The 288358-nt window shown below is 41.3% G+C and overlaps 2 protein-coding genes across 8 annotated transcripts; one reads left to right on the top strand and one right to left on the bottom strand.

Moving 5' to 3' along the window:
• Nucleotides 1-127877: 127877 nt before the first annotated feature.
• OTOG (otogelin) lies at nt 127878-224728 on the bottom strand. The gene is made up of 56 exons (XM_080998498.1): nt 224628-224728; nt 224333-224396; nt 222808-222862; nt 218097-218184; nt 215682-215774; nt 214809-214963; nt 212765-212883; nt 211345-211550; nt 210555-210688; nt 208760-208866; nt 207992-208101; nt 206904-207029; nt 205750-205858; nt 204925-204971; nt 204488-204633; nt 201343-201475; nt 200312-200489; nt 199625-199749; nt 198534-198746; nt 197181-197346; nt 196240-196314; nt 195439-195482; nt 194518-194668; nt 189639-189746; nt 186282-186420; nt 185851-185985; nt 184652-184798; nt 184099-184218; nt 183192-183308; nt 181852-182008; nt 180943-180969; nt 177891-178058; nt 174098-174376; nt 168282-168399; nt 166401-166480; nt 162404-165597; nt 161077-161245; nt 159516-159661; nt 158854-158943; nt 156905-157088; nt 153490-153710; nt 151321-151459; nt 149145-149339; nt 147655-147867; nt 146604-146708; nt 145041-145151; nt 143821-143922; nt 143351-143449; nt 142487-142527; nt 140503-140578; nt 139526-139704; nt 138184-138288; nt 136932-137051; nt 135629-135674; nt 131684-131763; nt 127878-131552 (listed from the first exon to the last, which is right to left on the bottom strand). Exons 1-56 carry the CDS (start codon nt 224683-224685, stop codon nt 131352-131354), a joined length of 10113 nt encoding a protein of 3370 aa, XP_080854624.1. The 5' UTR covers nt 224686-224728; the 3' UTR covers nt 127878-131351.
• A 4911-nt stretch (nt 224729-229639) lies between these two features.
• Nucleotides 229640-281815, top strand: USH1C (USH1 protein network component harmonin). Of its 7 annotated transcripts, none has more exons than XM_080998977.1 (21): nt 229645-229789; nt 237518-237585; nt 240883-241026; nt 241860-241998; nt 248947-249055; nt 249145-249169; nt 250575-250632; nt 251022-251125; nt 251743-251827; nt 252358-252417; nt 252756-252812; nt 254155-254297; nt 256294-256359; nt 259093-259217; nt 260533-260606; nt 273391-273432; nt 274595-274648; nt 274998-275097; nt 276327-276436; nt 278039-278094; nt 281133-281815. In XM_080998977.1, the coding sequence occupies exons 1-21, from the start codon at nt 229745-229747 to the stop codon at nt 281143-281145; spliced, it is 1677 nt and encodes a 558-aa protein (XP_080855103.1). In that variant the 5' UTR covers nt 229645-229744; the 3' UTR covers nt 281146-281815. The 7 variants fall into 7 exon arrangements, 4 of the variants coding, with proteins under 4 accessions (XP_080855105.1, XP_080855103.1, XP_080855102.1 ...); XM_080998976.1 differs by having other exon boundaries at nt 229657-229789; nt 260530-260606; XM_080998978.1 differs by lacking the exon at nt 229645-229789 and adding an exon at nt 231560-231716 and having other exon boundaries at nt 260530-260606.
• Nucleotides 281816-288358: the final 6543 nt, after the last annotated feature.

Raw genomic sequence — 288358 nt, 5'->3', positions numbered from 1 at the left:
TGACTAAGTAATTGGCTTTGACTCTATTGTATTCATTATTTATCCGGAGTTCTAGGCTGAGTGGTCCCACATGAGGATGTCTCTATTACTTTATATAATACCTTTGAATTTCCCTCACCATTTGGGGAGCAAAGCAGACACTCCAAGGTGCAATATGTCAGTGTAAAGTATCAAATGAAGAAAGACACTTCTTGGCAGGCAGTGTACAACTCAGGTTGAAGCTGTCATTAGAGTGTGTTGCTTTGAATAGAATGACAAATCTCAAAAGTGCTAAAAGCCTTTCGGTCAGTAAAAAAACAGAAACAAGTTCTCTCAGTTCTCTCCAACAATGCCTTGATTAAATCACTACCTCTCTGAAAAAAACAAGGGTTGCTTTCCAGCCTAAACACGGGAGTGACTTCACTCAAGAGGGAGCAAATTTCTCCGTTCTTGTTTGGATGCTTGAAGCTCTGGACATGTGACTTAGGAGTTTTTTGAGGAGAAGCCATACAGTAATACTATAGATACAGAAAGTCACTCCCCCCCCCCCCTTTTGAGTGTAGGCCTTTTAGATGGAAAAGCATCATGGGGCCCTTTAGAGAGTAAGTCTGCACAGATCTTTTTCTTTCCTTTAGGTCATTAACTTACCCTTCTGAGTTAATTCCTTCCTTTAAAACTTGTGTGATGAAAGAAAAGGAAAGGAAGAAACCAAATCCAATTTATACTATTTAATTTGCTTTTTAGAGCATGTCTGGCTACATTTTCAACATTATAGAAACAATGAACTCCCCCAATTACTGCTTGATGGATTCATGAAACATCAGGGTGGTCTCAGTTTTCAAGAGCAATGGGCATTTTCTCCCAAAGCCACATTACCCATTGTTAAATTCTCCGATTTGCCTAGAAAATTCTTTCAGTTGATTAAAATCACCCCAATTTGGATTTATTTAGCATCACATATAACATAGAAGAGGTATGATACCTGGGATCCAGAAGCACCAGTGTACCTGCTCCTTCAGGGGAGTGCAACTCCATCTATGGCAGGCAATTGACCAACGTCTTTGACATAATGAGTTGCCTGATTCAAGCTCAGCTTATTTTCCTTCATCCATCCCACCACTGAATTTTGGCACTGGTCCAGAGCCTGCATGACCTCTCCTGATGTAGATGCTCTACAGAAATAGAGCTGAGGTGTCATAAGAATGGTGATGGCAGCCTGCTGCAAAACTAATGATCATTCCCAATGGCTTCATGTAGATATTAAATAGCATTGGGGATAATGTAACTGTCAGGAGCCTGAAAAGCCCTCTCCCTGTGCTACTGTCTGGACTTGGTCCCACAGATCCCATTTCTTCTAGCTCAGTTTATACCTATTTGCAAATAGTCACCTGACCCAAACTTTGCTGCTAGCACTAATGTAAGCTGCCTGTGGTCTCAAACAGCAGCTTATTAATGATGATTGCTAAATAAATAAATGTATGAAGATCATAGCTGTATTTTCTCTGTTTCTCTGCCATTACATGTAGTGGCTGTCTCCATAAATCAGCCCACTGTTTTGTGTGTCCATAGGTACATCTACACAGAAGCAGGTCTTTCTTGTGTGAATGGGCTTTGGAATCCTTCTTAGATAAACTATATTTGATATGAAAATAACTGATTTACAGACAAGGGAAACTTGGCATTCCTGGCCAGTTTTGAAAGCTGACATAAATATTTGTGCATGTGTGTTTAAAACAACATGCTGCAGGTTATTAGACTGTATTAGATGAATATATTTTTAAAAAAAACAACAACCCACAAGCCAGACAGTACTTGATCCTGGCTTGTAAAAATGTAGAAGGCAATTGCTTGGATAATTTTAGCTCTATTATTTTAAGACCTTCCTATAGGAATGAAGCCCCCGTTAACCACCTTTTGACCATCAGTGTGACTCCAGACTGATCTGTTGAACTTAAAAACACATCTGATCTGTACAATGGAGATTACGACCAGGTCCTGCTGCTCCACCTGAATAACTATAATGTGCTCATAAATCAGAAGTGGGCATTCCACTGTGACAGTATTCTGAATGGCCTACTGTGCTTAAGCCTGCGTTACCCATCAATGCTCTCTTGTACAAACACATATAGGTACTTTAAAGTACACTCTTATGAAAACACAAACAACAGGTTGGTACAGATAGGCCACACAAAGTCAAGATCTACAGAAGGCAGTACCTGGAGAGTTCTAAGAAATGAATGCAGAGGTAAAGCAATTAAAATTATTGAAACTGACTTTTGCTCAATGTGATCTATCTGTCTCTCACATTAGATCTCTCTACATACTTCTGGCTGAGGGGTATAAATTCTTTCTTTCTTTCTTTCTTTCTTTCTTTCTTTCTTTCTTTCTTTCTTTCTTTCTTTCTTTCTTTCTAGTAAACGGCATATTTAAGTCAGTCTTTCCCAACCTGGTGCCCTGCACATGTTGTTGCACTATAACTGCCCTCATTCCTGACCATTTACCATAACGGCTAAGACTTATGGGAGTTGGAAACCAACAACATCATGAGAGCACCAGGTTAGGAAAGGATGTTATAAGTAAATGAAAGAACTGTTACAGAATACATTGAACAAAGCTATTTGTGATGCATGTAACAGAGAGTTAAATTAAACACAATTTCATAATTTCATTGTACAATAACAAAAATGACACATCCTATTTTTTAAATTAAAAATTGAGTCAGGATTTCATCTCATAACTAATCAATTTTAAATGCTTCCAAAAATTCCAGTAATGCCTGGGGGGGGGGGACCAAATAGCACCATCCTTCTAATTACAGGCTCTTTTGCTTGTCTTAATGCGCTGAATATTATAACGATTCTTACTTAGTCAATGTTGAAAATACCAATGTTGTACATGTATCTGATCTCCCAGCTGAGGCACTTGTAAAACTGCCCATAACTCCTTCTCCTTTGATCTGGACAAACATAGAAAACATCCAAAAGAATTTAAATACCCCACACCCACACAGAGAAAAATGACAGCAGGCCATAAACAATAGTGGTTCTCTCCCCCCCCCCCTTTTCAGACATGGTACAAATCATGGAAGACTGACAACATTAACAGGTGCCTGGAGAATATAGTCCACCAGCCAAACATAGGGACACTGTGAAGGTGCCCACAGTTTGAAACAGCAGGTAGGAATAGAAACCAGCAACAACTTATGTACAGTGGGTGGTCTGCTTGTTATCTTTTTACAAATGACAGCAATTTTCCACTTGGGAGACCTAAGGCAGAACTGAATGCAAGGTCATAAGGATTTGGACACACAAAGGTTAGGCCCACCATACGTTCTGCTACTTATAACTTTGCATTGCAATGCACCTGCAGAACAGATCATCTGTCTTATGTGCATCTACATTGTCTGGACCTCCCATCAGAGGCAGCCCATCAGGAAGTCACAGAGCTTGTTGCCTTCAGTGTTCTTGAAAATATAACTTTTGCACACGACAGTTACAGAACCCTGTAACCTAGAAAATCTCAAAATCAGCCAGACACCTTTTTAAAAAGTAAGTTTTATTAAACAATTTCGGAATATAATATCCAGGGTGTGTGGTTGTTCTAGAACAAAAGATATATACAACTAATAACAATAAACAATTGCAAAATGTATAAAATATTACAAGTGTGTTCTGCTTAACTTTACTCTCCCTTTAGTCTCCTTGCTTTATTATTGCTAGCACTACAAATCAGTGCTCAGGAAAAGGGAAACAAAAGTGTTGAAACCTTTCTGATGACACATAACTGTGGCTGCAAACGGAGATACGTAGCCTCTCATGATTAATGGTTTGCTCCCAGAAGAGCGGCAGGTTTAACGAATGTTGTGCGGTGGGAGTGTAAGAAGTCTCTCAGTTCAAATCTCTGCTTGTCACTCATGAAGTTACTTGGCGGTTTTAGGCCTGCCTTTGGGTGACCACATGCAAAGGAGGCCATAGCTCCAGTGCATTTAACACTTAGTTGCCTAGAAGGGTTTTCAGCTGACATAATTTTTTTCTCTCACACAAGCTGCACAGACTGAAATTACAGTGGTACCTCGGGTTAAGAACTTAATTCATTCAGGTGGTCTCTTCTTAACCTGAAACTGTTCTTAACCTGAGGCACCACTTTAGCTAATGGGGCCTCCTGCTGCTGCTGCGCCGCCGGAGCCCGATTTCTGTTCTCATCCTGAAGCAAAGTTCTTAACCTGAAGCACTATTTCTGGGTTAGCGGAGTCTGTAACCTGAAGCGCATGTAACTTGAAGCGTATGTAACCCGAGGTACCACTGTACTCTTCTGCAGGTGCTCAGGTAGCTGCCTTCTGCTGCCAGAGTATTAAGTGGTACAGTCTGGAGGCATCATTTTACACTGATTCAGTGCCTTATCTTTAAAGTCATAAACAGTTTGGGAACTGAATGCCTCTTCCTTTGTCGGCCTGTCCAGGCTTTAAGTTCACATTCCACTGCCAGGGAAGTTCAGAGTGTTAAACATGATGGCACCCAGCGGCGGAGCAAGCCGATTGGGCGCCTGGGGCGGTGTGCATGCCCTGCGCCCAGGGGAGGGGCCAGCTGCCCATGGGGCAGGGCGAGCCAGGGTAGGATGCTCCACAAGGCCTCTAAGGAGTCTGCCTGCCTCCTCCCACTCAGCCGCCCTACAGCTGAGGGGGAGGCAGAGGGTGGACTATTTGGGGCAGCGCGGAGCCTGCGGGCACTCAAGCCACCATGTCTCTCCCAGGAGAGACGTGTGGCTCGGGCACACTGCAGGCCCCGTGGTGAGTGTCGCCCAGCATTTTGTCACCCCTCTCAGTGGTGACACCCGGGGCGAATCACACCCCCCCCGCACCCCCTTCCTCCACCCCTGTTGGCACCACCACATTTGTGAAATGTCCTCACCTTTTAATTGGAAGTTGTATCTTTCTTGTTCTTGTTCTTTTTTAGTGTTTAGCCTTTTTTGCCATGTTTAGCTATCTTCAGTTCGCTAAATACTGTTGGTAATTTTAGGAATTTGTTAATTGTTTTGATGATGGTTCTTATTATAATCTGGTTAGCTTACCCACTTACTACACCAATGCGATAATCGGCGGAGCTTTCTGCCACTCTTGACTTTGGGAATTTAAAAATGAAAATAGTGGGCAGATAGAGGCATAGGGGATCTGATGCATGTAAGGATGGCTAAATTTATCCATTTTGGTTTCTCTCTGCTTCTATTTTTTTTTTTTTTCATTCTTCAGTTCGGTTCATTGCAAGTCCACATCAGCTTGCATGTTTTTGATCATGAAAATTCATCAGCATTTTACTGTGAATTTCTGCTAATGCACATTTTTTTGCCCGATATACATGTTTTTACAAGTAATTTTGCTAGATATTCTGCAGTTTTGCATGTTAGTTTCAGTAATGCATGCATTTTATATACACTTTACCCTACCTGGTATGTGCGTTTTTGTGCACATTACCTGGCTGGAGAACTACATTGCAAAATTCAGAGAAGTGCAAATTTTGAAGAAATGGCTGCAGTTTGGTTCAAATATTATTTGGGAAAGTGCAAATTAGGTAGATATTCTTTTAAATGCACATGGAACTGAATTTCTCTCTCATCCCCAGATACATGACAGCAAACAGCCTTGCTTCGCCCAGGTGTTACCCACCCAGCTAAAAAACAGACCACAGAAATGGGGTAGCACCACCAACAGGCAAAAAACAAACAAACAAACAAACAAACAAATAAACAAACAAACAAACAAACCAGGGGGAAGAAATGACTCCAGGTTCTTTTTTTAAAAAAAATAATTTTTATTAAGTTTTCCATTTTAACAATCCAATCAGATCACATTAAGTATTCCAAATTATATAAATACATATCATATAGTCCAAATATTCTGCCAAATTATAATTTTTTGTTGGGGCTTCCCATGCTTCAAGTTCAGTGGGGCTCTAATCATCTTATGTTTCTACTGCCTTGAGTTTCCAATAGTTCCTTCTTTAAATCTTCCTGTTGTTATCCTTCCTTCTTTCGTAGCCTCTGAGTTGTTTCCACAGGTGAGTTGAAGTAAACAATAATGTGCTTCTGTGTGAAGTTTGTATGACTCCTTTTTTTTTGCAGCTGGTAAGTCTATTGTTTCCAGAATGTCCTCACACGCTGATGTTTATGCCGAATCAATCCAAAAGTCCTTCTCTAGTGGCAGACGCCATCTTCTCTCAGTTCCGATGAAATAAAATCTAGGCGTTTGCTCATTAATTTTCTCAGACAGGTTGCATCAAACATTAGTCTTTCCAGGGGAGATTTGACAAATCAGACTTGAAATACAGATATAATAACAAATTAAGAGCTCACCTCCCCCATGACTATTTATCTCTGCAACACGGTCTTATCCCAATGAAATGACTCCAGGTTCAGTGGAGCCAGCTTAGCCCAACAGTTGCACAGACTAATGCATTGTTTGGATCCTGCAATTGCCTACAGTGGTTTGAGACCCATGGGCACTGTCTGGCTTTTAAAAAATGTTTGTGGGAGGGCAGCTATTGTATTGTTGCTTTTGTTTTTACTCATTTTTTGTCTTTTTACCTTGTCTTTTATCTTGTGAACCAGCCTGAGAACTTTTGGTGTTGGGCGGCATATAAATCTAATGAATAATAATAATAATAATACAAATTAACATTTATTGTGAACCCCAAACAATTTTGGTAAAAAAAATCATTTTTCAAGGGCATGTTTTTCCAGCAACACTTCTAACATACCACGGATACAGCAATAACTTTTTTTAAAAAGTGCCTTTGATCAGGATGGGAAAATCTGGCCATTTCTGTTACAATTTTTCATTTTTCCTCAACTCACATTTCTGCATTGGTTTGCAAATTTTAAAGAAAAAGGTCCTTATAAAAATTCAGCATTTTAGTGTGTGTTTTTTGTAATACAGTGGTACCTCAGGTTATGAACTTAATTCATTCCGGAGGTCCGTTCTTAACCCGAAACCGTTCCTAACCTGTGGCGCGCTTTCACTAATGGGGATGCCGCTGCCCTGCCACCGGCGTGTGATTTCCATTCCCATCCTGGGACAAAGTTCTCAACCTGAGGTACTACTTCTGGGTTAGCGGAGTTTGTAACCTGAAGTGTTTGTAACCCGAAGCGTTTGTAACCTGAGGTACCACTGTATGCACATTTGCCTAATGTACTCTTTTTTTTTTTTTTTTTTTGCAAAGATCATACATAAAAGCAAATTTAATCACATTTCTTTCTCATCTCTACCCCTTGAGAAAGTCACCCCCAGCACTAGATTCTCAATAAATGCTAAGTTGTAGCACCTGGGGTACCCATCTTTTTGCATACCTACCTAGCCAGCTTTGGGGTTAAGAGCAATGCTACCCCTAAAGACACCAACCCCAATTCTACCAAGAAAGGTGGGAAACAAGAATACCAATAGCATCAGCCTATGCGGGTGGCACTGTGGTCAAAACCACTGAGCCTAGGGCTTGCTGATCGGAAGGTTGGCAGTTCAAATCCCCATGATGGGGTCCCAGGTCCTGTCAACCTAGCAGTTCGAAAGCACGTCAAAGTGGATAAAGTAGATAAATAGGTACCACTCCGGCGGGAAGGTAAATGGTGTTTCTGTGTGCTGCTCTGGTTTTGCCAGAAGCAGCTTAGTCATGCTGGCCACATGACCCGGAAAAACTGTCTGCGGACAAATGTCGGCTCCCTTGGCCAATAAAGCGAGATGAGCAACCCCAGAGTCGTTTGTGACTGGACTTAACTGTCAGGTGTCCGTTACCTTTACCTTTATGCACTTCTATTCAAAGTAAGCCCCACTGAGCTCAGCGAGGTTTCCCCTCCGATAAGCATGTATAGGATTGCAACCTTGATATCAATAAATACATTTATTACTACTGCACTACAACTTGGTGGTAAATGTGAGACTCTGTGAGAAAATGATGGTTCTAATCGTAATTATTTTCCAAATGTTCATTGTAAACCAGATCATTTTCTTCTTTTGGAAAATATATTTTGGACTCTGTTTAGCTCAATTTCCCCCATAACTCCATTGTCTAAACTAAACTGACACCTGCTGTGGTTGTGACAGTAGTATGCACCTGTCTCAGTCAAGGAGCCACATGTTTTACTTTCCCCTGGAGATGATGTCTGGACTAATCAGCAAAAAGAATGACACCCTCCCACTATGCTGGCCTGACAGATCTTGAAACTTACTACAGTTTCATGAGCCTAAATATACAGCTGGTTCTTAAATTATAACACCAAAGACCAGAGGTCAGTGCAGTAAAACAGATGCAATTATGCTTTCAGCCGTCAGGCTGGCATCAGAATGGTCACCTCTGTGACCACTTTGTTCATCCTATACATGTATCAGGTTTGATGGTAAGCATGTAAGTATTCATCTGCAATATCTCTTCATTTTTAATGCCAGTGACTGCAGTCATAGAATCATAGAATTGTAGAGTTGGAAGGGACCCTGAGGGTCTTCTAGTCCAATCCCCCGCATTGCAGGAATCTCAACTAAAGCATCCATGACAGATGACCATCCAAGCTGAAAAACTTCCAACAAAGGGAAGTCCACCACCTTCCGAGAGAGTCCATTCCACTGTCAAACAGCTCTTACCATCAGGAAGTTCTTCCTGATGTTTAGTCAGAATTTCCTTTCTTGTAACTTGAAGCCTTTGATTCAGGTCCTACCCTCCAGAGCAGGAGAAAACAAGCTTGCACCATCTTTTGGGTGACAGCCCTTTAGATATTTGAAGGTGGCTATCATATTTCCCTTCAGTTTCATCTTTTTCCACGCTAAGCATACCCAACTCCCTCAACTGTTCCTCATAAGGCTTGGTTTCCAGACCCTTCTTCATCTTGGTTGCCCTCCTCTGCACACATTCCAGCTTGTCTATACCCTTCTTGAATTTCTTCTATAAATATTAAGGATTGCCATCTACTGATTTAACCAGACTGCTCTAGAGTGTGTGCTGATTCATACAACGATATAGATATGTGATGGCCACTCAGAGTTGACCTGCAAATTGACCTGCAAATTTCCTCTGCACACACCTCACCCCCACAAGTTCATGCTCTCAGGTCATGAACCCATATATAGTACAGTGGTACCTCGGGTTAAGTACTTAATTCGATCCAGAAGTCCGTTCTTAACCTGAAACTGTTCTTAAGCTGAAGCACCACTTTAGCTAATGGGGCCACCAGCGGAGCACGATTTCTGCTCTCATCCTGAAGCAAAGTTCTTAAAGCGAGGTACTATTTATGGGTTAGTGGGGTCTGTAACCTGAAGCATATGTAACCTGAAGCGTATGTAACCCGAGGTACTGCTGTAAGGTGATTTTGTCTGGTTTGAAGCAGTTTTTCACACCTACCCTGTGCTCAATGGCCAAGAATATTGATCTAAGTTGTTAAGCTCAGGACACCACTGTTAGGGCTATTAGGGCGAATGGGCACTGCCCCACCAACTTCAGTCTGGCCTCTACCTGCTTGCCTTCTTATTTACAGCCTGTCGGGGGCTGGTGCTGCCTGTCAGCTTTCTCCTCCCAGCTTTCTCCTCCCTAGTCTCAGTGTAAACCTCATAAAACTCAGTGGGGAAGGAAGATGGGGGGGGGGGAGCAGAATTAGTTGGTTTGGCCTGTCATTGGTTCTGGCTCCACCCACTGCTGGTTTCCCTGCCTTCGGCTGTACCAGCCCCAGGGGGTCACCAACCACCCCTGCCTTACCCACCCTAGTTGTGGCCACTTCTGCATCCCCCCCTTCTGTTTAAATCAATTCCCTTAAAATCAGAAACACAGCATTGTCCAAGTGTGTGGAGTGCAGTGGATTTGAAAAGAGCAGAAGGAACAATGGAATTTGCAGGTTGTGTGAGCACAGGAAGCTGCCCACTCTATTTGTCCATGTAGCCCAGTTCTGTCTACACTGACTGGCAGCTGCTTTCCAGGATCTGAGGCAGGAGTCTATCACATCACCTGCTCCCCAATCTTTTTAACCAGAGATGTCAGAGATTAAATGTGGGACATTCTGAATGCAAAGCACGTCCTCTGTCTCCCAGCTATGGTACTTTGTATTTGCAGGCAAGGGAGAAAATGTTAGGATGTGTGGGGAAGGAGACTTGAATGACAGAGAGGTTTCAGCTGGCTGGCTGGGTTGCAGTGAAGGAAAGAAGTTTTCCCCAAATGCTGCTTTCCAGATGTTTTGGACTACAATTTCCCAGTAAGCATGGCCAACAGTCAAGATGATGAGAGTATTTCAAAGCATTTGGAGGGCACCAAGAAGGGAAAATAATATGTGTGCTTCAAGCACAGATGTTCTCACCCTTAAGAATGTGCAAGGCATGATGAACGGGAGCAGAATATGAGACCAAGAGAGAGTGGTGTGCTTAAGCACAGTGAAGTCATGGCAGAAACAAGATTTGAACTCAGGGCTTCCTGATCCATAGCAAAGGCTGTGGCTGGGGTATAAATAATAAATTATTATTATTATTATTATTATTATTATTATTATTATTCCCCAGCATCCTCGGAACTGTCATTTACCTGTCAGAGCTCCATTCCCAGCACCTTTAACAAATTACGGTTCCCATTATTCTTTCTTTTCTTTTCTTTTCTTTTCTTTTTAGGGTGGGGTTATGCACTTTAAGAAGGGACACAGGTGGCGCTGTGGGTTAAACCACAGAGCCTAGGACTTGCCTATTAGAAGGTCGGCAGTTCGAATCCCCGCAACAGGGTTGCTTCCGTTGCTCGGTCCCAGCTCCTGCCAACCTAGCAGTTCGAAAGCACGTCAAAGTGCAAGTAGATAAATAGGTACTGCTCCGTCGGGAAGGTAAACGGCATTTCCGTGCGCTGCTCTGGTTCACTAGAAGTGGCTTAGTCATGCTGGCCACATGACCCGGAAGCTGTATGCCAGCTCCCTCGGCCAATAAAGCGAGATGAGCGTTGCAACCCCAGAGTCATTCGCGACTGGACCTAATGGTCAGGGGTCCCTTTACCTTTACCTTTATGCACTTTAAATATATGGTGTATGCAGCCTCAAGCTCTTAGTTATGATGCCAGACCAGTTCTTTTTTGCCAATTCTCTAATACCTATTAGTATAACAAGCATGGATAAACCTCACATGGTAATTACCTAACGTAGTTGCCAGGCACAATGCTTTGAAATATTACTTCATTCTCTCTCTTATGCTCTCACTTTTAAACCACATCATGGTGAAAAAGGAGAATTATTGTTAGGTCAGGTCTTGAAGTCCTCCTTTTTATTTATTTGCATGTGTATCCTGCCATACTCAGATTTTCATTTCTAGAAAAAGATACAGATACAGAAACTCTGGTCAGAAACAACACTGTCTGATCTGAAAGATTTTCCTGCTAAAGATTAATGGCTAATCCCTGGTGTCAGGTGCTGTCTATGGTTATTCAGTAGTAAAAGGAAATGCAATCCAAACCTGCTTGCGAGCACTTATGTTAACCTATTTTTACTTCATGTGTTCCAGAACTGAGCACAGACATTGAATATAGGTGCCAGGGCTGAGTGCTTTTGAAGTGCATCACAAAGACTAAGCAGGTAGCAATCCAAGAAACACTCAGTTAAGAGCAATTGGATGCAGGAAAATTTCCTTCCGAGTAAACATGCCTTGGATTTCACTCCTACACCATTATCCCTTCAAATATTATTTGGGGCAGTTTGAAACACTTGAACCCCGTCTCAAAAATGATTTCATTTGATTAACTGAATCAACCAGGTGACTTTGCTTGTGCCCTTCTCTCTGCTTTTACTGTAAACAAGATTTTTTTCATTCCCATTTTTAGGTGTGCATGAAAGTCTAAAATTATCAATGCCTTTGCAAGGTGATGAAGCTGCGTGTGAAAACAGATTTAAGCGAAACTGAGTAGTAATGGGGATACACATTATATTCTCCAAGTTTCTGGTTTTGTGGTTTTCTTGTTGTTGGCCATCTTTATTTTTGTCATATGTGAATTTTGCTAGCTATTTTCTTTGTTGAATTCTTTTGTTTAACCATAACTGTGACCAAACTGAGGAATGCACTTGACATGTTCAATAAAGCAACTGCTTAATGTTTATGGCAAGCGCTCTCCATTTACACTGTTAATTCAAATTGCCTGGATTGTTATAAAACTGTGAATGGGATAGAATTACCCACCTTACCAGTGTGCACTTGAAATGGATCGCACTACAAAGTGGCACAGGTTTTCCTATTAAAATGTTAAGGGGCATGTTCTTAAGGGTGGGAGCACCTGTAGCTGAAGCACACGCATTCTGTTTAAGATTGTAATGCTATACTCTGATGAGAAATCGACCTACTCAGACAAGATAGAATTCCCAAATGATACAATTAACTGTAAATTTTGCAGCAAGGAATGAACAACTGCTTATACTAAAATTATTTTTTCCCCAGATATACCGTATTTTTCCATGTATAAGATGATTTTTTATTATTATAAAATAATGTTTTAAATTTGGGGTCGTCTTATACACGGATAGTGCAGAGAGAGGACAGGTGATTGGTGGCAGCCGTGAGCAGGAGATTGTCAGTGGTGATTGGGTGGGTGATTGGTGGCTGCGACAGGGCCTGCTGGCAATTGGCTGCTGCTGCGGCAATTGCCCGGGTGATTGGTGGCTTTGGCGAGGCAATCCCCTCCCCCAGCTCAACAACTCTGGGCAATCCCCCCTCCAAAAAGCTTAACAACTCTGGGCAATCTCCCCTGATATCCTTAATTTGGAGTCCCCAAAAATGGGGGTCATCTTATACACAGGGGCGTGTTATACATGGAAAAATACAGTAATTAGGAGGCATTGTTCCACATTACTTGTCTTGTGTCATCTTACTGAATTCTCGTGTTTCATCGACACAACCTTTTTCTGATGTTCATGTGCATTGTGTTATGTTGCCTGTCTGTTGAAATGTGTGGGCAAATGGTGCAAATGCTTTCTTCCTGTTCAATTTTTTGTTGTTGTTTTGTTGTTTTTTAATTTTCTTGTGCTGTTCAGCATTATTTCTGTGATCCCGAAGGAGATGAATCAACGAAAGTTACGGTAATTCATCAGGAGTCCAGGAACATGAATGGTTTCCTTTTTTACTTTGCACAAACAATGAAAAGTTTCTCTAAAATGATCTATACAGAGACATGTAGTTTAAGCCCTGCACACCATAGAGATCCCCTGATTTTCACTGCAATGCACCCTGAGATCACTAGAAGACAGAATAATTTAAACTGTCTTTAGAATGTTGTTGTTTTTTAAAAAAATAAAACGAGAAAAAGCTGTAACAGTTTTAGAATGTTTTAGCAATTTTTAGAATGCTTTTGAAAAAAATATATGAATGTGTTTGCTGCCATGGTATCCTTTGGGAGGGAGTGATATAAATTGAGTGAATGAATGAATGAATGAATGGTGACGATAAATGAATAATCAACAATGGTAGGTATAGTTCCTTAATTTTTGTTCAGCAATCCCATCCTGGGGCAGGAGCGCTAATGCAGACACAGAGTTTCTTCATGGGCAACAGCCTTCATATTAAACTCATTGAAGGGAGTCAATTGGTGTGTGAGAACTGGGTCCTTCGCTGAAATGAAAGGGGACTCAGTCAAGAGATCCATGTGCTTAACTGGACATTTATGGATTTCTGGCCCAGGATAATCCTCCCATTTAGAAGCCCCTATTTTTAAAGCATTCTACTTGGGCTATTTAGGTCTACAGTGGTACCTCGGGTTAGACGCTTCAGGGTACAGACTCCACCAACCCAGAAATAGTACCTCAGGTTAAGAACTTTGCTTCAGGATGAGAACAGAAATCGCACAGTGGCAGCGAGAGGCCCCATTAGTGGTACCTCAGGTTAAGAACAGTTTCAGCTTAAGAATGGACCTCCAGAACGAATTAAGTTCTTAACCCAAGGTACCACTGTATTTTCCTTTTCTTGCCATGAGATGACAATGTCGAGACAGCAAGGGCTTATTTGTCCCAAAACTCTGGCCATTTTCTCTTCTCACAAGGTTAATTATATATAGCTATAGATAAGGGGTCAGCAAACTTTTTCAGCAGGGGGCCGGTCCACTGTCCTTCAGACCTTGTGGGGGGGCTGGACTATATTTTGGAAAAAATAATAATGAACGAATTCCAATGCCCCACAAATAACCCAGAGAAGTATTTTAAATGAAAGCACACATTCTACTCATGTAAAAACACCAGGCAGGCCCCACAAATAACCCAGAGATGCATTTTAAATAAAAGGGCACATTCTACTCATGTAAAAACACGCTGATTCCCGAACTGTCTGTGGGCTGGATTGAGAAGGCGATTGGGCCAGATCTGGCCCCCTGGCCTTAGTTTGCCTACCCATGATATTGATATCTCGATATCTCGATATAGATATAGATATAGATATAGATATAGATATAGATATAGATATAGATATAGATATAGATTTCACCTTACAGATGAGATTGCTCTTTCCATACAGTCTTTCTGAATCATCCTTGTGAATGTGGGGGGTAGATTTATATACCAAATTTAAAGACTCAGTTATTCTTTCATTCATGTTTTTTGGGGGGAAGAAAATCCTATCCCAAGTGTGGGTTTGTGTGTGTGTGTGTGTGTGTTTATAGCTTTCTTTAAACTGTTCCAAAAGGTCCCTTTGTCTTCTAGAGGGGTCCACATTGTCTCCACGTAAGAGCTGTGTCTAAGGCTCTGCCCAGATTCCCTTACCTCCGAATGTGCTTTTCTCCTCCCTAAGCCCATTGTAAGACCCTCTGCAGTGCACAGGAGAGGGAAGTTTATCGCAGGCTGAAAAATTATTCTGTAGCTAATGCTGGCTATAATTTCTTGCACTCCGCTCACTAATCTCTTCCCCTCATGCATTATTTCCTGATACGGCATTAGCAGGCCACATGCTGATCTGCTGTTACTTCATGGATTTGGAAATTAATCCGCGAGCCCGCAATGATGTAAAACATTAAATATTGTTTTAAGTATCGGAGGCGCCATCCTGCCTGCACGGTACTTAAGGTGGGCAGCACGCCAGCAAGTTTGCTGGCAAATGGCTGAGAAACAGAGCATGCCCACTCATAGCGAACAAAGCAAAAAGCCCGGACAATAAGGCACGGATGATGACAGACAGGGAGGAGCTGGTGCCTTCAGTGGGCCATTTGACCGTTATATCAGCTTTGGAAATTACACCGTCTAGGAGGCTAAGAGTTTCTTTCTACACTCCTCCTGCCTCGCTGCTTGCACCTGCACATCTAAGGGGAGGCTAGAATGAAAAGAGCACTTTGTGGCCTTCCAGAATCTCTCCAGCATTAGTTATTATATACCCTTTTTTTTAATTGCAAAGAAGTTCCCTTTTCAAAGTGCAAAGGGAAGATCGGTGGGGAAAAGGCACATGCACACACAGTCCCAGTGCTATTCGTCAAGATTAGGAAGCGACAACAGGCTAGATGGCATCGTTACTTTTCAAAATTATGCTCCACACCAGGCCAAGAGGTTAGCGTAAAGAAAAAACCGTCGGCTTGGTGGGTGAGAGGATCATCATAACAATAACCATTTCTGTAGCACTCTGCGAGGGTCAATGTTTCGCTCATTTGGACTGTTATAAAGCAACAACACCTGGGAGATGTGGTCTCAGTTCTCAAGGCCACCCAGAAAGCTGTGTGCTTTAATTTGAAACTGGGTATCTAAACCTAATTCTCTTTCCACTGGGCCACACTGGCTTGTGTGCTATGCTTGGATCTCTGGTTAAATTTGTTTTGGTTCTTTCTGGAGCAAACAAATATAACCTGCTGACCTGCACTTGGGTTATTCTCTAGCCCCAATGTTATTCTGATCTGAATATGACGTCTTGACATTGAAGTTCCCTTTCCTGCCTTCTTTTGTGAATTTACTAGCTGGTGACCAGTCAGGCTCCACTGAAGCCAATGTCTAACTCTTCACAATAGGAGCAGAAGCTGACCTGCCATATTTAAAGGATTCAAAGAGCTGGTATATGGTCAAATTCAGACTCCGAGGATGAAAAGACAAGGCAGAGTAGTGTGTTGAACTTTGTGGCTCTGTAATATATTATCCCAGTTCTCCAAATAAAAATGGAAGCAGATGGAACCTCTGAAGGATGCCTCAGAGAAGGTACTGAGAAAGCCACACTTTAGGATCTCCCAGTAAGGAATGAACTGAGGTATTCAACAGTGGTCCTATGAATGCTTGATGTTGCAGGATAAAAAGGGGTTGCATGCATCCAACTAATTCATACTCAGTAGATCCATTGATATCAATAGACATGATTAAGTTGTAAAAATTCAACATTTTAGTGTGAATTTCTCCAAATAAGCACATTTTTGTATGCAGTTTTGACTAATGCACACATTTTTGTAAGCCATTTCTCCCAATACAAAGCATTTTTGATATGTTATTTTCATTAATAGTTTAAATTTTAGGCACATTCTCCCCTTTGCAGCTAATACCGCATGATGATTCTTACACATCAAGATTAGTTTTAGTATATGCTAGGGATAAAGTTATGTTTAAATAATGACTTCCACCAACTCACCTGGAGCAGCTTCCAATTTCCTGGAATATATATATATATATATGCATGCTACATTGGTCACATCACAATTTATGAGTTTTTATCTATTTGAGGTGATTGACCACAGTTGGTTTGTGGGTCTTAGCCATAACATTGTGGGCACTGGAGCTAGTTTATGCTCCGCAAAACTTGCCGTAATCCAAATCTCCTGATTTAGAACTTTGGAACTGTATGAAACCTAAAGAGAAAAACACCAGATTTTAGCAGGTGGAAGGGGATTGTTTGAAATGATGCAGCTTGGAACAAGAAGAATTCAGCCAAAGGTTAATCGCTGCTCATTTAAGCTGTGGTGTCAGCCAGCTGTTTTCTTCCCAAGAGGTGGTTGCGTGTTATCAGTGGGTGGCAACGTGAGGCAGCCTCATCACTTTTCCGAACTGAAATAAACAATTATTCAACACAGTACAAGTTGTTGTTTTTAACTACCTTTTGAAAAAGAGATTACAGGAGAGAAGAAAAAATGAACACCCTGAAGTAATCACTTTATGGATGACATGCAGCCATTTTGCCAAGATAGATCCTTTATTTCTGTTTGGTCACTCGTGCTTACATTGCTAGGAGCATAGGAAGCTCTCTTCTACCAAGTCCAACCATTGGCCCATCTAGCTCAGTATTGTCAACACTGATTGGCAGTGACTCTCCAGGATTTCAGATGGGGGTGTCTTCCAACCCTACCTGGAGATGCCAGCAATTGAATGTAGGAACTTCTGCATGCGAGGCAGTTTCTGAGCTATAATAAGAATAAGATTAATTTATTATTTATACCCCACCCATCTGGCTGGGTTTACCCAGCCACTCTGGGTGGCTCCCAACAGAATATTAAAAACATGGTAAAACATCAAAAATTTAAAACCTCCCTAAACTGGGCTGCCTTCAGGTGTCTTCTAAAAGTAGGATAATTGTTTATTTCCTTGACATCTGATGGGAGGGCGTTCCACAGGGTGGGCGCCACTACTGAGAAGGCCCTCTGTCTGGTTCCCTGTAACCTCACTTCTCACAGGGAGGGAACTGCCAGAAGGCCCTTGGCAATGGACCTCAGTGTCCGGGCTGAACAATCGGGGTGGAGAAGCTCCTTCAGGTATACTGGGCCAAGGCCATTTAGGGATTGAAAGGTCAGCACCAACATTTTGAATTGTGCTTGGAAACGTACTATGAGCCAATGTAGGTCTTTCAGGACTTGCCAATCAGAAGGTCGGCGGTTCAAATCCCCATGACTGGGTGAGCTCCAGTTGCTCAGTCCCTGCTCCTGCCAACCTAGCAGTTCGAAAGCATGACAAAGTGCAAGTAGGTAAATAGGTACCACTCCAGCAGGAAGGTAAATTGCGTTTTTGTTGCTGCTGCGCTGCTCTGGTTCGTCATGCTGGCCACATGACCTGGAAGCTGTACGCCAGCTCCCTCGGCCAATAAAGCGAGATGAGCGCCCCAACCCCAGAGTCAGTCATGACTGGACCTAATGGTCAGGGGTCCCTTTACCTTTATATATGCCTTTGGCATATATATATGCCTTTGGCATATATAAACCAGTTTAAAATTATATGTCTGTAAAACGTAATACAGATATTACATGAGTCTGTATACCCTCTTCGTTATGGCTAGGCAAAATAGAATATGTGGCAAATTGATAGACTTGTCATCCATGATGTCATCTTGCAGCCAAATCTGATTAGCTATGTAGCATAGTGATACCATCACATTCACTTTGTAATCCCAGGTTATCTGGTATCACCAGTATGACTAGGAAGTATTTCCCTCATTCTCAGCTGATTTCATTTTGTCTCCTTGATAGCTTCACAGACAGAGCCAAATCCAGGTATGTATCTGTGAAGCATCATGATGCCACATTCTCTCTCTCTCTCTCTCTCTCTCTCTCTGTGTGTGTGTGTGTGTGTGTGTGTGTGTGAGAGAGAGAGAGAGAGAGAGAGAGAGAGAGAGAGAGATCTGACGGGCTGGAATTGCCTGTGTGACTATCTATACAGTTAAAAGAAGCAGTAAACAGGGAAATGGCTGGAAAGCTGCAGTAGCAAACAAAAATGACAATACCAAACATGATGAAAAGGTGAATATATGCACAATTGAAGTATTTTTGGAAAATATTTCTAATACCTTAAATTGTTGTTTTTGGCACAAACATTTAAACTAGAGAAAACTTAGCAGAAAAATCAGACTGCTGAAACTCTTATTGTGTGCCTGCCCTTCCTTTCCCTGGTCAGTAACACTAGCTTTGTCTGAAAAGAGGCATAGGTTTCCAAAGCTGTCCTCCTCTCAGGAGAGCCATTAAGCTAGTATTTTATATTATAGACATATGTAGTATGAGTAACTCCTTGGACTTCAAGAGCATATTAGAATGACTGTGCTGCATTCAAGAGTTCTTCATGGTTCATAAGAGATGCTTTTTGTCTTTCCATTAGGCATGGTCAATGGACCCAAATCTAGGAAGAGAGTCAAATGGTCAATGTGATTATAATCTTACCTTTGACTCTCAGCCAGTACTCCTTGTGTGAACACTACTTCTATGGCTCAAATCCACTGCTCCCTAAGAGACTATTTTTTCATGCACAATCCCATCTGTCATGCAACTTTCACACTCCTCAATGCTTCCAACAATAAAATCATTTTCCACTGGATTAGGACTGTTGTGACAGCTTGGAAGTCCCCTGCTGGTTGGTGGGAAACCAAGCCACATATTATTATTATTATTTTATTAAAAAAAAACAGGAAGATAGACTTGTAGAGGACCTAGAGAAATATTATGGCTGAAACAGATGTATAGGTAAAGGCTTGTGTGTTTATGTGGTGCAAAGCTCTCTAGCAATTTAAAGCCAAAATTGAACCTCAGAATGTTAAAGTTACATGTAATAATTTGTGCTTTGTGGCTTATGAGGGTCATAGTCATTCATTAGCAACCAAGCCAATACAAGAGCAAATTGGGTTGTTCGGAGCTACTATTATGAAAAATGAGTATAAAACACTTACATAGTTAAAAAAGGAAACTGAAATTACAAGATTATGCATGTATACTCAGAAGAATGTCCCAGTGTGTTCAATGGGGTTTACCCAGGTAAACAGGTATAAGATTGCAGCCTTAAACCTCTTGCACTGAATTCAGTGGGATTTAAAAGTCGTTAAGTTTGACTGGATCGTGCCTATTACTTTCAGAAACATTGTTGGCCTAATATGGATTGTGGAATTGCAAGATGCTACTTAAACCTGCTGTGAAATACATGTTTCACATTTAGCATTTTTGGTATTGAAATATACTCAGAGTCGCAAAGTGATTTCATGCTCTTTATTCAGCTCATAGTGGTGAGGAGGAATGAATAAATGTCCCCTCACAGTATCTGCTTTATATACATTATTTACACAATGGGCTGCACATGATTGGCTAATTCTGGAATTCTACTGTAAGCCAATCAGGTTGTGGATTCACTTCTATCTGGAGCAGGATTGGGTGGTTCCTGCCAACCAATCATACTGCTGCATTGTTCTAGGACCAATCAGACTGCTGCATTCTGAATCCTATTGTTCTAGGACCAATCAGACTGCTGCCTTTTGGATCCTATTGTTCTAGGACCAATCAGACTGCTACAGTTTGGATCCTATTCAACTCAGTACATAACACCCCTCCCCTCTAAGTTCCAGTCCTGCCCGGGAGGTCGCATTCATAGTCCTCAAGGTATGCCGGCGGCCTACGTGTGCGTTGTGGCCTGGGGTGTTCCCTGGTCCGGGCTCCGGGTTCTGGCTCGTGTTCCAAGGATGCTGGCTGTGATGCGGCTGTTTGGTCTGGTGCAACCGGCTCGCTCAGTCGTGGTTCTGGTTCCGGTGTCCTTTCGGCCTCACGGGTCCTCTCTGTATTTACTGATTCTGCCTCTCCTGCTGGCCCCTCCTGCTCTATGGGCCTCACTGCCCCGCTGTTCCCTTGGGACTCCTCTGACCTGTCCTCCTCCTGGTTTTCTCCCGGGAATCGTCGCCGTATCTGGTCGCAGTGGCGGCGCCAGCATTGCCCCCCATCCGTTAGCACCTCGTACGACACGGGGCCAGTGACCCTGGTGATTGTGGCGGGTACCCATGCTGGGCCTGCCCCAAAATTCTTTGCGTACACTGGGTCCTGGGCCTCGAAGGTCCGGGGGTTCCTGCCTTCCCCCACCACTACCTCATCCTGAGCTCTATCGGGGTGAAGGCGGTCCAATCTGATTGCAAGGCGCCGACCCATTAGTAGTTCAGCGGGGCTCCGGCCAGTCGTTGAGCTGGGGGTGCTGTGCTGTGCTAGAAGGAATGTGGCAAGGCGGTACTCCCAGTCCCCTTGCGTCATGCGGCGAAGGGTGTCCTTGGTGGTCCGCACCATGCGTTCTGCTTGGCCATTGGTGGCAGGGTGGAACGGCGCCGAACGGATGTGGCGGATGGCGTTCTGCGCTGTGAAGGTTTGGAATTCTCCTGACGTAAATGCAGTCCCGTTGTCTGAGACGAGAGTGTCAGGGAGCCCGTGGGTTGCAAACAGCCTGCGTAGTACCCGGATGGCTGCGGACGTGGAAGTGGACGGTACCAGTGCGACTTCCAGCCATTTGGTGTAGGAGTCCACCACTATGAAGAATGTTTTCCCCTGAAAGGGGCCAGCGAAATCCACATGCAGGCGTGACCATGGTGCTCGGGCGGACTCCCAGGACTGGACTGGGGCCCTTGGGGGATCTGGGCGGGATTCTTGGCAGGCCTGGCAGTGTTTGACCCAGGCCTCTATCTCTCCATCGATCCCCGGCCACCACACATAACTCCTGGCAAGGGCCTTCATTCTTACTACCCCTGGATGTGTCTCGTGTAGGGCTGTGAGGACCCTTTTGCGGAGGGGCTGGGGAACAACGACTCTGCTTCCCCATAACAGGCACCCCTTGTGGGCCGACAGTTCATGTTTGCGGGTTGTGTAGCCGGCGAATTCTGGCCCGGGGCTGCTGCTGGGCCATCCCCTCCACACCCAGTCCAGGACCCGGGAGATGACCCTATCTTTCTTGGAGTGGTGTGCAACTTCTTGTGCCTGAATGGGGCGGTCGGGAAGCAGCTCCAGGCTCATAACCTCTTGTGCAGGTGCTGGGTCAGGGCCTGTTTCCGGTAGTGGTAGCCTGCTGAGGGCGTCCGCATGGCCCATCGCCTTCCCAGGTCGGTGAATCAGTGCATACTGGTAGCTGGCAAGGAAAATTGACCACCTGAGGACGCGAGGAGACAGCACTTGGGGGGTCTGCTTTTCGGGGGCAAACAAGCCAAGCAACGGCTTGTGGTCAGTCACCACGGTGAAGGGCCGCCCGTACAAGAAATCATGGAATTTTTTTACTCCCTTTACGATTGCCAGACCCTCCTTGTCGATTTGCGAGTAGTTCCGCTCGGTTGTGTTGAGTGTCTGGGAAAAGTACGCCACCGGTACCTCTCTTCCATCCGGGAGTTGGTGCCCCAGGACAGCTCCAATGCCATAGGGTGAGGCGTCGCATGCTAGCACCACCGGCAGCCTCTCGTCGAAGTGTGCCAAGACCGAGTTTGAGACAAGCAAGTCCTTGACTGCCTGGAATGCGGCCTCCTGGCGCTGGCCCCACACCCAAGGGGCCCGCTTGTCCAGGAGTCTGTGTAGGGGCTCCGCTACCGCCGCCTTGTGGGGAAGGAAGGAATGGTAAAAGTTCAATAGTCCCAAGAAGGCCTGAAGTTCAGTCTTGCTCTTGGGCGCTGGGGCATCACAAATGGCCCGTACCTTGTCCCCAGTCGGGTGGACCCCTTCTGCGTCCACCATAAATCCCAGAAAGTCCACCTGAGGCACTCCTAGTAGACATTTTTCCCGCTTCACCTTGAGACCCGCCGTCTGGAAACGGTGCAGAACGGTGCGGAGGCGGTCCTCAAACTCCTCTGGTGTGGGGCCGGCAATCAACACATCATCGAAGAAGGGGGTGACGCCAGGAATCCCTTTAAGGAGAGAGTCCATTATATTCTGGAATATGCCTGGTGCCACGCTGACACCGAATTGCAGCCGCTTTACCCTGAACGCTCCTCTGTGCGTCACAATCGTCTGTGCCTCTGCTGTGGCCTCATCTACTGGCAGCTGTTGATATGCTTGGGCCAAGTCCAGCTTGCCAAAAATTTTCGACCCAGCCAGGGTGGCAAGGACATGGCTGACCACTGGCACTGGGTATGCGTGGGCCGTGAGGGCCTTGTTTATGGTACATTTGTAGTCTGCGCAGATGCGGACCGAACCATTAGGCTTGACGGGTGTGACGATTGGGGTTTCCCAGGGAGCATTAGGCACCGGCTCCAGCACTCCTTGCTCTACGAGTCGGTCCAATTCCTCGTCTATACGGGGTTTCAAGGCGAACGGGACCCGGCGGGCCTTGAGCCTGACCGGTCGTACTGCGGGGTCAAGCTGTAGCGCAATGGGGGGGCCCGTATACTGTCCCAATTTCCCATCGAAAACCCCTGGAAATTCCTTGCATATGGCGTCCACGTCCACTTGTAAGCTAGTGTGGTTCACCCCGGTGACAGCTAGCCCCAGTGGTCCAAACCATGCCAATCCCAGTAAGCTAATGTAGGGGCCCTTGACCACAAGCAAGTCCAGTTGCCGCGTCCGCCCTCGGTATTGCACCCTGAAGGTCCCCACCCCCATTGTGGGGACCTTACGTTTCTGGAAGTCCCGGAGGGTGAATGGGGCCGGCCTGAGTTTGGGACCCCCAGTGGGACACAGTTTCCTTAAGGTCCTTGCCGAGATTATGGATAGAGTTGAACCCGTGTCAAGCTCCATGCGGCATGGGGCCCCCTCTATCTGTACCTCTACATAAATTTTCTCTACGTTGGGGTGGGGCAACTGGTATACCTGAAAGTCCGTGAGCTCCGTCGAGTTGCCTTGGTGCGTTGGGCCCCGGGACCTGGGGCTCTTGGATTGGTCATCTGATGCCTGGTGTCGGGTGGGCCGAGCCCGACACACCCGGGCGATGTGTCCCGATTTTCTGCACTGCCTGCACTCTGCGTTGCGGAAACGGCAGGTCCTCCTCTCGTGACTCTCCCCGCAGCTTGCGCAGTTCCCTCCTTCTCGTCGAGGCAGCTGTGGTCTGTGCGCTGCTTGAGTGCGCTGCTGTACTCGGTGCACCTCCTCCCTGTCGGATCCTGAGTCGTCGGTGAGGTCTTCATGGTGGACCCTCGGTTGGGATGGCAGGCTCGGCCGTGCCTCTTGGGTCGACCTCTCGGCAGCTTCTGTTGCCAGGGCCTCCTCCAGAGCGACCTGGAACGTTAGGTCCTTCTTAGCGTAGAGGCGCCGTTGCAGCTTCTCATCCTTCAGGCCACCGACGAGGCGGTCACGAAGCATGTTCTCCAGCTCTGAGAAGTTGCAGAACCGGGCGGCTTGGCGGAGAGAGGTCACAAACCCAGTTATGGTTTCCCCAGGGGCTTGCCGCTTTGCGTAGAAGGCATTTCGACGAGCCACCACTGAGGGCTGCGGCGAAAAGTGCCCCTTCAGCTGTTCCATTATTGTTTTGTATGGAACAGTAGCGACGTCTTCAGGCGCAAGGAGAGCCCGGGCGATTTCAAACGTCTCCTCTCCGCAGACGCTGAAGAATATCGCCCTCTTCTTGGCGTCTTCTTCGTCGGTGACCCCTTTGGCTTCTAGGAGGAAGGTGAAACGGGAGGCGTACGCTTCCCAGTCTCCAGATGCTGGGTTGAATGGCGAGAAGCTGCTGTTGGCTGCCATTCTGAGTTCCTTGTGCCCCGGAGCTGAAGCCTGGATACACGGTGCGAGGCAGCGGTGCGGCAGTTGGCGGTGCTGCGGTGCTGTGTGTGGCAGTCAGCTCAGCGGGATCCCATCCTCGTCGCCAGTGAAATATACTCAGAGTCGCAAAGTGATTTCATGCTCTTTATTCAGCTCATAGTGGTGAGGAGGAATGAATAAATGTCCCCTCACAGTATCTGCTTTATATACATTATTTACACAATGGGCTGCACATGATTGGCTAATTCTGGAATTCTACTGTAAGCCAATCAGGTTGTGGATTCACTTCTATCTGGAGCAGGATTGGGTGGTTCCTGCCAACCAATCATACTGCTGCATTGTTCTAGGACCAATCAGACTGCTGCATTCTGAATCCTATTGTTCTAGGACCAATCAGACTGCTGCCTTTTGGATCCTATTGTTCTAGGACCAATCAGACTGCTACAGTTTGGATCCTATTCAACTCAGTACATAACAGGTATTGGGGTTGTATACGCACACAAACACTGAGAAGCTACCATTCTAGTACTTTGGGCATCTGTCTGTCTACCTCGGAAGACAATGGAGGAGTGTGCCTTCGGGGGTGAAGACAGCCTGTTGGAAGGCTACAGCGCCTGCTGTAGCTGTAGAAACTAAAACAGGAGAGACATGTTTTGTTGCAGCTGGGGAAAATGATGGTGTCTGGTTGCGCTGCTGCAGATGTACCATGGTATTTCTTCTCTCTGTGCTCCTTCCAGCAATTATCCCTCCTCTGGAGGCTAAGGATACATGACCTGTCTGTCTGTATCCGGGCACTGTCATCGTCTGCAAGGTATTCCCACGCGGCAGGGCTTCATGTTGCCAGCCTTCATGTCACACTTGCAGACATCTTTGTAACACAGAGTTGGTCTGCCAATGGGCATGGTGCCTGAAGCCAGCTCCCCATAGATCATTCTATACTATACTATACTATACTATACTATACTATACTATACTATACTATACTTTCTATATATAGCAGAACCTCAGCTCCCAAACGCCTTGGGAGCTGAACGTTCTGGCTCCTGAGCGCTCGAAAACCAGAAGTGATTGTTCCGGTTTTTGAACGTTCTTTGGAAGCTGAACATCCGGTGTGGCTTCCACGGCTTCCAATTGGCTGCAGGAAGCTTCTGCAGCCAATTGGAAGCCAAGCCTTGGTTCCCAAACTGTTTCGGGAGTTGAACGGACTCCCGGAATGGATTAAGTTCGGGAACCAAGTTTCCACTGTATATACACATAGTGTCATTCAGCAGTCTCATTTGTCATCGGCATCTATCCCTGCAAAGTTTCTTCTGAGAGTCTTATGCCACTTGACAGGTAGGTTTCAGAAAACCCTCAAGGCTAATTCCATTTTTAACCCCCCCCCCAAAAAAAACCTCATTCTGAACCTGTATTTATAATTAGCACTAGTTTAGAGTGATCCTAGCACAGTATGGGAATGGAAAGCTACTAGCAGTTACTCAGATTTTTGAAGTGACCAAATAAGAGAAACTGAAACAATTAGCTTTTACACATTTGAAGGGTTTGAAGTTACTGTCAGTATTATTATAAATAATTAAGTGGATTCACAGTGCAATCCTATGCATGTCTATCTAGCATAGAAGTCAATAGGACTCCATCCTAGGTGAAAGTGCATAGGATTTCAGCCTTAATTAGGCTGTGCTTTGACTTTCCCCCTGTCCATTGTCTACCCAACATCTTTGAGACAGAAACCTGTTGACCTTTACATGTGTGTGTTCTAGGCTCCCATCCAACATACAACTCTTGCTATATAAATTAACCAAAGAAACAAGTATACATAAAGAAGTGTTTGTGAACTTGAGAACAGAACAGGATGATACTCATTCTTATAATTCATTCTGAATTTTAAAAGCAGTGATCTGGAGGACATCCTAATACTAATGAGAATCTGGAAGGATCATAGAAATAAACATTTTGATTTTTGTATCACGTACATAGTTTTTTAAAAAGCTGACTTCTAAAAATTACCCATAATTATTAGCATTGTGTAGAAGTGAAACCTGCATATGTAGTCAACTGACAGCTAAATTTATACTGGAAATAATTGGACATACCTAATAAGGTGCAATGGAATCATAGCATGAATGACAAATGTCTGTGCACATCAGTGTTACATTTTCCATGATCTAATCACATCAACCGTGCATGTGAGTCACGGTGACTCATTTTAAAAATTGCTTTACATTGTATGCCCTACTAAATGGATGTGGAATATGCACATCAGAAACCTAGGGCATACTCTATCATACTCCAGAAAGTGATTGACTAAGTCCCAAGATTTGGCTTTGGGTTATTTTTATTTGATAGGCATTTTTTGCTAATAAATAAACACATAGGTACATACTTCTCTGAGTACTGTGATGACAGTTCCCTTGTCTTCATTGTGATTTAATAGAGCTGGGCAGTCGTTAATGGAAGAGTGAGATTTTGTTGGCATTATTGATATTCATGTTTTGTACCCCACAAATGGTCACAAGCACATGTTCTGGAAACCCAACAAAGGTTTTTTTGGGGGTTTTAAAAGTCCCACAGAACCCAATTACAAATAACAGATAGAGGTTTTGTATGGAGGAAGTCCCAGACTAAGTCTCTGGGATATTATCAGGTATTATTAGTTGGGCTGGAAAACACCTCTACCTGAAACCTTGAAGAGCCGCTAAGTCAGAGTAGACAATACTGGGCTGGATGAACCAGTTGGATAAAAGTTAAGGCAGCTTCAGACATTATTGCTGTACTAATAGGAGCAACATGTACGACTATCCATCTAACCTAGTGAGGCAATGCCTTTTACTCCTGGAAACTAAAACAGCCTAGTCCTGGATTGCTGCTAAGTAGCGCACATGGCGGAGGAGGGGATGGGGGGGGGGGAAATGCTATTTAACTAATGGTTTCCGTGGAACTGTTGAAGAGATGCAGCAAAAAATATCTACAGCATCAGCAACAACACGGAAGGGCAAGGGACATAAAAGTCCCATGAATGTCCTCCACTCAAGAGCCTGCGTAAGTTGCTCCCACCTTTTAAAAGAATTTCATTATTGGGTTAATACATTTTAGTTTTCATTTATTGCCAGCAGCCTTGGAGGTCTATTGTCAGGCAGGAAGGTAGGGTGTATGTATCATAAATTAATCAAAATAAACATGTGTATGTCTGTGCACACGTGCATTTTTTATTTATTATTATTATTATTATTATTACTGGAATAGGGTGAGCCCTGAAAACACACATCTCAGGTGTGTGTTTTCAGCATTTGCTGAAAGCTGTATAGTGGAGAAGTCAGACACATTACTATGGGGAGGGAAGCTCACAACTTAAGGCTTTTACTGTGTGTGTGTGCGCGCGCGCGCGCGCGCGGGCACGCGCCCCATTGCCACCCGCTGGACAGAACTGAAAATGTAGCTGAAGGATTTCTAAGTCACAACCTTCCAAATTAATCTGTTCTGTATATATTAATGTCATTGAATTGTAAATCCTAGAGAGGCCTAGCATTGTAATTGATAGACTTAGTTGAAATCCTGTCTTCCGTTTAAGTTTAGATTTCCCACGCTGTTAACCATTGTGAGAATATTTTTGAATGGTTTCAGACACTCAGAAATGAACAAATATGCAGTACAAGGCGTGCCTTATGTTTCCTATTCCCCATGATTCTCTGGGTAATCAAAATTTTTGCATCTTACTTCTACCTATGCTGGGGAGAAGCTAGCGTTCTGCTCCACACAGATAACTGCTATGCTCCCCCTCCAATTCAGTTTCTCTGACCATCCACAGATACTTTCCATTAACTACTGTTACGCTGTCTGCATTGTTTGCATTTAATCTGCCTGTCAATAGACAATTATTTCCTCTCACCTCCACCATATTTTTCTTGGAAGAAATCCACATTACAAAGTTCAGGAATGCTACTGAAGCAGCTCAGCTAACAAATGATGCATGTTAATAAGTATTTGATTAGGTCCGACCAGCAGTCAGCAACTGCCATATTCCTGCGGTTGAGTAGGTGTTAATTTGAAAAATTCCCCCTGAATTTGGAGTGTCAAACATCCAAATGGCTATTTATGTATTTAAAACATTTCTATACCACCCTGGATTTCAGGCTGGCGTACAACAGATGTAAGTAACAATACAACAAAACAACAACAGTACCAAAGTAAAAGACAGCAGAGAAAACTGCAAAGCACTCTGAGGCATCATACATATCTTAATATCCAAGCCTAGAGCTGGTTGATCTGACTTCCTTCACAGCCCCAAGTTCTCCCTCTGCTGTTTTTTTCACGCCACGAAAGGGATGGGGAACCTGTGACCCTTCAGATCTTGTTGGACTCCATCTCCCATCAGTCCTAGCTAGCATGGCCAATGGCCAGAGACAATGGGATTTGTCATCCAGAAACATCTGGACTGGAGGGCCACAACTTCACCGCCCCTGCTCTAGCAGATCTAGATTTGGGAAGCAGCGGGTAAGAGAAACAGATCTATGACTTCCCTGTGTTCACCTTTGAGCTGTGTGTCTCATCAGTTATGACGAGCTATTTACTAGTTTTTAAAAATAGACATATTGCTTGTTAACTGTTGTAGAATAGCATCTATTTTTCTCGTGTGCTACAATGATCAGAAAACCAGAAAGGCAGCACTAGCAAGAAGAAGAAGAAGAAAGGAGGAGGAAACGCCAAGCTTTAAAGAAAAGCTCAATTCAGGCACAACACATTTTAGAGTAGTTTTCTGTGGCTCATGCAAACATTCCCCCCCAAAAGGATTAGTCCAAAATGTGTCAGGCTTGCATTAAACACCTGGAATTTCCATCTCCTCCCTGCCTCCCAGTTTTGCTATACTTAGAAATAAGTTTTTTTTAAAGTCTTTACATATTGCCCCAAATTGTATTTATTTTATTAGAAGTTATCAGAGTGGTCTCCCTTAGTTCTTTACTACAGGGCAGGGTCTGTTAGTATGTGAGTGTGATAATAATAATAATAATATATTATTTATACCCTACCCATCTGGCTGGGCTTCCCCAGCCACTCTGGGCAGCTTCCAACAAAATATTAAAATACAGTAATCCATCAAACATGAAAAGCTTCCCTGAACAGGGCTGCCTTCAGATGTCTTCTAAAAGTCTGGTAGTTGTTGTTCTCTTTGACATCTGGTGGGAGGGCATTCCACGGGGCGGGTGCCACTACCGAGAAGGCCCTCTGCCTAGTTCCCTGTAACTTGGCTTCTTGCAGTGAGGGAACTGCCAGAAGGCCCTCAGTGCTGGACCTCAGTGTCCGGGTAGAACGATGGGGGTGGAGACGCTCCTTCAGATATGCAAGTCTTATCAAACGGCAAAGCTCTGCAAATATTCTCCTCAGTCCTAATTCATGTACACCTGAAAGGTACATTGGGTGAAATCTCAAAAGCCTGTGGCAGTGAAAGGCAGGAGAACTCTTAGGCATGTTTTGAAGTCCTCAGGCTCATGCACCAGGTGGATGTCTGACATATTTTGTAGACACTTACCTTCCTAATTTTTATTATCCAGATACCAATATTGATTGATTGATTGCATTTATATTCCACTATTTCCTCCAAGGAACTCAAGGTGGCATACATGATTCTCCCCCTCACTTAATCCTCACAGCATCCCTGTGAGATAGGTTAAGTTGAGAAGCAGTGACTGAGCCAAGATTAGAAATTCAGCTTCACGGTCGAATGGGGGTTTGAATCCTGGTCTCCCACTGGCTTTTGTCAGAATAAGAATGTCCATTTCCTGCATTTCTGTGTTTACAAAGGCTTTTTAGCGCCTTCCAAAGCAATACAGACTTTCTGGTGAAAGCTTTTATCGTGAGCGTTGAGATCTGTAGTGCAGAAATCATAGTCAGGCTTGCCAGTCTTTGACTTCACACCAACAGCTGTTTCAATGTTGCAGAAATAAACTTTGCAACATTAGCTGGATCTAATTAGTTCAGCCCACTATTAATATGCTGGCAGCTTTTTGTAGCTTTTTGTAGCTTCCCATGAAACATGGCTTTAAAGAAGTCGATTGATTGGACCATTTGCAACTCATTCTCCTTAACATCTCCTTCCTTAGGGCATGATCCAGCCAAAGTTAAGCAAAGTTCCATTATTTTTTCTTAGGAGGAATAGGAAGCACAAGCTTAATTGTCGCAGTGAAACTAATAGGACGTGGACATTCTTAGCCTGATCTAGATCATTCATTAACGGCACCATTAGGTGTTTTCTTTACTGTCTGATGTTGAAAGCTTTCCCTCCATGGTCTACCCAGTTTTATATCGATCTACAGCTGTGCAAGATCTTTCACTGACACACTTTATTATTTATTATTTGTTGCATTAATATCTTGCCTTTCCTCTAAAGAGCTCAAGGTGGTGTGTATGGTTCTACCTTCTCATATTATCTTCACAGCAACCCTGTGGAATAGCTAAGGTTGCGGGACAGTGACTTATTCAAGGCAGCCAAAGAGCTTCATGGTTAAGTGCAGATTTGAACCCTCATTTCTTTGATCCTAGCCCAACACTCTTAACCATAATACTCAGAGATGTAGAACTATTAAAATCAAGGGACTGAAATTACTCATGACAAACAGGCCCAGCGATTTTAACGGGTCTCCACTTCTGGGTATGACTTAGTTGAATGCCACCCTTTGCTGTTTAGGGTGTGGGGAACTGGTTTAAATTTAATATTCTTAGTCTAATAGTGTTGTGATTCTCCCTCCTTCCTCTGCTTCCTGCTTGTTGTGTACACCAGCTGAAAACTTTTGGGATTTGTTAACCCACAGTTTCCTGTTACTTAATCTGAACCAGGAAACTGTGATCTAGACTAAAAACTAATATATCAAAGCCTCTTCCTCCAAAAAGTGCTTTCTCCTAGCTGTTCTCAATTCTGGGATTAGAATTTATGCACAGGGACAGCAGAGCGTGGTGATAAATTTAGGGAAAGAGGTTTTAGCTGCTTGTTTAGGCACTGGGAATAATCTAATTTAAAAAAATAAGCACAGTGGTACCTCAGGTTACAGACGCTTCAGGTTACAGGCGCTTCAGGTTACAGACTCCGCTAACCCAGAAATAGCACCTCAGGTTAAGAACTTTGCTTCAGGATGAGAACAGAAATCACGCGACGATGGAACAGCAGCAGCGGGAGGCCCCATTAGCTAAAGTGGTACCTCAGGTTAAGAACAGTTTCAAGTTAAGAACGGACCTCCAGAACGAATTAAGTTCTTAACCTGAGGTACCACTGTATAATGTTATAAATTGTGTGTCTTTGTTTCTCAAGTTGATATATTTACATGGTTTTGTATGTATTGTGGTATTTTATGCATTGTAAGTTGCTGCTATTTTTATTGATTATAGATTAGTAATTATTTATTGTAATGGTTAATGTCAGGGAACTGACATCGGAGCCAGAGGTGGAGGCTAGGCTCTCAAGCGATGCTGGAGTAGGGCCCAGCAGGGGGAGAGGCGGCTCACCAGCTGGGGAAAGAAATCAGCATAACACCAGGGATAAAGGGGGGCAGATGGGGGAATCGGCGAGGAGGCTCCAGGACTCCTCGCCGGAGATCAGCGAGGAGAGCACGGGTCCTCTGCTACCCACGCCCTCCCTGCGCAGAAGGCTTCCGCACAGGGAGAGTAGGAGGAGACTTGGAGTCAAACAACTTTTATGCTGGAAAAGGTTTAAGAAACGCCCACTGACGGATTCTGCTAGCGACTGAACAGCCACGAAGTGCAGGGCTGTCCAGACAGAAAAGGTTTAACAAGGCAACCTAGCCAGGAGTGGCACCAACTTGTGCACGAGCAACCCCTACATTTATTACAGTTAAAGAGTGAATTTCTGTTCAATTATTATTTTCTGATAGTTTGAGAGTAATTTTTATTGTGTACTCTTATATTCTAATGGAATGTTGAATATTACTTTATTTGATATGCTGTTTATTCTAAAGCTATGATTTTATTATGACTTTTTGTATTGGATTGGATAAGGTGTGTGATCTTTGTTGCATATGTTGTTGTTGTTGTTGTTGTTGTTGTTGTTGTTGTTGTAAACCACCATGTGTATAGTAATATAGAAAGGCAGTATACAAATTAAAAGTGAAATGAAAATGACTATGTCCTTCAAGAATTTTTTTTGACAGCAAGTGAAGAAGACATGATATATATTTTGTGCTAATTCAAAATAGGGTGTAGACCCATGTTATAAATTGCCTTCTGTTTCATACAAACACACATTGATTATCCAAACCTACATTGATCTTCGATCTTTGATCGCCGAAGAATTGATGCTTTTGAATTATGGTGCTGGAGGAGACTCTTGAGAGTCCCATGGACTGCAAGAAGATCAAACGTATCCATTCTTAAGGAAATCAGCCCTGAGTGCTCACTGGAAGGACAGATCGTGAAGCTGAGGCTCCAATACTTTGGCCACCTCATGAGAAGAGAAGACTCCCTGGAAAAGACCCTGATGTTGGGAAAGATTGAGGGCACAAGAAGAAGGGGACGACAGAGGACAAGATGGTTGGACAGCGTTCTCGAAGCTAAAAACATGAGTCTGACCAAACTGCGGGAGGCAGTGGAAGATAGGAGTGCCTGGCGTGCTCTGGTCCATGGGGTCATGAAGAGTCAGACACGACTAAACGACTAAACAACAACAACACATTGATCTTATGAAGAAATGAGAGCTTGCATGTTGTGTGGGTGTGTGGGGTGTTGTGTGGGTGGGTTAATAACTAAATATTCCTGTGCCCTCTGCTTATGGACAGTAGACCCTTTTAAATTTGTGGACCAAAATTAGCCTTGCCAGTTTCAATGGGTTTACTTTCAGTGTGACAAATGTTGGCTATAGCTCAAACTCTTACTGGTCAGGGACTAGAACCATTTGCAATTTCTACCTTTGAAAGCTAGAAAGCTTTCTCAGTATCATGCTGTTATCTTGCAGTTGTCCTAGAAAAGCATGTGCCTTAAATCACAAACAACATGAGATGAGGTGGACAAATTCCAAGAGATTTTTAAAAAATGTTTTGGTTCCCCTTTTTCTGTTTTGATGTGGGAAGAAAATAAGGAACCAGACACAGGATTAGCTGAATAAAAGACTTACAGCAAATCACACAAACATTAGATTAGTAATGGATTAATGTCTCAGATCGTCATGTACAACATCATTATTACGTGAAGAGACTTATCTCTCCAGACTCATCTATTAAATATCACTTGAGAAACAACCTTAACATTTATTTCCTTGATACACATGAGAAGAATTTTGTTCTTCACCAGCTATAGTTCAAATCAATATAGTCAAGGATTTTTTTTAAAGAAACACCAATCAATTAAAAATCCCCTCTTCTACACTCTATCATTTTTGTAATGAAACAAATCATGTGCTCATGACATACAGCATGATCCTATGTTTGCTTGTTTAGAAGTAAACCCCAGTGATTCAGTGGGGCTTACTCTTGGGCAGGTGTCCATAAGATTGCAGCCTAAACACACGTCAAAAGTTGAACTTCTGATTTTTGCCTTGGGATTTGGTTCCTAGTCATCAAAGATCTGGGGCTACCCAGTCCTGTTGCCAAAGCACACAGTTCTGCAAACGGGTATTTGATTTACACATGCTTCTTTTGGCGGACTGTTGTCTAAAAGAGATACACCTTAAATGGAAGGGGTTGCCAAATACACACACTTTTGCAGAGATGTTTCCCCCAATAGAATGCATTTCTGTATATTGCTTTAACTAATATATGCACTGTTATGGTGACTTTACCTCAGCATATGCATTTTTGTACACATTACTTGGCTGGGGAATTGCACTGCAAGAATTCAGAAAAGTGTGAATCTCAGAGTGTGCCTGTGTTTCGGTATTGTTTCAGAAACTGAGAATTGGGTATGTTAGCTGTTAAATGCAAAGTGAATCAAATTTCTTCCCCATCTCTACATGCCAGTATTAGATTTTGAGTTCACATCCTAAAACAGTTTGCTCACTAAGGAGCCAGTGCTCTGCATTGCTGCATAGGATAGCAGTTACAGCTCCCCTGATTAATAATAATAATAATAATAATAATACCCCGTCCATTTGGCCTGGGTATCCCCAGCCACTCTGGGTGGCTTCCAACATTAAAATACAATAATATGTTAAACACTGAAAGCTTCCCTAAACAGGGCTGCCGTCAGATGTCTTCTAAAAGTTTGGTAGTTGTTTTTCTCTTTGACATCTGGTGGGAGGGCGTTCCACAGGGCGGATGCCACTACCGAGAAGGCCCTCTGCCTGGTTCCCTGTAACTTGGCTTCTTGCAGCAAGGGAACCGCCAGAAGGCCCTCGGCACTGGACCTCAGTTCCTACAAGCCGTATCCTGTTTCTTTGCTTCTGCACTGATAGCTGGTCTTTATGTCTGTTCTACTTTTAAAAAGCTCAGCAACTATTGGGTTGTCCTGGTTTTTACTTTTTGAAATATGGTGAAATATACTCGGAGTCGAGAGTGGATTTCATGCTTTTTATTCAGCTCATAGTGGTGAGGAGGAATGGAAGTTCCCCCACAATATCTGCTTTATATACATTATTTACACAATGGGCTGCATGTGATTGGCTAAATCCGGGATTCTCCTGTAGGCTAATCAGGTTGTGGATTCACTTCCACCTGGAGCTGGATTGGGTGGCTCCTGCGGACCAATCATACTGCTGCATTGTTCTAGGATCAATCAGACTGTTGCATTTTGGATCCTATTGTTCTAGGACCAAACATATGGCAACCCTAAAAATGGAGGCAACCATCTCAAATAGTGAGAGAGATGTGGAGCAAAGTGGCAAAGAGGTGATGGAGGGCTGTTTCCTGCCCTGTGGAAGCAGGTTTCAGCTGCTAGTCTGGAGAGCTTCCACATGCAGAATGGTTTTACCCTTCTGTTTAGGCAGTGAAATGTTTTGTGCCTGTCCCATGCTACTTCATCATGGGGGCAGAGGTGCCCTTGCAAGGTGTAGGAGCATAATGGGCCCTTTAAAGGCAAGTGCTGAGGAGACTGTACATACCTACATTCCCAAGCTTCAGGCCGACAATGTGGAAATCATTGGCTCAAACTGCTATCTAAAAGGTATCTCATGAGACTAGATCTTTTATAAATGCAGAATGCATGATTCATAAAGAACAAATCCCCCTAAAGCTTCATTTTTCAACAGCATTCCGAACTTTACCTGTATGCCTCAAAATCCCAGCCATACCTTGATTTATTACCCTATATTTGTTTTGTCAAACTGAGTTCTCTCAAAGACCAGACATATGTTTAGTTGCCTGAAGTTTGCAGGATTCTACTTTGTGCCCCAAGTTCCTCACAGTCTCTGAATTACCATTTTGCTTCCTGTGCCATGACCTCAAATCTTTGACCCACAACTGCAGCATATTTTCTGTGACTAACAGCTGTAATTCCCTAATTATCATGGTGTGTCCTCCTGCTGTGCTGTACTTTTTGTTACCAAGGATGCAAATCATGTTTCCTCCCCACCATTTTCCCCTGGACACAGTTCCAGCTACTTAAAATGCACCACTTTATTCATCGGAACACTTGCCTCCAAGGTTCCGGACTTTCTAATCTTAAAACTGTTTACTCCTTAGTACATCCACTAGATTCCTTAGGGAGAATGCTCAGATTATCTTTTAAAATGTCTAGAAAGTGTGTGTGTGTGTGTGTGTGTGTGTGTGTGTGTGTATTCTTTTACTTTCCACAAGTATTGTTCAGAATTATCCATGGGCCCTTATATAATCAGAGAGATTTCACACGCCAGATTTCGCACAGATTTTATGTACATGGACACAGTCAATAGTATGTAACACATTTGTATTCTAAAAGATTACATATTTGAGCTGTGGGCATGACATGCTGAAGAGAAATAATGATTAGTTAATGCTTGAAAATGAATAGGCTCAAACTGATCTTGCTAAATGCAGTCAATTTTCTTTAAGTACAAGAAAATAAAGGCAAATTTGAGGGAGGAGGCACACAATAAACTGTGTTCTCTCACATACCCAGCTTCATTAAAATAGCAGATGGTTCACTAGATCTGCGCTTATTTCTTCATTCATTCATGTTATTTGTACGCTGCTTTTCCACACACACAAAAAGCAAGCTCAAAGTGGCTTACAACAAAGAAAAAAGCAATACATTTCAAAGAAACACTACATTTTTTTCGTAATAACTGAAAAATAGCAACAGCAAATGTAATAAAATACAAAAACCCACTGTGGCGATCACACAGGGTCCCCACATGTTTCACCGTCTATTGATCCCTGTGCCACCACTTTATTGCTGCCACCACCCAGGCCCTACCTGATACAATATTGAGTCCAGTCAGGGTTAAATTGGAACATTAACTTCTGTTTAACAAGCATGTGGTTTCATAAACGGTATCGGTCAATTACAATCATGGGGTGCCTGTCCAGACCTATCACTTCCGCTACCTGCTCTCACTCACTAAACCACCTCTCAGATGTTTACTTGTCTTCCTAGCCCCTAACTATTCCTGACTCAGCTTATTTCGCTACACTAACTCAACCTACCCCCAGACTCTATCCCAATTCACTCCCACTCCAACCAACCTCCCAACTCCCAATGAACGCCTCTCTTTGCCCCTCCCAGAGCTGGTTTTATAGTCCCTCTGACTCCACGCCCCTGGGTTCTGATTGGCTATCCTCTTTAACTATTTCACCTCCAGCACTCTCATATATTAACGTCACACCCACATTTCAATAATATTGATAGAATAAGATTACTTAAACAACATGCAGCATCCAATAGCAAAAATAACAAGGGAACTTCAAGTTACACTTTAGTCCTAGAAACATCCCTCCCATGATGCAGCTTACAGTCCCTCTGCTGTATTGAACATATATTGACTATGCTAAAAGATATGCACTAGCTCCTCCTCCTTTCTTGCTCAGCACAGTTTGAAGTGCCATTTTGATTTGTGCAATCTAACCAAAGTACCTGAAGGTCTCTCATCCCCCCCATTTGGCCTTTCAACAACTTTTCATCATCTGGAGGGTGAGTGTTTGTAGATTCTAGTCTAGATCCCCTGTGGATTGAGCTAAAATGGACAGTGAATGGGGACAAGACCTTGGAGGGTTAAAGGTTCTCCAACCCACAGTGAAACAGGCACATATTCAAATGTTTTGCCTGTACTATTTTATATATATATATATATATATATATATATATATATATATGCCATGTTTGAAGATACTCTCTTCCTCATGCCCTGCAAAATTGTCAAGTCTTAATTTAAAATTGTTCACTTAAAAAAAATTTACCACATTTTATTGTTTTATTTACCAAATTTAAATAAAGGGTTTTCTTCTGTTGTTGCTCCTTAATTTTGTCCCATGTTTCTTTGTGCACATTATAAAACCCACCGTCCTTTGGGCATTTTTCTTACCCCTAAAAAACAGTTGAACGTACATGGAATTTGTAAAAAATTCAAACCACAGGGGGTCCCCTATTTTGGTCTCCATAAATTGGACTGGGTAAGAAGCAAAAATGCTTGAAAGGGCTTGTCTGGACGGGATCCAACAAGATGTAAGCCATCAGTTCCATTCACCCCTGTTTGTTGGATCTGTCTGTCTAGATAAATCCAACAGGTGCCCAGGAAAATGTGAATCTCATACAAGAGACATTATTGCTAGGATGATGAATAGGACAATAAAAATCCTTCATCCTTGCTATTGTTATTGAGATGGAAACTTAATCATGTGGTCACACACCCCTCACCCTCCCAGATGAAGCTGAGGTGAGGGGGACCAAAAAGCCCTTTAAAGTGTTATAAAAACAGCTGCATGGAGAGAAGGTAAGTCCATCACCATGTGCCATCTTAACCAGAAATGTAGGACTGAAATGAAAAACCCATATCTACTCAAAACTAACTCCCACTGAGTTCAGTAACATTTACTCCCAGGTAAAGTTAGCCGCCTAAGAGAGCAGAAATGTGCCAGATTTTGTGAGAGCTGCATAGCTTATTCTTGGGGTCATGATACTTTCTTTGGCAGTGAATTCCCTGCAGCTCTCTGGATTCTCTGAATCTCATTGAGGATTCCCCCCTACAATCAAGCAGTATATAAATTTCAATTTTTTTAAAAAAGACTAAAGTTGTCAGATAACAGTGTTGCCATTTTCTAGCTGCAGGTGGGATAAAGACACATTTCAACCCAGTGCTATGCTTCCAAGAACGAATGAAATAGGAATTTATCTCTGGTTACATCCAAAGGTAAAAACTTAGCTACATTTTACAGTGAAAACAGCCCAATTCCAGTATATATATATATATAGAGAGAGAGAGAGAGAGCATGCAACAATAATTATAACAAACAAAGAAACTAAAAATAACTACTATGATAGATGCTGTGATCTCTGCCACACAGAATTTCGGAAAAATACTAAGAATTAAAAATAAATAAATAAATAAATAAATAAATAAATAAATAAATAACCTGCCTAGCCTAGCCTTGGAAATAATGTTTGTCTGGAAGGTCTCCAACAATTCCTATGGAATATTCCTTAATATGAGTTGTTCCAAATGTCTTGAAACAAAGCTTAGAATACATATTCCTATTAAATACAGGGCAAAAAACCCTCTTTGCATCATCTCGACTTTCCACACTGATACTCCTTACAGAAATAGGTTTGTGATATAAGATCTCCACCTAGGTAAGTACTGAGACTACAGAGAAAGAAAATGAATTAATGGCACAACAATAATAATAAATCTGCCCATCTCAGAGCTGCTTAAGAACAGGACAACTTTGGTTCTCCCTTCCTATTTGAAGATGCATAATTTGCATTATTTACTTAATGAATTTCTGTTTTGGTATTATATTATGTATGACTAACATATGAAGCAGCTAAGGGTGCAATCCTAACCCGTGGCCAGCAGCAGCAAGGCTTAATGGAATAGTGTCACTCTGGTGCTCATGCCAGTCAGCTCAGAAGGTGGGGGGGGGGGATGTTTCATTGCTGCCCCAGACTGGCACAACAAATAGGCCCAGATTGGGCACATTGCCATCACATGATGGCAGCAGGGTCCACACAGGATCCAGTGATGGTCCCTCCCCTCTCCTAAGCACCAGGGGTTCCTGCTGGCTGCCACTGGCTGTTTTTGACAGATGCACTGGGGCACTTCGCACTGTTGGGGTTTCCCTCCAGCAGAGGCTGGCAGAGATGGGAAGGGCTGGGTGGAAATAGATCTCCACTCTATCCAAATCCCATCCAGCATGACAGATCAGGGTGGCTGGATTCCCCTACAAATTATACTGCAATTGGATGTTTTTGTTTGCAGATTATAATTTTGAGGAATGCAAGGTCTGAGTCAAGGTAAGTCTGTACAAGCAGTATGTACTCAGTGACACACATTCTTCTGCATTCAGGCCCTCTTTGTAGGCTAACATTAGCAGGAATCTGGAGGATGGAACTCATGACTAGGAAAGCTACTTTGATAGCTGAGATATTAATGCTGTGTTGACTGGAGTCAGGTTTCATGTAGATATTTTTACTCTTCTCAGTGGATGGGCATTTGTTGCTCTCTTAAAAGAGCACATAATTAATCAAAGGCTAGAGATGGATTCCACTTAAAAGATATGTGAAAGGGGTTAGCTTCCTGGAATTATCAATCTCATAGCTGATCCACAAGTTTGTGGGGTAGGAGAACTTTATATAGAATTCTTCAGTCTTCTATCTTGCTGTGATAAGGCATGGTGATCTTGTCCTGAAGTAGACATAGGTACACGTACACACACACACACACACCACGTCCAAGGATTCCACCACACACTATAATAACCAAGAAATGGAACCCAGGGAGAAATGATGTAAATGAAGGGGCTGGACTATGCAAATACTAGGCTCCATTCTCAGTGGCTTCCACTGAGTTCTATGGGTCAAAGTAAACAGGCTGCAATTTAGAGCAAAGTTCAAAGGGGACATGACCTGCTCCCCATCTAAAAAACAGTTAGATGTATCAACAGTGGCTTTGCTTTAGAGGAAAGCAACAAGTCAGGACACATGGCTCTCACTACACTCCCCTACCTACTATAACCCTCTGTGCCATGTTCCATTCTGTTCTAGGGGGTCACCCAACTGTCATAAAAAATGACAAAATGGATGGTTTGACTTCCACCAATAGAATCCCGCGAACAATGTGAATGAAGAGACCACACTGTAACCCCAGAGAGCCTCACCTTTGAGAAAGGTGCTTTGGGCACCAATCACAAAACGGCTGCTGAGAAGGCATGGCATAATGGCTGCCACATCTAAATGAGCAGAAAAAGAGACAAGGCCACAAAATGCTCCCCCTCATCTAGCAGCGAAAAGGCCAAGCAAACCTCCCTGGGAAGGCCATTCTATAACCAGGGGGTCATCACCAAAAAGGCCCTTCCACTAGTTGTTACCTGCCTCACTTTCTCTGGTGGAGGCAGCTGGAGCAGAAGTATGGAAGAATGTAACATAGGGTTAGTTCTGCTGGGTCAGGCCTGTGGCTCATCTGGTCAAAGCATCCTGTTCTCACAGCAGCCAACCAGATGCTCATGGGAAGCAGCACTCTCCTCCTCCTTTTGCTTCCAGCTAACGGAATTTGCTTTTTAAAAAATCTTATATGTGGGAATTACATCAGAGCCCTCATCACAAGTGATCCTGGGGCAGGTCACAGCAACATAATATATAACCTAACAATAAAGCAGAGTTAAAAAGGGTGGGTTCTCCACTAGTCTGCTATAATGGTTGGAACAGGTGGTTCTCTGGATAATGATTTTCAGCTTGCAGCCTGGTCACTTCTTCTTCCCTAGCCGGGTGAGTAATGCCCATCTTTCATGATGGGAGATGAGAATGGCAAGAATCCAGGGAGCGGATCAGTGTTGTTCCAGACCTTTTGCTGGCATCCCTTTGGGGACATTGTTTCTCAATGTCTCATAAGGATAAACAGAGATTAACCCACATGTACTGCCTGGCATACCATAGTGCAGATGAGCAAGCGGCACAATTTAGTGTTAACGCTGATGTGCACACAATCTGAGGAATGTCCACATCAAAGTGAGTCAGGCAACAGTGAACTGTGTTGCGTTCTGTGCAGGACAGAACTCAACCTGGTAAGATTTTCAGGATCAGATGGAACTTCTCTCAGGAAGGGGGGAAATGGCTCCTCTGAACAGCACAAAGGAGTGATAAGGATTATGACACAATTCAAATGCTACTCTAGGGATGTAGTCGCTGCTGGAACACAGGATAACATAGGTGTCAATTGGTGTGGGAAAGCTCTTTGTGTGAAGTGGTTTCCCCACACAGTTGGCTGGTATCAACTGCAACAGTGCAAAACCCTCTTTTTCATTTTAAGCCTGTGTTTTTGTGACTGCGTGGCTGAAGTAGCCAGAAAGGTACAGGAAGTCTCTTCACACTAGACCGTACCATCTCTGAGGTGCCTTAAACCTACAGTGTGAAGGATTAATCAGGGCTCTGTTCCTCCTGTAGTAACTAAGGCCAATCACCATTGTGAGTCCGCATCCCAAGAAGAACATCACGGCAATAGAGAGACTAGCCTGTCCCCTTCACCCAGTAATGGAGTGATATACCTGCAAATGGTGGGGTAGGAGTGTAGGCTGGCTTACTGAGGAAGAGGGCTGGCAGCCTTAGCAGCACTGGAGAGCACCAGCAAAGAGGGCCCAGGGCAGAGGCATCAACGGGGGGGGGGGGGTCTCTCAGCAGTTTCTTGAGGATCCAGCCTTCTGACACCAGGCTTACATAAAATGCTGGTACTGGAAATAGATTTTCTTTCCTTAATCTAGCTGGTGAGTTTAGGCTTAGATGAAGCAAATAAACAAACACAGATACCCTCTTTCATATTGACTTGCAACCTGAGCCTATCCCATTCAGTTAGAAGGAAGCCCTATGGATTTCAGTGGAAACTTATTTCTAAGTAAATGTGTTTGAAATTTTGGACACAGAGAGACACCTGTAAAATGTTATAGGTACTAGGAGCGTGGATAGATAATCCATCTTTGAGTTCACATCTGCAGGAACACTGTCCCCTTTGTCTTGGAGATGTCATGTTCAGTAAAAAGTTACATTTAAAAAATTTAAAGGATAAGGGCAATGTTGTTCCCCATGCATTGCTGTCTTGATTTTTCTATCCACCCCGAGTCAATTCAAACATAATTAAAGACAGACAGACAGACAGACAGATGGACAGATCAAAGGGTGGATGGGTGGAGAGATAAAGAAATCTGGCATCTTGTGAAACCTCCTTCATAAAATCACTATCCCAAATGTTTCATGGAGGTCTAAAAAATATGGCCATCATAGGCTAAAGTACAGCATTCCTGAGTACATCAACCACTTTAGCCTATAACTATTCATTGAAGTGAAAAATAACACTATATGGAGGGACCACACTAAACACAGATGGTCAAATAACTGCTCTGGGCAGGCGTCGCCTTCAGTTTCTCCAACTCCTTGTTCTAGCATAACTTCACTTAGCATGTCCACTTTGGACTTGTAGTGGGAAAGTATGGCAGGGTCATTAAGGATGAAATGATACCAGGGACGAAAATGACATAACCAGATGCAGAAGGCACAGCGTGGTGGTGTGTTTAATGGATTTATTTATAGGCACCAAAGAGCTGTTAAAGGGTAGGAAATGCATTTTGTAACCAGAGTGTATCTTAAGAATGCTTCTTAATAATTCCATTCATTTTTCTCGTAAGTGAAATGGAGTGGAAACACAGCAAACTTGTACAGTATCAGGATTAGGTTGTGACGTATTTCACCATTCATTTAGCCTGCCTTTCAATGCAAGATTCTGAAGGCATTGAACAATAGGTAAAACATTGTACAATATCACAATGAGAGCATAGTGAAAACACAATTCAGTGCCAATAAAATCAGCTGAACCACAAGGGAATGACACTGCACATCAATATCCCCTCACTCAGAATTCTGCATTAAGATCATTGACACAAAATGACAGCAAAGCTCATGTACTAGAATCACTGTTGCAACTTTCTATATATTGTACCAAAGTGCCAGAAAGATAAAGCCATAGAACATGCTGTGCACATATATACTGTTCTTTCCACATGCAGTCCTACATGATACCATTGAGCTATTGGATGGGGCACCTGCATCCCACCAGATGCAGAGAGCATGATCAGCCACTGGCAAGCCTTCAAAACTTGCTAATGATCCAAAGGCTTGCATAACAGAGCTGGCACTGGAGAAAAATCACACAAATTCCTCATAACTCATTACAAGGACGGCATCATGAGCATGGAGTGAGGTCATGCTTCTTATTATTTCAGGCAGAGGGAGCTAAGGCCTCTTAGGTTCATGACCTTTGAAAGCAACTCTTGAATAGTGAAAATGGGAGTTTATGACAAGGAGAATAAGAAGCTGCAGTGACCACAAGCCCTGCCCCCCAAAAGATGACAAGGTAAGTTGTAAGAGGTAAGATAATCTACTGAACTGATTTATAACCAAAGCATTCTGTCTTTTTGTGTTCTTTTGCAACAGTGTTTGCCGCTCTCTAGAATGTTTTGCCATGATCATTTCAGTCACGCTTTTGTAAATTTGATAGTGAGTCATGAAAATGCCTTTCCATCTCATTTTGAAGTATGAAATGTAGTAAAAAAAATCTAATAAATAACGGTTTACATGGTTTTCTGCCACATGAAACTTTTCTCCAAAGGGAAGCAGGAGGAGTTTGAGCATGTGGGGTGGAGAGAGGAGAGGAAAGCTGCTTCATAAAACATGGGACCCTCCAGACAAGCAAAATCCAAAAATCATGTTCAAATCGCTTTCTACTTCTTTTCCAAAGGAGTATACATTTCTTTGTTCTCTGTGTATATGTTGTAGAAAAGAGACCGGGTTGTACCTGTCAAAAATAGCTCAAACAGAAGAACCTGGTGCACATATTTAAGCACAAGATTGTTACCTGGTTAGTTTGGTGGAAGGTTTAAAGTCCATTAACCCAGTTTGGAGATACCCTTATGGAGCTAGTCACAATCCATTTTTGTTCTTACTACCCTGAACAATTGGGTGTCGTCAACAAACATGGCCACCTCAGCCATATCAGTTTGAAAAACACAAGTCCCTATTCCAATACTTGGGACATACCCAGTTCTTACTCCTCTCCATTGTGAAAACTCTTCATCTATTTCCACTCTCTACTTCCTATTATTTAACCAATTACTGATCCACAAGAAAACCTAAATTATTTTCTTATGACTATTGAGCTTACTCAGGGACCTTAGGTAATGAACTTTATTGAAAGTATTTTGAAAGTTGAGGTACATAGTGCTTACTTGATCACCCCTATTCGCATGTTTATTGCCTCTCACAAATAACTGTAAAAGCTTAGTTAGACAGGATTTGCTTGTTTTTCTATATGCCTAATAGTTCTATATTTGATCATACTTTCAACCCAGTTTTCCTGAAACAGACATTAAGATAGCCACCTGTATTTTCCAAGATCCCCTCTGGATCCCTTGGTGTTACATTGACAACTTTCCTGTTCTCAGGTATAGAGGCTGAACCCAAGAACAAATTGCATATTTTTGTTAGAACTTCAATTTCATGTTTCATTTTACTAAGAATGGTTGGGTGGGTGTCATCTGGATCTGGTATTGAACTTCCACTTGCAGATATGTTGAATCTGACAACACTGTGGTCTCTGATCCCAGTCAGTTCAATAACACATTTCATTATTTTTTTTTAAAGATATTTATTAGAGTTTAAGTATTACAAAAAAAGAAAAAAGACAAGAAAGAAATACAAGCAATAAACAATTACAAAACCTCAAAAACAAAAGGAAATACAATGATACAAAACATCAACAGTACATCAAAACATTAAAAAGAAAAAAAAACAGAAACATTTAAAAAACACACACCTTTAAAAAAAATAGAAGGAAAAAAAGAACAAAAAAGAACAAAAAAGAAAGACCCCGTATTTTCATATCCTTATCTTTCATTTGCTTATTTCCTCGACTTCCTCACACCTCCTTTTTTTGTATTCTAGTTCAATTGATTGTTCCAGCAAGTCTTTTCCCTCTTTCTCAAATTTAGTTCCATAATTTATCTTAACGCAATTTAACCTTAAGTTTAACCTTTACCCATTGTCGGTCTATTCATACTTAATTCTTTATAACATTTCAACAAAAGTCATATAACTTCTTTCCAGCATCCTTCTTACATTCATTAATTTTACAATGTTTCTGTAAATATACTTTAAATTTTTTCCAATCTTCTTCCACCGACTCTTCTCCCTGGTCTCGGATTCTGCCAGTCATTTCCGCCAGTTCCATGTAATCCATCAGCTTCATCTGCCATTCTTCCTTGGTAGGTAGATCCTGTGTCTTCCAGTGCTTTGCGATAAGTACTCTTGCTGCTGTTGTGGCGTACATGAAAAAAATTCTGTCCTTCTTTGGCACCAATTGGCCTACCATGCCCAGGAGAAAGGCCTCTGGTTTCTTTAGAAAGGTGTATTTAAATACCTTTTTCATTTCATTATAAATCATCTCCCAGAATGCCTTAATCCTTGGGCATGTCCACCAAAGGTGAAAGAATGTACCTTCAGTTTCATTACATTTCCAACATTTATTATCGGGCAAATGGTAAATTTTTGCAAGCTTGACTGGTGTTATGTACCACCTGTAAATCATTTTCATTAAATTCTCTTTTAAGGCATTACATGCCGTAAACTTCATACCAGTGGTCCATAACTGTTCCCAGTCAGCCATCATAATATTATGTCCAACATCTTGTGCCCATTTAATCATAGCAGATTTCACCATTTCATCTTGAGTATTCCATTTCAACAGCAAGTTATACATTCTTGACAGATTCTTAACTTTAGGGTCTAACAATTCTGTTTCCAGCTTTGATTTTTCCACCTGGAAACCTAGTTTTTTGTCCGAGTTATATGCCTCCATTATTTGGTAATAATGGAGCCAATCTTGTACTCTGTTTTTTAATTTTTCAAAGCTCTGCAGTTTTAATCTGTCACCCTCTTGTTCCAAAATTTCCCAATACTTCAGCCATTTGGCCTTCATATTGAGTTTTTTCTGAGCCTTTGCTTCCATTGGTGACAGCCATCTTGGGGTTTTATTTTCTAACAAATCCTTTTATCTTATCCAGACATTAAACAATGCTTTTCTTACAATATGGTTTTTGAACGCTTTGTGTGCTTTAACCTTATCATACCACAAATATGCATGCCAACCAAATACATTATTGAAACCTTCCAAATCCAAAACATCCATGTTTTCAAGAAGCATCCATTCTCTCAGCCAACAAAAAGCGGCTGATTCATAATAAAGTTTTAAGTCTGGCAGGGCAAATCCACCTCTTTCTTTAGCATCAGTTAATATCTTAAATTTTATACGAGGCTTCTTGCCCTGCCAGACAAATCTGGAAATATCTCTCTGCCACTTCTTGAAACAGTCCATTTTGTCCAAAATTTGCAATGTTTGAAACAAAAACAGCATTCTTGGCAATAGATTCATTTTTATCACAGCAATTCGGCCTAGCAACGATAGCTTCAAATTTGACCATATTTCTAAATCTTTTTTCACTTCAGTCCAACATTTTTCATAATTATCCTTAAATAAATTCACATTCTTAGCAGTCATATTAACCCCTAAATATTTCACTTTCTTAACCAGTGTCAGTCCTGTCTCCTTCTGAAACTTTTCTCTCTCAATCTTATTTAAATTTTTCTCCAAAACTTTAGTTTTCATCTTATTCAACTTAAAACCTGCTACCTGACCAAATTCTTGAATCAATTCTAGTACTCTTTTAGTACTTGATTCTGGCTCCTGTAAAGTCAGTACTAAGTCATCTGCAAACGCTTTCAGTTTGTACTGTTTAGCTCCCACTTGTATACCCTTAACCAGTTGGTCCCTTCTAATCATATTTAGCAGAACCTCCAGGACCGAAATAAAAAGCAATGGAGAGATTGGGCAGCCTTGTCGTGTTCCTTTCTCAATCTTAAATTCTTCCGTCACTACATTATTCACAATTAATTTAGCCTTTTGTTCTGAGTAAATTGCACCTATACCATTTCCAAAACCTTTACCAACTCCCATCCCCAATAAATTCTTCTTCATAAAACTCCAGGAAATATTGTCAAAGGCTTTCTCGGCATCCACAAAAATCAGAACTGCTTTAGTATTAATCTTCACTTGTAGCTTTTCTAAAATATTAATTATATTCCTCGTATTATCAGACAAATGTCTGCCCAGGAGAAAGCCCGCTTGGTCTTTATGTATTTCTTCTGCTAACACCTTTTTTAATCTTTTAGCCAAAATATCTGCAAAAATTTTATAATCCACGTTAAGCAGTGATATGGGACGGTAGTTTTTAAGTTGCGTCTTTTCAGACTCTGATTTTGGTATAAGTGTAATGTATGCTTCTTTCCACGACTCAGGTGCCCTTTTCCCTTCCAATATTTCATTACAGACTTCCTTTAATGGTTGTATTAACCATTCTTTCAAAGTTCTGTAGTATCTAGAAGTCAGTCCGTCCAGTCCTGGAGATTTACCTAATTGCATATTCTGAATGGCCCCTTCTATTTCCTGATCCGTTATTTTGTAATCCAGCATTAATTTATTTTCTTGGGAAATTTTTTGTAGTCCATTTATTTTCAGAAATTTATCAATGTCCATTTCATTCTGCTTTTCTTGTGTATATAATTGTTTGAAGTACCTCTGGAAGCACTTTCTAATATCCACTGGATTCTGTATATTCTTTCCTTCCACTTCCAGATTCGTAATAGTATTTAATTTTTGTCTTTTTTTCAATTGCCAAGCCAGCAATTTCCCACACTTATTTGCCGATTCAAATGTCTTTTGTCTCATCTGTTTAATCTTCCATTCTATTTCCTGATTCATCATTTTCATATATTGTACTTGGTATAGCTTTATGTGATGGGACGATGAGCTGCTTGTGTGTAAAATCCTAGTCCCTCAGAGTTTGGTCAAGTTTGCAAACCTCTGTCTGTAACGGAGCCCCTTAAACATGGCTCCGTCAGTCGCTGGCAGATTCAGACAGTGGTTGCTTTCGGAATCGCTTCCAACATAAAAGCTCCTTAACGGAAACACGTCTTCTGGACTCTCTGCGTGACAGTTTCCGGTGAGGAGTGGGTGTCCCTACAGGAGGTCCTGAAACCTCCCCACTGTTTTCGCTGGAAGTGTCTCTGAGCCATCCCTCCAGCTCCCTTTCCCTCAGCTCAGCTCCTCTCCCCCTACTGGTTCCCTCTTCAGCTGCTGAGTCTCTCCCAACCTGTGTGAGCCCTTTCACTTCCCTTCCTTCCGATGGCAGTTCCCTGACATCCACCTCCCCTCCAGGGCCCCCTTCATCCCCTCTCGCCCCCTCCTCTACGGGCGGTGAGGAGGCAAAACCCCGGAATGAACTTCCTTCATCTTCCGATGTCCCGAACACTTCTCTCCACCTGTTGCGGTTCCTGGTCTCGAAGTACTCCTCCTCCTCCGAGTCCATCTCCCCTTCCCCTTCCGATTCCGAGAATCCTTCCAACTCCTCCTCCTCATCGGTGGTCCCAAAGTATTCCCTCCGGAACCTCTCCACAGGCTGAGGTTTCCTTGGGAACCTTTGATGGAACGTTTCTATCAATACCTCGTCATTGATATCTTCTGCCATTACCCAAGTGTTTTCTGACTCCGGTTCTCCTTCCCACGCTACCAAATACTCCACCTGATCCCCCTTCCATCTGGCGTCGAGGATTTCTGCCACATGGCTGCTGCATTCCCTTTCTTCTATGACCGGTCCCCGAGTGGCCATCCCTTCTCGTCCCCCTTCATACGGTGACAGTAACGACCTGTGAAATACTGGGTGCAGTTTCATGTGGTTGGGTAACCGGAGCCTGAAAGCCACTGGGTTGACCTGTTGAATGACCTCAAAGGGACCCAATCTCCTGGGTCTTAATTTCTTACAACCTCCTTTGAACGGCAACCCTTGGGTTGACAGCCACACCCTATCTCCCACCCTTATGGTTTCACCTTCCCTTCGGTTCTTGTCTGCCTGCCTCTTGTATTCTTCCTTCGCCCTTTCTAAGTTGAGTTGGAGCTGACGATGGATTGCTTCCATTTCTTCTACAAAATGCTCGGCTGCCGGGACGCTCCATCTCTCCCCTTCTCCCCCTGGGAAACCCCTGGGATGACACCCATAATTAGCCAAGAAGGGGCTCATCCCTGTGGACACATTCTCGGCATTGTTGTAGGCAAATTCCGCCAGCGCCAACTTTTCTACCCAGTCATTCTCTCTGTCATTGACATAACACCTCAGGTATTGCTGGAGGACACCGTTTGCTCTTTCCGCCTGCCCGTTGGTTTCAGGGTGCCGGGCAGTCGAAAAGTTGACCTCCACCTGCAGTAAGCTCATGAGCTTCCTCCAGAACCTGGAAGTAAATTGTTTTCCTCGGTCTGAGACCACCCTCAATGGCACCCCGTGCAACCTAAAAATGTGTTCTACAAATAACTTCGCTGTCTCTTCCGCCGTGACTGCATGCGAGCAGGCTACAAAGTGGCACATCTTTGTTAGTAGGTCTACCACCACCATGATGGCTGTTTTCCCCTTGGACTTCGGCAGATCAGTCATAAAATCTATCGACACTGCCTCCCAAGGTCGTTCTGGGGTTGGTAAGGGTTCTAATAGCCCCGCCGGTGCCCGCCTCTCCCCTTTGGCTCGCTGGCATTGCTCACACCCTCTTACATACTCCCGTACATCTTCCCTCACCTTAGGCCACCAAAATTCCCTGGTGACCAACCACATGGTTTTGTGTTGTCCAAAATGCCCCGCCGTGGGGCTGTCGTGCAACTGCTTGAGTACCCTCCCCCTTAAGTCTCCTTCAGGGATATATAGTGCCCCTTTGTAATACAAAGCTCCATTTCTTTCCTCGAAACCCCCTGGTTCCTCTCCCTCACCCCTAAGACCTCTGAGCTTATTCTGGGCGTATTCATCATTCTCTGTTTCCTCTACCAGTTCTCTTTGTCCCACCAATGCCGCCCCACACACCCAGCGGTCCTCTGGAATGACATGTCTCTCTTCGGGTGCTCCCTCCCCCTCCAAATATTCAGGTTTGCGTGAGAGAGCGTCCGCCCTAATGTTCTCTGGGCCTGGCACGTAACAAATCTCAAAGTTAAATTTGGAGAACTCCTGGGCCCATCTCACTTGCCGTTGGTTGAGCACTCGTGCCGTCCTCCAATACTCTAGGTTCTTGTGGTCAGTGCACACTTGCACCTTATGTTGTGCGCCAATTAGCAGGTGCCTCCATCTCCGGAACGCCTCATGAATGGCTAGTAGTTCTCGGTCATACACCGTGTAGTTCCTCTCGGATTTGTTCAGCTTTCGCGAAAAAAAGGCACACGGTCTCCACTCTGACTCCTCCTTCCCTGGCTGCAGAAGCACCGCCCCAATAGCTCTGTCTGATGCGTCAGTTTCCACTCTCATCGGTTTTTGTAAATCCACATGCAGGAGTTGTTGTTCCGAGGCGAAGGCCCTTTTTAGTTCCTCAAATGCTCGCTCCGCCTCCTCAGTCCAAACGAACTTCTTCTTACTGCTGAGACAGTCCGTAATGGGCGCCGTCAGGTGGGCAAAGTTTCGGATGAACTTACGATAGAAGTTCCCAAATCCTAGGAACCTCTGCACATCCTTCCTTGTTTTGGGTGTTTTCCATTCCAGCACCGCCTGGACCTTGCCGGGATCCATGGCCAATCCCTTGTCTGACAGGCGATACCCCAGGAATTCCACCTCCTTGGTATGAAACTGACACTTCTCCAGTTTCACCCACAGCTGGTTGGCTTGCAGCCTGCTCAACACTTCTCTGACGTCTCTCACATGCTGCTCCTCATTCTCAGAATACACCAACACGTCGTCTAAGAAGGCCACACAATTCTTGTAAAGCAAAGGCCCCAGGACATGGTTCATAAACGATTGAAAGCACGCGGAGCCTCCTTGTAGGCCGAAGGGCATAACTAAATATTCAAATGCCCCCAAAGGGGTGAACATGGTGGTTTTCCATTCATCCCCCTTCCTTATTCGTATCAGGTTGTACGCCCCCCTTAGGTCCAGTTTAGTAAAAATCTTTCCCTTCCTGACCCTTGTCAAAATGTCGTCAATCCTGGGCATAGGGAAAGCCACTGGTTCTGACACTGCATTTAAGGCCCTGAAGTCACACACAAGCCTCGGCTTGTTCGTGTTTTTTTTATCCACAAAAAACACTGGGCTGCCCCCCACCGCCCTGGACTCTCTGATGAACCCTCTCTTCAGGTTCTTGTCAATGAACTCTCTTAGCTCCTGCATCTCTCTGTCTGACATGGCGTACAGCTTGCCTACAGGGAGCTGTGCCCCAGGGAGTAAATTGATTTGACAGTCAAAGGGTCTATGCGGGGGTAGTTGGTCAGCTTCCCTTTCGCTGAAGACGTCGCGGAGATCTGCGTATTGTCGTGGTACCTTCACGTTCTCCGTTACTTCAGTCCCTGCTAGGGTGGCTTGGGCCCCTGCCAAACCCTTTCCCTCTTTGCAGTGTTCTAAGCAATGTGCTGAACCAAAAGAAACCACTCTCTGATGCCAGCCCACCAGCGGATCATGTAACGCTAGCCAGCTCATCCCCAATATAATGGGAGCTCCTCCCAAGGTGGCCACATTAAACGCTATCAGTTCGGTGTGCCTTGCCACCTTCATTATCATTGGGACGGTCTGCAAGCTGACTTCTCCTCCCAACAGCTCCCTGCCATCGATCGTGGTCACCTGCAGGGGGTTGCTTAAAGGGATCGTCTGTATCTGGTGTTCAGCTGCAAACTCTTTGCTCATGAAATTGCAGGAGCTGCCTGAGTCCAACAGCGCCTTTATCTTTAGAGGGTGTCCGTTTGGCAGCTCTAGCGCCACTTCTATCACTAGGGCGGGTTTAGGAGGTTCTGGCATGGGCACTTTCACTGCTCTTTGGCCTGGCTGCTGTGCCCCGACGGTGGCAGCCAGGCGTTGGCTTTTACTTGCTTCGGTATTTCTTCCTCTCTTCCCTCCACAGCTCCTACCATCCCTTGCCATTCCTTCCTCTGGGGGCAGACTCTGGCAAAGTGACCTGGCTGTTGGCAGAGATAGCATTTCCGGGCGCCTTTTCCCTCCTTCTTTCCCCCCTCACTGGGCTTTGAAACTGCGCGCGCGCGCGCTGTTCCGATTTCCATCGGCTCTGCCGGCGGGAAAGTTGGCTCTGGAATGTCTGGAATGCGGAACTCCTTCCAACGTTCCCCCTTCCCTTCCCGCCTCTCCAATGCTCTCGCCTCCTGGCGCGCTCCTATGGTCAGCGCTGATTTGGTCAGCTGGTCCATAGACTCCGCCCTGGGCGCCCGGGAAAGTTCGTCTTTCACAGCCGAAGAAAGCCCTTCTTCAAAGAGCATTTGAATGGGTTCCGCCGATAGATCCCACCCCAATTTATGGATCAACATGGTGAACTCAGTCCAGTACTCACGGACAGATCGGCTCCCCTGTTTGCAAGCCATTAACTGTCTGCGGACCACTCCCTGTTCAATATCGCTGGAAAACATCAGATCCATGGCGCGAAAGAACTTCATCGTGTCCTTTAGGACGTCACTATTCGCTGCCATCAGGGGTCTAACTCAGTCTCTCGCCCCCTTTTCAAGATGCCCAATCACGAAAGCCACTCGTGATTCCTCGTCAGGGAATTCATCAAACTGCAGATTGAGGGCATATTGCATCTCTGTCCGAAAGCCATGATAGTCTTTGGGCTCCCCCCCAAACTTCTGCACCAATCCTGGTACCTTTCTGACGCTCTGGGTGTCTTTCCCCTTTTTGTCTGCATCCTGAGCCCTCCTCTCCTCAAGCCTCGCCGTCTGCAGCGCTAGCTGGACCTCCAACACCCGGTACCTTTCTTCCAGGCTTGGACCCGCTCCAGCTCCTGCTTCTCCGGTTCCGGCTGGGTTGCTCATGATGCCTTCTCCTGCACAAGCTGCTCACGAAGACTGTCGGAATGCTGTGATGGGACGATGAGCTGCTTGTGTGTAAAATCCTAGTCCCTCAGAGTTTGGTCAAGTTTGCAAACCTCTGTCTGTAACGGAGCCCCTTAAACATGGCTCCGTCAGTCGCTGGCAGATTCCGACAGTGGTTGCTTTCGGAATCGCTTCCAACATAAAAGCTCCTTAACGGAAACACGTCTTCTGGACTCTCTGCGTGACAGTTTCCGGCGAGGAGTGGGTGTCCCTACAGGAGGTCCTGAAACCTCCCCACTGTTTTCGCTGGAAGTGTCTCTGAGCCATCCCTCCAGCTCCCTTTCCCTCAGCTCAGCTCCTCTCCCCCTACTGGTTCCCTCTTCAGCTGCTGAGTCTCTCCCAACCTGTGTGAGCCCTTTCACTTCCCTTCCTTCCGATGGCAGTTCCCTGACACTTTATTTCTTTTAAAATTTCCTGAGACTTTGGTTTCGCCCTCAGTTTCTTCTCTCCTTCCTTTATTTTTTCCAGAATTTTATCTTTTTTCTCATTTTGCATTCTCTTCTTAATTGCGTTCTGTTGTATCAAGAAACCTCTCATGACGGCTTTACTAGCATCCCAGATTACTCTTTTTTCCACCGTAGTGTTCATGTTTATCTCAAAATAATCTTTCAAAGTTTTTTGGGCCTTTTAAATAAATTCATCATTCCTAAACAAAGAGTCGTTCATCCTCCATCTAAAGGAACCAGTTGGCATTAATTTCATTTCCATCTTCACAGCATTATGATCAGAGCTGGTCTTGGGGCAAATTTCAACCTTGCTAATCTTTGGAGCCAGTCCTCTAGTTACCCAGATTTGGTCAATTCTTGTCCATGTCATTTTAGCCTCGGAGAAGAAAGTTCCCTCTCTTCCCAGAGGATTCTTCATTCTCCAAATGTCAGTTAAGTCCCTGGCAGTTGGGTTACTGCCAGGGAGATAAAGTCCACCAAGGCCCCCAAGCCGTCTGCCGGACGATCCATCGACCTCCCGTAGGGACGCAGCGACATGAGTTTCTAGAAAATATCTTGCCACATTCTAGAGCTCATGCACACTCTATCAGCAGATAATGCACAGCCAAAAGTTGCAGTCAGGAGAGCATTATTTACAAGTTTATTCAGCGTTGATCAGAACACAGAAAAACATGACTGACTGCTTTTAGTGTCTGCGACACAGAGAAAAACGAAAGCAACAGAAACCATAAACATCCTGTGAACAGGAAATACGCAGACTCTGTGACTCACAGCCTGCTCCCTTTTAAGGTGGAACGGAAATATCCTAACTGTCAGGAAAAAGCACCAAGGCAAAAGCCAGCTCCAGGTGGCTGGAATGCAAAACAGGATGTTGTGGTTTACAGATGTACTGTTGGGGAAAAGGTGGAGCCTATTCTCTGTACTGAGCACCGGATGTTAGCTCAGTGTGTTATATGACCTGTACTGGAAGTACAGGGGAGGAGTGTGTGACTCTTCTGATGGAGACTGAAGGGTGCAGACGCATTTCTATGTACTGTTGAGTGACAGGAATAAAACATGTAGAAAGGACTCCTGTCTGTCTCATTTCCCCTCCCTGGGGAGAATGCAGGGAGGGAGAGAAGCAGAGAAAAGCAGAGGGTGTGTTCTTCTCACGACTAATGAGAAGAATCACCGGGTTTGTTTACCTAGCCTGCCGGGGGTCGCAGACGGACGGTAAACAACAGTATCTCGCTCAATTGCCTCGGGGGAGGCCAGGTACCTCTGCCTGTGAGCTGTAGATACTGACAACCAGAAATATCCTAACATCCTCCCCCTTTCCGTGTAACCTGTAGTACCTATGGTTCAACCCAATTGCAACCTTTGAAGAAGTGTGCTTTGCACACGAAAGCTCATACCAAGAACTAACTTAGTTGGTCTTAAAGGTGCTACTGGAAGGATTTTTTTTATTTTGACTATGGCAGACCAACACGGCTACCTATCTGTAACTGGAACCTTTGTACATAAACCTTAAGTTGTTCTCTGTTAACAACCTTAGACAACAGATCAGCAGGAATTTCATTTCCTGCCATGTAGGACACCTGAATGAGTCCTTTCTGAATACACTCTCTTGCACGATGTAGCTTAATCTGCAAGTACTTGGTTCTTTGCTTGCAACTCTCGGAGTTCAGCAAAGCCAAACACGATCTATTGTCTTGATACACTTGTACAGGACATTTCACAGAAACTTTGATGTCCTTAAACAGTTGCATCAACCATTCACAATCCATGAGTGAAAATGACAGAGCATTGAGTTCTGCTTCACAGGAACTTAGGCTCACTGTCGTCTGCTTTTTGCACAACCAGTCAAACAGGCAGTGATTGTACATGTAGCATACTCCAGAAGTGCTTGTACCATCCGTGGTGTCACTTCCAAAACTTGCATCTGCAAAGATTTCAAGACCTCCAGTCTTCTGACTGGTGAACCTCAGCCTGTAGTGCAAAGTCCCTTTCAAATAGCGGGCTATGCGCTTCAGAGCTTTCCAATCCTGCACAGTAGGATTGTTAGCATGTCTGCTAAGCAGGTTACAGCTTACAGCTATGTCAGGTCTTGAGCATCTAGCAATGAAATTCAACTTGCCTAGAATGCATCTGTACAGCGTTGTGTCAGAAAACGCTTCAGCAGTACTATCTACCTGGTAACCTGTCACCATCGGTGTGTCTGCTGGGTTTGCATCAACCAAATTCAACCTGGTTAATACATCAGCAATTTTCTGTGTTTGGTGTACCAGAAAACTACCTGCTTGGTCCCTCTCCACCTGCAGAGAAAGATAGTTGGATACCTCACCAAGATCCTTCATGTCAAAGTGCTCCTTCAGCTGAGCTAGGGTGCTTTGGTACAAAGCCTGATTCTTCCAAAACATCAGAAGATCATCAACAAAACATAAACAATACAGTTTGTTTTGCCCCTCCTCCTTGACAAACACACATGGATCAGCTTTGCCCTGGTGAAAACCTAGAGAAAGCAATGTCTCAGTGAGTTTTGTGTTCCAACACCTGGCACTCTGCTTGAGACCATATAAGGATTTCCGCAGTTTACAGACCATTCCCTTCTGTATCTGCATCCCGTCAGGTGGAAGCATAAACAGCTCCTCCCCCAGAATCCCGTACAAAAAAACTGTATTAATGTCATAATGGGAAACATGCAGTTTCTCCTCCGCAGCGATCTTGAGCATCAGCCGAATGCTCTCATATTTGACGGTGGGTGAGTAGGTCTCGTGGTAATCCTGTCCTGGTACCTGTGAAAAACCTCTGGCAACCAATCTGGCTTTGTGTCTGACAACCTTGCCATTCTGGTCTGTCTTGGCCTTGAAGACCCATTTGCTGCCAACCAGTCTCATTCCTGGGACTACTGGTACCAGTTCCCAAGTTTGGTTCCTGTTCAAGGAATCAACTTCAGCCTTTATGGCATTAAGCCAAGGCTCAGCATCTTTAGAGGTTAACTCCTGAACCTCTTTGAAGCTTGAAGGTTCCCACACCTTCTCTGAGCTACTAAGAACAGCAGTTGCTGTCTTAGCAAACTCATCAGCAAATCTCTTTGGAGGTCTGCCCTTGGTCGCTCTCTCAGATCTGTGTACTAGACGCAAGTCTTCTGGACTCATCTCCTCTTTCTTAGGAGAAAAGTGACCAATGGTGAACAGTGGTTCTTCCAGTTCATTGTCAGACGCATCAGATGGTCTGACTGAGGCCTTTGCGCTCTTGTAGTCTGCTGTGTCATCACTGTCACCGACATCAGCAGCAGCGCCGCCCACTGAGCTGGAATCCGAACTCTGATCATCATCATCATCCTCAGCAGCTTCCTCAGCTTTAGCTGCTTCTTTGACATCACCTTCATCCTCCTCTGGGTAACTCTGGAAAATTCCCACATTTTCCCCCCACTTAGGATTGTACTCAACACTCTTTGTGAACTTAATGGACTTAGAGTTGGTCATCCATACCCTGTATGCACCTTTTTCGTACCCCATGAACAAACCATGTGCCCCACGCTTCCCAAGCTTGTTGCTCTGTGGGGTGTGTACCCACATGTCAGAACCAAAGATTCTCATGTGTTTGATGTTGGGTTTCTTACCAAACATCTTCTCATAGGGAGTACAACCAATAGGTGATGACAATCTGCGATTAAAAGTGTAAACAAAATTCGACAGAGCCTCCCCCCAAAACTTATCAGGGAGATTGGCATCATGCAACAATGTTTTCATTCCTTGCAGCAACGTTTGATTTGCTCGCTCCGCAAGCCCATTCATCCATGGCGATCTAGGCGTTGACAAGTCATGCTGGATTCCCTTCTCAGTCAGGAAAGCTTCAAACTGCTGAGAAGTGAACTCCCCGCCTCGATCAGTAAACAGACAGCCAATACGTTTACCGTGAACATTCTCCAACCAAGCACAGAATGCCTTGAACTTCAGAAACGCTTGCGATTTCTGCTCGAGCATAAACACATGAATGTACCTGGAAAAAGAGTCAATTAGAACCATGAAGTACCTTGCTCCACCCAAAGAGGGCGCAAGTGGACCAACCAGGTCTGCGTGCACTAGCTGGTAGGGTTTGGAAGCCTGCCTGCTAGACTCCTTGCCTTTTGGAGCAACCTTCACCTTGTTCTCTGCACAAGATACACATTTCATGTGAAACTTACAGGGTTTGATGTTCAAACCCTCAACCATCTCTGGCATCTTGGCCAGTGCCTTCCAAGAGAGGTGGCAAAACCTTCGATGTGCATCGTGAATGCATCCTGCATGAAGAACTTTGTTAGTTTGTGCAACACAACAAGAATCAGCATTAGACACAATAGCACCATTGTCATCATAAGTTATACAGAACAAGCCATCCATAAACTTTGCATGCAAAATGTCCTCTTTGCCTTTTCTGATGACACAGACACTCCTCTTGAAGGAAATCTCAAAACCACGCCCAGTAAGCTGTGGGACACTGAGCAAATTGTCTGCAGCACCTGGAACATATAGTACATCTTTGATGGTAGTGTGCAGACTTGCCAGTTTCACAGTCCCTTCTCCTGCAATTCGCAACGTCTTTCCATCAGCCAGGTGGATCTCACCTTCTTGAGGTTTGAAGGAGATAAACAGGTGGCGGTCCTTTGAGACATGGCGGGTACAGCCTGAATCAACAACAAACCTGGCTTTGGCCTTTGGAGCAGTCTTTCTGGCAAGCAAAACCTTGTTTTCCAACGGCGTGGGCTTTTGCAGCTTGCCCCCCTGCTCCTGGCCATCAGACTTGCCTTTAGCCTTTGGTGAAGTTGTGCCAGCAAACAATGCCTTGTTTTTCTCTGGCGTGGGCTCTTCACCCTCCCTCTGCTTCTGGCCATCTGCAGGCGTCTGCCTCTGTTTACCTTTGCCCTTCCGGCCTCTGCAAAGGCGATGGCCTTGGCTCCCACGAGAAACAGAGTTCTCAACTGCCGACTCCTTGGCTCCCCCTGGAGGCTGGAATGCTGCCTGGGATGACGTGACAGTCAGCTCCCCCTGCAGCTTGCAACCGGTGCCCTCGGCATCCCTGCATTCACTCGCATTCTGGGAAACAGCCAGGACCTCCGACGCAGTTAAACTCTGGGCTGGGATGACAGGCAAATGGGCTATCTTCAAAGCATGCCACATCTTACGTGCAGTCACATTGCCAGCAAGCATTTTTATTTCCTCCAGAGAGACGGACAAGACTATTAAGTCTATCGCCTGAATTTTCGGCCTTCCATCTATCTGTCAGAGGAACTGGAGGGGCCTCACACACAGTATGCCACACTCCAAACTGACGCAGCAAACTCTCACACCACTTTGCCCAGGTCCCATAATTGTGCCGATTTAGCTTTGGGCACGCAGCAGCCTCAGAAGCTTGGAAAAACTCCATTCCAGCTTTTTATTTGAGCCGTGAGTCTTATTCACTTCAGAGACGTCTTATCTCAGCAGCTCATTAATCACGAAGCCTTTGGCGCGGCTCCCAGATCCATTAGTCTGCCGGAGTTCAAAGGCCCTTGCCTCGGCAAACAGAAAAGCCTCACTTTGGCTTTTCTTCCACATACCTTTCAGCAGTCTGTCGCAGTCTTACTCTCCTGTAAGTGCTGTGAATCTGGGCCCATAACCTGTTGTTGGGTTACTGCCAGGGAGATAAAGTCCACCAAGGCCCCCAAGCCGTCTGCCGGACGATCCATCGACCTCCCGTAGGCACGCAGCGACATGAGTTTCTAGAAAATATCTTGCCACATTCTAGAGCTCATGCACACTCTATCAGCAGATAATGCACAGCCAAAAGTTGCAGTCAGGAGAGCATTATTTACAAGTTTATTCAGCGTTGATCAGAACACAGAAAAACATGACTGACTGCTTTTAGTGTCTGCGACACAGAGAGAAAACGAAAGCAACAGAAACCATAAACATCCTGTGAACAGGAAATACGCAGACTCTGTGACTCACAGCCTGCTCCCTTTTAAGGTGGAACGGAAATATCCTAACAGTTTTCAGTCATGTCAAAAAATGTTTTTGGTAGTCTTCCATCCTTAGTGATTATTTGTCTTTGCGCCTTATCCATGTTTGTGGATACAACACCATTCATGTCTCCCATCAAAATCATATTGAAATCCAAATAGTCCATCAAGATTTCATGTAGCTTTTTAAAGAATTCCGATTTCCCTTCATTTGATGCATAGATACCTATTACCAAAAACTTATCTCCTTGTGATTGGATTTCAATTGCTACAAGTCTTCCTTGTTCATCTTTAAAGATAAATTTAGGTGATAGCTTCTCCTTTGCATAAAGAACCACTCCTCTTTTTTTAACTTTGTCCGAGGAGGTAAATTCTTGGCCTAATTTTTTATTGCTCAATAATTTCCTGTGTAACCTTGTCACATGCGTTTCTTGTAGACAAATCAAGTCCAATTGCTCTTTTTTCAATAAATGAAACACTCTTCGCCTTTTTTCCGAAATGTTGAGGCCATTCACATTCCAACTCAAGGCCTGCAGCGCCATCCTGTGGCTACTTTGGTGCTCCCCCAACTGCCCCCAGAGCTTGCTCCTCTTCTGTTGGTGGTAACGTTGGCTCCTTATCAGGGGGGTCCAGTCCAAAAGACAATGCTGAAATGTCCAAGGTATCTTTTTTTGTTGGTGCTCTCTCCCGTACTCTTTGCTCCAGTCCTCTGTCTGGTGACCCTCTTTCCGATGTTCTTGGCTCTTTTGCAGTTCCCTTCTGTAGGTCTTCTTCGTGGTTATACAGGAACTTTGTTTTGTCCTCTACTGATCTTATCTTTATTTTTCTTCCTTTAAAACTAAAGGATAAGCCTTGAGGAAATTCCCACCGGAAGTTGATTTTGTTCCTTCTCAACAGTTCAACCAAATCTCTGAAGTTAAATCTCAAATCTAAAAGATATTTAGGGATATCTTTAAATATCTCCACTCTAAATTGGTGTATTGTCAAAGCCTCCTCGTAATGCCAACTCAAGATTTTATCCCTCTCTTCTTTGGATCGGAGTGTAATCAGACAGTCTCTTATTCTGTTCTTCTCCTTCTTCCCTCCTCTTCCAAGTCTGAAGGCTCTCACAATTTTAAACTCCTCTTTTTGTAAATCCCGGTTCCAATAGGCTGCAAATTCCTCCTTAAGATAGTCTATCAAAGAGTCCTTTTCTAGTTCAGGTACTCCCCGAATTCTCAAATTTGTCTGTTTCTCCTTGAGCTCAAACATAGAAAGCATCTGCTTCTGGTCTTGTACTTGTTTCCACACATCTGGGACCTCTGTTTCCAGTTGTGCTACTTTCGCTTCAACAGTAACAATCTTTTCCTTAGCTTCCTCTGCAGTCTGTCTAGTTGAATTAGACTCCTTAACTAATGTCTCTATAGCTTCTGTATTAGAGTTGACCTTTTGTTCCAAGCTTTTTATGCTTTGTGTATTTTGGTCCAATTTTTTGGTCCAATTTTGGTCCAATTTTTTATTCATTTGTTCCAAGGAATTGTTGATTTTACTCAAAACAAGAGCCCAATCTTCTTCCGAAGGCATTCCTCCTTTTGGTTTAGTATACATTGACACAGCTGCAGAGGAAGCAGGAGGGCCAGATGTAGAAGCTCTCCGAAAACTCCTCCCAGACCTTGTTGTCTTTTCTTGTAAAGAATCTATTTTTTCTTTCCCATCTGCCATAACACTCAAGGCCCTCAAGGTCAGGTACAGTCCCAGAGTTTTACTGGAACTGGAAAATTCCACTCCTTGTAGCAGTTTCAAAATCCTCCTCTAGAGGGAAATAGTTATTGTTTATCTTGTATTAGTCCAAAGTATCCTTTTTCTTTTTCTTTTTTCCTTTTAAATTACAATAGCAAGTTGCGCCAATATAATTAGTATCAAGCCTTAACTTTAGTTCAGAAAGAAATAGTTGAAACTTTTAAACCAAGAGAAGTAGTTGAAACAATGTTTCACTCACTGACAGTCAAGTAGTCTATTCACAGTCAATGCTGAGCTCCACAATGCAGCGATTTTAATGGTTGCCGTTCCCAGGTTCCGAGTGGTGAAAAGTTAACTTTACCCTCTTTTTCTGCAGGCAGATAATGTCCAAGAGTCCTCCCCCTTTTCCCCTGCATCCAAGGGGGGGGGGGGTTTCGCTATTTTTATACTGGAAATTTAGACGTCAAATGCAGTCTTTCAGGCTTTAGTTTAAACCTCTTTGCTTCCAACTATTTACAAAAAGAGGAAGGCGGGCTTCCTGTTTTGCGCCTCCCCCGTTCGTAGCCTAATTCAACTTTTTTAAAGATCCAATTTCTTCACTTTACTCACAGGTAATTACTTTAGATCCGAATGTCCACAGGAAAAAGTCAGCGCTCCCTGGCAATGGCTGTGCGGCTTCACTCCGTGAAAGTAGCAGTCAGTTCGCAGCACCGCACCGCTCACCCCACTTCACTCCGGAGCCCCTGAATGGGGTTCCCCGCGAGTAGGGGGGCGCTCCTGGTGCCCTGCCGAACCCCCACGTTCCCAGGCTTCCTCCACCTGAGATTTCTAGCGGGTCCCCACCTTCGCCATGGCGGGCGACCCAGTTTTCACGGAGCCGGTTCCTCCGCTTAGAGGAGCTCCACTATTCGTCGTTGGCGCTGACCCTGGAAGTCCCAGTTCAATAACACATTTCACACCAGGTCCTCAGCACCACTTAAAATTAAGTCCAGTGTCACCTCCTCTTAGGTTTGTTCCATGATCAACAGTTCTAATGTGCAGTCATTTAGGTCATCTCAATGGAACTGATTCTCAGCAGACATGTATAGGACTGTACTGTGTAAATAGGATATAGGATAAAGACTCTCCTCCTGCAAAAGAGGGGAGTGGTTGTGGGCGGGAGCCGGTTCCCGCCTTAAGCAGGGGGCGTTAGCCCCCTTGCCTCCTCTCACCTGGCTGGTGCACCACGCCCACGGGCAGGCACCCAACTAGGTGCCTCCGAAGGGTCGTGGACGGCAGCGTAAATCGCTGCTGCGCCAGCCACGTGGCCCTCACTCTTCGTCGTCCCGCGAACCACAAGAGAGCTGTGCTAGGACTGGGGGAATCTAACAAACCATTAAACAGTTTCATATTTTGGAAGCAGGGCCAAGTGGAGGGAGGCAAATTTTTATCCAATCCAGGAGGAAATGTTTTCTGTGGGAGAATAATGGTACTTTGACTGAGCACCAGAAAGGGAATCAGACCTTGGACATTAAGGACTATTGTAGCTATTCCAAGATGATTTAGAATCTCTTCTCAAATTCTGTATGCAGTGTGGCAACACTGGAATCTGTTTTTATCAGGTTACAAATGACAGAGCTGCCTTCTTTCATAGAACTGATCACATGAATATGTATTGCTTCACATTTGTCCCATTAAGATGTTCATGCATAGTTAACATTGTGTATCACATTCATATTTTTCTTTCACTTGTCCCCGGCAATCCAAAGGACAAAGTGCCTTGGTGAACATATTTGCAGGCCTTATGTATTTTATTTCCAGATAGCGAATGGAAAGCCAAAAGCAAATCACTCTCATCTGGGTCCAGATCCCTATGCATTGCTGGTGCACCAGGGGGCCCTGTTATAATGCAATGCAGCCTAGGGCAAAATACCTGCTGCATCAGCCAATTGTTAAGACCTTGGCATTTATGTCTCACACTTGCTTTCTCTAATATGATGGTTATTAACTTGAACTAAAACATAACAGTTATTTTCTAGCTGTATGAGATCTGCATTATAGGGAATTAAAGACAAGTGTGTACATTGCTTACCCCTCTGGTCCAACAAAACAACCATTTTAGCTGGGAAGGTGTTGAGATAAGGCAGTCTCCATGCTAGAATTCACTATAGCTGTGGCCTTTCTCTTGGTTTCACAATGTATGATATTGCTTTTATCCATTCTGTCTCCTAGACATGGCCCAACATATTTTAGTGTCTGAAGCAGAAAATCCCAATGGACTGTTTTCTGTTCCTTAATAGCACCCCAAATCTGCTGTCTGAGGGGAATTGATACACTCTGCCTAGTAGTAGGATCGGCCCTGCCAATCCCTCGAAGCAGTTGCTGAGGCTGAAGGTCCCTGCCTTCCCACAGCGGCCTAAGTCCTCTCCTCTCCAGGGTTTTTTTCCCCAAGCAATCATAGACTGTGTCTGCATGTGAGCAATCTCTCCTCCCCTTTCATGTCTCTTCTGGTTCTGGGAGACAAGTGGGATGGGGAGTTTGTCGCAGCAGGAGGGGGAGACACCTGTGACTCTTCACCAGCCTCCACTTCTGCCTCTGATTCTGGACTGCTCTCTGCCACAGACTCTCCCAGCTCACAAAGCCCCATTACAGCTTCAGCTTCCAACACCTCCTCTTCCCAGACTTCAACCTCGGACCACTCTTCATTGTCTCCCCACCACTACTCCTTGGAATTTAAGTCTTTTTCCCTTAGCGGTTCCCCAGCTGGTTCATCCCACCATTCCTCTATGTCCAACCAGTCCATGACAGCCCTGTGTCTTCCCAGCTGAATTAGCAGCCAGTGGGGTGATGTAGGCAGGGCTGCATTGCTGACCTAACTTCTCAACACTGTGTATTGTTGATGGTTACCAAGAGGAGGAGGGGCAAGTCAGCAAGGAGCTTGATGCATTTGCAGTGGCAGAGCCAGTCCCACCACTGCCCTGATAGCAATGATTTTGGGAACTATAGTAGAAAATACATTGAAGGGCCTGTGGGTCTGGAGGTCAGAGCCACAGAAAAAATGAGAAGATATATGAGCCCTAGCACGTGTACATATCTGAACAAATTTAACTTGCATCGCCAACATTATTTCAATTAGACATATAGTAATTGACTATGAAATAATGGATGGTGGGCTTTTGGATGAGTATTTTGTAACTTTATTTATTTTCCCCTATTAAAATTAGTATATTCTGTCATTCAATCACTTAACTGCATACCAATGAATAAACTGTTCCTGGAGTGAATACAGTATCATGTGAGTTATGGATTACCACAGTGATATCAGCAAGTAATGCTGAAATGAAGTAATATGTTTGGAAGTTCAGCATAAAGAGTTAATGAGCTTTCGGAAGACAGTGAGTGAAAGTTGCTAGACCGAAATAGATACACGGTCATGCGAATTCATGTATTTACTCATCTGCTAGAGTTAAACTTAATGCTGATAGATAGGCCCCCTGAATGAACCATGTAAATGTGGATTAATGGTGTTCAAACAAGGAATCTGGGGACTCGAGAGGGCAAGCAGAAGTATGTAACCTAGCCATGAAAAATATTTATTTTTCAATTGGGATCTGAGGGAAAAGAGGAGAGAGGGCAGTGTCTGCTTTTAAACTTCATGTTCAAGTGCTCTCTCCTCTCTCTCTCTCTCTCTCTCTCTCTCACACACACACACACACACACAGAGAGAGAGAGGGAGGGAGAGAGAGATTCTCTTGGTTGTGCAGTGAAGGTACCATGTTTTTAATTATCAGTGCTAGCATTCAAAGGAGCACCACTGCTCTCTTTTGTTCCCCTCCCCACACCAATTGCTCACAACCTCCTACTTGCATTTATATAACTATGAAGCCCTTTATATCCCCATCATCCTTTTGGGTTGGGAAGATGACAGAGAAAGGAACTGTTCTGCTTACACTTGAAAAGGGCAGTAGGTGGCCAGAGCTGCAGCCAAACCTTGCACCAATAGCAGTCTTGTGTGAATGTGCGTTCATACATATGTTGTTCCAAAGGGCCCTTTGATCCTCTGGTGCTGATTTTGGATGTGGGGGGACAGGGGGCAGGGAAAATGGGCAACAAAAGGTGTCACTCATTCTGCAGGTGAAAGCCTTTGCTAAATCAAATAATGATGTCCAGTGAGGGACATCATTGGATAATATCTATTATATTGAAGTGCTTTGAATAGCCCTTCTGAGCACTCCTAAGGTGATGGTGGGAGGAGATCCCAAGGTGAAGAAAATGCCACTTCCTAATCTCTCCAATAGGAGAGACTCTCCAGGGTTGAACAGTACTAGGTTTCAGGGGAATGAGGAGGCTTAGGGTCCTCCTAATTCACTGCCCCCCCCAACACATCCCAAAGATTCCTTGTTCTCAAGACCACTGCAAACAGACTGCTGCCAGCAGCACAGCAGCAGTGGCAGATATTTCCTCCATCATGCTGTGGTGGCTTCTGACAGACAGCAAACTCCACCTCCAGTTGCAGACCTCCTTCTCTGCTGGAAAAGAGGGAGATCCACAGCATCTGATGGTCCCTCAGCTGCCCCCTCCCCAGAAAGCATAGGCTTGCTCACTAACGTGCTAAATTCAAAAAGGCTTACATAAAACGCCTCTGTAGGCCCACTACAGGAGAATATTGATCATTTCAAAACTCTCTTTGCAGAAGTTGACTTTGCAGGCTAAGATTACTAGCATGGAAATCTGCCTTCTGAAGGGCAAAATGTCACTAGAATGAGACTACAAATATATAAAATAACACCCCCCCCTCATTTTCAAGGGGTTCAGCTATATTAAAAATAAAAAATAAAAATGCAACCCTGCCAAATGGCATCTCCTACTGTGGAAAGAACAGCAGATAAGACCGGATAGATAAGGAGTTTATTCTACAGTGCAAAGCTTAAGCAGCTGCGTGGGGCAATTTGTACTCAGAGCCCAGTGTTTCAAGGCATTTTGTCTAGCTATCCTTTGTAGAGTTGTGAGTCATGGATTTCTAACCAGAGTCCTCTGGGAGATTAAGCAGCTTTGCAGCCAGCTGCTATTGGCTGCTATTTGGCATAAAGGAATAAGATACAATTACAGTCTTAGAAGTTTATAGAAAGCCAATAAATGCCCTCCAATAACCATGACGCAATGCTAGCAACTGAGATGATTCGGACATGCCTTTAAGAAAAGCATCCAGGGGCAGGGGGAGGGGGGGGTTATAAAAATATGCCTTGTATAATACTATTCATTCAAATGATAGAGGAGGACACCCTGCTTTTTTTACTGGCATTACACTGGCATCTGTCGTCAATCTGGAATGCCCACCATTTGCACTGCAGATCAAAGGATTTGCTTCCAACAAAGAACTTTGGGGGGGGGGGGAATTGTCTCCCCTGAATAATCTACAGTTTAACGGCATTTAAAAGATGAAGATAACAATATGACCAATAGCAATTGGGGCATAGATAGGCAGTCAAACACCAGAAAGATGAAAGGCTGTCTTGAGTCTGGGTAGTTTATATATCCATTCCCTGCATATGAGCATAAGTATTGTGTTACTGAGGCAGATCCATGTCTATCTAGGCAAGCGTTTTGCTTCCAGCAGTGGCCAACCAGGTGCCTCCACCACAGATTACAGGCAGGTAATAGTCATCCTCTGTTGTTTGATCCATAATCTGGAAGCACCACACTCCATAGACTTTACACGTGACTTTAGCCATATTAGCTCAGAGACCATCCAAGTTCTAAATAATTAAAACTACTTTCTTAGCCTCTTTGCAATTCTGTGGTAGAGCTGTCAGGTGCTCAGATATGATGTCAACAGGTCATGTGAATGAATAGTTTATGTCAGGGGAACCATGAACTCCTTTAGAATGATGACACATTTATATGCATTGAGACTTGGTGGCCAAGTAGCTATGATATCTGACTACATTCCTGAATAATGTCCTTGCTCATTTATGTTAGTAATCTAAAAAATTAATTTACTTGATTTACAATATGCACATCAAGTAAAAAAAAAGGGCTGTGAACCTGATCCTTCAGGGGAAATCCAAAACAGGACAAAACCACCTTCCAAGTCAGATGAACCACCACCAATCATACCTCTTGTCTTCTTCAAGATTGAGAATTATTGGATCACATAATGCAAATGTCATTAAGGCAAGCATCTCCCAGTATTACCTTCTCTGATTGACCTTCTGGGTAGGAGCAAACCATTGAATCACAGTGCTCCCAGTCCCCTATGGATACCATATGGATACCATAGCTGATTTTCTTGAAAGGAGCTGAGAGGTCTAGCATGGCAACTCTCCACCCAAGCACTTTTTATAACAATTATCTGACTCTAAGAACTGCCTCCATTCAATGGTGATAGAGAAGTAACAATTGCATTACTTCCACCACTGCCACCACTTTCATCGAATAAAGTGTAACCTGAGCTCTAATTTTTTTTTAATTTGAAAATAATATTTATTAATAATTTCAGAATTACAGAAAAAAAGAAAAAATAAGAAACATAAGAAACAACACTACAATACATAAAAAGAAGAAAAAACGCAAAACATAAAAACCAATACATCAATACAGTAAATATATATATATATATATATATATATATATATATATATGGAAAAAAAGAAAGACACAAATCCCATATAACTTCCATTTGCTTGTTTCATTGACCTCCTCGCACCTCCCTTTTTGTATTCTAGTTTAGTTAGTTATTTCAGCAAATTCTTTCCATCTTTCTCAATTTTTATTAAATAATTTATCTTAACAATTTAGCCTATTAATTAACTCGACAGATCCTTTCCATCTTTCCCCATATTCTGTTATTCAAATTACCTTAATTTATTTAACCTTATCTTACTATAAAATACCTTAAAGCTTGAAACTTAATACTCATTTATACATAACCCCTGATATCATTTCTGCTAGAGTCATATAGTTTCATTCCAACATTTTCCCTAATATTCATTAATTTTAGGCTAATTCCCTAAATAAAAAGTTTTCTTTATAAATTTTCTTCCAATCTTCATCCAACGTCTCTTCTTCCTGGTCTCGGGTCGTGTCAGTCCTTACTGTCCATTCCATCTGGTCCATCAACCTGGAAGCCTTATGTCCGAGGCCCTTAAGTCTCTTCCATGTCCCTTCTGCAGATCTTCTTCTTCTTGTTTATACTTGCACTTTTCCTTGTCTTTTGTTGGTCTCTTTCTTAATTTTTTTCCTTTCTCGTTGAGGAGTAGGTCTCTGGGGGGTTCCAACCCAAAGTTATCTCCATCTCCCTTCATCAAATCAGCCCATTCCCCACAGTCCCACTTCCCACAGTCATCAATATAATCCAAAAAATATTTGCGAGCATATTTCAAAGTCTCTCCAAAGTCAAAAGCCTCCTCAGCTCCAGACTCCCCCTGGCCCACTCCAACTTCAATCTTCAAAAACAACGGCTTATGCTCCTGTGGGGCCTTGGGCCTCTCCATTTGTATTATTTGAGTTGCAACCGCAGCCTCCTCCATTGTCTTCTGCACTTGCCCAATCAATACAGGTTCCTGAGTTGGACCCTGGATGATTTCTGTATCACTATTCACTAATTGTCCACAGTTATTGGCCACAACAGTCATCAAATCCATTTTCTCATTCATCAGATCCATCTTCTCATGCATCTGTTCCAACAAAGCACTTGTCTTGCATAGAGCAAGCACCAAAACTTCCTTCCAGCTCATATTTAGTCAAAGTCAAAAGGACTAATCCCACGATCTTAATCTCACAGCTGTGGCTGCAGCAACAATTTAGCAAGCTCCCTCTAGAGGAGACAATTTCTATTTGTATCCATCTTTTTAAGGCAAGTCCAACAAAGAAAAGTTACTTTCATTTTTTCAGATATTTTGTTTCTTTAGAATGCAAAAGGCAACATTGGAATCAGTTTATTTCTCTTCTTTAGCTATCTGTCAAAATAGTCCATTCACAGTCAGTGAACCTCTCCAACAATTTCTGTCTCTGACACCCCGTTCCCAGGTTAGAGACGGTGGAAACTTATCTTTCTTCACTCCCTCTCCTGCAGGCGTTACACAAAGCCCCCCCCCTTTTCTCCTGCTTCCAAGGGGATTTCAGTAGTTGTAAACGAAGGAAAGTTAGGCTTTTTTAACGACTTTCCAGGCTTTAGCTTACAAGGTTTTTGCTTCAGTCTATATACAAAAAGCGGAAGGCGGACTTCCTGTTTTGAACCTTCCCGCTTCGATGTCAAATTAAGATATTTCTTGATCCAATTTTCCGTTTCTACTCACGGGTACTTGTTTTAGATCCAATTGTCCACAGGAAAAAGTCAGAGCTCTAGCCTATTCTTGATCAGACCCATCCTTGGAGTCTCATTGCCTTCAGCTTCCAGCTGAACAGAGGGGCAATTCAGGCTTCAGTGAATGGGAGGGGTGTAGAAGTATCTTTATCAACCTACAAGAGCAAACCATTTCAACAACTCCCTCATAGCTATATGGGCAATGGGAAGCTGAGATACAGACCCGCACCAAGGAGTGGTCAAACACTAACACAGGAGCCATTGATCTCATCCACCATGCCCTAAACAGAACTGGGGAGGGGGGGGATCATGTGGCAGAAACAGACCAGTGCTGGAAGCAGTAGCAATCATATATCACAGAATCAATAGGTAAAAACCATATATCTATATCTGCATCCATATCTATATATATTCAGAAGTTTACACATATAGATACTTAGACTCTAGAGCCAACAAGTCAAATGTGTCATGCCTGAATTTGAAGAAGTGGACGTTGTATCATTAGTTCATATGTCCTAAGTAAAACAGCAACAAAAAGACTGTACTTGAATTACTAGACACAGGTGACGTGGATGGGCAATCCAGCTCTACAATGTCTTAGAGAAAATGGGTACGATTGCTTTGGGAAGAGTGGTACTCCATTCTTTGGAGTGCTCTAATTGGAGAACAGCCTTTACCAAAAGTGTCATGGACTTTGAAGAAGCACAAACTCAGGGTGAAAAGGAGAAACGAGCTAAGGGGAAGGCACACTTGGCAAACCCTCACTGTGATCAACTCCCATGTGGAAATCTATGTTCCCACTGTGGAAGGCTGTGTGGATCCAGAATTGGCCTCCTCAGTCACTTACGGACTCACTGTTAAGACCATTTTCATGGAAGACACTCTTACTTGGCTACGCATGATCATCAAAGAAGAAGCCTGAATGTTCTCCTGGAGTGACAGTGGGCAGTAGTGCTTAGTATTAGATGCACTAGTTGCACAGGTCTTGCCCCAATTTAGAGCAAGCGGGTCTCTCCACACTTATGCATGCTTCTGTAATCTCAGGGATTGATTATTGTAATGCAGGGACAGATATCAAAGTAGGTTTGACAGCAGCAGCTGGTCCAGGAAGCCACTGTTCACATCCTGATAAATATGGTCAACTGGTTTGTGGCAAATGCTTTGGCTGCCTGAATTGTTCATTGCCCAGTTCAAATTAGAGATGCTTATCTTTAAAAACTTTCATGACTTGGAACCAACACACCCAAGAATCCCTTTCCTTCCACACCTTATAAGATCTTGAGACAGGGCCCTGGTCCATTTGTCTTCACTGTGGGAAGCGAAACCATCAAGAGATAGGAGATAAGCCTTTACTGATGTCTCTGCAGGGGTAAAGAATAACCTCCCTGTTGAGGTCAGAACTTGCTCTTCGCTTCTAGCCCATTTATTTACAGTGACCTTCAGAGTCTGATAAGATGGGAAGCTGTGCTGTTTTCCCCCACCCATTTGCAGAGTTTTATTGCTTTGTGTCTATTTTTAAATATTATTTTATTTCATTTGTAAACTGCCTTAAGCCTAGAAAAAGTCATATGCAAATATTTAAGTAAAACATGCATGTCATATGTATACTTTAAAAAGGTGAGATTCTGATTGAATTATTTATTTACTGGACTCTTTTGTCCTCATAATTGGTCACACAGTTAAGAAAATAAGAGCTATTGTAATTACATTCAGAATTTTTTATCTCTGGATTAAGTAAGGTTTCCACGCAAAGAGGACATGTGTTTGCATTTGGTGCCTGAAGGATAAAAGGATTTTTGTAAAATATTGGTTCTATTTATAGTCTTTGTAATATAAGAGCTCAACAAATCCTGAATTATACCCATCAACAAAGTATCAGAGAAGAACTGAGCTGAACTGAACCTTTCATTGTTCAAAATGCTATACTATTCTATGTTTGCTGAGATATTGGGCTCTAAGGCATCATGCATTTACATGTCTTCTTACATTTGCAAAAAGCTATAACTATATTTCTGTTTCTTATCCTTTATCATCATTAGATCTGCCTGATTTACTAAAAAATAAAAAATAAAAATCCCCAAACTCCCAAAAATGTTCAGTCATGCACAGGGCAATCCTATACACAAAAAACTGGTGTAAAGTTAAGTTAAAATGGGGTAAAGTACACCAGATCCAAATTCATTTTTGGAGCCAGCCTAAGCATGGAAGAGGGAAAACAAGACTTTAAACAGTGTTTGAGTTAAACCACCCTTTTTGCCAGCTTAATTTATGTGCTGTTCCCAGGTCACAGACCAAGCTAAACAAGCTTGGGATCCCACGTAAGTCCCCCATTTCTGGTCCCATCCCTGCCACGCCCCCTAAACACATTTTTAGGGTTCACGCTGGTTTAAGATGCACCAGGAAAAGGGATAATAATGATTAACTTCTTCAGATCTTTTGCAGACAGTTTTAGAAAAGTGTGCTGCATGTAAAAGCTCCCTACAGCCACCCAATAGAGGTAAGCAGAGTAAGATTGTATTGCATTGGCAAGTTCAAGTGCTGCCGTAACACTCCACAATAATCATTCTCACACATAGAGTTCAGTTATGTGGCAGAACAAAAACAAAATCCATTGAGCCATTGGTCTGCAGTCATATGTTGCTTTCAGTTTATGGCTACGTGCAGCATTATTTGTAGCTTCTCTGATCAACCTAAATCATTTGTTTTGTGTGTACCGCCACTAGCACAGACACCTCACATCAGTCCTGGGCAAAACACGTTTTGTACTCAACCTTCAACTTGATAGTTGTTTAATAGCCCTATCATGATGACACTCATAAGCTTATTTACAGACCAAATGTGTTGGGCAAACAATGGTGACATTTTTTAATCTATGTCAATCAGCTGAAACAGAACATCATAGCATTTTCAATAACACCATATTCAAACTTTTAGCACTAGGATTATTATTTTTTGGGGTGGGGGATAAATTTCAAATTTGATACACAAAACAAAAACAAATTGTGGATATTGTTCATTATTTTGGACATTTTGACATTATTTTTGAAACTATTTCAACTCTGCTTTCCATGTAACATATTGAATACTTGACTAGACTTTGTACCCTGCATAGAAAGCAGACTCTCTTTTATAAATAGAGAAGATATGTGAGGGTTCATTATACCATTTATCAGCACTCATAGAATAACTGTAATTCTGTGACATAGAACACAGTGGTATAGCAGCCAGTTCGTTAAAGTAATTTGTATTTGCTCACTAAAAATTATGTGAAAGTCAGGCAATGCTTTTCTCATGTTGTAGCCTTGGGATAATTCTGTAGAGGTTACAGTTCACTTTAATGAGCAAAATAGCACATGTGATAATGGAGTCCTCTGGACTGCATTTGTCTAAGTGATTCGACGGCTGCATCCATAACATGCTAGTAATCTACTTTGGGAAATGGTGAGCTGTGACTCAACCACTTTTGCTGTGTTTTAATGATATGAGCTTCTTCGGGATCATTCAGTTCCTTAAAGCACAGCAGCAACAGATGATGTCATCTAATCCAGGCATGGCCAAACTTGGCCCTCCAACTGTTTTGGGACTACAATTCCCATCATCCCTGACCACTGGTCCTAACAGCTAGGGATGATGGGAGTTGTAGTCCCAAAACAGCTGGAGGGCCAAGTTTGGCCATGCCTAATCTAATCTGTTCAATGAAATGACAGCATACAAATTGCCCTGTCATCTGACTTGGGTTTGATGACAGTTCTTTGACTAGTCCATGGCTTTAAGTCTTAGGGTTGTATCAAATGTTAGTCCTACCGAGTTAGACCCATTGATATTAACAGACATGCCCTCACTTAGGACCAATAATGTAATGGGTCTGCTATGGGTATAACAGTTGGATACAAGCCATAGCATGTAGTGATCTTGCCTTCCTAATGAGGCAGTTCCTCTAGTTGGTTCTCAGGGCAAACCTCCCCACAAAGCTGTAGCTAATCTACCAAATGTGTTTATGGCTGAAATATTGAATGGAACCCCTGTACTGTTTTGTAACTTCTTGTTACAAAATATGAACGCATTCAGAATAATATTGTTTTCTAGCAACGAGTAAGTGGAATTCCACACTCTTGCAGTCATTCAAACCATATATTGACTAGTGATGAATTTGCATGCAGTTTGCAACCACATATTCCACATTTCTGAGATCATCATACAACTAGTAAAGCACGATGCAATCATATTCTGGCCAAATTATCTAGCGGTCATATTAGTCAATTCCAAAGTCTGGTTCATCCTACTTACTAATACATTTCTGATTATATCCTAAATTCCATGTGCTGTGATTCAGCCACAATTAGATTTCATGGTAGTTCTGTCCTCCAGATATGCTACTCCAGAGGTCTAATTGCATTTACGAGGGCCGCAGGGAGGAAGGGTTGCTGACCTAGCCTGTGAGATGATCACTGAGCTATAACTCATGGAGAGCATCTACTTTATATGCAGAAGGTCCCCAGGTTCAGTCCTCAGTATCTCCAGGCAGGGCTGAGAATGTCCTCTGCCCAAAGCAGGAGACCTCAGGATAGCAGCTGATGGCTAGTGCAGGCAATACTGAGCTAGATGGACTAATGGTCTCATTTAGTATAGAACAGGCATGTCCAACAGGTAGATCGCAATCTACTTGTAGATCATGGGGAGTTGCTGGTAGATCCTGGTTGATCTCTGGCCCCTCAGCGATCTCCTTACAAAAAAGCAAAACACACACACACACAAAAACACCCAACTACGGCTTCCTAAAAAATGCTCCACAACTTTGGGTAGATCACTGCTAGTCTTTTTACGACAATGGGTAGATCACTGCCAGTTTTATAATACTGTGAGTACGTCTTTGGTATAGAACAACCTTCTATGTACATCCTCCATAGCCTTCTCTGTGTGATTATAAGGTACTTTATGCTGGTTCCCCTCTCTCCATTCATAATAGCAACATGCTTGGAAAAGGCTAGTGTATTTGCATACTTATTGAGGAAAAACCTCAGGGCACCTTAGGTTGTCATTTTGCTCCATTTAATATAGGAGAGTAACATTTTATATACATCTTTATCCTCATCAGTAAGTCACTATCAAACTATGGCATCATAGATATAGATAGATAGATAGATGCTAGATAGATAGATAGATGCTAGATAGATGCTAGATAGATAGATAGATAGATAGAGATAGATAGATAGATAGATAGATAGATAGATAGATGATAGATAGATAGATAGATAGATAGATAGATAGATAGATAGATGATAGATGATAGATAGATAGATAGATAGATAGATAGATAGATAGATGCTAGATAAATGATAGATAGATAAATGCTAGATAGATGATAGATAGATAGATGATAGATAGATACATAGATGATAGATAGATAGATGCTAGATAGATAGATACATAGATGATAGATAGATGATAGATAGATAGATAGATAGATAGATAGATAGATGATAGATAGATAGATAGATAGATGGATAGATAGATAGATAGATAGATAGATGCTAGATAGATGCTAGATAGATAAATGCTAGATAGATGGTAGATGATAGATAGATAGATAGATAGATGATAGATACATAGATGATAGATAGATAGATAGATAGATGATAGATAGATAGATAGATAGATAGATAGATGATAGATAGATAGATAGATAGATAGATAGATAGATAGATAGATGCTAGATAGATGCTAGATAGATAGATAGATAGATAGATGATAGATAGATAGATATGAACTACAAAAAATAAAACTAAGATTGGTAATTGACCCTCTTGGGGGAAATTCAGCCTTAAAAAAACTCTCTCCTCACGGATCAACCATAATAGAACTATCCAGTGTAAATCCTCTGTCCTACACAGGAAACTAGCAGGGATATGTATGCAGCCATATATTTTATGTACAGATAGTGACCAATTTGTGCAGGGATTGTGTGTTCCCCCTTCCCTGTGTTAGCAGGGCCTGCCCCATTCCATCCTGTTCTGCCCCTACCCCATTCTGCCCCTTTTTGGGTCACTTCCAGGTTCGGCACAATGAGCACATGTGTGGTCACACATATCAGTTGCACCTAAAACAGTCACTTCCTGTATTGGGTTTTTCCCACATTTCCCTCTGCTAATAATTATTATTATTTGATAGCTGTTGTCATCATTATTATATACAATGTTTGCTGCTTGAAGACTAGGTCTGTCTGTGTGATAAAATTCAAATTATTGCTAATCCTGCCTAAACCTCCTTCCTAAGCTCTGATTCCAAGCAGCCCTTGCCATGGAAAGTCAGCTATCAGAAGACCACTGGGAAACAGGAGACATTTTTACAAGCAGGAACAATTCTCTTCAGAAACTTGCATGTTCACAGATACCACTGCTACATCACTTTTCCTTTGGGGGCTCCCTGAAAACCCAATGAAGCTATTTCAGTTCCCCTCCAGGTGAATATGCCTGCTGCCACCTCGCCATGCACACACTTGCCATAAAATTATTCATAAGCCTTTTTGCATCATGCTGCCACCCATTCAGTATTGCAATGAAAACGCAAGCTCTTGCCACTGCTGAATCCTTTCGGAGGTGTAACTCATTACAGTGTATCTGCTTTGTTCTGGAAGCTCCGGCCTAAGCTCTGCATGAATGGAGGGTGTTTCTTCTTCCCTCTTGACCCCACGGCTTCTGGAATGGTGTTTACTGTCATGGGACAGCTGGCCTCCCTGACTCTGGCATTCAAGGGCTCTGGGTGTGCTCTGACAGCTTTCAGCCAGCTCTCCCCGGACTGGCAAAGCGCGTCGTCATGCCTGCACTGCAGCTGTCTTTGGGATGAAGAAGCTACTTTTGGGGTGCCAGCCAGTCTGACTGCTTTGCAACAAGAGACTGCCAGGATCCACAGTAACTGTTTTGGAGAGCGGAACTTCTCCCCCCATTTTTCGTCGTTGGTGCTGCTGCTGTAAAGCAAAAAGTCCCTCTGAAGTTTATTGGTGCAGTGCGTTTTCTCTCAACTGGATTTTGGCAAGTGATGAGTGCTGCTTAAAAACAGCTTATAGGAACCCAAATTAGCAGAGAAGAAGAGCCAGATATTTATCCTCTGATTAAAACTTGTTTTATTTGGACAGCGAAAAAGTAGAAAGTGTTGAGCATTCTAAATTCTCTGATAGATGCACAGGAAAGTGTCTTTGTGTCGAAGGTGTGAAATACCACCTCTGAAGAGTGCATTGACACAGCTGTGGAGTAGATCAAATTGGGCTACATTGTAACCTGACACCAAAGAACGCACAGTGAATTATTTCTCTCACTTCAATTAGCAGTGCTTATCCAATGTGAGTGTGATCACAGAGAGGCACAATACGCCTAACACCATCATCTGGGTCTTCTATCATATTAGTTCAATCAGGACCAGTCTTAACATCAGTATGTATTGCTGATTGCTTTGTTTGCCACATTGGTATCAGGGATGGTCTTCAACCCATGTATCTGACCACATCCAGACTTGCTTAGTTTTAACACTGTATCCTTGCCCAACTGAAGTCAATCTTAAGCCACTCCAAATGTATATGGACAACTCCCATGATGGTTTGGTATATGGTCATAATCAGAGATAGCTGGTCCGTTCAGGCAAATGAGGACAATGCCCTACCAACCACAGTCAGCCCTTCAACTGCCTGACTTCTTACTTACATTCAGTCCAGCGGGTTGCCCCAGCTGCCAGCTTCCTCCTCAGTCTCAGCGTTGGCATTGTAGATCTTAGCAGGACTGGAGATAGGGGCAAAATTAGCATTAGTTGGCCCCACCTGACATTGCCTCTGTCTCAAACTAGTTTGGGCTCTCTGCTTTCTGTTCGACCAATCCCAATGGCACAGCATAGAGTTCCACAAGACAAAAGGGAGCTATGTGGCTGGCTAATGGGTGGGTGGGGGTTCTGTGTTGTGAGTGCCCTAAGGACACTGCAGTAGTGGATGAGCTGGCCTGGAGGAGGGAAAGGCTAGGGCTCACATGACTTGGAGAGCCACCATCCATGGGAGGAGGGAGAGAGCAACTGACTAGCACACTGGAACTGGGAAGGGATGCTCACTCTGCATGTGACCAAAGAACATGCTGTGCCTTCTCTGCAACAATAATACATTTAATAACTAACACTACACTTCCACAACACTCAAAATCTGCTGGTTGAGGCACCTCCTTCACCTTGCCTAATGACAGGGCCCTGTATTTAGATCACCATTCATCTAGTATATGAATAGAATATTCATTTCCAGAAGGAGAAAAAAGAGGCAGCCACTTGCAGAATGATGTGCAGAAGCAGCAAATGCACGGGAAATGAAGGTGTGTGTTGTAGAGTGTCACTTCCTGCAGCAGGGGTGGATAGAGACTGAACTGTTATCTGTAGAAGCTTACACTTACCAGGCCCTAAATGTGAGGGGCTTTGCATTGTTCAAGCATTCAGCCTAAGACAAAGACTCCCTTTTTGTACAGTAAGAGTGAAATCTTTGTATTGCCTCCAAGGGCGGAGTGTCTCTGCCTTCTTTCGCTAAGGATATTTACTTTTCCTAAAGCCCCTGGCATCCATGGCGCCTTAACAGCTGGCTCTGATAATGTGCTTTAATTGAACAGGTTTACTGTCTTTTTCTCCTCCCTGCTGAAGCAATTCTCCACATTGCATGCGTTTTGCATACCAGGAAGAAGAAGAAAAGAGAACATTTAAGAGCACCGGCTAACAAGAGCAACACGTCCATTGTTTAAACAAGAAGCCAGTTGTTTTGGCATTTGTGCATGGCATTCACAGAACATTAGCCCAACATTAAGGGCACTGCTTTAATCCACAGCTTGCTGCCAGGTGGTTTGGAATTAATATTGCACTTCACCCACAGTATTAGTTGTGGTATTTTTAAGGGCTTGAGACCTGGGGAGGTAAGCTAGGAAAAATGTCTTCTTGTTCTTCCGCTTTGTGGCATTTGGGGGGGGGGGGTTGGAAGCTTGTGGGACATTTTTTCTATAAAAACAAAAAGAGCTAATGCTGTGTAGTGATAAAAACAAAAATGGTTCCGTGATGTCGGTGGAATGGGCCACACATTCTTTGTAAAGCTCCACTGATTGTGGATTAGAATATGAAAGCAAAGATAGAAGAGTAATACTAACTTCTAAGAGACTACTGTCAGTTAATCCTTTGCCTCACTGAAACCGACCAGGTTTTCAGTATGAGCTGGAGCAGAAGTATGCAGCTAGCTGTATTCCAATAACATAATTGCAGGATGTTGGGACAAAGGACTAACACACAAATGGGTGCACATGACTTCTTATCTCTTCATGAATACCTCATAATTTATGGTTACCAGACATCCCCCTCTCCTGGGGACAGTCCCCGGATTTACAAATCTGTCCTCGGACAAAATCCATCCCTGGAATGTCCCCAGATTTCATTTAATGTCCCTGGATTTATATTTTAAGTGTTGTAGATTCATTAATAGGGAATGAGTGTTGTGTGATTGGTTGAATGGCACAAGACACATCATATGGGGACTTCCGGCGAGGCAAAATGGTGGGCGCCACAGCAGTGAACAACTCCTGAAGCCAGCCAGAGACAACTGTGCTACCAGGCTGAGACTGCCACCGCCACTGCCGAAGGGGAACCGGGGATGCCCCCCTACGACCCAAATTGAGCCGGGAGTGAGAGCACCCGGCCGACTGCCCAGCGGCGCTCCAGGCCCAGGAAGACCCCGGAGCCAACGCAGGGAGGAGGAGGAGAGGAGAAGGAGAAGGAAGAGAAAGAGGAAGGAGAAAAAAGAGGGGAGCCCCGACCTTGCTGCGCCGCTGCCGCCACCACTGCTGAGATGGAGAGGTAGGAGAGCACTGGGAGGGCAAGGGCACGTGGCCAAGCCCAGGCCCGATCTGAGCCTACTCCAAGGTGGCTAGCACTCCAAGGGAGCAGGCTGGGGCCCAGAGGAAGGCTGCGCAACAGAGGAGACCACAGAAGAGAAGATATTACTTCTTAATTTTTTTAAAAAAAAACTTTTTTTATAACTTTTTTTTCTCTTTTCCAAAAAAAAGAAAAAGAAAAAAAAGTTTCCCCAGATTCTTTGAAAAAAATCTGGTAACCTTATTATAACTCCCAGATGAAGGTCAAGCTATATGTTCTATGAAGTTACGTGTAACTTTCCCCCAATTTCATTTTCACTAAAAGCAACTGCTAGAGGCTGCTATTTGTCAGGGCTGGTTCAGCTATAGGTCAGCACAGAGACTTAGAAATGAGCAATAAAGTTGATTCTTTATTCAAGGAAACAGAATACAATCAGATAAACTTATGGTGAAACTGGCCCCAGCAAAGCAGTTGCCAGAACTGAATATCTGGGTCTCCCACTTTCCCTTAAGTCTCCTTCCCATCCAACTGTTTTCCCTGCAATCTTCAACTCTGTCAGGGGTTGCAGGGCTGCACTCTCTGTGCTATGTGCAAAAGTCTCTGAGTCCTTGGAGAGGAGAGGGGAGCTGAATATAGTAGGACTGGCAGGCTCCTGTGAATCTGTTACAGGCTCAGTCCCCACCTCCTCCTTAGCTCCCTGTCCTGCATCTGCAGTGTTTTCTGCCTCTTCTTCCTCTCTCTCACTCCAGCCTGTTGCTTGCTCAGCACCCAACCATTCCGCATGCTACTTCATCCTCTGACCTATCTTCAATGTCCCACTACCAGCCCCCTGACTCAAAACCTTCCTCTTCTGGGGAGGAAGGAAAAAGTCAGAAGGGATTGTGGCAAAGGGAAGGAGGAAGGCAGGCAGGCAGGCAAACAGACCAATGGAGAAGGAGGAGGGGAGGCGGAGCAGAGCAGACCCAAAGCTGATGACCATGAAGGCAGTTTCTTGTCCATGGTCTCTCCCAGCTTCGAAGACACCAATGTAGCCAAGGGCACAAGGGACCCTAGGTATGCCTCTGTCCTCAGCTCCCAATCTTCATTTTAAAGCATCATTTGGCTCTGAATACATGAAGTAGCTTTACTTAAAATCTATCACCGCCATCCAGCTCTGGTTACACACAGTTCATGCTTGCAGGCTTCCTGTAGGATCTGGTTAGCCACAGTATGAAACAGGATGCTTTGTGGTCTGATCTAGTAAGGCTGTCCTTACGCTCTTAACTATAAGTGTCCAAAATATGTATGTACACATGCCAGAGAAGGAGATATATGGATTATGGTTAGCTTCCCTTACCACGTGGATCTCATTCTCTGCATCAGGTTGGTTGTGTTTGGGGGGCTATGAACATTTCATCTGAATACTCAAAATGGACCAGCATATTCACCCATGCAAGTCATCAAGTAATCCACATGAATGTGTGAACCAACTCTATTGGGATATGCAGACTGTGTGCCTTCCTGCTCATCACGACTGCATACAATGACTGAAGACCAAGCCCATAGCATGTACAACTTAACAGGAATACCATTTCAGCAAAGGAAGGGTAAGTGAGAAAAATGTAGAAGCCTTTAGGCACCTAACAATCCAGGTTAGATACAAATATTTGATAGGTTTGGATTCTGTAGAGAGTCCTATGCAGGCCACTCAAGATTGCAAGTTGCTTATAAAGAAAGAAAGCATCTAACTTAATTTTATGTAGTGCCCGCCACAATTTCACCAGCAATTTCACCAGCAATAGTCAACTTTAAAGTATACCTTTTGAAAGAATCAACATATGGAAATGAAAGGTGCAATTATGCTGTTTATTGTGCCTCCTGTACTCACGGGACTTGTGAAAGAAAGCGACAACTACTGCTTGTTCCTTTTTAAATCTAAGCCTCACACTTAAACCTCAACAGGCTGGTTGGGGGGGGGACACCATTTGCCTGCTTTGTGGCTACAATCCCAGGATATGTAATGAGGCTGGAGCAATGTGCAAAGTCATCTGGGTTGGTACCACCTGCTTGTTTGTTTATTCAGATGATTCTCTGACCCGATGGCCAAATTACTTCTCCCCAAGGCATCCCTACTTTGCACAAGCCCAAACATATGGCCCGTAAGAATTAACAGACTTCCCTAAATAGCCACTTCATAATGGCCTTGTGACCTGCCCCCTTCCTGTCAGCATCTCAAACGGATGGATGATTAAATGTAGTATATTGTTTGTGTACATACCACTTGCATGCTCACAGCTAAGATCCACCCCCCCCAGTAGTGTCACTTTCATTTAATTCCTTCAGGCACATCGATTTTCACATTTCATGGCAGGAGGTGCTATTGCCACAGCAATCAAACCTTCTTCTCTAGCTGTCACCCTCCCAGGCTAGAGCTGGAATAAAGAGACAAGAGAAAGGCTGCTTGTCACTGTGCTCATCAAAATGCTGTGGGTGTTGAAGAGAAAGGAAACCCCAGCAGTGGCTGGTGCTAAACCATCTGCACCTATGTCTGGCTCTGCACTAGCACGCCAGTATGCTAGAAATCATGGTGAGTGGAGGCATTAAGGGATCGTGTTATATTTGCTGCTGCATGTTTTGGGAACATCTCCAGACCTACCATTTTCATTTGGATCTGCAAAAGTTAAAACTACTCATTCCGATGTACAGCTCCCTACAACTGGGCTCCCAGTATGTTTCCGAGCACAATTCAAAGTGTTGGTGCTGACCTTTAAAGCCCTAAACGGCCTTGGTCCAGTATATCTGAAGGAGCGTCTCCACCCCCATCATTTTACCTGGACACTGAGGTCCAGCGCCGAGGGCCTTCTGGTGGTTCCCTCACTGCGAGAAGCCAAGTTACAGGGAACCAGGCAGAGGGCATTCTCGGAAGTGGCGCCCTTCCTGTGGAACGCCCTCCCACCAGATGTCAAAGAGAACAACAACTACCAGACTTTTAGAAGACATCTGAAGGCAGCCCTGTTTAGGGAAGCTTTTAATGTTTGATGTATTACAGTATTTTAATATTTTTTGGGAAGCCGCCCAGAGTGGCTGGGGCAGCCCAGCCAGATGGTGGGGTATAAATAATAATAATAATAATAATAATAATAATAATAATAATAATTAAATGAGTTTAATATTGTAGTCCTTCCCCTTGCAGTGTCATACCAGTCCCTGGCCCGGTCTTTGATGATGAATCCTCCAGTGAGGACCTGATTCTCTCAATGACCAAAAACCCGGGTCAATCAGGAAGACAAGCCTGGTATACCAGGAGGAACCTCCACAAGGCTGCATCCAGGGAATGTCCAGGAAGGACCCTCGGGGTGTGGTCCAGATGAGCCCCCAGCTGAGTCAGGGTAGGATGTTGGGTCACCTCCTAGTCCTCAAGAAACTCAGTGCCAGAAAGTCCAAGCCAAGGTAGCTGGTTGAAGACAGAGTACACAACTAAAAGTCCAAGGTCACTGTTTGACTCTAGGCTCACTGATAGTAATGACATTCATCAAGAGAAAGAGCTGGTCTTCAACATGGTCTGGGAGGCCAGGATATATCAGCTTCCAGCCTTTGTTTGAACAATGTATGAGATTCAGTTCCCTACTCATGAAGGGTGTCTTGCCCTGCTTCCTACCAGACCTGCTTTCTTTTCCAGTCCCTGGATACCTTCTTATTTATGCTGCTTATGTTTAGACTCAAATGGGATCTCTTGTGCTTAACTTTGGTTTGACCTTGACCTTGCTTCCTGGATGCCTCTTGATACCACTTGGTGGGTAACCGTAAGCCTGCAGTGAATTCCAACTGACTTGGCCAGAGCAGGACATGGAGACCCATTTAAAAACTTATCATGCTTTCAACAATCTGCTTCCAAGTCACGTTAATAGAAATGAGCATCATTCTCAACATCTTTCAACCTTAACATCAGTCTATCTGTATTCTTGTAATATGCTACACCTTTATGGCAAACCACCTTTATTTTCATATTAAACCCGTTTATTCCAAAACAGCAGCTGCCTACTTATGAGGACTGCAGGTAAGCCCCTCATTTGGGGTACAGACTGAAAGGAGAACAAGCATACATTTGTGCCTGCTCTCCAAGAGCCTTCAGAAATACCAGCTGGTGCAGTAGCATATCAATAAGACAGAAAAACAAATTCACCCAACATTTAATACACTTTAGTACAAACTCAACACGATCTTGCTGATGCCCTATAGATGGGGTAGATGTGAAGCTATTCAGAAAAGGCATTTTCCATGGTCTCTCTCCAGTTTCACAATTCTTTTTAGTTGGACACAAGAAAACGCAACTTCTTAGATAAGCAACAAAGATATTTGTTTTGAACATAGGATAGGGAAGCCTTTTACTGCAGTACACAACATTTCATCTATTTTGGATGGGCTAGGGTAGGACAGAGCAAATTCAAAATATATAAATAAGGAAACAATTAACACTCCCTTCAAGACTTTGAATTTCAAAAAGCCACCTGTCATGACCTCCTACTTAGGGAGTACCCACCCAATTATAGGACTTGTTCTAAGCAGCCTGGGAAAATGAAAGAAGCCTCATTCTTAGGTTGTCCCTGCTTCTCCCTACACTCTACATGTGCTGTGATTACTCAGCTTAGGTATATCAGAACAGTACTGCCAAGAATAGTTTTATAAACATGTTTGCGTTTCTGTTATGAAAACCATGCCTCTCCACTGATCAAGGACGTCACTGGAAAAAACTCTGCAACGAATTTTAGAAATACTCTAATGGGAAACAAATTGTTTTGGAGCTGTGTTGTGCTTGGTAGAAGGGCTATTTTAGAATAGCTTTAAGAGAAACAAGTGGATTTGTCCTTTTTAGAGCTCAGAAAGTAGGCACATTTTCCAACCACTCAAAAGTGTAGGCACAGTGTGTGGCCCTCCAGATGTTGTGACTCCAACTCCCATCAGTCTCAGCCAGCAAGGCTACTGGATGATGGAAAGCCATGGATGATGGAAGTTGTGGTCCAACAACATATGAAGGGCACAGGTTCAACGTCTCACAAGTTCTCCTCTCCATCATATTACTGGTTGTGCTCACAGGAGGGAGTGGAGGCAAGAGAAGGAGACAAGCAGATGGAGTCAAACAGGCCACAACTGTTCATGGATAAAGCTTGCAGAAAGTAATGGCATAGATGCATGCCAGGACCCATATTCAGACAACCTGCTGTATGAAATGAATCTGGAAGGAGGACAATGCAGGTCACCCCATGACTGAGCTGTTCACATGACCTGCATCCTTGCCCTGACAACTTGCACACTAGTCCCAAGTAATGAGCTGCTGCATTACCCATGGTCCTGATGGGGTGTCTGCCCCACTCTGCTCCTACCCAATAGCACTGGGATATATAGAGCAACATAAATTTTGGCATGAACTATTGTGGTAGCCCCCAAAGGAAAGGGAACAATTGCTATGAGATAAGAGAAAAATGTTGGCCCTCAGGTGGCCAGTTGGGCCCCTGGGTAAAATTATTTCTGACCTCTGTTGACTGAGAGCTAACACAACGTCCATAGCAATGTATAAGGATAGGAACAGATGTGCAATGTTGAGAGAATCAAATCTAGAGGGTGGGAAGGCAGGCAAGGAGACAATCAGCTGGCTCCCAGCCAGGTTTCCCATTAAATAAGCCATGTGCAGGCCATGAAGGAAACATTTCTCTTCTGGTTCACCAAGTCGGGTCTTATTCCCTAGCCAACCAGTGGACAGGGAGGGAGGAATAAGTCAGCATGGGCATGGTGAAGGAGTCAGTCTTGTGTGCCACCCTGACCCAGCAACTCAGTGTTCCACTTGGTTGCCCTACTGTGAAGCACAAAAGAGGGATCTCCACAAACAAGGGTCCAGGGCTACTCAGGGTCATCCAGTGGAAGTAATTGACCGGAGACTGAGAACAGAGAAAAGGCAGGACTTCTTTATACTGCACTTCACATATTCTGGAAATAAATTAAACAATTATGTAATTAGTTGCATAAACCATATGTTGAATATAATTTATGGATATATCTGTGTACGGTGGTACCTTGGTTTACAAACTTAATCCGTTCCAGAAGTCCGTTCTTAAACCAAAATGTTCTTAAACCAAGGTGTACTTTCCCATAGCAGTGAGGGACTCAATTTACAAATGGAACACACTCAATAGGAAGCGGAACATGGTCTGCTTCCAAGGCAAAGTTCACATACCAAAACACCTACTTCTGGGTTTGCAGCGTTCTTAATCCAAGTTGTTCATTAACTAAGCTGTTCTTAAACCAAGGTACCACGATATATGTAACTAATATATATGTTTTAATGGTTAGTTGACAGGAATAAATATTTTATATTATTATATTATATTATATTATATTTTATATTATATATTTATGTGTGTGCATGTATGCGTACATTTGTGTTTCTATTTTCTGCAATTCTTTTAAATGTTATAAAACTGTTATCTTATACACACATACTTCAGTTTTTCATAATATCATTTTGTTTTCCATATTACCAGTGATAAACATTGTAATATTGCATTCTCCAATCTCTATGCTCTTTTGGAGGATGAGAATGTTATACACACTTGTACATTTTCAAGATGGTAAAATGAAATTGGAAGATTAACTGAGATAAACTGACATGTGGCCCATGTTTTTTCAGAAGTTCCACTGTGTCCAATGGGGCTTACTCCCAAGTAAGTGCTAACAAAATTCAGCCTAAAATGCAAGTGCATTTTATTTACCTTAAGGATGTTTGCTTTAAAAATACAACCTTAGAGCTTTATTTTAGAAAGGTATCCTTGAGTTTTAGCCTTAAAAAATTGCTTTTTAAAAGATCAGATTTGGCAAAGAAAGTGTTCTTCTTTTTGTGGCAGGGATCACAATTGATCCATCATTGCAACATTCCCATGGAAAGGCATTACATCGGTTTTTGGGCAGAGTATCAAAAATTTACTCCTAAATGGAAAGTAGAAGAGAGCTTATAAAATAATTCATCTTTCCCCCCAGTAGCTGTAGCAATTGTGTGTGTATTTTCTTACATGATCCTAAAGAAGAAAAATGTACTAAGAACAAAAGTTTTAAAATTAAAACTGATTTTGATTGCTTCTCCCTCTTTCTTTTCTGATTTTTTCACTACTGCTGCCTATACTTTTATTTCCTTCATCAATCTTCTACTTAGTTACAGATGGAAAATATTAGCTCTGGTTTACAAAACATGGCTGAGTTTCCTTTAACACAGCACAGGTTGGGCAAATCTGTCATTTGAGCTGGGCTTCTATTCTGCAGCCAATTTTGTAATCTACTAGCAATGTGATCCTGAGCAAGGAATCTCGGGTTAGCAGCCAAGCTTGGAAAATCCCTATTTAGCACAATTGCTGCCAAAATGATCTCACTTTATATTTGCAGTCTTCATTTCGGTTTTGATGAAACTCCTAAAGTATACATAGTGATAATACTTGTTTTTGAGTTCACCTGTAATGTTTGTAAGATAGAGTTAGAGTGTGGTTTAGAAGAGATTTTGTAATGTCCAGTTTGCTTATGCTTTGAATTGATTTACAGTTTTTTCTATCACAAAAGCTTCAGTTAAGACAGGGGTTCTCAATTTTTTTCCCCTCTGGGCCATACTTTCAGAATAAAAATTTGCTCACACCACACCAAATTTTTTATTGATCAAATACTTTGGAAAACAAAGAGAAACATCTCCTAGCAGTGTTCGATTTGTAACATAGAACACAACTACTTTATAATATGATCCTGAGACATCCAGAATGTATAAAACAGTGCAATTACATAAGAACACAAATCACTCCCAAAATATAATTACAAACAAGCCTCTTAAATATGCATACAAACTCAGTGAGAGGTGTGAGCTTGCTTTTGCCAGGTGATCTCATTAATACTAGGTCTAATTTGAGACAAACTCATCTCCTCATTAACACAAACTAGCCTTTCACTTTTCTGATCTTTCATATTTGTCAGAGTTGGAAATCCCGTGAATGCAGTGAATACTGTTACTGCATACTACACTGAATTTTTTTAAAAAATTGTTATTGAATCTTCCCACATTTGCCATCCTCTCCTGCCACACCAGGATGGCACACCACACCCATTGAAAACCACTGAATTAAGATATATGAAGCTTTTTCAAACCAAATCAGACAAGTAGTCTATTACTACTATACTACTACTACTACTATTTAAAATGTTTAGTCCGTTGCTATATAAAGTCTCTAAGCAACTCACACTATATTTGAGAGCATAAAATAAAATCAGAAAAAACAATGCCATTCAATTAAAATAAAACAAAGCATAGAACAGACCCAATAAAACAGAAGCAAAAATTTCATTAACAAAAATGTACCATCAATACAAAATTTTCATAATCTGCCAAATGCCTGTAAGAAAAGATTAGTTTTTACCAGACAATGCAAAGGTGTTAATGATGACACCAGGCAGACCTCTCCCTTGTTGTCATCCAGGGATTGGAAAAGTATAGGCAGCCAGTGCAGCTGTGCTAAAATCAGTGTTATATAAACAGTTTGCCTCAAGTGTGCCAGCAACCCAGTGGATGTATTCTGCACTAGTTGCTGTTTCTGTACAGTCTTCAAAGGCAGTCCCATGTGAAGCACTTTACAGTAATTCAGTATTGATGTTACCAGAGCATAGATTACTAGACCCAGATTATCATTGTTCATATAGCCGGGCCTCCAGCAGTAAATCCAGGAGGAAACTATCGATGTGCTTTTTAAGAAGAAGCACAAACCCATATAGAGAAGGCTGCACACCACTCTGTCTATCTTAATACAGTGGTGCCCCGCAAGACGAATGCCTCGCAAGACGGAAAACCCGCTAGACGAAAGGGTTTTCCGTTTTGGAGGTGCTTCGCAAAACGAATTTCCTATGTGCTTGCTTCGCAAGACGAAAATGTCTTGCGAGTTCCTGCGGGGGTTTTTTCCTCCCCCCCCCCTTTTTCCCAAGCCGCTAAACCGCTTATCAGCTGATGGCTAAGCCGCTTATCAGCTGATCTTTAAGCCGCTTAACAGCTGATGCCAAGCCGCTTATCAGCTGATCTTTAAGCCGCTTAACAGCTGATGCTAAGCCGCTTATCAGCTGATCGTTAAGCCGCTTATCAGCTGATCTTTAAGCCGGCTAAGCCGCTAATACTGTAGTGCTAAGCCACTAAACCTCTAATGGGCTTGCTTCGCAAGACGAAAAAACCCACAAGACGAAGAGACTCGCGGAACGGATTCTTTTCGTCTTGCGAGGCACCACTGTATTGTCTATCCAACTGGCAGAAACTCTCCAGTATCTCAGACAGAGACCTTTCTTAATCAAGTCATCCAGGGTCCTTTTAACGGTCCCTCCACTTGCAAACAGATGTCATGAACTGGCAGGACCAGGAGTGTGAGATGTAATCCATTGGTGCAGTCAAACGCAACATTCCTTATTTCCCTAGAGTAGGCACAGGCAGGGGGACATCCATGTCAGTGTAACTTCCTGTTCCACTGGTCTGGAGGTTCCTCCCCCTGCATGTGATCCGGGAGATGGGCGTGGCCCTGGCTGACTCCTTAAAAAAGCTGAGTCACACAGCCATTTTCTTCACTTGCAGTTTTGTCTTGTTCTCTCTTTTGCTGCCATGCTGCTCTCCTGCAGCCATTTTGTTCTATTGTAATTTTGCTGTCTGCTGGGTCTCAGCCAGCAGCACACAAGTTCAGTCTCCATATGAGATGAACTCACAGTTTCTTTGTGTAACTCCCAAGTAAAGTCTGCCTTTCAGGGATCAAAGCGTGAACTGAAATGTGAGTAAACTTTTTGTTACTTTACTCAGAAAGACTCTCGTGTCTTTATTCTTTTAAGGGGGATCAAAGGAGACACCAGGAAATAATCTAAACTAAGAGATTCAAACGAATCTGCAAACTAGCTTCCAGTTATATTGAGGGGAATCTGCTCTGCTACATCACTCACTAGCATGAGTGAGGGAAGGATAATACTTATTCAATATATCCTTCCCTAGTATCCTTAACATTCCCACAAGGGGGAGGAGAAAGAGGATTCCTGCGAGGGGTGTAGCTACGACTGGCGCACACACCAGGGCAAGCTGGGGGTGGAGGAAGAGAGATTAGGGGCATAGAATGTACCCACCAGACAGCAGAGGATAGTGAGAGGATGGAGGTCAGTGCCCAGGAACCAGAGGAGCAGGACCAATCACCAGAGCCAGAGGGGCCCCCTCCACAAACACAGTGAGCTCTGAGGCATAGGGAGCAGAGAGAGGTACATTCTGGCCAGGTGGGGCTCATTAGCCTGGGGAGGAAGTGTGTGATTCCTCAGCTGGAGCAGGCTCAGAACAGGTGGGGGGGTCACATTCCTCATCATGCCCAGATGCTGCAATCAACACGCCAGGTATAAAAGGGAAGCAGAGCTGAGGTGCTGTGTCTTTTCCATTTCCCAAGTGGATAGACCTTGGCTTGGATTTTCCAGGAACTCTATGGCACTGTGCTTTTTGAGGGACTATATACACCAGTGGGGACTTGCCACCAGGTATGCCAGAGGTTCAGAATACCAGATGGCGATCCAACCACATACTGACTACGAACTGTTATCTTTGCATTTGAAGCTCCAGTGTGACTCTCTACTTGTCTGATAACTTTTTGAATTATCTTAAAACAAATCTTTAGAATTGTGTTGGCTATATTGTCCACCATTTCTTGGTACATTGTGGTCATTGTGGTGCAGTTTCCACTTTGGAAAAAAAGTATTTAAGAAGATCAGGTACAGCATAACAGAAATCTGCTTGCATGCCCTGCATCCCCACTGAGGATGCTGTGCCCAACTCCCCAAAGCCCTTAAATTCTAGAGTTAGCACTGTTTTTACTATATATATATATATATATATATATATATATATATGGATATATATATATATATATATATGGATATATATATATATGGATATATATATGGATATATATATATATATCCCTATATATCCAAAGCTGCAGAGTTTTGCCTCACATCTGAATTATCTAATATATACTTGGAGAATGATATTATTTCCCCCAGCAAAATTAATTTAGGGATTGAGAATTCTGTCCAATGAGCAACTTTTGACTAAATATGCTTTGTACCAATTTGTTTCCATCCGTCTATGGTTTTTGCTAAACAAATGGACCACGGTTTTGTTTGCTTTCAGCTACTCGTTGCTTTTAATTGTTTGGAATTCCATATGCTCTGCAGGTGTGAAAGGGCCCCCGTGGCTTTATTTCTCTACGTGGTGTACATTTCAGTATTAAAGCTGTGCTAATTACACAGGCATAAATTACATTTTTGCCTGATTCATTTTTTTAACTGCTTTGGTTTTATATAACATTGTTACTGCTGACATTTTAGACGTTCAGGTTTAGGTGTTGGTTGGGTGTGTGTGTTTTTAAAAAGGAAAATGTTACAAGTCCTTTCCCCTGCAATTGATTATGCAGACAATCCCACATTATATGCAATCTATTTCTCCAAGACTAGCGGGGGGGTGGGGACGAATATACTACAATTAGCAATCTGGAAAAACACCACAAACCAGACACCTTAAGGTTTGTTCAAAGCAGAACTTTAGCTCTAGTGCATTTGTCTGACTCACGAACATAGGTACCAATTCAGCTAAATATAAAAAAATAAAATAAAATACTCTTGTCAGATTTTGTTGTTGTCCTGGCTCCTTGGACTAACTGCTTGTGCCCAGGTATGTTGGCTTCATAGTTCTGCAGCCTTTTATTTTGACCAGCAAGTGTGCTTTGATCTTTTAATTATTGTTAGTGATCATATGTGACTTTGTATGGTTTTACACTACTTTTTGTGCTGGTATAGCTTTTAAATTGAATGTTTTAGTTTGCTACATTTGTATCCTATTGATTTTTAAATTTGTGAAAGGCATAGAGGACATGGTTAATTGGGTAGTATATAAATGCAAGAAACATATTAGTTAGCTTTCCTGTCAGATTGGAGCTGCTTTGAGGGGGGAAAGCATTGAACAGCAGTATTCCTGCCAAATAGAAGGGGAAGAAATGGAGGCAGTGAGAGATTTTACTTTCTTGGGCTCCATGATCACTGCCGATGAAGAGTCGGACATGACTAAACGACTAAACAACAACAACAACAACAACAAAAAATTTCTCAAGGAACCACAGGATCCTTGCATCCTGGGTAAATTTGTGTGTACACAGATTTAAAAGCCAGTGGCAGAAATGTACTGGAGCCAGAGTAAATGGTAATGTGTACACAGCCCTAGTTCCAGCTGGTTCTGTAAAAATTGAACTTCAGTAGTACTATGCTGAATGCTTGAAACGGAGACCTGTTTACCAGTGAAGATCCCATGCTGTAGTTCCTGTTAACTAAAATAATTGATGAGTGTGCATTTCCTTCCTGGCTGAAATTACTACTAGGATGAAAGGTGTGTGAGCCACACTAGCAGATGGAGTCTTGCTTGAGCTTCCTATTGGCTGAAAGCTGCAGAGACCAAAAGGAGCTACAGGAGCCTCTTTGCAGCCATCTGCTGGTTGGAATATAAATTTACTGTTTGCTACCAGTTGTCTGAAGTATTTGCAACACATCCAAACTCAAGGCTGCATCACCTCTTGAAAATTTATGTTGAAACACTCTCACGCATTGTGTAGAACATATTTCTTCAGCCAGTGGGTCAGGGCGCACAGGTGAATTGCGAGGTCATACTAGGTGGGTCACAACAAAGCTGGCGAGACCAAAAGAGTACTGCATGCATGTCCAGACTAGGATGTGTTCTTCTGAGAAGATGCTCATTTTATCAATGTCCACAAGTGCTGCAAGAGAAAGACGGGAGCCATATTTTAAAATAAGATACATATTTTCGGCCAGCCAGATGCTCTTGTCTTTCTCCTGTCACATTGCAGGACTAGTTTTCATTTAGTGGTAATGCTGAGGTAACACTGTGTATATTGCTCTGAGAGCTACTATTTAGGATTAAAGTGCATTACAGTGGTACCTCGGGTTACATACGCTTCAGGTTACAGACTCCGCTAACCCAGAAATAATACCTCAGGTTAAGAACTTTGCTTCAGGATGACAACAGAAATTGTGTGGCAGCGGTGCAGCAGCAGCAGGAGGCCCCATTAGCTAAAGTGGTGCTTCAGGTTAAGAACAGTTTCAGGTTAAGAGCAGACCTCCGGAACGAATTAACCAGAGGTATCACTGTATTAGCACTATTAAGCATAAATCAAATGTAAAAATGGGTCCCACATCGCAGTTTGCCAGTCAAAGGTGGGTCTCAGATCTCTACCAGTTGAAGGCCACTGGTGTAGAATGTGCAAAGGACCCCTCCTCACTGATGGCATCAATGAAGTGAGGTCAGTTTTCATTGTGCCAGGAATCTAGACATTGTGAGGAGGTGGGTACTTTTGAACTTAGGGATTTTTTTTAAAAAAAATCGTATTGTCTCCTGACAAATCTCTATGTGGGACATGAAGCTACAGTTAGAACTGGATATGGAACAACTGATTGGTTCAAAATTGGGAAAGGAGTACGACAAGCCTGTATATTGTCTCCCTGCTTATTTAACTTATATGCAGAATCCATCATGCGAAAGGCTGGGCTGGATGAATCCCAAGACGGAATTAAGATTGAGGGAAGAAATATCAACAACCTCAGATATGCAGATGACACAACCTTGATGGCAGAAAGTGAGGAGGAATTAAAGAACATTTTATTGAGGGTGAAAGAGGAGAGAGCAAAATATGGTCTGAAGCTCAACATAAAAAAAACACACTAAGATCATGGCCTCTGGTCCCATCACCTTCTGGCAAATAGAAGGGAAAGAAATGGAGGCAGTGAGAGATTTTACTTTCTTGGGCTCCATGATCACTGCAGATGGTGACAGCAGTCACGAAATCAAAAGACGCCTGCTTCTTGAGAGAAAAGCAATGACAAACCTAGACAGCATCTTAAAAAACAGAGACATCACCTTGCCGACAAAGGTCTGTATAGTAAAAGCTATGGTTTTCCCAGTAGCAATGTATGGAAGTGAGAGCTGGACCATAAAGAAGGCTGATCGCCAAATAACTGATGCTTTTGAATTATGGTGCTGGAGGAGACTCTTGAGAGTCCCATGGACTGCAAGAAGATCAAACGTATCCATTCTGAAGGAAATCAGCCCTGAGTGCTCACTGGAAGGACAGATCATGAAGCTGAGGCCCCAATACTTTGGCCACCTCACGAGAAGAGAAGACTCCCTGGAAAAGACCCTGATGTTGGGAAAGATGGAGGGCACAAGGAGAAGGGGACGACAGAAGACGAGATGGTTGGATAGTGCTCTCGAAGCTACCAACATGAGTTTGACCAAACTGCGGGAGACAGTGGAAGACAGGAGTGCCTGGCATGCTCTGGTCCATGGGGTCACGAAGAGTCAGACACGACTAAACAACTAAACAACAAAATTGTATTCAGAAGCATTTATAAACCACTTATAAACAGTAAAACACCAATCTCTTAATCTTTTCATGTTTGTTAACTTTTTTACAGTGTGCATGTTTAGTTTGGAGGGGGACTGGAGTCTAACTTGGGAGAATCAGGCAGAGAGCTGTGGGGACCTGGACCAGCCAGGAAGCAAAAATCAGGAGAAGCTTCAGAGCTGGAGGGAGAGTAGGAAGAGGCAGGTCAGGCAAGTGAAGGGTTGTGTGCTTCCCCACTCTGTCTCGCACTGCTTTCCCCCAGAATCAGGACAGAATTGAATCAGGAAGAGCAGAGGAAACTTCCACACAGGCATAGTTGCCGACTACATGTGTGCAGCCTGTCGGGAGAAGATACATAAACGGGGGGAAGGTTGGGTGGTCCCCTGTTGTGGCAACTGCTCCATAGAGCGCGGATTTGAGAACAGCTGCCTAGATGCTAAATTGGTGTGCATAGGTATCCAGAGTTGTAGAAATGACTGTGTTATCTCTGACATTATGTGCCGTGTGCATTCCTTTGGCTGGGAAGCGCCCTTGACGGGGGAACCTAGATGCTGAACCCAGCCCTGGGCGCTGACCCACAGGTTGCATGTCTATCACTTGTTCTCTCATCCACTGATCAATCAGCACTTGATGATTCTCAGACAAATGGGTGAACTGATGGGTCCCAATAAAATTTATTGTGTTCAAGTTGAGACTGAATCATATCAGATTGTAAAGAAAAAGTAATTAGAATTAAAATGGGAAGAGCATTACAGTATGGCTATAATGGTCCCCTCTCCTTGAGCTGCATCTGATTAATAATACTTTCAGGATTAACTAATTAACCCAACGTTTCAATCCCAAAGTTTATTTCATTTTTAGCTATGTACCAAGCACAACAGATATTATAGTATATGATTATAAACTTAGAGAGAGACTTAATTAAGTCCCTAACAGCACCATCTTCTGCATGCTTATTCAGAATTAAAGTGTGCTGAGTTCAGTGGGACTTATTCTTTACCTAGTGTGCTTAGGATTGCACTCTTAGTGACATATGTAATCCCCTGGATTACATATTCATTAATACTTGGGAGTATGAGTTTCCAACCAAGTGTGCACCCAGCCTTCAGCATCCTATGAAGCTGTTTTAAAGACCATGCAAATATATCTCATTTATTTCATAAAATACTACATATCCAGGAGGGAACCTGAGTACTTAGACACCACTCTTATGCTCCCTTGCTGCAGCCGATAAAATGCCCCTTATCCTGCCAGTCAGCCCATGATTTACTGGATGTCAGCAACATACATCGTCCATTGGTCAACCTGAACTGATCACTTTCTGGGTGAGGGGTAAATCCCAAGCTGCAAGCCATCAGCAACTGTCAACCATCTCAACAAATCATGCAGACATCTGTGGCTTATCAAACAAGAAGCATCCCCCCCCCACCCGCTACATTAATCTCTACTAGTCCAGCCCCAGCTTTCATTTCAAAAGGCTTGGCATTATATCTTCTGCAGAAAAAGTTGCCTGATTTCGTGAGCTGCAGCTGGTTCTGAGGACGGTCTTTGAAATCCGAGTATGTCACAAAAGATATTGCCATGCTTGCTGCAAGCAGCTTGCAAAGTGAGGGACGCTGCTAATTACTGGAACGGGGGGGGGGAGGGGGCGCCTCTCCCTGGGTCTTTTAGATGAGTCGGACCAGGAGGGTTTCCCACCCACCCCCATCATCATCTTCCTTTCTTTTCATTACCAACTCAAGGAAGTTGCTTTAAGTGGCCATTAAAGGGTTTGATATGGGAGCAGTGCACACGTGCCAACCACCCTTCACTCTTCCATTTGCTGTCAAGGTTGTGAATTGATGACATGATTGGATACTAAGGGATCCCTTGCTTTGTCTCCGAGGATGTCATATCAGCAGTGGAGCAGGCATGATGTCAAGTGGGAAGAATACCAACTGCCCAAACCTTTGCACGTTTACTTGGAAGCAATTCTCACTGAGTTCAGTAGGACTTGCTCTCAAAGTTTGTACAGAAGTGTCTGACCCTCTTTATTTTGGAAGACTGAAGGGACACCATAGGGGTCAACTCCTAGGGGCTGAGGAGTCTTTGCCCCCCAATAAAATATTTGAGGGGACTGGGGCCCCCAAAGTTGATGGGCGCCCCTGAGGGGCACTGAAGTGCTGCAATGTATCCTCACTGTCAATGTGGAAATTCTTGACCTGCTACTACCATTGTCTATATTAAGTGAGACTAAGTTTGACTCATGAAGTTTAGGCCCTCCTTTCCCATGGGTTAGGAAATAGAAAGGGCAAGGCAGCAGCAATGCTAACTTAGAGACTAATTGTGAGTTGTCAGTCTTTATTTTGTCTGCAAGGATCTCGGGCCTGTTTTCTACATTGATTTCTGATGTGGCAAAGTTTCTGTGTACGTTCTACTGCCTCAGTTATATGTAGTGAACATTTAATTATCCAAACATATGGTATATCTCACTCTTCAGATTCCCTAAATCTAACAACACGTTTAAGCAACAACAAAAGCCAGCAGCAGTTTTTCTCCCCCCTTAGAAAGACCCAGTGAAACTAACCTGGTAGGTCTCCCACGGTTGCCATTTCCCTTGCCCACACCCTTTTGAAAACAGGACTCAAAAGAATCCACTAAATATAGAATCTGCTCTGAAAATGGTGAGGATTGTGATTCTAACTGCAATGCTCAACACACCAGGGAGTTTCCCCCACTGAACACCAAATGCATAGGACTGTGCAGCATGTCGAAAGAGATGGTCAAGTTGCTGGTAAAGGTAAAGGTAAAGGTAAAGGGACCCCTGACCATTAAGTCCAGTCGTGGCCAACTCTGAGGTTGCGGCACTCATCTCGCTTTATTGGCCGAGGGAGCCGGCATACAGCTTCCGGGTCATGTGGCCAGCATGACTAAGCCGCTTCTGGTGAACCAGAGCAGCGCACAGAAACGCCGTTTACCTTCTCGCCAGAGCGGTACCTATTTATCTACTTGCACTTTGACGTGCTTTCAAACTGTTAGGTTGGCAGGAGCAGGGACCGAGCAACGGGAGCTCACCCCGTCACGGGGATTCGAACCGCCGACCTTCTGATTTGCAAGTCCTAGGGTCTGTGGTTTAACCCACAGCACCGGGCCTAAAAAGGGGTCCACAAGCTGTTGCTTCCCATAAAGGCAGTCCATAAAGGCAACATGCATAGGAAACCCACTATTGATTAATATAGATCAAGGAGTTATTTTAATAATAATTAAAAAAACCAGAGGAGGTAAAGACTGAAGCAAAGCATGAGCCACTCCACTGTATGTGTCCCACGCCTACATAGGACCTTGACACTCTTTTTCCTCTTCCTATGCTCCTGCAACAGCATTCCCTATACCATCCCATCACCCAATTCTGGGATGCGGGTGGCGCTGTGGTCTAAACCACTGAGCCTCTTGGACTTGCCAATCAGAAGGTCAGCAGTTTGAATCCCCATGACAGGGTGAGCTCCTGTTGCTCTGTTCCAGCTCCTGCCAACCTAGCAGTTCAAAAGCATGCCAGTGCAAGTAGATAAATAGGTACCGCTGTGGCGGGGAGGTAAACAGCATTTTCCATGTGCTCTGGTTTCTGTCACGGTGTTCCATTGTGCCAGAAGCAGTTTAGTCATGCTGGCCATATGACCCAGAAAGCTGTCTGTGGACAAATGCCGGCTCTCTCAGCCTGAAAGCTAGATGAGCGCCGCAACCCCATAGTCGCCTTTGACTGGGCTTAACCGTCCGGAGGTCCTTTACCTTTACCTTTACCCACCCACCACCCAAGCAACACTTTGCCATGATTTTATAAAAATGCAGATCATTGGACAAAGTATTCTAAAGCCCCCTATTTTACAAAAGTTTTCTGTATTGCTCACTTTTTGCTTTCCTTGTTTGCTTGTTTTAATCTGAATACTTTGTGCTACTTCATACCACTACTTTGCACACAACCATCAGGATTTAATATCAGGCATTTCCTTATGAATCAATGTTTTTCTTAAAAAATGGAGTATCAAATGGATATCATTAGAACAGGTGATGTGCTTTAATGTTAAAGGCTTCATTACAGTCAGCTAGTATGGAGAAGTTTTTTCCTTTGAGAAGGGCATTTATGGCTATCTACTTTCAGTTAATGACATCTGCTGATTGGGTGGTAGGGGACAGAAGCATGAAAAGACTCCTCTAGATAGCAGTATTCAGGAACTACAGGCTACTGTCCTTTTCAAAGAATAAAATTGGCAATAATCAGAAGAGATGAACAAAAAATCCTTATCGTGTTTATAGTTTCAGCCCCCTCTTCCAAGCTTACTCCAGCTGTCTCAAGGCAGAATGATATAAAACACATAACTCCATTGTACTTGGTAAGAGTGTCTCCATATGCTTTCATATCACATTTTAAATGTCACAATATATTTATGTCTACTGCACACATGCCATGAATGGGTTAGAAGGTATGTTTAAGATCAGAATACATATGCAGTCCATCACAGAACTAATTCCTTTTTGTCACACTCGCAAGTTATGTCAGATACTAACTTATCAGTGTCAGCCATGGTCATTTTCCGTATGTAGTACAGTGAGACTGTAGACTAGAGAAGACTGATTCTGATATATAGTTAAGATCCCCCCCCCCGCCCCCAGTGCTGGATGATGGCAGTTTTTAAAAATGGCAGTGCTGGATGATAGACAGTTTTTAAAAATTATTTTCTGGACTTCCGGCGAGGCAAGATGGTGGGCCTCTTACAACCTCAATAAAATAACCAATAAACAGGCTATAATCTGACACACAACTAGCATAATGGTGGCGCCAGACTGTGCCAATACCCATATCCTTATCCTAACACCCCAACAAACCAACAATATTGGCAACTATACTGATAACATTGTTTATAAACCTTGGACCCAACACAAGTACCACAATGGTGCTTGACACCATCTCACTGACCCTCCCCTATCGCAAGCAAAAGGGAGGAAGGCCTGTTTCTAAACAAGGCCCTCCATGTCAGCTGAGACCTAGGACCAACTGATTGGAAGCCAAATGGTCCAAAATATCCCCAACAAACACCTATATCGCTACATATAGGCTACCTTCTGTAATCCACTCCCCAACCAAACTCCAACTCTAATCTCCCTCTTCCCCTGCCCATCATACTTTAGGTCAGGGCAACACACTAGGTTTGATAGACAATATAAGGCGAGAGAGATGGTACAACCGAGACGGGTTGGCAGGAAATTATCCTAAAAGTAGACATGCAGAATGCCTAGCTTAAAAGCAATCACATGAAACCCTATCAAAAGAAAATGCATCACATCGTACATAAACACCATAAAACCACACATAGCCTTCCTACAGGAAATACATAATCCATCCAAAGGAAGCAAACTCCTAAGCGTACCCCGCTTCAATCAACTAAGGGTTGCGCCTAGCTCAGGAAAGGCTCACAGAGTAGCCATAATACTGAGCGGAGACCTGAATTTTAAAGCTACAACAGTGCTAACGGACAAAAATTCATTTTTGCCAAAGGGATACTAGAAGGCAAAACTAAACTAACAACTGGCCCCAAATATGCCCCAAACTCAAAACAACTAGAGTTCATCCAGAAAACACTAAACAAATTCCTCTCCGTCTCTGAAGGGGAAGCAATCCTGGGAGGTGACCTCAACCTAAATATGAGACGCATCTCCCTGAAAGATATCCATCCCACAACCCCATGGGCCACCTTCCTCCGAGGAAAACCCCAAACAATTGGAGACAAACTTACAAACTGCTAAAAATATGAAAAATTGGAGGTCTTTATGACATATGGGGCAAAAAAATGTGGGAGACACCAACCACACATTCCAGTCCGAGCACCATGGCACAATGTCCAACCCCATGGTTGAGTCAACGAATGCAGTGGTACATCTGGTTACAAACTTAATTCGTTCCGGAGGTCCGTTCTTAACCTAAAACCGTTCTTAACCTGAGGTACCACTTTAGCTAATGGGGCCTCCCGCTGCCACCACGCCGCCGCGGTGCAATTTCTGTTCTCATCCTGAAGCAAAGTTCTTAACCCGAGGTACTACTTCCAGGTTAGCGGAGTCTGTAACCCCGAGGTACCACTGTATTAGCAAGTTTCTACGAGTGTTCTAGAGCCAGTCTATCTGTGTTAAGCCTTAAAATAGGAGAGGAAACACGAACCACCCCAACATGGTTTTTTTGTCCCATCCTAACCACAAATAAATTAATCAGAGAGAGTCTCACAAAAACTATCCAGAACTACTTCAAAGAATATGACGTAGACAATATTACAACTCCACTCCTTTGGGACACAATGAAAACAGTCACCAGAGGAGACTGCACAAAAGAGAAACCATTCCTTAAAAAAACAAGCCTCAAAAATTAGCAAAACAAAAAAGATATCACAGCCCTCTCATCACACTACAAACAGGAGCTAAAAGACTCCTTATACTGATAGAACAAAAAAGAAGGGTAATTGACTGCATATAACCATATACAGCATATAACACTAATGTCTCACAACAAATGTAACTGATCTGTAGAAAACACAACCTGAAGAAAGATACCACGCATGTGCTTTTGCAAAGAAGGAAAATCTTTAATTATATATATATATATATATATATATATATATTCTTACACTTATATCCTGCTTTTATTTATTTATTTATTTATATATGTATTTGTAATCCACATTTTCATGAAAATATATCAAGGCAATATATAAATATAAAATAATAAAAAACATTCATAAAAACATCACTGAAACATCAACAAATATTGTTGGGGTTGAAAGAGGAAAGTTCTTCTGAGTCTGAGTCTTCTCCTTGCAGAGTTAAAATGCTCAAATTGGAACTTCCTGCCTTTTTTCACTGATAATAAATGAATTTAAGACAACTAAACACAGGAAAAACATTGTGACTCTCCCATGACAATACAGCTGGAACTTCTGGATCTTTCCAGTGCTGGGCAATTCAAATTCTGGCTGCATAGGCAGGTAGATTATTTAACATTCGAAAGAGAGAAAGTGACTCAAACTATTTGATGAGCTAATGTTAACACTCTTAATCCTAAAGTGACTGTGGCCGTGGGAATTCCAATCCTGTCCATGCCACCACAATTGCAAGCAATTCCTGGTTCAGTGCAACGCCAGGGAATGAATTCCCATGATTGATATGCATTTGCTGATACCATATTTCTCTTTAGGATCTCTGTTTAAAAAGCATCATGGCTGATGCTCTATTATAGAAAAGAATAGAAAGCAAGAAAGTGTTCTTCTAATATTATAACCCAACACAGTCAAGAACAGCATGGGTCAACTTCAAAGAGACCGACTATTGACATACGAATTCTATATCACCTCAGAAATTCTATGTGCCAATTTCTCACATAATTAGGCTCTGCAAGCAGAGATGTGAAATTATTGTTTTAATATTAGGCTTTCTTTTATCTTTGAACAAGGGCATTTGTTTTGGCAGAGGCAAGACAAACCTTAATAAACTGATTGGCAAACAGTATGTTTTAGCAATGAAAATGATACCCGAACAGGGATTAGAATATAAGGAATTGAGAGATTTAGGGAAGGATGTGATTTATAATGCCTTAAAGAAAGATAAGCTTCTACATCTGTGATTGCCTGATTGCCTAATATTTTTAATTGATTATCAGAGGTAATAGGTTTATTGTTTCTTGTGAAGAAAAGCTGTTTTATTTTGCTTTTTCATTTCTGTTAATTGACAGACTATATAGACGTGGCTATGTTTTGTAGATTTTGGCTTTATTATGGTGTATTAATTTTGTTAGACTCAGACTCTTAAATTAGCTTCAGAGAGGAAAATACCAGTTCACACACCTGTTACTTCAGCCAGTTCATCTATCTTGGTTCTTCTTGTCTATAATCTTTAAATTTTCTTTTGGGTATTACGCTCCAAAAGAGGCCAGAGGCCACTAAGAACCAAGAGTGAATAGTTCAACAGAGTAGCTATGAAAACATGTCTTAGCAGTGGCAGGTCAACCTGAGTGTTGCTGACAAGAGAGAGGAACGCTACTGCCTTGGGAGTGCTAAGAGGCCAAGTGGCTGCCTCACCTATCTCTTGGGCAATGGACAGCGGTGTAGCGTGGGTTGTCAGCACCCGGGGCAAGGCAAGTAATTTGCGCCCCCTAACCCCTAACCTGCCGCCGCTGCCAGCTTCTTCTTGCTGCTGCCTGGGCTGGTCTGGTGTGGTTCTCTCCTGCGCTCAGCGCTGCGCTGGGCGGCCGCTGCACTGTCCCTCCCCCAGATAGTCCCTCGCTCTCTCTCCGCACCGCACGCCTGGCACCCACCCCCTCCACAGTGGGCGGCGACCCAGCGGCTCGGATCGGATTCGCACAGCCAGCACTGCAGTGAGAGAGAGTGAGTGAGCCAGGTAGGGGCAGAGAGCTGCGAGTGCGAGCGTGCCCCCCCCGATGTTGCGCCCGGTGCGGCCGGCCCCCCCCCGCACCCCCCACGCTACGCCACTGGCAATGGAGAGTGAGGCAAAGCAAAGGTCAAAGGAGCCGGGGGGAGGGGCAAAGTGAGGTTGGCTTGTACTCAGCAACAAATTTCCTAACTGATTTTGTGACCAAATGTGGCCTTGTATCTTTTACAGAGAATCACCTAAAAAGAGACGGGCAAATCTGACAATTTTGGTTTTTCTCAGTTTCTTATTTTTCCAATCTTAAACTCAGTTCTCCACATTTCCACATCAGCATATGAGTGCTAATTAGGTGAACTGAATTGAATCTCTCCATCCCTACATCTGACCCACTCTGGCCCGTTGATTTAACGAAGTTTCCTGAAACTCTCCTCCTTGGCCAGAGCTTGGTGGCAGCACACTGTTTTACTTAAACAGCAACTTAGTTTGCATGTGTGTTTTATATTTGGAATTAAGCATCACATTGTTTCTTTTCTGCCAAAACAGTTTAAGTATTAAGGCATTAATTGGAGCTTTTTCTCAAGCTCTGTTTAATTACCTCTACAAGAGTGATAAATGGGACCCTATTGTATAAGCTCATAGAACAGTTCAGCTCCAGACAGTAACTGGTCACAGATTCGCAGCTCAACTTCTAAGCTTCTGTCATAGAGACCTAAAAGGGACTTTGGCATCTGTCCATTTTGAGTGAGTAGAAAGATTTTTTTTCTACTCAGGGTGAAAAAGCATATATGACATTTCTCCTCATTTCTGCTACCAAGTCATATGCCCACCCGCCACGTGTACAAGGCAGTGTACTTTCCATGTTAAAGTATTCTTGCAGCCCATTTGGTATGAAAAGTTGGGACACCCTGCTCTAAGTCAAACATTTCCCCAAGGCTCACCTGGTTTGGTTCCTGGATCCGCCACAAAGTCACTAGGCTACCTTTGACTTGCCAAAAAAGCTCTCTAAGCTTCTCCTCTACCCCTGCACTCTCAACCTGCTCCTTAGCTCCACCCAAGGCTTCACTCAGGCACCTGATTACTTCAGAAGTTAACATCTTTATGAGAAGTTGCTGCCATTATGAGGACTGCATTTTCTACTTGTGTCCCAGTTTGATTTTCTCCAAGCTCTGGGTTCAACCATAATTTATAAGAAATATAAGACATCAGATGGTGTCAAAAATGTGCCTCAGAGCAGTAACCTTTAATTCACCTATCTAGAAATCAGCTAGCCTATGCATACTTTTGAGACTGGATACTTTTCCTGAGTACCAGAGGTAAATGACTGTAGGCAAGTATCAACTGACTTAGTTGAACCTTTAATGATTATATTAATAGCATTTCAATGAATGAAATTAGTGAATACCTGCAGAAATGATGCACCATTCTTGAATGTGTTTTCCTTTTAAATTGAAATGCTAGGAAGTATGTTGATAAACTGTGCAACTGAAACTGGAAATGTAGCACCAGATGGCCTGAGTTCAACATTAAAAATAGATTCCTTTTCTCTTGCTCTGATCCTGGCACATTTTGATTTCCCAGAAGCCAAACTGAATGTTACTGCAAGACTAAAACAAATAATGACTCATTAAGCACTCCTAGGAAGAAGAGAGACCTGGCTCCATGGAAAAGAATTTGCACTCAGAAACCTGATAATGTCAGCAACCCCAGCAACAAACATTACTAGAAGAATTTATGGAAGTACATTTTGTGATACAAACTGCTCAGCCATGCCGAGAGGAGTATTTCCATGATGTGATTGTCCTGTAATCAAGTAAACTCTCTTTGAGAGGGAAAACTGCTAATCTGGAAGGATGAAAGATTGCTGCCCACAGACACTTCCTTTGACATTCACAATCCTAATTCACCTGTTTAAACTTGCTGTTAAATGCACATGATTGGATAAGAACATGGGGGTCTACTGATGGTTGTAATGAACCATTGGTTATGCCTGATGCTGCTATGTGAAACATAATTCTGCTATGAACTAAGTTAAATTACCAAACGTGATGAAGGTGGTGTTATCTTATCTTTGGGATAGCACATCGTTCATGAATGATAAAAAAAAAAAATCTAGATGCCTGACACTCCAGGAATCCTATATCCTCCTTCTTTCAGTAAGATATCGTTAACTCAAAATGTAAGAGAAACCAGCTATACCCACAAGGGGATGGAACTATTTAAAGTAATAGTGGCTGCCACTAGAAGAACATGAAATCCAGCCTTGCCATAGCTGAAATGCCTCTCAAGCGTCAAAAACCTGCAGACTAGAGCTTGAACATGTTCTCTTTCCTTTAAATGTCTGCTATAAATATCAGTGGAACAACTGCCCTTTTCTGAGTGAAAAGGAGAGAAAGTTAGTATCAGTTTTTCCTCATTTGTTACACCCAGCCTCACCCATGTTGTGTTCACCTGAGTCATCTATTTCATGTTCTCTCAAGTGTAAGAGTTATCAAGTGCTAGCATGGTTATTCTTTCAAATTCATAAAACAAATCATTCAAACCTCAATAAATGTGTTGAATAACTAAATATGCAGTGGAAGACAGGAGTGCCTGGCGTGCTCTGGTCCATGGAGTCACAAAGAGTCGGACACGACTAAACGACTAAACGACGACAACAACTAAATATGACTGAAGTGTAGGTTAACATTTGAGCCAATCTAGAATGTAAAAATAGCTCCTTGTAATGCAAAAACTAAAGTTAAAGGTTCAGCCATCTACGCCCTGCTATACTTCATTATTAGAATGTATGTAGAAAATAATCTAACCTTTCTATAGGAGGCTCATTTCCTGTTTAACAAAATCTGATCTGTTGAATCGGGATCATTAAAACTAAACAGGGCTTGTGAATGTGGCAATGCTGAACCCATTTACCTGGGAGTAAGTTACATTGAACTCAGTTTGTACTTACTTCTGAGTACACATGTATATGCTTACACTGTAAGACTGCCCACTGGCAAAAAAATGAGATTTTGCTTTCTAATAATACCTAGGTAAATCCAAGAATAGCGGGATGTGGGTGGTGCTGTGGTCTAAACCACAGAGTCTAGGGCTTGCTGATCAGAAGGTCGGCGGTTCGAATCCCCGTGAGGGGGTGAGCTCCAGTTGTTCAGTCCCTGCTCCTGCCAACCTAGTAGTTTGAAAGCATGTCAAAGTCCAAGTAGATAGATAGGTACCACTCTGGCGGGAAGGTAAACAGCGTTTCTGTGCGCTGCTCTGGTTTCACCAGAAGTGGCTTAATCATGCTGACAACATGACCCGGAAGCTGTCTGCGGACAAACGCCGGCTGCCTCGGCCTATAGAGCGAGATGAGCGCGCAACCCCAGAGTTGTCCATGACTGGACCTAACAGTCAGGGGTACCTTTACCTTTTTAATCCAACAATTCTTGCTATTCTTCTATTGATCAAAGAAAGACTGATCTTCCATGCACCTTATTTCAATTAATGGTGCAGAAATCCAGTGGATTTCAATGGCCTGGTTACTATGGCATCCACACTCTTCTAATTATTCTGCCTCAATTTTTATGTGCCTTTCAAGGGCAAAATAAGTGTAATCAGCCCCAGTCAGCAGGGCTAGTTGTCAGAGATGATGGGAGTTGCAGACTGACAACATGTGGGAGGCCACAAGCTCACCACCTCTGTATTAGAGTCACACCTGCTTGGTGACTTCTTGGCATCTAAAATATCACCACTTGAGCCACTGAAACACTACGCTACGAATGGATATAAAATCTTATAGCAATATAGAACGCATATACACAGAAAAAGAAGGGGCACAAAGAGTGTTTGGTGAAGTGTACATGTACACGCACACATATCAGATGACAAACAGGATTCAAATCCTGGAAACGTTAAAAAACAGTGTGTGATAGAACCCAAAGATCTGCTCTCCTAGCACCCTCAAAAATATAGCAGTTACATGTTAACAATGACATTAAAATGAAGGTTCAGCAGAGCAAGGCCCAGAGTAAAATGCTGCTCCTGTAGTTTCATCAGCACAACTCCCTCTTTCAGGCTGGAATATGTTTGGTTGTAATCAAAAGCAAACTTACCGTATTTAAAACCTTTCCTTTTTGTATCTTTTATGTATCCTTCCTGATAGACAGTCCTCCCCCACACCACTGCCTCATTATAACTTAAACAGAAATTTCAGGCGATTGGTTAAGTATAGTAGATTTCGTATGGCTGCCTTCTGCTGCTTGTTGCCTGACAACCGTTCAAACTCATCTTTGCTCTTTAGAAAATCAGCCATCATTGGCATAGCTACTTTCTTGGCTTCTTTCAGTCCTAGGCTGCTATGCAATTTGATAACTTTCTGCTTTTGACTTGAAAGAGAAGATCCATCTCCTCCTTATATCTATTGGAACACTCAAGTAGAAAGAAAGACTGAAGCATCCACACACCCTCCCTAAGGCTTAGACACTCCCATAAAGAGGTGAAAAGGTTCTATAAAAGGTATACAGGCTTCGGTCCAATATACTTGAAGGAGCGTCTCCACTCATATCGTTCAGCCTGGACACAGATCCAGCACTGGGGCTTTCTGGCAGTTCCCTCACTGTGAGAGGTGAAGCTACAGGGAACCAGACAAAAGGCCTTCTCAGTAGTGGCACCCACCCTGTGGAACACCCTTCTATCGGATGTAAAGGAGATGAGTAACTATATAACCTTTAGAAGACATCTGAAGGCAGCCCTGCAAAGTGAAGCTTTTTAATATTTTATTATGTTTCTATATATGTTAGAAGCTGCTCAGAGTCGCTGGGGCAATGCACTCAGATGGCAGGGGAACAGATAATAAATTATTATTATTATTATGAACTATTGTTGCATGGAATTCCAAAGGGTCTGCAAAAAGGCAGTGAGGAACAATTTGTTATACAGGTCTGCTTTACAGTTTGGTAGAAACAGATACCTGAATAGCCTCACCATTGTTTTTTCAGTGTGCACAATATAATCCTGTATAATATAATAAAGCAGACTGAAGAATATTAAAATATTCAAATGAAAAATAGTGGCTGGGAGGGGGGCGTTAAAGTGAAGTTATACCTCAACTCCATAATCTGTCTCATTTTTCAGCTTGCATTAGTTTGAAGGGGCCAAAATACTTGACAGTGCTCTTTTCAAAGGCAGAGGCAGAAGAGTGAATTACGAGAGAGATTAAAAAGTGATCGGAATCCTCTTTACATAGAGTTAGGTTTCTTCATACCATTCTTTTGCCCAAGGCCCGAGATGCAAGTGGTACAAAGACAAATTTGTTTCCAAATTTATACTGTACCACGAAACAAAGGAATGTGCAGTCAAAATAAAGCAAAGTACCTATATGAAGGGTTTTTTTTAGGCTGCAGTCTTACAAGGTTTACCTGCCATTCCTATTGAATTCAACATGGTTCACTTCTGAATAGGAAGGACAGTATTGTTTATCATCTTTAACTGAGTTTGCAGCACTGTGTGGTATTCTATCAAGGCATTGCTTTCTAACCACATTTGAGGAGCCAAGCAGCCCAAAGCCAATGTTTCTTTGAATGCGGACCACACCGCGTTGACCAGAATTCACTTATCAGTGGATGTGCATAGGATTACAGACTAAGTCTAAGGCAGGCATTTATCACAATGCTCAGATGGTTGTTTCATCAGGGCAAACATTTCAGCTTGCCAGAGAAAAAAGATCTCTCCCATCTCCTCTCTCTTAGCACAGAGGCTTCTCCTGACACCCCCAGAGCTGCTTCCAGGGGGCATGTGGGGGGGAAGGGGGGAAGCCCCATTGCACAAGCAGAGGTCCTTGTGCAAGGTTTCCACTGATGGGACTCGTGTTGAATCCCACCCCAAGGGTTGAAATCAATAGGTCTACTCTAACACCGGAAGCACCAACAATGTAAAAGATTCACAGTTGCTCTGGTCGAGTGTGCAAAGGTGTGACAGAAAATAATAATAATAATAATAATAATAATAATAATAATAATAATAATAATAATATATTATTATTTATACCCCGTCCATCTGGCTGGGTTTCCCCAGCCACTCTGGGCAGCTTCCAACAAAACACTAAAATACAATAACCTATTAAACATTGAAAGCTTCCCTAAACAGGGCTGCCTTCAGATGTCTTCTAAAGTTTGGTAGTTATTTTTCACCTTGACATCTGGTGGGAGGGCGTTCCACAGAGCGGGCACCACTGCCGAGAAGGCCCTCTGCCTGGTTCCCTGTAACTTGGCTTCTCGCAGTGAGGGAACGGCCAGAAGGCCCTCGGCGCTGGACCTCAGTGTCCGGGCAGAACGATGGAGGTGGAGACGCTCCTTCAGGTATCAAATGTTAAATTAAAATTGCACAACAGTCGGGACAAGCAACAAATTAGTGTTGTGAAATAAGAGAGTGACACCAGACCCTGAAGGTAGCACAATGCTATATCTCATGCTATGTAATACAATTGGTTGAACATATCAGTGGCACAGTGTCCTTGGTGGAGTGCACTTTTATGGATTCATGTATTTTTCTGTGAGATAAAGCAATTTATTTTACCCTTTGAAGATAATCCAGAGGATATTGACTATAAAGCATCAAGTAAATATTAAAGAGGCATATTATTTATTAGCAAAGGAAAGTAGCTGAGGTATTAATTTTCTAACAATAAAATTTTGTATTAGGCCATAATTTAATTTACTAGAAGCAATAAAGTCCAGTGTACTTTATTTTTGGCAGCATGGCATATTATGGAATAATTCAATTAAATCTGGGGTTTTTTGGGGGGGCGGGAATCAAAATCAAAGTACAGCTGTTGACCATAATGATTCTTTACTCTTTGGCATTGTATTGGACAGCTTATCTTCTAGGGATAGAAGGAGGACAGTATTTGGGAAGGCAGATTTTTAAAGCAAGTTATTTAAAAAGAACAGCCCTGTGTGCTCAGAAGGAAGCCCCACTGGGTTAATCCGAGCTATTCTTAATCCCAATTAAATCTTCATAGGATTCCATTTAAAATATGGTGCATCATTTTTGAACTGCCTTTTCAAGCCGAAAGTTATGCTTTTCATTTTCTTATTTTGATGCCTAAAAAGAAGCTGGGCCCGAGTTTGATCTTGAAGGACTATGCTCAAATTACACTGTCTGGACAGCATTACAATTTGGTGTCAATTCCTTGTGCCAGCAGCTCCTGGAGATATGCCACTGCTAAAAAATAAAAGACAGCATAACTTCAGAATATGCCAGCATAATGTCAAGTGAACCCCACAGCTGTAATAAATCTACCACCAGAGAGACTAAAACTTCATGCAACCCAGGTTCTGCCTTCATGGCAGGAGTGCCAACTTGGCCCTGCGACCATGGGTGCCTGGGGCTGTGAGTGCCGTACAGTATGCATGGCCCTGGCATTGAAATTTATGGCTGCCAAGCCCCTTCATGGGGAATTTTGTGGGTGCTCGGGCACCCAGGGAACTGGACCTATGCTCCATGCATCAGGTGAGGCCATTGACACGATTGCACCTGAGTGCTCTCTCTGAGACTGGGGTTTGGAATATTCCCTGGGACACTGCATAGCAGGGGCAAGACTTGTCCGGAGAATGACCAAACACACGCTAGTGCACATAATCACACCTATTGCATGGCAGCACAAATTGCAACAACAGCCTATTTTGCTGCCTTCAGGTAGCCATCATGTTGTAGTTCATTGCAACTATGCCACTGTCTGGGGGCAAGGTGAATCTGACTTTACTTCTACCCTCCTCCTGGTAGGGCTTCAGTCTTCTCCATTGCTTCCCATTCCATTGCTCCATGAAGTGAGCTATTGTAAAAGTGCAGTGGCTGTTTCGTGTGTTGTCCATCCAAGTGCCTTGCTTTCCCTGACTGATGAAAAGCAACTTCTCTGCTTCAGGTGGGTTTTGCATCACCAGAGGGCCTTGGACACTTATTTCAATGAAGTCAATATGTCATAAGCAGGTCTCTTCCAAAGTGAGCTACTAGGGTATTTTGCTCTGTTTTCTGTCCTCCCTTCTGGTTGCAACTGAGCTTTTTCTATTGGCACCACAATGGATCCTTCAGCAGTGGATATCATGATGATTCTATATCTGATGGATGTGGCATGGCACAATGACATTGTCAGGGTGATTTGAGCCCATCTGTGGGTGACTGATGTGGGGACATTGTCGCCATGCTGCTCCATAATTGGTGTGTGTCAGCAATGTTGCCACAAAGGCTAACAGAATGGCTGTTGAGCTTGCTATATTTTCTTGTGTTTGCCATTAAGTTGTTTACTTACTGGCTTTTCCAACTGAGCCACCATGATGTTACACCTGTGCAAACTTATAGTCAACATGGCTTTCCTCTGCCTCACCCCCGCCAAGAATTTCCTCAAATTTGACATATAAATATATATGTTCCCAGTACTCTCCACAATTAAACATGTGCACTCTGTATGCTTTTATTTCTTTTTGCACAATCCCACATGACTGCATGGAGAAATGCATTTCCTTTATAGCAGCTTTGAAACAGTCTTCACAGTTTATCTTTATACCTAATTCTTTGCAGCTGTTCCAAAGTGCAGACTATCCTCTCGGAGCACAACCATACAAGGGGACCTGACTGTAGCAGTCGAACACTATAGAATCATTTTGCCATTTCTGCTTTTCTCCACTTAATCCCCTTTTGCTGGCCACGATCCGATGAGTGCCTCACAAAAAACAGATGGCAGTAACTGATATGTTTCGTAATTGTGGCCAGTTAATAGCTCAGGATAACAGAGAGATAAGGACTAGGCAAGCCAGACTCCTTGAGACCAGCTGCTGCTGTTTTAACCCTTTTAAAGAACTCAGAGACTTGTTAGATTTTTGCAGATTCTCAATTAGCAAAGTTAATTGCATTCTAATGAATTCTGCATGTGTTTGTTTCTGCTTTTGTTTACGTATAACTTATAAGTCTTCTCAGAGTGAATTTCCAGTCATATAATTTAAATCAATCAGCTTTCATCTCTTCAGTTTCAATCAGTCTAGTTTTACCCTGGAGAACATTCCCCAACCCCAACGAAGATCTGTTTATTGAAAGGCCATGTATTTTAAGGAAACTATGGCTAAGCATATCTGCTCTTCTGGGTGGGGACCAAATAAAGTTTTCGAAGGAGTTGAATTATCTTTCTCCTCAAAGCAAGAACTCAGAAGCAGGCAATGTTGCCCTCCATAAGTTGTTGGACTGCAACTCCCATCATCCCTCACCATTCATCATGTTGACTGGGGTTGATGAGAGTTCAAGTCCAACAACATCTGGAGCACACCTCATTGGCTATTCCAGCTCTAAAGAATGTCTGTGTGATTCAGCACTAACTAGTTTAACAGCTACCTGGAGGAAGCCCTAGAAGTCTGTCACAGTGAGGAGAAGTGTGGATTTTTTAAGCTGATGTTAATCTTTTTTAAAGTGAAAAGCTCGGTGGATCAGAGGTTCGTGTTAACATCATGTGAAAGCAAATCCCTTTTTCTCATAGAATCTGTCTGTTTTCATAATAATACACTTACTTTCAAGTACATATGCCAAAAATTTGAAGAAAGACTAGCAAAAGTGATAAACACAATCCAAAACATACATTCATTCAGTAATCATGTGTTGTGTCATATGGGAGAGATCATACTTCACCTTCCTGCCCTTTCAACAGATAGTTGGCATTATTGCAGATGATTTGAGCAGTGGCTAGATGGGCTTTGTTGAGGGTCCACAGGGGTACTTGTCCTTGCCACCCAATTCTAAATGTATTTATTTTTATGTACACAGATGTGTGCACATCCAGCCAACCAACAGGAGACTTAGAGTGATTGCTAAAAGTCCTGTTGAGAGTGGCTGCCAAGCTCAGACTTAGAACTTCTCTGCAGGAGAGCCTTCCATGACAGGCAGGCAGCTCAGATGGATGCTGCTTGTTCTAATCTAATGATGATTCTGCCAATGTTACAACAACTGGAAACACTAGGAATACAGTGCTAATATAAATGAGTGGGCTGTGACTTTTTGTGATCTGGTGAGGAGCTTGGGGTGCTGTTGGACACAGCCTAGGGGCAGGTGGGGGTGGAACAAAAAACGGAAACCAAAAGTAACCCAGTAAGAATAGAAACCAAGAATGCTGACAAGGTTCAAAGGAAATGGGAAAAGACAATCCTTTTCTTGGGAAACAAACTTAGTGCTACTGTTTTGAATGACTGAAGGCTGGGCGCAGGGTGGAAAGGCACAAATGTTTTCTATATAAGGTTGCTAAAGGCAGAAAGCAAAGAAAAATAAGGATTTCAGTTTGTTTAGCTATGGATATGCACAACTTACTCAAAGATCTGAAGACAGCTAGGGTCATCTAGGACCCTGGCACCTGGAGGCAGTTTAGAAATATGATTTCTGCAGCCTCATCCTATCAGCAGAAAGAGGCTGAGCCACTCTGCTCTGTCCTCACCCATTACACCATGAATCCAGGACAGAGGTGCCAATCTGAATAAAATATGGGAGGGGCAGGTAAGCCCCACCTGCATAATTGCAGACTCTTCAAGTGTCCCTATTTTTTCCGAGGGACAGTCCCAGTTTTACAGAAGCCATCCTGGTCTCTGATTTGATCCCGGAATGTCCCACTTTTCCTTAGGACGTCCCTCTTTTCATCAGAGAAATGTTGGAGGGTATGGACCCCCAAGTCAAGGAGATAAGTAACTATACAACCTTCAGAATACACATGAAGGCAGCCCTGTAAACAGAAGTTTTTGAATGTTTCATGTTATATTGTGTTTTTATATATGCTGGAAACTGCCCAGAGTGGCAGGGGCAACCCAGTCAGGACATTCCTATTTTCAGTGAAGAAATGTTGGAGGGTATGTAATTGATCAGCCCTGCTTAGGGAAGTTTTTAATGACTGATGTTTAATGAATGCATTTTTAATCTTGTTGGAAGCCACCCAGAGTGGCTGGGGAAACCCAGCCAGATGGGTGGGGTACAAATAATAAATCATTATCATCATCATCATCACATGATCTGGTACATGCACACCATTTGAATGGCTATGCTCATCAGCTTGGGCTTGGCCCCATCAAGTATTTTATTGGGAGGGGGGTCAAAGGGACCTCAGCCTCTTAGAATTGACTCCTATGCTCCAGGATAACCTCAGCTACGGCCCCAGACACATACTGACCCTCGGGTTCCCTTCCAATTCTACAGTTCTTTGATTCTATCGTTATTCTATTCAATTTAAGCCAAAGTCTATAGCTCTCTTTCTAGCAGACAACATGCAGATGGAGCTGGTGGAGTTTAAATGAAACAAATGCAAATATGACCTCCATATCTTACCATCTGACAGTATTGAGGGGGAATATTCATTGCTTTGTTTTTGGTATATTACTATATTTGAAATTTGAAAATCTTTGATGTGAAAATTAAGACAGTATTAACTAGCAGCTATCCCCTTCAAATATTAAACTCAACCTGTATGTGAAATGTGCTAAACATGCTTCCAATATACTAGAGGGGAGAGGAGGCCATAAACAGGAATATAAGAATAGCCCAATTTGAATTTGGGGTGGGGTGGTCTTCTGTTTCCATACCATAGAAAGTATACTAGTCCAGTCCAACATGTGTCTAGTAAGAGCACAGCCTGATGGGGTTCAATAGTACCAACTCCCAGGTTTGTGAGTAGAGGACTACAGCCTAAGGCTGTTTTCCAGTGGTTGAGTGGTTGTTTCCCTGATTTCTCTGAGTTAACCTTGTAGTGTGAGAAAAGCACTATGGCACCACCTGGTGACAGCCTAAACAACACAATTGTTATATCACAGCTTTAAAACTTCATTTAACCAAGTGTGAGGCAAGGGGAAAGAAAGAGGTGACTAGGTTTTTAAGCAGAACCATCTACCCTGGCACAGGTAGATTAACATAGCAGGTATCCAAGCTTACTGTGCATTAGTTCAGTGGAACAGCTGCTGAGAGGCTGGCGCTCAGTAGGAGAGCACACCTTGTCTGCAGAAGGTCATTCCTTGGCATTGCCATGTAGGACTCCTACCTGAAACCCTGGAGAGCTGCTGCTAGTTGTGTTGTGAATCTCCCTGAGATCTACGGATGTAGGGTGATATACATATTTAAATAACAATAATAACAACAATAATAATAGCCGGTATTGACAATACTAAGCCAGATGGACCAAGTGCCTTGGTATAAGACCTTTTGTGAGTGCACAAAAGCTTTTAAAAAGAAATGCTTTTTAAAAAATAAATAATAAAATGAAGCACATTAAATAAATATTGCTCTAAGGATCTTAGTGCTCCATAGGGTCTTTTTGTCAATCAGAACTGACTTTCTAGAGCATACATGAGGCAAGATTGCAGCACTCAAGATCAGCCACATAAGTTCAGGGTGAGTTTTGCCCTAGTATAGGCAGAATGATTTGGACTGTGAGGAAAATGCTCAGCATTGACTGAGCCAACTGTCACTTTGGTGCTTTATAGTGCAGGGGCTGTAATGATTATACATTCTTTAATCCCATTTCCTTCTAGAGAAACAATAGATTTACTGTGACTTTATGGCCTCTGCATGTCAATCAATGGGGTTTCCGTCACCAGCATTCTTTCCTTACCACTGACCTGTTGCTTCTACTTGGCCATAAGCCGTACAGTAAACCCTTTCGTGCTGTATAGTTTGATTCAGACAATGCCAACAGCCCTACTCACGTGCCTTTCCTGCTGGAGCTGAAGGCTGCGGTTGAACATCTTGTTTTTTCATTTGCTATAGACATTTGTTCTTGCAGCTGACCATGGGCAGAAAATTTTGCTTGTGTTCCAGGAAAGGACAGCTGCACCACAAATTACCTTAAACCTCCTTGCTTCAGGGATTAGCCGGGTACAGTGAAGTGTGTGTATCTAAGAAAGTGGGGCTTTTCTTACCATAAACACGGTTATTAACCTTTTCTTTACCAGGGACATTTCAAAACAGAAAAAGGAGACAATTCGTTCTGTTAATTCGTTATTTAAATTAGGTGCTGCTTGCTCTTGACAGTGTTCTGCTCCTTCTTCACCTCTTTTACAGAATCATAGAGTTGGAAGAGACTTCAAAGGCCATTCATGCACAGACACCAGCCAATGCAGCAAACCCTAATGGGTGGTCATTCAGCCTCTGCTTTAAAAAGTAAAAAAGGAGAGACCTCCATCTTCTGAGGTCAAATAACTCATACCATCAAGAGGTTCTTGTCATTGAACTTGTTGACACAGTCCTACCTCTGAAGCAACAGAAAACAAATTTGCTCCATTAGCTACATGGCAACCCTCTCAATATTTGAATGTGGCTACTACATTATCCCTGAAACATCTCCTCTCCAGGTTAAATATTCCCAACTCTTGCAGCCTTTCCTCATAGGTTCCATGTAGGTCTCTGGGACCTTCTTCTTTAAGATGAAAAAATGGCTGGCAAGCTAGGATGTGTGCAGAGAAGGGTGACTAAGATGGTGAGGCCAACTAGGGACCAAGCCCTATGGGGAAAGGTTGAAAGTGAGTAATGCACTTCCATATGAATTAGCCTTATCTTACTTGGGTGGCCCATGGACTGCGTTTAGTTCTCAGAGGCCTTAGTTTTGGGCCACAGTGGGTTCGCCTGCCACATTCTCACACTGCCACTTTTTGCTGCCTTGGTGGAGAAATAAAGTAATGGATCTATAAAGCAGTACAGGGTCAGTGTATAGAAAAAGGAACTGACAGCTGAAACTTAAAAATGTACTGCTGTGATAATGATGATTTTGTATCATGTGCTATAAAATAGCAGGGTCTGGACAGCAGAGGGCTGATGAAATCAGAAGGACTGTTGAAGGTTCCTTAACAGTCAGTGGCAAAGTTGCCAAGCTGGGTCCTATGCTGACATGAGAAAAATGGGACTGTTACAAAATAATTAGCCAATTAAAATATTTGATATCTCCTTCTTTGCCATTAACTTTTACATCTTCCTGCTCCAAACCTAATCAGAACAAAGGGGAATTACAGAAGGGCTATATCTTAGCAATATCAGTATAGTGTTTTGAATGTATGTTTATACCTGACTTAAGTCCAGGGGCCGCGGGTGGCGCTGTGGGTTAAACCACAGAGCCTAGGGCTTGCTGATCAGAAGGTCGGCGGTTTGAATCCCCGCAATGGGGTGAGCTCCCTTTGCTCGGTCCCTGCTTCTGCCAACCTAGCATTTCAAAAGCACTTCAAAGTGCAAGTAGATAAATAGGTACCACTCCGGCGGGAAGGTAAACAGCGTTTCCATGCGCTGCTCTGGTTTGCCAGAAGCGACTTAGTCATGCTGGCCACATGACCTGGAAGCTGTACGCTGGCTCTCTCGGCCAATAAAGCGAGATGAGCGCCGCAACCCCAGAGTCTGTCACGACTGGACCTAATGGTCAGGAGTCCCTTTACCTTTATATCTTAGCAATATCAGTATGGTGTTTTGAATGTATGTTCATCCTTGACTTAAGCATCAGTCCAGTGACAAGTAGCATGACAGGTGAGAAGATGGTAAAGAAGATAATACACTGGCAGGGTGCTTCTACCATTTCAGGAGGCCAGAAAGCAGTTATACAGAGGCTAGACATCATATGACCAGACCAAAATGCTTTTATATTACACAAGCAGCTTGCAACGTCTGTGTAGAGACTGTGTAGGCAACTGTGCTTTGAAAGTAGGGTCTGTAACAAAATGCTGCAGTGTGTTCTTGTCAGTGTTCCAGTCAGTCAACCATGCATTCTTCAAGATAGTTCATTTCATTCTCCTTTCCACCAGTTGATCACCACTCCATAGTCATTGAGCCTGCTCAGACCTCTCTGTGCTTCTTTAGGAGTCCCCCCCCCCCTTTAGGGTTTCCACACATGTATCAATATTATTTGTAATTCTTCAAATCTTAGGGCTCCCCCAGTTCTGCTAATACCCCTAGATAGTGCTGATTTGGTCTCATTAGAAAATACACTCGTTTCCAAACTTCACAAACAGAGAGAATGTTCTTAAGCCTTTCTCTTATTGAAGGAGAAGAGGCTACAACATGGGCAGAATTTGCTCATAGAGCTTGCTCCAGAGGAAGAGAGTGCATCCTTCTGGGTCAACATAATATTATGTTAATTATACATTTTTTAAAAGCATGCTTATAACTTTGTGATCAAAACTTCCTCCAGCTACATGTCAGGGGGTGGAGCCTAGAGGAGAGGAAAAATGCCGATCTGCTTAAATGAGCTATGGTTGAATGAAGTAAATCCTAGCACAGATTTCATTTACAGTGCAGAAGCAGAAGAATAGAGGATTCTTGAGTTTAACTGTGACCCTGACGCAGGATGACCAGTCATCTATTGCCAGCTCTTAGCAAGGACAGAAGAGGTATATAGTGATATTGCCTTCAGTAACATTTGGAGAAAATAGAACTGGCTGCAGAACAACATATTCCCTTGGCATCTCTGGCTCCCGGGATAATTGTTGCAGCATAAAAAGCAATGCCGTTACATTTGTCATGAATCAAAATAACAATGGTACGCTGCACTCTGGCATGATTGCATTCATACAATATCAGAACTATGCAATAATGTATGGTTATTCTGTTCCCTGTCCACCTTACTCTTCTAGCTCTACAAGTCTTCAATGAGCTATCTAAAGTCCATAGGCCTTATAGATTAACTTCAAAACCATTAAAGTGTCTATTTTCAGACTTGACTAATTCATGTACATGCTCCACCTCCTGTTTACAGACGCATTCATATTAGGCTTCTTGAGGAAGCTGAGCAGTAGTGAAAGAGTTAAGAGTTTATTGTGCTTTAACACACTTCAGCAGATCATCTTTCAACAATGGCAGTAAAATCAGCATGTAGCTTGAATTTTCTATGGTTGAACCTTGAACGTGAATCATTATATTACAATGTAGTTATTGATTTCAACAGGAAGAGGATTAAGCCCAGAAAATCAGGTTAGGAACCTGAAACTTGACTGAGGAAAATGGAATTTTTCTAGTGCTAAAAACCTCTTATGTTATGTAAAATACATTAAAATTGCAGACAAGAGATTTGCCCATTTGGAAAATATCATTGCTTGTCATCTGAGAAAATACAGATCTGTAGTAAGGTGAAATTTTCTTGATAAGTGTTGCATTTTTTATTTCTATAATACACAAAAGATTCAGGCACATCTTACATAAACATCAAACTTTCATATATCCCTAAAGGTGTGGGATATCAAAATTACCTCATTTGACTGAATGAAAATGGTCTCTGAAAGTTCTCCACCCTAATGGGGAGAAGAACAGGCATAATGCCAGAAGCCTGAAGGGAACCTGAAAAAAGAAATTCTCCAAAAATTCTCTTTTGGGAAATTTCAGCTCAGTTAATAATGAAACTTTACTGCTAGATCAGACTGTTGGGTGAAGAAAGCAAAGAACTAAGGGGACTAACTGGAAAGAAGAGAGGGCAATCCCATTCCTTCCTTTAACAATATTATAATATAAATAATAGTAAAAATGGATCAAAAGTTGCACCTGAAATTCTCCCCTATTTGAGGATAGTGAAAATAGTGAGAGGGTATTTTGCCAAATGTTCTCTGTGAGGACCCTGAAATTCTCCAACTTTTGTTTAAATTTTTGTTTGGCTCAGCTCAACTTACCACATTTTATTAAGTTCAAACCTATTAATTAAAAAGCAGTAATTTCTAAGCACAATTCTGAACACCGAATTCTGTTCAAGATCAGGGCCCAATAATGTAAGACTTCATTTTTTAAAAGTGTATATACTTTTCTAAATTGGTATTTTATTTTACATGAGAACATAAGAATGGCATTGCTAGTTCAGACCAAGTGTTCATCTAATCCAGCATTCTCTTCACAACACTGTCCAACCAGTTGGTTTCCACGCCTTGGACTTCATTTGTATGGCGACAGTGGTTCTGCCCTGACTATTTCTTTAAAGCCCACATCTGATAAGTGGTATGTTCTCTCAGGACACCAACAGGGCTGGTTTTCTGGAACAGATGAAATGAACTTCAGAAGCAAAGTCCAATTTCTCCATTGGAATCATTGCACACAGTTGTCAGTAAAGCTGCCAGTCATGAAACTTGAGGGAGTGGCGCTCCAACAGTGAGTATGTCAGAGAAGATAGATAGTATGGGAGATGAATCTCATAATGACTACAGAACACACCTCTAAAGTTTACAGATCATTCTGTAGAAACACCTGGCAATCTTAGAAACAAATGAAGCCGAGTTGAACTAAATGAAGTCAGGAACTAAGCGAATCTTCGGAAGGAGTATTTTCTATTACAGTTCAATGTGCAATATTTCAGATGTCCACCAGGCATCAGATTTCTTGGCCTTTTTGAAACATGTGTGTATGTGTGCAAGAATAACTACAAGAGGGTTTGTTTTAAATTTAAATCTCCGCTTGATACTTTATAAATTGGTTTGGCACTTGATGATAAAGGACAGGGTCCATGAACCTGTGTTTTAAAGCAAATATATTCTAAACAGGCTTTGGCACGGGACATGCACCTGGCATCACTTCCAGTCTGTTCTCAGGCACCTCTTGCCGCAATAATAATAATCTGGGCAGGATTTGCACTAATTCCTCATATTAAAAGTACATCTTAAATGTTTGGGAGGAGGATTTTCTTAAACAGCATCTTGCACCAAACATTATGCTGCAAACGTTTGCAAGACTTTAATTTGAACTTCAAATGACATATTAACCAAAATAGACTAGATGAGCAATAAGCAAGTCTCAGACTTTGTAACTCGGTTAGGCTTTCAGTTCATTCCAAGTATCTAGATCATAATTTAATAGTTTCAGAGAAGGGGAGTGTAACAGGAGATGAGTCCTCAATGACACATTGATTAAAATAGCTACTTGAAAAAAATGCCTTGGATTTATCTGTGTATTGGTAGGAAGGTGACCTTGGGTTGATGCATAAGGTTAGTAGAACTGGACAAACTAGCAAGTGAAGGTTTCTCATTAGGCAAATCTACAAACAAAAAGTTTATAATCTCACTTTTCAAGAATATCTGTGGGTATACTTTATCAGTTTGCCTTTTGAAACACAACTCCCATTTTTTTCTGACTATCAGCCATGCCAGCAGGGGTTGATGGGAATTGTAGTTCAAACATCTGAAGGACACCAATTTGGGGAAGGTTAGAGGCTAGCCTTGGGTCAAGGCCTGACCAAATGTTGTTGTTGTTGCTGTTGTTGTTTTAATTAGCTTAATTTACTGTTGGATTATCAAAATTGGTGTTTATATCAGGTTATGCTAGCGTGGAAGTTGTATAATGAATGAAAACATTCATGTGTTATCAGATAATGACAATTTTACTCTATTTGGGTTTAAGGACACAGAAATAAATGGATTATTGTAGTCTGAATACTCACTGAGGATCCAGGAAGGTTTCATGGTTAGGCACTGTGCGTAGCACATACTTAGTAACACAGCCCAAGAGAACTACTGTACTTCAGATTGTCTTATTTAGGAGAAAGCATTTTGGATGAAACAGCAGCACCATATTTTCTTTGATCTGCTGCTCATACACAGAACAGCAAGGACAGGCTAAATAAAAGGCAAGGTATATCAGTAGCACTCAGAGGTTAGGTGGTGGGCTCACTCAATGAGAAGAAGCCTATGCTAGGATTTGAGAGCCAGGACATGAGCTGAGGTAGGAAATTCACCGCCAAGCAGCTAGTGAGCATTTTATGAAAGCAGAGCAAGACATGAGGCCTTTGCCGGAAGTGAAGCTCTGCAGGTCCAAGTGGGATGGGTGAGAATGAGCTACCAGGTTCAGAAAGTCCAAGGAGAGGAGAAATTGCATTGTGATATTTCACTAGGAACATGAACATGCTCAAAGCTGATCCTCAAACAGGAGTGGACTTTTATGGGAACTGAATATCTAAATCGGAAGCTGAGGAATAAGGGAGCAAAATGTAGTTCTTCCTATACTGGTTTGGTTTGACCCCACAGTTTGAGGCCCACAGTACACTCTGACTTAACTGTACAGTGGTACCTCGGGATACAGACGCTTCAGGTTACAGACGCTTCAGGTTACAGACTCCGCTAACCCAGAAATAGTACCTCAGGTTAAGAACTTTGCTGCAGGATGAGAACAGAAATCATGCGGCGGCAGCGGGAAGCCCCATTAGCTAAAGTGGTACCTCAGGTTAAGAACAGTTTCAGGTTAAGAACGGACCTCCAGAACGAATTAAGTTCTTAACCCGAGGTACCACTGTATTGTGTTTCCTTGACCTCCACTTTCTTGATTTTTCTTGTTCTGGAGAAGTGATTGCTCAAACTTTCAGCTTATAAAGGAGAAAATGTGTCATCTATCAAAATATGTCTGTATGCAGTCTTAACTTCTAGCAATGTGATATGCATGTAAAGCCCACGAAAAGTTGTCCCCTTGTTTTTTAGCCTGGGCTCAAGGGTGCATTACCCCAGTTACAAGAAAGATACATTTGTACGGGCATACAATGTGACAGCTCCTGAAAGTATCATATTCATCTCTGGAAAAGTTTGTGCCTTGGAGGAAGAACCATTCTAAAGAACTGTTACTTGCATTACACTGTTACTTACATTACTTGTATCCATATTGCAAACATAAAGCCTATACCCAATAGAATGTACATTTAATTCCAAATTTGTTCTTTTCCTATCTTGTTAACGGTGTTTATATGCACATACAAATAGTTCAAGGAGAGCTTAAATTGTCCAAACGTCATTTGAGGGCAGGGTTTGAGATCTTTGTCATCTCCATTAAGTATGGTTGGTGGGGATGCACATGAAGGCCTTTTTCATTGTGGCTCCTGAACTATGGAACGGCTCCTCTCTGGCTAGAGCTTTCAGGCTATTGGTTTTTATCTGATGCTTTCTGGTGTGTTTAATGCCATAATTTTACGGTTGTTGCTGTCTGAGATTTCATTTTCATTTTTTGCTATCATTTTTCTGTGTGCTATGTTGAGTCCGCATTGACACAGAATATAAATATTGCACTAAATACATAAAATAAAATAAGACTGGTTTAAAGAAAAGCCTGTACAAGTGCATGGGAAAATTGCTGATTTCCCACCCACCCCATAAATAAAATTATATTTATATATATCTCCTTTTCTCTAAGGAGCCCAAGCTGGTGTACACCCTTCTCCCTCTCCATTTTATCCTCACACCAATCCTGTGAGGAAGGTCAGACTAAGAGATAGTGACTGACCCAATGATACCCAGTGAGATTGAGGACTGAGTGAGGATTCGAACCCCGATCTCCTAGATCAGGGGTCAGAAACCTTTTTCAGCCGTGGGCTGGTCCACCATCCCTCAGACCATGTGGTGGGCCAGACTATATTTTGAGGGGGGGGGTGAATGAATTCCTGTGCCCCACAAATAACCCAGAGATGCATTTTAAATAAAAGGACACATTCTACTCATGTAAAAACACGCTGATTCCCGGACCGTCTGCGGGCTGGATTTAGAAGATGATTGGGCCACATCTGGCCCCTGGACCTTAGGTTGCCTACCCCTTTCCTAGATCCTAGTTCAGCACTCCCAACTACTACATCACATGGGCATCCCTTAATAGGTCGTAGGTGCCACTCTTGGGAGTTCCCAGACTTCACATGTGGGCTTTCAGGGAGAAATAGGGAACTGCTGCCAGAAAGAGAGTTGCCAATGTAATTAAAAATTTCTTCCCCTATACACATAAATTTGTGTACTAGGCACCAATCTGTTTTACATCTTTCCAGTACAGTGGTACCTTGGTTCTTGAACTTAAACCATTCTGGGAGTTCATTCGACTCTCAAAACCGTTCAAAAACCAAGGTGCAGCTTACGATTGGCTGCAAGAGCTTCCTGCACTCAATCAGAAGCCACATTGGATGTTCAGCTTCCAAAAAACGTTCGCAAACCAGAACACTTACTTCTAGGTTTGCAGCGTTCAGGAGCCGATTTGTTTAGGAGCCAAGCCATTCAGGAACCAAGGTACCACTATATACAAATGACCTATGCAGTAACAGATATCACAGGCTGATTTTCCACTGATTGTGCAACAGCGTAGAATAAGAAAGTCAAGGGAAGCACAACCCCACTTGCCACAAAAACCCCTTAGCAATAAAAAACCTCCTTAATCACAGCAGTGATTCGGCTTTTGCACTCCCATTAACCTGCTTGGCTCTGGGGGTCAGGTGCTCTGTCCTCTGAGCTCATCAGAACCTCATGTCCTTTACTTCAGTCAACCCAGATCCAGTGTGCCTGTTCTTTCAGAATATTGATTCAGTCATTAAGCTGAAGATAGCAAGCATAAAGTAATGTGCAAAAGTGGAGCGTTTGGGGGGGGGGGAAAGTTGCTGCATTGTAGAATTATAAATGCATTTATTTAATATCACTGTATAAGCTTTAAACTATGTTGCTTTAAAAGCCATGGCAAATTTATGAATGAAACTGTGCAAAGAGGATTTAAAAAGGGCTCGGCAGCAAGTGTTCAGGGGTCTGGATGCAGCCTGCCACCAGGGTAGCATGAAATCATTTGATAATTACACCATAGCCAAGGTGGATTAGTGTACCATAAAAATATAGGGCTGCATTATTTTTATTTATATAACAGATGGATCCTAGAAAGAGACTTTAAAAAAACATGAATGCAACACCATGCCACTGTTGACAGAGGATTTAGAAGTGTTACAATACAGCCGGGCCAAAAAAACTGGGAAATGTCACCATTCCCTGCTCTCTTTTTTCCTGTCAAGGAGAAGAAAGCTGAGAAACAAATGTTTTAATGATATGCATTCCATGCTGGGATCACTTAGGAAGCATTGTCAGAAAGGAAAGGTTGCTGTAGATATGTGGTTTACTTCTCAGCACCTTGCTTGAAAGGATTTAAGCTTAGAGGGAAGCACTGTAATATTTTGCTGTATGAAAAATTCTGCTTACAGCAATTGCCAAGCCTCTGCTTTATCCTGCAGGGTTTGTCAGCATTTAGCTCTTAATTTACTCCTCGCTCTTCGAATTAGACTGAAGTAGTCCACTCCCACATGTATTTGAACTGGTATATGGGGAGCAACTTTTGTCTTTCCCAATCTTAGGAGCAGGCATTTTCTTTTGTGTTTGTCCCAACTTTATTTCTATCATTATTATTGTTGTTATTGTTTTATAATTCTATTATTATTAATTTTTATTATTATACTGTATACCTTAAGGAGCATCTCCACCTCCATCGTTCAGCCCGGACACTGAGATCCAGCACCGAGGGCCTTCTGGCGGTTCCCTCATTGCGAGAAGTGAGGTTACAGGGAACCAGACAGAGGGCCTTCTCGGTAGTGGCACCCGCCCTGTGGAACGCCCTCCCTTCAGATGTGAAGGAAATAAGCAGCTATCTTCTCTTTAAAAGACATCTGAAGGGAGCCCTGTTTAGGGAAGTTTTAAATATTTAATGCTTTATTGTTTTTAGCACTTGATTGGAAGCCGCCCAGAGTGGCTGGGGAAACTCAGCCAGATGGGTGGGGTATAAATAATAAATAATAATAATTATTTATTATTATTATTATTATTAACCACCCTTCATCCAAACATCACAGGGTGGTTCACAACACAAAAATACAAAATGAGAACACAAAATACATAATAAAACAAAAACTAACCAATAACCTCACCCAAAACACATTTTAAAGGCCACAGAATGTTCATCAACCAAAGGCCTGGTTGTAGAGAAAGCTTTTCACCTGGCGTCTAAAGATAAGTAATGAAGGCACCAGGCGAGCCTCCCTAGGGAGATAATTCAAACTGGCAATTTTATATTATGGTTGGAATACATGACGTTTACAGCTTTGACCAAATTCCATCATTATATGGTAAATCATCTTCCTCCAGTTCTAGGATATTTTTGACTATTTTGAAATGGGTTCTCTTCAAAGGCAACAGAATTGGTCCTAATAAAGGTATAGTGCTGTTGTTGCTGTCATTTTTTTCCTAATTGACCAGCATGGCTGCCTGTGTCTTATGCAGCCCTTATTTACTAATGCTTATAATCAGGCAACAACGACAATACAAGATACACTAGTTCCCTGACTAAGCCACTCTTGTTTAAAGAATGTCAGGCATTTTAACAGGATAATATTCCTCTAAAGGAATATACTGCAGAGGCCACATTCAATTACATCTCAGGGCCCCTGTGGAAGCACAAGTCTCCAACGTCATCATTGTGTGTGTGTGTGTGTGTGTGTGTGTGTGTGTGTGTGTTTTCTGTGTGTGCAGATCAGACCTATTATGGCCTGATCAAAATGCTCATTTCAAAATAGAACTTGTCTGTCTTCTGTCCTCTTTAGGAACTTAGGAAGCAAGAAGTCAACAATACAGCTGCCAGGAGGGAATAGGGCTTAGATAACACAGCTGTGGGATTAGGAAAGAGAGATCAAGAGCAAGAGTGCTCTTTAAGCTTCTACTGTAATTAAAACATGAAATGTGGAACAAATTGAATTTTGGAAGATCAGGTTTATAAAATAGTCAAATTTATTTTTATTTCAGTCCCGCAACAGGAAGATAATGATGGAAACACAAAGGGACAGTGGCCCTATATGCATGTTTAACCATTCACTATCAACATTGAACATACTTCTATCAAACAAACTTGATGATAGTCAACTATCACTGCTAGCAGTGACTAAGTCCTGTACATTAGTCAACAACAGATTAAAATCGGGGTGTTTACTGGTGCAAAAGGAATCTCCCTTATTTGGTAACTAGAATAGAAACTTCCATGTTCAACTCCACATTCATGTACTTGTTAATTTAAAACACTGTGCTATCTTTCCAAAGGCAAAATTGACTAAAGAAACTCTATGTTAGCCTTTAAACCATGGGCAGGCAAACTAAAGCGGCACACAGGTGGTGCTGTGGTCTAAACCACTGAGCCTAGGGCTTGCCGATCAGGTCTGTGGTTTGAATCCCTGCAACGGCGTGAGCTCCCGTTGCTCGGTCCCAGCTCCTGCCAACCTAACAGTTCGAAAGCATGTCAAAGTGCAAGTAGATAAATAGGTACCACTCCGGTGGGAAGGTAAATGGTGTTTCCGTACACTGCTCTGGTTTCGCCAGAAGTGGCTTAGTCATGCTGGCCACATGACCCAGAAAAACTGTCTGAGGACAAACAGCAGGTCCCTCGGCCAGTAAAGCGAGATGAGCGCCGCAACCCGAGTTGTCCGCTGCTGGAGTTAACCATCAGGGGTCCCTTTACCTTTACATTTTAGGCAGACTAAGGCCCGAGGGCCAGATCCGGCCCAATCGCCTTCTAAATTTGGCCTGCGGACGGTCCGGGAATCAGCATGTTTTTACATGAGTAGAGTGTGTGCTTTTATTTAAAATGCATCTCTGCGTTATTTGTGGGGCATAGGAATTTGTTCACTTTTCCCCAAAAAATATAGTCCGGCCCCCCATAAGGTCTGAGGGACAGTGGACCGGCCCCCTGCTGAAAAAGTTTGCTGACTCCTTAAACACCAAAACCAAATGGATGAATGTTTTTATGCCAGGGGGTACCAATGCAAAAATGTGCCCACCCAGCAAAAAGTTTCAGTAAATATCCATTTAAAAATATACAGTGCACAAGAGGCTCTTTTCTCTTCCTACTCAGTTCTGACTCAAGCTTTCCTGCATCAGACATATTTGCTTAAACATGCTCACATATCATTGGATATCAAGGCTTCTCTAAACAAAGGAAAGGTGCAAAGAGCTTCTTTCTGTCAGTGTGACAATGGCTGATGTAGTTGCCTTTTCCTGGTTTGATGGTGGGAGCATGTCGCACAATTTTGTGGTCCCTTTTCTTTTAATGTTTTTAGATCTGGCAGCCATTTTGTGTTTGGCCACATCCCCCAAGGCAGCCATTTTGTGACAGGCTCTCACAGCACTTTTTCAAAATTCCAAACATGCCCACTGACCTGAAAAGGTTGGCAACCCCTGCTGTGAATGTCAAAGAAGATATTTCTGATATATTTCCTTGTTGAAGGTAAAATTCTTAAAAGTGTCACAGGCATACTTCTAATGTCAGAACAGACATTTGTGATAATCTGACACATGAGCTGCAATAAAAGGTCAAAGGGCTCTACAAGAAGTACCTCACATATTCATGTCAGAAGGATCCCATGCATCCTTTGACCACTTGCTGGAGAATATGAGCAGAAAGAGCTATTATTGCACTTATGTCACAGACATCTGGTTAGCCACTGTGAGAACAGAATGGTAGAAGAGATTAACTTTCTGTCTGATCCAACAGGACTCTTAGGTTATAAAATTGATAGAGGACCTCTGAAAGGAATATCGCCCTATTTAAACAGCCTCTATTTAAAGTTTGGGGATAGAAACACAGTATCTTTGAAAGGCAAGAATGTTTTTGATTTTTATTATCCAGTATAAAATGTGACCATTTATGTTGTACATTTCAGTGGGAACAATTCAGAAAGATGGTTTAGAATAAAACCAGAACTCTTTTACTTGATTTTTTTTTAAAAAAACCCACCACCATCCATCATTGGTCAGCTGTGTTGCAAAAACTCACTCGAGGATTCGTAACACAGTATAAATGAAATACACCAGTGCAATCTAGTTGCATCAAACACTTTAAAGCACTAGTAGAAAAAACTAATCTATAAAATAGTGCCTGTTTATTAGATAAGTGAATATAACATGCAGAGTATGCAGAAAGTGATAGCAAACAAACCGATGTGACTTTTGCCTTAGTATTTTTTTATTATCATTGTAATTTAATTGCTTGCAAGCGGCAAATTCTAGTACCAGGGATTCTCAAAGGCAGGGTCAAAGTACAGGAGTAGATTATTCTGTCCTGTCAATCAACCTGTCTACCTTTAACATTTCACAAGCTGTTTTGTTATTTTGCTGCAACAGACTCAACACAAGTACTTCCCTGCTCCCCCGAGCATCTGGCATGGTGGGACAGTGCTACAGAGGTGCCCTCCTGATACTGGCATGGCTGCTTAGAGGATGGGGGGGGTGTAGAACAGTAGCGAGGGTGGGGCTATGAGTACAAAAGCAAGTTTGGTTCCACCAGTGCGCCTGTGCGGTCCTGACCTTGTCTCCCCCTTGCACCATCTGGGTGAGCAGCAGCAATGCTGGTGTCGAGAGATCGGCTCTGCCTCACAATACCAGCTGCTGGAAATAGTTCAGAAGCTGAATATTACAAAGTGATTGCATACAATATTGTTTTCTTGATTTCACAACACATATTTGATCGAACTGGTCAGAGAAAGTCAGGAAAGAATACATTTGATCAGAGAGAATCTTGTGTCACTTGCTGTTACAAACATCATGCAACCCATCTCTTTTGTTGATTTTGTTCTGAGAAGCCAACTTCCATAATACATCATAAACTGCTTCTGAATTTATCCTGGCAGTGGAACAGACTCCCTCAGTAAGTGGTGGAGTCCCCTTCATTGGTGGTTCTTAAGCAGGGGTTGGGTGGCCATCTGTCATGGATGCTTTAGCTGAGATACCAGCATTGCAGAGGATTGGATTAAATGACTCTCAGGGTCCCTTCCAACTCTACAATTCTATGATTCTGTGAAAAGTAGCTTGAAATGCAATGTAGGGAAATTATCATTTGAGAAAAATGATCAGTCACCCCCAAACTATCTAACTATATAGAGAGCTAGTTGTATATTTCTCTAGATGGTGGATATTCTCCTTAAGAGACACACACATGTCACACATACAATATGATATGCTATAGAAGGCAAAGGATTTACAGTATTTTTCATATAAAATGTGTTTAAATGGAAGGAAAGGGAAACACTTTTTAAATTTGATAAACTGGTGTAAATCAGTTTGTCATACTGTTTTCAAGATGCAGCTATTGCTAATATTTAACTTGGATACTGTCAAATGGCAGATCTATATTTCCTAGCAAATAACACCATAAAATATTTAAAATATCATATTTCATACCAGGGAACATGTTTATATATACAGTTCTCAATATTGAAAATATTTCCCTGATAAACATAACTATATTTATATCATTTGCCTTCTTTTGTATTATCAGTGTGATGTATACATTCTTACAATTTACTTGCAGTGTCATCCAATGTATATACACTCATAACACAATATTGTCTACGTATTGCGACTACAATCCTATACAAACTTGCTTGGGAAGAAGTCACACTGAACTCAACAGCACATGCATAGGATTTCATGTTACACTATTTGAAGATGGGGGGGGGTAGCAAACATGTAGGGACGGGGTAGGAATCTGTCTACTCTGATTCAAAAAACAAGTTTGTCTAATCCAACCTGGGTGGATCATGACCAGAATTGCCTTAATGGTTTTCAGAACCCTCAGTCTGGTACGTTCATTTACAATGCAGCCTGATGGCAGCCATCTTTTCCCCACCCCCAGCAATTTTCTTTTTAAACTTCTAAAACAGGGCATCCAATTGCCCACAGTCTGAGCACCTAGTGACACCAGGACTTCATGACGTTCCGTCTCTGTCAGGGAGAATTGGACAGTAAAAGCATTGCAAGTCATGTAACACTCAGGAGAGCTTACTGCACACTGAATCAGTTTGCGTGGTGGCATAGAGTACCATGCACTAACCACTCAAGCTGAAGGCCGCTGGGTGCTCTGCTTCAGGATTTTTTTGTGGGGAGGGAAAGATTGGAGGCAGTGCCCAACTCTTGGACCACCTGGTATTTTTTTTTAAAGTGTGTTTCTAGGCAGCTTTTTAAGGATTTTCCATTTTAAAAAATCTTCCCAGAAACAGGGAAGGCTAAATTTAGCCCCATGGCTTCTGCAAACCGGGATAGACTGGTCTTTAATGGGTCCATCCATCCCTCCTAACCTGGCACCTTACAGATGTTTCAGATTACAACTCCAATCAGTCCCACTGGGCATGCCAACTGTCAAAGACAATGACAGCTGCAGTCCCAAATATCTGTTGGTCACCCTGTTTTAAAAAGTGGTGGTGTGGTTGACACAGAATAAATCAGACTTCCACAAAAACAGTTCTGTCTATTTCATGGCCTCTTTCAAAGGCAATCCCTTTTCTTTTGAAAGTTGGCACATACCACAATTTTTTAAAAATGAAATTAACAACAGGACCAAAATCCTGCAATTTCAGATTTTTTTTGCTTTTGTTTTTATTATGGACTAGTAATAGAAATCTAGCTATAAAAAATTGACCAAAAGGATCCCCTTTCTCCCCAAACCACTAAAGAAGTACTACGCGTATCAACTTTCCATAATGCATAGTTAACTGAGTGGGTTCACAGGGGAACACAGATCCATCTTCTAGAACCATCATTAGTTGGACACAACTTCTTCCTTGCAACTAGAGCTGGATCAGGGCTCTTCTCTTTTAGTGGTTCTAAGGGATGGTTCATATATCACAACCAACCAATGATTTGTAGATTTAACAGCTTACATGAATTCTATGACTTCATAAGAGCAATGTAACATGAACAAGCAACTTGCAAAGCAGTATGGCAATAACTTCCATTAATGGGAGAATTTGAAAATGCATATTTGCCTCTTCACACCCATTGCTACCATGAAACTGTGTTTCTCTGTTTAAATGTTACACTGCTCCTGTAAGTAGACCAGTCACACAATCTGTTAAGTGGCCAATTCTGTTGTATGAACTAACTCTTAGAATATTGTGTCTCGTTGGAACGTTCAGATTTTTGTGGGGTTGTGTTCTGAAAATATAACATCAGTGCTGTAAGTTCATCTGTTAAGCAGAGATCCCAGAACACAATCCAGTTTATTTAAATGCTGATTTTTTTTGTAACTGTAGGCAACTGTGTCATCAACATTCTTTGTCCTAACCCAGGGAGTAAAATTAATTTCCCCCAAAGCTGTTGAACACATTGATTTCTTGTAGCATTGTTTCATGACCACTGGCAAGAACAGTCTGTGGGTTCTTGAATAGTATAGCTGACCCAGGTGGAGTTGCCACTGCAATATAGCTGCACATTTCGTCTGTGTAGCCCAAGTTCCCTGCAGCATTTGCAGAATCTTGCATATGTATTGATGTTATAATTATATATGCTTGCAGAAGGGCATTTTCCATCACAGGAAACAATATTTACCTGGAAATAAGCAGAAAAATAACTTAATGTGATAAGAGAAATGGCTAAATGGCTTCCAACCAACAATAATGCTAAACTTTCAGGGTAACAGAGTGTAAATAGTAGCGGGACACTGCTAGTCATTTACTTACTGGTGTGTTACTTCGACAATCATTCTTGCGTATTGTCATCCTAACAGTCACCTTTTTGCAGAATTTTCCATCTTCCTTGCCTGCAAAGAATGACATGATTAGAAACCAGTTGATACACCAGGTAAGCATATAGAAAATAAAAGACAAAGACCATGAGCAATGGTCTATATCATTCAAATTTTGGACTCTCAAAATTGTTCTAAGCATTACATTTATTATCAGCACAAATATTCTATGTATCAAAAAATCTAAATATAGATAGGACTGTGTCAGTATAGTTGTCATTGAAATGAGTGGAGCTTGTACCAATGAAGTTCCTGGGTGAACAGCACCCTAAAATTCACTTTCCAGATCAACAGAAAACTTAATTCCAAATGTATTTATTTTAAAGTACCAGTGTTTTTAATAATTGTTCTCAAGTAAGAGCTCAAGACTATAATCTAGGGCCCTAGTCTTAAATTACTTCTTGCTAAGTAACCTCATGAATGTGAATAGGTCTATCTCAAAACGTGGAAGTAAACTATCCAAGTATTTTCCAAAAGCACTTAACATAATTTAATTCAGCTGAATTCAATACTACTAAACTGGTGTTACATAAAAATAAATATGGTGTGTACATGGCAACATTCATAGTGCCAAGTCTACATTAATTACACCATTATATTTTGGGTAAGCAATTGGAAGATTGCACTCTAAGGGTTTCACACTATGACAATTGCACAACATGATGTGACATGCCAAATCAACACAAAGCCACAAAGGCAACAGCCACCAATGCCAAACTGTGTAATAGGGAACTAGATAGATGAGATGGAGAAACAGTGCAATTTGGAGGCAACTTTCCTATGCACAATACCCCACTCCAAATCTTCAACACCAGCCCAACTATTTTACATAGGAGTTACAAATGAATAACAGACAGGCTGCATTACAAGCTAGGATTTGTTTGCAACATATGAGATACCACTGTTCTTACATTGGCACAAACTCCTGAATAACACCAGTATTCACAAAGGTGTTTTATTGCTGTCATTTTCAGTTCAAGCTACAAGCCTTTTAGTTGAGAGTGGCCCATCAGTGAGACCACCTTCACATGCAGCTGCAGTCGAGCTATTTCTTCGTGCTGCAATCCTTCATAGCTAGAAGCTACACATCACACTGCAGCCAACTGCCTTGAAATTATGGTTGGACAGGTGGCATACAAATATTTAAAATAAAACAAACAAGTCAACATGAACAATTTGCTTATTTACTCCCAATCCAATAGGAACTCTGCCAGAAGACAGTGTGTCAATTGTATGGGGAAGACTTTTGTGAAGGATTATTGCACTGTTTCTGGTTTGCAGTATTTCTCACTGAGCAACTACCAGCACCACATAATTATTTTTAGAAATGTTACATAACAGATGATAATATTTAGCCATTCATTCAGCATATACCCAAGGAGACAGTGCTGTACACATATGCCATGCTTTCTGGGTAAGTGTTATTTTAACAGCAAGCTTTAACAAGCAAAGCGATTAGTTTCTATCTTCTACAGCACTATGGAAATTACTGGAAATAGCAAGCAAAATAACCATGCAGCAAGCTAAAACACTATGCAAATGCTTACTACCAACAGTACATTGTTGGCTAACAACAATGCACTGCCCATACAGTGCAAAATGAAAAGATATGTGAGCAGATCTGAAAAAATCAGAAGTTCATACTACAATACAGCTTATTTCAACCAGATGTTGTGACCTGAGGGCATGATGCTCCTATGAGGGAGTACATTGTTGGAAATCAACAATGGTTCTGTCTGGTTTGTTCCTACTGATTTCCAAGAATATGTACCTGTGTTACAGCTAGCACTAGGTACAGGAGTGACTGGGCTAACGGGGAATGGGAGCAACAATGACATTCCAGAACCTAATAAGAATATTACAAATCGAACACATTATATATGATACATAGATGCACAAACTTTAGGGAGGAATTCAGTGTTGCACTAAGGCATTCATTCCTTCAAGGTACATATTTTGGCTCTACACTCCTGTTCCCCATCCCACTGTTCCAAGAGTTCTCTCCATTCCCCCATGATAATAGGGGGGAGGGGAATGAGGGTGAGGAAATCATTCCATCAAGGAAGCATAATTGCCTGCACTGACAGAGCCTCTTAGTGCTACTTTGAATTCCTTCCTGAGTTTAAATAATATTTTCTTGTTTTATATTTAAAATAGGTTCTTGCACTTGTGCATGTAACTTTCTTTTATATGTAGCAGTTGCTAAACAATTTCCTTCTCCTTAAATTACACACAGTAATATCTTATTTATTTTTTCATGTTTGTGTCCCATTTTTCTTCCAGGGAGCTCAACATGGAATATTTTAGTAATTGTATTGTACTGACATGTACATATTACTGCAAGTATTGCTATGTAGCTACAGTAATAATATAATACATGAGCATTACCAATTCTATCCACTCAACAAATCTACAAGGTAGGTTTAGGCTGAAGTAAAGTTGTCCAAAGCTACCCAAAGTGCCTCATGACTGAACAAGGATTTGAGCCCAGATCTTCCAAGGTGAAGTCTGACACTCTAACCACTTCACAATAGCCACAACCCAACATGAAGACATGTACTGTTAGTCTATGGATTTTGGTCTAGATGTGGAACTACATGATGTGCCATACAATCCTTTGAATGTTTACTTGGAAATAAGTCCCACTGAGTTCAATGAGATTTACTCTAAAGTAAGATAGCATAGGATTGCAGCCTCTGATATAAACATATACCCAAGTGATTCTGGGCTTAATAAAAACGTAAGAATCTGTGAAATTATGAAATGAATAAGCTGACAACTCCTTTGTACCATAAAACGAAGATACTGCCTCCATGATTCATTCGTCCAGTATATTTAAACAAAATATTAGTAATAGTTTCTGCTTTTCACAGAGCCTCTACTTCTGTAATGTGTTAACTTCGTTTTGAGGAATACCAAAGAGAGCTGATGTCAGAAAACAAAGAGCCACATTTTCATGAACCTCAATTCTACATGTCAAGTTATATTTTGAAAATGACACTGTTCCCTTTATTTTCTTTTAAATTAAATTAAACAGCTTAAAATATACCACATATCATAGACAAAGATGCCCCTACTTTATTATTAATAATATCTTGGCAAACTGAAACCATGAGAAACTTTATTTCACACACACCCCTGCAACAGCTTTTGTAAATTGTAATGGGATTTCAGCTGCAGAATTTCCTGATGAATTATGTCCCCATGTAATAACATTATGGCTTTCCTTTTCATTTTTTATTTATCCCGTAAGTACTTATTTGTTTATGACTGTTTGGTTCTGTGTTGGTATTAATGTTTTAAATAGTAAAATCTTCAGCTAAAGGAAATAAACAGCAAAGCTCATTTAAATAAACTAAATGACCATGCAACCAAACTAATATTTCAAATAATAGTGAATGAATCATTGATTAGCAATTTTCCAGCTCTTGCCCCACTCCCAGCTGTTTGGTCTGATTTGTGAATTATGATTGAAAGAATCACTACTGGTTGCAGAAAATTAGCCTTAGATTCAGTCCCAACCAGCGAAAATAACACAGGTGTCAATCTAACCTTAGTAAATATTGTTTTAACTCAGACTGAATCTAGATTTAGTTTTACTGGCAATGGTAGACAATGCTGTGTGATTTTTTTACAGTCGTTCACAATCTCATACTAGGTACACAATGATCTAAACAAAACATGGAGGAAAATTTCATTGATTTAAATGGCACATGATCTCTTAATAACTAAAGAATGTTACTGCTATTATAACCATTGGGTAAACCAATTTTATTCTTGTTATTGTTAGTGCTGCTTATTGTTTAGATGTTTCAGAAGGCAACCAGTACCCCTCAAAACTCTCTCATACGTACACCATTATTGATGTTTTGGTACTTACATGTTTTGCAGCATCCTTCTAAGAATGGTACAATATATCCTCCAACCTGAATTTGTATTAAAAAAAAAAGTCACTACCAGTATGAAATCATTTTTAGCACTAATTCACAGGTTGTAGTAGTAGTAGAGATGAACTATTGGAAGAGCACTTAACTGCACTATTAAGAAAATTAAACAGTAAATAAGCCAGAATCTAGAGAATAATACAATATTTATTTTAACTGAAACAAAATATGAGCCTGAATAGCTCAGTTGGTTACAGCGTGATGCTGTTAATGCCAATGTTGCAGGTTTGATCCCCATATGGGACAGATACATATTCCTGCATTTCCAACTCTACAGTTCTGTGATTCTATTATTACATTTTTTTAAAAAAACACACACCTTAGATTCAGTGTAACGTTCACTCTAAACAAAAGTCAGATCAAACAGATTAGGAGCAACATAGCAAGGCTGCTCTTGAAAGTCTACTTGAGAGGAAAATTAAGTATAATCCTCTAGGCACTTTGCCTGCCCTTCTGAACTGCATTGGAGTGACACAACATTTGCTTTCTTCCCATCATCTGTAGAACACTTCTACACCTGGTAAATCAATGAGCAGTCACAGTGCTCACTGTAGAGGCTTTTTTACCTTTATGGCTCTGAAAAGACTCTCACTCTCTCTCTCTCTCTCTCTCTCTCTCTCTCTCTCTCTCTCTTTCATTTATTTATTTATTTATTTATTTATTTGCATCTATATCCCTCTTTTGTTCCAAGGAGTTCATGGTGGTGTACATGGCTCTCCCTCTCTCCATATTATCCTCACAACAATGCTGTCAGGTGGGTTAAGCTAAGAAGTGGAGACTGTCCCAAAGTCACCGAGTAATCTTCATGGCTGAATGGGGATTTGAATCCTGGTCTCCCAAGTCCTAGTATCTACACCCTAACCACTATACAGCACTGGATCTATGGTAGTTTACATTACATATAGCTCTATGGTAATTATATTACCATGATGTTGCGAGCATCCCTGTTTCCCCACCAGTGCTGCCCAGGGGTGTGGTGGGCACACAGAGACTTACAGTGTGGCGGCTTTGTGATCTATATATTAAGTAGATCTAAATGTTATAGCCAGGAGAAGGGTCACTCACCAGAGGGAGGACTGATTTCAACAGCATCCCCTTTCCAAATGCAAAGTCTAACCTGTGTTCTGGCTCTTTAGCCTTTACGACCTTTTGTTCCATCTTGTTGCAATAAATGGAAGTGTCCAGAGGAAGCAAAATAAAAGCTTTCAAAATCGAATGCAAAATGGATGAACCACTGACCTTCACACATTCCGTTTCATTAAACGGTGGACAGCTGATGGCTGATGTAATTAGAACAGGTCCAAATGGTGTGTTTGTGCAGTCGTATCTGACACAGTTCGAAATCCAACTGGTGCCAGGCTATTTTGAGTATTTAAAATAATCATCAGAAATACAAACACTTCAAAAACCAATAGAATTTGCAGAGTTTTTTAAAAAAAACAAAAGAAACTTGATTTAATGTCAAAATAAGCCACTTGTTCACACTTAGGGAGCTGTCACTGACATTCCTAATACCAAATACAATCAGTACTGTGCCTTTCTGAGAAACAAGACTTCCAGATGCATCCACGAAGTAATACAGTTCTGCACTGTAGCAACCTTGGTTTATTATATTTCTTATTCCCACATAGTCCTGTGACAGACCAGCATAATTCAATGTGACTTCTGAAAGATTACATAGCTCTACGTGGGCTGCAAATTAGTAGTGAAAGTATTGCTGTTTCTCCCCCGTCCCACCTCTTGTGAAGAGAAGCCAAAGCCTACATACTGTTAAAGAGCTGTACTATTCCTCTACTACAGGCATCGCCAACCTGCGGCCCTCCAGATGTTTTGGCCTACAACTCCCATGATCCCTAGCAAACAGGGCCAGTGGTCAGGGATGATGGGAACTGTAGTCCAAAACATCTGGAGAGCCCAAGGTTGGGGGTGCCTGCTCTACTATCTATAGTGCTCCTTATTGATCTTACAGTTGTTAATTTTCCCACCTTAAGATTTTTCAATAAAATGAAATGATGGGAAGAAGAATGGTCAGCAACTGCATTTGGCCACTAAACTCAACATTTACCCATGTCCTCAAGGCGGCTGGGAGGTTGATGCTGTGCAAGCACACTGGTTTAGCCAATCTTGCACTCCTGCTGGCTGGTGTGTTTTTGCATGGCACCAACCGCCTCACTACCTTGCCCTCTCCCTCACAATAAAAACAGTGACTCCATTGTCAGGAGGCCAGGTGAGTACCATCATCCCACCACGTCATTCACTACTGTCCAGGTAGCTCCCATCATACATAGCTATGCCATCCCCAGAGTAGGAATGTGCAACTTCATGTTTCCTAAATTTGTTTCGCTAATGTAATTTGAGCACAGATTGCTTGCTCAAAAAATTCCACAACAGGTTTTTTGGTTCGGAAGCACAAACTTAATTCAGCACTTACACTTAGTAACCAATGAGAGCTACTCTCCCTCCATAAGAAAAACTATAAGTACGAATTTACCTTAAAATGTGAAACTGTTCCATTGCTGAAAGAGTGAACGCAAGACACATTCTTGCATTTTCCACAACAGGTTGTTAAATCCTCTGGAGGGTCATACACTTCATTCTGAAAATGTAAAGGCTATCATTTCAAATATAGTTCAAATCAGGAATTAAGATTACAAATGTGTATTTTTTATTACAATATTCCATTGAACTCTGTCATAATCATAGTATCTAACAGTACTATTAAATGTATTATTGTACCTTAAATAAATGTACTGTTGCTATTACTAGGAGACCAGTGTACTTCAATGGCCCTTAGACTTGTATATAGGGAAGCTGGGTTCATGCTGTGGCTCAGCCACTTTGAAATTCATTGTGGGCCTTTCCACATGATCAGTTTTTAGCAATGATAAATGTACAGTTCATACACATTTGTTGTGTCCAAGACAAGATTATCTTCTGTTGCCAAGATGCCGTGGCACAATAAAACCAAGATAACCTGGTTAATGTCCATTAGTGTTTGAGGCAACAACTTCTTAAGTTCTGCAGAGAAGTCAAGCATAGCTATTAAGTTTTAATTCATGCTGTGGTTTGACTTCTGTTTGCCCATGGCAATTACTTGGCTTAAATAGTGAACTATGTTTGCATTTTCTAACACATTTATGTGTATCACGTGCACATTCATGTTTACACCACTAAAGCATACATAAAATGACTTTCTGTATTCTGTATTAGCAAAAACTTGAACTTTTTCACAATTAAATTGTATTTATGCATAGTGCAATATTCCAACAAGCCTTTGTCCAACACTAATAGCATGATATCCTGTCCTCATAGAAAGGATTGTTGGCTGCATTTGCTGTAGCAGAATAGTTATAATGATGCTCAGTTTCTTGTTTGTTGTACAGAAGCTCTTCAAGCCTCAACAAACAGATACAATATCAATTGATTCAATATATGGGGAAATTTTCACCAGGAACAAAATGCATTGTATCAGTTGATTAATTTATGTAATGTTCGGTAAATATACTCTACATTTCTGCAGCTTGCTTTGATCCTTGAAACTATTACCTATGCAGAGGAGTTAACTTCTAACAGCAAGTATTTACTTTTGTAGAACAAATCATAGCAGAATTAAAACATCTGTTTTTATAACTGAATGTTATCAATGGGTCAACCACCAATCCACAGTTTTCAAATAAGGCCTCTTGTTATAAGACATCAGAGATTCTGCGTGGGGAAATCAGTGCAACTGCACTAGTTTCCTTTATTCTTAATAAAATGATTTACTTTTATTATTCCTATCTGCTGTTCTATTTTACCAGAGAAAACCCAAAGTTAAATTCTAAACTTCTTACAGATTTGCACCTTGCCGCACAATCTATAGTGGATATATTTATCCGATAGTACTTGGTAACAGGATCAACTATGCTTGTGCAGTAGGAAGTGTGGCAAACACCATCAGGTGAGTGTTCAACAATGGACTGTCCTGGATGCAGAACACCTCTCTCGCTGCTTAGGCACACTTTGTCTCTTGCTGGAACAGATTTCCAAAAACAAAGTACATTGGATAAAGTTAACTGAAATAATCAAAACCGATGACAATTGATGCTTCAAAAGAAGAAAGAAAAGTGAGGACATAATACTTTTAGACCTTCACAAATATCATTTGGCTCATTCGTGAAAGTGAATCAACTGAATCCATTTTTATCTATTTACGACTTTATGTTGGCTCATACTGGTTGCCTCTTAAAAAACTAAAGGCCACATTCATTAAACATATCTGCTCAGCTTTTCTTGAAAGCATAAAAAATATGCAGGAAAATTTTCTAAGTATTATTTCCTTAGAATAATGAGAAACTATAGATTTAGAACAATTTATAACTATTATACAAACACTGATTCTTTAATAATACTAATACTAATACTAATACTAATACTAATACTAATACTAATACTAATAATAATAATACTTCCAGTCCTTCTACATAATGCATATGAAACTGGTTTGTCTTCCACTTTTGCTTCATCATGGTTCATTGTTTCATACAGACAAATGTGTTGATATTAATTATGGCTCATTTGAAATAAGCTGTCTTGAAACCAAGCTGGCTTGTTTCAAGCAGATGATACTTAATGTTAGCTACTGTGTGCAAGCTTGGATAAAGCAACAAACTGGTCAAGCAAAAGGGGAAGTAAAAGCTTACAAACCTCTGGAAGGGGAGGAGAGTCTGTCCTAAACTATGGTACAGAATGATGTGTGAATGTGGTCATAGCCTTGAATTAAATAGGATAAATTAAATGCTTTTTTCAACTAAAAATCTTGTATACTTACAACACTTGTACTTAGTGCAGTGACAAACATTTTCTGTGCTGTTCTGGAATTGTTCATCTATAATCAGTTTCTCTCCCTGTCCATAAAAGAAGAAAAATACAATTACTATGTCATTAATGTTGCATTTCAGTGTCAGTGCTAAGAAGAACAGCTATATATATATATTCCTATTCCACTTGCAATTCTTCATTTTGTTGCTTAGTAATAAAGTACTGGGAGGTAAAAATCTGGTTTCATAGCAATGTTTATAAATATGGAATGGAAAAGGTAGCCTCTGCCTAGTGGCTAACTTTATAGTATGAATGCTCAGGGAACACAGGCCTAAAAATAATACAATATTTCTTCCTCTCAGTTTACTTTTACCGGTATATGTTCAGACATTAAGTATACCACCCAATCTTATAATGATCATTTAAAAGTCTGATTGGATTCATTGCACTTATTCCTTGTCTTAGTCAAAGGGAAATTACATGAAATTCACTGCACACTAAAAGGCAATTTCTTTGTCAATGTTTGCTAAAAGCAATAGGTGTCATCCATTTCTGATGTTCCACTTGTGCACCATACTTCTGCATCTACAAATGGGACTTGCCATTCCTCTCCTACCCCAACGCCCTCCTCCTAAATGTGCTCTGAAGTTTTGGGGAAGTCCTGCTGTGTCTGCTGGTGTGATGTTGGATCTCACCCATCATTCCTAATCCTGAGCTATGTGAGCATTTGGATGCTTTCCTGCTTTCACAAACAGAAACAGATGCTGGATCAAAATACTGGTTACTTACTGCAATTGTTCATTCCAGGGAACTGTGCAGAAAGTATACAGGAAACAGAGCTAAGTCATCCTACTACCCAAGGCAGACAAGGTCACATGATGCAGAGGTGTAGAGAATATGTAGCTCCTGTGTTTCCACCCACAACCCCCTTTCTGACCACATCTGTGCAAGAGGCATAGCACTTTCCCAGAACTGACATGGCCCAAAGAAGAGGTAGGAAGCTATATGCCCCAAGCTCATCAAGCTGAAAAAAGGGTGCAGCTGGATGTCTCCTGCTTACTCCTCTGAAAGAACATTTATGATAAGCAACCCTGGTTGGTGAGCAGGAGCTACCCAAGAAACAGAGGGATATATGCCCAAGATCAGCCAATTAGGGAGGGACAAATTTATTGCCAGATGCCTTTATGTCCCCAAGGGAGGAGGCTACAGAGGCAGTTGCTGCCCTACTGGAGTGAGCTGAAATATTTAATAATGTTGAAAGACTTTGGCCTCATGCACCTTGGTGATGAAAACACATAGCCAATGGGCCAATGTGAACATGTTGGTTTCCCCTCCTCATCTGGGGTGAAAGGAGTGAGTGAGTGAGTGAGAATTATGAAATTGGTCAGTTTTATGAAATCAAACTTTCTGGGCCCTCCTGACATCTAATTTATAGCATGTCTATGTGGGGCTTCCCTTGTGCTTGATCCAGAGGCCGTGGTTAGTGCAGAGTGCTGCAGCATGATTGCTGACAGGAGTGAGGTCTTGTCAGCATGTAACACTTGTGCTCAGAGATTTGCACTGGTTGCCGATCTGCTACTGGGCCATGTTCAATGTGTTACCATTAGTATACAAAGTCCTTAACAACTTGGAACCAGTTTACCTATGAGATTGCCTTGCTCCACATGTGCCCACTCAATTGCTTCAATAGCTGGAACTGGCACTACTACAGGTGCTACACAATACCCATTCCAACATTACTTTGAGTCCTACCCTCCAGAGCATGAGAAAACAAGCTTGTTCCACCTTCCACGTGACAGCCCTTAAGATACGTGAAAACGACTATCATATCTCCTCTCAGTCTCCTCTCATTCTTGTTCAACAATATAAATAATGGCAACAAATTCAGTCTATGTCAAATATGACTGGAGTCAAAGATGGACAGCACAATTTGCAGGCAGTTCATTGTATTAGAATAACATTTAAAACATGTTTTAATAGGATTTCCTCCTTACCAGTTTACACTGAGGCTTAGGAACGGTTTCACATGCACATTCTAAAATGGGGAAGGGAAGTGACAGAATAAATGTTCATACACTTTCATGAATGCAAGCAATCAACAGACAAAATTATTTCCTAAATGATGCAGTTCAACGTTTGCCAGGCATTCCATAAACAAGTCTTGTAGCACCTTAATTACTAGCAGATTTATTGTGGCACACACTTTATGGACTAGAGCAGGCATAGGCAAACTCAGCCCTCCAGATGTTTTGGGAATACAATCCCCATCATCCCTGACTATTAGTCCTGTTAGCTAGGGATGATGGGAGTTGTAGTCCAAAAACAGCTGAACGGCCAAGTTTGCCTATGCCTGGACTAGAGTCACTTCATCCTACAAAAGCAGTATCCTCAACAGTCATCTAGTTTCTCTAAAGTTTTATTCCCCTGAGACAGAGCATTCCATTCTCAAATAATGTTCAAATTTCCTCCAATGTTTAGTGGATGTAGGGTTGAGCTTACTTTATTGTTATGAAGGGGGCATGTGTAGTGCACACATCTTTCCCCCTTTCCATTAAACGCTCTGCAACCTCCCCAGCTGCCCACTCTTCCAGCTCTGAAAAAGCCCCTGTCTCAGCTGGGGAGCAGTAACCTTCCTGATCCCCAGCTGAGCTGTGCAAACAAGCTGCGTTGTCCCAGCTTGCAAGCACCTGGGTGAAATTGCCTCTCTATAAGACATCTCAATTGGCCCACACCATAGTTAGACTACTGATGGCTCCAGACATTGATAGATTTTCAATATTAATTCAACATTGCCTTTTTATACTGCAAGATAAATTTATGTAACCTAATTAAAGGACATTGAAAAGAACTGTACTTACCACATGTACGATATGGACAACACTTTTCTGGGCTCCATACTTCTACCAAGGACATCCCTAATAAACACTTAAATTCAGGACAACGGTATGTTTCACAAACTGCAAGTTAAAAGTGCAAAGAAAGAAATGGTGTTGAATGTTCAAGCAGGGAGAGCATTTCCAAAACTCATGACCAAAAATAAAATGTTCAGCAAAGCATAAAGCACATTCTTCATATATACTTCACACAAAATTTTGTTTATACATTGAATCATAGTTATTTGGTTTAATAAATTAATGACATTTTTAAAAGACAGGGATAGCATCTCTTGGTAATAATTCCATATGCTTATTCCATGACTGCCTTAAAATGATTAGGGTAGATTTAATAAGCTTGTCTGTTAATGAAAATTCTGTATTGTTCATCATTTACAGCACTGAAAAATCACTGCAAACAATTAAGAAAGCCTCTAGAGAAATCATAAACTCACTACACTGGTAAGCAGGACAACATCTGTCTGTCGTGTTGCCTTCCACAGTAAGCACTTCTCCTTCCTGGCACGCTGGAATTTGATCAGAGCAAATACCACATGCTGATAAAAAGAGAAATATTAAATTATTAGAAAGCACGCATACATGCCATTTGCTTTCAGTTTTCTATAAGTGCAAAAATTCTACCTAAAAGGATTGATGAAACTACAATGAAACGTTGAGCACCACCTAATTTCACTCCTGAATGCAGAGCTGTCAACCTTATGTAAGAGTTTGGATTTGATATCCTGCTTTATCACTACCCTAAGGAGTCTCAAAGCGGCTAACATTCTCCTTTCCCTTCCTCCCCCACAACAAACACTCTGTGAGGTGAGTGGGGCTGAGAGACTTCAGAGAAGTGTGACTGGCCCAAGGTCACCCAGCAGCTGCATGTGGAGGAGCGGAGACGCGAACCCAGTTCCCCAGATTACAAGTCTACCGCTCTTAACCACTACACTATCTCGTACTGTCAGTACGAGAATGAGATTGGTGTTGGACTTTTGGCTGCCCCAATCGTGTGACTTTGATTGTAAAAAGAAAGAGGTCAAATTGGGTGGAGAAGCTTAATTTAGCTAAGTAGTTTTTTATTCATTGGGAGAAAGACTTTGCATAGCTTAAAAAGGGATCAAGTATAGGTGAAGTATTGCCACAGAAACTAAATAGCACCCCTGTAACCTCAAACCACTCAGAGGGTGGAGTGCATGCAACAGAATGCTTATTAGTTTTGGATGGGCCTCCAGTTTGGGCTGATAGCGTATAGGATGCTGAATGCACTGGGGGATTTGAGAAGCAGTCTTTCAGGATTGCAGTGGCCACCACGGAAGTGCAGTTGGGCTTTTAGAAACAACTGGAATTCAAAAGATTGGGTGGTGTGGGCCTGCAGGGGGTGGGGGAATTTGAATCAGTTCTGGTTACATTGTATACTTCATTGTAGCTTCTATAAAAGATGTGCAGGCAGGAAGATGGTGCCATTACACCATTGCACACCGGCACATCATTTCTCTCTGTGTAAGGTGTTTTGTTCTATCCCTCAAGTATCCATATTTTGGATATTGTGCAATACAGAATATTGGACTAGGCAGTAGAGCTTCTCTTATACCATTGTGGCATATATTCCTAGACAGTCTTCTTTGCTTACAAATTAATCTACAGGCTGTCAATAAGAACTAAATTTGAATACCACAGATATAGGATACACAGCAGGTGCCTTCCACATGGGCAGCAATCAGAGTTTGATCCGCTCGGCAGTTTGGAATCTGTTCCATAGACTCACATTTTGCTGGATCACATTCTGAAACAAACATAATATTTTCATAAAATATATGATAGCCCATCCTGAAGTCTCCCTAAGGGGGCTTACACTAAATAATAAAATATAACTACATCTTATTTCCTTCTGCAGTGTAACTAGGAATACTGGAGCAAACTGTGAGATATAGGTCTAGCACGTCCTCTATATATGTTGGAGCAAGAGCTTCCACATACCACATTGATACAGTTTCTTCAGTCTTGCCTTCCTAGTATCTAAAAATGGATCTGGGACTAGTGCATGGAAAAATGCTTACAGGGCAAATGAGCACCGCCAAGACCTTCCCAGGCTTGTTTACCTTTTTGTCTCTGTTTCCTTTTCCCTTTGCAACTGCACATGGCACAGGCTACTTTAGCTCTCAATTTTAGGAACAAGGAATTTAACAGGGGCATGTGCAAAAGCAAACATTTCGGTTCCATCCCTCATGGGCAGTGGGGAGCCAAAAAGGGCACTGCTTGGAAGTTGCCGTGTTATGTAGTCCTAAGTCCCTTCCCAGAACAGGGAATGGATTTTCTGAATCAACTGGGGGCAGGGCTAATTGAGGTTTTTAAACATAATCAGGGAGGGGCAGGGGAAGGAGGAGACACTGTGCCCCTTCTCCCTCCCGGCCTCACAACCAAGAGCAGGAGGGTTCAGTCCTTACCCTGTGGGAAAGGAACTTGCAAAGGAGCACCCTGTGGCCCACAAGTGGAGGACTCAATCCTACTGGGATCTGCTTCTCAAGCACTTCCCTGCAGGGAAGGCTCTTGTGAAGGGGTACCTTTACTATCCACAGGATTCAGTTCTGCTTAGGTCTGTGTCACTAGTGATTTTCCTGTGGGGAAAATCACCCTGGAGAAATAGACTCCTGAAGACTTGCCTTCCCAATACCTGCCTCTTGACAACTCAAGATCCAGCATGACCCAACTTGGGACCAGATCTAGGGCTGTCTCTAATTTGGCTGAATCTGATGCCCAGCCCTAATAATAACAGTAAAAAAGGTAAAGGTAAAGGAACCATTGACCTTAAGTCCAGTCGTGGACAACTCTGGGGTTGCGGTGCTCATCTCACTTTACTGGCTGAGGGAGCCGGCATTTGTCCACAGACAGCTTCCGCAGACAGCTTCCAGGTCATGTGGCCAGCATGACTAAGCCACTTCTGGCGAACCAGAGCAGTGCACGGAAATGCCGTTTACCTTCCCACTGGAGCAGTACCTATTTATCTACTTGTACTTTGACATGCTTTCGAGCTGCTAAGTTGGCAGGAGCAGGGACCGAGCAACGGGAGCTCACCCCGTCGTGGGGATTCGAACTGCTAACCTTCCAATCAGCAATCCCTAGGCTCTGTGGTTTAGACCACAGCACCACCCGCGTCCCAATAATAACAGTGGTCAAGGTCAAATATTTCAATAGAGACTCCTTTGCCAGATATTTCAATTCTTCATTCAATACCTACCACAACTGTAGCTAGGACAGCAGGAATCGTCTTGGTAATAGGTTGCCAGTTTCTCTAGGCCCTTGCATTCAGGAATAAATGTTTCACAGAGGCTCTGATTACAAGCTTTTTAGATCACAGCAAAAACAAGAGAAGAATAGGGTTGAATGGCATTAAAAAAACTGATTGCATTTGTTGTGTATTACAGAGAGAGAGAGAGAGAGAGAGAGAGAGAGAGAAAGAGAGAGACCCTAGGGCTGATATTTGTAAATGTTTTGTAAAATCCAAGAAGGCTTCAACTTGCTTTGTTGCTTGTGCCACATTAAACTTTTCTTCAGGCAATCAGATAAGTGGGGATAGAGTGCTATGAGAAGCTGTCATACTGCTGTATTCTGTTTATACATAGCTGCACTATGAGGACTTGATATATGGCTCTCATTCTCCATTCCTGTCTTTAATGTTGACTGATTTTTAAGGTTAAAAGGGGCACAAGGGCCTGGTATGCAGCATTCACATTGCAGTCTTATGTAAAGACAGGGTGGCAAAGTGGCTGGCAGCTGTCAATGAGGTTCTCTTCCTAGGTGAGTGCTTTTCCTTTCCAAGAAAAAAGCTGGGCTTAAAAGACAGCAAACTGTGCTAGGAAAAGAAAGAAGCCTTGAAACCTTAATTTTTTTATTTAAAAAATCCAATTCTCATGTTTTAATTAAAACCTTTGAAACCAGTATTGTTCATGGAAACCTCAGAAATAGAGTGGAAAGCAGTGGCGTTGTGATAAACATCTTATTTGTCACAACTCCGCCACCCCCCAAATAATCTCAGCTGCTTCCTAACACTACTCCTACTCATCCACCTCCTAGATCAACATATCACTTTCTTCCTTGCACAGTATAACCTCAGCACTTGTCAAAGTGATGTACCTTATGAAAGCCCACATACTGCTTCCAAACACCTGCAAATTAAGTCATTTTGTGTTAGTTTGCATATATCTTAAATCAAGAAAAACTTGACTATAGTTTATAAGATATTGAAAGTCAGTGGTGCTGGTAAGAAAGTGTATATTAAGGATACTTACTACAAACTTTCTGGTGACAACAGGATTGATTATCTGGTACAATTAAAGCTACTTCCCCAAAACGCTGGCATTCCAAGTCATTATTTGCTGAGCAGTTGTACTCCACAGGAGCAATGGTCTCATTGTCAATGCATTTGTGCATGCAGCATCCACTATGGGAGGTTTTCCAAGTCTCACCCAGTGCATGTGGCACTCCAGAAGTGTCTGTACAGGCTAAATTGTTGCCAAAAAAGGGGGGGTAATTTATTTATTTTTATAAATGTCTAGATTCTATGACATGTTTATAACTACAGACATAAATAATATATGACCATGGCAGAGAGAAAAAAATCCAAATCAATGCTACTTGTCAGGGGTTGGTAAAGCACTGTTACTCAGGAAACACACCTGAGTCATACTCTCTTTCAGTCTACATTTTCCAGACACAGAATGGACTCCGTGAATCTTTTTTAAAATCTGCATGCACACAAACCAACCATCTATGAGCAATGCAAAGAAATGGCTTTTAGACAGATCCCTGAACTGCAGCACTCTGAATGCAACACTGTTGTTCTTGGGCCAGTTAGGAACTAGTTACATTCATTCTAAGGCCACTGCAGCTCCATGTTCAAAGGTGAGTCATCTGAATTCCATCCAGCTGTTCTAATGAGTTATCTGAGAGGAGTAGATTCTGCAGCTTATAGTAATAGGATTGATTTGAAACTTGGTAGTAGGAGAGGTATAATATTTGGGGTAGAAAGGATAAGTGACGGTTTATTTTGAAAAAGTTACGTGTTTGATGGGAGACTCTGGCAAGTCGATGGGTAGTGTGCAATCTTCTTCCACGGGCTTCTGCTGGGGTACATTTTTGCTGGGGAAAATTTCTCCAGATGTACTGTGTGCTTTGGAAAATGGGTTGCAATGTTAGGTTGGGGACCGACTAGTACGTTGCATTGCCAGGGGCAGCCCTTTCCATTTCACCACCTGAGGCAAAATGGGAATGTGCCGCTCCCCCTTCCGCTGCAGCCTTGCTTACTGGGGTCATGCAGTGGCTTCTGGAGAGATCTTGTCAGAAGCTGCTGCTTTCCCACCAAGGGCAGGTGGGACACCGTTCCATGGGATTCTGCTGTCTGAAGCAGCTGCCTCAGTCTACCTCATTGGCCTGATGATTACTCTTGAGTTGTGTAACATGTAGTTTTTATTTAAAAGGCATTTTTGTTGCCAATGTTATTTAATGAGATTTCATAAGGGTATTTTGGTGTGTGGATAGTGCACATGGCAAGTCAGCTCCTGGATATAGGGATACCCTTCTGTATTCACTAGACATTCATTTATTATTTTTCTCATTTTTGTACCGCCCATTAAAAATAAGTTACCTGGGTACTGTACACATCCTGAGGGTGATCTAGAAACAGAAGTCTGTTTCCATTCATACATATGCTGGGTAGGACCAGAATAATTCATCACTGCTTGTCAAATGATACAAAATTCAATAGCATATTGATACTTACCACACTTCTCTTCAGGGATGCAAAGTGCAGAATGTACACGGTGAAGGATGGTCCCTTCTGCGCAAACACACCCCTCAGTCAATACTGAACAAGAGTCTGGATCCTGAAGTTCTGGCTCCATATTTTGACAAGTGCTTGGTGCCTCACAGGCAGATATACAGGCCTTATAGTAGAAACCTTCTGGACAGGGAAAGGCTAGCAACATAATAAACACAGTGTTTAACACAGTGATGCTTCTTCGTGTAATATTTTATATGAGCTAATGTTTCATGTGAACTTGTGCAGAAAAACAGTGACAACACTTTTATTCACTGCAAATTAGAAAGTAAAATTAGAGTGGAAAAATACAGTAGAGCTTAAATTTTCACCTGCTCACATGAATCTCCCCTTTCAACCAATTACCCCAACCCAATTATTCCAGACATATCTTTTATCTTGCAAGCACGCAATTAGAACAGCCAGTGGTTGAGGAGCAGATGGCTGAAAAGTTAAGCACTTCCTCCCCTAAATTGCTTTTCTACTCAGAAGTATCCTTTCCAGTGCTGTATTTTTTGCCATGTGTAATAGAGGTTTGAGATTTTGTACATATTTCTACTGATTTCTCAACATTATTTCTATATAAATAAGCTTGGACTTGAACCTCAGCATGTTGGCTCAAATTCATTGCTTTGTCCCATAGACTGCACTGCCTTCTCATCTTGCAGTAATCAAAGGTGCACAGCCTGGGAGTCATTTTGGACTCACAGCTGTCCATGGAGGCCCAGGTCCAGGGCAGCTGTCTACCAGCTCCATCTGGTATGCAACCTGAGACCCTACCTGCTCACAGACTGTCTTGCCAGAGTCCTGCATGCCCTGGTTGTCTCCCGCTTGGACTACTGCAATGCGCTCTACGTGGGGCTACCTTTGAAGGTGACTCAGAAACTACAACTAATCCAGAATGCGGTGACTGAGAGTGGCTGCTGGGACCATGTAACACCAGTCCTAAAGGATCTTCACTGGCTCCCAGTATGTTTCCAAGCACAATTAAAAGTGTTGGCACTGACCAACACTTAACTATCTCAAGGGCATCCTGATCAAATTTGCAGATGACACCAAACTGGGAGGGGTGGCTAACACCCCAGAGGACAGGATCACACTTCAAAACGACCTCGACAGATTAGAGATCTGGGCAAAAACAAACAAGATGAATTTTAACAGGGAGAAATGTAAAGTATTGCACTTGGGCAAAAAAAATGAGAGGCACAAATACAAGATGGGTGACACCTGGCTTGAGAGCAGTACATGTGAAAAGGATCTAGGAGTCTTGGTTGACCACAAACTTGACATGAGCCAACAGTGTGACGCGGCAGCTAAAAAAGCCAATGCAATTCTGGGCCTCATCAATAGGAGTATAGCATCTAGATCAAGGGAAGTAATAGTGCCACTGTATTCTGCTCTGGTCAGACCTCACCTGGAGTACTGTGTCCAGTTCTGGGCACCACAGTTCAAGAAGGACACTGACAAACTGGAACGTGTCCAGAGGAGGGCAACCAAAATGGTCAAAGGCCTGGAAATGATGCCTTATGAGGAACGGCTAAGGGAGCTGGGCATGTTTAGCCTGGAGAAGAGGAGGTTAAGGGGTGATGTGATAGCCATGTTCAAATATATAAAAGGATGTCACATAGAGGAGGGAGAAAGGTTGTTTTCTGCTACTCCAGAGAAGCGGACATGGAGCAATGGATCCAAACTACAAGAAAGAAGATTCCACCTAAACATTAGGAAGAACTTCCTGACAGTAAGAGCTGTTCGACCTTTGAAGACCTAAACGGCCTTCTTGCAGGAGTATCTCCACCCCATCACTCAGCCCGGACACTGAGGTCCTCCTCCGAGAGCCTTCTCCTGGTTTCCTCACTGCGAGAAGCAAAGTTACAGGAAACCAGGCAGAGGGTCTTCTCGGCAGTGTCTCCCTCCCTGTGGAACGCCCTCCCGTCAGATGTCAAGGAGATAAAGAATTACACAACTATTAGAAGCCATTTGAAGGCAGCCCTGTATCAGGAAGTTTTTAATGCGTGATGTTTTTATTATGTTTTCTGATATGCTGTAAGCCACCCAGAGTGGCTGAGGAAAACTATTATCATCATCATTATAGCTACTGCCATCAACAGCAAACACAGTGTCTTTGATGTGAAGTACTTACAGCAATAATCAGAATTCCTCCATTCTATACAGATGTTAAATTTGTTACATGTTGCAACATAAGCAGCCAGTGCTATACATGGATTCTGAATGTATTCTTTATCTTGGACCCACATATCACAAAAGGAATCTGGAGAAACCTTAACACAAAAATAAAAGTCTTAACTTGATTACTGGTGGATAACTGGAGGAAAAAAAGATCATCATTAGGTGTTTGATGCCAAATAGAAGTTGGTGCAGTTTAATGGGTAAAAGACAGAGTCACCACAATTCTAGGAAGCCCCTAATTATAAACTTGCATCTGTGATAAGCTCACTGTAAAGCCAGCCATAAACAAGTGCCTCTCACTCTCTCTCTTCCTCAGCCCTCATCCGCAACATGATGTATAATAGTGACCCTCGTACCTACGGGACCGCCTCTCCTGGTATGCCCCACAGAGAAACTTACGGTCTTCAAATAAAAACATCTTGAAGGTCCCAGGCCACAGAGAAGTTAGGCTGGCCTCAACTAGAGCCAGGGCTTTAGTTGAACACTCTGTCACAAGAAACTAGGGCCCTGCGGGACTTGACATCTTTCCGCAGGGCCTGCAAGACAGAGCTGTTCCACCAGGCCTTTGGCCAGGGCACAGCCTGACTCCCTCCTTCGGCAATCTTCGCAGAGCTCTGGCCCAATGGTTGCCAGTGGCTTGAATTAATTAATTTTATAATGAATGATTTTAGAGTGTTGTTTATGCTGTACTCTTGTACTGTTTTATTGTTGTCAGCCGCCCTGAGTCCGGCTTCGGCTGGGGAGGGCGGGATATAAATAAAAAAAATTATTATTATTATTATTATTATTATGTGCATGGTGGCTGTAAGAGGAGAGGAAACCTCTAGGTACACAAAAATACAATTTTATTGGGCCCAAAATGTCATCAGGACACAGTAAAACAAAAATGCTTTGTGTTCCCCAGCTGGTCACTTCAAGAGATAAAGTTCACATGCAATTAGGTATGGCAAATGTTGGACAATTTCTCTGGCAGTTGAAGAAGCACCTCCAAGATGATGACAAATTATATGTGCTATAAGTAGTCCTTTTAGAGGGGTACAGTGGTGCCTCGCAAGACGAAAAGAATCCGTTCCGCGAGTCTCTTCGTCTTGCGGGTTTTTTCGTCTTGCGAAGCAAGCCCATTAGAGGTTTAGCGGCTTAGCACTAGAGTATTAGCAGCTTAGCCGGCTTAAAGATCAGCTGATAAGCGGCTTAACGATCAGCTGATAAGCGGCTTAGCATCAGCTGTTAAGCGGCTTAAAGATCAGCTGATAAGCGGCTTAGCATCAGCTGTTAAGCGGCTTAAAGATCAGCTGATAAGCGGCTTAGCCATCAGCTGATAAGCAGTTTAGCGGCTTGGGAAAAAGGGGGGGGGGGAGGAAAAAAACCCCGCAGGAACTCGCAAGACATTTTCGTCTTGCGAAGCAAGCACATAGGAAATTCGTTTTGCGAAGCACCTCCAAAACGGAAAACCCTTTCGTCTAGCGGGTTTTCAGTCTTGCGAGGCATTCGTCTTGCGGGGCACCACTGTACATGGTTGACACATCTTTGACATGTTGCTGCACCCTGTAAAGGTGCTAATGTCAAACCCAGAAAATAATCACTAGTTGCTAGAGAATATTAGTAGCAGATGATGTGATGGGGGACTGCTCACCCAACCTCTGGACAATGACATCACTGCTGCTTACTATGAAGTAGAGGTGGAGGGTCAAGGCCACAAGGAAGACTGCTACTCCTGGCATGTTTGAGCCATGTAAGTATCACTGACACTTTGCCCTTCCCCCTCTACCTCCTGGTAAGAGCAGTCTTACAATGCTGTCTGCTGCTGGCATTAGTGGAGTATTAAAAAATACGAAAAGCAATCATACCAATGCTTTATTAAATGTTCTGATTTATCTGTTTCTAATATATGTAGTACAGTACCTGTACTCTCCTAAAAGCTCAATGGTTCTGAAGCTATATGCAGCCTATCATAATTTCCCTGGAATTATTATTGTTGAATAATCACTCGGTTGATATGTGAAATAGGCAAAGTTGTTTGTCAGGGGAACAACCCATAAAATACGGTAAATACTTTTGACTCCTTAAATATTAACAAAAACATATGAATTTAATTCAAACAGAGGATCAAAAGATAACATACGTAAGGATGGCAGCTGCTGAAGGTTTGGTTCAATAACGTGTTTAAACAAAGGGAACAATCTGTGACTGAACAGTTAGTTTCATGGATTCTCTGTTCTCCAATATACTTCAAGGTGTTTGGCACCTGCCAGCTATCTGTGAAAACAACTGAAGCACCCACAGTGCTTACGACGGTCCTGTTGGGTAGCATGAGATCATTTGCTGAGATTCCATCACAGAAGCCTGCACAAGAGTACAATATACAGATTAGCATATCTCCATCTACATACTATGGTATTTTAGGACTGGCATCAGTATTATGCTAATCACAGAGTGGCTGCTTGAAACACCCTCTGCGTAATGACTTTAACCCCATGGCTGTTACATTACACTGAGCTTGTATTTGCAATTTATGTGAAGAATCTCCACTGTATTAGCAACAGCTGCTGACCAAAATCTCCATATAGCATAGTTTGAGGCCCACCTAATGCCACCTAATGCCAAAATATAGCATGGCAACCGAGTCTCTATATTTTGGCATTGGCACAGGAAAACCTAGACATGGAGGCATTTTAAGCAGCCTCTGTATGATAAACAATACATGCAGACCAGCCCTAACAGCTGGAACCATAGTGTCCTATAAAGTACAATCCTGCAAGATCTCTCAAAAGACATATATGGTGCATTAAAACTTTGCACCAAGCTTCCCTCTTGCTGGTTTTATACTGTTTTTAACAGTATAAGCTGGTTTTACATATATATTTTTTGCTATTGTGATTTTTTTATAATTAGCTCTGGTGGTTCATTGTGTCTGCTTTGAATTGCACACTTTAATGTCATTGTACACCGTCCACAGAACTTAGTTATATGGGTGGTATACAAATGTAATAAATATATTAAAAATTAATAAGAATACAGTAATGTATCTATGCAATATAAAAATGGTTAATTAGTCTGATAATTCTTTATGAAATATCTCATGATTGGGGGAGAATAATTGTCAATTTGAAAAGTACATTCTGTGTCAACCCCTAGTACTATTTAAGGATGTAGGAAGCAAGATTATATTGGATCCACTCTGAGTTTTTCTCCTAGAAAAGTAGGTGCCAGTACTCACCATGAAGTTGTTACAGTAAGTGTCACACTTTTTAACCAAAATAGAGATGGGTACTACGTCCTATTGAGTAACCCCTGGGGGTACTGGGTTCAGTACTGGTTAGAGTCTAGATTGACTGGCAGTGCTGGGTACTGGGGGTACTGGGTTCAGTACTGGTTAGAGTCTAGATTGACTGGCAATCTCCAGGATTTCAGACAGTATTTTTTCCTAAGCTCTTCTTGAGAATGGCAGGCACTGAACCAGGGACCTTTTGCATGCCAAACACATATTCTGTCACTGAACTACCACCCTTCTCTATCATATGTGCAGTCTAGCAGCAGCTGTTTTTACATAGCTGCTTTAGGCCAACTTTCCTTTATTTAAAATATTCCCTCTTTTATGAAATAGGACTAAACTTCTGGGGTGGGGGAGACTGCTTTGCAGAAATGCAAGGTGGGTACAGGAAAGAGATGAAGCACAGTGAAGTGGATAGCATTTTAATAAGCATCCTATTGTGGCCTTCTAGATTCTAGAATCTATCATAAAATGTCTTGTTCAATCAAGTTCTGTCTAGCATTTCATTCCTAATCAAGCTTAATTTCAAGTCAGTCACATCAACTTCAATGGAATGTATTACCAAGTAAGTATTTATCTGGATTTTCTAAAGCAAGGCAGCTTTAAGTAAGAAACCATGGTTAAGACTTTGGCATATGCGAAGTCCATTAAAGCATTGCCTTTTCTCAATTTATACTTTAAAATTTAAAACTGACATTAAGAAAAAATAAATTAGAAACTAGTCAAACTAACAACTCAGAATAAGAACAAATAGTGCTAACATTTATTTCAAGCGCCTCTTCTCTGTAGGAACATTACTGTTTGCATGCATTGAAATCTGACTAAGTATCACTGATATTTCATACTGTTGCTACACATATTTGCCCTTTATGAAACTTGGCAAGCTAGCCACTGTAATGATGGACTTTGCATCCAAGCCTTCCAGCAACGATAATTCAAGTGTCAAAGCTAAGATTTATATCAATAGATATCATGCTTCCAAGAGCCTATACCAAACATATCATCCAAGGTTAGAACTTCCAGAAAGAATGAAGCCATGTGCACATACCAAACAGGCTTAAGAGCAATTCCAGCATAACCTTTATGAGCTGCGAGCTTTTTGGTACCCATATATCTGAACTAATTCTGTAACTTGGACTGATTCTAAGTGAATAACTGGTGTTCCAATAAAATGTATGACTAAATATAATGCGCCCTGAGGATATGTACAGTGTTTTGAGCTGTACAATGGAAGGGGTGACCCTCCAGACATTCTGCTCCATGAGTGGTTGCAAGGTAGGTCAGATGACTGTACCTTAGTCCCACCAGCTTGGCTTCTACAAAACTCTAGGTTTGATCATATGCATCTCTATTCAAAAGGATTTCGCAGCATTGTTTTAATTTTGTTTTTAAGTAACTAATGCATGTTTTATAGGATGGGTGTGTATTTATTTTGGGGCTTCCCATAGGCATCTGGTTGGCCGTTGTTAGCGCAGGATGCTGAACTAGCTGGGCTATTGGTCTAATCCAGCAGACTTGATTTATGTAATTGCTGTTTTAGTCTTACTGTACTATGAGCTCAACATTGAGGAAGGCTGGTATAAAAATGCAATTAATAATTAATTAATTAATTAATTATTGACTATGTTCACACCTTTCTTCTATTCTCAGTAGCAAAGAAGAATTCTGATCTCCATTATTCCCTTTCCCAGTCGTGTGTGTGTGTGTGTGTGTGTGTGTGTGTGTGTTTTGGGGAAAACACATTTATTTGACATTTATTTGAAATTCCACCAATTATTAAAAATTGGACCCTTGTATTACATTCTACTTAGTAACCTCTATGTTAGCACAGAGTAGGCAACAAATCTCTAAGCATTATTTTTTTTCTTTGCTTTATGGAAAGTTCAGTAAGATACATTTTCTCTTTATTGCAGTCCTATTTACTTCCATGTTGCTTCAGCATTCATGCCTCGGTTTCAAATGCTCTAAATTAGGAAGCAAACTTGCCTTATCCACGGCTACCTGAAATCTGATCCCCAAGGGATTAAAACCAGCCTGCAGTTTATCGATTGGCAAACCTGGCATTTTCTCTCTCTTCCTGAATCATTTTAATCACTTCAGTAATCAACAGAGTAGCAGCTTCCAAAATAATCATATTTTCATTTTCTGTCTTCTGAATATCTTTAACCTTACTATACATGCTCTAACAAAAGTTGTGAAAAACCAAGTGTGGAGCACTTCCCACATTTACCAGATGTAACATCACAATCTTACTAAAGTTGCTTACCACACAGTCCCATTGCTTTTGGATCACTGGTTGCATTAAGTTCTATTACCATCACCCCAGTGGTATGAAACCACTGAATTTTAGTATTTGTCGGAGTTTCAATAATATACATGAAGCCATTGTCCTCAATCTTAAATCCATATTTTGTAACAGTGGGCCATGCATATCTTGAGTTGACAGCTATCTGGAGAATATACATACTTATTTTAGCAAACAGTAAGATTTAAGCTTTGCCATAAAACTATGTTTTCGCAATATTTCGCCCAGCCCTCCACAAAACATAAAAATAATTGAAATGAAATTTACATGCACTGTGCTAGTCAAACATTGTCTAATGCAGACCTATACAGCTTGTGTATTTTGCTTATCAGGTGCTTAACAACTTCCCTATTTCTGCAGTCCAAGGTAAAAGGTAAAGGTACCCCTGCCTGTACGGGCCAGTCGTGTCCGACTCTAGGGTTGTGCACCCATCTCACTTAAGAGGCTGGGGGCCAGCACTGTCCGCAGACACTTCCGGGTCACGTGGACAGCGTGACGAAGCTGCTCTGGCGAGCCAGCACCAGCGCCCCACACAGAAACGCCGTTTACCTTCCCGCTATAAAGCGGTACCTATTTACAGTATCTACTTGCACTTAGGGGTGCTTTTGAACTGCTAGGTGGGCAGGAGCTGGGACCGAACGACGGGAGCTCACCCCGCCGCGGGGATTCAAACCGCCGACCATGCGATCGGCAAGTCCTAGGCACTGAGGTTTTACCCACAGCGCCACCCGCGTCCCTTCTGCAGTCCAAACTAGATGGCAAAATCAAATCAACACATGTGTTGCATTTGAGTGGTGGGTCAGGCCTCCAATCTGTGCAGGGATGAAAACTTTTGCAGTGAAAGTGCCACATTCCCTGAGGAGCAACTTTCCAGGGATCACATAATGTATTTTTAATCTACTGTTGGAAGCCGCCCAGAGTGGCTGAGGAAACCTAGCCAGATGGGCGGGGTATAAGTAAGTAATAAATAAATAAATAATTATGATTATTGTTATTATTATTATTATTATTATTACTACAGTGGTAGGTGTGCCAAAAGGGGTTATAGCCAGACACACACCACTCTCCATCTTCCATCCAGGCAAACAAGAAGAATTATCATATTTAAGGACACATTACAGGCAGATAAAATCCATGCCCTCCAACACTTTGAAGCCAAAATCCAGGACACCATCTTCCCGGATGCCATCTTCCTGTTTTCTATCATGAGAGCATGGTGGTCATTTTGGTTGCCATGATCTCGCCCAATTTCATGCCATGGGGCATGTGTTTTGGGGTGCCGCATTAGATCATGGTCCCCCCAAAGCACCTATTGGGGAGAGAAATAACACAATATCATGGCAACCAAAATGGCTGCCATCCTCTCACAATAAGAAACAGGATGTCTCAGTTTTTCTGAGACACTTGCGGAGTATGAAAATCACTAGAGGACAGGCCAGACGATGACCTGGTGTGACCTGGCAGAAACTTACCAAGTGTGACTTGGTAAAGACTCAAGGGCCATATCAAAAGGCACTGAGGACCATATCTGGCTCCTAGGCCTGAGGTTTCCTACCCATGGTCTAATGCCTTCAGGACACTGGGTGAATAAATGTGTGATTTCTTTGGAGCCAACATGAGATGAACTTCTCAGAAGCTGCTTCACAAGATCATAAGGAATATCATCTCTAAAAATGTAGTACAGGAAGCAGAAAATCAATATGAACAGCACAAAAAATACTAGACCTGTTCCAGTTTTACTGCATATGCAGAATGCAAATAATAAAAGGCTGTTACATGTGTCCTCCTCTTGAAAAGTATCAGTTCTATTACTAGAGTCGCAATTCTCAACAAAGCTACATGCATGTAAATTCTAGGAATCTAAAATAGGATACTTGAATGAGAATTATAACAGAAGAAATAAACTTTACCTTTCTGTTTAAGCGGTCAATGGTAATCTGGTTAGACATATATGTTAAATTTAACATTGCCAGGCACAGCTTAGTAGAGGTTAAAATGCCCTGAATGAAGATAAGAACCAAATCAAAATAACACGTCAGCTTATTCCATGGTTAAATGCAACATACATATACTATACATATACTCAGTAGAAAATCTTCCCCCAGATAATTCTACCCTCTGCTTTTTTAGAATAGGTTTAAACATTTAAAGAGCTGGAAAATGCCAAACTAAGCAGTTCCCACCCTCAAAGCTCCTATATTCTACAGCCTTGAGGATGATGAGAGGTCCATATAGCTAGTTACATAAACCATCAATTGAGTGTGACATTTAAGGTTTCTATAAGAATACAGAAAACAATGTCATCAGTCACATTGCATTAATGCAGACATAGGCAAACTCGGCCCTCCAGATGTTTTGTGACTACAATTCCCATCATCCCTGACCACTGGTCCTGTTAGCTAGGAATGATGGGAGTTGTAGTCGCAAAACATCTGGAGGGCTGAGTCTGCCTATGCCTGCATTAATGCGAAACAGCAAAAAATTGCATACTTTTATATGCAGCAGCATAACTGCACTTGTTTATGATCCTTGACATACTCAATAAACAACAAAATTCCACAAGGCCCATTACCATATGAATCTTGCTGCAGTCACTGATGTGGATGCTTATAGTTTCATCTTGAGTTTGGCTGATGACATAGGATGCTTCCTTAAATAAAGCCAAATGGTGCCCATCAAAGGTGATAAAGCTCAGATCAGAGAAGAGTGTACATCGACCTGATCAAACAAAATAAGGACTTATTTAACTTATTTTATGAAATAAAAAGCTAACTATCAAGCACTATAAACTGAATCTAAGTCATTAAAATAGCTTGCTTAGTTCCTTTATGTTAGATATAGGTCGTTAACATATAAAGGATTAACTGCAATGAAGTCAAAGCAGACCCTTGAAATCAATGATTTAACTTATTCATTATGTATTTATTTCATAACATTTATACACTGCTTGATTGTAAAAACCTCAAAGTGATTTGAAAAAAGATGAAACAATAAAATATAGAAAAAAATCACAACCATACTTTAAAGCAGGCATGGCCAAATTCCCATCATTCCTGACCACTGGTCCTGTTAGCTAAGGATGATGGAAGTTGTAGTCCCAAAACAGATGGAGGGCCAAGTTTGGCTTGCCTGCTTTAAAGCATACAGAAGTTAAAATCCTAAAACATATTAAAATCACCTCAACTTGCTAAGCATCTAGATAGGCTTGTCTAAAGAACAACCCTTTCTTTGCAGGTGCCAAAAAGAGTACAGTGAAGGTGCCTGCTGGATCTCAATAGGCAGTGAGTTCCAAAGTGCAGGTGATGCCACACTAAACAACCGAATACTTACAGATGCGGAATGGGTATTATTTGGCACCTGTTGTAGTGCCAGTTCTGCCAATTGCTCAAGGAGGCACATGTGGGGTAAGGCAATCTTGTAGGTAAGTTGTTAAGGGCTTTGTGTGCTAATAGTAACACTTTGGACTCAGGTAGCAAATTAGCAACCCGTGCAAATCTCTGATCCCAGGTGTTATATGCTGACAAGACCTCTCATGCTGCAATATTCTGCACTAACTGCAGCTTCTGGCTCAAGTACAAGGGAAACCCCACATAGAATATATTGTAGTAAACTTAGCGAAACACATCGCTCAAACAGGAGTGAGACTCGCTCCTGGACACTCTGGATCCAACCCATTACATAAATTGTGTGAAGCCTCTCCATAACAGATGAATCTGAACTAGTTCTTCTGAAAAAGGATCTTTCAACAATTTTTGTATTTACAGGCATTAAGGGTCGCATGTTTTGCTGCTGGTGTTCTGTCCTAAAAAATAAATAAATCTATTGCTTGTCCTTGGAAACAAATATTTTGCTGTAATGGGATCGTGACTATTCTCTCGTTCTTTGGATTTACAGCATCCCACATAAGTCATTCTGCTTTTTAGTCTGCTTCTTTAGTGTACTGCGGTAGATGATCATGCTTATTTCTTTTTATGAAATTGATACTTAAAAATATTTTCTGTCTGCATCATGTCAGCAATTAATAGGCCCATATATAAATCTCACTATTTGTTCCATTTACACAAATGTTTTAGCGTAATCAAACTATCAAAGTAATGCAATTTTAAAATAAATACATTATGGATAAAACTTACATGCACATTCCCACTTGGGGCAGCATTTATCTCCATTAATCTGAACACCAAATCCAAGAAATCCACAGCTGGGTTGTGTCGCATTGTATGGACAGTTCTGTGATTTGTTAACTTGGATTAGTTGTCCATCTAAGCAAATGTGCTTTATGCACTCATTCTCTGTGATTGGCTAAGACATATTTAGAAAACATAGGTTACTATTCTTATCAAAATAAGGTGATATTCAATAAATAAATATTCACTGAAAACAAGAAGTTCAGTATACCAAACTACTGAATGCCCTTTTAAAGTCAATTCTTGTAGTACCATTAAAAAGCAGAAACATGAAATCTTTCAAATGGCACACAGATAAATGCAATGAATCAATATAATAAAAAGGAAAAACTGGAAACTGAGGATAGTCATGAAACATTATAAATTTGAGAGTATGGACATATTTCAAGGATTATGTTGCCTTGCTATTTGGGACAAGCGTCTAAAGACCAAAGTTACTCAGGGGTTCAGCTACTCAGAATACATAATTTGCATTCTTTCATCAATAATATTTTACACGTGGAGAGCAATAATAAGAGGCTGGTCAAAGAGATGCAGATCATGCAGTAGAGGAGATGGTCTGTAAAATATCTAGAATTAAAGCATTTGACAACTTTATAAGCTCAATGTGATGTAATAAACTTTGGTTGTGCTAATTGACACTTATGAGTGTTGGCCATACATGTTAACTGCTGAATCAGAGAAAACAACAGTCAGATTTTCTCACACTATACACAACTACCTTTCAAAATTAATTGAACCTGGAGAATAATGTGACAATAATGGCTAGAATATCATATAGCATAGTGAGGGCTTTTTAAAAGAAAAGAAAAGAAAGATGTTCTGCTAAATACAGATTAGTGGCAAGTATGGCCCTAATAGATTAGCTTATCAATGTATCAATTCTTAATGATAACTAGAATCTGTAATTATATCTTGCAAATTATTTTTGAAACATACAAAGCAACTTCTGGATTAGTGGGGGGGTAGTGAATTTTATAATCTGAGCTAAATCTTTGACTTCTTAAATGTAACGTACATTCTACAAGCATATGTATGTCCCGGAATATTGTTGAAAGTTCTCCATCTCTATACCACAATGCAGGCCACTGTGATGAGATGAATTTCATGTCACAAAGTGAGATAAAGAGGCAAAAATATGTCACTCCATGAGCAGTTAGGAACCAAGCCACCTTCATTTCATATCCATCAGTAAATGAGATCCACGAGTTATATATATGATACAGAAATCACTCATATGGTTGGGGGGGGGGGAATTATCTATGGTACTCACTACACATGTTGGCGGTGTTGCTGTTTCTTTAGATGGCATGAAAGCTGCTGCTGTAACTCCTGAGACCATTTCAACAGTGGTTAATCCTGATAAATATGCGGGAACTGGTCTGACTCCTGTAGCATTTGGAGGTAGTGGTGGTATCAACAAAGAACTTGATGAAGGTGTGGACATCTCCATGACAGATGGTTCTTTGGCTATTGTAGTTAGGACAGTAGAACCAAGTGAAGCTGGAGAGGTAGATGAATGTTCAGCGAGCGGACGTGATACAGGAAGCTTTGTAACCACTAATTGCCCATCAGTCTCTGACAATGTGATGCTCTTTGTTTCTAAAGCAATGGAGGGCACTGAAAATAAGGATGTTGTCATGAATTCTTTTATCCCTGCTGTCTTTTCTGCTAATGATTTAGTGACACTCCGTGTTGTGAGACCACTGATCCCAAGCGGTGCTGACTCAGTCGTAGTTGTTAAATGTGGGGTAGCTGGTGTCACTCTAGACGCAGGGAGTGTGGAACTGAAAGAAATGGTAGAAAGTGGCACTTGCTTAGACAAAACAGAAATCTTCTCTGTGGCACTTTTGCTCATAGATGTAAACGCTGTTGATTGTATTGGTGTTAAAAATGCCACCTCTTGTGAGTCTGTTGGACTCACAGCTGAGGTTTCTGGTACTTCCAGTATAAACAATGAAGGAGATGCTGGTTCTGATTCATGAAATAAAGTACTAGATGCTGTAAGTGTTTGAGAAGGAGACAGTGCTTTCTTTGTGGTCGGGAGCTCAAGTTTTGACTTTTCAGTAGGAAATAACTCCACTACTTCTTTTATTGTAGACAATGGCAAAAAACCTGTTTGGGTTACTTTTTTTTCACTTGTTAAAGGAACTTCTGGTGAAAGCACTGAAGTGAGTGATACAGTAGAAAGAGGAATCCCTGGTAGTGGAGTACTTTGGAATGTGGAGGGCACTGCAAATTTGGTTGCTGACTCTGTTGTACTAAAAACAATTTGGGGGTGGATACTTGTTCTCAGCAGTTCAACTGGAAAATGATAGGCTGCAGTACTTCCCTTGGTTGTTAAGTAATCTTTAGAAGGTGGTGAATAATCAAGTTTTCCTGTCGTTTGGGGGATAAAATGTGGAACAGTGGATTCTTCTTTCATACGGGAAGAAAACCTTTCCACTGGAGAAGTAGGAACAGATGAAGTAGCCTTGGAAGTTATGGATGGTTGTGTTATCTCAATTAGCTGCCCTGCAGTGGCTGCTGTTTCAGGTATTTTATGTGTTAATGGGAGAACTGTTTTTTCTGCCAGGTAAAGTGTGGTTGGAAGTGTTGTTAGAGGAAGAGCAATAGAGGAAGAGAGGGTTGATACTACTTTGGTTGATGCTACTTCTTTAAAGGTTGATGGTTGGCTGCTCAGTTCAGAGTATGGCAGTATAGTAGCATCAGTGGCACCTAAAGCTTCTGTTATTGTCAATTCTGGAGCAACTGTGCTTAGCAGCTTTGTAGTAAGAGGAAACTCTGAAAAAAATGATGTAGTCTTTGCTGTTATTGGAAGGTGAGTATCAGCACTGGTAACTCGCACTTCAGGTGATGATGCCATCGGACTCTTTGCTGTAGAAATGGACACTGGAAGCAAAATAATGGAAGGTTTTTTTGTAGTGGTTTTTTCTGACTCTGCAGTGGCCTTTTCTGACTCTGCTGTTCCAGGGTACAATTTCACTCTTTCTGTATCAGTCATAGGATACAGAAATTCAGTTGTTTGAACTGGTTCAATTTTTTTAGTTACCAATGGAACTAGGACACCCATAGCTGCGGCTTCCTTTGTCAAATCAGATTTTGCTGTTTCCACTTTTGTCACACCAACAGAATAAGGTACAACACTCACTTTTGTAGTTTCCAGGGACGAAGGTGTTCTGTATTCTGTTGATGTTTTATCGGCGACTGATTCTGGCAGAACCGTCATTTTAGAACTTATTTTGGTAGAGAGGGGTGTAACTGTCATAGCGTGTGATGAAGTGGGATACTGGGTATACAGAACAGTCATTGCTTCTGTCACATTTGGTTGAATAAATGGTGAATATGCACTTGTCAATCCTGTCTCTAAAAATTCTTTTGAGTCTATTAAAGTTGGCGAAGTTGTACCAGGCACTCCAGTTAGTTTGCCAGAAGTACTACGTCTTAGAGTCGTAGCTGAATATAAATGAGAAAAAGTACTTGGGGGGTGCATAATGCTTGATGTTGTTTGTGCTATTTCCTTTTTAACAGTAGAAACTGGAAAACCACTTGTATGTGTCGGGACTGTGGTGGTGGGTTGCGTTAGTGCTGGAGGTACTGTAATAAATGTGGTTTTAACTCCTTCTTTGATTAAAGCAACTGTTGTTTTTGTTGTTTCTGAAGGAATTGGCTTTCCAACAGGCCTTACTGTTGATAAAACAGTAGATAAAGTAGAAAACGGAGCTACAGTGATATTTGCATCTGTTACAGTCAGTTGACTTACACCCAGCATTGTTCTGTCTGTTGTTTGATTCACTGTGGGGGCATAGGAAGACATTTCCAAAGATGGCAATGGGGCTTTGGTAAAAAATTGACTTGTTCTTTCCGTCTTTGGTGTTGAAGAAATCTTGCCTTCTGTAATACCTTCAAGTTCTCTTTCTGTTTCCTCTGTTGGGGGGAGTTGAGCACCTGTTACTTTTTTATCTAGTGCTATTTTAGTTATGGCTGGTGATTTAGCAACTGTAAGCATTGATGGCAGCACAATAATAGGTGAAGTAGAAATTAATTTAATTTTTGATTCAGTTGCTATAGATATAGAAGGGACTGTTGTACTAATTGTCTGTTTACCAGGCAAAGACTCCGTAACTGCCACAGTTGTAGGTGGAGGAACAGCAAAAGGGAGGCTAATATCAGATACTGGGTGTGAAACTACTGGCATTGAGCTGGTACCAAAAGCTGAATATGTTGAAGCATTTGATGTTGCAGATATGGCTAAAACTGTAATATTTGGCAACAAAAGAGAAGAAAATTTAGTTGGAGTAAATTGCCACTTGAATGCCTGTGTTGTTTCTCTGTCCTTTGATATTGGCCTAGGAGATAAAGTTAGTTCTTTACTCAGCATTATTGCAGAAGTTTGATGAGCCCCAGACGTTGTATGTGTCTTTACAGTGGATGATAGAATTCGAAGATCAGCTGTAGGTTCAATGCCTGAAATAAAACAAACATGGGTGCTACTTTCCAGACCTGTAATAATATAGGCTCATAAATATGCACCAAAAGGAATAAATGTGAAGAACAGTATTAAAGAAACAATTTCCAACTTTAACATGTCTTCTTGGTCAGGAAATTATGTTTTAAAATGGGAAAAACTTGGTTCAATTTTAATGTTTCAAAACCTAATTTGACACCACAAAAATGTAAATGTAATGATTTCTATGACTGCCTATTTATTTTGTGAAGGCTTTGGATGAAAACAACAACTTTTCGCGTATACCAAGTAAGGTAACCTTCAGAATATATGTTCTTATTCCCAGGTAGTTCCTTTTCCGGAGTAACACATATTTCCATATATGTCTACTCCAGTCAGAAGAAAACTAATGGAAGTCATATAGTGGATAGCATGTTGGACTTGGACCCAGTTCCATCCCTGCTCAGCCATGAAGTTACTAGGCCTATCCTACTTGACAGGATTGTTTATTGGGGAAATGGGATAACTCTTTGTATGCTATCCTGAGCTTCTTCAAGGAATAGAAGATTTTAAGTATGGTATATTATGGGGATTGACATGCATTTCCCCCCTAGATCCCTTAGAAAGCTAGCTGCGGCTGATGGACTACAAAAGCAGAATGGAACTAAACTAGCAGGGGACTTGCAATGGTTAGGAAGAAGTAGGAAGGGGGTGTTATTAGGCCCATGATCGAGATCCTGAACCCTGTACAAGATACTGAAAGGAATCATAGCACTGTATTTTGAATTTTATCTAAACATAATATGAAATGTGTTCTACGTACAGTCTTCAAAATAGACACATCTTTGAGTGACTTCATCCAGAACCATATGTGAAGGGCACATAGGAACACATCCTTCCACCCTAAAAGAGAAAATAATAATGATGATGATGTAACTATTCACATAACAGCATGTGGAGATGAATGAGAGGGATTGAATAATAGAAGAAGAAGAAGAAGAAGAAGAAGAAGAAGAAGAAGAAGAAGAGTTTGGATTTGATATCCCGCCTTTCACTCCCTTTAAGGAGTCTCAAAGCGGCTAACATTCTCCTTTCCCTTCCTCCCCCACAACAAACACTCTGTGGGGTGAGTGGGGCTGAGAGACTTCAAAGAAGTGTGACTGGCCCAAGGTCACCCAGCAGCTGCATGTGGAGGAGCGGAGATGCGAACCCGGTTCCCCAGATTAGGAGTCTACCGCTCTTAACCACTACACCACACTGGCTCTCCTTAGGAGCCCAATTGACGAAACACCTGAACAGGCATACTTGCACTTAAACCTGTCTTAGCCTGCACTTCAGTCAAGCTATTTTAAATGCTTGTGAATTACATTATTAATTTCTTGATCATTTAAGATGCAGAAATGTCAGGTTGTTGTCACAGTTTCTGTGACAGGCTTACATTGTGGCTGACCGAATGTGCCATCCTGCTGATTCATGAACAATGTGATGTAACCTTTGGAACAAAAACATATGCTTCTCCAATGATGAATACTTCCATTTAGAACTGGCAGAAAGCCTCTACATGCTTGAACAAAATTGTGTTCCTTGTTTGTTTATACCAACACCGATGGCCCATCAGAGCCCTTCCAAAAATTTGCCTTGCATGGAAAAGCTGAGGCAAGAACAGAAGCGATTGGAGAGGTAGTTTTGTCCAGGCCACTGGATATTAAAGGTGTGATTCTAAACCTCAGAAGTCAATGCCAGTTATTAATAACATAACAGTAATAATAACATTAATAACATTGACTATGCATACAGTCAGTGTCATGACCAGTATCCTTTACCTCTTTCATATGAAAAGTATCTCTCTTACTCTTGCAGTGAATGCTTGGCCAGTGTAATTACTGCTCAGGACGGCACTCCTACTTTTCTAATGCTATAGTTATGAATCTGGCTGCTTCCTCCATTACAGCATAATTTTATTCCGTATAAGTGGGGGGAAGTTCTATTTAGGAGGAAAGATAGGGAGAATGCACCAAGGTATTTTTAGTTGCCATGAGTTGGTATGACAATTTGTGACCCAGGGGTATGGGAGAGGGGATAACAAACATTAGCTGGGGTAGGCCTCTTGGCCAAGAAGCATTATGAAGTATTGAATGAAGGACAGATGTGCTGGAATGGAAAGAGGCAGCTCAGTCAGATGGACAAATGTTTTTGGCACAGGCGGGAGATAAGTTGCAAAATTACAAACATTAAATTAGAAAATGGTATCACTCCATATTACAACAGGGCTCCTAGTCTGAATTACCAGTATGCCATCAGCATCTTACCTTCCTTCATACAGGAAATTCAGACTGAGAGCCCTATTATGTTTTTATATTTGATAAGTTTATACTTCTGTGCTTCACCTACTATTGTCCACACTGCTGTCTGCCCCCCCCAACTTGGGCTGAAAAAGTTGTCCCCACTTCTGCTTTGTGCCCTTTCTCTCTCCCCGCCCCCCCCCCCGCTCAACTGCTATAAGTATTCCATACAATACAATGGTTCCAAGCTGCTGAATATGTGTTGTTTTTCTTTTCATTTACAAAGTTGCATTCTCCTGTGTATGTAGAAACTGCACAGTTCTCTATAGATGGATCTGTTACATTTCCAAATTGAGAGGCACTCAGCCACCTGAAGTTACTATTAGAAAGAATGTTGTTAAAAAAAATTTAAAAATACTTACTTTGGAACAGTTTGACAGCGTTCTGCCAAAGGATCTCTGCATGTTTTGAAACAAGGGCTTGCACAAACGTCATAGCGCCACTCACATGTTGAGTGAGCTAGAAATTTAAACTTGGTATCTAGAAATAGAATTTTAAAGTTTTAATGTAATGTGTATACACACACATATTCTAGTTTTACTTGGACCTCTATGCATTGAATGATCACTCCTTATTGAACTAATTTTATGTATTCCACAATGAGTGATGCCTAATGTAGACAGTGCTTTGATCCACAGGTATTGGATCATACAGGTTATACAACGGACAAATGTTGGAAATCTAATGTTTTCAGCAAGAAGCAATCTTAATTTTTAATGACTACAGAAAACATTGATGGACTTTTCAGTATCTCATAAGGTAGAAGCAGTTTCCCTAAATGTCCTCACATTGCACTTAACTGAAGAGGCTTACATCTCTGGGTGATCCAGTGCTGAGTTCCTTTATGTTTGTCTCAGTTGGAAGGAATGTTTTCATATTACAAACACAGCAACTTAGGTTGCTGATACTATTTATTTATAGTATACAGCAATCCCGGCTGAGTTTCAAGTGCCCGCAAAAGTGCTTTCTTTCTTCACAAGCAGTAGAGCATTTTAATTCCTAGGAAGTTTTCTCTCCAAATGGTTGCATGCTTTGGGGTGACAGAGTGTGGGCTGTACACAATGCAACATTAAATGGACCAAGTATGGTATTGATACCTCTAAAAAATTTAAAGTAATTCCCAGTGCAATGTTGTGAAAGGGCATTGCACGCACACATGCGCACACACAGAGTGAGAGATAAATTTCTTTCCAGGTCATATTTAGAACAGTTTCTCACATTACAATTTTTATTCATGGGAGCTTTCCTACAAGTAAGAAATATCATGTAGCACAGCTCTTAGACTGTACCATTTCAGAGTGCCAGTGTAACATTTTTCGAGTGTACCTTTGTGTAAAAAACATATACACAAGGAAAGCTGAAATGTCAAAAATAAAGGATTCCAGCTAGTAATGAGTGAAGTTACCTATACTCCATTTGTACTAAGCATGACTCATTCATTCATACACAATAATTTAGGATGTGATCCTTTAGGCCCATTATACTTGAAGTCCACCATTCCCTTTTCCAAACTTCCTCTTGAGATGAGGGGAGGAGGATGGAATTAGGAAGGCTTTGTGGCAGTGGAGGCTTCCATTTTAAGGTACGTGTTGAGACTGGGAGGCATTGGAATCCAATGTGAACTACAAATTGCAGGGATGAATTTGGGGAATTTTGAAAGGGAGTATCTGGCATTTGCTGGAAAATGACAACGAAAATTTTATAAAGTCAGCTGAAATCAGACAAATCTTTCTCTGTCATAATCTTATTGATGACAGCGATTTGAATTCATTTCTTATATGTACATAATTTCAACTGATACAGTTCTGAGTTCCATTCCTGGATTCTCATGTGAAAAAAGATCTTAGGGAACAGGGCTCGGAAACATTTGTAAGATATTGGAGAGCTGCTATAAGTCAGGTGTTACAAAACCTACCTAGCTGAAGTGCTATATTTGATTTCTGCTGAGAAATGCTATTTGTGTCACCATGCAACCCTAATTAGCAATTTCCATTCCATTCTTCTTAATTCTGTTTTGGCTGCATTCACTTAATTCATAGCTGGACGTTACACTGCTGTACTGTTTCTGGATGCCTCTGCAGTTAACTCACAACAAAAGAATGATGTGCTATTACTGATCATTCAAGTCATGGCTTTGCACCAGACCAGACACATTTCTCTGTAAAAAAAACTAGCCATGAAATTGAAAAGAAACCTAATGCCATCTGTTAAAGTTCAGTCATTTGTTTTCTATATAGTGAATAGCACAATCCTTACTTGATTAGGGAACAATGCTCTGTACAATGATCATGGCGCTTGATATGACAAACAACCCTGAAACTGCAGCTGTATCACTGCATAAATTTGCTTATTCTGGATAGCAAAATAACTATAGCAAAAAAAAAAGTATATATACTATAGTTTGAGGTAAAAAATATGTTGTTGGCTAGATAATAAATCTAAAACAATTCACTTCAATACAATGAAGGTGGGTTGTACAAGAGAACATATTTCTGTGCATAGAAGGCTTCCATACAAGGGTCATCAATATAAAAGAGAAATCAATAGAGGTTAAAATACACAGTACCTGGAACCTTTCTGCTGTGTGCCCTTTATTGCAAAATAAATGGGCCATGTTGTCAACGGTTACAGTCCAGCCACATGCTTTGTGGAACACAACAACCAAATTTAAATGATGGAATGCTTTTTTTAAAAAACCCATTAGTTTATGGCCAGACTTAAGTATATCTCATTTTGGCTCAAGATCCACAAAGCCAGGAAATTAGAAGCTAAGGTGGATGCAGTGACAGTGACTCTTAATGCTTAATTATAAGAGCTTTCCTCTTTGAATATCCTGTGTGTTGTTTTTTAGCCAATTAAGCCAATTATGCACAAAACAAATGGATAGGATAATTTCAGTCATTCACAGATTTAAGGAGATGAAACAGTAATCCAAATAATTGCAGTAAATATCTCCAGAGAACCACAACATTATTTTGTTATCAGCATCTGTTATATCGAAGGTGTTCTATCACTATGATATGCATATTGGTATCTATGGTACACTTATTGCTATCAAGTTGAGAATCTTCACATGACCTTTATTAAACAATGGTTTTCTCTAGGGGTTCTTGGTCTTTAAAAATATTTTAGATATGCTTCAGAGAACATCAAGCCTATTCATGAAGACACTTTTGGCCAAGGGGATTTAAAGGAGCAATTATACTATTCCCAATATTTGTATTCAGGAATAGCAGTTCCCAGTTAGAAAAGTTCTGCTCTAATATGTAAAGCATTTATGACAGTCAGCAGGAAACCCAATCTACCTTTGCCTCTGCACTCTAGAACTGGTGTAACTTTTCCATTAACTTAAACAAATGCTGCTATATTTTTAGACCATGTAATTATCCTGCATCAGCAAGTCGGGCCTTGTGAAAGAACACTGGAGAAAGATTCAAGCCCCATGTTTCTTTGCTTATAAAACTCTGAAACCCAAATCCTCGGATGTGGTGATTAATGAAATGCCTCATGATCATTTGATATGATCCCACTTGCTGAGGTAAATTGTTTTAGTTTTCCACTGGCATAGATAGGATTCTTTGGCATGACTGGAAGGCGAAGACTTCACACTTTTAAAAAGATATACAATTCTCAGCTAATGCAGCACTAGGGAAGTCTACTACAAATCTTAACCTCTTCTTTCCCTCTTAAAGAAAAAAGGCCACAACATTTTTGTTTCGTTCAAACTAAGGTGTATGTTTGCAGCACTTTATATCCTGGTAACAGCAAAAGCTTCATGTATCCTGCTGCTCCACTCTTCAGCACCATCATGATTAAAGGAATTTGTCAAGAGGCAACAAGCATTTGGCAATGACAAATTCTGTCATTTTTTTGTGAAGTTGGAGTGTGCCAGCCAACAGCTGCATTAGGATCTCAGCATGCCCTCAAATGTAAGCAGATTCACAATGCCACTATTAACACTTTAATTCAATGGCTTGATAACAGGAAACTCTGCATGGCATGCAGTTGGCCCTTTCTGTCATGAAAATCAATGTGCTGGTAACTGTACAACTAGCCTAAGCAAAGCCTCTCTCTCTTTTTTTGCAACATTTCATGTTCCACCCTTTGCTTATAGGGAAAAGAATATTTTAATTATATTAGTATGAACAGATACCCTGTATAATAAGCTCAATAAATGCTGAACAGTTCAGTATTGGACTTTAGATTATTTGTAATAGCTGTAGATGTACTTGAAAGTATCTTCTGTCCTATTGTGAGGGATACCTTTCAACATGTGCAGTGTGAGGATGTGGACAAAATCCTTACAAGTTTAGGTCTGATTCTATGCATGCTTCAGTCTTGCCTTTCTGGGTTAAAAGCTTCCAGATGTTATTAGCTAAGTAGGAATAAGGTCCTTGCAGTTCTAAAATTATCAGTTGTAAGACCACTCCCTATTCTAAAAGTCCTTGTTGGATCCCTCTTGCTTGGACAATTACTGACTAATCTACCTTTTTGGGGCAATGTAACTAAATTGATGCTGGCAACCCAACTCCTAGTGGTCTTGGATGTTATAGATTCTTTGAACCACTTTCAGGCAGATTTGCTACCCAGATTTGGGACTGATAATGCCTGGATAAGAGTCCTAGTCTAGCAATGTGACATCTTTCAGTGGCCCTTGATACAATCAACCACATTAATCTTCCAGATTGCCTATCACAGTTGGGACAAGGCAGCATTGTCATTTCCTGGTTCTGTTGCCACACCGAAGGTAAGTTTTAGAATGAGATGCAGATGGGACAATTGGTCAGCTCTTTGGCCACTTGCTTGTAGGGTGCCACAAGATTCCATCTTGTCCTCAGTGCTATTTAACATCTACATGAAGTCTCTGGAAGAGGCCATCCAAATGTTTTGGAGTAGGCAGCAGGGGGTCATCAATATATTGATGGCACCCAATTCCACCTCCAGATTGGCAGCAAGGAGGAAGCTGGCTGAACCAGAACTGGGCAGAATACCTCCACTTAATCCAGTGCACAAACACAGATATGCCATTGAGGGAGTGGGGGTAAGATTACTTTGCCAGTTAATCTACATAGGGGGAGCGCTTGATGATGGTGACAAACTCTACCAAATATTGATCTTTAGGGATGATGCTTTAGGAATGGGTTAAGTGACTGAACTAGTAATGCCAGAGGGACCACAATGAGATTCCAAAATAGACCAGTGGAGACTCCCTAACAAAAAAACTCTTAATGATTCCTAAGTATTACGTCTCCCAATGACCATAGACTCCCCCAAAGAGTAATTCCTCAGAATGTTTGCGAATTCAAGGCCCATGAATAACAGCAGCATTAAATGTCACAAGCAATACAGTGATAAGGTCTGCAAGGTGCATTCTCTAAGGGATGATCAGAGTGTACATTAGCCTACAAAGTCAACCATCATCTAAACATATCTGTGGACAGGCTCAGTGTTTGAATGGGTAGCTTTCATATCTAAATTAAAATTATTTTGATTCTCAAAGACATCATGTTGCCATAACACCAATCTATTCCAATTAAAAGTATATATTTTGGACATTTACCATTACAAGGGTTTCATGGTGCAGAGTTAACAATTGGAAATTAAACTGCCAAAAGAATTCTTCCAAAAGAAGCACGCTCAGGAAAAACAGTGAGTTTAAGGTTGGGGCAGATGACAAAACAACCACATACTCAAGAGGTAATTAAGAGAACTAACCCAAATAGAGAATATATAGTCAGTAAACAAAAAGCAGCTTATCTGACCTGATTATGTAGTTCAGACCAACAAATAAGAGTTTCAGTGAGAGTAATGGGTTAACACTAAAGAATTTCAGTGCATGTGCCTACAAAACAGCTGGTTGTGAACTTCTGGTCTGCGTGCACATGATCTCATTTTACATTTCAAGCTAGAGAAGAAAAGAGGAAGGGAATGGCGCTTGATTTGTAATAAAATTGAACATTATATTGCTAGCTGGATGAAGTTATATTCTGAACCCGGTAAAACTAAAGGAACAAGTTTAAACTACAGAAATATCACACTCACAGGATGCTGTTTTAAATTGATTGGTCATTTATGAGAACTCCTGTCAGGCATCGCATGGTAAAAGATGATATCATACAAAGGATGCCAAAATCAAGTTTGAAAATGTAGCCACCACAATTCATATTCAAGTACTTACCAACAAGTTTGAAAAGTGTAGCAAGTCTGAATGCCTCAGAGTGGCGATATTTAACAATATTCACAGAAGCAGCAGAAATGTGGATGAAGGCTCCTGGCACTGCAAATGACTCAAAGGAGCTATATCCTGAAAGCCATGTGTTTTTGTGGATGGTAAACGTTGATCTGTTTTGAAAATGTTCACTTCTTTCCCACTTGGCGAGAACCAAGGTATTGTTGGAAGCTAAATGAAGAAAATAATTTGGTCTGTCAGCTGATTCAAATGAAGCCAGGTTTGGATCTGGAAAACAAACAGCAATAACAAAAAATAATTACCTGAGCTGAGCAGAGTTTTTTTGAGATTGCCTCCAGCACACTACACTCTGTTGTGACTGTTTCTACACTTTTTTAAAGCACAGGCAGGTTCTGCTAGGCTCAGCTTAGCCCAAAGCGACTATACTATCTCAAACTATCTTTAGGCATTGAGCAAGCCTAGTAGAAGGGACTGTGGGGGTGCCTGTTTAGTTTGATGTTCAAAATCACAGAGTTCTTCCCAATGCTACAATCACTGTGTTGAGGCATTTCTTATGAAGCAGGCAGCCTTTTCACCTCGTCAAGTTTCCTTGCACCTCAGAATAATAAATTGTGCAGGGAGTCTTTACACACAGAACAGATACATTCTTCGGGAGTTATTTGCCCATGTGATAACAGCAAAAGTGGTAGGAATCATGTGACTTTGGGGATAAGGCTAAATACTGGGATGGGGATGTGTCAGATCTGTCTGTACTGTGAATAACAAAACAGATTGGCTTGATTTAGGGCTGTCTTTCATGCTGCTGAGCTGGATAGCACCATTAACAAGGGGGGTATAGGTGGATCATGATAGCTCTTGCACTTAACTTTCTGAACTTTGGCAGGTTTCTTACCCAGGGACACCTTCCTCATGTCACCAATTTCTAAACTGATTACATATGCCCACCCCAAATTTTTTTTTTTAAGTGCTAGGGGAGGAATGTGATTTCTACTTTCCCAGTCCAATATAACAGAGTCTGCCTTTGTGGGAGAACTGGTGCAACTATCTTTCTGAAAACTGGTGGGCTTCATCCTCTCAGGAGGAGGTTGCTATATATTCAGTTTGCATCTAAAAAATATCATAAAAAATAAAAAAAACAGACATTAAATAAATAAATAAATAAATAAATAAATAAATAAAGGTTTTCTGCATGAAAACCCCAGGATGACTCAGCCTGAAAACTGGAGTGGCTTCTTTGCCTTCAGATTCATCCATTTATGTGAAAAGGAAAAAGCTATATCCATTTTTAGATCTCCCATTATAGTCAAAGGAGAGAAAAAAACACCTCTGGTTTAAGAGATCAGATTTGGACCAGAATAATGAGTCAAATCAGAATGACAAAGATCAGATCCAAAATGGATCAGGCTGCTTCTAAATGCTATGGATACAAGGCAGATCTTGTGGCCGCTGCACACTCCTGTTAAGTACATGACTGAATAGGGCTATTGTTGTAAACAGAGGAGCTTCTGAAACTATAGACTGAGGAATTTCGAAACACTACATTTTTCAGAGAACATTCTAATTCCATAAGACAAATGGTGTTTAACAAGTTATATTTTTCATTAAACTCGCTCTCCCCAATGGCCAGGAAATACCTCCCACCAAACCCTTATTCACAAAAATATCAATAAAGCAACATTTGTACTGTAGGTTCTTGTTTTTCAGTTTTTCCCTCATTAATTGGCCACCTTAACCCAGAAAACATGTCCGTAACAGGCAATTCTATGTGTTAGCCATATTTTTACTCTGGAATTTTCAAAGGGTCTTCTAAATACAGAGACGCTGAGAGCAGATTTAATTGTAGGGTAAAGTAACGCTCACTAAAAGGGTGATAGAACTGAGACTCAGATGAGCATCTGTTGTTCCAAATATTATTTCGCTGTACATTGTGTTATTTTGCTTAAAATAACCATAAAACTACTGTAAAATCAACTGTCCCCCCTCAGGGCTGGATAATGTTTCTTTAAAAATCCTGCAGAGAGAACAAATAATCTCTGTTAAACAGATGTTGTGTGATGCACAGTTCATTACTCGGGAATACTGTCTAATTTTCCAAGATGACAACATTTACTGTGTGAATCATAACTGCACCAAAGGAACTGACATTTTCTTCCATACACACAGTAGAGAGAAAACTGGCAATACCAGTGTAAACTACCAATAGCCAATTCTTGTAACAATTTCATTAAGTTTCAATAAGCATTGGTGAACTCAAAGAGTCACCTCAGACAATGCACATGGAAGGGAGTGAGAGTGTTACCTGCCCTTCTCTGACCACCTAGCATAACTGGCCCACATGAAGATATTGTGGGACAGCCACATAAAGCCATAACATATAAATAAAGTCTGCATATGTGAACATCCATATGCTAATTTCATGAAGATGATTTCCCGATAAAATCCAGCAATACAGATGTCCACTGAAGGAAAGGGGATGTTTTGCAATCTACTTCACAACTTTGGACAGTGGGTCACTTCAGTTTGGCACTTTGAACTTTCACCCCAGCAGGAACTCAAATAAGAGTTTTGCTTCAGAAGATTCAATACTTTGTCAGATCAATAATAATGGGCAAATAAACAAATGGCTTTCATTGTCTTATGTTTTATCCAAATTGGATGCCATTTACACAATTTTTAACAATATGCTTCCTTAATCTTTCCTTTATTACACTACTATCTTCTATTACTTATTTCAATAACAGTTTTAGACTTTGATTTTTTTTTTAAGTACCAGTTACTCCACAGACCACATTGGCTTGTTTGCTTTCTCGTTTCTAAATAAGGAAGCAAAAATTATTATTTTAAAAAAAATGGTTGAAGAAAATATCTTTGTAAAGTACAAATAACCACACATTCAACTCTAAAGTGGAGTAGATATCTGGCTAAGCAACTATCAAGACACTCCAAAATCATCTCTCACATCATTCACACATCACTCACTTTTTTCTGTTATCTGATTGCTCACTCACGCATGTTTTAAAAACTCAAATAATGAAAGGTGGTGTTGGAAGTAATCCTAAAAACCTCTTTACACTTGTGGTTTCCCACTTAACTACAGTCCCACCACCTGCCAACCAACCATAATGTGAACTCAGCTGACCTAACCATTTGTACCTCACTAATTCTACAGCTAATATAAAAAAAAATCCTTCCAGTAGCACCTTTAAGACCAACTAAGTTAGTTCTTGGTAAGAACTAACCAAGAACTAACTTAGTTGGTCTTAAAGGTGCTACTGGAAGGATTTTTTTTCTTTTGACTATGGCAGACCAACACGGCTACCTATCTGTAACTAATTCTACAGCTGGCTGCCTGTTTCCAGACTTCCTCCCATGCTTTTCTACCTCTGTTCCTGCCACAGGGAACATAAGGACTGCTGGGTCTACAAATTTGTTGATCTGAAAAGCTGAAGTGTCAGACTATTTATAAATCAGCAATCACCTTGTAAAGATCCACTCATTAGATAGAGATTTTGGCAGACAGCCTTCTTGTTGAGAACCTACTGATAGATGTAGAGTGAGGTTTAATGCTCCTTCTACAAAACTTCCTACATTCTGATGCAGCCAGAACCCATGCTGCCTACTAAGGAAGGACTGGCTTGCTGCGGGGGGAAACATTGAAAAAGGATATGAAAATAATACCATTTCCCCATTGTTTGTGTCTGGTACTTGAAAGAGAGATGCATCTGAAATGAGCATTGGCTTTGCTAATTTTCTAGATATTTTACAGCGACAGTGGGTTTACCATGTGCTTTTGGCTTATACAGTCCCGATGTCAGCATAAAGTGTACTGCATCTCCAGGAGCAATAGCATCTCCTCTTGCTGGAAAAACAGAACCATCCAGCAGCTTGGCTCCAATTGCAATTTCTCTGTCCAAGAAGCTGACCAGCTTGTAGGGGCCCTTTCCCAGAACTGTCAAGAGAAGGCAAGGTTACATTTCCTGTTGAATGCCGCAAATGCTTGTATCACACATGTTTATTGGTCAGCTTGTACAGTGGCAAAGAAAACAGCACCATCAAATGACATCAGAACTACGAGTCACGTAAAAGCTGTTAGAGATGTGCAATGTTTGCAAGCTCAGCTTCAAAAATGGTTTTAACCTTTTCTCCCTCCGTCAGGAGGAAAGTATCCGCGTTAGAGTCCTTCCCTATGTTAAAGCCCAGTGCTCATATAGGTGGGGGGGGGAACCCCTGAAAACAATCATTTCCATCCCAAACACAAACAACATTAAAGTGGGCTGCTAGCGTGTAAATGCATTGGGTACCAAAAAATGGAACCAATTTGAGAGCAAGAGTCGGACCCTGCAGGCAGGGAGGGTCACCAAAGGTTTTAAGAAAAGCTTGGGCTTGTGGAAAGATTGTTATTTATCTCCCAAAGCTAGTAGGGGCCAAGGGTTGGGCTTGTGCATATCTTAGAGCTACCTTTGGATTTTGGAAGTAACATTCTGTTGTTTCTCCTGAGCCTGAGACCTAAAGGAGAAGGGACTTGCTCTGGAGATTTATGTACCCTAAAGGACATTTTATTTGAGCCCCTAGGATCTTTATGATGAAGAGTTGAAAGGATGGGGCATGGATAATTTGCTTCAGACAGCATGAATCATCTGGGGCTAATTTGTCCCACCCATCCCGCTAACTGAAAAAAATTCACAGCACCCCAGATACATATCACAATAGCTAACTTAAGTCCAGCATGCAGACCTTTATCAAATTAAAATGCAGAGGGTGATATCCAATATTAAGTCATATTCTTAGTGGACCCATTGAAATCAATGGACCTAAGTAACTTTAGTCCATTATTTCAGAGCACCTATATTTTATGCAGACAGGATTTGCACAGGTGCCCCAAAGATGTTTCATGAAAAAACAGGGAACAAATCTGATGTACTATTGCAGACCCAGGCTAGCACCGTGATCAGGCCCAGTGCTGTCAACATAATGGCAGTGATACTGGTTTGGGATCCATCAGAGACCAGATCAACTCAGCCCCACCCCAGATTCAGCCCCATGCCCAGATTCGGGCAGAGGGGGTGTTCCACAGACTCCTGATGGTGGGAGCAGCAACCAATGGCCTTCCCACCTGCCTGCATGTTCAGTGAGGAGAAGGGGGGCCAACAGTGACTTAGCAGGGAAAGCTGAGCAGAGGGACACCTCCACTCATTCCAAGCTACTGCAGGCTGCTGTTAAGGGCATTTGGATTGCTCAGTAAGTACTATAAATCAAAATGTATAGTGAATTCTGTAAAAAGCATGCAGCTTATCAATAAACATGTGCTGCCAGACTATCACAAGGCAGGATGTAATTGAAAATCACTAATATGTGCAAAATAATGAATTGGATCTGAATGTCCCTTTCTCTAATGGAAAGTGTCTTCCTCCAATGGGAAACCTGAAGGAAGGACTTTTTCCATTGACGGAAGGAAGTCTTTGGATCCAACCTAGTATATTCAAGCAATATTGAATCAAAATTCACAGCAACTAAAATACTACCTAAGATTTCTTAATTATGCCTTGCCACTAATCTGGAGGGAAAGATGAAGACAAGTGGATGATAGTTTACCACTTGCTAAACATTTCCTATCCCCTTCAGAGGGAAGTGGAGCTGGTACTTAGCACCCATCCTGTCTGGTACACAACAAAAGAAGACCTTAGACCCTCACTGTAGTTTTACTGCACACATTCATATGTTTAGAACAATATCATTATCTGAGGAAAACTCAAAAGAAGTATTAAAGGAATGGAAAACTAAAACAATTTCAACCTGACTTTTTTAGATCCTGCCCCCATTACCTTAGGCTGTAAAGATTGTTTTGGACTCTATAAAAATATATCTAAAATACATAAATATGCCAAACATGGACAGTTTCGTTCTGCACAAGAGAGTCATACGCTTTTAGCTATATAAGAAAATGTACAAGCTGAAAGTGTCAAGTGATGCCTTGTTGATTTCTTACACCAATAATGAATCTGAATATAGTAACAACAGCTAGGGAGAGACTAACAATTATCAAAACTTGCAAATTAGCTCCCTCTTGAGGCCCTTCAGGGGGGAAAACACAGAGCATATCTGGCAATTGCACATTACATCTGAACATTTTCTGCTGTGAGGTGGAAAATGCAACTATTTTATTTTATTTTGTTTATTTTCTTACATTTTTATTCCAAGGTGTAGTAGTAGTAGTAACAAACAGTGGTACAAATAGTTGTAACTAGTAATTCTAAGATATGGAATCATGATGCAGCAGTATTAGACGGTACAGTATTAAACATGATACTTGATAAAACTTGATAGTAAATATTAGATAAATAGCAGGAGAGGCAGAAGGAGACAAAATTCTGGATTTGGCCATTCTTGACTGTTTTATGACCACTCCAGTAATGATGCACGTGTACCAATTCTTGAAGTCATATTCAAGTGGCAAGTGCAGGTCTCTATCTCACAGAAAGCTTTCAAGTGCTGAGGCACACACAGGAGGAACAAGGATGGTAATCTACTACATTTTTTTATTACCTTCATACTCTCCTTTGCCTTAGAAATACTGTTCAGAATGTGAGATATTAGATGGAGAGTGCAGGGGTGCAACTCGCTCTCAAATGTATGGAATAATTATGTGGATCAGATATAAATTTGATCCACATTTGATCCTGGTATACATTTCAAGGTTAATCAGAACCGTACCTGTATGTTTAAACAGGAATGAATGCTGCTTTGATAAAACTGGATATGAAGTTGTTATTTTATTAAAAGTGGACAGAAAAATACAGAACTGATTTATCATCAGTTCCCCATGATTTGCTTACCTTTATTGATATATTCACAATCATAAGCTAAAAGGAAAGGAAAGGAAACAGTGAGCAATATAAATCTGGAACACAACTAGTAGTATGTTCTGTATACATATGGGCATATTTGCACAATCACATTCCATTTTTATTCAGACTGGGAAGAGAAATTAAGACTGGCAAATTAATTAAAAACTCACATACTACTGACTAATAAATCTGATACAGAATGAAGTATAAGCTGCAATTTGCAGATGCTTATCCTCGTGTGACCTCTAGTGGATAAGAATAAGCTTGGTCATACATCTTTGTACATCTTTCCTGCAGAGAGATGAGAAATTGATGTGAATACAACAGCTTTTGCATCTTCTAGAGAAAATGCATAATGCCCAGCTTTGAACTTAACTTTAAAAGACCAGAAAGAAATCTGAATCATTCACACTTCATGTACTTCTGCTTAAATGGAAAAAAAGGTAGAGCTTTTTGCCTTCCGCTCACTACCAGTTGAGAGAATTCTTTAAGCACCAATACTCCTTCAACACAACAATGTCCCACTAAGCCTGGATCTCACTGCAGGGAGGATGGCTCACTTAACTAGGATGACCAGCAGAGATTAAGTGATTTGTAAATTCTAGAGAAAGACAGCACAAGAGATAAACTTCTAGACTGCCATGACTCAATAGGAAACTATAAAAACAGATCCATCCCTAGCACTGGAATTGATTGAAAACCTGGCCTCAGAGTAAAAAGGCTACAGAACAGGGAATCGGTTCAATTTTCTTCTGCAAAAGGAATAGGGAATCCATAAATGCCTACATTTTCTCACTAGCAAATCAGTAATGCACACATTGCAGTAATTAAAGCTGGGTACAGACACAAATTTTTCCATTCTATTTCAGCATGCAAAGAGTATTTAAGCATACTTACGACACAATCTCGGAGATCTCCAGTCTACTGTAACTCCTTGTTGACAACATTGATGTGCATAGGCTGAAACACTTGTGCAGAAACACTCACAATCCCCTCCCTGGTTACAACCACATGTGTCTGTCAAACAGTTTGAATAAAACCAGGTGACATCAACCTGAAGAAGATAATTATTACTGTAACATATCATTACCTACACAAACATTGGCAACCCAATGTGTTTTCAGCACAGAGCCACAGAAATCTAAAAAGCAAGTTCCAAAGGATTCTGGCACGCAGCATTTACTGCTGATTTGTATTAAACAAGTTCATCACTATGTCCTTTCATATATGCCTTGTTGTTTTGCAACATTTGACACTCCCAGCCTTCACAGGTAAGGAAGGCACTGGGCTTTCATAAGAACAGGGACCTAGAGTCCTTCTCCCTACTTCCCAAAGCCTAGTAAGCACTTTTCCAGCTTTGGGAAAGAAATAGGAGGACTCCAGGACTCTGCCAGAGCCTCATGCATCCTTCCCAAAGTTTCTATATTGTAAACAAGAAAATAAATATGAACTAATATGTAGAATTTATTGGCCTCCTAGCATTTATATACAACATTTATGATAGTTAAAACTGGCACAGATTTAACAATTAAATAACCTTTTTCTTTTCTTCCCTGTGCCACAACTTGGTAATACCTTGTTCCTGGCACTATCAGTTCATCAGTCAATGATGCTACACCATTGTACTGTGCTATATATTGGTGCTATATGCTGCTATATCTGATTGCTGCAAACATTTCACATTCCACAGTTAAGATTATTCTATGTTGGGAACATCTTCCTTGCAGTTCTAAAAATAGCAGTAACTGGTAGTAACTGCTCAGGATCATGGAATGGGAAGAGAGGAAAATAATTGCTTCACCTAATTGCTTCAGGTGAATACTGCACACACTGTCAGCACAATGTGATCACTGCCAGCAGGCTTGGAACCTCACCAAGATAACGTAGAAACACTTTTTATGCGAATTGATGTCTTTATATTGGTAGGTGAGCATGCAGTGCCACAATTTGTGTTCAGACACTGGTTGTATGAACTGTCACCTCCACAGGTCAACACAAATTCCGGGTGGGGACTGCAAACTCATTAGTGTTCCTGAAACATCAGTCTTACAGGTAGCCATATAGAACCCAGTTAGCGTAGTTACTGTGGTTGTTCTTCCTGTCCATCCTAAATGCAACAGACTTTATGATCAAACTGTAAATGCAGGATCAGAGTTCAACATTTTTCTAATATGGAATTCAGGAGCTATACATTAAAAAAACTTAAGAATTATTATTATGCATTAGCAGCTACTTACCACTGGATGGCAAGACTCAAATATTTCACTTAAGAGTATTCCACATTCTTTCTTGGCAAATGGTTCTCTGAGTGGGTTTAAAATGCATGGATGCCGAATGTCAGAGCTGTCAACACACTGAATCCAAAAGCAAAATAATCAACCAGGAGAACATTTTCTTACAAGCAGTATGGTTTTCTAACTTTTAAAATAACCAAGAAGTGTAACATACACTAGGTTCTTTCTCTCTCTCTCTCTCTCTCTCTCTCTCTCTCTCTCTCTCTCTGTGTGTGTGTGTCTGTAGCACAGCTGTTCTGAACAGCACACTGACAGTCCCCCATGCATAAACACCTATAACTACAGAAGAATTCACCATGTCTAACTGTCTATAATATGTATAGAGGATTTTCTTACCAGAACCTAAAGTAAAATGACTATCAGTGTGCTGCTCATTCTGATTTAAACAGTCACCAGGAGTTGGGATATGGACTCATGCAAACACACACTCACTCACTCACTCACTCACTCACTCTTTAGGAGGCATTGATATACTTCTCCTTTAAAAGCCTACTTTTTTGGTCATGTTGTTCCCCTTATTCCTCCCTGGCCCCATGTACTGAGAGTGGCATATTACTGCTATATGTTTGCCAAAGGGAGTGTGCTGATGGTTAGAAAATCCAACTTAAAGCTTCTGAAAGTGCCCACTATTGTCATTTTTTAAAAAGAGCTACATTGGGGTTTGAATAAAAACAAAGTTACACAATAGTACAAACAATGTAATACTTTTAAAATTATAGTTTTTAAACCATTGTTTAGCACTACTATTCAGAACATGAAAGCCAGTAACATACAGTGCAGTTGGTGCTTGATTTTAAATGATAAAGAACTATGTAGTGAAATAGAATGAGTGACCACTCCAATTATTTACCTCTACAGCTGCCCAGCTACTTCCAAATTCTTGTGCATTTGTTAACTCAAAATTTTCTGGAGTTCTCATTTCATTTATTGTTTTTGAATCAAAATTTCCACATAATCCTGTCAGCACACCCTAAAAAGAAGGCAAAGTTATTATGACCAACTGGTGGCATTTTGTTTTCTAATCAAAAGTCCTGTAGAAAAATCTCTGTTCCCAAAGGCATATAATCAAGTGCCCAGTAGTGCCCTTCAAATATTCTTAGACTACAACTCTCAATATTTATGACTATTGGTTGTATATTGGACAATATATGACTGTATTTCACCCTAGATATGGCAATGCTCATTATTTACTACAATATTTAATTTATACAATAAATCTAAGCTTCTTCATATGTTAAATATACGACTCATTCTAGACAAAGCCAAACCCTTGGGAATCCCATTGACTTCAACTGGACTGTTAAGTATAATGCTAAATCTCTCCAAGAAAAATGAATGGGGTTTCAAAGTGCTTAACTGTAACTACATCATACTCATAATTAGATGAGGCAATGTGCTCTTACCTGCCATTGAGGTCCTATCTCTACATGAACAGTTGTTCTTTGATCCCACATTACTGTGATTTGTTCATTGGGAAAGTGAACAAGTGTGAAAAAACCAGCTTTCCATATATGCACTTGCTGCAGTTTGTCTAGGTAACTCAATGGACTCTGTTAGGAAAAGCCAGCCCACACATATTTACTTATTCATTTAAAGCATTTTTATACCATTTCATTAATATATATCACAGCAATACAATATCCACAGCAATAAGTGTACTGAGTACTAGTGGTCAGGTTTAACAAACATAGAATGAAAGCATAGTGTTGTTCATGCATGCCGTAAAGCTATCACCGTAAAGGCCATCATCCAAGAAGTCACAAAGTGATCACAGATAGCTGTGGCATCATCAAAAGGGCCTCATCTGCTCATCTCAGTGCATGGGCAGATCTATATGGGAGAAGGCACTTTCTCAAAGTAGGATGCCCCAGCAGCTTGTTACAGGTTATTTATTAGGGGTTTATGTGCTCATGGTGGGTTGCTTCAGCGAACTGCCACACAGCTGCATTCTGTACCAGCTGCAGCTTTAAGGGCAACCCCACATAGAGTGTGTTGAATCAATCCAGTCTCATGGTTATTAATACATGGATCACTGTAAAAGGTAAGATAAAGGACTCCTGGGTGATTAAGTCCAGTCAAAGCGACTATGGGGTGCTGCGTTCATCTCACAGTAAAAGCTTGTGTAAACTACATTTAGAAGAACAAGCACTTCAGTGTCTTCTGCACATCTCTCTGGGTTAATACTATTTAATATATGGGTCTGTTTTTTCAAAAGACGTGACGTTTCTTGGCTTGAAACCATTGTTTAAATTATGCATGCTTAGAGGTTGCTTCGTACCTATGTTTAATGTGCAGGGTCCACTTTGCATTTTCTCTGCATGCTGCTTATCACCTTGCTTGACACACACATCAGCACATCCATCATGTGATGTCAGGTGCAAGTATGTGCAGTAGAAAACACAAAGGCACTGAAGGGGAAAATATGTATATGTGTACCGGGGCTGGCTCAAGCACAAGGCAAATTGAGGCAGTAGTCAGGTGTGGGAGAAGAGGTTGGCAAACATTTGTAGGCTTGCAGGGTTGGTGAGCAGAGCAAGCAGGGGCAGCAGTCCCTAGTACAGTTATACCTATGTGTCTTTCCTTCTGCAGTGCTAGAGCTTACCGGATCTCCAGTGTCATCGTCAAATATTATGAATGATTTTCCAATGTTAATGAAAATATACTTTCTGCAAATGATCCCAGTGTTAAAGCAATTCACGTTTTCTATGATGATCGATATACTAGTAATTGAGGAACTCTGCAGATGGGGGAGAAAGCAGCTGTTTGCAACTTGTTGACATTTGATGAAAACCTGTCTAATGTGTCCAATTCTCCAGCCACTCTGATCCCACCCCTTAATGATATCTCTCTCTGGCTCTGAAGATAGAACTCACACAGAGATGGCTGGTGAGGTAGTGCAGCAGGTAAAAAAATGCCACTAGTCTTACCTTTTAATGCAAGCTTTATTCAACTTAAAATTTAGAATTAGTATGTTGGTTTTTTAGAAAAAAGCAAAACTTTTTTTAAAAAAACAAAAAACCCTCAAAGTCTTACCTTAACCAGGTAAACCTTACAATTCCCAATGTAATCAAAGGAAAGTCCATCGAAAGTTCTGTAATGGCGGTCTCCATACGTAGTACACATTGATGGGCAAGGATGGAAAGTGCATTCAAATGACCCATGATAGCAGATGCTGGTGATGGTGGAAAGAAAATCAAGAAATGTAATTTCAAAAGTAATTGTAATATGCACAAATAAGTCTGTTAATCTTCTGTGAAAGCAAAATGCATTGACACTCCTCCTGATCCAGAAATCCAGTTCGGACACAAAGTTGTTGCACATGCAACCAATCCATACATTTCAGTGAATGGATAAGATGCACATGCATAAAGCAATGTGTGTGAATTCTGCTTCTGGGCCCAGATTGCTGGACCTAACTGAATGCTGCAGTGCCAGACAACAAAAACCTCATAGCATCCCACTTTGGGAAGAATAAAAATGTTTGCTGATTCCATGTGAAATTATATAATCATCTGAATTATAATATATTGTAACACTAAACTGAACACATGTAAAGTAATAACTCAAAATGAAAAGTAGGAAATAAATGAAACTACCTGAAAATATTACAAAAAATCATAGAACTGTATCCAATTACATAACGGATCACATAACAGATCCATGGAAATAATGGTCATGGCTAACTTGGCTCCATTAATGTCACTGGATCTGCTCTGAGCATGACTTAGTCTGATACAAATAATACAAAATATCAAAAATAAATGCCACATTGAAAAATAGATATACAGTGGTATTGTGAAGGTGTTGTTTTTTTAAAAATCTACACATGTATTTATAAAAATGAAATACAATTAGTCCAGTTTCATTAACACATACAGTTATACATTCACTGGATATCCATTAAAAACAAATTCTATTCTTATTCAGTGTGATGTTAGTCTAATATCCATTTCAGCATCAACCTGAGATATGAACAATATCAATAATACATATTTACTATAGGAAGATTCATTACTCGGAGAGACAATGCCCCCGTGATTCTGGACAAATAGAAACAAAAGAGCATGTGCTTCTCCAGTACCTATATTATAGACACATCCGTATTAGCCTCATCTTCCCACTACTCCATAAGTACCCAGGGCGCACAGGACAATTCTATACCTCCCTGCTGCTTTCAGATGCCAACCTTGCTACAACATACAATGTTGCCTGGTTCTGCATAGCAGCATTCAAAATTCATTGGTTGATGACCTGCACCACAAACTAGATTTAATGAACACTCACATCAGAGTGCTTTGTAAAGTGATAGTCATAGCCTCTTATATACTAACCTTTTATGCTCTTCCACATCCATTTAATGCTCCTAACCCTTCTTTTAGCTTCTTTTAGCTTCTTATAGTCTTTTATATATACCTTCTATTTTAATAATTTTAGCTCTCCAAAACGTTTTACATATTTTGCAAATGATTGTACCCCACCCTATTTATGCTGGTCTATGACCGTAATAAAGATTTGATTAATTGATAAATATTTACATTCTACCAAACTCACCTTGAGTATCTTGTAAAACATATTGAGAAAAACATATCACACTATTACAAGCATTCTATTCATGCAAGCTTGAATGATTATTATCCCCCATTCCCCTACATGCTGTTGTGGGAGTTCTCCTGACCCCCTCAAGCCAAATTGGAAGGAGAGGGCCCTTTGACCCTTGCGCTGGGCTTTCACTGATAGAGCTTGTTAGGTGAATCCTGCCCACTGAGCTTTCTTCTATAAGCAACGTGGATATTGCTAGCATATTGGTGGATAATTGGAAGTTTATACTCTGGTGAAGATTCACTTCTTGAAAAGATCAGAAAATAAATACTAACAATCTAATTATCCTCTTGCCTGTTATATTATTAATGACTGGGTTTCGACTTCTCAACTAATACATTATGCCGTTTCAGAATTACAGCAAGCCCTTCATGACATCCTCTACAGGGAACGAATTTTTGTGTGTGCAAACAATTATTAAAAGTTAAAAGTGTACAGGCCTTGGGGACCAAGGGAGGTAACACGGGGTCACTTTACCTTCCTGCCAAGTAGAGATGGCTTGTAAGTCGCTTCACCAGTCGGCCAAAGGGCTACAAATGTCTTCTAGAGCAGATACTGAGAACCTGACAAGAGGCAGAGGCAGGCAGTCAGCACAAGGCTGGATTGGGCAAAGACATCCAGACAAGGCATTGACTAGTGCTGACTGGACCAGCCTGGATTACTCTAGGCTTTATAGAGTTGTGCAGGCCCAGCGGTAACCAGATGGAACAAATTAGCCAAACTGGTCAACAGGGGTTAAGATACTGTTAAGATACAGTGTTGTGGTTGCAACACTCTGTAATACTTCTGCTATCAGTCTAGATGATGGGAAGAAGAGGCATAAGATGGGGTATTATTTCCAAGATTTTAGCTGTCACACATTTGTTTGTTGTATGGAAACACCAGCATATCACTGGTTCAGAAAAATGGGTGGAGAGTGAAGGACCTTGCTTAAGAACTGCTGTATGAATATAAACCACCGTTAAGCAAATGATGCTGTAACAGGATTTGTTTATTTGGGTTTTAGTCCAAATATGAAAGACAAGGATAAAATATGGTGATTTATGAAAGGAGACTAAGATTCATCTTTAAAATATGTATGTATATTTGGAAGTGGGAACTAATTTAGGAAAGGTAGTTAATATTGTGTTGGATGTTAAGGGAAAACTATACATTACAGGCTAATTAATGCAATAGTCGCGTATGACTTCATTTTTAGAAAAAAGTGAAGCAGCTTTGAAAGGAAGGTGTTTGGCAGAAGCAGGTGCTTCACAATAATGGTGGAATAGTGTGGTTCGATAGTGTGATTAGCTGACCTCCCAGCAGTTGAGTCTCTGCTGCTAACAGGGAGAGAGAAGTGAATGAGCAAGGAGACAGGAATGTCAGTGCAGTGCAAATGAACCAGAAGGAGTGCTAGATTGGCTCTGTCAGTGCATTTGCAATGTGCTCCTTCCCGCCACCTTGCCTTGTCCCCTCCCCTCCAGGTAAGTAGGAGTGACTCTGCTGTCAGAAGGTCAGTTGTCACCGCATCTTCTTTCACAGGTGCTTCACCTTTCCCCGACTCCAAATCAGTCCTCTGGAGTTATTACACTGATTAATTTATAATTTTTTCCCATAGCTATCCATCATTTTCCCAATGCATAATTTGGTTATTAAAAACAATTTTAAGATGTTTATTTTTAAAAAATCACTTAACTGCTGGTATATGCATTTAAATACTGAAATAGGAAAAAAACAAAACAGCAATTTAGAACCAGAATAGTATAGTTGCATTTATAACATGAGATTTTCTTTTTTAAAGTTTCTACTCACCATGTATGGCAGGAAGAAATTACTTTATCCCCAGGAAAGTACTCTTTGCCTTTCCAAGAACACGGACATTCATCTGGCTTGAAACAGGCATCACCATGTTTAACAAGGCTATAAAAAACATCAAATAGAAACTCATTGTCAATTATATTTTTAAATTTATGTAAATTTGAAGAAACAGTTTGCATGCATATATTCCTGGTTGCCGCTGAATAATTCAACTGAGCATGGTTGGGGGCATATACTTGTGAAACAGAGCATTGATGCCATAGTCACGATCAGACAGGTACGCATGATGTAAGCATTGCTATTACTTTTGCCCTAGTTTTGACACTTGAGGTGTTTAAGAACATGTCTTATTTCTCTGACTGTAAGCCATTTTAACCTATTTTTAATATTGTGTTTTTATGTTGTTACTTGCCCTGAAACCTTAGGATGAAGGGTGGAAAATAATAGCTATTATGATTAACTAGAGCCAGGGCTTTCTCAGCTGCGGCTCCAATCTGGTGGAACGCTCTGTCACAAGACACTAGGGCCCTGCGGGACCTGACATCTTTCCGCAGGGCCTGCAAGACAGAGTTGTTCCACCAGGACTTTGGTCAGGGCGCAGCCTGACCCCCTCCTCTGGCAACCTGCACAGAATTTTGCTTAACGGTTGCCATTAATTTGATTTTAATTAATTTTTATAATGAAATGTTTTTAGAATGTTTGATTATTTGATTGTTTGATTATTTGATTTTTGTTAGCCACCCTGAGCCCAGCTTCGGCTGGGGAGGGCGGGATATAAATAAAAATTATTATTATTATTAACAGCTAAAAGTGTTTTAAAATATGCTCTCCCTCAGCAAGAGATATCATTTCAATTACTCTTTTTCAAAACATTTATTAAACACTGCATTTTGTTGCTGGTTTAACCATCACAGTCACCTAATCTTTTCTGCGATAAAAAAAGAATTTAACAAATTTGCAGTAATAATTCCCCCCTCCTCGTCTAGCATCTTCTACAGTCATCTAGAAAAGTCCTCTAGACTAGAAAGTTAGCCAGCAAACATTTCAAGCATTGGTACTGGATATCAGTGCCAGGATAACAAATACATCTTTTTACAAAGTCTTTGGCATGATGACTGTTTTGGTCAATGTCTAGACATAAATGCAACCTAAGATTTCACAGGAGCACTTTTATAAAAAGATGAATCACTCTTTTGTAAACCGTGGAGCAATAATAGCCAAAGCTTTCCTGAGTGTGTTTGCTTTCTCTAATTTTACAAGTTATCTAGAAAATGTTTACTGAGAAAGCAGTAACTTTTTCCAAAAAACATTTATATTAAACTTTAAAACTATAATTTTATTTAAGGCCTATTGGGAGTTGCTGTACCATTTCAAGTTCTGCGTCAATTTCTTGGATGGATAGTGAACTACAAAGCTGAAAATTCCCACTGGTTTAAGCTACCAACTAAGTAGGCCACATTTAGAGACAAAGAGCATCACTTTGACAAGGTGAGACCAAAGTGCAAGTTTCATGTCTGTAATATTACCCTGCATAAAACAAGTGTTAACAGCTTTCTCTCTTGGAAAGCCAAGCAGCCAGATTGATTACAATGATCTAAGAACTCAAAAAAACAAAACAAAATGCCATTTTGACATTTTGGCAGGTGGTCTCCACACCTCAAAATGAATATTGTATAGCTGGAAAAGGTTCAGAAAAGGGCAACCAAAATGATCACGGAGCTGGAACAACTCCCTTATGAGGGAAAATTACAACATATGGGGCATTTTAGTTCAAAAAGTAAGCAAGCGGGGTGGGGGCGGGACATAATATAGGAATATGCTTAATGTGTAGAAAGCACACAGACATAACTTTTTTCTTTCTCTTCATAATGCTAGAACCTTGGCCCAGCTACTGAAGCTGCATGCTGGAAAATTGTAGCTAGACAAGGAGATGCCTCTTCACACAGTGCATAATTAGACTATTAAATTCACTACTATAAGATGTAGTAATGGTCACCAGCTTCAATGACTAAAAGGGTTTTAGAGAAATCCTTGGAGGATATCAATGACTTCTGTGTGCTACCTCCAGTATCAGAGGTGGTATGTCTCTGAATACCTATTGCCTGAAAGCACAAGTATGGAATGTGCTATTGCTCCCATATCATCCTTGAGGGCTTCCCATGGACATCTGGACAAGATGGGCCTTTGGTCCAATACAGCATGACTTTTAGGCACTTACTACAAATGACTTTATTTCTATTATATGTCAAGGTTCAATATGATGCCTACAGACGAACTGAAATGATGGACCTTTTCATAGACTCTATTACTGAGCTTAGGCATGATTTAATTTCACTGGCACCTCAATCATATGCCATTTATCAGCCCCTACTATTAGCAGCAGTTACCAACCACACACATGAACACGCACAAAACAGAAACTGAGAGGAACAGCGTTGAAGAAAAACATCTCACCTACACTCATCACCAAGGGCCACTTTAGATATTCTGAAGAAGCAATGGCAGAGGAAGAGTATGATTCTTCCACACATTTCCCTTTAGGAGATAGTCTCACATTACCCCTCATTAAAATTTAGCACTTTTAAAGTAAAAACTTAATATTGCCAACTTGGTAAAATGAGACTTTCACATTATTTTTAGTTGATCATAGATCAATCTTATGCCAGCTCATCACTTAACAGGAGAAGGCAAGCCTGGATGTTGTTAAAGGCAAGTTATGAGACATTTATAGTAAATTCTGTTTATTACTATGATCAGCTAAGCTATAAACCTCTACACACCTCCCTATCAGTAAGCCTTACACAGTGGAGCTTACTTCCACGCAAATAGGCATAGGCTTGCACTGCAAGTATCAAAGAAATTCTATGGAAAGGCTATTATAGAACGAATGATCTAGCAACTGGAGGATGCACACTTAAAATGAAGGTTATTGTCGAGCTTTTGAACTAAATACGTAAAATACCATTCCTTCAATCCTGCATCATTTTTAAAAGACAAGACAACAGCCCATTTGAATTTATAAAATACACTGCAGATATGCAGACTGTTCATTTTACCCCAAGGACAACAGAAGAGTACTGCTGTCACAAAGGGTGGTTAAAAGAAATTACATTCTGTCTGTGTTATTACATTCTGTCTATGTTATTACATTCTGTCTATGTTAACTTCATTAACTGCACAATCCTAATCATGTCTATTTAGAAATAAGGTCTACTGAATTCAATAGGACTTATTCCCAATTAAGTTGGGTTAGGCTAGCATAATTCTCTCTGGCTATTGATAAGAAACATTCTTGGGCTCCATTAAAATCATTATTTTCTTGTATAAATTAGAAAGTGATGATTTTTCTTTTCTTTTTTAAAACAAACCTTTCAGGAATTCGTTTAAGCTTCTTATAAGTTATTTGATCTGGTATGCCACCTGTTTTACAATGAGAAATATTTTTTCTTTTGAGATGAGAAAAAAGCAAGCAAAATATTCCGAGAACCTTATTTTCATTATTCTTGCAACATTATTCTTGTAAAAATACCATGGACAGTGCCAAAGTTCAGAACTGGAGGAGGGAGGTCCATAATTGTGAACCTAGGTGTATTCAGCTTCTTTTGAGCTGAACACAAGCTCTACTGGAGATTTCCCCAGTGCCATCACTTCCCATCACTGCAAATGCCTCTTTTCATTCCCTCTTTTAACTGACAATATCTTCATTACACTATGGCTGGCATCTGGAACGGCAGTCATCTAAGTACCAAGAATCCTGGAAATGTAATTTCTCAGGACATCTGAGAGACAATTTTAAGAACTTAGTAAGGCACCCTGGAAATTTTGATTGATCTGTTAGATTTGTTACCTGCTCTTCACCCAAAGACCCTGACAGGTTATATAAAAAGATGAAATGCATGCATTCATAGTAAAAGCAGCAGAGGTGGCGGCATCAGTAAATATATCACCCTATCCCTCCCAATACCTGGATAAAAAGGCGCATCTTGACCTACTGGCAAAAGCTGTATAGTGACACTGTAATACATAGCTCAGATGGAAGACACACACACACACACACACACACACACACAAACTTCCAGTTGCTCCATCTGCACAAGCATTTCAGCTTGCCAAATGGAACAACCCCCGTTTTTCTCCCCCTGCATGCTGTTTTCGGGGTTCTCCCAAACTAGTCTGAGCCAATTTGGGAGGCAGACACACATGAGGGAATGGGAAACCCCACTGCACAAGTGGAAGTCCTTGAGTGGGGCTTCTGCTGACAAGGTTGGTTAGGTGAATCCCACCCAAATTCTTCATACAGAGATACTGCTTTTAATAAAACGGACCCTCTGTGGAAAAGATACCCAGTCTGGATGTCTCTATACCAGCCTTAACCAAACTGGTGCCCTCCAAACCTAAACCATGATGCCTTCTTAATAAAGATGTGCAACTGATTCCATAGTTAAAACAGTTCCTGTTTGGGAGGAACTGTTGGGAGTTATAGTCCCAAACATCCAGAGGGCACCAGATTCATTCCTGAAAATATTGAGTGAGTTCTACAATGGGTACAAACGCCCCATGGAAAAGATAACAAAGCTGCACAACTCCACAGGAATAAGAATGGACTGGAGGTTGTTTAATCAATGGAGGCTTCTTAACACTGCTTCGTTGCATGATGCTTGCTTTTTGATGTCCAGCATATGACAAGATGGGAGGAGGGTGAATCATCCTCTTGCCTCTGCTGCCAAAATAACTTGAGCTAGCCATAGTCATCAAATGTCTTTGACATCTTAAAAGGCAGAAGGCCATACTACCAAATGTACACTAGGTGCTGAAGTGGCCATAGGTTTTATACTAGTAGGATAAAATTGAACCTGTGTTTGTCTTTACTTACCCCTGAGGACACATGCATCCTGAAAAACAAGGAAGATGTGCCGATATAGTGAGGTTTAGCAGTTGGTTTTCACATGTTCTCTCCCGGCCAAGCTCCATAGTTTGTGGATTACTGCAGTTTACATAGATCTGGTCATCTGGACAGTCATGAACTACAACAATAGAAGACACACATACATCATATTTAGTTTGCTCTTTACCATAAAACCCAAAGCACCCTCTTTAAAGCTAAAGCCTAGCCAGATTCCTCCATTTTGTATTTATACATTTGGTCTTCACTCCTACACATCTACTTCTTTAGAGAGTTTTTGTCCCTCTCTCATCACACTAAGAACTCCAGGCCATCTGACGAAACTGACTGGAGGAGAGTCATGACTCACGGTGGACAACTGAAACTACTTTCTCACACATTTCACCATTAATTTATGGAATTTGCTGTTATGGGTTGTGGTAGTGGGCAGGCCAGTAGTTCATGTGATTTTAAAAGAGGTTTAGACAAATACATGGAGGAGAAATCTATCAGGGACTTCTAATCCTAACTGCTGTGTAGAACCTCAAGGTTTAGAGTCAGTATACCTCTGACTACCAGTTACTGGGGAACAAACCAAAACGGCACACTAAAAATGAGCAAGATAATCCAAACCACAGTCGAGAAGTGGCAAGTCATGACAGAGAGGCTGAGCCAATAGCCAGCATCCACAGTCCCATCACTTACAGGAAAGAAAGCAAAGGTAGACAAAGTGTTATGCCAGCCTGAATAGCACTGAGATCAGCTTGAGATCCATTGGGTCCCGGTCTGGCTCAGCCCTTCCCTTAGAAAAGTCCTGCCCATGTTTGATGTGTATAACAGGGAGCTCTAACTTTGGCATGGCTAGGACTCTATGAGGAATTCTGGGTTAAATAACATCTTTATGTTACATACCAATGTTGTTTTCCTCACAGTTCATCATTCCATCTCTGCATTGGCTGAAACAAAGGTACAAGAAGTCAGGACCATCAGAATCTTTTTGTATAAACTTAAGGAATCTGGTCAGAGTTCTTCAAAGAAAAGAATGGTGCCAGTACTGTACATACATGCTATTTTCCCTCTGATTTCCCTTTTAAGAAACTCTTGCACCAGATTTCCCAGGATTCTTTGGGGGATATGTGCTTTAAATTGAGTATTAAAAGGTAAAGGGGCCCCTGACCATTAGGTCCAGTTGTGGCCGACTCTGGGATTGCGGCGCTCATCTCGCTTTACTGGCCGAGGGAGCCGGCGTACAGCTTCCAGGTGGCCAGCATGACTAAGCCGCTTCTGGCGAACCAGAGCAGCACATGGAATTGATTATTAAAGGTGCTTTAAATCTATGGTGTGGATGTGACCCAAGTCACAAATCAAATTAATATTTCAGACTTCAATACATACAGTATTGAGCAGGTGAAAAAAGATGGGGCCACAAGGGAAGCCATCTTAAAAATTCATTCTTAGCCCTCCAAAAGCATAGCTAGTGAAGGCCCATACAGACTGTGAGACAGGCCACCTGCAGAAGCAGAAGGGAAGAATGCAGTGGAAAGGAACAGTGCCATCTTTTTAAGCAACACCAATGCTCTCTCCCTGTGGCTGATCTCTGTTCCAAAGTCAGAAGGGATGGGGCAAACCCAGTGTCTGCTAAACACAGCAGCATAAACTTCTGCCAGATGGTATACTTGGCAAAACCCACAGAACATTATAAACTGCCCTTACCATTTTCCCAAAGATGTGATTATGTTTTCTCCAGGTGAATAGTCAATACCCTGAAAATAGCAGGGACATTCATTTCTATAAAGGGGGGGGGAAATAGAAAATTTGTTTCCATGGAAACAACACAGACTCCCCCCGTTATAAAGATGCATTTACTTTAAAAATAGTTATTAACATATTAACAAGTATTCTTGCCAAACACTGTATATTGGAATGCATTCCTATCACTGTACTATCCACAGCCAATAATAAATAACAAATGGCAGAGCCTATGGACAAGCATTTATGTACTGTTTCCCCTTCAGCAGTAATCCATGCTGGTCACAAAATATATTTTCTAAGGAAAACAAAATGAATAGGGCTGTGACAATCAGAAACCTCAATAAATTACCTCACATATTCTCAAGATATGGAACTGCAGGATGATGCAAATTTGGTAATCTCCAGTAAACTCTGAACACTAAAAAAATCACATGGAAACATGGCACAACAGGCTCTTTGGAGCACGAGACAAAAATGGACTTAATCTGCTCATCCATTCCCAGGTGAGGGTCCAGGAATGCTTAGCTCTATCACAGAATTGTGTGTGGGTTCCTATATATACATATCTTGCTCAGCACTGTTGCCTGTTTCTTCACTTGGTAAACGTGAAGCAAAAGCAGACAGTCTTGGAGGGGCCATTCCAGTGCACTCTCTCATACTTTGAGCCAAAACTGACGGAAAAGTTTGGCCATCCCCAGTTTACAACCATCTCATATAAGCATCAACGAACCCTGTATTCCCACTGCTGGCTAAATGCAGCATCTCCCCCCCCCCCCCGCCGCCTCTTTAGTTCTGCAGTTCATTTCATGTCTGAAAGTTAAACCAATTTCTCAGCTAGCCCCTTAAATCTGAAAATATACTTTTACAAAGTGGTTGGTGTCAGCACTACAAATTATACCTACTGTTGCACACATCTGTCAGTTTTGATGTTCAGATACATTCCAAGAGGACAGGTGCAGCCTTCAACACAATCATCACTGCACGTCTCTGGCACAGAGAAAGCTTGGCAGGATCTGCCACAAGTAGATACACAGGTACTGTACTCCTTTGTATCTTCACATGAAAGAGCTAGGCAAATGAAACAGACTTCTCATATTACAAGCCAAACGCATAAAAGGCAATCCACTCTCAAAGGCCTGTAACACATTTCATCCCACACACTGGGATGGTTTCTTGCATGCTTATTTGGAAATAAGTCACATTGTGTTCAGGGGACTCACTCTCTGGAAAATGTGCACAGAACTACAACCTAAGTCCAAGTTCAGTTAGCCCTAAATCATATCCTCGTGTATTGCTGACTATGAAGTGTTTACACTTTTACTACACAAAGAAAATTATTTATTTATTATGCTCTCAACATTTAGTGTAGGCCTGAATTTTTCCCCCCACACTAAGACCCCCTTAGGTTACTTTACACAGCCACCAAGTACTGTAAACTAGACTTGCAAATCACATTGGATCCCACTTACATGGCTAACTATAACTGGGTCATTTAAACAAGAAAAATGAAAAAATAAATGGGAGAAAGTGAGCTTAGTTTGGAGGAGGGAACCAAACAGAAATTTTCCTTAATATATTTAAATAGGAATGGCTTGGATCAAAGGTACCCTTCCACTATTAGTGGAACAAATCATCCACAAATGGAAGGGCTGTGTCCACCGTAGCATGACAAAATCACCCCAAATAAAGAGAAGTTCTTCCATTTGTGCAAGTCTTGTACAGGATCTTTTTAAAGATCTTTTTATAGCATACTATAATTTATATACTAGACTGTACAACCGTATCCCTGGTTCGGCTTTGCACCATATCTATGTGCTTTTACCTAGCTTGAATGTGTCATTTAGCTGTGATCATGCCCCTTGCTTGCCTGGATGAAACAAGTTGTTGAGGGGGGTGTAGAAAAAACTGGTTTTTGCATGGCTGGAATGTAGCATACTGTAAAATAGTAAGAGTCATATTCATTGCTCTGCCCATTTTTGCCTGTGGACCTGCATGTGTGCCCCAGAATATTGTTCACAGGAGAATGCAGTGCTTGGTTCCCAAGCAAGCTTCACAGTTTGGGCTTTCTTCATTACCATGTTTCTCATCTAGTCATGTACCACTTTGATCTACTGTAGCGCATGGTTATTTCAATCTAACCATGTGCATTCAATTTGGATATCCAGCAAATGATTTCTCAAATTTAGATTAGTCTTGAAATGTACACAAGATGTCAGACAGCCATTAAATTAATTACATGCTGAACAATAACTTACCACATTCTGGGACGTAACTCCGAAAGTCTATCACCACTCCATATCTGTGGCACAGGTGGGCATAATGGGACAGAGCGGAGCACATGCAGATCTGCCCACATTTACAGGTATCTCTTCTGCACTGTTCAAAATAGGGGAGAGGACTCAGGTAGGAGAAGCATGGGGCAAAGAGTTCTTTTGTAATGATGCCGCAAGCTTCTGTTGCATAAGTGGCTGTTAAAGTAAATGATAATAAAATAACCATGTTAGAGTCTCCAAATTTAATAGCAAAGGCTTTCTTCTGTGGAACAAACATTACTTTTTACAGCTTATCTGATTCAGCCATAGATAAGCCACAGCCAGTTACAGAACTCTACAACTGACTAGAGTCATTTTTATGGGAATTTTCCAAATAGCAATCGCTATTAATATTTCTCTTCAGTTCATCAGATATAAATTTTATTACTATATTTTCAGTAAATAAAGCTCAGTCAGGGTCATGATATTGATTACATATATTATCATTGTTTTATATTACTTCTTCTACACAATCCTTGACAATAATGAAGCATGAAATGCATTTTTTGTCAGCTGCACAACTGAGCGATGAAAACTCAAATGAAATATAACCAGCTGTCTATAATGACTTAAAACACAGATATGCTTAATTAGGAATACTAATAAGAATGCCTTTCCACACTCCTTTCAACACACACAAACAACATCATGCTCAAAGTGGCTTACAACAAAGAGAACAGCAATACATCTCAAAGTCAACAATATCAAAATCAATTTCACAACCAGAATAATAAAAACATTATTGTAGCAAATGTACTAAGATACACACCAAAAAAAAATCAATACAATGGGTTATTCAGGGTCAGAAATTTCAATGGATCACCACTGAGTAAAAGTTAATTGAATATGACCCTATAAATGCAACAACATTTTGCTGCTGGCAATAGCAGAAACTACAAGGGAGCTTGAAAGTTTCATTTTGGTACTAGAAACATTCCTCCCATGATGTTGCTCACAATTCCTCTTTTGCAACAGCTTCTTATAATGCTTCCAAACCCATCATCAATATCTGTCTATAATATCATCACACTTACCTGATTGTAGATGAATATCACATGGATCCACTGGTGAATAATCGTGCTCAAGACCACAGGCAGATGAAGTTTTCCAGGAATTTCCAAAAAGCTGTGGTGTACTTTCTGGCACTCCTACTGGAGATCTTTCCCCCATTTAAAAAAAACAATGTCACAAAAAGGATATATTTCAAATAGCAAGTACAAACAGTAATTCAAAGTCATGGTGTTGTCTCATTAATTTCAAGAGACTATGTACTGGATTCATTGTGGTTTATTTTATTTTATTTATTTTATTTATATCCTGCCCATCTGACTGGGTTACCCCAGCCACTCTGGGCTGCTTCCAACAAATTAAAACACACTAGGGTAAGTCTTCCTCTTATGCATTCTATATTTTGTACTTCTCTACAGGAAAATTCTTATTAAATTAAATATTTGTGTATTAAAATCATTTGAAAGGACATTTAAGCAGAGCGTTCTTGCTCCCAAGAATCAGACCCTTGAAAGTAACAAGATATATTATTACAAGATCTCTCTTCTGGGTTGAATTTCTTCAATGTTATTATTATTTAATTAATACTAGGTTTGCTAATCAAATTTTATATTTTATTCTAATAAAGAGCTACTATGTTTTTCTATACTGTTTGGGGGGAATCAATATTCATGAAGATAGAAGTATTTTTTAAAAATATTAATGATACATACAAAAAATCATCTTGCATATTTCCGTTGAAAGTCCCACAAAGTCCTATGGTATCATCTTTCCATTGAGCATCAGCTTTGAGATAGAGCCTCAAGCCCTTCCAGTCATACAGTATTTGTAATCCAATATATGACTTTATTTGCAAAAATACAGAGGACAGTTTCCGTATTTCAAATGCGTCTAGTAGATAAACATTGCAGAAAAAATGTATTAATAGTCATCTACAATATTATCAAGAGATCAGTAGTTGCTTTTATTCTTCACAATGTGTTTAATGTTAGTTGCAAATTAACCTCCTAATCGCTACTTGAATTTAACTCAAATAAAATTGTTTTGCGGAGATCAGAATGTACTCTATTTTACGAATGCCCTGAGCCCTCATCACCACCACCTTTTGCAAACCTACCCAGGTGACAAGTGGTGACACGAGGTTCTCAAGGAAGTCTAGATACTATGAGCACTTTTCAACACCACAATGTGTCCTTGTGGGTAGCAGCAGTGGGGGTGCTGATGAAGGGTTGACTGTTAAACTCTCAATGATGGAACTGACAGCAAGATAAGATCTGGAAAGAATCAAGCTAAAATAATTGCTTTGGATGATTTGTTGTTCATTGAAGCCTCCTAAAAATAATTTGTTGCTCAAGCTGATTGAGGCTGAAGATAGCTTGTCCATCAGTAAAAAGGCTTCCTTTATGTGTATCACTTAGTTCATCTATCTATATCAAGTGTGGGAAACCTTTGGCCTTCCAGATGTGGATGGACTGTAACCCCATCAGGCCCAGCAAGCATGGCCAGTGGCCATGGATGATAGGAGTTTTAGTTCAGCAGCATCTGGAGTGAATATACAACTAACATCTGGTTCCAGGGGTACCATGAGATGATGTAGATATTAGAGGAAGGAAACAGAGGGCTAAGTGAAGCTATAGGAGAAGAAAACCAGAATGATTGACATGATGGAATTAGGGCATGATATGTAGACATAATTTAAATCATAGCATTTCAACTGTGGCTAAGTGTTATTTATTTTACTTACCATCAATATAAGGCAGATTTACTTTGTACTGATCATATACCAAAACATCTCCTGAATGGGTCAGAGTCACTTGCCTCTTGGAATCTTGATTGAGAATAAGACTGACTGACTGGATACATGCTCCATCTTGATTCTACAAATAAATTGAAGAGCAGCATTGCAAAATAAGCTTGGGATTAAGACCTATTTGCCTTTTGGTAGAATTTGACAGGTGTAGAGCAGGAAAGTATCTCCTGGGAAAGTCACTGGTACACAAAAATCAGTTAATAATTTGCTTGGAGATTTTACATACCACAAAATGCAGTGCTATGAAAATGAGAACACCCAGTAAGATGATATTTATAATTTAAGAAGATAAGAAGAGCCTGCTGGATCAGGCCAATGGCCATCTAGCAGAGCATCCTGTTCTCACAGTGGCCAACCAGATCCCATGGGAGACCAGCAGGCAGCTCATGAGCACCAGAACACTCTCCCCTCCTGTGGTTTCCAGTAACTAGTATTCAGAAGCATACTGCTTCCAACTTCTATAGTGGCAAAGCAAGTTTCAAGACTCGGATAGACATGAGCTGAGATATATACCCTAGATAAGGTAGAAATGCCCATATCTGAAAGGTAAAGCACATATCTTGTACAGTGGAACCTTGGGTTGCAAATGTGATCCGTGAACCCGCAGTGTTTGCAGCCTGCAGCGCCGCGTCTGCGCACGCGCATGATGCGATTCGGCGCTTCTGCGCATCCACAAAGTGCAATTTAGTGTGCATGCATGAGCGCCGAAACCCAGAAGTAACCCGTTCCAGTACTTCCGGGTTTGGCGCGTCCACAACCCGAAAACACGCAACCCGCAGCAATTGCAACCCGAGGTATGACTGTACACAGAAGATCCCATGGTTAATTCTTGGCAGCTACTGTTAAAAAATGGCCAGGTAGCAAGTGAGAGAAAGACTTCTGCCTGAGACCCTGTACAGTCAGTCAGGTAAGTCAGACAGTACTGGAACTAGGTGGACCAATTGTCTGGCCACATACGGCAGCTTCCTATGCCATTTTCAAGATGTCCAATCAAATCCTTATATATTGTATATAATTTTATATATATATTGTATATAATTTTCAAGATGTCCAATCAAATCCTTATATATTGTAATCAAATCCTTATATATTGTATATCCTCACAGAGACATTTTCAAGATGTCCAATCAAGCCCTTAAATGTTAAGAGCAGTAGATGAATGTGGGAGTATATATTGGCTACATATATCTGTGTATGCATATGCATATTGTCTAAAATAGGCTCTAAAATCCTGGCAATAATTCTCTGATCCAATGAATTGTTTCTTTCATAACATTGACTCCGCTAACTATCAGCAGCTGCCTTCTCATGAACTGTACCTCACTCATCACCAGACATTTAATAGAAATTCCTATATTAAAATATCCTTCTTACCATAACTAACCACAAAACCTAGTGATACTGTCATTTGAGACTCAGATAAGGCTAAGCTATGCTGATCACTTGACTGATCCTCTTTCAAAAAGTGTTTAAAGCTAAATTTTACATCATTCCAAACTCACTTGCTGCATGATGATTGCTTTTGTCACCAAACCTGAGGCTCTAAGTAACTGTACTCTTTGTGATTCAATGAGTTGAAAACCTGTTCAGGTGTTATCTGGCTGTTGCTGGAGGTTTTTTCTTTTTCAGTATAGTAATCTGCTTTATTGCGATAGAGCTCTAGCATTTTAATGAAAATTTCTCAGTAACTCTACAGAAATCCAAGGCTCAGAAAAAAAAATCAAGACAGTGAAATAGAGTAATTTATGCTAATGTCTAATAAAAAAATGCAACATTTCCTTATCTCATAATTTGGTGTTTCTACATAAGACATTTTAAGCAACCGTTTTCAAAGATGACAACTAGAAACCAAGCATTCGATATTACAGTTTATTAGATTATTCACAAATCAATGCATTGTGGTTGTTAAAAACACAGTTTAACTGAATCAATCCTTATGAGTCAATGCCTTGTGCCTTGAGATTTTGTCGCTTCAAGTTTTCGTTAGACTGTATTTGATCAACAACTTAGAAAAGAAAATGCTTGCAAAGTGGCTTTGTTGGAAGAAAAGGTGCTTTATTGTATATCCTCACAGAGACACTAACAGATTATTAAAGTGGTATGTGTACAGCTATGGACTCTGTGCAGGCGCTTGGGAGATTATATGCCATTCTAAAACTGCCTTTCTAAGGCACTCTAGATCTTAACAATGAACAGTGTATCCTTTGTTGGACTTGCCATCTGCAAGATGAGCTGAACGTAGAAAGCATATTATTATATTACTATATTATTTAAACATTTTACTGAAGTCAAGAGTAGCTAATACAGTGCCCTCCAGGTGGAATACAACTCTCATCATCCTTGACCATGCTAGCTGTGACTGATGGGAATTGTAGTCCACCAACATGTGGAGAGCACTACAGCAGCTATCCATGACTTAAGTAGAAAACTATAAACCTTAGAGGAACTAGATAAAAAGTCAATATTTTCAGTACCTATAAAATGAGATAAAAAGAGCAAATATTTCTTTTTTACAAATATATATCAGATGAAATAATTCTACACCTCCCTTGGCAAAAGGTTTCAACACTGTACTGTTGACTATTTCTTTACATAACCTCCTGTTACAATACCACAGGCACCATTAGCTGCCCAGAGTGGCTGGGGAAACCCAGTCAGGTGGGCCGGGTATAAATTAATTAATTAATTAAATTAATTACATTATTATTATTAAAATAAAGTCATAAGAAAGCACATGTGCTATTTGCTATCCACCTTTTGCCACTGCATATTCAGAGACAGTTAGTTTTTTAAGAGAAATGTCTGCACAGTAATTTCTCACGACACAGATACACATAAACTGAAGGGACCTAACCTAGGACCTTCTACATCCACTGAGCTATGGTCCTTCCCCAAGGAAATTAGAACTGGATCCAAAGGTAACCTTCCATGAATGGGAGGAATCTTTCAGTGAATGAAAAGTTCCTTCCATTCACCGAAGGGGAACTTATAAACTTATAAATTTAGTTTAATCTTTTTGATAATGCCAGTTAAGTACCCACACTTGATGCAGCCCAAACATTTGCTCTTACAGTCTTACCTGTCCACAACGAGCATTTTGCAGAGTCACAGCAAATTTTCCGGAGGTGAGGCTTTTTGCCAGAATATACTGGCAAGTGGCTTGAAAAGTATACTTGCGCCCATCAAATGTCATGAAGTGAATATCTCCTGAGACTGAACATTCAGCTAAAAAAAGGGGGGGGGTTAAAAGTGTTTCAATATGTTACCAAAATATTCTGTGCTGCTAGTAATATATGATATTAAAGTCGCAATAGTGGAAAAAAAGCCTGAAGGAATTAGTGATTACAGTTTGCATTCTGGGAGCTGATAATCCTTTTAAGCATTTATATGCTGCTTTCCAGGTGTAAATAACTAGGAAAGATTGGAAAAATAATCAGACATCAATATTAACACTTGGATCACATGCAATATACCCAGTGAAAAATATTTGAATAAAATATCTGAGAACAGACATACCTGGACAGGTAAGATTTGTGCAAATCCATTTTCCTCCAGCACATGTACTGAAAACAGAAAGAATTATTTGATGTTTTAAGGCTGTTGGCATAGCCCTTATGTGGCAACTGGAAGTAACAGTTGTAGGACTGCAAAGGAAACCTTATAGTGAATGCTTTAATTGATACCAAGTCATGAAACCATGAAAAGGCAGAAGTAGGGGCAGAGCACAGCACTCTGATTGAAATTATGCCACAAGTCTCAGAATGCAAGATACACCTGGGGAACACTAAGGAAAATGAATGGGCATTTCGATGTTAATGAAGGTTTGACACAGGTCTTAAAGGTTGCATAATTGCAGACCCATAAAGTGTGTTTAGGTTAAAGTTTTGAATAGGCTATGTCACAGAATGCTCAGCCACAAACTAAAAAGCTAAGTAAATCTCTCAAAGAAATGATGCAAACATCCTCCCTACGTTGTGAGGTTCAGCAAGCCCATCACAACCAGCTGACTGCAAGTACAGCATCTTCCTCACCATCCTGTCAGCACTTATTTAAAAACTCAAGCACAGATTGTATGATAAGGAGAAGAGTCTGGGAGCTTGAAACCTTCATGCACCAAAGGCATGCAAAAGAACTGGTCACCATATTTAGTACGCAAAACCATTAAAATTAAGATTATTCCACAAAATTACAAATGGCAAAAGGAAAGAGAACGCACCTTTCTATGAAGGTGTATGCTTTACAAAAGTAAGGACTGGCACATATGCTAAGGCTTATATATTGGACATTGTTTAGGGAATTCGTGCTATATTAAAAGGAACAAATATATGGAATGTTACTAACCAGTTGTTGCATTCTTCATGAACCACAGCACCAGTTCTGTAGACAGATCCGTGATAATCACAAGGGCATTCTGATGGCCTTACACATAATTTGTTTTCATAAATAAGTCCTAAAATGAACATTTGACAATAAGAACAAAATTAGAGCCATATGCTTTGAAAAGGATCATTAAAAAACTGCCTAGTACTTCTAGCTAGAAAATGAAGATGTGATAAATTATAATTAAAATCCTTGTGTATGTTTCCTCATTGCATCTTATACTGCAAAGTTTAATGGTATAATAAAAAACAAAAGCAAAACAGAAGGTTAAGATGTATTATGAAACGGTTAAAAGCTGCTTTTGTCATAAAAAAAACAACAACTTGAGTTATAAATAGTTGCAGCCCAATACCAAAAATATTTTCACAGAAATCCATTTGATTTCTTAACATACTATCAAGTCAATATAGGGTATGCTATCACTTAGCCTCTCAGCCTAAGCCTGTTTTCTAAAATGTCATACCAAGTTTTGTAAGGCTTACTCCCAATAAGTCTGTCCCCAGGGCTATCTGATATCTATACGCAGTCATTGGGTGCTGTCATTAGGAGTTTTGGAGCAAGGCTGGATTACTATAATGAGCTCTATGTGGGGCTGCACTTGGGTCTGGTTTGGAAACTCCAGCTGGTGTAGAATGCTGCAGCCAGATTGCTGAGGGGAGCTTCTGGTCAAGAACATGTGACACCATTGTTAAAACAGCTGCACTGTCTGACCATCTGCTACTGAGCCAGGTTCAAAATTCTTGCATTGATTTACAAAGCCCTGAACAACTTGGGTCCAGGATACCTCAAGGATCGCCTGAACCCTTATAGTCCAGCTCGTTCATAGAATCTGCTCTGGGGGCTCCTCCAACTCTCTGTAGCAGACTTAGAAAAGGCAGAGAATGTGCATGGGAACAAGAGATGAAAGGAAAGTTCTATTGCACAAGAGGAAATCCTTGTATTGACAGGAGATGTTAGTTGAATACCACCCATTGCCTCTAGAATGAACCCATCTGGTTTTGTTGACAAATATCTGGAGTGTGACTTAATTACTGTGTCTTGTAGATTGCAGAAAGGCCATAAGCTTCTGAAAGGCCACAACTTCTAACAAAATTCCACACCAAAAACTGCATTACCATCTGGACAATAGCATCCATCAACACAGGGCAGTTCACTGTCAACACAGTGAGTTTTTTGCTGACATGAAACTGGGCAGCAGTCAATGCATTCATTGTAGACAAGATGCTCCTCACATTTAATGACTGGAAAACAGAAGAAATGAAGAAATGTTAAATGATTTATGCTTCTCCTTCCTGGGTTGGAAAATTGATGCTACTTTAATTTGAATTTAAGCATCTAGTGAAGTGGTCTCCATGCAAAAGCATATACTGGTTTGTCTTAAAGTCTGAACTTGCATACAATAACCAATTAAGGTACAATATTTAAAAACGAGAAAACCTGCAGAAAGGGGAATAAACGATATGCAGAATATTTTGCTAGAAGATAGCATTCTAAAACCTTGTCATTGCATACCACATTCCTTAAATTGTGCCCGCCAGTTGTGGAGAGGTTTTCCTGCTTGGGCACAAGTCCTTGCATACTCAGTTGCGATTCAATACCCCCCCCAGCACCCCCAAAAAATGAAACAGTGACACAGGATTTTAGTTTAAGTAATTGGGCAAAATTTAGGCCACAATTTTATTGAATACAGAATGTGAGTGGTATTGAATTAGGCATTGGCATCATCACGGGGAATCCCATAGAGGATGAACACCACCAGAGGGAGCACCGCCAGAGGGTCCTGACTGGCGCTCACCCCCAGTGTCCCTGTGGGGTCCTGGTATGGCCCTAGCCCCCTCCGCAGGGGTTTCGGACAAGACCCAGGCCAATCCCTAGATTTCTTTAACGGAATACCCTTGAACTTGGAGGGGCAGGTGATGGCCCCACCTCCCCTCCCCATGATTGCTGATCCAACGCCTAACGGCCAAACTTTACAAAGTTGTGACGATTGCTACGGTAGTAGCTGAAAACCAAATGGCCCTGCCAATTTGCCAGATGGAAAAATTGCTAACAGGCTCCCATTACAAAACAGGCAACCAACGAAGTCCATAGCAAGGCCAGATGAACCTATATTTAAAAATGAGAAAATTGGCAGAAAGGGGAATAAACGATATGCATAATATTTTGCCAGAAGACAGCATTCTAAAACCTTGTCATTGCATACCACATTCCTTAAATTGTGCCCGCCAGTTGTGGAGAGGTTTTCCTGCTTGAGCACAAGTCCTTGCATACTCAGTTAATGCTCGACACAAAGTTGCATTATCAGCTTCTGACCTTAACACAAAAATAAAATAAAATTGACACAGCCTTATTTTCACTGTTCTAATTAACCACAGTTTAGGACTGGGACAACACATAAAACTGCTGCTAAGCTAAAACAGAAGTGGAAGCTGCCAATCCCTTCCTTGCAGCTAAACAAAGAGTAGAGGCAGTGATTGCATTTGAGTACAAGTCATGCTGAGGCATTGTTTCCATAACTCTAAGCCATGGTTTACTACTAAATTACTGCTAATTTACTCTAAATTATACCAATGATGAACATTCAAAACGCATATAATGTTTAAATCAATAAATATTTCGCTTTAACTCTACTGCTACTCATTCTATTATAACTAGAAGTGGTACCACAAAGGACAGTCAAAAACAGTGAGAAGAGAAGCAGGCCCCCAAAAAGAGATGTATTTAATATTTGCAGAAACTTAACAGTCAGAATCCAAAGAACCCCATTCCCACAGCTACCATGGTACCTTATGCACATGAAAAAGCTACTCCTAAAGATACTGCTTGGAATGGCATTCATCAGTATGAAGTGCTGTAACTAGAAGCTGAAAATCAGCACAGTCCCATCCATACCAAGAAGTGTTTTAAGTGGACCTCTCTGAATCCCAACCACTGACTGCTAATTCAGGACTTCTCAAACCAAGACACTTACATGCATAGATCATTTGTGCAGCTGGCCATGAAAGGAAATGGGCTCACAAATTCATGGCACTCTTTGAAGGGGCTCCAGAGCAGAATGCTGCAGAATGCATACGTCCTCTGAAAACACACAAAGAATTAGTGTGAAGGAAGAAGCTTTTTTAAAAAATGCTTTAAAAAAAACAAAAATAGTCTAGAAACTAGATTATCTGATAAGTATCCAGCCTTTGATTTTGAATCCAAAGTCTGAGAGCAATGGTCCTAGAAAGATTGGCAAGGCTGCAAAGATGTTGCTGAGTAGGAGGCTTGCACAAGGGGGATTGGGTTTTTTATTATTTCCATGTCATGCTGCAGGTTCCTATGTCACAGCTCACTCTGTGCCAGAGAGCCTACCAGGCACCCCAAACTCGGCCCTCCAGATGCTTTGGGACTATAATTCCCATCATCATTGACCACTGGTCTGGTTAGCTAGAAATGATGGGAGGTGTAGTCCCAAAACATCTGGAGGGCCGAGTTTGGGGATGCCTGGTAGGCTCTTAAGAGTCCATAAGTGGTGGATTTCCAGGGAGGCACAGGGTGTTATATAGGGAAGGCAGGAATGCCATGATCCATGAATGGAGTACCATTCCATCTACAGGTTTTAGTTGAAGAGGCAGCATTGTGAATTCATATTTTATCTAGCATGTGAATTGTTTATATTTTAGGTTTCAAATGAGGTCTATCAGATTCAACACAGATGTATAATTTGTAATTAAACATACTCATATTACATTTACATAATACATGCACTATACTGTATGTACGTTGACATATTTGAATAAACACTAATAAATTGTTTTTCCCCCTCCAGGGCCAGTAGCAAAATGCTGGTATTTTTTTTCCTCATCCCTACGCAGGAAATCTAAAGCAGACTTGGTATGGGATAAGTTTTCTGATGAAACTGAAATATGGTAGCCAAAATTATGATGAACTTTTTCTTTGTCATTATGGACAGCTGTCTATGGAGACAAAAGCTCTTTCACAGATTTTAATACAAGTGAGGAAGAATTATCTGATTAAATTCTGGCACTAAATAACACAGGAATCCACTGGCTGGCTACAGCCTTTGAATGCTCAAATAGGAAGCTCTGAATAATAATTTCAAAGAATGAAATAAAAGGAGGAATTAAAAATAACTCAAGCATGATAAGAAATCTACTTAATCTATGAACCTTAAGCACTCCTCTAGGAAATAACATTTTCCACATATTTTAAGGTAGAGAGTAAAATCAGAAATGAACTTGAAAGAAGGAGGCAGATAGAATCTAAAATCATTTATACCCCAGCTAGCTCAATTGCTGTCATGTCAATTTCAGTCAGTATAGAGCCATGTGAACCATCCAGAAACTATGTTTATTATGTAAGCAATGCATCACAGCTATTTAACTAAGGGTCTCAATCCCATAACGATGGGCAGCGGTTTCTTTTTGCAATTAGGATGTCATTTATGTCATTTTTTAAAATAAGAAGTTTCAGAATTCAGTCTCATACAAGTTTATGTCTTACATCAGGGGTGTCACCTAGAAGGGGCTGAGGGCCCCCACAATTTTCAAGGAGGGGGTTGGGCCTCATCAATATTTTGCAGTGATGTGCTCATGCCATGTGCTCATGCCACACTCACATCACTCATGTATGCCACATAATGTGCATGTGACACATCAGCACATTGCACAGCATGTGCACAGAGTGTGAGCATGTTGTGGAGCACCAGCCCCCTCAATCGCGGGAACAAGCCAGTGTGCCTGCCTTACATTAATTATCGTGCCTACCTGCAAAAATGTTTGACTTTGAGTCATACAGGGTGGCTCATAGTTAAATGAGGTATCCCAGGAGAAGATGTTCTCCTGTGGAGGATTTTCTCTCCAGCTTTCTACAAACTCTTCAATGTCTTCAGTAAGTTTTCCTAGGGGAAAGTGCACAAATGCAGGAAATTAACATTTTTATTGATTGGGTTTAGATGGAAGCTATGAAAGAAATACAAAGCATCTCTGTCAGATAGATAGTTAGATAGAAGTGTGACTGCTCCTGTTAATGCTAAATTCTAATCAACAGCTCATCCAAGGCCACTTCTTATATTACATTTTGTCCTCGGGGAAAAATGGTATAAAGACATTGGCACACAAAATGCACATGAAGCCCATCAATATTGAAGAGCAAAGTATATGTAGAAATCACAAATAAACCATTTTAAAACAACACAAGAAGAAATTCTGGTCCTTTTCTGCTCATGGACAGAAGCTATTTAATAGGCAGTGCCACCACCATCCCACTGGCCATAATGTGCCAGATTCCCAGCTTTCATTTTAAAAAGCAAGCCATGCAGAATCTGAGATATGAAGCAAAATGTGCAGTCACTATTTTGCCCATTTGTCTTGTGAGAACTAACCTGCTCTCTCCTTTCAGTGTTTTTAGCCAATGGATGAAGTCATAGCAATTATGGCATTTAGGGAAGCCAAACGAGACAAAAAGAGGGCTATAGCAGTCTTGCTCTTTCTAAGTAAGGCCTGTAACTGCTGAGGAACACAAATAACATCTTAATAAATTAGATGAAATACTCACCATAACTAGTGGCAAGTTCATCTTGCAGAATGGCATTGTTGTTACCACACAGTCCATGAGTTCTGCCCAAGTAGTCAGGAGCCATCTTAATATAAACAGCAGAGGTACCATCCCAAGCCAGAGAGAATGCATACTGGTGTCTAACAATGACATATCCAGCTAATGCTTGGATATACAAGTTCCCTATGGTATATGGTAATTGTATCCTGGAAAGCCAAACAAATACCATGATAAACAAACAAACTCATTGTCATCCTTTATACCCATTATATATCAAACAGGCAGGAACGCGGGTGGCACTGTGGTCTAAACCACTGAGCCTCTTGGGCTTGCCTATCAGAAGGTTGGCGGTTCAAATCCCCACAATGGGGTGAGCTCCCATTGCTCTGTCCCAGCTTCTGCCAACCTAGCAGTTCAAAAGCACACCAGTGCAAGTAGATAAATAGGCACTGCTGTGGCAGGAAGGTAAACAGCATTTCCATGCACTCTGGCTTCCATCAGGGTAGCGCTGGAAGCGGTTTAGTCACGCTGACCACATGAAGATGAGTGCCGCACCCCACAGTCACCCCATAGTCACCTTATCCGTCCAGGGTCTTTTACCTTTACCTTCATCTTTACCTTTGCTATCAAACAGGCACCGTATCTGTGGTCTTTTCAGTGCCTGCTAAAGATGTTCCTCTTTCAACAGACCTCTTGAATACCCAGTTGGCATCAATATTGGGTCAGAATTGATTTTATGTATGTGCTGTTTTAAAATGTTTGTGTGTTTGTGTGTGTGCAAAATTGTTTTCATATATGCAGTTTTTTAACTGTTTAATATTTTAATTATATTGCAAATTGTTTTAGGATGCCTCATGGGGAAATAAATAATTAATCACTTTTCAATTATAGTAATTACTGCATTCCGCTATCAATCAATGATGCTATTTTTGTTTCCAATCACTTATATCACTCTTAGATTAGGCCCCCATTTCTGAAGAAATGTACACACACTATTTTTTTATGACTTAGGGTTACAAATACAGTGGTACCTCGGGTTACATACACTTCAGGTTACAGACGCTTCCGGTTACAGACTCCGCTAACCCAGAAATAGTACCTTGGGTTAAGAACTTTGCTTCAGGATGAGAACAAAACTCGGGCGGCGGCAGCACGGCGGCAGCAGGAGACCCCATTAGCTAAAGTGGTGCTTCAGGTTAAGAACAGTTTCAGGTTAAGAACGGACCTCCGGAACGAATTAAGTACGTAACCAGAGGTACCACTGTAATAAACTTAAAATGACTTGCCAATTGAATTACTGTATTATTATTTGTAGGAATGAAGATAGCATATAGTTAGGAATCAATTAAGGGCCCTACATCTCTGCATATCAAAATAACATGGCAAATAAAAATAAAATAAAACAAAACATTGAATTTACCCAATCCCTTTGTAGGTGACCTCACTACTTAATCTGATTTCCTCGTCTCCAGAAAAGTATAGGCTAATTGATCGTTTACAGGAATATGGAGAAGACTTGCAATCTGGATCATTATGGATCTGCCAAAAATGGACGAAATAAGTATTTTAGAAACAACTATATTTTGGGCATTTCACATACTGTTTTAGGAATGTGGCCCCAAAATGACTTTGAAATTGCAGCCTCTGTGAGTATCTCTTATATATTCCTTTAAATAAAGTAGTATTCCATATCTCATATTTATTCACTTCAGGATAAACTGGGGAACCATATTCAGCCTCCTGGTCACCACTGGAGGAAAGGTAGAATATAAATCCATTCAGTCAAAGGCTATATTACCTCCAGTGTCAGAGTCAGTACAAGAGGAGCCACGTTGCATCAAATAAAGGGCCCCAGTCCAGTATCCTTTTGTCACAGTGGGCAACCAGATGCCGATGGGAAGCCAGCAACCAGAATAGGAGTGCAACAATCCTCTTCTCACTTGTGCTCCCCAGCATCAGGTTCTCAGATACTGCCTCTGACACTGGAAGTAGTACATAGCCGTCATACCTAGTAGCCATTGACAGTTTTATCCCATTTTCATTTGGCTAATTAACTCCCTTTTAAAGCTATCCTAGTTGGTGACCATCACTACATCTTGTGGGACTTGACTGCATGTGTGAAGGAGTACTCCTTTTGAATAACAGTATTTTCATGCCTCTGAATACCAATACTGGGGAACACAAGCAGGATAGTGCTATTGTGCTCATATCCTGGCTGTCAGCATCCTAAAGGCATCTGCTTGGCCACTGCCAGAACAAAATGCTAATCTAGAAAGGACTGTGGTCTCATCCAACAGAGCTCTTTTCAATCAAACAAAACAGAAACTGACCCAGATTTTTGTGCATCATCAAATAGTATAATTTGATGGCACAAACAAAAGCAGAAAGCATTTGGAAAACTGGAAACTTGGAATATTTTGGCATAGTGAGATTATTCATCCACATTCTTTATAGCCTCAGACTAGGGATAACACATGGATCTTACAACAACCAAAGAGTGCACATGTGGTTTTTAGTTATTCCCCTACTGCAGGCCCTCCCAAACCACTCCAACAGCTTTGGGAAACCCACCATGGCATTTCATGAGACATTATGGACTGCTACCGATAAGAAAGATCAGAATTCTTCACCCCTCATGTACACAGAAGCACTTTACTTGTGATCTTAGGGGAAAGCAGCATACACTATATATGTCTACCCAGCAGCAAGTCCTGTTGAATTCAATGGGCCTTGCTCCCATTTGTGTATATGATTACAGCCATGGTAAGTTGTAGTTCCCTCCCTCCCTCCTTCCTATATTACTTGAGCCACATTCATTCATTTTTATTGCATTTATATCCACCTTTTTCTTCAAGGGGCACAAGGCAGCGTACATAGCTTTCCCCCTCCTCATTTAATCCCCTCAACAACCCTATGAGGTAGCTTAGGTTGAGAGGCAGTGACTGGCCCAAGATCACCCATTCAATTTCATGGCTGAGTGGAGATTTGAACACTGGCCTCCAAGATCCTAGTCTGATACTTTGACCTCTACACCATACTGGCTCTCTATTGGAGGAAGGCCTCCAGGATAGCCTGAGTCTTGGCACTGACCATAACAACTTCTTCCAAGCCCTCCAGGCTCTCCTCACTCAACTCCTTTCAGTTTCCAATGAGCTTGGCTAGCAGCAGTAGGTATAGTTGTCACTCACAATCTTGATCAGCTCTGAGAAATGATACCCATATGCTCCATAGCACCATGCATGCTGAAGGATTGCTTGCAAGTCAAACCATACAAGCAGCCCAACCCACTGGAACTATCAGTTCAAGAACTAGCAGGAAGCAACAGAATCAAACAATTCTCACAGTGGGGGTTTTTTAATACTAATACTACTACTAATGATAATAATGCATGAAATGCTCATATTTATTGCAAATCAGATTTATTTTAAATGATTAGGAATGAACTTTACACTGTCATTTCTCACTTGTATAGAGAAGCTCTGTTCGTCCAATTCATTCTGCCTTAAGAGAGTGTATGTATCTTTTCCAGAGAAAAAGTAGTAGAGCCCATCAAAGGTTTCATAATGGTATTGTCCCCATGTTCGGCAAATGTGGTCTCGTTCTGCACCTGTGTTGTATACTATGGCAGAAAATGAAAAGAGATGCGGGGAAAGCAATTTTTGAAACAGGATCTCTCACTAATGCCTACTCCTCTTCTGGGGGTGAGCTCCCAAAAAGGAGGAATGTTTAAATATTTATTTAGCAAAACATATACTTAATTTTAAAAACCCTCTAAGCAGTGTGCATAAAACAATTATTGATAATAAACAGGTGTGTTAACACACATAATAATATACATAAGCAGGGTTATTTTATAATACAGTCATACCTCGGGTTACAGACGCTTTGGGTTGCGCGATTTTGGGTTGCGCACTGCACCGAACCCAGAAGTACCGGAATGGGTTACTTCCGGGTTTTGGCGCTTACGCATGTGCAGAAGCACTAAATTGTGCTTTGTGAATGCGCAGAAGCGCCAAATCGCGACCCGCGCGTGCGCAGACACGGCGCTGCAGGTTGCGAACATGCTTCCCGCACAGATCACATTCGCCACCCAAGCATCCACTGTATCTTATTGCATTTGTATCATTGTGATTAACTGCCTTGAGCATCATTTGGATGAAAGGTGGGACACAAATTATCAATTAAAATCAATAAACAACACATGTAGTTGTTCAATTACTGTATCCAAGAATACAATTGAGCCTTCTTCTGAAAAGAAGTTTGCCAGTAAAGCTATAAGTGTGGGTCTTATGTCATGCTAGACACAATATGTAACATGCAAACTACTTTCTACTCACTTTTCTGACATCTTGATCCAGTTGCATTATATCGACTACAGTCACACAGTTGCCAGTGCACGCACTCACCTCCATTAAAGCATGTGAATGAATCTAATTAAGACAGAATACATAATCCTTTATTTGCAAGTCATATACATGTTAAGGGGTAATTAGATGGACACATGAAAGTAGATAATAGCAACACATGTTTCAGATAATGGACTACAAGGGTTTTCTCAGAAAACAATTGTTTGCATCTCATTTGTGGACTGAAAATCACACATCTCTTAACTGAGAAAAATGTTTTTGTTGCCAACATGTGATAGAGTGTTGGCTGCTGGTAAGCATTTATAAATCGTCCTACTTATAGGTACATCATACATTACAGATGTTAGTGGGTACCCTCCTCCAATTAGTGGGTACCATGTAGACCTGCAATTTCCCCTAACATATGGGAGCCAAACCATAGACTTTGTTTGGACTCAGAGCTATTACTACTTGTTGCAGTTTTTTGCATGGGATGGGCTGCATCCAAAGTTTCCCTTCCAGAGAAAAGGCTCCTAATCCAAGGGGAATGACACCTCAAAAATAGATGGGTACCATTCTCACATGTTACAGGAACACCATAGATACATATACCTGCTCTTTCTGCAGCATGTAATGATTCCCATCCTCTAAGCAAGAAAACATTCCATCTTCTATAAAATGCACAGCGCAGTATTAAATGGCAGAAGTAACAGGATCCAAAGATTCCCTTCCACTCATGGACGGAGTCTTATGTTCACAGAAGCACCCCTTTCATTCACAGAAGGAACCTGTTGATCCAGCCCAGTATCGGTAATAGTTTGCACAAATCATCTCCCCCCCCCCCCAATATTTAGTTTATAAAATAAATTAACAATTTAAGCATACACATTGACATTTACAAGTGATCTAATATCACTGGAAAACTTCTGAATCATATTTCTACATACCACATAAATAATGTGTGACAAATAGCAATCAATTACAAACTATTTTGTAACAAACCATATCCCCAAAATCACCAGTAATACTTTCAAGTGACCCAGTTTCATAAGGAATAAGAAGATTTAGACTCAGTGTAATAAGAGTTAAATTTAATAAGCTCTAGGCTCATATTCTGTGTTGTTGAGAAGGATCAGCTCCCATTAATTTAGGATCCTGAAAAATACTGTAAGCCAATGCTTAAATACCAGGTAAATAGCTTTTGACATTGTCAGATAAGCCAGAAATAATAATATTCATTATATTCATCCTGTAATCCTTCATTAACCAGCTGGCAAGAGAGCTGCAGACAGACTTTGAAAATGGCAATTCAAAAGCCAATTAAATTTCAAAGGCAATTTTCCATCTCATGTCCTGTTCTAGGTTCATTTTATTAATATTTTCATTACCAATTTTGCCCTAATGCCTGCTTCTACATTTGCCCAGTTTGTGATGCCAGCACTGGAGAATTTTAATAGAAATGCTATTAATGGAGCTAGCGAACCATAGAATTCCTCCTGCTAGAAGACCTTATAAGTTTCCCTCTTATATCTGGGGCTTTCACACATGACATGTTCCACTCTCTGGCTCCATTTACTCTTCAGGATTCTTGTCTTTTACTTTGTCTCTTTGTCCCTGGCTATACAAAGTTATTATTTTTTTGGAACAGAAGAACAAAATTCTTCCCTTCCACTATTTTAGAACTAACCATTATCCTACATCAGTAGGTTATTAAGTGTGTGGATATAAATGAAGGTGAGCCTCCCCATTAAGCAAATGTATTTTCATTCCTTTTCCTCCTTGGGGGAGCTTCCACACGTCCCATACAAATCACTTGGCATAGTGAAAAATTCCAACCTAGTCAATTTCATGTCTATGGGAAGTTTGCCATAAATTCTTCTTTTGCAACATATGGGGTGATATTCAACTAGGAGTTACTCAGAGTAAAGCCAATGAAATTAATGAACATGATTGTGTGAGATCTATTGCTTTCAGTGGGTCAACTCTGAGTGAAGCAGGTTTGAATAGCACTCACAGATTTTGTCATATTTCCTAATGTATTCTAGACACAGCTATCACCTCTCCCTTACTTCCCCTTTCATGCTACTTTATCAAACTTTGTTTAGATACTTCATCCAGACTATATACACTCTAAAACTGCAAACATTTTGAAACTTAACAAGCAGGCATCTTGTTTGCATGTACATAGTCAATTCTGAGAAGTGTGAAGTGGGGACACATGTTACTGTGGTCAGTGATTTTTAAAAATAACCATAATCACATTATTATTATTATCATTATCAATCATTATCATTATCATTATCATTATCATTATCATTATTTTATACCCCACCCATCCATCTGGGTTTCCCCAGCCACTCTGGACAGCTCCCAACAGATTAAAAACAGAACAAAGAGGGAGCTTACTGGATGATTCACAAATTGTGTTGTGAAATTTTCTTTGCCTGGAAGATACTGTAGTAGATGAAGAGTTATAAACTGATGTTCCAAATCCCTGTACAGAAAGGATAAAAAAAATTAATCTAAAAATGCATAGCATTGGGAAGGGCTTATAACTCTTTAGAAACATAGTTTTAAAAGGTGTTCCAACACATGCTCATGTTTGCCATCAAGCTTTAAATCAAATTTCAAAAAAGGATTCAAGTTTAAAGCATAAGATAACCCATAATGCATTTGAGGCGAAGGCCATGTAGTTACCAGAAGGAATCTTTTTATCATGTGGATATTCCTTTTGCAGACACAAGGTTGTGACTCTATAGTCTGTTATCTCTATGGTTTGCAGTTATCTCCCAAGTATCAATCATAGCTGTAACTTCACTCATCGGCTAAGAGCATCAAAAGAGAAACGAGATGCATTTCTCACAAAATGTTTGGATAAAATATGGTAGTGCCTGCACATTTTCTCTCAAATGATGGCATCTGTAAGATATATGCTAAATAACTTTCTGGAGGAGGAACTAATCATGCAAATAGGCATTGGGTGGCAAAGCCATCTGGATAAAACCCAACCCACTGGGCAATATGGCAACCCTACCATCAGCCCAGCTGAGCAGCAACAGTACTCTTCTTCCTTCTTCCCCAGATGGCTGAGAAGGCCACTATAGCTGAATACCAAAACATGTACCAAGCCTCCATCTGCCCACCATTTTAGTTTAAATCATTTCCACAGCAGGACAAGAGCAGCAGCAAGTTCAGCCAATTAGTTCTAGCTTTGGGGACTCAGAGCCAATAAGGCCCTGAAGCAATAAGAGGTTGGACCAAGTCCCCTGGCCCACCTTCTCACTGCTGTGGTGCCCTCACCACCCCCAAGTGGTGGCTGATAGAGTGAGCTTGCACTCACTCTTTACCTAGGGTGGAAATTTCAGAAATTAAGCCAGACACCACGTTGTTCTGCTTCCTAGCACACCACTACATGTTGCTGCTAGGGCACTAGACTTGGGGTCCATAATGTGGCTCTAATGACACCAGCAATATTCAACAGCACACACATTTTCAGTATCATCAGCTCACAACCTTCAAGTGATGAGGCCAACAGCCTCAAATAACATGGACTTTTAAAATATTAGCCCATCTACACTCTTTTAGAACGTTTTTGTCTGCTAAACCCATTCTGATTTTATGCTGCTATCTGTTTTATGTAAATGTTTATTTTGCAACAGTTTTAAACTAAACTATGCAAGGCAAGTAGTAAATGCATTGGAAGACCAGGGTATAAGTTTTACAAATAAATGTATAAATAAATATTCCATGCAGTTGTTTGCACAAAGACTAATAACCAAATGCCTCACCTCAACTTTACCTTCAATCCCCTCTCCCTACTTCCCAAGGAGATGGATCTGACACAAAGCAAATGAACTACGATCTAGGACCCAGTTGGCAAAACCCGACTTGAAATGCTGGAGCCACCAGGGGAAGGGAGCAAAGAGTATTGCAACAAGTGCTGTGAATATTTACTTGTTTATTTAAAATATTTATATCCATCTCTCCTCAGTGAATCCCAATAAACTAAGTCAAAACATCAACATAACAATTCAACCAACAGCAAAAATAAATGCAATAAACCAGTCATAAAACATTAAAACAGCGGGGGGGGGGGGGACAAAGTAACAACCAGCAATGTAACTTAACCACATAGGGATGGGGAAAGACCCAATGCTCCATGTTGTGTCCAATTCCTATCCGTTGCTTTGGTCAAATTGATTAAGAACTGCTCAGTGATGTTTGTATTATGGGTTGAATGCAATAAGTTCCCTTTATTTTCCCCCTTCCATGATTGCATATGTGCTCATAAACAAAAGCTTAATTCATCATCCCCTTTCCTTGATGAGTCTCGAACTCCTGTTTCTTGCTTTCCATTGCCATGCTATATGCAGTGAACCATGGGAGGTTGCTGCTGTCAGTGTGCCTCTATGGCAGGCACCCCCAACTTGCAGCCCTCCAGATGTTTTGGCCTACAACTCCCATGATCCCTAGCTAATAGGACAGGAATGATGGGAATTGTAATCCAAAACATCTGGAGGGCTGAAGGTTGGGGATGCCTGCTCTATGGCTTGTGTGTCCTGGCCTCTCCCCTTGGCTGCTTGGCAAGAATCTTTCTGTCCTGGGATACGTCTTGAATTCTTGTCCCAAAAAGGCTGCATGTGCGATCTCTGTGGGTACTATGTTGTGTGCCCTTCCTTTTTCAGTCTGTGTGTTGCACTCCAAAACAATAGCACCTGCCTGAAGGGATATCTGAAGACTTGCAATGGAGGATCATTGCTGGCTGAGGCACTAGAGCTGATGGAGTGAGGGCACTTTAGCACTGCAGAGTGTGTTTGATGCAGAGAAGTGTTTGATGCAGTGTGTCCCCAATGACCTGAGTTCACTGGTGCATTCTGTGTCTGGGTGTTGTCACTGGTTCAATTCAACTGGTGAGCATCAGCAGTGTTTCAATGGGTGCTGATGAGATTATCTACTCTTGGTTTACCCTCCTCTCCTGAGTTTAACTACTTCAGTTCCATTAATATGGTCTTAAATTACCCAATCTGATGATGTTCCCATTTCAGTTACATTTAGAATGTTGGATTGTTGTTAGCCGCCGTGAGCCCGGCTTCGGCTGGGGAGGGCGGGATATAAATAAAATTTATTATTATTATTATTATTACTATCTGCCAAATATTTATTTTCAAGTTAGAATTGTTTGGAGTGAGGGATTAAGGATCAACAGCTTGAAAAGCGGCAACTGAATGGTTGTTATCATTCCCTGGATGCTTTTCATAAAAGCAAAACTTTGGCCTTATCAGCAGTTGATTTAATTATTGTGATTGTGCAGAAATATTTTCTCTCTGCAAAACCTCTCCAGAAACAACAAGTGGAGGAAAACAAGATCAAGAAACGGACTCATTTTGAAGAGCCTAATTAAGCTGTACAAAGTGAAAATCTGAAGTGACTAACTTCTTTCCCCATTCAGAAAATAAAAACCACAAAAAAGAATGAAGGGGAAATATACTTTATAATTATACACCAGAACTATATCAACTGCCATGTCTTTTAAAGAAATTAAATTACAAATGAAATAATTACAAATGGTTTGACAGCCCAAAGGAAAATCATTACAAGATTTTACTTAAAAAAGAAGATAAAAAGTAATTTTGTACTGTACTAAATAAAAACTAATTATAGACATGCATCCTTTTCTACTTGGTGTGTTTTATTATTGACTCAATAAATTATAGAACTGCATCCTATTCATTAGCAATTGTAACAACTTTATTGCTTTTACAAATATTTTTTCTTTATTTTTTCTATAACATTTGTCATTATTAAAATTCAAAATCTTTTTTGAAAAAAATGAAGAAAAGTATTGATTTTATAGGACTCAAACACAAGACTGAACATTACAAAATGTAAGCAGTTCATAAGCACTTGACTTTGACAGAACTAAGAACAACTTGCATTTAACAGTATCAGATCCTTAAGAATTATTAATAGGAATCAGGCTTAAATGTTGAATAAGCTAGTTTTTGTCAACAAAAATAAACATTAATTTAAATTATTTAATTTAAATTATAATAGACCTTATCAGCAACATAATATGTTAATGTAATAATTGTTTCTCATAATTTAGCCTCGTGATTTATTTTGGTTTTGTTTCAGCTTATTTTATCTACAGAAATAAAGTGATATTATCCCTGTCTATTATAATGCTTTCATAATCCAGGTACAACAGTTAGAATTACTTAAAATTTACTGAAAGGTATCCAGAGCAATATGCTTATAAACAACAGAATGATATACCTACGTATTTTGATTCATTGTTACCAGTCTAATAAAATAATAATATAAAGCCTGACAAAATTGATGTTATAAAGGTAGTGTTACAAAATAAGCATTTTTCTTTACAAATCCAAGCATATCATTTATTCATTTCAATGTTTTCATGGATTTCTGCCCAGATATAAAATAACTATTCAAATGCATTTGGAAATTTGAGTGGGGTTTCTCCCCTACCTCTAGCGTTGGATAACTGAAGTTCCTCTAGTAAATAAAAATGGGTAAGTTTCTATATAGGTTTTTACGTATTAATAGGTCACTTTCAGTGACCAAAGTAGTAAACCTCAGCTTTACTGACTCATATTACAACTATAGTCAAGAATCCACCAGCCTGAGTCATTAATATCAAAAGCTCATCAAAACGTTTCAATACCCTTCTTCAATTATAATATGTATAGCAAGGCAACATTCTACTTAAAGCCAAGAGTGTAATTGTCTAACTATTCTTGCATGTTATTTCAGTAAAAGAACCAAGGCAAAACATTCTCAGAGCAAACACGGCTATTGCTGAAAGCAAACCCTTTCATTAAAGCTGTTTGCAAACCAAGTCATTTTCTCAATACTGCTAGAAAATGGAAGGACATAAGGAAATGTATCCCGTTCAGCAGCTGGACAACACAGTGCCAAATGGCTGAAAGAAAACATTCACAGTAACTGGAACACCCATCCCCATCCCCTACCCCGCACACTATAATTTGTTGGATGCATGGTTGAGCCATCCTGTGAACTTCTCCTCCCAGCACTCCAACCTTTCAAACACAGAAAAAAACAGCTCCCATCAGGTGAGTGGGTGCCCTTGCCTTACCAGCTCTCCCAGGGCACTAGGATCTCCTTTCCGAAGTACTGCACTGCTGCCGTTCCTAGGCGGAAAAAGAACAAGGCTGGGTTTGTTTAGCAGAGGTAATCTGCACCTTTCTTACTCATGCAGAACTCAGGAAAGCTGCACCTCTTCTCAGACTGAGGGCCCCAGGTTGAACTGCCAGTTTCCTTTGGAGCGAATATCAGGCAAAGTGGGCTTAAAGGGTTTCCTCTGACTCTTGGTTTTTCCGAGAGGGTGTGTTTCTACTCTGTCTCTGGTTGCTTTGATTAGCTCCTGACCAACAAAAACACACCAGCTCCTCTCTTATATGCAAGTCTCCTTTCCCTAATTACTCCCTTCCACCTTAAAATGAAAGCCGCAAATCCTTAATTTCTCCTCAGATAAATCAATCCATCCCTCGTGAGTCTGTAAAACATTAAGAATCAACAAGTTGCAGATTGCGAGCACTTAGTACATTTTAAATTGTATCAATAAAGATGCTAGTGTGAATATAGCCAGGAAGAGTTATTCCCCATTCTCTGTGGCCTCATATGTACTTCCAGCAACTAAACTCATTTCTTACAGTAAGGGAAATAAACGGTGTAATCCAGAAGCCTTTCATGCAGAAATGCTTCCATTTATTTATGTTTATGCCCATTTAATTATATCTCCATAATTCTTCTGCAAGCAAGGGGAAATAGAGGAAAGAATTCCATAACCTGCCTAAGATATTTGACACAGGAATATAAGAAAATCTGCTCCCCCAGGTGATTAACTGAAGAGGCAAGCAAGCTCTGTGCCAGAAGCACATTTAAATTTCATATATTACCAAATTCTGATTATGAGTCTTGTGTCACCTTAAAGACGTTTTTATTTTATTTTTGGTAGCACAGCATGTTCTGTTAACTAGGGACCGCTTCATTAAATGATTGAGCGGCTTTAGCCCATGAAATCTTAGACCGCAATAAATCTGTTACGTTTCTAAAGGTAACAACATCACTCTTTGTTGCTTTTGCTGCAGGGAACTAACAAAGATCTGCCTCTGGAGGCAGATTTTGATTCTCCCACAGCTCACTCTCACACCTTGTCAGAACGCACAGCACATTCCAGCAAAGCTTTTGGATTCCATTCCCAGTTTAAACCACCATTCCTTTCTCAGCCCAGGTCTGGTAATGGTCGCCCAGAGTCGGCTCCGAAAGAGCCCCTGTCCCTTTAAGAGTCAAATCAAAGCACAGGAGGGGAAGATTCCCCCCCCCCCCAGGTGCAGCTTTTCCCACCACACTGAGGTGAGCGAAGCACCGGTGGAATTTTCCTCTCGTTCTATTAAAGAGACAGGAACCGTCCCGTGTCTGAAGTTGAGATGCCAGTTAAGGTACCGGTAAGCTTCCCTGACGAGCGCCCCGCTTTTCTGCCTGCTTTGGAGCTGGGAAGGTACGGAAAGGCGAGCCCACTTTCCCAAGCTCGCTCCGGGCCGCGCGCAGGTAGAAGGGCAGGTGGGCCACGCCGCGCGCCCCTCACGCCCCTTACTTACCTCGCCTGGCCGGGAGCCGCGCTCCTCGGAGACAGCTGCGCAGCCACGCTCCACGCCAACAGCGCTGCAAAAGAGGAGGCGAGCTGAGAGGAGGCTGGGAAGGCGCGAGGCTGCCCAGAGTGCCCTTGGCGCCCACAAACCAAGGCGGCGCCGGGAGCCCCTTTACGGCGCCTAGGTAGTAGTAGTAATAATAATAAGACTGAAAATAATCCCCTCCCCCACCCACCCGTTTGAAAGGAACCGACGACAACGACACCTCCCGCCTTACAGAAACCGCGCGCTTTCTGACACTCACCCTGAGGTACCCAGACGTACACCAGCATCCCTTTCGCGCGCCTGAAGCGCGGCTCCATCGGGACGCAGCGAGCGGCGAGCTCTCTGAGGTGGAGCCGAGGCTGAGGGAAGGCGAGCGCTCCCCTTACCCGCCGCGCCTGGTGGCCAGCATCTCCGCGCCCCGCCGCTGGGCAAGTGTGGACGGCAAGGGGTGGACCCACCCCGGCCGGCTCGCTTCGCCTTGTTCTCGTTCCAAACGCAGCTCTCCGCCGCCGCTCGGCGCTGGGGGGACGCCTCCCCTCACTGATTAGCATAATGTCGGCCCCTCAGGAGGAGGCGCCGTTCCCCTGCCCCTTCCATAGGGAGCGCAGCTCAGGCCTCCTGGAAGAAATGGGAGCGAGGCGACGACCCGCAGTGGGAAGCTCGGCTGGGGACTCGGAAATGCCCTCGCTCGGGTTGATTCGCCCGTGGCGGGCTCAGAAAGAGGAGGCCCACACAACACCCCGTTGGGCGCGTGTGAATGTAGGGCACGCACCTTTTAGGCTGATCCCGCAGACTCTTTATTCTGAGACCTACTCAAAGGAAATATGCATTGGGTGGCAGCCTATAAAGATGCTTTGTTGATGGATCTTGCGTCATATATATATAGTTTTACAATTTAGGATATTCATTTAAACAACCTTAAATACCAACAGCTTTCCTCCTCTTTCCATGATTCATTTTGCATAACATAAATCCCTGCACATTTTACAGAAACCAAACCATTAAGTATTTCATTATCACATCCTCAAAACTTCTCTTAATGCTGCCAACGTTTTCAAGTGTACACAGCCCCCCCATATATTCAGTAAACATTTTCCAATCTTTTAACATATGCTCTTCTAAAAATTATTTACGGGGGGAAATAAACAAATGTTCTTTTTGTTCTTTTATTCTATGTGTTAGGTCCACAAGCTGCACATATTCCATCAGTTTAGGTTGCCATTCTTCTTGAGTTGGGACCTTGCTTGTTTTCCATTTTGGGCTAGCAAAACACAGGCCACAGTAGTGCATACAAAAATTACCTTTATGTATAAAAAAAAATTTAAAAGTTTATTTATGTTGATTGATCTTACATCTGAGTAGGATAAAGCTGCTGAGTGGACCTTGGAGCCTCTTTTTTGTTATTTATTTTATTTTATATTTTTTGTTGAATTTATATACCGCCCTATACCCGGAGGTCTCAGGGCGATTCACATGTGCCACATGTAAATGCAGAGGGCATTGGTATTGTAGAATGGGAACAAAGGAGTCATGGGAGCCTGTAAATGTGATACAGATCTATTCCATACATAAAATAGGCAACTTAAAATGGTTATAACCTAAAAAATATATAGCCACAAAGGCCAATGACTGTTTCTCCATATGCAACACACATTGGAAAACTGGATACATGTAAATTTGTTGGTTTAATTAGGTTGTAATGACATGCACAGTGTGCATGAAACATATCTCCCATAGCTAGATGCATTTTAACTAAAAAGTGTTTGGTGGCAAATTGAGAATTCCAAGCACCAGCCTGAGCATGAGCCAAGAAGGCATAGTCCTGTTTAAGGTGTGCCACAATAACAGATTTCCTTCCCATATTTTTAAAATGAAATATGCAAGCCTCTTAATCTCCAGACTTTGTAAATGTCAGTTTGGATAGCCCCTGATACAGCTCATTTTTATTACAAAGTATAATCATTAAATATTTCTGTGTTATTCACTTCCTCACATTATTTAAATGAAGGTACTCCTTTTATTTCTAGCTTTTTGCCATTCTGTGTGTGCACTTTCTCCTCTTTCATTCCTTTGTAGTATTATCTTCTTCCCTGCCTCCTCCCTCTGCCATCTGCTATACTTTCTCTCACCCCTGTCTCCCTTCCTTCATCCTTCAGCTATCTCATAACAGAAGCTTTAAAAGCTTCCATTGCCAGGTGAGAAATTGTCTCAGATGAAAAGAGTCCCTTTTCTGACTGCTTTAGGAAGTCTGTTAACAGCAAGTAATTAAAAAGATCTCATTCCCGTCTTTGTAATTAGTCCCCAAGTATTGTATTTCCAGCTGTAACAAGTGATTCATTTCAGTAGGAATGATGAAACCGCAATGACGTCTTCACCAAAACTCGGTCCTTCTGTAAGCACAAAATGAAAAAAGGGTGCCTTCTAATTTCCCCCCTCTGTTTATTTCAGCACCCTGAAACATTTAGCTTCTTATGCTGCATTTGCACCATAACAGAAACATAGCAGATACACAGCAGAAGTCCTGATTTTCAAACCTGGGTGACCAAATTCTCACCAACAGTTGATATTTACATGTCTATTGAGTTAGCATCTAACCTCTCAGAGTGAATGCAGAGGGAGGACAAATGCCAGTACTTCTAGAGCAGCTAGCAGGTACTGTGTGGACTGCACTTTCCCAGCAACAATATGTCATGGATTGACAACTAGGAAAAATCTATTTTCCTGAAACCAGGTTTCTGTCTGGAGAGTAGAGATTTGCATCTTCCTTCGACTGATCTTCTGGCTGAGAAATTACATATGGAGATGCTGCTTGTCTCAGACAAGAACACAGAGATTATTTCACTTCCTTGCACAATAATGAAATCATCAGGGGAGGGGGAGAATAGGCAAGATCTATAAATCAAATCTGCACACTGAGATCTGCTTTTGTGCACAAATTGCCTCTTGCTGGGCAAGTTTATTTGTGTTCCTGAAGTACAGGGAAATATATTACCATGGCAGACTACGACAATTACTCCAAGTCTGTCTTCAATATTATGTACACTGAGATTTAAATGCCAGTACCATTCTTCTGCTATTACAGTGGTACCTCAGGTTACATACGCTTCAGGTTACAGACTCCGCTAACCCAGAAATATTACCTCGGGTTAAGAACTTTGCTTCAGGATGAGAAAAGAAATCATGCTCCAGCAGCGCGGCAGCAGCAGGAGGCCCCATTAGCTAAAGTGGTGCTTCAGGTTAAGAACGGACCTCTGGAACGAATTAAGTACTTAACCCGAGGTACCACTGTATATTGTGCTTTAATAGCACCCCATACAGGACTACTTGGTACAATTAATAAGCTGCTAATTTACACACACACACACACACACACACACACACACTAAAATACAATATATGACTTTTCTTTAAAGGGAATATTTCCAAACAATATTTTGCAGGAATCACTCATACAAGTAATGAATAAAACTAAAATATAAAGCTTGCTTCTCCTAACTTAGATGGGTGAAAACCTAGACTAGAAAACACCCACAAATATAAGCTTCAAGTGACAGCAGAACGTCCACAAATAAACACTCAGTTCCATGTAAACTTCGCTTGCTTTGATGGCCTCTGTTTTCAAATGTACCCAATTTTCTGTCTTCTCTAGTTATCAGTGTGTCCCAGAGATTATATATAGCAAAGTTAACTTTCTGAATGGCCTGAAAATATGTTACCCATTTGGGTATACACTGATTGCACCACATTTCTAAGTAGAAATTCAGAGAACTGTCCATTTATTCCTTCCATCTGATTCCTCCTTCTTAACCAATTCCTGGTACACAAACAAACCTCTTTTCTTATTCCATTACTGTTAAGCTTACTCAAAGTCTTGGGTGAGGTACTTTGTCAAAAGCGTTTTTTAAAGTTCAAGTACACTGTGTCAACCAGATCACCTCTATCTATTTGCTTGTTGATAGGACTTGCCCTTGCCAAAGCCATGCTGGATCTGCAGTAGTAAGGCTTACTCCTATATGCTTCCAGTTACAGATAGGTAGCCGTGTTGGTCTGCCATAGTCAAAATAAAAAAATCCTTCCAGTAGCACCTTTAAGACCAACTAAGTTAGTTCTTGGTATGAGCTTTCGTGTGCAAGCACACTTCTTCAGATACACTGAAACAGAAGTTGCCAGATCCTTCTATATAGTGAGAAGGTGGGGAGGGGTATTACTCAGAAGGGTGGTGGGAATTGGAGATTGGCAGATAGCTGAGATGAGCCTGCTGACGACTCTTAACGACTGTAATAGGTCTTACAGGAAAAGGCACCCCTTGCCTTTTCCTGTAAGACCTATTACAGTCGTTAAGAGTCGTCAGCAGGCTCATCTCAGCTATCTGCCAATCTCCAATTCCCACCACCCTTCTGAGTAATACCCCTCCCCACCTTCTCACTATATAGAAGGATCTGGCAACTTCTGTTTCAGTGTATCTGAAGAAGTGTGCTTGCACACGAAAGCTCATACCAAGTCCTATATGCTTGTTTATTTTATCTTTTAACAATACTTTCTACCAGTTTTTTCAGGATAGAATCATAGAGTTGGAAGAGACCACAAGGGCCATCGAGTCCAACCCCCTGCCAAGCAGGAAACACCATCAGAGCACTCCTGACATATGGTTGTCAAGCCTCTGCTTAAAGACCTCCAAAGAAGGAGACTCCACCACACTCCTTGGCAGCAAATTCCACTGTCCAACAGCTCTTACTGTCAGGAAGTTCTTCCTAATGTTTAGGTGGAATCTTCTTTCTTGTAGTTTGGATCCATTGCTCCGTGTCCGCTTCTCTGGAGCAGCAGAAAACAACCTTTCTCCCTCCTCTATGTGACATCCTTTTATATATTTGAACATGGCTATCATATCACCCCTTAACCTCCTCTTCTCCAGGCTAAACATGCCCAGCTCCCTTAGCCGTTCCTCATAAGGCATCATTTCCAGGCCTTTGACCATTTTGGTTGCCCTCCTCTGGACACGTTCCAGTTTGTTAGTGTCCTTCTTGAACTGTGGTGCCCAGAACTGGACACAGATATTAAGCTAACAGGCTTGAAATGTCCACGGTTTTCCCTAAATCCTCAAAAATAAAAATAAAAATGTTACACTTGCTATTTTCCAGTCCTCGGGTATGGAAGCTGATCTGAGGGACAAGTTACATATTTTTGTTAGAAAATCAGCAATTGCACTTTTGAGTCACTGTGGTGGATGCCACCCAAAACCAGTGATTTGTCACTTTCTATTTTGTCTGTTAGGTTTAGAACTTCATATCTCATGACCACTATCCACCTCAGTTCCTCAGACAGCCTTCCTGCAATTTGCAAAACTTAGTTCAAGCTCTAGGATCTGCCCTACATCCTATGCCTACTTTCTCTTCCTGCAAACCTACCAGCCTTCAACACAAGGTGAGTTGCATCCCATTCCCAACACTTCCAACAAGTAACTGGTCTCTTTCTTCTTCTTCATTTTCTCCCCTTCCAACCTTGGCATTATACTTAGAGGGGGAAAGTCAACATTGTGATACTACGATCTGCTTTCCAGATGGTATTATTTCCCCTCTCCTCCCTCCATGTACTGTTCTGGGGGTTCTCCTAATTCCCCCAATATGATTTGGAGGGCACAGGGGCACCAGGTGAGAGAGGGAAAAGTCCATTGCACTACTGGGACTAACTATGCTGGCTTCTGCTCACACAGGTGTTTAGCTGAATTGTCCAGAAACATTACTTTTGCGTTTATTAGGTACCTCTCTGTAGGATTTTAAAAAATGTTTGGAGTTCCAAGACATCACAAAGTACTTTTTGTTTTTGCTTTGGCTCCTATCACCTTCTACAGATGACAAGTCTAAAAAACCTTGCAAGGATATTTTAATTTAGATTGTACTTAAAAATAAAAACAAATCAAGGATAATTGGACTAAATATTTTGAGTTATTTGCAGGTTTTTGTCTTATTTGTATTTGCTATTCTCATAGCTTTCACCATGAGGTGGTTTCATTTCAGTTGACAAGGCTCCGAGGGCATCACCTCAGTCTGAATAAGGAAATAGAATTGGCTAAAGCACATGCAATTTGGCATCGCAACCTGGAAGGATTTAGAATAATTTCTAATGGCAGCATGTTATTCACTCTCTTGGTCTGAAAGTACAGCAGTACCATTGTCACAGTTTCTGTGCATGGAATGAAGCTAGTGAATGCTACAGACTGTGCCTGTGACCTAGACGGAAAGAATGAAGAATGGAAAGTGTAGGAGAAGGTGGAGTTATGGAATGCATCTGCTACATAGACCTTTCCTGGATGGGCTGGAAGAGGAGAAGGAAAAGGAAGGTTCTGTAGCTTGATGGGATCCTTTCGGAGTGAGGGGAGTGTTCAAAACTGTGGCTGATTCATTTTCAGGTGAAATAACTTGAAAAACTGTTTCTATGCAAGATCATTCTGCTACTGACAAAGTTGCAAAGTTGAGAATGGCAAAATTGTGTTCAAACCAAAGTTGCAAAGCTGAGAATGGCAAGATTGTGTTCAAACCATATATTCTACAAAATGTATTACATCTGCCTGCATTCAGAGGGTCTATAACTAAGTGAAATTTTGACCATCTTGGACCCAAAGAGTCCACGTGTGCTCTGGGGTGAGAATTTCCCCTTCCACTTGCAGTTCCTGATGTGGATCTTTGGGATCCTACCCTAAGTTGCAGCACAGAACGCTTATAAGGGAGACTTCCAAGTGCCAAAACTCATGAGACACTGTGTGTGAAAGTTAAGCAATAGTGCAATCCTATCCAAAAGAAAGTCCTATTGATACCATAGGAACTTACTGCCAGATAAATAGGCTTACGACCTTGAAGTCTCATTTCACTGGAAGAATTAATTAGCAGTTGTGCAACTCTCTTCCGTCGAAATCAATGGGACTGAAAAAAGTGTTTCATTGTGCGTAATTTTACCTGGACGAACCCTAGTGTAGTATATAGCAGAAAGATAAGATCTGCGAGAAATAAAATGCAATGGAAGCTGATCTGAGTTGTCCCCCTTTCACTGAAATTCATGGGAGGCTGCAGGAGATCATCAAGAAAATGTCGAGGCAGCGCGAGGCAACCTGGTAAGCGCCTTCCTTGCCAATAACATTCTTCCTCGGACAACCCGTCTGCTGCGCAGGCCGGCGCTTCCCGCAGGGCTGCGCTGCTCCCTCTAGCGCTCGGCCGGAGTCCTGCGTCCTAACCTGCGCCCAGCACCAGGAGGAAACGGCATCGGCTGGGTGCGCGCACCGACGAAGGTTCCCCAAGCGAAGGTCGCTCTCCCCATTGCCATGGAGCGGAAGGTGGCCAGGGAATTCAGGCACAAGGTAAGAGAGGGGCGCTCGGCCCACCGCCTGCCCTACGATCCCTGCGGCGTCCTCAGGCTTCCTCGCTAACCTCACTTTCCGCCTCGTAACCGAGAGAAGCTGCTGGCGCTGCCAGCGAAGGGAGCGTGGGCATTGCGCTGGGACTATGGACTCTCGGTGTCAATTAACTCGGACCTGGCGGGGGGGGGAGCAGGGGGAGGGGAAGGGAGGCTGGCATGCTTCTCTCAGCAGAAGAAAGTTTCTTTCCCCCCTTCTCTCTCCCAGGGGACCCGAGGTGTGTGGCGGATTAGGGTAATATTCCTCTGGGCAGGAAGGAACAGAGCCCACGCTCGCCATGGGCTGCTCGCAATGTGCGCGCCCAGCAAACCGGCTTCTCTCGCCATCCATCTTTCTTCTACCGACCCAGACCTGCCTTTCCCTGCGCCTCTCAAAGCAGGCGAGCTGAAGGCAATGGAAAGTTCAAGGGGCTCACCTTGCCGTTTCTTAACTTTCTGGGCAGTCTTTACAACAATAATCAACATCACTACATACATAGAGATATAGAGATGTAAGGGTGCGTCATCATTTTAGAAAACCTCACAGAGCAATTTCTCAGGAAAGGAATACCCTCCAAAAACAGTTTTGCCGTCTCCTCCTCCTCCTCTCTCTTTGGTGTTTCTTTGTCAATGACCAAGAGACTTGGCAAGGCTAGGTGTATTGCATAATAGCTCTTTTGTTCTTACCCTTTAAAAAAAAGTGAAAGCGGGTAGCTGCCAAACAGCAATGAAAAAATTCTTGACCTAAAAGTAGGCGAACACTTGTTCTTTAAGCAAATTTTGACCACATTGAGAAAACAAAGAAACAAAAAAAGATTCATGTGTGATTTGGCAGGCAAAATGATATGAAAATGGTCTTTGGCAGTTTCAGTGAAGTGGGAAGTAATTCATTTCCACTGTAAGAGCGTTTTTAGGCATCATACTGGAAATATATTGGGCTGTGTCTAACTAACTTTGTTGGACCTGTTGAAATGAATGAACCAAAATTAGTCATGGCCATTAATTTTAATGGGTCTATTCTAAGTAAAAGTTAGCTGAATACACACCATTGATGGGGGGTGGGGGGCGAGAAAATGAAACTCCAGTTTTGTTCAGAATGCCCTTAACTTCTAAGAGCAATTTATGTTTGTACACACTCTTCTTAGGGATTTTCCATAGAACGAATACACCAAATAATTGTAATTATTATTTTTATATTTGCAACCTGCTCTTCAACCAAGAGGTCCTGTGGGCAGTACACAACATTGTATTAAAATACAGCATATCAACATAAAAGCCATTACAATGAAATAAAACCAATAACAGACAATGCAGCAGTCCAGGAAGGGCCAGATGTTATTAATCAACTCTCTTCTCCACTGAATCTACCTGAGCCTCAGGTGACAGTAATGGCTCTAGGAGCCTTCAGAGGCAATGCAGCTCCATCCTCAACAGGCTGCCTCCTCAACTCTTGGACCCACAATCAATACCAACCATATCTTATATCTGTGCATATTTCTAGTAAACAAATAATCACGAAGAGCATCCAGCTATCCCCACTAACATTGATCTTCCCCCCTTTTCTGCCTGTACCAAACTCACCATCTAGGATGATTTAGTCTCATTTTTAGGTTCCACCCAGTTCCATTTTAAAATTGCATTTGTACAGCTTAACTTCGAGTTATGTGTCTTATTGGGCTCTGCCTTTGCCTTTTTTTTGCAACCTGCTCATAAACACATTTCTCTAGAAATAAGCCTGTAATAATTACCTGGGAATAAATCAATGGGAATTACTTATGAGCAGACACATATGAGATTTCACTGCCAGTTACCATTTACTTCAGTGGCGTTATTTCTAGATAAGCAAATTCAAGACTGCTTTTTACATTAGCAGAAAGAAAACCTCTCTCCTCTTTTGCCTTTCATGGCTAAGAACTACCGGTAAGTTATCTAACAAAATGTTAGGCTTAATTTGCTTCCCACTGTGATAAATAGGGAAGCACCATCGTGAAATTGAATGGTGAGGTGAAGTTAAAATATTTCTGGCACCTTTTAATAAAGGATCTCTGCTTCTGTAACTATGATTGTTATTCATATCTGTTAACTATAAGGGTTGGACTGGTTTGCAGCAGACATATTGCTCTCCTGTGTACCTAACATAATATTTATGGTCTTGTACCTTGTACTTGTGGCCTTTTATGATGATATTATTCATAAATCATCCTAAGACCAATCAGAGACTCTCACCACAGTTCCAATACCTCTGTACTATAAGCCATCCCAGCCTCTGAGACATACAAAGTGGATCATGTTAATTTCAGCCAGATAACTAATGGCCCATTTAATGCAACTGAACAACAGTGCGATCCTAACTCATGTTCTGTGCCGCCGGAGGGAGTTAGGGTAAAGCAGATGGGACTCTTCCCTGGCAGAGGAGCTCCACTGCTGTGGAGACTCCTTCTGCACCCAGCAAGGAAGGAAATTGTTTCCAGTGGTTCTTCTGTCAGTGATAGCCTGAAGAAAAGCCCAAATGGGTTGCCAATCCTTGGAAGCTGGTGCAGCAGACCTGAGTGAAGACTTGCTCAGTCTGGTCCACTACCAAGGCTCCAACCCCTCCCCCATGGCCAATTTGAATTGAATAGTTGGTGGGCACTCCCATCATTCCCCGCAGTTGACCTTGGCCAAAACCAATGGCCAGGGCTCTTCCCACCCTACCCCAGGGAGCTCTCCTGGACTGCAACTGTAACCCACCCCTGATTCTGGGTAAGCATCCTTTATTGTGTCTAGAACATACGCTTGGATCCTAACTTTCATTTTATGAACAGAACAGAGTTCACATTTTATGGAAGGATAATTTCTTACTGCCTCCTTCCCTCTGCAACCCGGGAGATACTTGGGAATGATGTGGGATATTGTACGGGATGTTTAAAGATTGGGGTGGGGTGGGGTAGAAATTCCCACACCCACATGAATAGAGGAGAAGCTTACAATCCAAGTCATGGACTTCAAAATCTAGTCATCATTATTTATGTTCTTATTTCATGTGCTCTGCTGCTGGAAAGGCCAAGTGATGCCATATTGAACATTATTGCACAATTTATGTCCCTTCTACAAGTAATGCTCAATTTACTGTTGCATATTAAAAGTCACTAAATAACTTATACATATTCTGCTCATATATTTATGGGTGTTTTGGCTTTCCCATTTGTACATCTTTCTATTTAGAATACATAGTTCAGTGATCACATGAATCCTAACAGCTTGTTCACTAGAGATTGGGGGGGGGAGGAAAAACAAACAATGACGAAGAAAATGGTTTGACAGTGTTCATGGAGGGTGTGTCTGCACTGTAGATTATTTTCCTTTTGTATTGTCAGATGTTCATTTGCATTGCTGCAGCAGTTTTGTATGGGGCTTACATGGTTCTTCCTTAGACCTTATTAGGAGCATCTAGGGCACAGGGCAGCTGCAAGCATTTGGTTATATCCAATCAATGCAGGTGTTAGGAAGGTGGCTGCACCCACAGGACCCTCCTCCTTGTGCCATAGCCCCATCAAAAACTCATTGTCATAGGCAGCAACTTTAAGAAAAACACAGTTACACAGGGAGTTCCAGCCATGGAGCTTCACCATTGTATTTTGTGTTTTCAGTCTAAAAGACAGCTGTGGTCACTATAAACAGCTGTCAACAGTAAGTCCTATCCCATGTTTCAATGCCCCTGCACAGCAGTGCTTGGGGTCAGGATCCAGCTAGAGGCTGAAACCCATTGACTCCATGACTACAACTTAATACAGTTCAAAGGATGCAAGGGATATAATTTCCATGAACACCTGTTTCAGCCCAGCACCTGTGCTTCAGTGCTGCACCTATTCCTTCAATTGAAGTGCAACCCCACCTGGGTAGCACACCTAATTCCCAGATGTACGGTGTACAACTCTGTACACTGCCTCCATCTTGTCAGGATTCAGCTTCAGTGTATTGGTCTTCATCCAGCTCTTTACTGTATCCAGGCATCAATCCAGCACACACATAGCCTCAGATGACTCAGATGATAGAGAAAAATAGAACTGGCATTAACATACTGATGACACTTCACTCAAAATCCTCTGATGACCTCACTCTACAGCTTCGTATAGATGTTAAAAAAGATGAGGGACAATATAGAACTTTGTGGGACTCTAGAGCACAAGTGCTATGGAGCCAACCAGAAATCTCCCAATGCAGCTTTCTGAAATTGACTCTGAAGGTAAAAGAGGAGCCACCATGTCACGGTGCTGCCACCTCCCATCTGACAGAGTTGCTCCAGCAGGATCCCATGGTCAGTATCACCAAAAGTCACAGAGAGATCAAGGAGAATCAACAGTATCACATTCCACTTGTCTCTCTCCTGGCAAATGTCATCTACTACGGTTACCAAGGCTTCCTCTATGCCAAACCCAGAACTAAACCTGGATTGAAATTCCTTCAGTAAATATTCTGGGGATTGCAGTACATGGCTGAATCATGCCCCATTTTTTTTTGCAAATGTTACTTTGCATGTTGCTTAAGTAGGCTAAGCAACCTTCATTCTCTTTAGCTCTAAGGAATAAACCAATAGTACAGGATATGGACTGTATGCCATAGTTTCCAGCTTCATTCCTCAACATCTCCAATTAGAAGAGTTATAAAGAGCAGGGTTGGGAGAGCCTGAAACTTTGGAGACAAATTCTCAAAGTTAAAGAACATACTAGAAAATACAGTTGGCACCCGTCTGTCTCAGAAGACAAGGGAGGCATGTGCCTTTGGAGTTGAAAGTATGCTCAAGGTATCTAATTTGAGACACTATGCTTTGAACAAATTAACCCAATAAATGGAATTATTGGTCTTTACTTCTGAAGAGCATTGGATGTATTACAACTTCTAATATGTTTCTCCATTTCAAGCAGGCTTTGTCTCTCGTTTTGTTTTGTTTGTTGGCTTCTAGTCCCCTTGGGGTGTTGCCCTTTCCATTTCCTACTTGAGACCTGGGAGATCCTTTGCACCATCAGAATAGATGACACTCGCAAAAATGGACTGATATACTGAGTCAGACCATATGTTCCTATGTTCTTTACTGCCTTTGTAGCAACTCCATAGCTCTTACAGACATGACTGACTTTCACCGATGTGAAAGCCACAGGCAGTGGTGGTCCTTTCTGATTACCAAAAGTAACTTCTTCTCCCACAAAATATGTGGGTGCTGTGCTTTTATTTATTTTTGAACAGCTAGCAAAATTAAAGTCTTGAAACCTGACACCAGTTTAAGTGAACATGTTGTGACAGACAGTGAAGAAAGAATAACTCTAGCAGCGAGCTCTCCTCTGTCAAGATATCAGAGCTGCAAGGAGCAATCTACGTAGTTTGCTGCACAGCCTCATGAGAAGGATGCTGACATTTCTAGTTTAAAACCATTGAACTCGGTATCTAGATGGTTTTGGTAGAATTGTTTCTGGTTGCTCAGTCATGTGCTACATTAGTGAATGGCCTAAAAGGTTTCTGAAGATATTTATTCAGCAATTTAGTCATTATCAGGTAAGAGAATCAATATGCTACTCTGTGGTATGAAATGACTAGATTTTGGCACGATAATAAATTCCACCGGTGTAGTTTTTATTTCACATTCTTAAAAAATATTGCTGCCTTTGCAAGAAGCCTCCTGTAAGCAGAAAGAAATATATTTAATTATTATATTTTGGTTAATGAGTTGGGGTGTATTCAGCTGTCACAGTTTGTGGTCAGAGTATTACAATAAAATTATCATTTTTACAGGTTGACCTGCTGATTGATAGTGAAGCAGAGAAAGATTATCTCTATGATGTGTTGCGGATGTACCATGAGTAAGTTATTCCTTCATATTGAGATTTCACACTTCTGGCAGTTTGGCATTTGGTAGGAAGAAAGTTATATCAGTAGAAATGTTTGCTCATCTTTAACCTATAAAAAAAAATAGGCAGAGGAACTATTTAAGACTTCCTTTTAGCTTCTGCATTTAACACACAACTAAGGAATAAGCAAGACTTTTTATAATGTTCCTGAATTATTCCCAAAGTCTTATTCCAAACTGTTGAAATAAAGGAACGTTTGATAAAATGTATTTCTGAAATAATTGTCATTAGGAAACTAAAGGCCATCTGCACATTTGAAAATGCTAATAATATGATCCAGTTCTTAACTTTGCTTGATTCTGGCATTTTAGCCTTTGGTATTCTAGTCACATTTGAACAACTACAGTGCAACCCTATTTGTGTCTACTCAGAAGTAATCCCCATTATATTCAATGGGACTTGCTCCCAGGTAAACTTGTATAGGATTGCATCCTTTGTTATTTTAACACAGAGATCATCAGCAATTTCTAACATTTTGGTCCTATACGCTTGTGTTTTTCTAAATACAATACTGTAAAACAATACTGTACAAACAAGATACAAATATAGTTTCTGATATAATTCCATTTCCACTGTATACTATTTTCACCCAGCGTCTCATCTGTACACTGTACTTTCACCTGGTCCATATTGTTGTTGTTGGAGGAGATGAGAGTATTTTTCCATTCTTCATAGGTGAATGATTCTGGCCATTATCGTTTCTGGGCATAACTTAATTAATAGCATCATAATGGAATGAAATGTAGACTTTTCAGGTTTCCATGTGCTCTTTGTGTTAAAGCAGAGTTTTGTGTAGCCTTGGCTACAAACCCGGTTTGGTTTCAGTTCGCGCTGTCTAATTGCTTCACCATTCATAAAGCATTGCCTGCAGCTCATGACATCAGGAAGAATTCAGCGTAGTTAATTATTTAAAACTTCACTGGAGTTGTAAACCTAACAGATACCTCGAGCATTTATATTTCCCGCCCCATCACCCCCAAAGCTGGGAAATGTTGCTTACACTTAAATAAAATGTACAATATTGTTACAAAGGTATATGACTTTTTATGGTCCTTAGATTTCAAAGAAATACCCTAAATCCATTTTGCTAGATGAATATTTCATTTCCACATGTGCCCCTCCAGAAACTAACACTGAGCACCTGTAAGTGTGTTTGTGCATATTATTCCCGTTACCCTTGCCTCTGTCGTCTTTCCGCTTCTGTAAAAATTTACAGTATAAGCTTATTGGGGCTTTTGTTTATGTTATTCTGTAAATATATATAGTTTTATTATTTGTGTCAGGAATGGATCACATCCATGCTAAATGGTTTCTGCATTAATATGTATTAAGTGTAGAAACTTTTATGACACAGTACTATTGCCAGTTTTCCACTATGTGTTTCTGTTCTCATGAGAGAGACGTGTGTGTGTGACCACTTCATATATCTGTTGTTCTGGACTCTAATCCAGAAAACCTTATGCCATAAAGCAGACAAATGCTTTTATTTAAACATACAACTGCTTGCCATGGATATCTATAAAAAATTGGTGGTTTAAATATGCATTTAACATTTGGGGGGGGGGGCATAATATAAAAACCATATAATCCAAGGCCAACACTGAGAACGCAATATTTGTCAAACTTAGAAAAATAAAAAGACATTTGTTTATATTTTTAAAGATCACAACACATTCAGTTTGGCATTTCCTTTAATATTTGGTGATGTATTTCCTACCCTGGTGTGTATTTAATTGCCATTAATAATGTGTTACTTGTACATCAAGTGACATACTAGGGTGTCCAGTATCTTGTGATGACTGATGTAAAGAACACAAACAGATGGTATGGAGTTCTGCCGTTTTTTAGGCTAGAGTAACTCGGCTGAAGTCAACAGACTGGCTACAGATTAATTTTGTTATTTTCATAAAGTTATTATCCTGGAATCCCATTAAAATGTCAGTATGCATGTAATCTTAAACACTTGAAGATTAGCTGTGTCAAATACAATTGGGCTTACTCTTGAATAAGCATGCTTGTGATAGAACTTAAGAACTTGTACACAGTACCATAGGAATGGGGCAGTTATAACAAAAAATGTGTATGCCATATGTTCAGATGCCTTTCAGGCGTTCTGTGGATGCATTTGCTTTGTGGGGAGAGGGGAAGGGGAATCACATTAGGGACCCCCATGCTGTGCCTTGACAACAGCCAGAGGTCTGAAATATTCCTAAGCCTACTGTACATGCCTGTGTGTACAGTGGTGCCTCAGGTTAAGAACTTAATTCGTTCTGGAGGTCCGTTCTTAAGCTGAAACTGATCATAACCTGAGACACCACTTTAGCTAATGGGGCCTCCTGCTGCCACTGCGCCGCCACCACACGATTTCTGTTCTCATCCTGAAGCAAAGTTCTTAACCCGAGGTACTATTTCTGGGTTAGCGGAGTCTGTAAACTGAAGCGTCTGTAACCCGAGGTACCACTGTATACAACTTGTACATGCACAGGCTTCTCCAGAACACTAGGTAATCATGCAGAGGTTCAGGCCACAGATAGTGAGCACCATCTTCAGCACCACTAGCCATTGGAAGCATAGGAATGTAGGAAGCAAGACCATTGGCCCATCTAGCTCAGTATAGCCTGCACTGACTGGCAGTGGCTCTCTAGGATTTCATGCAGGGTTCTCTCCCAGATCATTCTGAAGATGTCAGGGTTTGAACGTAGGACCTTCTGTATGCAAAGCAAATAATTACCGCTGAGCCCTTCCCCCATCTCTTCAGATAAAACTGTGATTAAAGTTATATAGCCTTTTCATAATGTTCAAGGAATAGCATTTTTTTCCAGAATGCTGGCCATTTCATTTCCAAGTGTTTTCTTATAGATGGTGAACATTTGTCCTCTGCACAGACAACTACAGTGTGCAGTTTTGTATTGTGCATGTTGGACAAATGCATAATCACGTAGCATTGGGGTTGTGTAATCCACATAAATTTGGACTAACAGCCTATACTGATCTTTTAACTACTCTCAATGTAGCTTTCAAATATAGGCCCTGCAGCATATTTTACTTTAACTCCATGAACTCCATTTAAATGGAGGTGTCTTATGTATCAAATCAGTGGATTTAACATTAGAATCAGAAGAAGAATGACTCTTGGGGGCAGGGGTTTTAAGGTAGCCTTATGAAAGCCAGAGAGCACAATATGTTAAGTACATTGTCAGTAGTTAATATTGCATTTTCCTTATAACCCTCTTCAACTTCATTTTGTAGATCCATGAATCTTCCAGTGTTGGTGGGAGATCTGAAGTATGTAATCAATGAACCAAGCCGGCTGCCCTTATTTGAGGCCATACGCCCTCTCATCCCATTAAAACATCAAGTGGAGTATGATCAGTTAACACCTAAACGATCCAGGTAGGTTTGATCAATGTACCTCTCTGTATATGAGCACACTTTTTTCTTTTTTGCTAATTGATGAATTCTTACTCAAGAACTCAGCAAGTATACATAGGCATGTTGATCAGTTATTTGCCCCAGCCCTCGCCTAACCTTAGGTGGCTCCCCTCCCCAAAAAATTCTTTTCAGGATGCCTCTGTTTCTGCAGCAGAAAGTTAATATCAGTTAATCAATCATAGCAGGTCTCCTCCTGAAGTTCTTCCCCTTTTCTTCCTCCCTCATCCTGATAATAAACAGGAGGGAGAGGTGCTCCCTAAGTCCTTACCCTTTGAGCCCAGGAGCCCTGCTGATTAAAGAGCTGTCAGTCTTTGGTTTGTGGAGACCAAGACTAGAATTATTATTTTTTATATTTTAAGTGGGGCTCTTGTGTCTTTAACAGCTGCACAGCAGACAGAAGTTGAACAGATGCCTTTTCTAACATGGAAATGCAAATCATTTTTAAAAGCAATACCAGTTTCTATCTGTTGAGACATGTTATAAGAGTAAGAGTAAAAAAAAAAGAGAGAGAGTGGCATCCTTATAAGAGTCTGGAGTACCCAGCCAGGGTAAGGGAGGAGAGCTAATGAAAGTTGGAAGTTGCTTCCTACTGCTCTATATAAGTGGCCTTCCCCTCCCTAAGACTTAGTTGCATGCAATGCAAATACAAGTAATTTGACAAAGTAAAGTATAGGACAACACACTCCACCTTCTTCAGAAGCCTTGAAAATCAACACCAGTGAATGGCAGATGGGTATATGGGACTGTTTAAGTAGCAACTGTAAATTCTGTTTATCCTATTCCAACTTTTGCAGAAAACTGAAGGAGGTGAGGTTAGATCGTTTGCATCCTGAAGGACTTGGGATAAGTGTGAGAGGAGGTGTCGAATTTGCCTGTGGCCTTTTTATTTCTCAGCTAATGAAAGGTGGACAAGCAGACAATGTTGGACTTCAGGTGAGAAGGACATTCTGTCTCGTGTAGCTAGAAAATATCTTATGTATATATTCTATTATTCAAGTTGGTGGAGTTGCTGCTGCTTCCTGAGAAGGGGAGGGGAGAGGTGGCAGCAAGACTGGTGCAGTGCAACACACTACCATGACCACTTTGGCTCTACTGGTGTGTTTGCACTGTGCCAGCCTCATTGCTGCCTCTACCTCCCAGTAAGCAGCAATGACATGAGCACCCCACCATACTGTCCACTAGTAATAAAATGTAAGAATACTGTTTATCACTATAAGCCCTTTTTGCCAGGATGTGAGATTTGACCCCTTCATGGGCTTTATATCCATTAACTATTACTCTAGAAGCAATGATATTGTTGCTGTATACCAGGACCAGAATGCCTGAGTCACTGCTCTGCACTTCATATTCCAAACTTACTTCACATTAAGTTCTGGATTGGAGTGGTCCATTTATGACAATAAAGACCGTAGGAAGAACCTATGTTATGAGCACTAATACACTGACAAACAAGAAAACATGCATAGGACCCATTACAAACCTACACACATAATAAAAATGTGACTTTAATATACAAAAGGATTAGTCCTGCATATATTTTAAAGGTGAAAACTAGCATTTATACACCCATGTGCCCTCTGTAACTGACATGACACATTTTGAAACCAGTGAACTAAGTTTGTCGCTTCATAATGGATATTCACATGCATTCCTGTTTCATGAATGGTTTGAAAAAAGCTTAGATCATGAGCCAACCCATACTCAGAAATCTTCCAACAGATGAATAAGAAGGGAACCTCATGAGAGGGAAAAATGTGAATCCATTCCTAGACAAAGGGCATATATGAACAAATAAATCCCACACTTTCCTATTTTGACTTCATTAAAGTATATCTATTTATTCCAAACCAGGAATCTCATTTGCAGCAAAGGTAGCTCTGCCTTCCTTGGTTTGTTGATATGTGATGTTAAGAATCAGCTTAAGGTGCCTTCATAATAGTCTGTACAAGACACTTTCTAAAACTTTCTAAGACCAAGTGAACAAGGGGAGTTGACAGGCTGCTCATTGTTCTAAATTGCTGTCTCATGATAAAGCCAAATGCTTCTGAAATTTCACCCATCTGCATTATTTCACTAAATCTCCACACATTTTCCAAGCTAGAAAAAAAATGTAGTCTGGGAAAAGGCATAATGAACTTCTATCATAATATTATGTTTCTGGCTCCTTTTTTTCCTATACCATTTTGATCCATCCTCTTGACTATGAGAAAATGAGGTAGTTTTTCCACCACTTAAAGTGTGTATGTGTGTCTGTATAATCAAGATACGTAACTGAAACGTTTGTGGCATTGACCTATTTTCTTCTGATTTCTCCTTCTTCTTTTTCCTAAATGGATACAGTTTAGCCTTTTCATGCATTTCATCTGTCTATTTTGTTGCTCTCACAGATACTGTACTCATATCTTTGGGGATTATGTTAACTAAAAAGGCCTGGAGATTATTATGAATAATAGAAGTAAAGGAAACACTAAAAAAGTAAATCTGAAACCATCATGATTCTGCTCCGTATACTTGTTAGTATAAAAAAAGGCCCCCTTTTTCAGACTGTAAAAACAAAGGAATGCATGAAACAATTTTCTATTTTAGTTCCCCGCCCCCTTGCTTTCAGTCCCTTAGTCAATTCTTCTGTAATAACATACTGGTGCTTAATACATTGACAACAGGAAACAGAAAGGTTTTTGCCAAGTCTACATTATAGAAAAGCTAGCAAACATTTATTTCATGAAGAGTGTAGCTTGCCAATAATGTCTTTAATGGCTATTATTGGAGCATTACACAAACACACACACAGAGAGAGAGAGAGAGAGAGAGAGAGTGAATGCAATTCATCCAACTTCTTTTGGTGGGGTGGAAATTTGTCCAATTTTGTCTTCCTGTAGTGTGACCAAAAGCCATTAACTCATGTATGTTTTAGACAATATAAGAAGATAGGATTTGTTCTTACACACTGACTGATATTTATACTGGTAGTTGTATAAGTGCCAAATAGTGTTGGTCCACACTCACAAGCAGTCAACCGCTTACTGTGGCAGCCTAATTTATGGAACTCCTTGCAGATACAAAGCCTTGGCAATACTGTCTTCGATACCTGCTAAATACTTTTTGCTTTTTGTTTAGGTTTTGTTAAGTCTAGATAATTTCAAACTGTTGATTTTATCTGGATTTGGTCAATTTTAGTACTTGTTGTAGAGTTTGGTTTTACCGGTATTTTCCAATGAATATTTTATATTCTTTTCTGTAAACTGCTTCAACTATTTTTCCTATTAAATAGTAGATAAGTCTTGTTAAAGAAAGGAGTAAAAATAAATATATGTGCAGAACCAGCCCCAAAGCCCAGCCACAAGAAGATCAATCTCCCACTTCAAGTCAGTAGAGGGAGCAAGAGGGGGCCGCAGGAGACCATGGAGACTGCTGAGGGTGGGGCAAAAGAAAGCATTCTGCATGGATACAGTTTGCATTTGGAAAAGGAAAGAAAGAAGACTGGCTACTTGCTGGATGGCAAGAAGCAGTCTTTGGGAGAAAGTGAGAACAGGAATCTCTCTGATTTACCTTTGTTACATAATGGTGTATTCAATTGTGTATTCAAATCTGATACACTACGTGACATTTGTACGCAGACAGTGAACAATAAGCAGGAAAGAGAAGCAAGAGAAGCATTATGGACATATTTGCCTCCTGAAGCTAACCTCTTCATGCAGAAAATTTTCATTTATGCTGGGGGTGAAAGGACCATAGAGAGAGCACACCCTCCTCTCTATCAATAAGGGATTTTACAGTTTAAAAAATTCCCCAGTAGGTGGAGCAAGCACATCATTCCTAATATCAGTGAAGACAATTATTTTATTCCACTCTCTGCATGCCGTGCAAGTAGTACTTTGAATCTTAACTAAAACCTTTTCCTCCCTGTAGAATTGTTGGCTAATCTTCTAGGAAGGGCTTTTGTGCATTTAGCAAGTGCATGGTATGAACGAAATAATAAGCAACAACAAGGGGAAAGATCTGCTAAATTTGTATCAGTTATGTAGCTATTAATGGCACAGGATCCTTATCTGGAAACAAAACAAACAGACATTGACGCTCAACTATGTTGCAATGCCCCTGTGATGTTTGCTCTTTCTCACTTTTGTCTTGTTGCACCTTTGTACATATTTCATCTACATCCAGGGTAGCTATCCTGCCCCACATCGTGGGGGGCTGATACAGGCCTCCAAAGCAAATTTTTCTAGCCTGCCCTTCCCTCAACCCCACTGATTCAGCAGTGGGGGAAAGGAAAAGTTAAAGTAAACTAAGTGTTGTGATGGAACCTTGGTAGCTCCCTCTTTATGCAACATGTTAAATTGAAAGGGTTTTTAAAAAATGAATTAGTCCTTTGCAATACAGATGACATTTTAAATAGATATTCAAGCACAAAGAGGCAGACATCAAAGTTGCAAAAGCAGCTTCAGGCAAGGCCTGCAATAGGCCAAATTAGATCTCTTATGCAGTGGCAGAAGGGAACTCCGTTGATGGGATCTGGATCCAACTTGTGAAAATTCAACTCAGTCCTAGCAAATGTGAATACAGTAAAGGGAAAAAGCAACCGCATCTGCTTTGCTACACCATTCCAACAGATGAGCGGCACATAATTTCAAACAGAAGTTAACACTGCTGTAAATAGCAAGGTTTGAGGAAGGGTTTTTGGGCCCCAGAGCAATCCTGGGTCAGAGCTTTCATGCCAGATTGTTGGGGCAAGGTGGTGGTACCTGATTAAATAAGCCGTGGCAAATGAAATTTTAAAAAGACTTATACACACCACAGATCAGGTTCTCTGTGTTTGCCGCAGTGATTAAGTGTATCAACTAACATCTGTTTAGCATGTGATTTCCTTGGCTGGAAAATATGGCCTGAAATCAGTTATTTCAGGATTGAATTAAATTAAACTTGACTCATTATGTGAGTAAAACAAGTACCATGCAATGATAACTGATAAGCAAGTGCCGTAAACCAAAGCTGAGCAGCAGCCCACTGAAAGAATGCATTGTTCTTGCAGTTCACCTTAGCGTGCCCATACTAGCTTTCCTAGCCCATCAGATGGAAGCAATATCGTGAAAACGAGCTTTTAGTAGACTACAAAGGGAATTAATTGAATTTAGGATTTGATTGAATAAAATGGCATGTAGTCAGTGGTTGGCACTTATGCAACAAAATTAAAAACAAACCCTTTGCATAATTTAGGCAGTAGCGGACAGTGAGGCAGGGCTGCCCTACTCACCTGAGCTACTTCCGGCTGACTTGCTACTGCATATAGGGAGGGAGAGGGGCAAGGCAGAATCAAAGGCAGCATGGTGCAAACAAGCCAGAAAGAGCACCGGATTACCTCTGCTGCAGCATTTGCTCCTTGCTGCCACCTTGCCCCTCTCCTTCCCCATCCCAATACGCAGCAGAGACTCAGATTTAGGGAGGTCAGGTGAGTGGCACAGGTCCACCACGCCATCCACTGTTGGATCTAGAGGGCCTGCTGTGTGGATTTGTTACAGCAAAAACAGCATGAAGTCTTAAAGACTGACTTAATACTTTGGTCTCAATAAATCCTGGAAACAGCTAGCTCACTACAGCCTGTTTATTTATTTTGGTCTTGCTATGCCTATTCATCACCAGCAGACACTTATCAAGAGTGGATCTTGAACTCAGTGGATTGGAGTCTCTGTATTCATTAGCACTGAGCACAGCATAATGGCACACTTCATTGCTATTGACATTTCGGCTTCACTTTGCACCAAAAATAAAAATATTCTCTACGTACTCGGGATATATATTTACCTACTTATTTAGGTGAACACTACATACATCTAATGAACTTACATAGTTTATGTATTTGAAGGTGTCATGCAACATTGTGGTCTTCACTAGAATTTTACTATGTAATTTAGTCATTGCATCATTTGCTATGCTCAGTCTTTAGTTGTTGCTGTTAAGAGACTGCAAAATTTTACTGCCTCCATGTGGAGATGGTCTAAAAGCACTTACTCATGTTAGTGGCTAGGTTGTTGGTATGCAATATATATCTATTGTCCTGAACATTGAATTAAATGAAGTAATGTACTCTAGACTTTAGCTGGATGTCTAAAGTAAATAACTATTAATTTAGGTCCATCACCAGGTTATATATGGCAGAATGCAATGCAATGAAATTGCATAGATTCTGATTATACTGAACTGTTCCCTGGGGCTTAACAGCAGGAAATGCAAGTCAATGACCAAATAATATACTCCATCAAAGTACAGTGGTGCCTCGCAAGACGAAATTAATTCGTTCCGCGAGTTTTTTCGTCTAGCGAATTTTTCGTCTTGCGAAGCGCGAAATCCCATAGGAATGCATTGAAATTCAATTAATGCGTTCCTATGGTCAAAAAAAGTCCAAACAAAGCCAAATTTGGTACAACAAGAGTTTATTAAGTGCTCTTTAAAGTCACACATACTGTAAAGAGCATTTCAAAAATTGAAGGAACAATAAATTAAGTTTCTAAACATGACAGAAAAACATTTAAAAATCAACAAAGTGTACAGTACATTTTCTAAGACTCTGGGGGACAACTCGAAGAAGGTTCCTCTTCCACTCTTTGCTTCTTGCTGAAGAACCCCCTCCTCAACTGTTCCCCCAGCCACCCACCACACAGAAATTCAAATCCAGATTTTTTTAAAAAAAACAGCAGAGTGGCCCAATGGTCACAGAAAATCATAAAAATGCAGAAAAAAAACCACACAAGCTTCCAGATTCTTGCAAACCCCTCCCCAACACCAAGTCCTTGAATTCCAAACACCCCAACCCAAAATCCAAAAACCCCCAAAAAAGTTTTAAAAGTTTAAAAGAAGTTTTGGAAAAGCTTCAAAAATCACCAAAGTCTTCAAAAACCTCAAAAAAGGCTACCACACCGCGTTCTATGAGTTGCTCTTCGAAGTCAAGTCGCAACTGTATTAACAGTGTTAAGAAAAAGGAAACAAACTTGCAAGACGTTTTCGTTTTTCGTCTTGCGAAGCAAGCCCATAGGGAAATTCGTCTTGCGAAGCAGCTCAAAAAACAGAAAACCCTTTCGTCTAGCGAGTTTTCCATCTTGCGAGGCATTCATCTTGCGGGGCACCACTGTATACAAAGGATACAGTCCATCTCAGAATCAGCTTTGATGTGTGATCCCAAAACTGTACCTTCAATGTCTTGGATCCTAAGTTGCTCTTCTATTCATAGGACTTTTTCTCTTAATGAAATTCAATCTGATCCTGCTGGCAGATAGTGGAAGGGAGACTATTTTCACCAATTCCTCCTTTCCCCTACACCCTCAGGGTCACCTCTCATGGTGCTTCAGATGGTCCTCCAACCCTGTAGAGAAGATTTTTGGAGGTCACAGGTGGAAAGGGGAATTAGTGAGCATCCTATTCCATTCACTCAGAGTTCATTCACTCAGAGTTACGATCTGAGCTGATACACATAAAATAGCTGAAAGAAATAAAGGATTGCTGGACAAAACAATAATGTACTTCTCAGCAAGGGAGCATATATAGGCTGCTCAGATGTGATCAAGCAACTGCATAAAACTTGAAAGTTGTCATTTGCCCATTCCCAAAGATGTGTTCCATTAATTTCACAGCAGGATATGTCTCATTTCTACACAAAAAAACCTTCTTACAAATGGATTTTCAATTTGAAATTGTTCCTTCTGAAACACACTATATAAAATGCTATTTTCACAGAATCTTAGAACTGTAGAGTTGAGAGTGATCACAAGGGTCATCTAGTTCAACTCTCTGCAATATAGCAATCTTTTGTCCAACATGGGGCTCAAACCCACGACCCCAACTGAGTTATCTCAGCTTCCATCTCTCTCTCTCTTTCTTTTTTAAACTAAGGTTGGAGATGAGATTGTTCGAATAAATGGATACTCCATTTCTTCATGTACTCATGAAGAAGTGATTAATCTTATTCGCACAAAGAAAATTGTGTCTATAAAAGTGAGACGTGAGTAGAACATTGTTTTGATATTTTGCTAAAATTCCCATACTTTAGTGCTATTGTGGCAACTGACAGTAAACTTTATTTCATTGCAGACGTTGGCATGATACCTGTGAAAAGGTAATTGTCTTTTGGCTAAATGCATATTTTACATACAATATGGAATGTATCTAATAATTTACAGTGGTACCTTGAGTTACAAACACCTCAGGTTACAAACGTTTCAGGTTACAAACTCTGCTAACCTGGAAGAGTTACCTTGAGTTGAGAACTTTGCCCCAGGATGAGAATAGAAATCGTGGGCCGGTGGCACAGCAGCAGCAAGAGGCTCCATTAGTGAAAGCACCCCTCTAGTTAAGAACAGTTTCAGGTTAAGAACAGACCTCCGGAACGAATTAAGTTTGTAACTAGAGGTACCACTGTACACTGCTTCTGTCAATTTCCTCTGCTTAGTAACATCACATTTTGAAAACTGAAAACTACACAGTTTTATGTTGTTGCCTTCCATCTTTCTCAGGATACAATGTAGTACACCTCCGGCGGGGGAGTCAAACAGCTGTGTTAGCAGCACTCAAGTGACCTCCTTAGGGCACAAGCCTGGGCAGTGTATATGGAAGTCTTGGGCTGCCAAGGTAACAAGGCCTCTGGGCCTCACTGATGTGGTCCAAAGGAAAGCAGAGCAATACATTTGGCACTAGCTTGGCTGCATGAATTGTCAGAAGGAGGTGTACAAGTTGCCATCCAACCATATTGGGGACTCCACTCTGGACTTGTATAGGGTTTACTGCTTAGCCTTTTCTTCTCCCTCTACAACACATACAAAAACTACCTTCTTGACTGTTGGACCCACTATTGGTCTCATCTGCTCAATCTCCCAAAGCCTGTCTTTGCATGCGGTGGAAGTCCCTAACTCACTGTGGGTTTGAGACCCTTTGGCTACCTTCACCTGGTTTAGCTGTCAGTCAAAGCTGTTTCCTGGGGTGTGGCTGCTGTCACATGCTGACAGCTTCTAGGAGCCACAGGTGAGAGCTGAGTGCAGGGTGGGGACCAAAGGTGAGCAAACTACCCCAGAAGTAGCATGCTGTGTCCTGCACAGAGGTACTACAGAGTTTTATTTCAATGGGATTTAGCACATACAAGTCTATGTTGAATTGAAGCCATTCACTTTACCTGAGGTTTTTCCTTTTAAAAAGCCATTGTGCTCCTAAAGTGCTTTTATTAAAATTATTTGTGACCAAAGTTCAACCAACACAATCTTACTTGACCTGTACATTAACAGCTAGCATTTGACTCTGTATACTGAGGATCATATGGCTTACAGCCAAAAAAATTAGCTCTCCAAAGCCTTTTAAAATCACCAACAGCCAGCTGACAGAAAACTGTTTAAACATCCCGACTGGTCCACAGCAAGGGGAATTTAGGTTGCAACCCAACATCAAGAGGTGTGGTATGAAAGCATCCACAGTGCATTACTTATTTCAGCATCTTTTCTTTGTTCATATCTAACTACTTATATATTTTCTAGTTCTACTGATGAGCCTCTCAAGTGGCAGTTTGTAGACCAATTTGTATCAGATCCTGGGGTAAGCATTAAGAAAATAACTTTTGCTGCAAATTTTAAACTCTGTGCTCATAATAAAATTTTGCATTGGACCTATTTTTATAATATAGTGTTTTGGGCACTGTACAAAAGTGTTTGGTTTACACTGAGCACATTTGGAATGGGATGACTGTATGAATTATATATTTCCAAAACACTTTTGGATATAGGCACATGGAGAATTGAGTTCATTATATGATAATGCTGAGTATGTGTAAACCTATCAACAATAACTTATGTATTTCCTTCAGTATCCCCCAATGCTTTGCAAAACTTTATCTAGACTTTGCTGGTGGGCAAAAAATCAGCATGCCTTTTTAGCTAGTGGACTTCAGTGTCAGAAACTCTGTTGCCCTAATTTTTGCATTTTAGGAAGGTAAAAGCAGTGTTGCAGGTCTTGCATCATCTGGAGGAAAAAACCACAAAGAAAAGAAAGTTTTCATTAGCTTGATTGGTACAAAGGGCATGGGATGCAGGTGAGCTGCCATTTATTTCTCGTCACTCATTTCATCTGGAAAATATAATGGATGTGATCTAGCCAAAATTAAGAAGGGTTTAACTGTGACTGGATCTTAAGTTAAATATATTTATGCAAATGATAGTGTTCAGAACCAGATATAAGCTGCTGCACACATCACTTGTCCATTATTGGTCAAAGCTGCAACTCTTTTCGTCTTTGGGTAATGTGTACTGACGGCAGTCGTCTCTTTACTGAATTACTGTGCAAAGAATTGTTCATTACCAATAATTAATGAGGTCGCAAAATAAATTGATTCTATCCTCTTCTCATATGGACTAAGGTATGACTCGATTTCTTTTATACAGTACTTCTTTGGCATGCTGAGAAAAGTTGTGCCATGTCTAATTGTGCAACAGTGTTGACTGTGATAGAATATTAGTGTTAGTGGGTTGTTACACATCCTATGGCACCAACAGAGCTTAAATGAGGTACATTTGCTGTACATCTGATCCAATGTATTCTCATCAATCTGAAAGTAACCAAGTTATTTACAGTACTTGGTTATTTGACCATGATTGTTTACTTGCTTTATTCCATTTCGTAATGTCATTTTGTTTTCATTGTTTATTCCAGCATTTCCAGTGGTCCCACACAAAAACCAGGCATTTTCATAAGTAATGTTAAACCACATTCTCTGTCTGCAGAAGTAGGGTTAGAGGTAAGTGTAATGTTGATGAAACCATCTGGTTCCATGATAGCCCCATGCTGTCCCCTCTGCCGACAGAAGGCATCTATTAGAGGAAAGGGGAGGGAATAAATTTTGAGAGTTCTCTATTGTCTTCACATCTTCAATCTACTCCAGAGTATGCTTCAGTCCTCCAGAGCAGAATTTGGGTCATACAGAGGCCTGCAACAAAACGAGAACAACCAAGAATTGCCATCTTCCCTGTACTATGGATGGACGCCTCCCATCAACAGAGGGGACAGCACTGGTTATTGTCCGTGACAGGTCTTATGTTGAAATGGCCATGTTAAAGGAAACAAAATCAGTGGTGTCTTCCAGACACCAATGCAAAGTGAATAAATTCAATAAGATTGAAAAGTTAAAAATATCCCAATGTTTACCTTAATCTTCAAACTAGTTGTTCTGAAGTGGTCTCACTTTTCTGAAACAACTGGTTTGAGAACTGAAGTCTGTGTGAATACTCTGCTGAAGTTTCAAGTATTTTGTTGTTTCCTTGCTTTCAGGTTGGTGATCAGATTGTTGAAGTAAATGGAATGGACTTTTCTAACGTGGATCACAAAGAGGTAATGAAAAAGGCCAAGTTGTCCTATTCTCATAAATTGAAAATGGACATCTTACACTAACTTTTAAATCAATCTGTTTCACAACTCTCAGATTTTTAGGATTCAGCCAACAAATATTGGAGTATAGTTTAAAATGTTTGAATCCAGACACTGCTGTCACTACAAAGTCATCTGCATTGTTTTAACTGTCCTGCTCTTAGAATGAGATTCAGTCAGCATCATTACCAGGTGGAGAGGGTGTCACTGTAGCTGTGCTGTGTACACCTTTGCAGCTGGACAAAGACATGCATGTAAATATATTATCCTTTCCTCTCTCCCCCCAACCACCATTTTTTCAGGCTGTGAAGGTGCTGAAAAGCAGTCAAACCCTGACTATCACGGTTGTAACTGGAGCTGTAAGTATGAATGTCATCGTAAACAGCAAAGACCCTGTGAAAATCTAGAAAGTCACTGTATTCACACTGGTTCTCAAAGTACATATGCTAGCCAGAAACTGGGGATGGGAGACATATACTCAATTCCAGTATAGTCTAGATTCAAATTGGTTGTTTGGGGCTTAAGTAGTTTAAGTAATTTCTGAACATCTGAATGTCATCTTTTAGAGACATCAGCAGTTCACTGATAAGTTCCTCTGAACTGGTTGTATTTTGTTGTGCAAATTATTTTGTTCATTTTGTGGCATGTGAAAATATTTTAGAACCTCAAATAAGCCTTGAAGGTTCAAGGGAGAGTTAGAAATCCTTCCAGGGGGCAACATATTTACCTCATAGTTCTCATTTACTCCTGCACATGGAACCACAGGGAAAGCAGCCATGAAAAATTGTCTTCTATAGCTAGCCAAATAAGACATTGCCTGTTTGTTGCAATGATCATGTATGAATGCACCACAGCCCACAAGGGTACACAGCTCTGCAAGTAACTTAATCAATCTCACTAACATTAATTGTGTTTCAATGTAGTATAGCTCTCCCATCAAGCATGACACTGTGCTTAGACTGATTTTCAGCTACAATTTTTGACCCATTCTTTCAAATGAATAAAGGGAAAAAATAAGATAGCAGTGTGACTAACCTAGTTCCTAAAATACATTCCCATTCCCCTCACAACAGTCAGAATGCTTGTATAACCAGCTAGGCATAACACCTCTTGATGCTGTAGACACACCATTCAGTGTGAAAATATGCAGTTACAAGAAGATAGAAGTGAGGCTACCACTTCTGAAATACTGTATACACATTGAAGGTAATGACAGTGTCAAGCACAATGCTAAAGTGAAAAAGCATGGCATTTCATGTATCTAAAATAGACTTATAATCAGACATATATAAATCTGAGTTTCACACTAATAATCTGGATTTCATATTTCTCGTAATGAAACCCCCTCCAAAAAAAAGAACTCGGAAAATTGAAAATTTTGCAACATTTTGTATTCACTTAAAATAGGTTTTACATTCCTACTGATGGCTAGATAGATAGATGATAGATGAGAGAGATAGATGAGAGAGAGAGAGGGAGAGATCTTATTTATAAGATTTACAAATCTAATTCGTAAAATTTATTACCAATCAATAACTACAATATCTCTTTTTTATACATCTGCTAGATAAAAGCAACAATTTTCATTGCCTAGGGAAAAAGGTATTGTCAATGTGTATTACCTGGCAGATTTTAAAAGGGAGAACTCTATACAAATTTGCTAACAAAACCTAATTAACAGGGATTTGAAATAATATTTAGGGGAAGGAGCTGTTTATGACTGAAGGGGAGAGGCAGAGGGAAGAGACTAGCCGTGAGTTGGAGCGGCAAGAACTGATGCGCCAGAAGAGGCTTGCACTGGAGACCAATAAGATCCTGAAAGAACAGCAAGAAAAGGAGAAATTGTAAGATATTGGGGATGCATCGGGTTTGCTAAATTACCGTATTTTTCGCTCTATAGGATGCACTTTTCCCCCTTCAAAAATGAAGGGAAAATGTGTGTGCGTCCTATGGAGCGAAGACGCCATAGCCCCGCGACCCTCTCCCGGCTGGAGAGGTGACGCGCGGCTATGGCAGGAGCCTCTATAGCCGCGCGTCACCTCTCCAGCCGGGAGAGCGCGCGCGGGGCTAAAGAAGCCATAGCCTCGCGACCCTCTCCCGGCTGGAGAGGTGACGCACGGCTATGGCAGGAGCCTCTATAGCCGCGCGTCACCTCTCCAGCCGGGAGAGCGCGTGCGGGGCTAAAGAAGCCATAGCCTCGCGACCCTCTCCCGGCTGGAGAGGTGACGCACGGCTATGGCAGGAGCCTCTCCGCTGCACCTTTCCGCTGCTCCCTGACCTGCTCTTTGGGGCTGGTGGTGGGCTTCCCCCCATCAGCCCCAAAGAGCAGGTCGAAAGGAACCTGAAGCCTGGAGAGCGAGAGGGGTCAGTGCACACCGACCCCTCTCGCTCTCCAGGCTTCCAAGGTAGCCGCCTGAACGCACCTTAAACGGCACCTTGTTTTAGAGCAGGAAAACAAGAGGGGGAAAGTTCTCCCCCTCTCTGCACAGCGCCTCCTGCCACTTCGCTGAAGGGGCGCTGGGCAGAGAGGGGGAGAATTTTTTTTTCTTGTTCTCCCCCCTCTAAAACAAAGTGCGTCCTATTGTCCGGTGCGTCCTATGGTGCGAAAAATACGGTAACTGTGGCATAAATGTGCTAGTGCTGAGGCTTATCATGTGTAGGAAGCTTCTTAACTAACTTTGCCTTCTTCTGGAGGCCTCAGGGCACTGCCGTGACTATCATTCTCAATTGAGATTGTTGTGGCTTCTAGGTAGTACATTAGATTTCTTGGCAGCTGGTAGATAGGAAATTTGATGTTGAACAGTGTGGTGTTAAAGGCAAAAAAAGCATAACATAGCCTTTTGGGGGGATGGAACCCAACAACTTCAATTACCGGTATGTGTCCTGATTTACAAAGCAATACACAGGGCCAGCCAACCCATGAGGCAAGGTGAGGCTGCCGTCTCAGGTGGCAGGATCCACAGGGACAGCAGATCCAGTTTCCAAGGAAGGCATCGCCTGCTGCTGCCACCATGATGGCAACAACAGGTGCAGTGTACACCTTGAATGAAGGATCTGCCACCTCCTCAGCAGCCACTACCCCTCTTGGCAAATAGGAGGCACTGCAGGTGTCCTCCCACCCTTGTTCCTTATTCCTCCCTCCCCACCTTGTTTCCAATGTATCTTCAACAACTTTCACATGAATTTTTCATGTGAAATTCAACATTTTGATGAATAAAGCCCAGACTACAGTCTTGATCGGTCATACTACAAGCAACCCTAACTACTTTTGCAAGACAGGGTATGAGCCTAACATTAGGGTGGCAACATTGTTGAGAGATGCCGGGGGGGGGGGGGGAATCAGGAAATCTCGCAGTTCCCATGTACTCATCTCATATTTGAGTACGTGCTTGGAGCTTCCCATGCTTATTAAATATTTGTGGTGGAAAGCTTGTCTTTAAAAAAGCAGTGTCAGAGGGTACCAAAGAAGGCTGCTGAATTTGTGACTCATCGGACTCTATGCATGTTAGTTCTCCTGCTCTTGCAGTTTCAGGCAGGAAACCAAAGCAAGAAGCTTAGTAAAATGCTGGTGGGCCACCAGTTATGTCTGATGGGCTAGATAGGTCTAGTTCAGGCATAGGCAAACTCAGCCCTCCAGATGTTTTGGGACTACAACTCCCATCATCCCTAGCTAACAGGACCAGTGGTCAGGGATGATGGGAATTGTAGTCCCAAAACATCTGGAGGGCTGAGTTTGCCTGTGCCTGGTTTAGCTGGTCAAAAGCATTTTCTTATCAAAGTTATTTTTCCATATACTGTAGTTAGGTTAAAAACTCCAAATTGTTCCCCCTTTTTTTGTAGGCGAAAAATGGAGATTGCACAAAAAGCTGCAGAGGAGGAGGAACGATACCGTAAAGAAATCGAACAGTTAAGTTATCTCTTAGTTCATTTCTCTCCCGCACGCACACACCTGCATTTGGTTATTTTCCCTCTATGATTCCGTTTTTAAAAGGATTTTATGGTTTGGGGAAAGAGTGAAGCAGGATAGATGCACTGTCATTCCACTCCCCTGTCAAAGCCCCCTACCCTGCCCCACTTCAAACTACAGAAGGATAAATCACGTGTCCTCCCTGGTATAAAAGCTCCCTGCACACAGAAAGCCAGTATGTGAGGGAGAAGTCTTCCCTAGAATGCTTCCCCTTGACACTGGCAAGGGCTGTATTGCCATGCACTCCTTCTGCCTGCAATCCAACGTGGTACAGCACAAGAAAGCCAGTACCAGGTGCTATTTCTGAATTTGCAGCTTGACTCTCAGTTTTAAATTTATTGCAGTCTCAAATTATTGAGGCATCCATATGTCCATAACTGTTTGTTTGAATGCCTAGCCTTCCCACACCTAAGGCTCAAAGTAATTAGCAATGGCATTAGGAAAGAAATATGAAAGCCCAATAAAATAGCTGAAATCCAAAATAAATCCCATTTGCCAATGGAACCTCAAAATCAGTCTGAGGGAAACACATATATACTGTTATAGTGATAAAACGCATTGTGCTTGCTACATGTTCACTTTATACATTGCTTTCCATGAAGCATGCACAGCAGTCATGATATTCTGCCGCTTGACTACAGATCCTTCCAACTGATCTACACTGTTGCCCTTCTGTGTGGCAAATGCCTGCATCAGCTCGCCTGTAACAGGATCCCGCATGAAATCCTAACTAATCTCAGGGAGCTGTGAAGAAAACTGGCTGAATAATGGGCTCTATTAGAATGCATTTCCATATGCTGGCATTGCAAGTTAGGGTACCATGGGAACGATCATGTCCCAAATGTTGAGGTTCAGCAGTGGGGAGGTGGAGGTGGTGGGGCGGTTGGTACAATGCAGATACCCCAGCAGGATTGCTGGGGTCTTCCTGTTGCCTCTCTTCTCCCCCTCCCAGTATGCAACATCAACTCCCTGTTGGGAAGATAGTGTAGAGGCTTAGTACCACCTGACTAGCCAATTCCATTCAGATCACTGGATCATGGATTTAATCCATGTTTAACTTAACTGCCAGCTTTAATGTTCACTTGTTTACGTATCAGTGTATATAGAAGGCAGGGCTCCATGGTAATTAACCTGCCACATGGTGTTTACAGTCTGAAATTTAGCACAGAGGAAAACAACAGAGGAGGTGGAAGATAGTAGAGATGGGGTAAACTGGGAAGGAATATGCAGCTGTTTCAGCTGCATGTGACTTGGGTCTTACAGACTAAGTTGCAGTAGGGCATGGGAACTAGGGGTGGTGCCAAAAGATTAGCTGGAAGCTTTACTGGAAGCAAATGTGCTGGTGCAGTTTACTCACATTGCTCATTCTAAGCTGAGATATTTAAGTATAAGCCAGACTATTGGAAATATTTGGATCCTGTTTTAACTCCAGTTCCTAAAGTAAACAAACAAAAACATAGAGCATGAGGCTCTATGGCTCTTTCTTGTGCATTTTATCCATAAATTATGAGCAGGTTGAGATGTTAACCATCTCAAAATCATGATGAAACTCATGGTCAGGTTTGCTAAAGTTATGTAATTATTGCCTTACCTACACCATTTTGTAGTGTTAAGAGTGTATTAGTTTGCACCGTGTGATTCTTCTCCTCCTGTTGCTTTTGCATTTTAAGAGATCTGAAAAACTGGTTTTTATGTGTGCATGTTAACACTTGTGAAGCAGTTGGGGCTTTGTTTTTAAGTGGTTCCAGGGCTTGGACTCATGTCACTGGAGTTGGTCCAGGAGAGCCTAAAATGTACAGCAGGAATGGGGAATCGGTGATCCTCCAGAAGTTTTGTGAATTACATTTCGTTTCATCCTTTACCTTTGGCCATGCTGGCAGATACTGATGGGAACTAAAGCCCAACAACATATACAGGACTACGGGTCTCTCATATCTGGTATACAATGTAAAAATATGAGGTAACTGGGTTCCAGAAGCTGGCCCAAAAGTAAAAGGCTAGGGTGATTAATTTTTGTTCAGTAGAAACACTAGATCTAGCCAAAGTTAGAATTTTTTTAGCTCCATTTATTTCAATGGGGGGAAAACTAATCTCTTCAGCTGAAATAAATAGGAGTACTTAACTTTGGCTGATTCACACTTCATTTTAATATGCAGTTGAAAGGTCTGGATATTTTTAAAGTGTAAGTGATGAAAGATAAAATAAGCAAACTCAAGTGTTCCCATGTTAAACTAAGCCAAACTATGGCTTAGTGTGAGCAAGCAAGCATGCTGGTACCCAGAGCAAAAATCATGGTTGCTTCACTCCTCCTGTGGTCCTCCTGTGCACTGCTTGTAAGTAAGCCATGGTTTGGGCTACTATTGCATGGAAGCCTAGGCTCATGGTTTGTCTTGCTTCAAACAAACCATGAACTGAGACTGTTTTTTTGCTTACCACTGGAGGTTTGTTTAGAGGAGACGAAACAGTAAGCTGGTTTCACACATAATGATAAATAAAACTATGGTTTCGCTTCAGGTAGTGTAGTAGGACTAAGTGAAGAAGGGAAGTGGCCATGTTTTTTGCCATGTGTGCCACACTCTTGCTCAGCTATGCTTAGTCATACATGTGAACTGGGCCAGTCAGCCTCCATTTAAAAAAAGAAATCCAACTGAATACTTTATACTCCTTTTCAGGATAAAGGCAGAAGAGGAGAAATTTAAAAAGCAATGGGAAGAAGACTGGGGTCATAAAGAGCAATCAAAGCCTCCCAAAACTGTAGTTGCAGAAGTACATAGGCCTCCTCATCATAAACATCGAAGTAAGTAAAAAAATATTCATCCAAGACAGTGTTAGAACATCATTAACTACAACTTACAACTCTGTATTTCTCACAAAACATCTGCTTGGTGAGAAGCTAATGCCTTTGGGCTGTGGAAATGAGTGCCTGGTGTAGTCATTGATTCTTTTCCTCTTTATATTAACTTGATTAAGTGTTACAGATTCAGGGGAGCTTTTAATAAGAAGGAAGATAAAAATGAACTGAGGAAGAAAAAGTAGAACTCAGTTCCACACAACACAACACATCAAAACAAGGATTAGTTCCAAGAGATCAGTACAGTTGTACCTTGGTTTTCGAACAGCTTAGTTCTCGAATGTTTTGGCTCCCGAACACCGCAAACCCAGAAGTGACTGTTCAAGTTTGCGAACTATTTTTGGAAGCCGAACGTCTACTAGGGCTTCCGCGGCTTCCGATTGGCTGCAGGAAGCTCCTGCAACCAATCAGAAGCCGCGCTTTGATTTCTGGAACGGAAATACAGAACGGACTTCTGGAACGGATTCTGTTCGACTTCCAAGGTATGGCTGTACTGGTTGCCTGACTGTTTGGACAGTCAGAATCATTATAGAATCATTTTCACTGCTGTGTTGTGACTTCTGGCTGTAATGGATGGATGGGTGGCATTTCAATTCATTCTAGAATAGCATTGCAGAATCCTTTCTGCCCAATCCTCCAGAGTCCAGAAGTAGAGGGTTCGTTTGCAGAACAGCACTATAATGCCCAGTCCCTTTTGTGTTTATGTGTTTAAAAATAAGTGTTCTTGCTTGAACCATAGAGTTCATCTGATTGTCAAATATATAGCCGGTGAATCAATCAGCTTGCTCCATTATATGAATCCCCCACAGCTCTCCTTCCATATTACACCAGTGTAGCTGTCTCTATTCAGCTCTATTTACATATATGTGTTCCAAAATAGCACTTGTAAAGAGACCACTCTTCTCTCACAATTTCATTATATTGATTACAGTTTCCAATACTAGCGTAGTATCTCTAAGGCTAGGGATGGAGAGAACAAGGAAGTGACTTGCACTGAATTTAATCCTCCGCTGCCTCGATGAATTAAAACATGAAATGGGATGATACAGAGATGTCAGTTGTCAGTAAGTCCCTTCTCTTCTTTAGCTGTTGAAAGCTTCTTCAGCTTCCTTAAAAATTAAATCAGAAGAAAACATGCCTAACTTCTTCAGGGACTCTCCCTTTGTGTCAGTTCTTTCCAATCCATTGGCAGTGTGGAACACACAAAGTATTATCATTTCTTTTTCCCCTCTGTTTCTTTCTTCCTCTGTTTCTCTAGTAGATGTAGATGAAACTGCACTTGACCATTCTGCAGCAGGTGATATGGCTGGAATGAAGTCGAAAGAGAGTCAACAGGTTTGCTGTAACACTTTGGCTTCCTATCTTGACTTTGATGCTTCCTGCACTCCTCTTCCTCCTGACAGTCAGTCTTAATGATGGACTGGCCTACACTTGTCTTCCTTATCCCACATTTATCTTCTTAGGGACACTTACTTATATTAACTTGCTGTGCTAGACACGAATATATAAATATGGAGCCAGTAAGGAATGTCGTGCATGATCTTTGAGCAAGACAGGAAATAATGCTGGATTCGCCCAGCAAGGGATTTTTATGGGTCCTGTTTTCTAACACTGGAAACTAGAACAGTGTTCTGGGGGTGGCTCAACTCATGCTGTGAGAAACCAGGAGTAAGCTAAGAAACTGGCCTGTTACATTTTTGCTAAATGTTCATTGACCACAGTACTTCAGGATGTAAAGCCTATAGAATCAGCAAAACAGAATTCATAAAAATGAAATAGTTTGTTAAATTAATTCTGATTCAGTAAATTTGTCTAATAGCTTTTGAATGTTATAAGCTTTTCTGGGCAAAGAAGAAAAATAAAAGGGAAATTGCATTTTTAATTAACACCCTTGGTTGTTGGTTATCTGAATGTCTAAAGGAAAGGGGAACAGATGCCACTGTGGTCGTGTGTGTACAATATTTAAACACAACAAAAATTAGTGTAGCTGGTGTTGAGATGATCTAGGGCCAGTGAAAGTAAAACTGGCTAGCTGCTAACATTCATTACATAAATTGCAGTTAATTGCTAGAGAAATCTGCAATATATATAGTGACTATATGAACAGAATTGTGTTGTTTCAGTAGGTATATAACTAATTCAATTTGCACACTTTGCGTTAAATAAAGTAATTTGATTATTGCACACTATTTATTATTGAAAGATGTAGCCTAATTGTTCCTATTTACAGAAAGTTGCATGTCGTGAATCAACCATCAAATCATTGTGGGCTTTTATTTATACTTGGGTTCAGAGCTTTGGTGTATATTGAACTAAATTCTACTCAGAGTACACCAGTTGAAATTAATGGGCCCAAATTAGCTAAAAAAAGCCATTAATTTTAATGTGTCTACTCTGAGTGTGAATAATGTTTAATAGAACTCTCAATGGGCATTAGGAGCACAAAGCTCCTGTGTGTGTGTGTTTCCTTGTTCGCACAGCTCTAAACAATTGTGTTCTCTATTGATATGAGCAGGGAAATTTTGAAAGTGGGGGAGCTTCATGTGCACTTCTGAACCCTTGCATTGTGTTCACTAGATTGAGGCACTTGAGCCAAAATGATTGTATAAATAAGTAGAATGGTGAAAAATAATGGAGTGCTATTATTTGTTATCAATAGCTAATTCAAAGTTAAAATAAAAGTGTGGCTAAGATACTGCATTCTCTACAATGTGTGATCCCATTGGAGTGCCTTCCACCACCACCTCCTTTTAAACAGCTGCCTACCTCTACCTTTTAGTACTGTATATCTGTAATATATTGCTCTCTGTCATATATTTCTCCTTTACCTATTTATAGCTTTTGGGTGGTTTTATCGGTATGAAGGAAAATTTCCCACAATTCGCAAGGTACAAAGAATGATGAGTGTGAATGTTGAGAAGGTTTGCTGTGGAAAGTGCATTCTAATCCATTCTGTATTTTTCCCAATAAATTGTACACTCATGTAAATTTATTGATGAGCATGAAATTAAGGGAAAGTTTGCTTACGTCACAGTGACTTAGATGCAAAGAGAGATTCCTTGCATGAGTTCAGGATTTGTGCCACTCCCAATACCTGCTATTTAAACATGGAGTATGCTGGAGTAATAGCTTGGTATTACACATGGTAAAAGATGTAATCTCACCCTACCCTATATTATGAGTCTGTAAGTTTTATTTTCTCCCATGGGACATGCATCAGTAACTATGGACAGAATTGCAATCTATATGCATATGCTTGGAAAGCTCAGCAGCATATTCCAGAATTGGACTGATGTACGTTGGACTCTGGAGAAAGTGATTTAAAGTCTTGATGGAGCAGTCATCAAGACAATTGTGGATATATGGATGTTTTTAACTTAAGCACCTCCACTTTGCAAAATACGTTTCTGACAGCAGGTAAATTCTTTGTCGGCTCATTTCTAAATCACAAATTATGTTTATCTTAAGAACATCATCCTTAACTATCAATGATAGCCAGTTAGATAGTGCAGTCAGGTACTACTTACCTACCACTGTTGAAAAGGGATGAGGTTGACGGGTACCTCATGCCCCTACTCATGGGCATTGCAAGCTGATGAAGGAAACTGGGTGACTGAGTTAGCCTTGTGCTGACTGCCCAGTAGTGCCCTACTGATGCCATTGGTCCATGTCTGTTGCTGTCCTAGCTTCTCCTTGTCTCTGCTGCCACCTGACACTGCCCCACCAATATGGGTATGGGCTTCATTTCCCCTTGGTTGCTACTTAGCAGTAGCAGCCAAACACATCCCATTCCAGTGTGATCTGCAATGTTTGTTTCAAAAGCCTGCTTGAATGAACTGGCTAGATTTAACAGTTTTCCTTTAAGTTCATATCAGAAATAAAATTCATATTTAATATAACCAGAGCACCAGTGCAAATTATTTTTAGATGTCTGTGTTGTTAGTACTGCAGTCCTGTGCATGCCTACTCAGAAGTAAGTCCTATTGATTTCAATAGACCTGACTTCCAGATAAGTGTGTGATGTGACCTGACCTGCCTTGCACCTCCTAAACTAGCAGGCTGCCCTCAGATACGGCAGAGACACTATCCCAATGTTGAAGTAAGATTCAGATCCACTGTCAACCAGCTTTAAGTGACTGAAGCTGAATCATTTGTTTACAATTGCTAAAGATACAAGACCTGATTTATGTGGCTTTTCTTTAGGAAACACAAAGCCCTGGATTTTTAACATCAATCCAATAGCTGAAAGGCAGTTTTTGCTTGTACGATTCCAAAGAAGCAGTTTGATTCTCCACAGTTTTCTGCATTTCCCCCCCTTTGCAGTTGTTTGCTGTGTTGTTTTGGCAATATGTTGTACAATGTTTTGAGTGTGAAGTACTGGAATATTTTCTTGCACAGTAGAATAATTACTGCTACTTCATATGCAACCTACTATTATGTAAAAGCCATAATCTAAGCATGTACTTGCTTCATTTGTAGAGAGACCACAGTTTATGTAATATTTTAAAAGTGATGTAGTCTTCAGTTTGGTACAGTAATCTGTATCAAAGGCATCTGCACACATTGTGAAAGCGTTGACATTTTGCCTCCAGTTTTTCAATATCTCGCCCTTCCAACGAGGTTTAGTTAAAATTAAATTCATTATGTGGCTGCTGTTTCTTCATGCCCAGCCTCAGCAATCACTGTGAATGATTGCATGTGTATATTCATAGAGCCCATTTTTCTAGGACATCTGCTTTTGTATATATAATCTCAGATTATTGAAGTAGTACATTTTCAGCCCCTGCAATATATATATTTTCTAAATGTCTGTAAATATAATAAAAACCACCTAGAAAGGCAAAGAAAGAAAGAAATCCAAAAGTGACAGTCTCAGTGAGCAGAAAAAGAGCAAAATGCAACTGGAGTTTGAGCTAAAGCTTCTCAAGGAAAAGGAAGAGAAGCTAGAAAGAGAAAAACAGCTGAAAATCAACCGGCTTGTACAAGAGGTATGTTCTTTTAACATGTTCTGATGCCTTTAGTTTTACTATTTATTCCTGGGGGGAGGAAATATGGGTGGTATTAGAGTATTTACATATCCAAATAACTTCAGATATATGAAAATTTTAAAAATCACATTAACAGTGTAGTTCAAGAACTCAAGCTAGACAGCAAAAAGTGGTTATCACAATTTAAAAGCTTAGCTTTGGTCCTCTTTGATTGGCTAATGGCACTATGCCAGGCATAGGCAAACTCTGCCCTCCAGATGTAGTGAACAGACACAACTGGTCATGTGTTTATGCTTTCTAGGACTGCATGCCTGTAACTTTTAATACATGATGCCTTTTGCACAGAGACTATAGAGACTGGAAAAAGAGATGGATTACAATAATGTTTTTATCTGTGCATAACATTTTTAACAGTGAAATTCACTTTGCGCAATTGAATATGAGTTATATATCTGTAACAATAGCTTTACACTTTCTTCTGCAACTGTGATATGACTCAGGTATCTGAGACTGAACGAGAAGATTTAACGGAATCAGAAAAGACTCAGCACTGGGTGGAAAGGCTTTGTCAAACACGTTTAGAACAAATCTCCTCTGTGGAGAATGATTCTCCTGAGGTAAAATCATGCTCTGATCCCCACCCACTGAGATATCTAAAATGCCTGTCTTTGTTTTCTTTTTTTTGATCTACAAACTATTTTACAGATGCGTTAGCAGTATTGTCTCTAGTAGTCTCACTCGTTCAGTTTACATGGTGGAGAGAGTTTCAAATTCATTCAGAGAAATAGATGCCCTTTCTCTAAGGAAAGACATTTTAAGAAGGTAAAGGCACCCAAGAGAAGCAGAATTAGAACAAAAGCCTAGCTTCCCAGCAGTAACTTCTACTGATACTTAGTCCTTTAAAACAAGGATAGGCAAACTCGGCCCTCCAGATGTTTTGGGACTACAATTCCCATCATCTCTGACCACTGGTCCTGTTAGCTAGGGATCATGGGAGTTGTTGGCGAAAAACATCGGGAGGGCTGAGTTTGCCTATACCTGCTTTAAAATCTAATACTTGCTATATGACACCTTATTACATACACTAAAAACCCCCCACTAAAAACCTTAGTTTTGACTGCAAACCAATCCTTTACACCTACTAACCAATAACTTGTGTCAAATGTCATAATGGAGAACCTAGAGATCAGTGCTTTTTTTCTGGGGGGACGCAGGGGTACACATACCCCTAAACATTTTGTGAATCTAAGTTTGGCCTTATTGAGGGGCAGTATTTCAATATGAGTAGGAAAATGAGAGTACAGTATCCCTAAACATGTTTTTTTTAAAAGAAAAAAAGCACTGCTGGAGATACTTTCCCGCAATTTTATCACAAATAAATGAACAGTATAAGTTTCTGCAATGTCTTCTATCCCTTCTAATTTATAAACATGTATGCAATCGTATGAGTGTGGAGTCTTAAATTATACCGCTTGCAGTGGAAATATCTGTTGGGAAGCTAGGTTTTTTCTTTTAATTTTGCTTCCATGGATTGCTCTTACCTTCTTGAAATGTCTCTTTCAGCTGTAGGATTTGCTGTCGCAAATACTGGTTTCCTTTGACCTGAATTGCGACATGTTGGTATGTGGGCCAATCAGACAATTATCATTGTGTGGAAATGAAATGTTCTTATAGCAGCAGGCGACCTTGTGCTCCGTTGCTTGCTCTTAGTAAGGATGTATTCGGGTAGTTTTATGCAAGTGCTACGTTAAAACAGATGTTTTTGTTATTATATTAGACAACAGGTGTACGTCCCGCTGTTTCTCCTCCTGCTACATCTGTGCGGAGGTTTGCTGGTGGTTTGCAGCTCCACACAACTGACCTTGATGATATCAGCTTAGATGATGTTGGCAAGCCTCCAAAACGCCCAGCACCTCCGCCTCCATTGCCCCATGCAATTCCTGTATTCCCAGGGACTTACCCGCCTCCTCCACCAAGTGTCCCAGCTCCTAGGGGACCGCCTCCAATGCCCTCTACTGCAGCATCATGGATTACATCGCCTTCTCCTTCCTGGGTGCATGCTGCACCTCCTCCCCTGTCACCCCCATCTTCTCCCCCATCCCCTCCTGCTCCAACTCTCCATCCTGTGCCCACTCACTTGGAAGAAAGGATGGGCAGCCACAGCTATCAGCCTAATGGGCCAGCAGACTCAATGAATGACTGGGAAATGAAAAGCTGCAAGGGAAGGAGTTTTAGTCCAATTAGTTCTCAGACCAGTGAGCAGACCTATTTATCCAATCCAAAGGTATGACATAGTATGGAATATGTTTTGCATCTGTGGCAAACCCAACCACCTCCTGCTTCTGTTTGAGTTTGTCAACAGAAAATATACATATTCCACTGTGAGTTTTGCTCTGCATGATATTGTACTGCAGCATCCCCACTCCCCCACAAAAGAAAAGATAAGCCCATTTTAGAACATGGTCTTATCATGCTTGTCCTCTCCTGCCCACACCCCCCGCCCCAGTGTGGTCTTTTGCACATTTCTGGAAATCCTATTGTGCTTCATGGAGACATTTGTACAGCTTATATTAGTCAATTGAGTGTGTGCTTTTCTGCTACATATTTGTGTAAGGAAAAGGGGGGCTGCTTGAGCAAATGTGCATGATAGTTGAGAATCAAACATGAATGTGCTTCTGAGTAGCACATTAATGATCAAGTACTAAATTTGCTAGGTTGGCAGGAGCTGGGACCAAGCAACGGGAGCTCACCCCGTCGCGGAGATTCAAACCACCAACCTTCTGATTGGCAAGCCCTAGGCTCAGTGGTTTAGACCACAGCGCCACTCGTCAAAGTGCAAGTAGATAAATAGGTACCACTCCAGCAGGAAGGTCAACGGCATTTCCATGTGCTGCTCTGGTTCGCCAGAAGTGGCTTAGTCATGCTGGCCACATGACCCAGAAAGCTGTTTACAGACAAAACACCGGCTCCCTTGGCCAGTAAAGCGAGATGAACGCCGCAACCCCAGAGTCATCCATGACTGGACTTAACAGTCAGGGATCCCTTTACCTTTACCTTTTTACTAAATTTGCTGTTGAGCTACTGATAGCTCACTATGCACAATGGAGATCTCTAATGGTGCACCTTCTTTGCAGATTTCTACTAAAGACCATCCTTGGTCCTCCCAAACCGCATGTTCTTTCTGTCTGCTTGTGATGCTTTGTTGTTTCTAAAGGCTTTCTCTGGTTTCTGGTTTTCGTACATGAATATTTTAATACCAGTTCTCCATCCAGGTGGAAATGCTAGTGTTCATGTTTTTAATAGTTTAGCTTGTTTCTGTTTCATAAGTTGATTTCAGTGTTTATAAATAAGATAAGAGTGCTTTAAATCATATTGTAGGGATTAGTCTGTGTTCACAAATATTTGCATGCTTGTTTCAATGAAGGAAGGAATGTATTAGTCATTGACCACTTTAATATATGGCACAATCCTATACACATATATGTAGTTCAACCACATTGAGTTCAGCAGGGTTTAATCTCAGGTAACTGTACAGTATTGCTGTTTTAATTAATACAAATGGGTTGAGGAAACCCATAAAGGGCTAAGAATATTTAAAATGAGAAAGTTATCTAACAATTCTCATTATAATTTTTTTATCCTGTTTTAAAGTAAGACAGCTCTTTGAAGGGTCAAAATTTCTGAAGGTTGTCATGCTTGCTTCAAAAGAAGTACATATTTTGTCACCTACATGTTATTCTTCTTTCTGTCATAAGCCAATTTGTTTTTCAAATGATTATTGGTTGTGTGGTATGTCAAAACCATAAGTCATCATACCCCATATGAAACCTGTTGTCATTTAGGTTGCACGAAATTCAAGTCACCTCAGCAAAATGTCGTCTGCATCAGGCAGCCCATTGGTATGTCATATATATATATTTAGTAAATAAAGAAAATGTGATAGCCTTCCAACATAATACCATAAGACTTACAGATCTCAGAAGAAACGAATTGCTTTATTTATGAAATGCCTAGTTTTATGGTCCTAGCTATCAGCGGAAAAGCAAGCATTCTAAATGAAATATCCAAATGGCCCTGAGTCTAGTATTGCTTGGTGCTTAAATTGTTGTTCAAACTATAAAGTTCCCCACCCACGCCCATCGCCACCCCATCCCTATAGTGCATTGGTTGGTATTGTGGGTGGTGTGGGTTACCTTCGTATGAGTTTCATGGGACTTGATAGAAGTTGATGAAGTGTCTGAATTACATTTAGAATGCATGAAACACACAGGTGTTTTCTGTAATATTCTTAAATTGCACCTCCATAGCAATTTTCTCCAAGCCCTCCTGCCCTGCGTCGCCCAGCTGTACCTATAGTCTCCAAACCTGTCATGCTGCATCCTGACCACAATATCATGGTCAGACCAGCAATCAAATCAGAAGCCCTGGTAAGATTAATCCTATATAATTTGCATGCTGCAAGTGTGTTGGGTATTGCATGTCAAGTGATTTGCCCACGATTGGTGCCCACCATTCCTTCTGAGTTCTAACTCAGAATGCAAACTGAACATGTCCGATATATTGTGACGTGTGACAGATCTTAAGCTCTTAACATGGATGGCATTCCTAGGGTCTCCTACAAGACCCTGGCCCCTGGAGGTCAAATAGATCAGCCACTCAGCTACTGCCCTGAATCTAGCCTTTCATTAATAGTCTTCACAATACTTACCTGCTATCAATCCCTAGTGAGTTAAGAGACCATAGGACTCTTCTCCTGTACACTTAACTGAGTATATCCACACAGGATATGTGGGATGAGAGATACTGACCTTTATAATCTAGCCAGGCCAGAACACAGCTAAAACAGTAAACATATTTATCTATAAAAAGCAATACCCATAAGTAGTTGTATTTTTTACAGGATACTAAAATAAGTTCTAGTATCTTAACCTAGCACAGCTGAGTCATCTCCTTAAGTTATCCTAACTATTTAACCATCCCTTCATTGCCTCTCATTTCCACATCTTATTCCCTCTCCTTCTGTGAGAGGGAGTCCAGATAGTCCAGATAGGCAGTGTCTATTTGAAGTGCAACTGATCCATGATACAACATATAGTTAACTGTGCCTTCAATGCAGAAGTTTGCATGTGTACAAAAGTAACCTTGCTCTTGCTGATGTATTTGTAGGATAACTAATTGCACACTTGGCAATTTGTTTCTATCTTTTTTTCAGCCTCAAGAGATGTTTAAAAGGATGGTAGTTTACAATTCAACATTTAAAAATAACAAAAAACAAGTAAAATAACATTTTCTTTGTTTGTGTGGCATTTTGGTGTTTCAGTTGTGCTTTGATACTAGCATTCTCCCTCTCTTTATTCCCCCCCTCTCTGTTGTCATTTGGAAAAAGGACACAGTATAACTTTCTAAAATAATAATGGATTAAGATTATTATCTTAATCAAGCTTTATACTCTCTTGATGAATGCATGCAACTCCTGCTACCATATTGAGAAACTAGGGGTCATACATAATGTTTATCATGTAGTTTGTTCCCAAGTGAAAGCTGCTTCTATCACAAATCACCACTCTGGGGAGGACTATGCGTTAAGACCATGATGTGGCATCCAACCCTTTGCCCCCTTCTGTAGTTCTGATCAGAGCCCCTGCACCTGCAATTTGCATTGGGAGAAAAAGCTCCCATTTAAACAAATGGGAGCTCCGTGCAATGATGCAGATCACGGGTGAAGAGAGGCCCAGTCCAGGTTGGGATTAGAGCTGCAGGATGAAGCTTAACAGCCCCCAAACCCTACACCAAAGTACCTGTCTGGACTGGGGATCCCTACAGTGGTAATTAGTGAAAGAAAAAAGTTTGCACTAAAGGCCAAAGTACATGAAAAACACCTTGTGTAGTTTGGTTCTAATTGTGGTTCGAGGACTCGATCCCCGCGTAGTGGAATGAAAACATGAGGACACGTGATATAAGGTTAATGGGCAAGAAAAGGCCACAACTTTATTGATTACAGCAAGTGAAAAGGTATTGGCTTAGGCATTGGATTACGTCAGCTGACACCACCCCCTCAGAGAGGGGTGAGTCTAAAACAGGGGGGTTAACCTGGACTTTTCAGTAAGGTACTATAAGCCGAAACCTTTTTTGTTGTTGTTGTTTAAAAGTGGTTTTCTTTAGGGAGCCTGTACTGGCAAGTGAAGCCAATGACAAGAACCAGGCAAAGGCACACCTTCAAAGGTTCTAAACATATAAACGTGCAGTGCTGAGGAATGGTTCCCTGATCAGAAACCCTGAATTGTCCACCCCAAGCCCTGCCTTATTTCTTCCCCCAAACATCAAGCGAAGGGGGGGGGGGTGGCTTAGAGAAACCAAGACGGGTGAGGTTTAAGCGCACAGTCTATTCCAAGCCCTGGCAGCCTTTAAAATTTTACAGGGGACTCCCGATTTAAGTGGTACCAATGGAAGGGATGGCAGGGTAAATTAAACCCACGCTAGAAGAGTAATAAATCAATAAACGGCAGGCACAAACACACGCTGCAAGCACACACACACACACACACACGACTTAAAATTAGAGAGGAACAGGAAAAGGAACCCTGAGGATCATCTAGTCCAACCCCAGCAATGCAGAAATATTCAGCTGTCCCATACAGGGATCGAACTTGCAACCTTGGCATTATCAGCACCATGCTCTAACCAACTTAGCTATCCAGGCTCTCAAGGACAATGGAGGGGCAAAACGCACAAGCACCCTGGCCAACAAATTAAAATGTAAGGCAAACCCACTCAGTCACCCAGACCAGCCATGCAATTGGACAGGCAAGGGCAATAGAGGGGAAAACGTACAAGCACCCTGGCCAAAAATTAGAATAAAACACACAGCCACCAAGGCAGAGGCAGGGGAAGGAAAGCAAGGAGACGAGGGAGAAAGAAAGACGGAGCCACATTCACACTCAGACCTCGCTGGGGGCACGTGCTGGGCAAGGGAACAAGCTGCAGCTTAAGAAAGGTAATTCGCAGTCAGACCGCACAAACAAATCAAGCACCAGGAGTGGGGGGAAATAGAAGGTTAAATGTAGGTTTTTACACGGAAAAGAGGACACAGCAAGGCAAACCTGGATGCCTGGGTTTTTAAAAGCAGTAAAGCAATGAGCGCACGCAAGCCTCCTAAAGTTAAAAGGCAAGCCAGGAACCAGGCAGCCTCCACACACACAGACCCCCCCCCGACTCCAAACCTCGTGGCTCTTGACTGTGATGACTCCTAGCTGATGACTCTCGATGGGACGACGAAAAGTGAGGCCGGAAGGCTGGTGCCGCAGCAATTTGGGCTGCTAAACACGCCCCCTCACAGGCACCTGGTTGGGTGCCTGCCCGTGGGCATGGGCCAGCCAGGTGAGTGGGAGGCAGGGGGCTAACGCCCCCTGCTTGAGGCGGAGTCCGGCTCCTGACCACAACCACTCCCCTCTCTTGCAGGAGGAGAGTCTTTACAAGCACTAAAAATAATGATGATATTTTAAGACATCAATGGGAGCTTTATTTGCCCTGATTTGGCAAAGGGTTAAAGCACCTCTTCCCCCACTCCACAGTCCTGGCCTTGCTTTTCCCCACCCCACCCATGCTGATTATTTGTTTTGGTTTATTAAAACAAACAAATTCCCAGGGCCAAATGATGTGGTTTTAAAATATGAGAATAAAGTTGTTGCCTTCCTACTTGGAACCAGTCTGCTAATGTTCTCTCCTTTCACCATGAAGCAAAAGTACAATACTAGATCTGCAATTTAAATTGTAATGTAGCAATGCCCAGTGGTTGTGCACCTGTTAGTAGTACACAATGAAAACAGTTTGGTGACACTTTTCCCAGAAACACTAAATGCATTTCACAGTGTTTATTCTGGAGTGGTAATGATTTGTTTATTGGATCCAGCCTGTGTTTGTTTAAAGGTATTGTATTTACTCTTTCTTAAAACATATTTTCCCAGGAAAGTATTCTTCAGGGACAACATCTGTTTGTTATGAAACTGACATTGAGGTTAAGGAAGATGAAGTGATTTGCTTTAAATCACACCATGAATCAGTGGTTCCACTCAAATTACAACTCCCAGTTCTAAGACATTTGTTCAGAATATTTCTTTCTAATATATAAAGACTGCCCAGATCACTTTCATTTTTATCTTCTTTACAGAATTCATTTTTATAAAGCATATTATGTCAGAGTTGTACTATTTGCAAGTAAAGTGCTTTGTGAACACAGCTATTCCCCAAACAACAAATTTAGAATCTGTGAAACCTGAAACCAGAAATCTAAAACTGGCCCAAATGAGTTAATAAAGGGAGCGGGGTCAACAATGAGAAAGTTTGACATGCCTAAAACTACACTGAAATTAATAAAACAGGACTATCCCAATGTGTTTACCATCCTATTTATCATGCTTATCATCCCACTAGGGTGAGTTAATCACTGGTATATGTGCTTGATTTTAATACATTTAAGCATGTCCATTGTGGATCAGTGTTAGATGTGTGTGAAACGGGCACATGGATTCTAGACAAGGTTAGACCAGAAGACAACCAAAGCCATACAGTCTCACCACCACCCCTGTTGTTTAAGAGGAGCAGTCTTGATGTGCAGTAAAATGAGCTGGATTTGCTTTAGACAGGCAGTTAAAAAGTTATGCATGCACTGAAGAGATGAATGTGGATGCATGTTCAATTAAATAAAAACTTTAAAGAAATGTTTTCTTCTTTATTTTGTTTTTCTGCTTTGTAGCAGCCAACTTGCCAGTTCCATCTAAGCTTTACTCCTTCCGTATATTGCTGAACCTCTGCCGAGAGCCTGCAACTCTCCCTTAATTATGCTAGAGGAGTTCAGCAAAATACATCATCTGCATGTAGCCTTCACTATCCATAGACAAAAGTAACCTGTCAATAGCTAAGTCTAAGGAAACTTCTCTAGAACAATTTTATTTGACTATTACATCCTAAACAGTTGGAATCTCTCTGAATGTCTTCTGACTGTCAGGAGGAACGTTAACAAACTGTCTGATATGTCATCATCTCATTTCTTTTCTGGCTTTGCTCATCTAGGAGCACCCCCTCCCCATTTACTGTTTGCTATGCATGTATTTGATTACCAGTTTTATTTGCAGGGCTTCCAGAAGTATGTGGAAGACTTTGATCCCTACACAATGGTAAGGAGACGTTTACTAGTATAGGCCATTTGATATCTCTTATGCTTTGCTTTTCTTGGGAGAAAAGCAATGACAAACCTAGATAGCATCTTAAAGAGTAGAGACATCACCTTGCCAACAAAGTTCCGTATAGTAAAAGCTATGGTTTTCCCAGTAGTGATGTATGGAAGTGAAAGCTGGACCATAAAGAAGGCTGATCGCCGAATAATTGATGCTTTTGAATTATGGTGCTGGAGGAGACTCTTGAGAGTCCCGTGGACTGCAAGAAGATCAAACCTATCCATTCTTAAGGAAATCAGCCCTGAGTGCTCACTGGAAGGACAGATCCTGAAGCTGAGGCTCCAATACTTTGGCCACCTCATGAGAAGAGAAGACTCCCTGGAAAAGACCCTGATGTTGAAAAAGATTGAGGGCACAAGGAGAAGGGGACGACAGAGGATGAGATGGTTGGACAGTGTTCTCGAAGCTACCAGCATGAGTTTGACCAAACTGCGGGAGGCAGTGGAAGACAGGAGTGCCTGGCGTGCTCTGGTCCAACAACAACAACAACATGCTTTGCGCTGCCTTTTGACACAGGTGGCATTTTTAGCTTTCTGAACTAAGGCAGAAACTAATGCAGAGACCTACAAAGGGCATGTTCTGCATAGATTATATCTAGAAGTGCCTACATTCTGTTTTAAGATGCATGCTTCACATTAAGTAATTTGTCTTTTGCATTTGAAAAAGTTGTTGTTGTTTAGTCATTTAGTCGTGTCTGACTCTTTGTGACCCCATGGACCAGAGCACACCAGGCACTCCTGTCTTCCACTGCCTCCTGCAGTTTGGTCAAACTCATGTTGGTAGCTTCAAGAACACCATCCAACCATTTTGATTTCCTTAAGAATGGATAGGTTTGATCTTCTTGCAGTCCATGGGACTCTCAAGAGTCTCCTCCAGACCATAATTCAAAAGCATCAATTCTTCAGCGATCTTCTTTATGGTCCAGCTCTCACTTCCATACATTACTACTGGGAAAACCATAGCTTTAACTATACAGACCTTTGTCAGCAAGGTGATGTCTCTGCTTTTTAAGATGCTGTCTAGGTTTGTCATTGCTTTTCTCTCAAGAAGCAGGCGTCTTTTAATTTTGATGACTAACTCGTGTTTCTTGATTTTCTGCTAGTTTTCACCTGATCAGATTATGGGGAAAGATGTGCGACTTCTGCGCATAAAGAAGGTAATGTTTGTGATGGAAGAATGATAACTGGTAAAACTTTAGGAGGCAGTTTCTTTGTTGGGATATGCAATGTGGCACCAGTGCTTGTTTTAAAATGAAACTTGCTGGTGATGAAGTTCAACAGTCACTCTCTCACACTGAATGACCCAAAATTTCTTCTCCCAACACCAGATGTTATTGAAGGATTTGGCCCGTGCCCAAAAACCACTTCCATCAGTGCTATTGATTTGTTTATTTATTTAAGTAGATACTGGCTTTACTTCTGAAAACTCTTAAAGGCTGAACAATATGTTCCTTTTCACAAAGGTGCTTTTCTTTCATCTTTTCTGAATTACGTTTTTCTTAACAGGAAGGATCATTAGATCTTGCAGTAGAAGGAGGCATCAATTCACCAATTGGAAAAATAGTGGTTTCTGCTATTTATGAAGGTGGTGCTGCAGACAAGCATGGTGGGTAGCTTTGATCGAGAACAATAGAAAAGATGAAATCATGTCACTCATTTGATTAAACAGTTACGCTGACATTTTTTTGCAATCTTTCAAACCTTACAAAGCTCATTTTTAAGCAATGGGATTCTTGAGGCAGATATCTATTATTTACTTGTTGCAAATGTATAAATACTTTGTTAATAGTTGTGTTTGTATTCTGTAGCATTCCTCTGCTGAAGGAACTGAGGCTTTCTCTTTTTACAGTGGGGAGGGAAGCTATTTTTACAAATTTCCCTCTGCTTCTGCAACCTTCTCCCCATGCCACCACCCATGCTGTTCCAGAGGGTTCACCAACTCTCTGAAGATGATTCGTAGGGCTTTAACAGGGAGGGGGGAATTGGCAAAAATTATATCCCTTCTCATCAGGAGTGTAGCGTGGGGGCTGAAACTGGGGCGATTGCCCTGGGTGCATTTTGGGTGGGGGGCACACTGCTCATGCCACCCTCCCCTAGTCAGTCCTGTGTGGATTTGGCCAAAGGAGGATTGGTGGTCTCTGCCAGGAACGTGCAGAGCGAAGCATCTTTGCCCCGGATATCCCTTACACAAGGTAAGACAGCTGGCAGTGGGTAGGTGGAGGATGGTGGGCTGTGTTGGCCTGGGTGGATGGGGGGGCATTGTTCATGTGACATCATGCACACGCAACGCTCACACATACCCCCCCCCCAATGTTGGGCGCAACTTAGCACCACTGCTTTGGATTCAGCACACAGAACAAATCAAGCCTCTGCGGCTCTTTTAAAGTTTTCAGCTTAAAAGCTCCCTAGCCTATTGTTCTCCTACCCCCAAGATAACATGGAATCCAGCCAGGTAATGGGAGGGGATCCTGGAAAGGTATCACCAGCTACTTGCTTACATGGCAACATGGCCAACTCTTTAGCCATGCAGATAGTATGCTTACAGGCCACGCTAGGGCCATTAACTTAGCAAACTGGTTTAAACAGTTTAGCAGTTCCTTCTAGTGTACACTAGAATCTTATAGATACTTAATCACAGACTTGGTTGGGATCCACAGGCAGCAGCCCCCCAATCCTGTAACATTATTTTGGTATGTTGTGGCATAGTTCCCCCTACCCAGAATTGCTGCCTTCATTAAATACTCTAGTTTGATCTTCCACATTGCTGAGTAGTAAATGCTTCTGTAATTAAGCCAGAAATGTTCTTGTTCCTTTGCTTTGTATTTTCTTTTTCAGGAGGCATTGTGAAAGGGGATGAAATCATGGCTGTGAATGGCAAGATATTGTTGGATGTTAAACTGGATGAAGCTCAGGCGACTCTTGCAAAAGCCTGGAACATGGGTGGGGTAAGTTAGTCTGCATTTCCTAATCTACATTTTACATATCAGATATTCATGTTTCCTGCTCTCCTTATGAAAAGCAGTAGATAATTTTCAAAAGTATTGGTAAACATAAAGTTAAAAACAACATATGTGCCCTATCATGAAATAGAAGTGAAGAAGGTCTAGGACAGGGGTCTGCAACCTTTAAGACAAAAAGAGCCACTTGGACCCGTTTCCGAAGGGAAAAAAACTGGGAGCCGCAAAACTCGTCATTATAAAAATAACTTTTTTGTCACTTTTTTATTATTTCTTTGTTTGACCCCTCAGAATTACTCCTCCTCATAGAAATAAATGTTAAATTAACAAGTTACCTTTTTTTGTGTGTGTGTTCTTCACTCCCCTTCAAAACAGTGACCAGCGTACATGCCCCCTTTCAATGCAGTGACCAGCGTACATGCCCCTTACAATGTAGCGGGCGGGCGGGAAGGTGACGTCAGGACGGTGCGTGACTAACACACGCACCGCCCCCATGCGACGTCACAGCCAGTACAGCGCCCGCCACAGTGGGGAGTGTCGGGGCGCACAATGCGCCTCCTCCCCTCGCTCCTGCCCCTGGAGCCGCGGCAAAGGTGTAAAAGAGCCACATGCGGCTCCGGAGCCGCTGGTTGCAGACCCCTGGTCTAGGAATGGGTGGCTGTTGAGTACTTAGGAACACTTACTGTGTTTTAATTTGTTGGATGGCGCCCAGAGTGGCTTGGGCAACCTAGTCAGATGGAAGGCATATAAATAATAAATTAGCAGCGGCAGTAGTAGTAGTAGTAGTAGTAGTAGTAGTAGTTGTATTGGTTATCTTTGGCCATGGAGCTTTCCACAAGTGTACAGGGCATAAGTGGTGGCATAAGTGCTGCCCACCAATTAGGCCCCCCTCTCTGCTGGCAGAGCAGCACTTACTCTGCATCCAGTGGTCTTTTGACCAGCTGTTTCTACACCATCGAGTGTGCAAAAACAAGCAGTAAGAAAATACTGGACAAAGAGTAATATCATTTCATTTTAAAATGTCTGAAGAGTTGCATGCTAAGTAATCAGATTCTTACATAATATACACAGACCAGATAGACATTGGTTTAAAGTACACTTGATCATGATGTGTATATATCACATACATATGCATATATAATATATGTGTGTGGATATATATATATTAGAGCAGCAATCTTCCTAATATTTTCTTAGAGGAAAATCCTACTGTTGGAACTGCACAAACATTTGGTACAGACCTAGTACAATAAACATAGAATAATAGTCATACATAAATACTGACATTAGGTCAATACTGACATTAGATAGGTTTCTGAGAGCAATTTAAAAAAATGGATAGGCACATAAAGCTTATGTTCATCTGGCAAGATTTTCCATTGATATTGGGTGGGTTAGAAGCCTGAATATTAGATCTGGCTTGTGACTCTACGTTACTTGCTTCCTTTATGTTAACAGGCATGAAGCTTAGGTGTGTTGCCTGCCATATCGAAAAATGCACATAATGAAAGAGTATTAACTGCATTTGACTTTAACCTGATTAGCCACTGGTGATTTAGATTTAATATTTATGAAACTTTTCTCTTGTAGGATTGGATTGATTTGGTCATTGCTGTGTCTCCTCCCAAGGAATATGATGATGAAATGTAAGGTTTCACTTCTATAGTCATCTATTAGTTCACAGAAATAAACTAGACGTCTCTCTTATTTGACTTCAGCTAGAGTCCTTAGATGTAGGCTCAAACGTTAGTGACCACATTTTAAGAAGAATGTCAACGGAATGAAGGGATGTCAACAAAAACAGATTAAATGCTAAGCAATTTAGAACCTAGGGAAATGTTTTTAAAATAGGCCTAGGGTAAAGAATTGTCAGGAGGACGTGGAAGCTGTTGCTGCCTTCATTGCTGCTTACCTTCTCCTTCCTGGCCTGACCAGATGAAGGAACAATTATGCTAGAAGTGATGCAACAGGACAGCAGCAACACTGAAAGACACACCTCCCGCTCCCAGCAGCTGCATAAAAGACAGGACGCAGCAGCAATGGAGAAAGTGGATGGGGAGGGGAAGAGGAAGGGAGAATGGGGCTGGATTCTAGACACATCAAGAAGTGTTTCAGTTAAATGCGTTGCAAACTTTGTATGAGAAATTGGGTTAGCAAAAATGGAGCTCCACAGCGCTATCTGGTGTCACAGTGTTAGAATGCACAAACAACACTTATAAAGCGTATTTTCTTTGCCAGTGTAGCCGAGTCCTGGGTGGATATTGATTGACTTTCACCAGGGGTGGCAGAAGAGATGTGCAAGGGTGGGGAATGGGGGTCATTATTCCACCAAGTGTCTTAGGTAGCAAGTGCTTCACTTCAGAAAATAAGCTATTTTATAGGTCGAGTAATGAGAAGGAGACCTAAGCCTAAGTGGTGAAGATCCCATTAGGCAGTTTCTGACAGGAAAATGCAAGCTGGGGCTCTGAGGATCGTTGGAACCTTATAGAACACAATTGTGACCAAATATTTAGCAGGACCTAGCAGTGAGTTGCTGTACACAGAGAGCTTGATTGCTTATCAGGGCTACTGAAGGAATGGCAAGAAGTTAAGGCTTTAAATGGCCTAAAACCCATGAAATCATCCTATTTTTTTGTCATTCAACAAATCATCTACCACGTATTATTAAACATTCTTAATGAAACCTGGATATTTTATAATACTTAACTGCTCTAATGGCAGCCTGAAATTATCAGCCTAATTCCAATGCATATGGAAATTTGTTTCTGCCTCCAATGCATATCTCTAGCTTAATGAGAAACCATCTGCACAAATAGGGGATTCAATAAAACAACAGGAATAGCAGCAGCAGAGACTATTCAAGCAGCCGGAAGTTAAGCAATAAAAAGGCTTTCTAAATAATAAAAAAGTGTTAACCACCTGCCCAAGCTTAGAAGGAAAGGAATTTGTTGGATTTCAGTAGAAAGGGCATTCCACAACTGTGGTACCACCACTGACCAAGCCCTGTCCATAGTATTCACAAACCAAAAAAAACAGCCTACAAGTCAAGCTGTAAAGCTTGGGTAGTTTCAAAATAGCTGATGTTAGTAGTTATTAGTAGAGACATAGAGGAGTGCAAGCAAGCAGAGGAGTAACTTCCATACTCATTGTGTGTTTTCATATCCTATATATTTAGCCCTATTCCTTCGTCATCTGTCATCCCCAACATAAACAGAAAGGTTTTTGAAGGCAGTGCTGCAGTGTACAGACAAGGGTTTCTTCTGCAGCTGTAACCACTGCAGTGTTCCCTCATGGTGAATAGCAAAGCTGGGTGCACATATTATGTTTTTGTGCAAATGTGTACATTGCAATGCATGCGCCTGCCTATACTTTGCATGCCGCTTAAAAGCTTTGCAGAATGTTCTTTGGAATTGGTATTTCTCATTTTCTTCAATTAGTGCTAAAACTGTGGACCCTGTAGCAAGAATATTCATGTATCATGTAGTATTATTTTGTATTATATAATGCCCTTTTCTCTAAATGCTTCCAATGTGATGTGTTTGACAAAAAAATTGGTAGAGACTAAAAAAAAAATCATTTTTCTTCAGTTCTTTTTCGCTCTGTATTAGCTAAGTAACTAATAGCCCCCTCAAAAAAAAAATGCATTCAGAACTTTACAAGATTGGATCCAACCAACTCTGTCAGACAAAAACATCAACTTCCACTGCTTGTACAATTAGCAAAATCTTAAAGAATAACACTTCTGTTTTCAGATTTTACAGGGATGTGTGCAGTACACAACTACTTGTTCTTTAAGTCCTATTAACATCAAATTGAATATTTAAACTTATAATCAGGCTTGCCAAAGGAACACATGTTTTTGTTCATTCTTGGTGTAGACACTTTGCTTTTTTTATTACAGAGTAACTTAGAATCTTCTGATGTCATTAAAATTCAATGGAGCTTGCATCCAAGTGAATGTGCACATTGGAATGCACTGTGTTTCTAAAAAAGCATATAGGAAATCTGTGGCCCTCCAGATATTGTTGAACTACACCTCCCATAATCTCTCACTATTGGCCATGGTGTTTAGGGCCGATGAGAGTTGGAGTCCAGCAATATCTGGAGGGCCCAGTTTTCTCATACCTAGTCTAGGTAAAGCTTCTCTATTCCAATCCTAAAGTTGCTTATAAATGAAGGAGATTTTTACCCTTTACAAGTCGTGGAGAGAAATTGCAAGTGAGTCATGCTTCCTCTTTTTGAGCTTCTGGGGCAATGTTCTGTGGAGAACTCACACTACAACACTCCACTAACAACTCCACTACAACCTGATGTATGAGCTGCAGATGCAGAAACAGTACATGCATCTCTTCACAGGGAAGCACAAAAAGAAAAAGTGTGACTCGTTTCACATTCCTGTCCACCATCACACACACACACACACACACACACACACACACCCGTTTCCTAACCTTTCCTAAGCCTCCTGTAAAAATAGAAGCTATGCTTGCCATCAGTAAGTGTTTTAGGCTTCTTCATTTGTCATGTTGATGTGCATGAGTCTTTTGTGATCATGCTCTGAAGGGTTAAGCACTATAAACGCTAATTTTATCTCATTTTATCGTATGATTCGGTTTTGCTTACTCAGGTTGTTTCCCACCTTGACAGAGATGGGCATTAACCATTTTTTCCTCCCCTATTACAGGACATTTTTTTAAGATGGGAGAAACAAAACATAAGCATTCTGAAGAAATCTACCAATGTATAGGTATCAAGTTACTTTTGTCAAATCAGACTTCTATCAGTCAAGAAGTGTGAATAAGATGAACATGAGATTCTGCAAATCATTCACGGCCTTGTGTTTGAACTCTCAGAGCAGCATGTCATTTTATTTCCTCTCATAAGCCATGGTTTGTGGTTGCTTATAACTGCCAACAGCTGAATAATTCATTGGAGATGATAAAAAGAGCCAGGGGCCAATTCTGAAACTGTCCTAAGTACACTACAGGTGAAATTGTTTAGGAGAGTTCGATCCTTTCTCAAAGGAAGATGTAGCACAATTCTATACATGAGTAATTTTCTAACATACTAATACTTAAAGCACAGAAGATAGAGGGGAATTCAGCGAGGATACTGATGATATAAATAACTCAATGCTTAATGCGTTTCTGAATTGCTATTTTGAATCTTTACAGATACAGCATTTACATTTTCTTAATTACTCTATATTCAAAAATGATTTTTGTTTTTATGTTTCACATCTGCTGTTGTTCCAGTGTGCCAAGATATCCAAATATACAGCATAATTTCTAAACTGCCTTTTAATGCAATAGTGTATTTTGAAAATAAAATGGTAATTCCCAGACACTGAGTTACTGTGTCTTTTAACAGGATTCTGATAACTTGTGGTTGTTGGTAAATCTGCCAAATTCTTGGTTTGTTTCAAAATAATAAAAACACACTTTGAGGAGGTACTGTACAAGCATTTACTCCCACTCCAGGTGTGTTGGGAGATAGGGATCCATAACTTGGTAATGTAGCATATGCCCTGAATGTAGAAGCCCCAGCTTCAGTTCCAAGCATAGAATCCAACTCCTAGGGGCCTTGGGAGCTTCGGCCCCCACAATAAAATATTTGAGGGGGCAGGCCCCCACAAAGTGGATGGGCATTTCCATTCGAATGGGGTGTATGCACTGCATCATGTGATTATGTGTGGCAGGGCTTACCTGGGTCCCCACAATATTTTATTCAGGTTGGCACCCCTTGTTCCAAGCATCCCTACTAGGAAGGATCTCAGATAACATTTTTTAGTTACCTATCTATCTATCATGTATATGGCAAGATGGCTTCTAAGTGGTTTACAAGTATAAAATCAATACATGATTAAAATTCACAATAAGTTCTGTTGGGGCATGGCTAGGAAGGATGTCTGCCAGAGCCTCTACATGTAGACAGGCCTGTGTTAGAGATGATCTAGTCTAGAAGCACCAATTGTCTGACTCACTAAAATACTTGTTGTACTTTTAACTTCTAGATTGTGGGGTCCTTTTAGCATCAAAAGCAAGTTCCCTATTACAGTAAATACAAGATGAGAGGATTATTTTTGTCTGGAGAAAACGTCTCTCACTTACTTGCCGTTTGTCCTTTGTTAAGAGTATCCAGTTTTAAGGGGAGCCGAGAGTGAAAAAGAGCTTTTCCAGATCAATCTTAGTCCCATCATTGGTAAATATTTAATGTATCAAACCATTCATGTGCTGTGAAATTCAATTATTCCCACAGTGCAGCATTACAGTATGAGAAGTAATGGCGAGTAAGGAAGATACAGGCTGCAATGTATAAATTCTAGTGGGAAATAATATCTTATGAAATAATTTATCTGGCTTTGGGGTGTTATGCAGCAGTCTTCCATTAGCCTGTGAGTAGAAGAGGTTTTCCAGTAGCAAAAGGGGACTTCTGGCTTCCAAGTGCTGCATTTATCCCCAAAATACAATGAGAAGTCATAGGGCATGTTCCTAAAATGCTCACAGTCATCTTCTCCACAAAGTGTGCAAACATGTCCCGAAAAGAAAGATGTTAACTTTTGCTTGGCTTCAATCTTCTTTTCCCCACTTCTACTCTTTCCTCTTTTCCTCTACTGTTTCCCATTCTGGGGATCACTGACCTCTTCATCCTCCCCTAACTTTAATAGGTTCTTGTTTACTTATGGCTTAACAGGAAATTTAAATGGGAAAGAAGAGCTTTTTTCCATGTAAACATACTGTACAATGGACAATCTGGCAATTATATTGACATGACATTTAATAAGACAAGAAGAAAACAAAAGTTTAGTTTTTTTTAAAAAAGACATCCTGCCACCATTTTGAAGGTCCTTTTTAAAACTTTCTATTTGATTCCCTCACTTTTTAAAAAAAACAAAAATAGTATGTTCTACTACCACAAATTGAAAATTTTAAGTTGAGGAACTATACAGAACAACTTGTTTAAAAAAAAACCCTCATCACAATACAAATATTTTCATATTTAAAATAAGTAGGATTCTTCAACTGTCAATTAGTACAGGGACATTTCCCCAGGAATAAAGCACATGATCAACTAGGGCCAAACAGAGAATAAATTGTTTAACTGGAATGTGAGATTAGCAGACACTCATTGCTTAAGAAAACTTCATTTCAGTGCAATGACTTTTAAGATAATTATGCCACCAATTTTACACAGATGTATGTGCTGGCTAACATGACTTTTGAAAGAGCAGAAAAGGCAAAGAGGATCTCTAGGACCCAACTATTTGCTATTTTCCCTTCCCTTAGAGGGTGATAATGGAACAAATTATACCTTTCAGATTATCCTCTGAAGACTTGCAGCAGGCAAAAGTCACTTCAGGCTAAACACCAGCTCTTCAGAGACCAAAGCAGAGACACCAGCTTTAAAGTTTAGGGAACACATGTTTTTGTTTAGGGACCAAGTGAGAGTAAAACTTCCATATGTTTATAAAGTTAGTCACTACCAGTGCACAATCTTATGGAACTGGATCACAGTCAGAACTGCATTTGAGGAAATAAGTGGTATGCTGTCTCATATTTGTTTGGATCTGAAAGCAACAGGGATTAATATTGGCAGCCATACATATTTAGGGGACTGTACAAGACTTACATGAGTTCTGTACTTCTCCCTTCCATAACCTGGCTCAGAAGCAGAGATACAAATGTTCTAAGCAACAACAAAATGCTTAGTTCTACTAGGAATGCTTCTGGCTCACATGTCAGAGAGTAATCATTCCATGTGTTGCTTTCCATCTGGACACAGTGTGATTGGGTTTGTTCACACCTCCTAATAATGACAGCGTAGATGAGAAGCAGAACAGAGACAGTATGAAAGCAAAACTTGTTCAGCAATAGATATGGCCTCTTTTCATATATATGCTTCTAAACATGGTTCTGCAGTAAATTTCCACTAACCCTTGTGTCATCACATTGTTATCAGAAATCCAACTCTTTAATAAGTGCAGTGCCTTGTTAATTTTATAAACAAAACAGCTCCGTTCTATCCTTGGAGTTAAACCCAAGCTCTGGAACTGATTAAGAACATTATGCAGATGGGCTTTTTTGTTTCAGGCACAGCTAAACAAGCAACCTTGGGTGTCACCATCTGAATCCAGATCAAGGCAATTACTCTGTCCTGATGGAAGTTAGAAAGAAGACTACTTTTGGGAGGGTTTTGGTACAAATGGGAAGCCTCTATTAGTTATCTATAACACATTTGAAGAATCTGAATAATGAATAAACAAGAAGTGTTTCATGTGTGCTCCCATTTCTTATTTACACCACTTAAATGTCATTTTTAAAAAGCACTCGATGCATCTTACAATAGAATTCAATTTCAATTACATTAAAACACAGAAAAATGCATTTACCAGTAAATAGGAGTGAACTGAGTGAGGATGAAATTTATGAACATTTTCATCAGCCACAAAAGGCACTCCTATTACAGTGATTTTTCAGGAGCTGTTGTATGAAAGGCAATAGTAAGAAGCAATACTCTGGTCTTCACTTGATGTCAAAATGACATCAAGTGAAGACCTGTTATTTTGGATTATCATGTATTTGTCATAGGCAATAATCTTTTATCACTACTATAGCATTTGAAAGAAATACAAAAGCTACTCCAAAACAAGTGTATACTAGGCATATTCTTGTTAAAAGTGAACAAACGGCTACTTTCTGTGGATAAATAGGCAAGTGATATACATATTTACATGTAAAATTAGTACATTCATCCTAGTCCTAGAGGTGTGAGCTGTCAATAACATAGCTGTTCATTAAAACTGCTTGGAAAGCACCATCTTGTTTGAAAACTGCACATATTTAATCTCTTGTTGCTATACTATGTTAACACATATCCAAGTTCTCTGCATCATGGACCTGCTTGATACCACAGTTTCATGAAGATGTACAGTATTCTTACAACAATTCTGTGCTTCATTTGCTTTCTGTGGAGTTTTCCTGGAAGCCAGATCCCCTTAAAAATAACTGTGATGTGATGTTATACCTGACAAGGGAGAACACAGCCACCCAATTCTGCTGCCTGAGAAGAAAAATGTACTACCACCAGCTAGAGCTTACTGGGTTCAAAAGGGTGGAGCACAATTGCCCTTACCTAAAGCAAGAAAATTCTATGCATTAATTGTTCCCATTCTTTGCCAAAATGAACGTCTCTTTCTGACCTGGATCCTGGGCTATCCATCCATTCATTGAAGGGACCCTGATCCAGGAGAAGCTTCTGTTGTTGAAAAGGGAGGGGCAATTTTTGCTAATGCTGGAAGATTCTTTCAATCTTCTGGAGACATTTTCGTGTGGCATAGGAGCCTGCAGGGGGAAGAAAGGATTACTAGAAATCACTTCCCCCTCCCCACTAGCAAGAGTATCCCCTGAGCAAATCCTACTCATGGGAATTTAAAATAGAGACGTCAGTCTTTAGCTAATCAGTGATCCCTGTCCTTCTCTAAAGAGATAATAATAATAATAATAATAATAATAATAATAATAATAATAATAATAATTGTACCCTGCTCATCTGATTGGGTTGCCCCAGCCACTGCTCGGCAGCGAAATTATGACTCAAGTAGGGGAATAAGGGAGGGTAAGTCAGAGCTTGGCAGACACCAAGCTTGTGTAATATACTCTGGTTTTTACCATAATCCTGAGACAATAATATGGAATCCAGTGCAAAAGACATTTATGTACAGTGTTGTGTTAATATGATCATTTGGTCAATACAATAATTTGTATTGCTTGCCAGATGGAATGACCTCCCCTTCCCCCTGTGTGCTATTATGAAGGTTCTCCCAACACCCAGAGCTAATCTGTGGGGCATGGGGCATGCAGAAGAAGCAGTGGGGGCAAGAAGCCCCATCGCTCTACCAAGATTGTTGTGATGGTTTTCACTAGTGCAACTCTTTAGTTGAAATTAGACCACAGAATTAAATAATTATGACTCCAGGAACCTGTTTTTACAACAACCAGAACTGAATGGAGCTCACAATCCTTCCACACTAAAAATAAATAAATCTTCTCCTTGTTATCCCCCCCCCCCCTTCAAAAGCCCTTTCTTCATTTCAACACTGTAATATGGGGGTAGAGAGAGTTACTTTGTTGCAACCATTGCTAAGCAATTGGGAGTCAGGAATCTTTGCCAAATTGCTTCAAACCACCACTCAGAGATCTATGAGTTCTTCCTGTTCTGCCTTCTATCCACAACTGAATTAGGTTACTGACTGTACTAGGTATGGTATGAGTGATGTGAAGGGAATGAAATTGCTTATAAGGAGCTGACCTTTGTGCTGAATTTTTACAAGATATGCGACCAGATGAATTTGCAGCACCCACAGCATTTGATCTGAACCCTCTAAAGTTGTTGATAGCTTTATTTGACTTTAATAGAACAGAATCAGATCCTCATATTTCATGCTCTTCGAAAGGTTCTTAAAAGTATAAAACCAATAAAGTCTGTGAAGTTTCTTATGTCTTCATATTATTGAAAGTATAACGTATTTGGCAGCTACCTCCTACAAACTCCAGTCTTGATAGTTGTCACAGCAGCTTGTTAACACTGTAGGAACAGAGTTGCAGAAAGAAGAGAAGACTATTCTCATAAATACTCCAGGACTATAAATAGCATGACATACTTAAGGACTGTGGTTACTTCACGCCAAAACCTTTAAATTCTGCACCTGGGTAATAAGATTCTGCACCAAGAAAAAGTAAATCCTGCTCAGAATTTCTCAGAATTTTGTGCCAAGGCAGCCGCTACTCCACTGAGCAAATGCAGCAGCTTTGGCAGCAGGGCAGAGTGAAACAGGACACGCTGCCCCTGGCTGGTGCAGAACTGAGTAACTAGGTGGACCCAGCTCATCCACCCCAAATTTCAGACAAGATTCTTCCAAACAATGGATTGTTGTGATCTTCTTATGGCCTGATCAGGCATTTAGCAATAACAGCAACAGAGCAGAGGGCAGGCTAGCAGAGCAAGGGACAAGGGAGCCCTGTTCGTTTCCAGGGCCGGACTGAGAGGCGCAGCAGATCAGGATGTAGATCTTTACTTCCCTCTTGCTCCTGATGTAGATCTTCACTCACTCCTTCTTCCCTAGCTGGGAGGGAAAGAGCGATCTTGTGATTGGCCTCAGGTACGCAAATGTCTTGGATCAGCCCTGTGTATGTCATAATACTCCAGCTCCAATACTCTGGGCCAGAGCTTTCCAAATTTTTCATGTTGGTGACACACTTTTTAGACATGCATCATTTCATGACACAATAATTCAGTTTTACTAGCAAACTGGAGGTTAAACTAACCGCTTTCCAGCCCCGGGAAGAGCACGGGGAGCATTCACACGACACACCTACACACTGCAGCAGACACAATAACGTGTCACAACACACAGTTTGGAAAGCTCTGCTCTGGGCCCAATTCAGAGTGCTGGCTTTGACCTATAAATGGCTCAGGACTTCAATACCTCAAGGACTGCCTCTTTCCATATGAACCTACCCTGAGATCATCTTCTGAAGCCCTTCTTTGTGTGCCTTCTTCACAAGAAGTCTGGAGCGTGGCATCATGAGAACGGGCCTTTTCGGCAGTGGCCCCCCCATTTGTGCAATGCTTTCCCCAGGGGGATTTGCCTGGCACCTTCATTAGGCACCTTTAGGCACCAGGCAAAAACATTCCTCTTTCACCAGACCTTTGACGTCCAATGCCCTTTTAAAATGGGGGGAGGGGATTGTTGGGTTGTTGTTTTTATTTTATGTATTTCGTGATTTTATATTGTGATTTTTTTATCCTGTGAACAGCCCTGAGACCTGCGGGTACAGGGCGGTATGCAACTTTAATAAATGGTAAAAATAAATAATTCAGCTGCTAGTTTTCCTTATAGTTTTCTAGCGC

This window comes from Podarcis pityusensis (genome assembly GCF_964106645.2).
Source record: "Podarcis pityusensis genome assembly, chromosome: 1".
NCBI lineage: Eukaryota > Metazoa > Chordata > Lepidosauria > Squamata > Lacertidae > Podarcis > Podarcis pityusensis.
This window is presented reverse-complemented; position numbering and strand designations above follow the sequence as displayed.

Coding starts and splice junctions, on each gene's coding strand:
- OTOG (XM_080998498.1), bottom strand. CDS start 224,685: ATGGAGCCGCGCTTCAGGCGCGCGAAAGGGATGCTGGTGTACGTCTGG. Junction 214,964..215,681: donor TGGATCAAGATGTCAGAAAA/GTGAGTAGAAAG, acceptor TTTCTGCCATAG/TATACAACACAGGTGCAGAA. Junction 178,059..180,942: donor TTGTGAATATATCAATAAAG/GTAAGCAAATCA, acceptor TTCTCTTGACAG/TTCTGGGAAAGGGCCCCTAC.
- USH1C (XM_080998976.1), top strand. CDS start 229,745: ATGCCTACTTTCTCTTCCTGCAAACCTACCAGCCTTCAACACAAG. Junction 259,218..260,529: donor TCCTCATCATAAACATCGAA/GTAAGTAAAAAA, acceptor CTGTTTCTCTAG/TAGATGTAGATGAAACTGCA. Junction 273,433..274,594: donor ACTTTGATCCCTACACAATG/GTAAGGAGACGT, acceptor ATTTTCTGCTAG/TTTTCACCTGATCAGATTAT.